Genomic DNA, 287,725 nt, shown 5'->3' on the forward strand with positions numbered 1-287,725 from the left:
CGGCGAGAAATCGTTGTTTTGCATCGAAATATGCGGTTTTCTGTACGAATTTTGATGATTTCGTGCAGAATTCTGCTGTTTTCTTGCAATTCAGCCGTTGAATCTTGGTAAAAAGTCATGATTTTGTAGATTTCGTGCTCATCTTTGCGAATTCAAGCCAGAAAACAACGAAAATCGGCGAGAAATCGTCGTTTTGCATCGAAAAATGCGGTTTTATCTAAGAATTTTGATGATTTCGTGCAGATTTCTGCTGTTTTCTTGCAATTCAGCCGTTGAATCTTGGTAAAAAGTCATGATTTTGTAGATTTCGTGCTCTTCTTTGCGAATTCAAGCCAGAAAACAACCAGAATCGGCGAGAAATCGTCGTTTTGCATCAAAATATGCGGTTTTCTGTAAGAATTTTGATGATTTCGTGCAGAATTCTGCTGTTTTCTTGCAATTCAGCCGTTGAATCTTGGTAAAAAGTCATGATTTTGTAGATTTCGTGCTTTTCTTTGCGAATTCAAGCCAGAAAACAACGAAAATCGGCGAGAAATAATCGTTTTGCATCGAAATATGCGGTTTTCTGTAAGAATTTTGATGATTTCGTGCAGAATTCTGCTGTTTTCTTGCAATTCAGCCGTTGAATCTTGGTAAAAAGTGATGATTTTGTAGATTTCGTGCTCTTTTTTGCGAATTCAAGCCAGAAAACAACGAAAATCGGCGAGAAATCGTCGTTTTGCATCGAAATATGCGGTTTTCTGTAAGAATTTTGATGATTTCGTGCAGAATTCTGCTGTTTTCTTGCAATTCAGCTGTAGAATCTTGGTAAAAAGTGATGATTTTGAAGATTTCGTGCTCTTCTTTGCGAACTCAAGCCAGAAAACAACGAAAATCGGCGAGAAATCGTTGTTTTGCATCGAAATATGCGGTTTTCTGTAAGAATTTTGATGATTTCGTGCAAAATTCTGCTGTTTTCTTGCAATTCAGCCGTTGAATCTTGGTAAAAAGTCATGATTTTGTAGATTTCGTGCTCTTCTTTGCGAATTCAAGATAGAAAACAACGAAAACCAGCGAGAAATCGTCGTTTTGCATCGAAATATGCGGTTTTCTGTAAGAATTTTTTATGATTTCGTGCAGAATTCTGCTGTTTTCTTGCAATTCAGCCGTAGAATCTTGGTAAAAAGTGATGATTTTGTAGATTTCGTGCTCTTCTTTGCGAACTCAAGCCAGAAAACAACGAAAATCGGCGAGAAATCGTTGTTTTGCATCGAAATATGCGGTTTTCTGTAAGAATTTTGATGATTTCGTGCAGAATTCTGCTGTTTTCTTGCAATGCAGCCGTTGAATCTTGGTAAAAAGTGATGATTTTGTAGATTTCGTGCTCTTCTTTGCGAACTCAAGCCAGAAAACAACGAAAATCGGCGAGAAATCGTTGTTTTGCATCGAAATATGCGGTTTTCTGTAAGAATTTTGATGATTTCGTGCAGAATTCTGCTGTTTTCTTGCAATTCAGCCGTTGGATCTTGGTAAAAAGTCATGATTTTGTAGATTTCGTGCTCTTCTTTGCGAATTCAAGCCAGAAAACAACGAAAATCGGCGAGAAATCGTCGTTTTGCATCGAAATATGCGGTTTTCTGTAAGAATTTTGATGATTTCGTGCAGAATTCTGCTGTTTTCTTGCAATTCAGCCGTTGAATCTTGGTAAAAAGTCATGATTTTGTAGATTTCGTGCTCTTCTTTGCGAATTCAAGCCAGAAAACAACGAAAATCGGCGAGAAATCGTCGTTTTGCATCGAAATATGCGGTTTTCTCTAAGAATTTTGATGAGTTCGTGCAGAATTCTGCTGTTTTCTTGCAATTCAGCCGTTGGATCTTGGTAAAAAGTAATGATTTTGTAGATTTCGTGCTCTTCTTTGCGAATTCAAGCCAGAAAACAACGAAAATCGGCGAGTAATCGTCGTTTTGCATCGAAATATGCGGTTTTCTCTAAGAATTTTGATGATTTCGTGCAGAATTCTGCTGTTTTCTTGCAATTCAGCCGTTGAATTTTGGTAAAAAGTCATGATTTTGTAGATTTCGTGCTCTTCTTTGCGAATTCAAGCCAGAAAACAACGAAAATCGGCGAGAAATCGTCGTTTTGCATCGAAATATGCGGTTTTCTGTAAGAATTTTGATGATTTCGTGCAGAATTCTGCTGTATTCTTGCAATTCAGCCGTTGAATCTTGGTAAAAAGTCATGATTTTGTAGATTCCGTGCTCTTCTTTGCAAATTCAAGATAGAAAACAACGAAAATCAGCGAGAAATCGGCGTTTTGCATCGAAATATGCGGTTTTCTCTAAGAATTTTGATGATTTCGTGCAGAATTCTGCTATTTTCTTGCAATTCAGCCGTTGTATCTTGGTAAAAAGTCATGATTTTGTAGATTTCGTGCTCTTCTTTGCAAATTTATGCCAGAAAACAACGAAAATCGGCGAGAAATCGTCGTTTTGCATCGAAATATGCGGTTTTCTGTAAGAATTTTGATAATTTCGTGCAGAATTCTGCTGTTTTCTTGCAATTCAGCCGTTGAATCTTGGTAAAAAGTCATGATTTTGTAGATTTCGTGCTCTTCTTTGCGAATTCAAGCCAGAAAACAACGAAAATCGGCGAGAAATCGTCGTTTTGCATCGAAAAATGCGGTTTTCTGTAAGAATTTTGATGATTTCGTGCAGAATTCTGCTGTTTTCTTGCAATTCAGCCGTTGAATCTTGGTAAAAAGTCATGATTTTGTAGATTTCGTGCTCTTCTTTGCGAATTTAAGCCAGAAAACAACGAAAATCGGCGAGAAATCGTCGTTTTGCATCGAAATATGCGGTTTTCTGTAAGAATTTTGATGATTTCGTGCAGAATTCTGCTGTTTTCTTGCAATTCAGCCGTTGAATCTTGGTAAAAAGTCATGATTTTGTAGATTTCGTGCTCTTCATTGCAAATTCATGCCAGAAAACAACGAAAATCGGCGAGAAATCGTCGTTTTGCATCGAAATATGCGGTTTTCTGTAAGAATTCTGATGATTTCGTGCAGAATTCTGCTGTTTTCTTGCAATTCAGCCGTTGAATCTTGGTAAAAAGACATGATTTTGTAGATTTCGTGCTCTTCTTTGCGAATTCAAGCCAGAAAACAACGAAAATCGGCGGGAAATCGTCGTTTTGCATCGAAATATGCGGTTTTCTGTAAGAATTTTGATGATTTCGTGCAGAATTCTGCTGTTTTCTTGCAATTCAGCCGTTGAATCTAGGTAAAAAGTCATGATTTTGTAGATTTCGTGCTCTTCTTGGCGAATTCAAGATAGAAAACAACGAAAATCAGCGAGAAATCGTTGTTTTGCATCGAAATATGCAGTTTTCTCTAAGAATTTTGATGATTTTGTGGAGAATTCTGCTGTTTTCTTGCAATTCAGCCGTTGAGTCTTGGTAAAAAGTCATGATTTTGTAGATTTCGTGCTCTTCTTTGCGAATTCAAGCCAGAAAACAAAGAAAATCGGCGAGAAATCGTCGTTTTGCATCGAAATATGCGGTTTTCTGTAAGAATTTTGATGATTTCGTGCAGAATTCTGCTGTTTTCTTGCAATTCAGCCGTAGAATCTTGGTAAAAAGTGATGATTTTGTAGATTTCGTGCTCTTCTTTGCGAATTCAAGCCAGAAAACAACGAAAATCGGCGAGAAATCGTTGTTTTGCATCGAAATATGCGGTTTTCTGTAAGAATTTTGATGATTTCGTGCAGAATTCTGCTGTTTTCTTGCAATCCAGCCGTTGAATCTTGGTAAAAAGTCATGATTTTGTAGATTTTGTGCTGTTCTTTGCGAATTCAAACCAGAAAACAACGAAAATCCGCGAGAAATCGTCGTTTTGCATCGAAATATGCGGTTTTCTCTAAGAATTTTGATGATTTCGTGCAGAATTCTGCTGTTTTCTTGCAATTCAGCCGTTGAATCTTGGTAAAAAGTCATGATTTTGTAGATTTCGTGCTCTTCTTTGCGAATTCATGCCAGAAAACAACGAAAATCGGCGAGAAATCGTCGTTTTGCATCGAAATATGCGGTTTTCTGTAAGAATTTTGATGATTTCGTGCAAAATTCTGCTGTTTTCTTGCAATTCAGCCGCTGAATCTTGGCAAAAAGTCATGATTTTGTAGATTTTGTGCTCTTCTTTGCGAATTCAAGCCAGAAAACAACGAAAATCGGCGAGAAATCGTCGTTTTGCATCGAAATATGCGGTTTTCTGTAAGAATTTTGATGATTTCGTGCAGAATTCTGCTGTTTTCTTGCAATTCAGCCGTTGAATCTAGGTAAAAAGTCATGATTTTGTAGATTTCGTGCTCTTCTTGGCGAATTCAAGATAGAAAACAACGAAAATCGGCGAGAAATCGTTGTTTTGCATCGAAATATGCAGTTTTCTCTAAGAATTTTGATGATTTCGTGCAGAATTCTGCGGTTTTCTTGCAATTCAGCCGTTGAATCTTGGTAAAAAGTCATGATTTTGTAGATTTCGTGCTCTTCTTTGCGAATTCAAGCCAGAAAACAACGAAAATCTTCGAGAAATCGTCGTTTTGCATCGAAATATGCGGTTTTCTCTAAGAATTTTGATGATTTCGTGCAGAATTCTGCTGTTTTCTTGCAATTCAGCCGTTGAATCTTGGTAAAAAGTCATGATTTTGTAGATTTCGTGCTCTTCTTTGCGAATTCAAGCCAGAAAACAACGAAAATCGGCGAGAAATCGTCGTTTTGCATCGAAATATGCGGTTTTCTGTAAGAATTTTGATGATTTCGTGCAGAATTCTGCTGTTTTCTTGCAATTCAGCCGTTGAATCTTGGTAAAAAGTCATGATTTTGTAGATTTCGTGCTCTTCTTTGCGAATTCAAGCCAGAAAACAACGAAAATCGGCGAGAAATAATCGTTTTGCATCGAAATATGCGGTTTTCTGTAAGAATTTTGATGATTTCGCGTAGAATTCTGCTGTTTTCTTGCAATTCAGCCGTTGAATCTTGGTAAAAAGTTATGATTTTGTAGATTTCGTGCTCTTCTTTGCAAATTCAAGCCAGAAAACAACGAAAATCGGCGAGAAATCGTCGTTTTGCATCGAAATATGCGGTTTTCTCTAAGAATTTTGACGATTTTGTGCAGAATTCTGCTGTTTTCTTGCAATTCAGCCGTTGAATCTTGGTAAAAAGTCATGATTTTGTAGATTTCGTGCTCTTCTTTGCAAATTCAAGATAGAAAACAACGAAAATCGGCGAGAAATCGTCGTTATGCATCGAAATATGCGGTTTTCTGTAAAAATTTTGATGATTTCGTGCAAAATTCTGCTGTTTTCTTGCAATTCAGCCGTTGAATCTTGGTAAAAAGTCATGATTTTGTGGATTTCGTGCTCTTTTTTGCGAATTCAAGATAGAAAACAACGAAAATCAGCGAGAAATCGTCGTTTTGCATCGAAATATGCGGTTTTCTCTAAGAATTTTGATGATTTCGTGCAGAATTCTGCTGTTTTCTTGCAATTCAGCTGTTGAATCTTAGTAAAAAGTCATGATTTTGTAGATTTCGTGCTCTTCTTTGCGAATTCATGCCAGAAAACAACGAAAATCGGCGAGAAATCGTCATTTTCCATCGAAATATGCGGTTTTCTGTAAGAATTTTGATGATTTCGTGCAGAATTCTGCTGTTTTCTTGCAATTCAGCCGTTGAATCTTGGTAAAAAGTCATGATTTTGTAGATTTCGTGCTCTTCTTTGCGAATTCAAGCCAGAAAACAACGAAAATCGGCGAGAAATCGTCGTTTTGCATCGAAATATGCGGTTTTCTCTAAGAATTTTGATGAGTTCGTGCAGAATTCTGCTGTTTTCTTGCAATTCAGCCGTTGGATCTTGGTAAAAAGTAATGATTTTGTAGATTTCGTGCTCTTCTTTGCGAATTCAAGCCAGAAAACAACGAAAATCGGCGAGTAATCGTCGTTTTGCATCGAAATATGCGGTTTTCTCTAAGAATTTTGATGATTTCGTGCAGAATTCTGCTGTTTTCTTGCAATTCAGCCGTTGAATCTTGGTAAAAAGTCATGATTTTGTAGATTTCGTGCTCTTCTTTGCGAATTCAAGCCAGAAAACAACGAAAATCGGCGAGAAATCGTCGTTTTGCATCAAAATATGCGGTTTTCTGTAAGAATTTTGATGATTTCGTGCAGAATTCTGCTGTATTCTTGCAATTCAGCCGTTGAATCTTGGTAAAAAGTCATGATTTTGTAGATTCCGTGCTCTTCTTTGCAAATTCAAGATAGAAAACAACGAAAATCAGCGAGAAATCTGCGTTTTGCATCGAAATATGCGGTTTTCTCTAAGAATTTTGATGATTTCGTGCAGAATTCTGCTATTTTCTTGCAATTCAGCCGTTGAATCTTGGTAAAAAGTCATGATTTTGTAGATTTCGTGCTCTTCTTTGCAAATTCATGCCAGAAAACAACGAAAATCGGCGAGAAATCGTCGTTTTGCATCGAAATATGCGGTTTTCTGTAAGAATTTTGATAATTTCGTGCAGAATTCTGCTGTTTTCTTGCAATTCAGCCGTTGAATCTTGGTAAAAAGTCATGATTTTGTAGATTTCGTGCTCTTCTTTGCGAATTCAAGCCAGAAAACAACGAAAATCGGCGAGAAATCGTCGTTTTGCATCGAAAAATGCGGTTTTCTGTAAGAATTTTGATGATTTCGTGCAGAATTCTGCTGTTTTCTTGCAATTCAGCCGTTGAATCTTGGTAAAAAGTCATGATTTTGTAGATTTCGTGCTCTTCTTTGCGAATTTAAGCCAGAAAACAACGAAAATCGGCGAGAAATCGTCGTTTTGCATCGAAATATGCGGTTTTCTGTAAGAATTTTGATGATTTCGTGCAGAATTCTGCTGTTTTCTTGCAATTCAGCCGTTGAATCTTGGTAAAAAGTCATGATTTTGTAGATTTCGTGCTCTTCTTTGCGAATTCAAGTCAGAAAACAACGAAAATCGGCGAGAAATCGTCGTTTTGCATCGAAATATGCGGTTTTCTCTAAGAATTTTGATGATTTCGTGCAGAATTCTGCTGTTTTCTTGCAATTCAGCCGTTGAATCTTGGTAAAAAGTCATGATTTTGTAGATTTCGTGCTCTTCATTGCAAATTCATGCCAGAAAACAACGAAAATCGGCGAGAAATCGTCGTTTTGCATCGAAATATGCGGTTTTCTGTAAGAATTTTGATGATTTCGTGCAGAATTCTGCTGTTTTCTTGCAATTCAGCCGTTGAATCTTGGTAAAAAGACATGGTTTTGTAGATTTCGTGCTCTTCTTTGCGAATTCAAGCCAGAAAACAACGAAAATCGGCGGAAAATCGTCGTTTTGCATCGAAATATGCGGTTTTCTGTAAGAATTTTGATGATTTCGTGCAGAATTCTGCTGTTTTCTTGCAATTCAGCCGTTGAATCTAGGTAAAAAGTCATGATTTTGTAGATTTCGTGCTCTTCTTGGCGAATTCAAGATAGAAAACAACGAAAATCAGCGAGAAATCGTTGTTTTGCATCGAAATATGCAGTTTTCTCTAAGAATTTTGATGATTTTGTGGAGAATTCTGCTGTTTTCTTGCAATTCAGCCGTTGAGTCTTGGTAAAAAGTCATGATTTTGTAGATTTCGTGCTCTTCTTTGCGAATTCAAGCCAGAAAACAAAGAAAATCGGCGAGAAATCGTCGTTTTGCATCGAAATATGCGGTTTTCTGTAAGAATTTTGATGATTTCGTGCAGAATTCTGCTGTTTTCTTGCAATTCAGCCGTAGAATCTTGGTAAAAAGTGATGATTTTGTAGATTTCGTGCTCTTCTTTGCGAATTCAAGCCAGAAAACAACGAAAATCGGCGAGAAATCGTTGTTTTGCATCGAAATATGCGGTTTTCTGTAAGAATTTTGATGATTTCGTGCAGAATTCTGCTGTTTTCTTGCAATTCAGCCGTTGAATCTTGGTAAAAAGTCATGATTTTGTAGATTTTGTGCTGTTCTTTGCGAATTCAAACCAGAAAACAACGAAAATCCGCGAGAAATCGTCGTTTTGCATCGAAATATGCGGTTTTCTCTAAGAATTTTGATGATTTCGTGCAGAATTCTGCTGTTTTCTTGCAATTCAGCCGTTGAATCTTGGTAAAAAGTCATGATTTTGTAGATTTCGTGCTCTTCTTTGCGAATTCATGCCAGAAAACAACGAAAATCGGCGAGAAATCGTCGTTTTGCATCGAAATATGCGGTTTTCTGTAAGAATTTTGATGATTTCGTGCAAAATTCTGCTGTTTTCTTGCAATTCAGCCGTTGAATCTTGGCAAAAAGTCATGATTTTGTAGATTTTGTGCTCTTCTTTGCGAATTCAAGCCAGAAAACAACGAAAATCGGCGAGAAATCGTCGTTTTGCATCGAAATATGCGGTTTTCTGTATGAATTTTGATGATTTCGTGCAGAATTCTGCTGTTTTCTTGCAATTCAGCCGTTGAATCTAGGTAAAAAGTCATGATTTTGTAGATTTCGTGCTCTTCTTGGCGAATTCAAGATAGAAAACAACGAAAATCGGCGAGAAATCGTTGTTTTGCATCGAAATATGCAGTTTTCTCTAAGAATTTTGATGATTTCGTGCAGAATTCTGCGGTTTTCTTGCAATTCAGCCGTTGAATCTTGGTAAAAAGTCATGATTTTGTAGATTTCGTGCTCTTCTTTGCGAATTCAAGCCAGAAAACAACGAAAATCGGCGAGAAATCGTCGTTTTGCATCGAAATATGCGGTTTTCTCTAAGAATTTTGATGATTTCGTGCAGAATTCTGCTGTTTTCTTGCAATTCAGCCGTTGAATCTTGGTAAAAAGTCATGATTTTGTAGATTTCGTGCTCTTCTTTGCGAATTCAAGCCAGAAAACAACGAAAATCGGCGAGAAATCGTCGTTTTGCATCGAAATATGCGGTTTTCTGTAAGAATTTTGATGATTTCGTGCAGAATTCTGCTGTTTTCTTGCAATTCAGCCGTTGAATCTAGGTAAAAAGTCATGACTTTGTAGATTTCGTGCTCTTCTTGGCGAATTCAAGATAGAAAACAACGAAAATCGGCGAGAAATCGTTGTTTTGCATCGAAATATGCAGTTTTCTCTAAGAATTTTGATGATTTCGTGCAGAATTCTGCGGTTTTCTTGCAATTCAGCCGTTGAATTTTGGTAAAAAGTCATGATTTTGTAGATTTCGTGTTCTTCTTTGCGAATTCAAGCCAGAAAACAACGAAAATCGGCGAGAAATCGTCGTTTTGCATCGAAATATGCGGTTCTCTGTAAGAATATTGATGATTTCGTGCAGAATTCTGCTGTTTTCTTGCAATTCAGCCGTTGAATCTAGGTAAAAAGTCATGATTTTGTAGATTTCGTGCTCTTCTTGGCGAATTCAAGATAGAAAACAACGAAAATCGGCGAGAAATCGTTGTTTTGCATCGAAATATGCAGTTTTCTCTAAGAATTTTGATGATTTTGTGCAGAATTCTGCTGTTTTCTTGCAATTCAGCCGTTGAATCTTGGTAAAAAGTCATGATTTTGTAGATTTCGTGCTCTTCTTTGCGAATTCAAGCCAGAAAACAACGAAAATCGGCGAGAAATCGTCGTTTTGCATCGAAATATGCGGTTTTCTGTAAGAATTTTGATGATTTCGTGCAAAATTCTGCTGTTTTCTTGCAATTCAGCCGTAGAATCTTGGTAAAAAGTGATGATTTTGTAGATTTCGTGCTCTTCTTTGCGAATTCAAGCCAGAAAACAACGAAAATCGGCGAAAAATCGTTGTTTTGCATCGAAATATGCGGTTTTCTGTAAGAATTTTGATGATTTCGTGCAGAATTCTGCTGTTTTCTTGCAATTCAGCCGTTGAATCTTGGTAAAAAGTCATGATTTTGTAGATTTCGTGCTCTTCTTTGCGAATTCAAGCCAGAAAACAACGAAAATCGGCGAGAAATCGTCGTTTTGCATCGAAAAATGCGGTTTTCTGTACGAATTTTCATGATTTCGTGCAGAATTCTGCTGTTTTCTCGCAATTCAGCCGTTGAATCTTGGTAAAAAGTCATGATTTTGTAGATTTCGTGCTCTTCTTTGCGAATTCAAGCCAGAAAACCACGAAAATCGGCGAGAAATCGTCGTTTTGCATCGAAATATGCGGTTTTCTCTAAGAATTTTGTGGATTTCGTGCAGAATTCTGCTGTTTTCTTGCAATTCAGATGTTGAATCTTGGTAAAAAGTCATGATTTTGTAGATTTCGTGCTCTTCTTTGCGAATTCAAGCCAGAAAACAACGAAAATCGGCGAGAAATCGTCGTTTTGCATCGAAAAATGCGGTTTTCTGTACGAATTTTCATGATTTTGTGCAGAATTCTGCTGTTTTCTTGCAATTCAGCCGTTGAATCTTGGTAAAAAGTTATGATTTTGTAGATTTCGTGCTCTTCTTTGCGATTTCAAGCCAGAAAACAACGAAAATCGGCGAGAAATCGTCGTTTTGCATCGCAATATGCGGTTTTCTGTAAGAATTTTGATGATTTCGTGCAGAATTCTGCTGTTTTCTTGCAATTCAGCCGTTGAATCTATGTAAAAAGTCATGATTTTGTAGATTTCGTGCTCTTCTTTGCAAATTCAAGCCAGAAAACAACGAAAATCGGCGAGAAATCGTCGTTTTGCATCGAAATATGCGGTTTTCTGTAAGAATTTTGATGATTTCGTGCAGAATTCTGCTGTTTTCTTGCAATTCAGCCTTTGAATCTTGGTAAAAAGACATGATTTTGTAGATTTCGTGCTCTTCTTTGCGAATTCAAGCCAGAAAACAACGAAAATCGGCGAGAAATCGTCGTTTTGCATCGAAATATGCGGTTTTCTCTAGGAATTTTGACGATTTCGTGCAGAATTCTGCTGTTTACTTGCAATTCAGCCGTTGAATCTTAGTAAAAAGTCATGATTTTGTAGATTTCGTGCCCTTCTTTGCGAATTCAAGACAGAAAACAACGAAAATCAGCGAGAAATCGTCGTTTTGCATCGAAATATGCGGTTTTCTCTAAGAATTTTGATGATTTCGTGCAGAATTCTGCTGTTTTCTTGCAATTCAGCCGTTGAATCTTGGTAAAAAGTCATGATTTTGTAGATTTCGTGCTCTTCTTTGCGAATTCAAGACAGAAAACAACGAAAATCAGCGAGAAATCGTCGTTTTGCATCGAAATATGCGGTTTTCTCTAAGAATTTTGATGATTTCGTGCAGAATTCTGCTGTTTTCTTGCAATTCAGCAGTTGAATCTTGGTAAAAAGTCATGCTTTTGTAGATTTCGTGCTCTTCTTTGCAAATTCATGCCAAAAAACAACGAAAATCGCCGAGAAATCGTCGTTTTGCATCGAAATATGCGGTTTTCTGTAAGCATTTTGATGATTTCGTGCAGAATTCTGCTGTTTTCTTGCAATTCAGCCGTTGAATCTTGGTAAAAAGTCATGATTTTGTAGATTTCGTGCTCTTCTTTGCGAATTCAAGCCAGAAAACAACGAAAATCGGCGAGAAATCGTCGTTTTGCATCGAAATATGCGGTTTTCTGTAAGAATTTTGATGATTTCGTGCAGAATTCTGCTCTTTTCTTGCAATTCAGCTGTTGAATCTAGGTAAAAAGTCATGATTTTATAGATTTCGTGCTCTTCTTGGCGAATTCAAGATAGAAAACAACGAAAATCGGCGAGAAATCGTTGTTTTGCATCGAAATATGCGGTTTTCTGTAAGAATTTTGATGATTTCGTGCAGAATTCTACTGTTTTCTTGCAATTCAGCCGTTGAATCTAGGTAAAAAGTTATGATTTTGTAGATTTCGTGCTCTTCTTGGCGAATTCAAGACAGAAAACAACGAAAATCGGCGAGAAATCGTTGTTTTGCATCGAAATATGCAGTTTTCTCTAAAAATTTTGATGATTTCGTGCAGAATTCTGCTGTTTTCTTGCAATTCAGCCGTTGAATCTTGGTAAAAAGTCATGATTTTGTAGATTTCGTGCTCTTCTTTGCGAATTCAAGCCAGAAAACAACGAAAATCGGCGAGAAATAATCGTTTTGCATCGAAATATGCGGTTTTCTGTAAGAATTTTGATGATTTCGTGCAGAATTCTGCTGTTTTCTTGCAATTCAGCCGTTGAATCTTGGTAAAAAGTGATGATTTTGTAGATTTCGTGCTCTTCTTTGCGAATTCAAGCCAGAAAACCACGAAAATCGGCGAGAAATCGTCGTTTTGCATCGAAATATGCGGTTTTCTCTAAGAATTTTGACGATTTCGTTCAGAATTCTGCTGTTTTCTTGCAATTCAGCCGTTGAATCTTGGTAAAAAGTCATGATTTTGTAGATTTCGTGCTCTTCTTGGCGAATTCAAGATAGAAAACAACGAAAATCGGCGAGAAATCGTTGTTTTGCATCGAAATATGCAGTTTTCTCTAAGAATTTATATGATTTCGTGCAGAATTCTGCTGTTTTCTTGCAATTCAGCCGTTGAATCTTGGTAAAAAGTCATGATTTTGTAGATTTCGTGCTCTTCTTTGCAAATTCAAGCCAGAAAACAACGAAAATCGGCGAGAAATCGTCGTTTTGCATCGAAATATGCGGTTTTCTGTAAGAATTTTGAAGATTTCGTGCAGAATTCTGCTGTTTTCTTGCAATTCAGCCGTAGAATCTTGGTAAAAAGTGATGATTTTGTAGATTTCGTGCTCTTCTTTGCGAATTCAAGCCAGAAAACAACGAAAATCGGCGGGAAATCGTTGTTTTGCATCGAAATATGCGGTTTTCTGTAAGAATTTTGATGATTTCGTGCAGAATTCTGCTGTTTTCTTGCAATTCAGCCGTTGAATCTTGGTAAAAAGTTATGTTTTTGTAGATTTCGTGCTCTTCTTTGCGAATTCAAGCCAGAAAACAACGAAAATCGGCGAGAAATCGTCGTTTTGCATCGAGATATGCGGTTTTCTGTAAGAATTTTGATGATTTCGTGCAGAATTCTGCTGTTTTCTTGCAATTCAGCCGTTGAATCTTGGTAAAAAGTCATGATTTTGTAGATTCCGTGCTCTTCTTTGCGAATTCAAGATAGAAAACAACGAAAATCAGCGAGAAATCGTCGTTTTGCATCGAAATATGCGGTTTTCTCTAAGAATTTTGATGATTTCGTGCAGAATTCTGCTGTTTTCTTGCAATTCAGCCGTTGAATCTTGGTAAAAAGTGATGATTTTGTAGATTTCGTGCTCTTCTTTGCGAATTCAAGCCAGAAAACAACGAAAATCGGCGAGAAATCGTCGTTTTGCATCGAAATATGCGGTTTTCTCTAAGAATTTTGATGATTTCGTGCAGAATTCTGCTGTTTTCTTGCAATTCAGCCGTTGAATCTTGGTAAAAAGTGATGATTTTGTAGATTTCGTGCTCTTCTTTGCGAATTCAAGCCAGAAAACAACGAAAATCGGCGAGAAATCGTCGTTTTGCATCGAAATATGCGGTTTTCTCTAAGAATTTTGACGATTTCGTGCAGAATTCTGCTGTTTACTTGCAATTCAGCCGTTGAATCTTGGTAAAAAGTCATGATTTTGTAGATTTCGTGCTCTTCTTTGCGAATTCAAGATAGAAAACAACGAAAATCAGCGAGAAATCGTCGTTTTGCATCGAAATATGCGGTTTTCTCTAAGAATTTTGATGATTTCGTGCAGAATTCTGCTGTTTTCTTGCAATTCAGCCGTTGAATCTTGGTAAAAAGTCATGATTTTGTAGATTTCGTGCTCTTCTTTGCAAATTCATGCCAGAAAACAACGAAAATCGGCGAGAAATCGTCGTTTTGCATCGAAATATGCGGTTTTCTGTAAGAATTTTGATGATTTCGTGCAGAATTCTGCTGTTTTCTTGCAATTCAGCCGTTGAATCTTGGTAAAAAGTCATGATTTTGTAGATTTCGTGTTCTTCTTTGCGAATTCAAGCCAGAAAACAACGAAAATCGGCGAGAAATCGTCGTTTTGCATCGAAATATGCGGTTTTCTGTAAGAATTTTGATGATTTCGTGCAGAATTCTGCTGTTTTCTTGCAATTCAGCCGTAGAATCTTGGTAAAAAGTGATGATTTTGTAGATTTTGTGCTCTTCTTTGCGAATTCAAGCCAGAAAACAACGAAAATCGGCGAGAAATCGTCGATTTGCATCGAAAAATGCGGTTTTCTGTAAGAATTTTGATGATTTCGTGCAGAATTCTGCGGTTTTCTTGCAATTCAGCCGTTGAATTTTAATAAAAAGTCATAATTTTGTAGATTTCGTGCTCTTCTTTGCGAATTCAAGCCAGAAAACAACGAAAATCGGCGAGAAATCGTCGTTTTGCATCGAAATATGCGGTTTTCTCTAAGAATTTTGACGATTTCGTGCAGAATTCTGCTGTTTACTTGCAATTCAGCCGTTGAATCTTGGTAAAAAGTCATGATTTTGTAGATTTCGTGCTCTTCTTTGCGAATTCAAGATAGAAAACAACGAAAATCAGCGAGAAATCGTCGTTTTGCATCGAAATATGCGGTTTTCTCTAAGAATTTTGATGATTTCGTGCAGAATTCTGCTGTTTTCTTGCAATTCAGCCGTTGAATCTTGGTAAAAAGTCATGATTTTGTAGATTTCGTGCTCTTCTTTGCAAATTCATGCCAGAAAACAACGAAAATCGGCGAAAAATCGTCGTTTTGCATCGAAATATGCGGTTTTCTGTAAGAATTTTGATGATTTCGTGCAGAATTCTGCTGTTTTCTTGCAATTCAGCTGTTGAATCTTGGTAAAAAGTTATGATTTTGTAGATTTCGTGCTCTTCTTTGCGAATTCAAGCGAGAAAACAACGAAAATCGGCGAGAAATCGTCGTTTTGCATCGAAATATGCGGTTTTCTGTAAGAATTTTGATGATTTCGTGCAGAATTCTGCTGTTTTCTTGCAATTCAGCCGTTGAATCTAGGTAAAAAGTCATGATTTTGTAGATTTCGTGCTCTTCTTGGCGAATTCAAGATAGAAAACAACGAAAATCGGCGAGAAATCGTTGTTTTGCATCGAAATATGCAGTTTTTTCTAAGAATTTTGATGATTTCGTGCAGAATTCTGCTGTTTTCTTGCAATTCAGCCGTTGAGTCTTGGTAAAAAGTCATGATTTTGTAGATTTCGTGCTCTTCTTTGCGAATTCAAGCCAGAAAACAACGAAAATCGGCGAGAAATAGTCGTTTTGCATCGAAATATGCGGTTTTCTGTAAGAATTTTGATGATTTCGTGCAGAATTCTGCTGTTTTCTTGCAATTCAGCCGTAGAATCTTGGTAAAAAGTGATGATTTTGTAGATTTCGTGCTCTTCTTTGCGAATTCAAGCCAGAAAACAACGAAAATCGGCGAGAAATAATCGTTTTGCATCGAAATATGCGGTTTTCTCTAAGAATTTTGATGATTTCGTGCAGAATTCTGCTGTTTTCTTGCAATTCAGCCGTTGAATCTTGGTAAAAAGTCATGATTTTGTAGATTTCGTGCTCTTCTTTGCAAATTCATGCCAGAAAACAACGAAAATCGGCGAGAAATCGTCGTTTTGCATCGAAATATGCGGTTTTCTGTAAGAATTTTGACGATTTCGTGCAGAATTCTGCTGTTTTCTTGCAATTCAGCCGTTGAATCTTGGTTAAAAGTCATGATTTTGTAGATTTCGTGCTCTTCTTTGCGAATTCAAGCCAGAAAACAACGAAAATCGGCGAGAAATAATCGTTTTGCATCGAAATATGCGGTTTTCTGTAAGAATTTTGACGATTTCGTGCAGAATTCTGCTGTTTTCTTGCAATTCAGCCGTTGAATCTTGGTAAAAAGTCATGATTTTGTAGATTTCGTGCTCTTCTTTGCGAATTCAAGCCAGAAAACAACGAAAATCGGCGAGAAATCGTCGTTTTGCATCGAAATATGCGGTTTTCTCTAAGAATTTTGACGATTTCGTGCAGAATTCTGCTGTTTACTTGCAATTCAGCTGTTGAATCTTGGTAAAAAGTCATGATTTTGTAGATTTTGTGCTCTTCTTTGCGAATTCAAGATAGAAAACAACGAAAATCGGCGAGAAATCGTCGATTTGCATCGAAAAATGCGGCTTTCTGTAAGAATTTTGATGATTTCGTGCAGAATTCTGCGGTTTTCTTGCAATTCAGCCGATGAATCTTAGTAAAAAGTCATGATTTTGTAGATTTCGTGCTCTTCTTTGCGAATTCAAGCCAGAAAACAACGAAAATCAGCGAGAAATCGTCGTTTTGCATCGAAATATGCGGTTTTCTGTAAGAATTTTGATGATTTCGTGCAGAATTCTGCTGTTTTCTTGCAATTCAGCCGTTGAATCTTGGTAAAAAGTCATGATTTTTTAGATTTCGTGCTCTTCTTTGCGAATTCAAGCCAGAAAACAACGAAAATCGGCGAGAAATAATCGTTTTGCATCGAAATATGCGGTTTTCTGTAAGAATTTTGATGATTTTGTGCAGAATTCTGCTGTTTTCTTGCAATTCAGCCGTTGAATCTTGGTAAAGAGTCATGATTTTGTAGATTTCGTGCTCTTCATTGCGAATTCAAGCCAGAAAACCACGAAAATCGGCGAGAACTCGTCGTTTTGCATCGAAATATGCGGTTTTCTCTAAGAATTTTGATGATTTCGTGCAGAATTCTGCTGTTTTCTTGCAATTCAGCCGTTGAATCTTGGTAAAAAGTGATGATTTTGTAGATTTCGTGCTCTTCTTTGCGAATTCAAGCCAGAAAACAACGAAAATCGGCGAGAAATCGTCGGTTTGCATCAAAATATGCGGTTTTCTGTAAGAATTTTGATGATTTCGTGCAGAATTCTGCGGTTTTCTTGCAATTCAGCCGTTGAATCTTAGTAAAAAGTCATGATTTTGTAGATTTCGTGCTCTTCTTTGCGAATTCAAGCCAGAAAACAACGAAAATCGGCGAGAAATCGTCGTTTTGCATCGAAATATGCGGTTTTCTGTGAGAATTTTGATGATTTCGTGCAGAATTCTGCTGTTTTCTTGCAATTCAGCCGTTGAATCTTGGCAAAAAGTGATGATTTTGTAGATTTCGTGCTCTTCTTTGCAAATTCAAGCCAGAAAACAACGCAAATCGGCGAGAAATCGTCGTTTTGCATCGAAATATGCGGTTTTCTCTAAGAATTTTGACGATTTCGTGCAGAATTCTGCTGTTTTCTTGCAATTCAGCCGTTGAATCTTGGTAAAAAGTCATGATTTTGTAGATTTCGTGCTCTTCTTTGCGAATTCAAGCCAGAAAACAACGAAAATCGGCGAGAAATCGTCGTTTTGCATCGAAATATGCGGTTTTCTCTAAGAATTTTGACGATTTCGTGCAGAATTCTGCTGTTTACTTGCAATTCAGCCGTTGAGTCTTGGTAAAAAATCATGATTTTGTAGATTTCGTGCTCTTCTTTGCCAATTCAAAATAGAAAACAACGAAAATCAGCGAGAAATCGTCGTTTTGCATCGAAATATGCGGTTTTCTCTAAGAATTTTGATGATTTCGTGCAGAATTCTGCTGTTTTCTTGCAATTCAGCCGTTGAATCTTGGTAAAAATTCATGATTTTGTAGATCTCGTGCTCTTCTTTGCGAATTCAAGCGAGAAAACAACGAAAATCGGCGAGAAATAGTCGTTTTGCATCGAAATATGCGGTTTTCTGTAAGAAGTTTGATGATTTCGTGCAGAACTCTGCTGTTTTCTTGCAATTCAGCCGTTGAATCTAGGTAAAAAGTCATGATTTTATAGATTTCGTGCTTTTCTTGGCGAATTCAAGATAGAAAACAACGAAAATCGGCGAGAAATCGTTGTTTTGCATGGAAATATGCGGTTTTCTGTAAGAATTTTGATGATTTCGTGCAGAATTCTGCTGTTTTCTTGCAATTCAGCCGTTGAATCTAGGTAAAAAGTCATGATTTTGTAGATTTCGTGCTCTTCTTGGCGAATTCAAGATAGAAAACAACGAAAATCGGCGAGAAATCGTTGTTTTGCATCGAAATATGCAGTTTTCTCTAAGAATTTTGATGATTTCGTGCAGAATTCTGCTGTTTTCTTGCAATTCAGCCGTTGAATCTCGGTAAAAAGTCATGATTTTGTAGATTTCGTGCTCTTCTTTGCGAATTCAAGCCAGAAAACAACGAAAATCGGCGAGAAATCGTCGTTTTGCATCGAAATATGCGGTTTTCTTTAAGAATTTTGATGATTTCGTGCAGAATTCTGCTGTTTTCTTGCAATTCAGCCGTAGAATCTTGGTAAAAAGTCATGATTTTGTAGATTTCGTGCTCTTCTTTGCGAATTCAAGCCAGAAAACCACGAAAATCGGCGAGAAATCGTCGTTTTGCATCGAAATATGCGGTTTTCTCTAAGAATTTTGACGATTTCGTGCAGAATTCTGCTGTTTTCTTGCAATTCAGCCGTTGAATCTTGGTAAAAAGTCATGATTTTGTAGATTTCGTGCTCTTCTTTGCAAATTCAAGCCAAAAAACAACGAAAATCGGCGAGAAATAATCGTTTTGCATCGAAATATGCGGTTTTCTGTAAGAATTTAGATGATTTCGTGCAGAATTCTGCTGTTTTCTTGCATGCAGCCGTTGAATCTTGGTAAAAAGTCATGATTTTGTAGATTTCGTGCTCTTCTTTGCAAATTCAAGCCAGAAAACAACGAAAATCGGCGAGAAATCGTCGTTTTGCATCGAAATATGCGGTTTTCTCTAAGAATTTTGACGATTTCGTGCAGAATTCTGCTGTTTTCTTGCAATTCAGCCGTTGAATCTTGGTAAAAAGTCATGATTTTGTAGATTTCGTGCTCTTCTTTGCGAATTCAAGCCAGAAAACAACGAAAATCGGCGAGAAATCGTCGTTTTGCATTGAAATATGCGATTTTCTCTAAGAATTTTGACGATTTCGTGCAGAATTCTGCTGTTTACTTGCAATTCAGCCGTTGAGTCTTGGTAAAAAGTCATGATTTTGTAGATTTCGTGCTCTTCTTTGCGAATTCAAGATAGAAAACAACGAAAATCAGCGAGAAATCGTCGTTTTGCATCGAAATATGCGGTTTTCTCTAAGAATTTTGATGATTTCGTCCAGAATTCTGCTGTTTTCTTGCAATTCAGCTGTTGAATCTTGGTAAAAAGTCATGATTTTGTAGATTTCGTGCTCTTCTTTGCAAATTTATGCCAGAAAACAACGAAAATCGGCGAGAAATCGTCGTTTTGCATCGAAATATGCGGTTTTCTGTAAGAATTTTGATGATTTCGTGCAGAATTTTGCTGTTTTCTTGCAATTCAGCCGTTGAATCTTGGTAAAAAGTCATGATTTTGTAGATCTCGTGCTCTTCTTTGCGAATTCAAGCGAGAAAACAACGAAAATCGGCGAGAAATCGTCGTTTTGCATCGAAATATGCGGTTTTCTGTAAGAATTTTGATGATTTCGTGCAGAATTCTGCTGTTTTCTTGCAATTCAGCCGTTGAATCCAGGTAAAAAGTCATAATTTTATAGATTTCGTGCTCTTCTTGGCGAATTCAAAATAGAAGACAACGAAAATCGGCGAGAAATCGTTGTTTTGCATCGAAATATGCGGTTTTTTGTAAGAATTTTGATGATTTCGTGCAGAATTCTGCTGTTTTCTTGCAATTCAGCCGTTGAATCTAGGCAAAAAGTCATGATTTTGTAGATTTCGTGCTCTTCTTGGCGAATTCAAGATAAAAAACATCGAAAATCGGCGAGAAATCGTTGTTTTGCATCGAAATATGCAGTTTTCTCTAAGAATTTTGATGATTTCGTGCAGAATTCTGCTGTTTTCTTGCAATTCAGCCGTTGAATCTTGGTAAAAAGTCATGATTTTGTAGATTTCGTGCTCTTCTTTGCGAATTCAAGCCAGAAAACAACGAAAATCGGCGAGAAATCGTCGTTTTGCATCGAAATATGCGGTTTTCTGTAAGAATTTTGATGATTTCGTGCAGAATTCTGCTGTTTTCTTGCAATTCAGCCGTAGAATCTTGGTAAAAAGTGATGATTTTGTAGATTTCGTGCTCTTCTTTGCGAATTCAAGCCAGAAAACAACGAAAATCGGCGAGAAATCGTTGTTTTGCATCGAAATATGCGGTTTTCTGTAAGAATTTTGATGATTTCGTGCAGAATTCTGCTGTTTTCTTGCAATTCAGCCGTTGAATCTTGGTAAAAAGTCATGATTTTGTAGATTTCGTGCTCTTCTTTGCAAATTCAAGCCAGAAAACCACGAAAATCGGCGAGAAATCGTCGTTTTGCATCGAAATATGCGGTTTTCTCTAAGAATTTTGATGATTTCGTGCAGAACTCTGCTGTTTTCTTGCAATTCAGCCGTTGAATCTTGGTAAAAAGTGATGATTTTGTAGATTTCGTGCTCTTCTTTGCAAATTTATGCCAGAAAACAACGAAAATCGGCGAGAAATCGTCGTTTTGCATCGAAATATGCGGTTTTCTGTAAGAATTTTGATGATTTCGTGCAGAATTTTGCTGTTTTCTTGCAATTCAGCCGTTGAATCTTGGTAAAAAGTCATGATTTTGTAGATCTCGTGCTCTTCTTTGCGAATTCAAGCGAGAAAACAACGAAAATCGGCGAGAAATCGTCGTTTTGCATCGAAATATGCGGTTTTCTGTAAGAATTTTGATGATTTCGTGCAGAATTCTGCTGTTTTCTTGCAATTCAGCCGTTGAATCCAGGTAAAAAGTCATAATTTTATAGATTTCGTGCTCTTCTTGGCGAATTCAAAATAGAAGACAACGAAAATCGGCGAGAAATCGTTGTTTTGCATCGAAATATGCGGTTTTTTGTAAGAATTTTGATGATTTCGTGCAGAATTCTGCTGTTTTCTTGCAATTCAGCCGTTGAATCTAGGCAAAAAGTCATGATTTTGTAGATTTCGTGCTCTTCTTGGCGAATTCAAGATAAAAAACATCGAAAATCGGCGAGAAATCGTTGTTTTGCATCGAAATATGCAGTTTTCTCTAAGAATTTTGATGATTTCGTGCAGAATTCTGCTGTTTTCTTGCAATTCAGCCGTTGAATCTTGGTAAAAAGTCATGATTTTGTAGATTTCGTGCTCTTCTTTGCGAATTCAAGCCAGAAAACAACGAAAATCGGCGAGAAATCGTCGTTTTGCATCGAAATATGCGGTTTTCTGTAAGAATTTTGATGATTTCGTGCAGAATTCTGCTGTTTTCTTGCAATTCAGCCGTAGAATCTTGGTAAAAAGTGATGATTTTGTAGATTTCGTGCTCTTCTTTGCGAATTCAAGCCAGAAAACAACGAAAATCGGCGAGAAATCGTTGTTTTGCATCGAAATATGCGGTTTTCTGTAAGAATTTTGATGATTTCGTGCAGAATTCTGCTGTTTTCTTGCAATTCAGCCGTTGAATCTTGGTAAAAAGTCATGATTTTGTAGATTTCGTGCTCTTCTTTGCAAATTCAAGCCAGAAAACCACGAAAATCGGCGAGAAATCGTCGTTTTGCATCGAAATATGCGGTTTTCTCTAAGAATTTTGATGATTTCGTGCAGAATTCTGCTGTTTTCTTGCAATTCAGCCGTTGAATCTTGGTAAAAAGTGATGATTTTGTAGATTTCGTGCTCTTCTTTGCGAATTCAAGCCAGAAAACAACGAAAATCGGCGAGAAATAATCGTTTTGCATCGAAATATGCGGTTTTCTGTAAGAATTTTGACGATTTCGTGCAGAATTCTGCTGTTTTCTTGCAATTCAGCCGTTGAATCTTGGTAAAAAGTCATGATTTTGTAGATTTCGTGCTCTTCTTTGCGAATTCAAGCCAGAAAACAACGAAAATCGGCGAGAAATCGTCGTTTTGCATCGAAATATGCGGTTTTCTTCAAGAATTTTGACGATTTCGTGCAGAATTCTGCTGTTTACTTGCAATTCAGCCGTTGAATCTTGGTAAAAAGTCATGATTTTGTAGATTTCGTGCTCTTCTTTGCGAATTCAAGATAGAAAACAACGAAAATCAGCGAGAAATCGTCGTTTTGCATCGAAATATGCGGTTTTCTCTAAGAATTTTGATGATTTCGTGCAGAATTCTGCTGTTTTCTTGCAATTCAGCCGTTGAATCTTGGTAAAAAGTCATGATTTTGTAGATTTCGTGCTCTTCTTTGCAAATTCAAGCCAGAAAACAACGAAAATCGGCGAGAAATCGTTGTTTTGCATCGAAATATGCGGTTTTCTGTAAAAATTTTGATGATTTCGTGCAGAATTCTGCTGTTTTCTTGCAATTCAGCCGTTGAATCTTGGTAAAAAGTCATGATTTTGTAGATTTCGTGCTCTTCTTTGCGAATTCAAGCCAGAAAACCACGAAAATCGGCGAGAAATCGTCGTTTTGCATCGAAATATGCGGTTTTCTCTAAGAATTTTGATGATTTCGTGCAGAATTCTGCTGTTTTCTTGCAATTCAGCCGTTGAATCTTGGTAAAAAGTCATGATTTTGTAGATTTCGTGCTCTTCTTGGCGAATTCAAGCCAGAAAACAACGAAAATCGGCGAGAAATCGTCGTTTTGCATCAAAATATGCGGTTTTCTGTAAGAATTTTGATGATTTCGTGCAGAATTCTGCTGTTTTCTTGCAATTCAGCCGTTGAATCTTGGCAAAAAGTGATGATTTTGTAGATTTCGTGCTTTTCTTTGCGAATTCAAGCCAGAAAACAACGAAAATCGGCGAGAAATCGTCGTTTTGCATCGAAATATGCGGATTTCTCTAAGAATTTTGATGATTTCGTGCAGAATTCTGCTGTTTTCTTGCAATTCAGCCGTTGAATCTTGGTAAAAAGTCATGATTTTGTAGATTCCGTGCTTTTCTTTGCGAATTCAAGCCAGAAAATAACGAAAATCGGCGAGAAATAATCGTTTTGCATCGAAATATGCGGTTTTCTGTAAGAATTTTGATGATTTCGTGCAGAATTCTGCTGTTTTCTTGCAATTTAGCCGTTGAATCTAGGTAAAAAGTCATGATTTTATAGATTTCGTGCTCTTCTTGGCGAATTCAAGATAGAAAACAACGAAAATCGGCGAGAAATCGTTGTTTTGCATCGAAATATGCGGTTTTCTGTAAGAATTTTGATGATTTCGTGCAGAATTCTGCTGTTTTCTTGCAATTCAGCCGTTGAATCTAGGTAAAAAGTCATGATTTTGTAGATTTCGTGCTCTTCTTGGCGAATTCAAGATAGAAAACAACGAAAATCGGCGAGAAATCGTTGTTTTGCATCGAAATATGCAGTTTTCTCTAAGAATTTTGATGATTTCGTGCAGAATTCTGCTGTTTTCTTGCAATTCAGCCGTTGAATCTTGGTAAAATTCATGATTTTGTAGATTTCGTGCTCTTCTTTGCGAATTCAAGCCAGAAAACAACGAAAATCGGCGAGAAATCGTCGTTTTGCATCGAAATATGCGGTTTTCTGTAAGAATTTTGATGATTTCGTGCAAAATTCTGCTGTTTTCTTGCAATTCAGCCGTTGAATCTTGGCAAAAAGTGATGATTTTGTAGATTTCGTGCTCTTCTTTGCGAATTCAAGCCAGAAAACAACGAAAATCGGCGAGAAATCGTCGTTTTGCATCGAAATATGCGGTTTTCTCTAAGAATTTTGACGATTTCGTGCAGAATTTTGCTGTTTTCTTGCAATTCAGCCGTTGAATCTTGGCAAAAAGTGATGATTTTGTAGATTTCGTGCTCTTCTTTGCGAATTCAAGCCAGAAAACAACGAAAATCGGCGAGAAATCGTCGTTTTGCATCGAAATATGCGGTTTTCTCTAAGAATTTTGACGATTTCGTGCAGAATTCTGCTGTTTTCTTGCAATTCAGCCGTTGAATCTTGGTAAAAAGTCATGATTTTGTAGATTTCGTGCTCTTCTTTGCAAATTCAAGCCAGAAAACAACGAAAATCGGCGAGAAATCGTCGTTTTGCATCGAAATATGCGGTTTTCTCTAAGAATTTTGACGATTTCGTGCAGAATTCTGCTGTTTACTTGCAATTCAGCCGTTGAATCTTGGTAAAAATTCATGATTTTGTAGATCTCGTGCTCTTCTTTGCGAATTCAAGATAGAAAACAACGAAAATCAGCGAGAAATCGTCGTTTTGCATCGAAATATGCGGTTTTCTCTTAGAATTTTGATGATTTCGTGCAGAATTCTGCTGTTTTCTTGCAATTCAGCTGTTGAATCTTGGTAAAAAGTCATGATTTTGTAGATTTCGTGCTCTTCTTTGCAAATTCATGCCAGAAAACAACGAAAATCGGCGAGAAATCGTCGTTTTGCATCGAAATATGCGGTTTTCTGTAAGAATTTTGATGATTTCGTGCAGAATTCTGCTGTTTTCTTGCAATTCAGCCGTTGAATCTTGGTAAAAATTCATGATTTTGTAGATCTCGTGCTCTTCTTTGCGAATTCAAGCGAGAAAACAACGAAAATCGGAGAGAAATCGTTGTTTTGCATCGAAATATGCGGTTTTCTGTAAGAATTTTGATGATTTCGTGCAGAATTCTGCTGTTTTCTTGCAGTTCAGCCGTTGAATCTAGGTAAAAAGTCATGATTTTATAGATTTCGTGCTCTTCTTGGCGAATTCAAGATAGAAAACAACGAAAATCGGCGAGAAATCGTCGATTTGCATCGAAAAATGCGGTTTTCTGTAAGAATTTTGATGATTTCGTGCAGAATTCTGCGGTTTTCTTGCAATTCAGCCGTTGAATCTTAGTAAAAAGTCATGATTTTGTAGATTTCGTGCTCTTCTTTGCGAATTCAAGCCAGAAAACAACGAAAATCGGCGAGAAATCGTCGTTTTGCATCGAAATATGCGGTTTTCTGTAAGAATTTTGATGATTTCGTGCAGAAGTCTGCTGTTTTCTTGCAATTCAGCCGTAGAATCTTGGTAAAAAGTGATGATTTTGTAGATTTCGTGCTCTTCTTTGCGAATTCAAGCCAGAAAACAACGAAAATCGGCGAGAAATAATCGTTTTGCATCGAAATATGCGGTTTTCTGTAAGAATTTTGACGATTTCGTGCAGAATTCTGCTGTTTTCTTGCAATTCAGCCGTTGAATCTTGGTAAAAAGTCATGATTTTGTAGATTTCGTGCTCTTCTTTGCAAATTCATGCCAGAAAACAACGAAAATCGGCGAGAAATCGTTGTTTTGCATCGAAATATGCGGTTTTCTGTAAAAATTTTGATGATTTCGTGCAGAATTCTGCTGTTTTCTTGCAATTCAGCCGTTGAATCTTGGTAAAAATTCATGATTTTGTAGATCTCGTGCTCTTCTTTGCGAATTCAAGCGAGAAAACAACGAAAATCGGCGAGAAATCGTCGTTTTGCATCGAAATATGCGGTTTTCTGTAAAAATTTTGATGATTTCGTGCAGAATTCTGCTGTTTTCTTGCAATTCAGCCGTTGAATCTAGGTAAAAAGTCATGATTTTATAGATTTCGTGCTCTTCTTGGCGAATTCAAGATAGAAAACAACGAAAATCGGCGAGAAATCGTTGTTTTGCATCGAAATATGCGGTTTTCTGTAAGAATTTTGATGATTTCGTGCAGAATTCTGCCGTTTTCTTGCAATTCAGCCGTTGAAGCTTGGTAAAAGTCATGATTTTGTAGATTTCGTGCTCTTCTTTGCGAATTCAAGCCAGAAAACAACGAAAATCGGCGAGAAATCGTTGTTTTGCATCGAAATATGCGGTTTTCTGTAAGAATTTTGATGATTTCGTGCAGAATTCTGCTGTTTTCTTGCAATTCAGCCGTTGAATCTTGGTAAAAAGTCATGATTTTGTAGATTTCGTGCTCTTCTTTGCGAATTCAAGCCAGAAAACAACGAAAATCGGCGAGAAATCGTCGATTTGCATCGAAAAATGCGGTTTTCTGTAAGAATTTTGATGATTTCGTGCAGAATTCTGCGGTTTTCTTGCAATTCAGCCGTTGAATCTTAGTAAAAAGTCATGATTTTGTAGATTTCGTGCTCTTCTTTGCGAATTCAAGCCAGAAAACAACGAAAATAGGCGAGAAATCGTCGTTTTGCATCGAAATATGCGGTTTTCTGTAAGAATTTTGATGATTTCGTGCAGAATTCTGCTGTTTTCTTGCAATTCAGCCGTTGAATCTTGGTAAAAAGTCATGATTTTGTAGATTTCGTGCTCTTCTTTGCGAATTCAAGCCAGAAAACCACGAAAATCGGCGAGAAATCGTCGTTTTGCATCGAAATATGCGGTTTTCTCTAAGAATTTTGATGATTTCGTGCAGAATTCTGCTGTTTTCTTGCAATTCAGCCGTTGAATCTTGGTAAAAAGTGATGATTTTGTAGATTTCGTGCTCTTCTTTGCAAATTCAAGCCAGAAAACAACGAAAATCGGCGAGAAATCGTCGTTTTGCATCCAAATATGCGGTTTTCTCTAAGAATTTTGACGATTTCGTGCAGAATTCTGCTGTTTTCTTGCAATTCAGCCGTTGAATCTAGGTAAAAAGTCATGATTTTATAGATTTCGTGCTCTTCTTGGCGAATTCAAGATAGAAAACAACGAAAATCGGCGAGAAATCGTTGTTTTGCATCGAAATATGCGGTTTTCTGTAAGAATTTTGATGATTTCGTGCAGAATTCTGCTGTTTTCTTGCAATTCAGCCGTTGAATCTAGGTAAAAAGTCATGATTTTGTAGATTTCGTGCTCTTCTTGGCGAATTCAAGATAGAAAACATCGAAAATCGGCGAGAAATCGTTGTTTTGCATCGAAATATGCAGTTTTCTCTAAGAATTTTGATGATTTCGTGCAGAATTCTGCTGTTTTCTTGCAATTCAGCCGTTGAATCTTGGTAAAATTCATGATTTTGTAGATTTCGTGCTCTTCTTTGCGAATTCAAGCCAGAAAACAACGAAAATCGGCGAGAAATCGTCGTTTTGCATCGAAATATGCGGTTTTCTGTAAGAATTTTGATGATTTCGTGCAAAATTCTGCTGTTTTCTTGCAATTCAGCCGTTGAATCTTGGCAAAAAGTGATGATTTTGTAGATTTCGTGCTCTTCTTTGCGAATTCAAGCCAGAAAACAACGAAAATCGGCGAGAAATCGTCGTTTTGCATCGAAATATGCGGTTTTCTCTAAGAATTTTGACGATTTCGTGCAGAATTTTGCTGTTTTCTTGCAATTCAGCCGTTGAATCTTGGCAAAAAGTGATGATTTTGTAGATTTCGTGCTCTTCTTTGCGAACTCAAGCCAGAAAACAACGAAAATCGGCGAGAAATCGTCGTTTTGCATCGAAATATGCGGTTTTCTCTAAGAATTTTGACGATTTCGTGCAGAATTCTGCTGTTTTCTTGCAATTCAGCCGTTGAATCTTGGTAAAAAGTCATGATTTTGTAGATTTCGTGCTCTTCTTTGCAAATTCAAGCCAGAAAACAACGAAAATCGGCGAGAAATCGTCGTTTTGCATCGAAATATGCGGTTTTCTCTAAGAATTTTGACGATTTCGTGCAGAATTCTGCTGTTTACTTGCAATTCAGCCGTTGAGTCTTGGTAAAAAGTCATGATTTTGTAGATTTCGTGCTTTTCTTTGCGAATTCAAGATAGAAAACAACGAAAATCAGCGAGAAATCGTCGTTTTGCATCGAAATATGCGGTTTTCTCTTAGAATTTTGATGATTTCGTGCAGAATTCTGCTGTTTTCTTGCAATTCAGCTGTTGAATCTTGGTAAAAAGTCATGATTTTGTAGATTTCGTGCTCTTCTTTGCAAATTCATGCCAGAAAACAACGAAAATCGGCGAGAAATCGTCGTTTTGCATCGAAATATGCGGTTTTCTGTAAGAATTTTGATGATTTCGTGCAGAATTCTGCTGTTTTCTTGCAATTCAGCCGTTGAATCTTGGTAAAAATTCATGATTTTGTAGATCTCGTGCTCTTCTTTGCGAATTCAAGCGAGAAAACAACGAAAATCGGCGAGAAATCGTTGTTTTGCATCGAAATATGCGGTTTTCTGTAAGAATTTTGATGATTTCGTGCAGAATTCTGCTGTTTTCTTGCAATTCAGCCGTTGAATCTAGGTAAAAAGTCATGATTTTATAGATTTCGTGCTCTTCTTGGCGAATTCAAGATAGAAAACAACGAAAATCGGCGAGAAATCGTCGATTTGCATCGAAAAATGCGGTTTTCTGTAAGAATTTTGATGATTTCGTGCAGAATTCTGCGGTTTTCTTGCAATTCAGCCGTTGAATCTTAGTAAAAAGTCATGATTTTGTAGATTTCGTGCTCTTCTTTGCGAATTCAAGCCAGAAAACAACGAAAATCGGCGAGAAATCGTCGTTTTGCATCGAAATATGCAGTTTTCTGTAAGAATTTTGATGATTTCGTGCAGAAGTCTGCTGTTTTCTTGCAATTCAGCCGTAGAATCTTGGTAAAAAGTGATGATTTTGTAGATTTCGTGCTCTTCTTTGCGAATTCAAGCCAGAAAACAACGAAAATCGGCGAGAAATAATCGTTTTGCATCGAAATATGCGGTTTTCTGTAAGAATTTTGACGATTTCGTGCAGAATTCTGCTGTTTTCTTGCAATTCAGCTGTTGAATCTTGGTAAAAAGTCATGATTTTGTAGATTTCGTGCTCTTCTTTGCAAATTCATGCCAGAAAACAACGAAAATCGGCGAGAAATCGTCGTTTTGCATCGAAATATGCGGTTTTCTGTAAGAATTTTGATGATTTCGTGCAGAATTCTGCTGTTTTCTTGCAATTCAGCCGTTGAATCTTGGTAAAAATTCATGATTTTGTAGATCTCGTGCTCTTCTTTGCGAATTCAAGCGAGAAAACAACGAAAATCGGCGAGAAATCGTTGTTTTGCATCGAAATATGCGGTTTTCTGTAAGAATTTTGATGATTTCGTGCAGAATTCTGCTGTTTTCTTGCAATTCAGCCGTTGAATCTAGGTAAAAAGTCATGATTTTATAGATTTCGTGCTCTTCTTGGCGAATTCAAGATAGAAAACAACGAAAATCGGCGAGAAATCGTCGATTTGCATCGAAAAATGCGGTTTTCTGTAAGAATTTTGATGATTTCGTGCAGAATTCTGCGGTTTTCTTGCAATTCAGCCGTTGAATCTTAGTAAAAAGTCATGATTTTGTAGATTTCGTGCTCTTCTTTGCGAATTCAAGCCAGAAAACAACGAAAATCGGCGAGAAATCGTCGTTTTGCATCGAAATATGCAGTTTTCTGTAAGAATTTTGATGATTTCGTGCAGAAGTCTGCTGTTTTCTTGCAATTCAGCCGTAGAATCTTGGTAAAAAGTGATGATTTTGTAGATTTCGTGCTCTTCTTTGCGAATTCAAGCCAGAAAACAACGAAAATCGGCGAGAAATAATCGTTTTGCATCGAAATATGCGGTTTTCTGTAAGAATTTTGACGATTTCGTGCAGAATTCTGCTGTTTTCTTGCAATTCAGCCGTTGAATCTTGGTAAAAAGTCATGATTTTGTAGATTTCGTGCTCTTCTTTGCAAATTCATGCCAGAAAACAACGAAAATCGGCGAGAAATCGTTGTTTTGCATCGAAATATGCGGTTTTCTGTAAAAATTTTGATGATTTCGTGCAGAATTCTGCTGTTTTCTTGCAATTCAGCCGTTGAATCTTGGTAAAAATTCATGATTTTGTAGATCTCGTGCTCTTCTTTGCGAATTCAAGCGAGAAAACAACGAAAATCGGCGAGAAATCGTCGTTTTGCATCGAAATATGCGGTTTTCTGTAAGAATTTTGATGATTTCGTGCAGAATTCTGCTGTTTTCTTGCAATTCAGCCGTTGAATCTAGGTAAAAAGTCATGATTTTATAGATTTCGTGCTCTTCTTGGCGAATTCAAGATAGAAAACAACGAAAATCGGCGAGAAATCGTTGTTTTGCATCGAAATATGCGGTTTTCTGTAAGAATTTTGATGATTTCGTGCAGAATTCTGCCGTTTTCTTGCAATTCAGCCGTTGAAGCTTGGTAAAAAGTCATGATTTTGTAGATTTCGTGCTCTTCTTTGCGAATTCAAGCCAGAAAACAACGAAAATCGGCGAGAAATCGTTGTTTTGCATCGAAATATGCGGTTTTCTGTAAGAATTTTGATGATTTCGTGCAGAATTCTGCTGTTTTCTTGCAATTCAGCCGTTGAATCTTGGTAAAAAGTCATGATTTTGTAGATTTCGTGCTCTTCTTTGCGAATTCAAGCCAGAAAACAACGAAAATCGGCGAGAAATCGTCGATTTGCATCGAAAAATGCGGTTTTCTGTAAGAATTTTGATGATTTCGTGCAGAATTCTGCGGTTTTCTTGCAATTCAGCCGTTGAATCTTAGTAAAAAGTCATGATTTTGTAGATTTCGTGCTCTTCTTTGCGAATTCAAGCCAGAAAACAACGAAAATAGGCGAGAAATCGTCGTTTTGCATCGAAATATGCGGTTTTCTGTGAGAATTTTGATGATTTCGTGCAGAATTCTGCTGTTTTCTTGCAATTCAGCCGTTGAATCTTGGTAAAAAGTCATGATTTTGTAGATTTCGTGCTCTTCTTTGCGAATTCAAGCCAGAAAACCACGAAAATCGGCGAGAAATCGTCGTTTTGCATCGAAATATGCGGTTTTCTCTAAGAATTTTGATGATTTCGTGCAGAAGTCTGCTGTTTTCTTGCAATTCAGCCGTAGAATCTTGGTAAAAAGTGATGATTTTGTAGATTTCGTGCTCTTCTTTGCGAATTCAAGCCAGAAAACAACGAAAATCGGCGAGAAATAATCGTTTTGCATCGAAATATGCGGTTTTCTGTAAGAATTTTGACGATTTCGTGCAGAATTCTGCTGTTTTCTTGCAATTCAGCCGTTGAATCTTGGTAAAAAGTCATGATTTTGTAGATTTCGTGCTCTTCTTTGCGAATTCAAGATAGAAAACAACGAAAATCAGCGAGAAATCGTCGTTTTGCATCGAAATATGCGGTTTTCTCTAAGAATTTTGATGATTTCGTGCAGAAGTCTGCTGTTTTCTTGCAATTCAGCCGTAGAATCTTGGTAAAAAGTGATGATTTTGTAGATTTCGTGCTCTTCTTTGCGAATTCAAGCCAGAAAACAACGAAAATCGGCGAGAAATAATCGTTTTGCATCGAAATATGCGGTTTTCTCTAAGAATTTTGACGATTTCGTGCTGAATTCTGCTGTTTACTTGCAATTCAGCCGTTAAGTCCTGGTAAAAAGTCATGATTTTGTAGATTTCGTGCTCTTCTTTGCGAATTCAAGATAGAAAACAACGAAAATCAGCGAGAAATCGTCGTTTTGCATCGAAATATGCGGTTTTCTCTAAGAATTTTGATGATTTCGTGCAGAATTCTGCTGTTTTCTTGCAATTCAGCCGTTGAATCTTGGTAAAAAGTCATGATTTTGTAGATTTCGTGCTCTTCTTTGCAAATTCATGCCAGAAAACAACGAAAATCGGCGAGAAATCGTTGTTTTGCATCGAAATATGCGGTTTTCTGTAAAAATTTTGATGATTTCGTGCAGAATTCTGCTGTTTTTTTGCAATTCAGCCGTTGAATCTTGGTAAAAATTCATGATTTTGTAGATCTCGTGCTCTTCTTTGCGAATTCAAGCGAGAAAACAACGAAAATCGGCGAGAAATCGTCGTTTTGCATCGAAATATGCGGTTTTCTGTAAGAATTTTGATGATTTCGTGCAGAATTCTGCTGTTTTCTTGCAATTCAGCCGTTGAATCTAGGTAAAAAGTCATGATTTTATAGATTTCGTGCTCTTCTTGGCGAATTCAAGATAGAAAACAACGAAAATCGGCGAGAAATCGTTGTTTTGCATCGAAATATGCGGTTTTCTGTAAGAATTTTGATGATTTCGTGCAGAATTCTGCTGTTTTCTTGCAATTCAGCCGTTGAAGCTTGGTAAAAAGTCATGATTTTGTAGATTTCGTGCTCTTCTTTGCGAATTCAAGCCAGAAAACAACGAAAATCGGCGAGAAATCGTTGTTTTGCATCGAAATATGCGGTTTTCTGTAAGAATTTTGATGATTTCGTGCAGAATTCTGCTGTTTTCTTGCAATTCAACTGTTGAATCTTGGTAAAAAGTCATGATTTTGTAGATTTCGTGCTCTTCTTTGCGAATTCAAGCCAGAAAACAACGAAAATCGGCGAGAAATCGTCGATTTGCATCGAAAAATGCGGTTTTCTGTAAGAATTTTGATGATTTCGTGCAGAATTCTGCGGTTTTCTTGCAATTCAGCCGTTGAATCTTAGTAAAAAGTCATGATTTTGTAGATTTCGTGCTCTTCTTTGCGAATTCAAGCCAGAAAACAACGAAAATAGGCGAGAAATCGTCGTTTTGCATCGAAATATGCGGTTTTCTGTAAGAATTTTGATGATTTCGTGCAGAATTCTGCTGTTTTCTTGCAATTCAGCCGTTGAATCTTGGTAAAAAGTCATGATTTTGTAGATTTCGTGCTCTTCTTTGCGAATTCAAGCCAGAAAACCACGAAAATCGGCGAGAAATCGTCGTTTTGCATCGAAATATGCGGTTTTCTCTAAGAATTTTGATGATTTCGTGCAGAATTCTGCTGTTTTCTTGCAATTCAGCCGTTGAATCTTGGTAAAAAGTGATGATTTTGTAGATTTCGTGCTCTTCTTTGCGAATTCAAGCCAGAAAACAACGAAAATCGGCGAGAAATCGTCGGTTTGCATCGAAATATGCGGTTTTCTCTAAGAATTTTGACGATTTCGTGCAGAATTCTGCTGTTTTCTTGCAATTCAGCCGTTGAATCTTGGTGAAAAGTCATGATTTTGTAGATTTCGTGCTCTTCTTTGCAAATTCAAGCCAGAAAACAACGAAAATCGGTGAGAAATCGTTGTTTTGCATCGAAATATGCGGTTTTCTATAAGAATTTTGATGATTTCGTGCAGATTTTTGCTGATTTCTTGCAATTCAGCCGTTGAATCTAGGTAAAAAGTCATGATTTTGTAGATTTCGTGCTCTTCTTGGCGAATTCAAGATAGAAAACAACGAAGATCGGCGAGAAATCGTTGTTTTGCATCGAAATATGCAGTTTTCTCTAAGAATTTTGATGATTTTGTGCAGAATTCTGCTGTTTTCTTGCAATTCAGCCTTTGAATCTTGGTAAAAAGTCATTATTTTGTAGATTTCGTGCTCTTCTTTGCGAATTCAAGATAGAAAACAACGAAAATCAGCGAGAAAACGTCGTTTTGCATCGAAATATGCGGTTTTCTCTAAGAATTTTGATGATTTCGTGCAGAATTCTGCTGTTTTCTTGCAATTCAGCCGTTGAATCTTGGTAAATAGTCATGATTTTGTAGATTTCGTGCTCTTCTTTGCAAATTCATGCCAGAAAACAACGAAAATCGGCGAGAAATCGTCGCTTTGCATCGAAATATGCGGTTTTCTGTAAGAATTTTGAGGATTTCGTGCAGAATTCTGCTGTTTTCTTGCAATTCAGCCGTTGAATCTAGGTAAAAAGTCATGATTTTGTAGATTTCGTGCTCTACTTGGCGAATTCAAGATAGAAAACAACGAAAATCGGCGAGAAATCGTTGTTTTGCATCGAAATATGCAGTTTTCTCTAAGAATTTTGATAATTTCGTGCAGAATTCTGCTGTTTTCTTGCAATTCAGCCGTAGAATCTTGGTAAAAAGTGATGATTTTGTAGATTTCGTGCTCTTCTTTGCGAATTCAAGCCAGAAAACAACGAAAATCGGCGAGAAATCGTTGTTTTGCATCGAAATATGCGGTTTTCTGTAAGAATTTTGATGATTTCGTGCAGAATTCTGCTGTTTTCTTGCAATTCAGCCGTTGAATCTTGGTAAAAAGTCATGATTTTGTAGATTTCGTGCTCTTCTTTGCGAATTCAAGCCAGAAAACAACGAAAATCGGCGAGAAATCGTTGTTTTGCATCGAAATATGCGGTTTTCTGTAAGAATTTTGATGATTTCGTGCTGAATTCTGCTGTTTTCTTGCAATTCAGCCGTTGAATCTTGGTAAAAAGTGATGATTTTGTAGATTTCGTGCTCTTCTTTGCAAATTAAAGCCAGAAAACAACGAAAATCGGCGAGAAATCGTCGTTTTGCATCGAAATATGCGGTTTTCTCTAAGAATTTTGACGATTTCGTGCAGAATTCTGCTGTTTACTTGCAATTCAGCCGTTGAATCTTGGTAAAAAGTCATGATTTTGTAGATTTCGTGCTCTTCTTTGCGAATTCAAGCCAGAAAACAACGAAAATCGGCGAGAAATCGTCGTTTTGCATCAAAATATGCGGTTTTCTGTAAGAATTTTGATGATTTCGTGCAGAATTCTGCTGTTTTCTTGCAATTTAGCCGTTGAATCTTGGTAAAAAGTCATGATTTTGTAGATTTCGTGCTCTTCTTTGCGAATTCAAGCCAGAAAACAACGAAAATCGGCGAGAAATCGTCGTTTTGCATCAAAATATGCGGTTTTCTGTAAGAATTTTGATGATTTCGTGCAGAATTCTGCTGTTTTCTTGCAATTTAGCCGTTGAATCTTGGTAAAAAGTCATGATTTTGTAGATTTCGTGCTCTTCTTTGCAAATTCAAGCCAGAAAACAACGAAAATCGGCGAGAAATCGTCGTTTTGCATCGAAATATGCGGTTTTCTGTAAGAATTTTGATGATTTCGTGCAGAATTCTGCTGTTTTCTTGCAATTCAGCCGTTGAATCTAGGTAAAAAGTCATGATTTTGTAGATTTCGTGCTTTTCTTGGCGAATTCAAGATAGAAAACAACGAAAATCGGCGAGAAATCGTTGTTTTGCATCGAAATATGCAGTTTTCTCTAAGAATTTTGATGATTTCGTGCAGAATTCTGCTGTTTTCTTGCAATTCAGCCGTTGAATCTTGGTAAAAAGTCATGATTTTGTAGATTTCGTGCTCTTCTTTGCGAGAATTCAAGCCAGAAAACAACGAAAATCGGCGAGAAATCGTCGTTTTGCATCGAAATATGCGGTTTTCTGTAAGAATTTTGATGATTTCGTGCAGAATTCTGCTGTTTTCTTGCAATTCAGCCGTAGAATCTTGGTAAAAAGTGATGATTTTGTAGATTTCGTGCTCTTCTTTGCGAATTCAAGCCAGAAAACAACGAAAATCGGCGAGAAATCGTTGTTTTGCATCGAAATATGCGGTTTTCTGTAAGAATTTTGATGATTTCGTGCAGAATTCTGCTGTTTTCTTGCAATTCAGCTGTTGAATCTTGGTAAAAAGTCATGATTTTGTAGATATCGTGCTATTCTTTGCGAATTCAAGCCAGAAAACAACGAAAATCGGCGAGAAATCGTCGTTTTGCATCGAAAAATGCGGTTTTCTGTAAGAATTTTGATGATTTCGTGCAGAATTCTGCTGTTTTCTTGCAATTCAGCCGTTGAATCTTGGTAAAAAGTCATGATTTTGTAGATTTCGTGCTCTTCTTTGCGAATTCAAGCCAGAAAACAACGAAAATCGGCGAGAAATCGTCGTTTTGAATCAAAATATGCGGTTTTCTGTAAGAATTTTGATGATTTCGTGCAGAATTCTGCTGTTTTCTTGCAATTCAGCCGTTGAATCTTGGTAAAAAGTCATGATTTTTTAGATTCCGTGCTCTTCTTTGCGAATTCAAGATAGAAAACAACGAAAATCAGCGAGAAATCGTCGTTTTGCATCGAAATATGCGGTTTTCTCTAAGAATTTTGATGATTTTGTGCAGAATTCTGCTGTTTTCTTGCAATTCAGCTGTTGAATCTTGGTAAAAAGTCATGATTTTGTAGATTTTGTGCTCTTCTTTGCAAATTCAAGCCAGAAAACAACGAAAATCAGCGAGAAATCGTCGTTTTGCATCGAAATATGCGGTTTTCTCTAAGAATTTTGATGATTTTGTGCAGAATTCTGCTGTTTTCTTGCAATTCAGCTGTTGAATCTTGGTAAAAAGTCATGATTTTGTAGATTTTGTGCTCTTCTTTGCAAATTCAAGCCAGAAAACAACGAAAATCGGCGAGAAATCGTCGTTTTGCATCGAAATATGCGGTTTTCTGTAAGAATTTTGATGATTTCGTGCAGAATTCTGCTGTTTTCTTGCAATTCAGCCGTTGAATCTTGGTAAAAAGTGATGATTTTGTAGATTTCGTGCTCTTCTTTGCGAATTCAAGCCAGAAAACAACGAAAATCGGCGAGAAATCTTCGTTTTGCATCGAAATATGCGGTTTTCTGTAAGAATTTTGATGATTTCGTGCAGAGTTCTGCTGTTTTCTTGCAATTCAGCCGTTGAATCTTGGTAAAAAGTCATGATTTTGTAGATTTTGTGCTCTTCTTTGCAAATTCAAGCCAGAAAACAACGAAAATCGGCGAGAAATCGTCGTTTTGCATCGAAATATGCGGTTTTCTGTAAGAATTTTGATGATTTCGTGCAGAATTCTGCTGTTTTCTTGCAATTCAGCCGTTGAATCTAAGTAAAAAGTCATGATTCTGTAGATTTCGTGCTCTTCTTGGCGAATTCAAGATAGAAAACAACGAAAATCGGCGAGAAATCGTTGTTTTGCATCAAAATATGCAGTTTTCTCTTAGAATTTTGATGATTTCGTGCAGAATTCTGCTGTTTTCTTGCAATTCAGCCGTTGAATCTTGGTAAAAAGTCATGATTTTGTAGATTTCGTGCTCTTCTTTGCGAATTCAAGCCAGAAAACAACGAAAATCGGCGAGAAATCGTCGTTTTGCATCGAAATATGCGGTTTTCTGTAAGAATTTTGATGATTTCGTGCAGAATTCTGCTGTTTTCTTGCAATTCAGCCGTAGAATCTTGGTAAAAAGTGATGATTTTGTAGATTTCGTGCTCTTCTTTGCGAATTCAAGCCAGAAAACAACGAAAATCGGCGAGAAATCGTTGTTTTGCATCGAAATATGCGGTTTTCTGTAAGAATTTTGATGATTTCGTGCAGAATTCTGCTGTTTTCTTGCAATTCAGCTGTTGAATCTTGGTAAAAAGTCATGATTTTGTAGATTTCGTGCTCTTCTTTGCGAATTCAAGCCAGAAAACAACGAAAATCGGCGAGAAATCGTCGTTTTGCATCGAAAAATGCGGTTTTCTGTAAGAATTTTGATGATTTCGTGCAGAATTCTGCTGTTTTCTTGCAATTCAGCCGTTGAATCTTGGTAAAAAGTCATGATTTTGTAGATTCCGTGCTCTTCTTTGCGAATTCAAGATAGAAAACAACGAAAATCAGCGAGAAATCGTCGTTTTGCATCGAAATATGCGGTTTTCTCTAAGAATTTTGATGATTTCGTGCAGAATTCTGCTGTTTTCTTGCAATTCAGCCGTTGAATCTTGGTAAAAAGTCATGATTTTGTAGATTTCGTGCTCTTCTTTGCAAATTCAAGCCAGAAAACAACGAAAATCGGCGAGAAATCGTCGTTTTGCATCGAAATATGCGGTTTTCTGTAAGAATTTTGATGATTTCGTGCAGAATTCTGCTGTTTTCTTGCAATTCAGCCGTTGAATCTTGGTAAAAAGTCATGATTTTGTAGATTTCGTGCTCTTCTTTGCGAATTCAAGCCAGAAAACAACGAAAATCGGCAAGAAATCGTCGTTTTGCATCGAAATATGCGGTTTTCTGTAAGAATTTTGATGATTTCGTGCAGAATTCTGCGGTTTTCTTGCAATTCAGCTGTTGAATCTTGGTAAAAAGTCATGATTTTGTAGATTTCGTGCTCTTCTTTGCGAATTCAAACCAGAAAACAACGAAAATCGGCGAGAAATCGTCGTTTTGCATCGAAATATGCGGTTTTCTGTAAGAATTTTGATGATTTCGTGCAGAATTCTGCTGTTTTCTTGCAATTCAGCCGTTGAATCTTGGTAAAAAGTCATGATTTTGTAGATTTCGTGCTCTTCTTTGCAAATTCATGCCAGAAAACAACGAAAATCGGCGAGAAATCGTCGTTTTGCATCGAAATATGCGGTTTTCTGTAAGAATTTTGATGATTTCGTGCAGAATTCTGCTGTTTTCTTGCAATTCAGCCGTTGAATCTTGGTAAAAAGTCATGATTTTGTAGATTTCGTGCTCTTATTTGCGAATTCAAGCCAGAAAACAACGAAAATCGGCGAGAAATCGTCGTTTTGCATCGAAATATGCGGTTTTCTGTAAGAATTTTGATGATTTCGTGCAGAATTCTGCGGTTTTCTTGCAATTCAGCCGTTGAATCTTGGTAAAAAGTGATGATTTTGTAGATTTCGTGCTCTTCTTTGCGAACTCAAGCCAGAAAACCACGAAAATCGGCGAGAAATCGTCGTTTTGCATCGAAATATGCGGTTTTCTCTAAGAATTTTGATGATTTCGTGCAGAATTCTGCTCTTTTCTTGCAATTCAGCCGTTGAATCTTGGTAAAAAGTGATGATTTTGTTGATTTCGTGCTCTTCTTTGCGAATTCAAGCCAGAAAACAACGAAAATCGGCGAGAAATCGTCGTTTTGCATCGAAATATGCGGTTTTCTCTAAGAATTTTGACGATTTCGTGCAGAATTCTGCTGTTTTCTTGCAACTCAGCCGTTGAATCTTGGTAAAAATTCATGATTTTGTAAATTTCGTGCTCTTCTTTGCGAATTCAAGCCAGAAAACAACGAAAATCGGCGAGAAATCGTCGTTTTGCATCGAAATATGCGGTTTTCTGTAAGAATTTTGATGATTTCGTGCAGAATTCTGCGGTTTTCTTGCAATTCAGCCGTTGAATCTTGGTAAAAAGTCACGATTTTGTAGATTTCGTGCTCTTCTTGGCGAATTCAAGATAGAAAACAACGAAAATCGGCGAGAAATCGTTGTTTTGCATCGAAATATGCAGTTTTCTCTAAGAATTTTGATGATTTCGTGCAGAATTCTGCTGTATTCTTGCAATTCAGCCGTTGAATCTTGGTAAAAAGTTATGATTTTGTAGATTTCGTGCTCTTCTTTGCGAATTCAAGCCAGAAAACAACGAAAATCGGCGAGAAATCGTCGTTTTGCATCGAAATATGCGGTTTTCTGTAAGAATTTTGATGATTTCGTGCAGAATTCTGCTGTTTTCTTGCAATTCAGCCGTTGAATCTTGGTAAAAAGTCATGATTTTTTAGATTTCGTGCTCTTCTTTTCGAATTCAAGCCAGAAAACAACGAAAATCGGCGAGAAATCGACGTTTTGCATCGAAAAATGCGGTTTTCTGTAAGAATTTTGATGATTTCGTGCAGAATTCTGCTGTTTTCTTGCAATTCAGCTGTTGAATCTTGGTAAAAAGTCATGATTTTGTAGATTTCGTGCTCTTCTGTGCGAATTCAAGCCAGAAAACAACGAAAATCGGCGAGAAATCGTCGTTTTGCATCGAAATATGCGGTTTTCTGTAAGAATTTTGATGATTTCGTGCAGAATTCTGCTGTTTTCTTGCAATTCAGCCGTTGAATCTTGGTAAAAAGTCATGATTTTGTAGATTTCGTGCTCTTCTTTGCGAATTCAAGCCAGAAAACAATGAAAATCGGCGAGACATCGTCGTTTTGCATCGAAATATGCGGTTTTCTCTAAGAATTTTAACGATTTCGTGCAGAATTCTGCTGTTTTCTTGCAATTCAACGGTTGAATCTTGGTAAAAAGTCATGATTTTGTAGATTTCGTGCTCTTCTTTGCAAATTCATGCCAGAAAACAACGAAAATCGGCGAGAAATCGTGGTTTTGCATCGAAATATGCGGTTTTTTGTAAGAATTTTGATGATTTCGTGCAGAATTCTGCTGTTTTCTTGCAACTCAGCCGTTGAATCTTGGTAAAAATTCATGATTTTGTAAATTTCGTGCTCTTCTTTGCAAATTCAAGCCAGAAAACAACGAAAATCGGCGAGAAATCGTCGTTTTGCATCGAAATATGCGGTTTTCTGTAAGAATTTTGATGATTTCGTGCAGAATTCTGCGGTTTTCTTGCAATTCAGCCGTTGAATCTTGGTAAAAAGTCATGATTTTGTAGATTTCGTGCTCTTCTTTGCAAATTCAAACCAGAAAACAACGAAAATCGGCGAGAAATCGTCGTTATGCATCGAAATATGCGGTTTTCTGTAAGAATTTTGATGATTTCGTGCAGAATTCTGCTGTTTTCTTGCAATTCAGCCGTTGAATCTTGGTAAAAAGTGATGATTTTGTAGATTTTGTGCTCTTCTTTGCGAATTCAAGCCAGAAAACAACGAAAATCGGCGAGAAATCGTCGTTTTGCATCGGAATATGCGGTTTTTTCTAAGAATTTTGATGATTTCGTGCAAAATTCTGCTGTTTTCTTGCAATTCAGCCGTTGAATCTTGGTAAAAAGTCATGATTTTGTAGATTTCGTGCTCTTCTTTGCGAATTCGAGCCAGAAAACAACGAAAATCGGCAAGAAACCGTCGTTTTGCATCGAAATATGCGGTTTTCTCTAAGAATTTTGACGATTTCGTGCAGAATTCTGCTGTTTTCTTGCAATTCTGCCGTTGAATCTTGGTAAAAAGTCATGATTTTGTAGATTTCGTGCTCTTCTTTGCGAATTCAAGCCAGAAAACAACGAAAATCAGCAAGAAATCGTCGTTTTGCATCGAAATATGCGGTTTTCTCTAAGAATTTTGACGATTTCGTGCAGAATTCTGCTGTTTTCTTGCAATTCAGCCGTTGAATCTTGGTAAAAAGTCATGATTTTGTAGATTTCGTGCTCTTCTTTGCGAATTCAAGATAGAAAACAACGAAAATCAGCGAAAAATCGTCGATTTGCATCGAAATATGCGGTTTTCTCTAAGAATTTTGATGATTTCGTGCAGAATTCTGCTGTTTTCTTGCAATTCAGCCGTTGAATCTTGGTAAAAAGTGATGATTTTGTAGATTTCGTGCTCTTCTTTGCAAATTAAAGCCAGAAAACAACGAAAATCGGCGAGAAATCGTCGTTTTGCATCGAAATATGCGGTTTTCTCTAAGAATTTTGACGATTTCGTGCAGAATTCTGCTGTTTACTTGCAATTCAGCCGTTGAATCTTGGTAAAAAGTCATGATTTTGTAGATTTCGTGCTCTTCTTTGCGAATTCAAGCCAGAAAACAACGAAAATCGGCGAGAAATCGTCGTTTTGCATCAAAATATGCGGTTTTCTGTAAGAATTTTGATGATTTCGTGCAGAATTCTGCTGTTTTCTTGCAATTCAGCCGTTGAATCTTGGTAAAAAGTCATGATTTTGTAGATTTCGTGCTCTTCTTTGCAAATTCAAGCCAGAAAACAACGAAAATCGGCGAGAAATCGTCGTTTTGCATCGAAATATGCGGTTTTCTGTAAGAATTTTGATGATTTCGTGCAGAATTCTGCTGTTTTCTTGCAATTCAGCCGTTGAATCTTGGTAAAAAGTCATGATTTTGTAGATTTCGTGCTCTTCTTTGCAAATTCATGCCAGAAAACAACGAAAATCGGCGAGAAATCGTCGTTTTGCATCGAAATATGCGGTTTTCTGTAAGAATTTTGATGATTTCGTGCAGAGTTCTGCTGTTTTCTTGCAATTCAGCCGTTGAATCTTGGTAAAAAGTCATGATTTTGTAGATTTCGTGCTCTTCTTTGCAAATTCATGCCAGAAAACAACGAAAATCGGCGAGAAATCGTCGTTTTGCATCGAAATATGCGGTTTTCTGTAAGAATTTTGATGATTTCGTGCAGAGTTCTGCTGTTTTCTTGCAATTCAGCCGTTGAATCTTGGTAAAAAGTCATGATTTTGTAGATTTTGTGCTCTTCTTTGCAAATTCAAGCCAGAAAACAACGAAAATCGGCGAGAAATCGTCGTTTTGCATCGAAATATGCGGTTTTCTGTAAGAATTTTGATGATTTCGTGCAGAATTCTGCTGTTTTCTTGCAATTCAGCCGTTGAATCTAGGTAAAAAGTCATGATTTTGTAGATTTCGTGCTCTTCTTGGCGAATTCAAGATAGAAAACAACGAAAATCGGCGAGAAATCGTTGTTTTGCATCAAAATATGCAGTTTTCTCTTAGAATTTTGATGATTTCGTGCAGAATTCTGCTGTTTTCTTGCAATTCAGCCGTTGAATCTTGGTAAAAAGTCATGATTTTGTAGATTTCGTGCTCTTCTTTGCGAATTCAAGCCAGAAAACAACGAAAATTGGCGAGAAATCGTCGTTTTGCATCGAAATATGCGGTTTTCTGTAAGAATTTTGATGATTTCGTGCAGAATTCTGCTGTTTTCTTGCAATTCAGCCGTAGAATCTTGGTAAAAAGTGATGATTTTGTAGATTTCGTGCTCTTCTTTGCGAATTCAAGCCAGAAAACAACGAAAATCGGCGAGAAATCGTTGTTTTGCATCGAAATATGCGGTTTTCTGTAAGAATTTTGATGATTTCGTGCAGAATTCTGCTGTTTTCTTGCAATTCAGCCGTTGAATCTTGGTAAAAAGTCATGATTTTGTAGATTTCGTGCTCTTCTTTGCGAATTCAAGCCAGAAAACAACGAGAATCGGCGAGAAATCGTCGTTTTGCATCGAAAAATGCGGTTTTCTGTAAGAATTTTGATGATTTCGTGCAGAATTCTGCTGTTTTCTTGCAATTCAGCCGTTGAATCTTGGTAAAAAGTCATGATTTTGTAGATTCCGTGCTCTTCTTTGCGAACTCAAGATAGAAAACAACGAAAATCAGCGAGAAATCGTCGTTTTGCATCGAAATATGCGGTTTTCTCTAAGAATTTTGATGATTTCGTGCAGAATTCTGCTGTTTTCTTGCAATTCAGAAGTTGAATCTTGGTAAAAAGTCATGATTTTTTAGATTTCGTGCTCTTCTTTGCAAATTCATGCCAGAAAACAACGAAAATCGGCGAGAAATCGTCGTTTTGCATCGAAATATGCGGTTTTCTGTAAGAATTTTGATGATTTCGTGCAGAATTCTGCTGTTTTCTTGCAATTCAGCCGTTGAATCTTGGTAAAAAGTCATGATTTTGTAGATTTCGTGCTCTTCTTTGCGAATTCAAGCCAGAAAACAACGAAAATCGGCAAGAAATCGTCGTTTTGCATCGAAATATGCGGTTTTCTGTAAGAATTTTGATGATTTCGTGCAGAATTCTGCGGTTTTCTTGCAATTCAGCTGTTGAATCTTGGTAAAAAGTCATGATTTTGTAGATTTCGTGCTCTTCTTTGCGAATTCAAACCAGAAAACAACGAAAATCGGCGAGAAATCGTCGTTTTGCATCGAAATATGCGGTTTTCTCTAAGAATTTTGATGATTTCGTGCAGAATTCTGCTGTTTTCTTGCAATTCAGCCGTTGAATCTTGGTAAAAAGTGATGATTTTGTTGATTTCGTGCTCTTCTTTGCGAATTCAAGCCAGAAAACAACGAAAATCGGCGAGAAATCGTCGTTTTGCATCGAAATATGCGGTTTTCTCTAAGAATTTTGACGATTTCGTGCAGAATTCTGCTGTTTTCTTGCAACTCAGCCGTTGAATCTTGGTAAAAATTCATGATTTTGTAAATTTCGTGCTCTTCTTTGCGAATTCAAGCCAGAAAACAACGAAAATCGGCGAGAAATCGTCGTTTTGCATCGAAATATGCGGTTTTCTGTAAGAATTTTGATGATTTCGTGCAGAATTCTGCGGTTTTCTTGCAATTCAGCCGTTGAATCTTGGTAAAAAGTCACGATTTTGTAGATTTCGTGCTCTTCTTGGCGAATTCAAGATAGAAAACAACGAAAATCGGCGAGAAATCGTTGTTTTGCATCGAAATATGCAGTTTTCTCTAAGAATTTTGATGATTTCGTGCAGAATTCTGCTGTATTCTTGCAATTCAGCCGTTGAATCTTGGTAAAAAGTGATGATTTTGTAGATTTCGTGCTCTTCTTTGCGAATTCAAGCCAGAAAACAACGAAAATCGGCGAGAAATCGTTGTTTTGCATCGAAATATGCGGTTTTCTGTAAGAATTTTGATGATTTCGTGCAGAATTCTGCTGTTTTCTTGCAATTCAGCCGTTGAATCTTGGTAAAAAGTCATGATTTTGTAGATTTCGTGCTCTTCTTTGCGAATTCAAGCCAGAAAACAACGAAAATCGGCGAGAAATCGTCGTTTTGCATCGAAATATGCGGTTTTCTGTAAGAATTTTGATGATTTCGTGCAGAATTCTGCAGTTTTCTTGCAATTAAGCCGTAGAATCTTGGTAAAAAGTGATGATTTTGTAGATTTCGTGCTCTTCTTTGCGAATTCAAGCCAGAAAACAACAAAAATCGGCGAGAAATCGTTGTTTTGCATCGAAATATGCGGTTTTCTGTAAGAATTTTGATGATTTCGTGCAGAATTCTGCTGTTTTCTTGCAATTCAGCCGTTGAATCTTGGTAAAAAGTCATGATTTTTTAGATTTCGTGCTCTTCTTTTCGAATTCAAGCCAGAAAACAACGAAAATCGGCGAGAAATCGACGTTTTGCATCGAAAAATGCGGTTTTCTGTAAGAATTTTGATGATTTCGTGCAGAATTCTGCTGTTTTCTTGCAATTCAGCCGTTGAATCTTGGTAAAAAGTCATGATTTTGTAGATTTCGTGCTCTTCTGTGCGAATTCAAGCCAGAAAACAACGAAAATCGGCGAGAAATCGTCGTTTTGCATCGAAATATGCGGTTTTCTGTAAGAATTTTGATGATTTCGTGCAGAATTCTGCTGTTTTCTTGCAATTCAGCCGTTGAATCTTGGTAAAAAGTCATGATTTTGTAGATTTCGTGCTCTTCTTTGCGAATTCAAGCCAGAAAACAATGAAAATCGGCGAGAAATCGTGGTTTTGCATCGAAATATGCGGTTTTTTGTAAGAATTTTGATGATTTCGTGCAGAATTCTGCTGTTTTCTTGCAACTCAGCCGTTGAATCTTGGTAAAAATTCATGATTTTGTAAATTTCGTGCTCTTCTTTGCGAATTCAAGCCAGAAAACAACGAAAATCGGCGAGAAATCGTCGTTTTGCATCGAAATATGCGGTTTTCTGTAAGAATTTTGATGATTTCGTGCAGAATTCTGCGGTTTTCTTGCAATTCAGCCGTTGAATCTTGGTAAAAAGTCATGATTTTGTAGATTTCGTGCTCTTCTGTGCGAATTCAAGCCAGAAAACAACGAAAATCGGCGAGAAATCGTCGTTTTGCATCGAAATATGCGGTTTTCTCTAAGAATTTTAACGATTTCGTGCAGAATTCTGCTGTTTTCTTGCAATTCAACGGTTGAATCTTGGTAAAAAGTCATGATTTTGTAGATTTCGTGCTCTTCTTTGCAAATTCATGCCAGAAAACAACGAAAATCGGCGAGAAATCGTGGTTTTGCATCGAAATATGCGGTTTTTTGTAAGAATTTTGATGATTTCGTGCAGAATTCTGCGATTTTCTTGCAACTCAGCCGTTGAATCTTGGTAAAAATTCATGATTTTGTAAATTTCGTGCTCTTCTTTGCGAATTCAAGCCAGAAAACAACGAAAATCGGCGAGAAATCGTCGTTTTGCATCGAAATATGCGGTTTTCTGTAAGAATTTTGATGATTTCGTGCAGAATTCTGCGGTTTTCTTGCAATTCAGCCGTTGAATCTTGGTAAAAAGTCATGATTTTGTAGATTTCGTGCTCTTCTTTGCAAATTCAAACCAGAAAACAACGAAAATCGGCGAGAAATCGTCGTTTTGCATCGAAATATGCGGTTTTCTGTAAGAATTTTGATGATTTCGTGCAGAATTCTGCTGTTTTCTTGCAATTCAGCCGTTGAATCTTGGTAAAAAGTGATGATTTTGTAGATTTCGTGCTCTTCTTTGCGAATTCAAGCCAGAAAACAACGAAAATCGGCGAGAAATCGTCGTTTTGCATCGGAATATGCGGTTTTTTCTAAGAATTTTGATGATTTCGTGCAAAATTCTGCTGTTTTCTTGCAATTCAGCCGTTGAATCTTGGTAAAAAGTCATGATTTTGTAGATTTCGTGCTCTTCTTTGCGAATTCGAGCCAGAAAACAACGAAAATCGGCAAGAAACCGTCGTTTTGCATCGAAATATGCGGTTTTCTCTAAGAATTTTGACGATTTCGTGCAGAATTCTGCTGTTTTCTTGCAATTCAGCCGTTGAATCTTGGTAAAAAGTCATGATTTTGTAGATTTCGTGCTCTTCTTTGCGAATTCAAGCCAGAAAACAACGAAAATCAGCAAGAAATCGTCGTTTTGCATCGAAATATGCGGTTTTCTCTAAGAATTTTGACGATTTCGTGCAGAATTCTGCTGTTTTCTTGCAATTCAGCCGTTGAATCTTGGTAAAAAGTCATGATTTTGTAGATTTCGTGCTCTTCTTTGCGAATTCAAGATAGAAAACAACGAAAATCAGCGAAAAATCGTCGATTTGCATCGAAATATGCGGTTTTCTCTAAGAATTTTGATGATTTCGTGCAGAATTCTGCTGTTTTCTTGCAATTCAGCCGTTGAATCTTGGTAAAAAGTGATGATTTTGTAGATTTCGTGCTCTTCTTTGCAAAATCATGCCAGAAAACAACGAAAATCGGCGAGAAATCGTCGTTTTGCATCGAAATATGCGGTTTTCTGTAAGAATTTTGATGATTTCGTGCAGAATTCTGCTGTTTTCTTGCAATTCAGCCGTTGAATCTTGGTAAAAAGTCATGATTTTGTAGATTTCGTGCTCTTCTTTGCGAATTCAAGCCAGAAAACAACGAAAATCGGCGAGAAATCGTCGTTTTGCATCGAAATATGCGGTTTTCGGTAACAATTTTGATGATTTCGTGCAGAATTCTGCTGTTTTCTTGCAATTCAGCCGTAGAATCTTGGTAAAAAGTGATGATTTTGTAGATTTCGTGCTCTTCTTTGCGAATTCAAGCCAGAAAACAACGAAAATCGGCGAGAAATCGTTGTTTTGCATCGAAATATGCGGTTTTCTGTAAGAATTTTGATGATTTCGTGCAGAATTCTGCTGTTTTCTTGCAATTCAGCCGTTGAATCTTGGTAAAAAGTCATGATTTTGTAGATTTCGTGCTCTTCTTTGCGAATTCAAGCCAGAAAACAACGAAAATCGGCGAGAAATCGTTGTTTTGCTTCGAAATATGCGGTTTTCTGTAAGAATTTTGATGATTTCGTGCAGAATTCTGCTGTTTTCTTGCAATTCAGCCGTTGAATCTTGGTAAAAAGTCATGATTTTGTAGATTTCGTGCTCTTCTTTGCGAATTCAAGCCAGAAAACAACGAAAATCGGCGAGAAATCGTCGTTTTGCATCGAAATATGCGGTTTTCTCTAAGAATTTTGACGATTTCGTGCAGAATTCTGCTGTTTTCTTGCAATTCAGCCGTTGAATCTTGGTAAAAAGTCATGATTTTGTAGATTTCGTGCTCTTCTTGGCAAATTCAAGATAGAAAACAACGAAAATCGGCGAGAAATCGTTGTTTTGCATCGAAATATGCAGTTTTCTCTAAGAATTTTGATGATTTCGTGCAGAATTCTGCTGTTTTCTTGCAATTCAGCCGTTGAATCTTGGTAAAAAGTCATGATTTTGTAGATTTCGTGCTCTTCTTTGCGAATTCAAGCCAGAAAACAACGAAAATCGGCGAGAAATCGTCGTTTTGCATCGAAATATGCGGTTTTCGGTAAGAATTTTGATGATTTCGTGCAGAATTCTGCTGTTTTCTTGCAATTCAGCCGTAGAATCTTGGTAAAAAGTGATGATTTTGTAGATTTCGTGCTCTTCTTTGCGAATTCAAGCCAGAAAACAACGAAAATCGGCGAGAAATCGTTGTTTTGCATCGAAATATGCGGTTTTCTGTAAGAATTTTGATGATTTCGTGCAGAATTCTGCTGTTTTCTTGCAATTCAGCCGTTGAATCTTGGTAAAAAGTCATGATTTTGTAGATTTCGTGCTCTTCTTTGCGAATTCAAGCCAGAAAACAACGAAAATCGGCGAGAAATCGTCGTTTTGCATCGAAATATGCGGTTTTCTGTAAGAATTTTGATGATTTCGTGCAGAATTCTGCTGTTTTCTTGCAATTCAGCCGTAGAATCTTGGTAAAAAGTGATGATTTTGTAGATTTCGTGCTCTTCTTTGCGAATTCAAGCCAGAAAACAACGAAAATCGGCGAGAAATCGTTGTTTTGCTTCGAAATATGCGGTTTTCTGTAAGAATTTTGATAATTTCGTGCAGAATTCTGCTGTTTTCTTGCAATTCAGCCGTTGAATCTTGGTAAAAAGCCATGATTTTGTAGATTTCGTGCTCTTCTTTGCGAATTCAAGCCAGAAAACAACGAAAATCGGCGAGAAATCGACGTTTTGCATCGAAAAATACGGTTTTCTGTAAGAATTCTGATGATTTCGTGCAGAATTCTGCTGTTTTCTTGCGATTCAGCCGTTGAATCTTGGTAAAAAGTCATGATTTTGTAGATTTCGTGCTCTTCTTTGCGAATTCAAGCCAGAAAACAACGAAAATCGGCGAGAAATCGTCGTTTTGCATCGAAATATGCGGTTTTCTGTAAGAATTTTGATGATTTCGTGCAGAATTCTGCTGTTTTCTTGCAATTCAGCCGTTGAATCTTGGTAAAAAGTCATGATTTTGTAGATTTTGTGCTCTTCTCTGCGAATTCAAGCCAGAAAACAACGAAAATCGGCGAGAAATCGTCGTTTTGCATCGAAATATGCGGTTTTCTCTAAGAATTTTGACGATTTCGTGCAGAATTCTGCTGTTTTCTTGCAATTCAGCTGTTGAATCTTGGTAAAAAGTCATGATTTTGTAGATTTCGTGCTCTTCTTTGCGAATTCATGCCAGAAAACAACGAAAATCGGCGAGAAATCGGTTTTGCATCGAAAAATGCGGTTTTCTGTAAGAATTTTGATGATTTCGTGCAGAATTCTGCTGTTTTCTTGCAATTCAGCCGTTGAATCTTGGTAAAAAGTCATGATTTTGTAGATTTCGTGCTCTTCTTGGCGAATTCAAGATAGAAAACAACAAAAATCGGCGAGAAATCGTTGTTTTGCATCGAATTATGCAGTTTTATCTAAGAATTTTGATGATTTCGTGCAGAATTCTGCTGTTTTTTTGCAATTCAGCCGTTGAATCTTGGTAAAAAGTCATGATTTTGTAGATTTCGTGCTCTTCTTTGCGAATTCAAGCCAGAAAACAACGAAAATCGGCGAGAAATCGTCGTTTTGCATCGAAATATGCGGTTTTCTGTAAGAATTTTGATGATTTCGTGCAGAATTCTGCTGTTTTCTTGCAATTCAGCCGTTGAATCTGGGTAAAAAGTCATGATTTTGTAGATTTCGTGCTCTTCTTTGCGAATTCAAGCCAGAAAACAACGAAAATCGGCGAGAAATCGTCGTTTTGCATCGAAATATGCGGTTTTCTCTAAGATTTTTGACGATTTCGTGCAGAATTTTGCTGTTTTCTTGCAATTCAGCCGTTGAATCTTGGTAAAAAGTCATGATTTTGTAGATTTCGTGCTCTTCTTTGCGAATTCATGCCAGAAAACAACGAAAATCGGCGAGAAATCGTCGTTTTGCATCGAAAAATGCGGTTTTCTGTAAGAATTTTGATAATTTCGTGCAGAATTCTGCTGTTTTCTTGCAATTCAGCCGTTGAATCTTGGTAAAAAGTCATGATTTTGTAGATTTCGTGCTCTTCTTTGCAAATTCAAGCCAGAAAACAACGAAAATTGGCGAGAAATCGTCGTTTTGCATCGAAATATGCGGTTTTCTGTAAGAATTTTGATGATTTCGTGCAGAATTCTGCTGTTTTCTTGCAATTCAGCCGTTGAATCTTGGTAAAAAGTCATGATTTTGTAGATTCCGTGCTCCTCTTTGCGAATTCAAGATAGAAAACAACGAAAATCAGCGAGAAATCGTCGTTTTCCATCGAAATATGCGGTTTTCTCTAAAAATTTTGATGATTTCGTGCAGAATTCTGCTGTTTTCTTGCAATTCAGCCGTTGAATCTTGGTAAAAAGTGATGATTTTGTAGATTTCGTGCTCTTCTTTGCGAATTCAAGCCAGAAAACAACGAAAATCGGCGAGAAATCGTCGTTTTGCATCGAAATATGCGGTTTTCTCTAAGAATTTTGATGATTTCGTGCAGAATTCTGCTGTTTTCTAACAATTCAGCCGTTGAATCTTGGTAAAAAGTGATGATCTTGTAGATTTCGTGCTCTTTTTTGCGAATTCAAGCCAGAAAACAACGAAAATCGGCGAGAAATCGTCGTTTTGCATCGAAATATGCGGTTTTCTGTAAGAATTTTGATGATTTCGTGCAGAATTCTGCTGTTTTCTTGCAATTCAGCCGTTGAATCTTGGTAAAAAGTCATGATTTTGTAGATTTCGTGTTCTTCTTTGCGAATTCAAGCCAGAAAACAACGAAAATCGGCGAGAAATCGTCGTTTTGCATCGAAATATGCGGTTTTCTGTAAGAATTTTAATGATTTCGTGCGGAATTCTGCTGTTTTCTTGCAATTCAGCCGTTGAATCTTGGTAAAAAGTCATGATTTTGTAGATTTCGTGCTCTTCTTTGCGAATTCAAGCCAGAAAATAACGAAAATCGGCGAAAAAAACGTCGTTTTGCATCGAAATATGCGGTTTTCTGTAAGAATTTTGATAATTTCGTGCAGAATTCTGCTGTTTTCTTGCAATTCAGCCGTTGAATCTTGGTAAAAAGTCATGATTTTGTAGATTTCGTGCTCTTCTTTGCGAATTCAAGCCAGAAAACAACGAAAATCGGCGAGAAATAATCATTTTGCATCGAAAAATGCGGTTTTCTCTAAGAATTTTGATGATTTCGTGCAGAATTCTTCTGTTTTCTTGCAATTCAGCTGTTGAATCTTGGTAAAAAGTGATGATTTTGTAGATTCTTTCTCTTCTTTGCGAATTCAAGCCAGAAAACAACGAAAATCGGCGAGAAATCGTCGTTTTGCATCGAAATATGCGGTTTTCTCTAAGAATTTTGACGATTTCGTGCAGAATTCTGCTGTTTTCTTGCAATTCAGCCGTTGAATCTTGGTAAAAAGTCATGATTTTGTAGATTTCGTGCTCTTCTTTGCAAATTCAAGATAGAAAACAACGAAAATCAGCGAGAAATCGTCGTTTTGCATCGAAATATGCGGTTTTCTCTAAGAATTTTGATGATTTCGTGCAGAATTCTGCTGTTTTCTTGCAATTCAGCCGTTGAATCTTGGTAAAAAGTGATGATTTTGTAGATTCTTTCTCTTCTTTGCGAATTCAAGCCAGAAAACAACGAAAATCGGCGAGAAATCGTCGTTTTGCATCGAAATATGCGGTTTTCTGTAAGAATTTTGATGATTTCGTTCAGAATTCTGCTGTTTTCTTGCAATTCAGCCGTTGAATCTTGGTAAAAAGTCATGATTTTGTAGATTTCGTGCTCTTCTTTGCGAATTCAAGATAGAAAACAACGAAAATCAGCGAGAAATCGTCGTTTTGCATCGAAATATGCGGTTTTCTCTAAGAATTTTGATGATTTCGTGCAGAATTCTGCTGTTTTCTTGCAATTCAACCGTTGAATCTTGGTAAAAAGTCATGATTTTGTAGATTCCTTCTCTTCTTTGCGAATTCAAGCCAGAAAACAACGAAAATCGGCGAGAAATCATCGTTTTGCATCGAAATATGCGGTTTTCTGTAAGAATTTTGATGATTTCGTGCAGAATTCTGCTGTTTTCTTGCAATTCAGCTGTTGAATCTTGGTAAAAAGTCATGATTTTGTAGATTTCGTGCTCTTCTTTGCGAATTCAAGCCAGAAAACAACGAAAATCGGCGAGAAATCGTCGTTTTGCATCGAAATATGCGGTTTTCTGTAAGAATTTTGATGATTTCGTGAAGAATTTTGCTGTTTTCTTGCAATTCAGCCGTTGAATCTAGGTAAAAAGTCATGATTTTGTAGATTTCGTGCTCTTCTTGGCGAATTCAAGATAGAAAACAACGAAAATCGGCGAGAAATCGTTGTTTTGCATCGAAATATTCAGTTTTCTCTAAGAATTTTGATGATTTCGTGCAGAATTCTGCTGTTTTCTTGCAATTCAGCCGTTGAATCTTGGTAAAAAGTCATGATTTTGTAGATTTCGTGCTCTTCTTTGAAAATTCAAGCCAGAAAACAACGAAAATCGGCGAGAAATCGTCGTTTTGCATCGATATATGCGGTTTTCTCTAAAAATTTTGACGATTTCGTGCAGAATTCTGCTGTTTTCTTGCAATTCAGCCGTTGAATCTTGGTAAAAAGTCATGATTTTGTAGGTTTCGTGCTCTTCTTTGCGAATTCAAGATAGAAAACAACGAAAATCAGCGAGAAATCGTCGTTTTGCATCGAAATATGCGGTTTTCTCTAAGAATTTTGATGATTTCGTGCAGAATTCTGCTGTTTTCTTGCAATTCAGCCGTAGAATCTTGGTAAAAAGTGATGATTTTGTAGATTTCGTGCTCTTCTTTGCGAATTCAAGCCAGAAAACAACGAAAATCGGCGAGAAATCGTTGTTTTGCATCGAAATATGCGGTTTTCTGTAAGAATTTTGATGATTTCGTGCAGAATTCTGCTGTTTTCTTGCAATTCAGCCGTTGAATCTTGGTAAAAAGTCATGATTTTGTAAATTTCGTGCTCTTCTTTGCGAATTCAAGCCAGAAAACAACGAAAATCGGCGAGAAATCGTCGTTTTGCATCGAAATATGCGGTTTTCTCTAAGAATTTTGATGATTTCGTGCAGAATTCTGCTGTTTTCTTGCAATTCAGCCGTTGAATCTAGGTAAAAAGTCATGATTTTGTAGATTTCGTGCTCTTCTTGGCGAATTCAAGATAGAAAACAACGAAAATCGGCGAGAAATCGTTGTTTTGCATCGAAATATGCAGTTTTCTCTAAGAATTTTGATGATTTCGTGCAGAATTCTGCTGTTTTCTTGCAATTCAGCCGTTGAATCTTGGTAAAAAGTCATGATTTTGTAGATTTCGTGCTCTTCTTTGCGAATTCAAGCCAGAAAACAACGAAAATCGGCGAGAAATAATCGTTTTGCATCGAAATATGCGGTTTTCTCTAAGAATTTTGATGATTTCGTGCAGAATTCTGCTGTTTTCTTGCAATTCAGCCGTTGAATCTTGGTAAAAAGTGATGATTTTGTAGATTTCGTGCTCTTCTTTGCGAATTCAAGCCAGAAAACAACGAAAATCGGCGAGAAATCGTCGTTTTGCATCGAAATATGCGGTTTTCTCTAAGAATTTTGATGATTTCGTGCAGAATTCTGCTGTTTTCTTGCAATTCAGCCGTTGAATCTTGGTAAAAAGTGATAATTTTGTAGATTTCGTGCTCTTCTTTGCGAATTCAAGCCAGAAAACAACGAAAATCGGCGAGAAATAATCGTTTTGCATCGAAATATGCGGTTTTCTCTAAGAATTTTGATGATTTCGTGCAGAATTCTGCTGTTTTCTTGCAATTCAGCCGTTGAATCTTGGTAAAAAGTCATGATTTTGTAGATTTCGTGCTCTTCTTTGCGAATTCAAGCCAGAAAACAACGAAAATCGGCGAGAAATCGTCGTTTTGCATCGAAATATGCGGTTTTCTCTAAGAATTTTGATGATTTCGTGCAGAATTCTGCTGTTTTCTTGCAATTCAGCCGTTGAATCTTGGTAAAAAGTCATGATTTTGTAGATTTCGTGCTCTTCTTTGCGAATTCAAGCCAGAAAACAACGAAAATCGGCGAGAAATCGTCGTTTTGCATCGAAATATGCGGTTTTCTCTAAGAATTTTGACGATTTCGTGCAGAATTCTGCTGTTTTCTTGCAATTCAGCCGTTGAATCTTGGTAAAAAGTCATGATTTTGTAGATTTCGTGCTCTTTTTTGCGAATTCAAGATAGAAAACAACGAAAATCAGCGAGAAATCGTCGTTTTGCATCGAAATATGCGGTTTTCTCTAAGAATTTTGACGATTTCGTGCAGAATTCTGCTGTTTTCTTGCAATTCAGCCGTTGAATCTTGGCAAAAAGTCATGATTTTGTAGATTTCGTGCTCTTCTTTGCGAATTCAAGATAGAAAACAACGAAAATCAGCGAGAAATCGTCGTTTTGCATCGAAATATGCGGTTTTCTCTAAGAATATTGATGATTTCGTGCAGAATTCTGCTGTTTTCTTGCAATTCAACCGTTGAATCTTGGTAAAAAGTCATGATTTTGTAGATTCCTTTCTTCTTTGCGAATTCAAGCCAGAAAACAACGAAAATCGAAGAGAAATCATCGTTTTGCATCGAAATATGCGGTTTTCTGTAAGAATTTTGATGATTTCGTGCAGAATTCTGCTGTTTTCTTGCAATTCAGCCGTTGAATCTTGCTAAAAAGTTATGATTTTGTAGATTTCGTGCTCTTCTTTGCGAATTCAAGCCAGAAAACAACGAAAATCGGCGAGAAATCGTCGTTTTGCATCGAAATATGCGGTTTTCTGTAAGAATTTTGATGATTTCGTGCAGAATTTTGCTGTTTTCTTGCAATTCAGCCGTTGAATCTAGGTAAAAAGTCATGATTTTGTAGATTTCGTGCTCTTCTTGGCGAATTCAAGATAGAAAACAACGAAAATCGGCGAGAAATCGTTGTTTTGCATCGAAATATGCAGTTTTCTCTAAGAATTTTGATGATTTCGTGCAGAATTCTGCTGTTTTCTTGCAATTCAGCCGTTGAATCTTGGTAAAAAGTCATGATTTTGTAGATTTCGTGCTCTTCTTTGCAAATTCAAGCCAGAAAACAACGAAAATCGGCGAGAAATCGTCGTTTTGCATCGAAATATGCGGTTATCTCTAAAAATTTTGACGATTTCGTGCAGAATTCTGCTGTTTTCTTGCAATTCAGCCGTTGAATCTTGGTAAAAAGTCATGATTTTGTAGATTTCGTGCTCTTCTTTGCGAATTCAAGATAGAAAACAACGAAAATCAGCGAGAAATCGTCGTTTTGCATCGAAATATGCGGTTTTCTGTAAGAATTTTGATGATTTCGTGCAGAATTTTGCTGTTTTCTTGCAATTCAGCCGTTGAATCTAGGTAAAAAGTCATGATTTTGTAGATTTCGTGCTCTTCTTGGCGAATTCAAGATAGAAAACAACGAAAATCGGCGAGAAATCGTTGTTTTGCATCGAAATATGCAGTTTTCTCTAAGAATTTTGATGATTTCGTGCAGAATTCTGCTGTTTTCTTGCAATTCAGCCGTTGAATCTTGGTAAAAAGTGATAATTTTGTAGATTTCGTGCTCTTCTTTGCGAATTCAAGCCAGAAAACAACGAAAATCGGCGAGAAATAATCGTTTTGCATCGAAATATGCGGTTTTCTCTAAGAATTTTGATGATTTCGTGCAGAATTCTGCTGTTTTCTTGCAATTCAGCCGTTGAATCTTGGTAAAAAGTCATGATTTTGTAGATTTCGTGCTCTTCTTTGCGAATTCAAGCCAGAAAACAACGAAAATCGGCGAGAAATCGTCGTTTTGCATCGAAATATGCGGTTTTCTCTAAGAATTTTGATGATTTCGTGCAGAATTCTGCTGTTTTCTTGCAATTCAGCCGTTGAATCTTGGTAAAAAGTCATGATTTTGTAGATTTCGTGCTCTTCTTTGCGAATTCAAGCCAGAAAACAACGAAAATCGGCGAGAAATCGTCGTTTTGCATCGAAATATGCGGTTTTCTCTAAGAATTTTGACGATTTCGTGCAGAATTCTGCTGTTTTCTTGCAATTCAGCCGTTGAATCTTGGTAAAAAGTCATGATTTTGTAGATTTCGTGCTCTTCTTTGCGAATTCAAGATAGAAAACAACGAAAATCAGCGAGAAATCGTCGTTTTGCATCGAAATATGCGGTTTTCTCTAAGAATTTTGACGATTTCGTGCAGAATTCTGCTGTTTTCTTGCAATTCAGCCGTTGAATCTTGGTAAAAAGTCATGATTTTGTAGATTTCGTGCTCTTCTTTGCGAATTCAAGATAGAAAACAACGAAAATCAGCGAGAAATCGTCGTTTTGCATCAAAATATGCGGTTTTCTCTAAGAATATTGATGATTTCGTGCAGAATTCTGCTGTTTTCTTGCAATTCAACCGTTGAATCTTGGTAAAAAGTCATGATTTTGTAGATTCCTTTCTTCTTTGCGAATTCAAGCCAGAAAACAACGAAAATCGAAGAGAAATCATCGTTTTGCATCGAAATATGCGGTTTTCTGTAAGAATTTTGATGATTTCGTGCAGAATTCTGCTGTTTTCTTGCAATTCAGCCGTTGAATCTTGCTAAAAAGTTATGATTTTGTAGATTTCGTGCTCTTCTTTGCGAATTCAAGCCAGAAAACAACGAAAATCGGCGAGAAATCGTCGTTTTGCATCGAAATATGCGGTTTTCTGTAAGAATTTTGATGATTTCGTGCAGAATTTTGCTGTTTTCTTGCAATTCAGCCGTTGAATCTAGGTAAAAAGTCATGATTTTGTAGATTTCGTGCTCTTCTTGGCGAATTCAAGATAGAAAACAACGAAAATCGGCGAGAAATCGTTGTTTTGCATCGAAATATGCAGTTTTCTCTAAGAATTTTGATGATTTCGTGCAGAATTCTGCTGTTTTCTTGCAATTCAGCCGTTGAATCTTGGTAAAAAGTCATGATTTTGTAGATTTCGTGCTCTTCTTTGCAAATTCAAGCCAGAAAACAACGAAAATCGGCGAGAAATCGTCGTTTTGCATCGAAATATGCTGTTATCTCTAAAAATTTTGACGATTTCGTGCAGAATTCTGCTGTTTTCTTGCAATTCAGCCGTTGAATCTTGGTAAAAAGTCATGATTTTGTAGATTTCGTGCTCTTCTTTGCGAATTCAAGATAGAAAACAACGAAAATCAGCGAGAAATCGTCGTTTTGCATCGAAATATGCGGTTTTCTCTAAGAATTTTGATGATTTCGTGCAGAATTCTGCTGTTTTCTTGCAATTCAGCCGTTGAATCTTGGAAAAAAGTCATGATTTTGTAGATCTCGTGCTCTTCTTTGCGAATTCAAGCCAGAAAACAACGAAAATCGGCGAGAAATCGTCGTTTTGCATCGAAATATGCGGTTTTCTCTAAGAATTTTGATGATTTCGTGCAGAATTCTGCTGTTTTCTTGCAATTCAGCCGTTGAATCTTGGTAAAAAGTGATAATTTTGTAGATTTCGTGCTCTTCTTTGCGAATTCAAGCCAGAAAACAACGAAAATCGGCGAGAAATAATCGTTTTGCATCGAAATATGCGGTTTTCTCTAAGAATTTTGATGATTTCGTGCAGAATTCTGCTGTTTTCTTGCAATTCAGCCGTTGAATCTTGGTAAAAAGTCATGATTTTGTAGATTTCGTGCTCTTCTTTGCGAATTCAAGCCAGAAAACAACGAAAATCGGCGAGAAATCGTCGTTTTGCATCGAAATATGCGGTTTTCTCTAAGAATTTTGATGATTTCGTGCAGAATTCTGCTGTTTTCTTGCAATTCAGCCGTTGAATCTTGGTAAAAAGTCATGATTTTGTAGATTTCGTGCTCTTCTTTGCGAATTCAAGATAGAAAACAACGAAAATCAGCGAGAAATCGTCGTTTTGCATCGAAATATGCGGTTTTCTCTAAGAATATTGATGATTTCGTGCAGAATTCTGCTGTTTTCTTGCAATTCAACCGTTGAATCTTGGTAAAAAGTCATGATTTTGTAGATTCCTTTCTTCTTTGCGAATTCAAGCCAGAAAACAACGAAAATCGAAGAGAAATCATCGTTTTGCATCGAAATATGCGGTTTTCTGTAAGAATTTTGATGATTTCGTGCAGAATTCTGCTGTTTTCTTGCAATTCAGCCGTTGAATCTTGGTAAAAAGTCATGATTTTGTAGATTTCGTGCTCTTCTTTGCGAATTCAAGCCAGAAAACAACGAAAATCGGCGAGAAATCGTCGTTTTGCATCGAAATATGCGGTTTTCTCTAAGAATTTTGACGATTTCGTGCAGAATTCTGCTGTTTTCTTGCAATTCAGCCGTTGAATCTTGGTAAAAAGTCATGATTTTGTAGATTTCGTGCTCTTCTTTGCGAATTCAAGATAGAAAACAACGAAAATCAGCGAGAAATCGTCGTTTTGCATCGAAATATGCGGTTTTCTCTAAGAATTTTGACGATTTCGTGCAGAATTCTGCTGTTTTCTTGCAATTCAGCCGTTGAATCTTGGTAAAAAGTCATGATTTTGTAGATTTCGTGCTCTTCTTTGCGAATTCAAGATAGAAAACAACGAAAATCAGCGAGAAATCGTCGTTTTGCATCGAAATATGCGGTTTTCTCTAAGAATATTGATGATTTCGTGCAGAATTCTGCTGTTTTCTTGCAATTCAACCGTTGAATCTTGGTAAAAAGTCATGATTTTGTAGATTCCTTTCTTCTTTGCGAATTCAAGCCAGAAAACAACGAAAATCGAAGAGAAATCATCGTTTTGCATCGAAATATGCGGTTTTCTGTAAGAATTTTGATGATTTCGTGCAGAATTCTGCTGTTTTCTTGCAATTCAGCCGTTGAATCTTGCTAAAAAGTTATGATTTTGTAGATTTCGTGCTCTTCTTTGCGAATTCAAGCCAGAAAACAACGAAAATCGGCGAGAAATCGTCGTTTTGCATCGAAATATGCGGTTTTCTGTAAGAATTTTGATGATTTCGTGCAGAATTTTGCTGTTTTCTTGCAATTCAGCCGTTGAATCTAGGTAAAAAGTCATGATTTTGTAGATTTCGTGCTCTTCTTGGCGAATTCAAGATAGAAAACAACGAAAATCGGCGAGAAATCGTTGTTTTGCATCGAAATATGCAGTTTTCTCTAAGAATTTTGATGATTTCGTGCAGAATTCTGCTGTTTTCTTGCAATTCAGCCGTTGAATCTTGGTAAAAAGTCATGATTTTGTAGATTTCGTGCTCTTCTTTGCAAATTCAAGCCAGAAAACAACGAAAATCGGCGAGAAATCGTCGTTTTGCATCGAAATATGCGGTTATCTCTAAAAATTTTGACGATTTCGTGCAGAATTCTGCTGTTTTCTTGCAATTCAGCCGTTGAATCTTGGTAAAAAGTCATGATTTTGTAGATTTCGTGCTCTTCTTTGCGAATTCAAGATAGAAAACAACGAAAATCAGCGAGAAATCGTCGTTTTGCATCGAAATATGCGGTTTTCTCTAAGAATTTTGATGATTTCGTGCAGAATTCTGCTGTTTTCTTGCAATTCAGCCGTTGAATCTTGGAAAAAAGTCATGATTTTGTAGATCTCGTGCTCTTCTTTGCGAATTCAAGCCAGAAAACAACGAAAATCGGCGAGAAATCGTCGTTTTGCATCGAAATATGCGGTTTTCTCTAAGAATTTTGATGATTTCGTGCAGAATTCTGCTGTTTTCTTGCAATTCAGCCGTTGAATCTTGGTAAAAAGTGATAATTTTGTAGATTTCGTGCTCTTCTTTGCGAATTCAAGCCAGAAAACAACGAAAATCGGCGAGAAATAATCGTTTTGCATCGAAATATGCGGTTTTCTCTAAGAATTTTGATGATTTCGTGCAGAATTCTGCTGTTTTCTTGCAATTCAGCCGTTGAATCTTGGTAAAAAGTCATGATTTTGTAGATTTCGTGCTCTTCTTTGCGAATTCAAGCCAGAAAACAACGAAAATCGGCGAGAAATCGTCGTTTTGCATCGAAATATGCGGTTTTCTCTAAGAATTTTGATGATTTCGTGCAGAATTCTGCTGTTTTCTTGCAATTCAGCCGTTGAATCTTGGTAAAAAGTCATGATTTTGTAGATTTCGTGCTCTTCTTTGCGAATTCAAGCCAGAAAACAACGAAAATCGGCGAGAAATCGTCGTTTTGCATCGAAATATGCGGTTTTCTCTAAGAATTTTGACGATTTCGTGCAGAATTCTGCTGTTTTCTTGCAATTCAGCCGTTGAATCTTGGTAAAAAGTCATGATTTTGTAGATTTCGTGCTCTTCTTTGCGAATTCAAGATAGAAAACAACGAAAATCAGCGAGAAATCGTCGTTTTGCATCGAAATATGCGGTTTTCTCTAAGAATTTTGACGATTTCGTGCAGAATTCTGCTGTTTTCTTGCAATTCAGCCGTTGAATCTTGGTAAAAAGTCATGATTTTGTAGATTTCGTGCTCTTCTTTGCGAATTCAAGATAGAAAACAACGAAAATCAGCGAGAAATCGTCGTTTTGCATCGAAATATGCGGTTTTCTCTAAGAATATTGATGATTTCGTGCAGAATTCTGCTGTTTTCTTGCAATTCAACCGTTGAATCTTGGTAAAAAGTCATGATTTTGTAGATTCCTTTCTTCTTTGCGAATTCAAGCCAGAAAACAACGAAAATCGAAGAGAAATCATCGTTTTGCATCGAAATATGCGGTTTTCTGTAAGAATTTTGATGATTTCGTGCAGAATTCTGCTGTTTTCTTGCAATTCAGCCGTTGAATCTTGCTAAAAAGTTATGATTTTGTAGATTTCGTGCTCTTCTTTGCGAATTCAAGCCAGAAAACAACGAAAATCGGCGAGAAATCGTCGTTTTGCATCGAAATATGCGGTTTTCTGTAAGAATTTTGATGATTTCGTGCAGAATTTTGCTGTTTTCTTGCAATTCAGCCGTTGAATCTAGGTAAAAAGTCATGATTTTGTAGATTTCGTGCTCTTCTTGGCGAATTCAAGATAGAAAACAACGAAAATCGGCGAGAAATCGTTGTTTTGCATCGAAATATGCAGTTTTCTCTAAGAATTTTGATGATTTCGTGCAGAATTCTGCTGTTTTCTTGCAATTCAGCCGTTGAATCTTGGTAAAAAGTCATGATTTTGTAGATTTCGTGCTCTTCTTTGCAAATTCAAGCCAGAAAACAACGAAAATCGGCGAGAAATCGTCGTTTTGCATCGAAATATGCGGTTATCTCTAAAAATTTTGACGATTTCGTGCAGAATTCTGCTGTTTTCTTGCAATTCAGCCGTTGAATCTTGGTAAAAAGTCATGATTTTGTAGATTTCGTGCTCTTCTTTGCGAATTCAAGATAGAAAACAACGAAAATCAGCGAGAAATCGTCGTTTTGCATCGAAATATGCGGTTTTCTCTAAGAATTTTGATGATTTCGTGCAGAATTCTGCTGTTTTCTTGCAATTCAGCCGTTGAATCTTGGAAAAAAGTCATGATTTTGTAGATCTCGTGCTCTTCTTTGCGAATTCATGCCAGAAAACAACGAAAATCGGCGAGAAATCATCGTTTTGCATCGAAATATGCGATTTTCTGTAAGAATTTTGATGATTTCGTGCAGAATTCTGCTGTTTTCTTGCAATTCAGCCGTTGAATCTTGGTAAAAAGTCATGATTTTGTAAATTTCGTGCTCTTCTTTGCGAATTCAAGCCAGAAAACAACGAAAATCGGCGAGAAATCGTCGTTTTGCATCGAAATATGCGGTTTTCTCTAAGAATTTTGATGATTTCGTGCAGAATTCTGCTGTTTTCTTGCAATTCAGCCGTTGAATCTAGGTAAAAAGTCATGATTTTGTAGATTTCGTGCTCTTCTTGGCGAATTCAAGATAGAAAACAACGAAAATCGGCGAGAAATCGTTGTTTTGCATCGAAATATGCAGTTTTCTCTAAGAATTTTGATGATTTCGTGCAGAATTCTGCTGTTTTCTTGCAATTCAGCCGTTGAATCTTGGTAAAAAGTCATGATTTTGTAGATTTCGTGCTCTTCTTTGAAAATTCAAGCCAGAAAACAACGAAAATCGGCGAGAAATCGTCGTTTTGCATCGATATATGCGGTTTTCTCTAAAAATTTTGACGATTTCGTGCAGAATTCTGCTGTTTTCTTGCAATTCAGCCGTTGAATCTTGGTAAAAAGTCATGATTTTGTAGATTTCGTGCTCTTCTTTGCAAATTCATGCCAGAAAACAACGAAAATCGGCGAGAAATCGTCGTTTTGCATCGAAATATGCGGTTTTCTGTATGAATTTTGATGATTTCGTGCAGAATTCTGCTGTTTTCTTGCAGTTCAGCCGTTAAATCTTGGCAAAAAGTCATGATTTTGTAGATTTCGTGCTCTTCTTTGCGAATTCAAGCCAGAAAACAACGAAAATCGGCGAGAAATAATCGTTTTGCATCGAAATATGCGGTTTTCTCTTAGAATTTTGATGATTTCGTGCAGAATTCTGCTGTTTTCTTGCAATTCAGCCGTTGAATCTTAGTAAAAAGTCATGATTTTGTAGATTTCGTGCTCTTCTTTGCGAATTCAAGCCAGAAAACAACGAAAATCGGCGAGAAATCGTCGTTTTGCATCGAAATATGCGGTTTTCTGTAAGAATTTTGATGATTTCGTGCAGAATTCTGCTGTTTTCTTGCAATTCAGCCGTTGAATCTTGGTAAAAAGTCATGATTTTGTAAATTCCGTGCTCTTCTTTGCGAATTCAAGATAGAAAACAACGAAAATCAGCGAGAAATCGTCGTTTTGCATCGAAATATGCGGTTTTCTCTAAGAATTTTGATGATTTCGTGCAGAATTCTGCTGTTTTCTTGCAATTCAGCTGTTGAATCTTGGTAAAAAGTGATGATTTTGTAGATTTCGTGCTCTTCTTTGCGAATTCAAGCCAGAAAACAACGCAAATCGGCGAGAAATCGTCGTTTTGCATCGAAATATGCGGTTTTCTCTAAGAATTTTGATGATTTCGTGCAGAATTCTGCTGTTTTCTTGCAAATCAGCCGTTGAATCTTGGTAAAAAGTCATGATTTTGTAGATTTCGTGCTCTTCTTTGCGAATTCAAGCCAGAAAACCACGAAAATCGGCGAGAAATCGTCGTTTTGCATCGAAATATGCGGTTTTCTCTAAGAATTTTGATGATTTCGTGCAGAATTCTGCTGTTTTCTTGCAATTCAGCCGTTGAATCTTGGTAAAAAGTGATAATTTTGTAGATTTCGTGCTCTTCTTTGCGAATTCAAGCCAGAAAACAACGAAAATCGGCGAGAAATCGTCGTTTTGCATCGAAATATGCGGTTTTCTCTAAGAATTTTGACGATTTCGTGCAGAATTCTGCTGTTTTCTTGCAATTCAGCCGTTGAATCTTGGTAAAAAGTCATGATTTTGTAGATTTCGTGCTCTTCTTTGCGAATTCAAGATAGAAAACAACGAAAATCAGCGAGAAATCGTCGTTTTGCATCGAAATATGCGGTTTTCTCTAAGAATTTTGACGATTTCGTGCAGAATTCTGCTGTTTTCTTGCAATTCAGCCGTTGAATCTTGGTAAAAAGTCATGATTTTGTAGATTTCGTGCTCTTCTTTGCGAATTCAAGATAGAAAACAACGAAAATCAGCGAGAAATCGTCGTTTTGCATCGAAATATGCGGTTTTCTCTAAGAATTTTGATGATTTCGTGCAGAATTCTGCTGTTTTCTTGCAATTCAACCGTTGAATCTTGGTAAAAAGTCATGATTTTGTAGATTCCTTTCTTCTTTGCGAATTCAAGCCAGAAAACAACGAAAATCGGCGAGAAATCATCGTTTTGCATCGAAATATGCGGTTTTCTGTAAGAATTTTGATGATTTCGTGCAGAATTCTGCTGTTTTCTTGCAATTCAGCCGTTGAATCTTGCTAAAAAGTCATGATTTTGTAGATTTCGTGCTCTTCTTTGCGAATTCAAGCCAGAAAACAACGAAAATCGGCGAGAAATCGTCGTTTTGCATCGAAATATGCGGTTTTCTGTAAGAATTTTGATGATCTCGTGCAGAATTCTGCTGTTTTCTTGCAATTCAGCCGTTGAATCTAGGTAAAAAGTCATGATTTTGTAGATTTCGTGCTCTTCTTGGCGAATTCAAGATAGAAAACAACGAAAATCGGCGAGAAATCGTTGTTTTGCATCGAAATATGCAGTTTTCTCTAAGAATTTTGATGATTTCGTGCAGAATTCTGCTGTTTTCTTGCAATTCAGCCGTTGAATCTTGGTAAAAAGTCATGATTTTGTAGATTTCGTGCTCTTCTTTGCAAATTCAAGCCAGAAAACAACGAAAATCGGCGAGAAATCGTCGTTTTGCATCGAAATATGCGGTTATCTCTAAAAATTTTGACGATTTCGTGCAGAATTCTGCTGTTTTCTTGCAATTCAGCCGTTGAATCTTGGTAAAAAGTCATGATTTTGTAGATTTCGTGCTCTTCTTTGCGAATTCAAGATAGAAAACAACGAAAATCAGCGAGAAATCGTCGTTTTGCATCGAAATATGCGGTTTTCTCTAAGAATTTTGATGATTTCGTGCAGAATTCTGCTGTTTTCTTGCAATTCAGCCGTTGAATCTTGGAAAAAAGTCATGATTTTGTAGATTTCGTGCTCTTCTTTGCGAATTCATGCCAGAAAACAACGAAAATCGGCGAGAAATCATCGTTTTGCATCGAAATATGCGATTTTCTGTAAGAATTTTGATGATTTCGTGCAGAATTCTGCTGTTTTCTTGCAATTCAGCCGTTGAATCTAGGTAAAAAGTCATGATTTTGTAGATTTCGTGCTCTTCTTGGCGAATTCAAGCCAGAAAACAACGAAAGTCGGCGAGAAATCGTCGTTTTGCATCGAAATATGCGGTTTTCTGTAAGAATTTTGATGATTTCGTGCAGAATTCTGCTGTTTTCTTGCAATTCAGCCGTAGAATCTTGGTAAAAAGTGATGATTTTGTAGATTTCGTGCTCTTCTTTGCGAATTCAAGCCAGAAAACAACGAAAATCGGCGAGAAATCGTCGTTTTGCATCGAAATATGCGGTTTTCTGTAAGAATTTTGATGATTTCGTGCAGAATTCTGGTGTTTTCTTGCAATTCAGCCGTAGAATCTAGGTAAAAAGTGATGATTTTGTAGATTTCGTGCTCTTCTTTGCGAATTCGAGCCAGAAAACAACGAAAATCGGCGAGAAATCATCGTTTTGCATCGAAATATGCGGTTTTCTGTAAGAATTTTGATGATTTCCTGCAGAATTCTGCTGTTTTCTTGCAATTCAGCCGTTGAATCTTGGTAAAAAGTCATGATTTTGTAGATTTCGTGCTCTTCTTTGCGAATTCAAGCCAGAACACAACGAAAATCGGCGAGAAATCGTCGTTTTGCATCGAAAAATGCAGTTTTCTGTAAGAATTTTGATGATTTCGTGCAGAATTCTGCTGTTTTCTTGCATTCAGCCGTTGAATCTTGGGAAAAAGTCATGATTTTGTAGATTTCGTGCTCTTCTTTGCGAATTCAAGCCAGAAAACAACGAAAATCGGCGAGAAATCGTCGTTTTGCATCGAAATATGCGGTTTTCTGTAAGAATTTTGATAATTTCGTGCAGAATTCTGCTGTTTTCTTGCAATTCAGCCGTTGAATCTTGGTAAAAAGTCATGATTTTGTAGATTTCGTGCTCTTTTTTGCGAATTCAAGCCAGAAAACAACGAAAATCGGCGAGAAATCGTCGTTTTGCATCGAAATATGCGGTTTTCTGTAAGAATTTTGATGATTTCGTGCAGAATTCTGCTGTTTTCTTGCAATTCAGCCGTTGAATCTTGGTAAAAAGTCATGATTTTGTAGATTTCGTGCTCTTCTTTGCAAATTCAAGCCAGAAAACAACGAAAATCGGCGAGAAATAATCGTTTTGCATCGAAATATGCGGTTTTCTGTAAGAATTTTGATGATTTCGTTTAGAATTCTGCTGTTTTCTTGCAATTCAGCTGTTGAATCTTGGTAAAAAGTCATGATTTGGTAGATTTCGTGCTCCTCTTTGCGAATTCAAGCCAGAAAACCACGAAAATCGGCGAGAAATCGTCGTTTTGCATCGAAATATGCGGTTTTCTCTAAGAATTTTGATGATTTCGTGCAGAATTCTGCTGTTTTCTTGCAATTCAGCCGTTGAATCTTGGTAAAAAGTGATAATTTTGTAGATTTCGTGCTCTTCTTTGCGAATTCAAGCCAGAAAACAACGAAAATCGGCGAGAAATCGTCGTTTTGCATCGAAATATGCGGTTTTCGCTAAGAATTTTGACGATTTCGTGCAGAATTCTGCTGTTTTCTTGCAATTCAGCTGTTGAATCTAGGTAAAAAGTCATGATTTTGTAGATTTCGTGCTCTTCTTGGCGAATTCAAGATAGAAAACAACGAAAATCGGCGAGAAATCGTTGTTTTGCATCGAAATATGCAGTTTTCTCTAAGAATTTTTATGATTTCGTGCAGAGTTCTGCTGTTTTCTTGCAATTCAGCCGTTGAATCTTGGTAAAAAGTCATGATTTTGTAGATTTCGTGCTCTTCTTTGAAAATTCAAGCCAGAAAACAACGAAAATCGGCGAGAAATCGTCGTTTTGCATCGATATATGCGGTTTTCTCTAAAAATTTTGACGATTTCGTGCAGAATTCTGCTGTTTTCTTGCAATTCAGCCGTTGAATCTTGGTAAAAAGTTATGATTTTGTAGATTTCGTGCTCTTCTTTGCGAATTCAAGATAGAAAACAACGAAAATCAGCGAGAAATCGTCGTTTTGCATCGAAATATGCGGTTTTCTCTAAGAATTTTGATGATTTCGTGCAGAATTCTGCTGTTTTCTTGCAATTCAGCCGTAGAATCTTGGTAAAAAGTGATGATTTTGTAGATTTCGTGCTCTTCTTTGCGAATTCAAGCCAGAAAACAACGAAAATCGGCGAGAAATCGTTGTTTTGCATCGAAATATGCGGTTTTCTGTAAGAATTTTGATGATTTCGTGCAGAATTCTGCTGTTTTCTTGCAATTCAGCCGTTGAATCTTGGTAAAAAGTCATGATTTTGTAAATTTCGTGCTCTTCTTTGCGAATTCAAGCCAGAAAACAACGAAAATCGGCGAGAAATCGTCGTTTTGCATCGAAATATGCGGTTTTCTCTAAGAATTTTGATGATTTCGTGCAGAATTCTGCTGTTTTCTTGCAATTCAGCCGTTGAATCTTGGTAAAAAGTGATAATTTTGTAGATTTCGTGCTCTTCTTTGCGAATTCAAGCCAAAAAACAACGAAAATCGGCGAGAAATCGTCGTTTTGCATCGAAATATGCGGTTTTCTCTAAGAATTTTGACGATTTCGTGCAGAATTCTGCTGTTTTCTTGCAATTCAGCCGTTGAATCTTGGTAAAAAGTCATGATTTTGTAGATTTCGTGCTCTTCTTTGCGAATTCAAGATAGAAAACAACGAAAATCGGCGAGAAATCGTCGTTTTGCATCGAAATATGCGGTTTTCTCTAAGAATTTTGACGATTTCGTGCAGAATTCTGCTGTTTTCTTGCAATTCAGCCGTTGAATCTTGGTAAAAAGTCATGATTTTGTAGATTTCGTGCTCTTCTTTGCGAATTCAAGATAGAAAACAACGAAAATCAGCGAGAAATCGTCGTTTTGCATCGAAATATGCGGTTTTCTCTAAGAATTTTGACGATTTCGTGCAGAATTCTGCTGTTTTCTTGCAATTCAGCCGTTGAATCTTGGTAAAAAGTCATGATTTTGTAGATTTCGTGCTCTTCTTTGCGAATTCAAGATAAAAAACAACGAAAATCAGCGAGAAATCGTCGTTTTGCATCGAAATATGCGGTTTTCTCTAAGAATTTTGATGATTTCGTGCAGAATTCTGCTGTTTTCTTGCAATTCAACCGTTGAATCTTGGTAAAAAGTCATGATTTTGTAGATTCCTTTCTTCTTTGCGAATTCAAGCCAGAAAACAACGAAAATCGGCGAGAAATCATCGTTTTGCATCGAAATATGCGGTTTTCTGTAAGAATTTTGATGATTTCGTGCAGAATTCTGCTGTTTTCTTGCAATTCAGCCGTTGAATCTTGCTAAAAAGTCATGATTTTGTAGATTTCGTGCTCTTCTTTGCGAATTCAAGCCAGAAAACAACGAAAATCGGCGAGAAATCGTCGTTTTGCATCGAAATATGCGGTTTTCTGTAAGAATTTTGATGATTTCGTGCAGAAATCTGCTGTTTTCTTGCAATTCAGCCGTTGAATCTAGGTAAAAAGTCATGATTTTGTAGATTTCGTGCTCTTCTTGGCAAATTCAAGATAGAAAACAACGAAAATCGGCGAGAAATCGTTGTTTTGCATCGAAATATGCAGTTTTCTCTAAGAATTTTGATGATTTCGTGCAGAATTCTGCTGTTTTCTTGCAATTCAGCCGTTGAATCTTGGTAAAAAGTCATGATTTTGTAGATTTCGTGCTCTTCTTTGCAAATTCAAGCCAGAAAACAACGAAAATCGGCGAGAAATCGTCGTTTTGCATCGAAATATGCGGTTATCTCTAAAAATTTTGACGATTTCGTGCAGAATTCTGCTGTTTTCTTGCAATTCAGCCGTTGAATCTTGGTAAAAAGTCATGATTTTGTAGATTTCGTGCTCTTCTTTGCGAATTCAAGATAGAAAACAACGAAAATCAGCGAGAAATCGTCGTTTTGCATCGAAATATGCGGTTTTCTCTAAGAATTTTGATGATTTCGTGCAGAATTCTGCTGTTTTCTTGCAATTCAACCGTTGAATCTTGGTAAAAAGTCATGATTTTGTAGATTCCTTTCTTCTTTGCGAATTCAAGCCAGAAAACAACGAAAATCGGCGAAAAATCGTCGTTTTGCATCGAAATATGCGGTTTTCTGTAAGAATTTTGATGATTTCGTGCAGAATTCTGCTGTTTTCTTGCAATTCAGCCGTAGAATCTTGGTAAAAAGTGATGATTTTGTAGATTTTGTGCTCTTCTTTGCGAATTCAAGCCAGAAAACAACGAAAATCGGCGAGAAATCGTCGTTTTGCATCGAAATATGCGGTTTTCTGTAAGAATTTTGATGATTTCGTGCAGAATTCTGGTGTTTTCTTGCAATTCAGCCGTAGAATCTTGGTAAAAAGTGATGATTTTGTAGATTTCGTGCTCTTCTTTGCGAATTCAAGCCAGAAAACAACGAAAATCGGCGAGAAATCATCGTTTTGCATCGAAATATGCGGTTTTCTGAAAGAATTTTGATGATTTCCTGCAGAATTCTGCTGTTTTCTTGCAATTCAGCCGTTGAATCTTGGTAAAAAGTCATGATTTTGTAGATTTCGTGCTCTTCTTTGCGAATTCAAGCCAGAACACAACGAAAATCGGCGAGAAATCGTCGTTTTGCATCGAAAAATGCAGTTTTCTGTAAGAATTTTGATGATTTCGTGCAGAATTCTGCTGTTTTCTTGCATTCAGCCGTTGAATCTTGGGAAAAAGTCATGATTTTGTAGATTTCGTGCTCTTCTTTGCGAATTCAAGCCAGAAAACAACGAAAATCGGCGAGAAATCGTCGTTTTGCATCGAAATATGCGGTTTTCTGTAAGAATTTTGATGATTTCGTGCAGAATTCTGCTGTTTTCTTGCAATTCAGCCGTTGAATCTTGGTAAAAAGTCATGATTTTGTAGATTTCGTGCTCTTTTTTGCGTATTCAAGCCAGAAAACAACGAAAATCGGCGAGAAATCGTCGTTTTGCATCGAAATATGCGGTTTTCTGTAAGAATTTTGATGATTTCGTGCAGAATTCTGCTGTTTTCTTGCAATTCAGCCGTTGAATCTTGGTAAAAAGTCATGATTTTGTAGATTTCGTGCTCTTCTTTGCAAATTCAAGCCAGAAAACAACGAAAATCGGCGAGAAATAATCGTTTTGCATCGAAATATGCGGTTTTCTGTAAGAATTTTGATGATTTCGTGTAGAATTCTGCTGTTTTCTTGCAATTCAGCCGTTGAATCTTGGTAAAAAGTCATGATTTGGTGGATTTCGTGCTCCTCTTTGCGAATTCAAGCCAGAAAACCACGAAAATCGGCGAGAAATCGTCGTTTTGCATCGAAATATGCGGTTTTCTCTAAGAATTTTGATGATTTCGTGCAGAATTCTGCTGTTTTCTTGCAATTCAGCCGTTGAATCTTGGTAAATAGTGATAATTTTGTAGATTTCGTGCTCTTCTTTGCGAATTCAAGCCAGAAAAGAACGAAAATCGGCGAGAAATCGTCGTTTTGCATCGAAATTTTGATGATTTCGTGCAGAATTCTGCTGTTTTCTTGCAATTCAGCCGTTGAATCTAGGTAAAAAGTCATGATTTTGTAGATTTCGTGCTCTTCTTGGCAAATTCAAGATAGAAAACAACGAAAATCGGCGAGAAATCGTTGTTTTGCATCGAAAAATGCGGTTTTCTGTAAGAATTTTGATGATTTCGTGCAGAATTCTGCTGTTTTCTTGCAATTCAGCCGTTGAATCTAGGTAAAAAGTCATGATTTTGTAGATTTCGTGCTCTTCTTGGCGAATTCAAGATAGAAAACAACGAAAATCGGCGAGAAATCGTTGTTTTGCATCGAAATATGCAGTTTTCTCTAAGAATTTTGATGATTTCGTGCAAAATTCTGCTGTTTTCTTGCAATTCAGCCGTTGAATCTTGGTAAATGGTCATGATTTTGTAGATTTCGTGCTCTTCTTTGCAAATTCAAGCCAGAAAACAACGAAAATCGGCGAGAAATCGTCGTTTTGCATCGAAATATGCGGTTTTCTGTAAGAATTTTGATGATTTCCTGCAGAATTCTGCTGTTTTCTTGCAATTCAGCCGTTGAATCTTGGTAAAAAGTCATGATTTTGTAGATTTCGTGCTCTTCTTTGCGAATTCAAGCCAGAAAACAACGAAAATCGGCGAGAAATCGTCGTTTTGCATCGAAAAATGCAGTTTTCTGTAAACATTTTGATGATTTCGTGCAGAATTCTGCTGTTTTCTTGCAATTCAGCCGTTGAATCTTGGTAAAAAGTCATGATTTTGTAGATTTCGTGCAGTTCTTTGCGAATTCAAGCCAGAAAACAACGAAAATCGGCGAGAAATCGTCGTTTTGCATCGAAATATGCGGTTTTCTCTAAGAATTTTGATGATTTCGTGCAGAATTCTGCTGTTTTCTTGCAATTCAGCCGTTGAATCTAGGTAAAAAGTCATGATTTTGTAGATTTCGTGCTCTTCTTGGCGAATTCAAGATAGAAAACAACGAAAATCGGCGAGAAATCGTTGTTTTGCATCGAAATATGCAGTTTTCTCTAAGAATTTTGATGATTTCGTGCAGAATTCGGCTGTTTTCTTGCAATTCAGCCGCTGAATCTTGGTAAATAGTCATGATTTTGTAGATTTCGTGCTCTTCTTTGCGAATTCAAGCCAGAAAACAACGAAAATCGGCGAGAAATCGTCGTTTTGCATCGAAATATGCGGTTTTCTGTAAGAATTTTGATGATTTCCTGCAGAATTCTGCTGTTTTCTTGCAATTCAGCTGTTGAATCTTGGTAAAAAGTCATGATTTTGTAGATTTCGTGCTCTTCTTTGCGAATTCAAGATAGAAAACAACGAAAATCAGCGAGAAATCGTCGTTTTGCATCGAAATATGCGGTTTTCTCTAAGAATTTTGATGATTTCGTGCAGAATTCTGCTGTTTTCTTGCAATTCAACCGTTGAATCTTGGTAAAAAGTCATGATTTTGTAGATTCCTTTCTTCTTTGCAAATTCAAGCCAGAAAACAACGAAAATCGGCGAGAAATCATCGTTTTGCATCGAAATATGCGGTTTTCTGTAAGAATTTTGATGATTTCGTGCAGAATTCTGCTGTTTTCTTGCAATTCAGCCGTTGAATCTTGCTAAAAAGTCATGATTTTGTAGATTTCGTGCTCTTCTTTGCGAATTCAAGCCAGAAAACAACGAAAATCGGCGAGAAATCGTCGTTTTGCATCGAAATATGCGGTTATCTCTAAAAATTTTGACGATTTCGTGCAGAATTCTGCTGTTTTCTTGCAATTCAGCCGTTGAATCTTGGTAAAAAGTCATGATTTTGTAGATTTCGTGCTCTTCTTTGCGAATTCAAGATAGAAAACAACGAAAATCAGCGAGAAATCGTCGTTTTGCATCGAAATATGCGGTTTTCTCTAAGAATTTTGATGATTTCGTGTAGAATTCTGCTGTTTTCTTGCAATTCAGCCGTTGAATCTTGGTAAAAAGTCATGATTTGGTGGATTTCGTGCTCCTCTTTGCGAATTCAAGCCAGAAAACCACGAAAATCGGCGAGAAATCGTCGTTTTGCATCGAAATATGCGGTTTTCTCTAAGAATTTTGATGATTTCGTGCAGAATTCTGCTGTTTTCTTGCAATTCAGCCGTTGAATCTTGGTAAAAAGTCATGATTTTGTAGATTTCGTGCTCTTTTTTGCGAATTCAAGCCAGAAAACAACGAAAATCGGCGAGAAATCGTCGTTTTGCATCGAAATATGCGGTTTTCTGTAAGAATTTTGATGATTTCGTGCAGAATTCTGCTGTTTTCTTGCAATTCAGCCGTTGAATCTTGGTAAAAAGTCATGATTTTGTAGATTTCGTGCTCTTCTTTGCAAATTCAAGCCAGAAAACAACGAAAATCGGCGAGAAATAATCGTTTTGCATCGAAATATGCGGTTTTCTGTAGGAATTTTGATGATTTCGTGTAGAATTCTGCTGTTTTCTTGCAATTCAGCCGTTGAATCTTGGTAAAAAGTCATGATTTGGTGGATTTCGTGCTCCTCTTTGCGAATTCAAGCCAGAAAACCACGAAAATCGGCGAGAAATCGTCGTTTTGCATCGAAATATGCGGTTTTCTCTAAGAATTTTGATGATTTCGTGCAGAATTCTGCTGTTTTCTTGCAATTCAGCCGTTGAATCTTGGTAAATAGTGATAATTTTGTAGATTTCGTGCTCTTCTTTGCGAATTCAAGCCAGAAAACAACGAAAATCGGCGAGAAATCGTCGTTTTGCATCGAAATTTTGATGATTTCGTGCAGAATTCTGCTGTTTTCTTGCAATTCAGCCGTTGAATCTAGGTAAAAAGTCATGATTTTGTAGATTTCGTGCTCTTCTTGGCAAATTCAAAATAGAAAACAACGAAAATCGGCGAGAAATCGTTGTTTTGCATCGAAAAATGCGGTTTTCTGTAAGAATTTTGATGATTTCGTGCAGAATTCTGCTGTTTTCTTGCAATTCAGCCGTTGAATCTAGGTAAAAAGTCATGATTTTGTAGATTTCGTGCTCTTCTTGGCGAATTCAAGATAGAAAACAACGAAAATCGGCGAGAAATCGTTGTTTTGCATCGAAATATGCAGTTTTCTCTAAGAATTTTGATGATTTCGTGCAGAATTCTGCTGTTTTCTTGCAATTCAGCCGTTGAATCTTGGTAAATGGTCATGATTTTGTAGATTTCGTGCTCTTCTTTGCGAATTCAAGCCAGAAAACAACGAAAATCGGCGAGAAATCGTCGTTTTGCATCGAAATATGCGGTTTTCTGTAAGAATTTTGATGATTTCCTGCAGAATTCTGCTGTTTTCTTGCAATTCAGCCGTTGAATCTTGGTAAAAAGTCATGATTTTGTAGATTTCGTGCTCTTCTTTGCGAATTCAAGCCAGAAAACAACGAAAATCGGCGAGAAATCGTCGTTTTGCATCGAAAAATGCAGTTTTCTGTAAACATTTTGATGATTTCGTGCAGAATTCTGCTGTTTTCTTGCAATTCAGCCGTTGAATCTTGGTAAAAAGTCATGATTTTGTAGATTTCGTGCAGTTCTTTGCGAATTCAAGCCAGAAAACAACGAAAATCGGCGAGAAATCGTCGTTTTGCATCGAAATATGCGGTTTTCTGTAAGAATTTTAATGATTTCGTGCAGAATTCTGCTGTTTTCTTGCAATTCAGCCGTTGAATCTTGGTAAAAAGTCATGATTTTGTAGATTTCGTGCTCTTCTTTGCGAATTCAAGCCAGAAAACAACGAAAATCGGCGAGAAATCGTCGTTTTGCATCGAAATATGCGGTTTTCTGTAAGAATTTTGATGATTTCGTGCAGAATTCTGCTGTTTTCTTGCAATTCAGCCGTTGAATCTTGGTCAAAAGTCATGATTTTGTAGATTTCGTTCTCTTCTTTGCGAATTCAAGCCAGAAAACAACGAAAATCGGCGAGAAATCGTCGTTTTGCATCGAAATATGCGGTTTTCTGTAAGAATTTTGATGATTTCGTGCAGAATTCTGCTGTTTTCTTGCAATTCAGCCGTTGAATCTTGGTAAAAAGTCATGATTTTGTAGATTCCGTGCTCTTCTTTGCGAATTCAAGTTAGAAAACAACGAAAATCAGCGAGAAATCGTCGTTTTGCATCGAAATATGCGGTTTTCTCTAAGAATTTTGATGATTTCGTGCAGAATTCTGCTGTTTTCTTGCAATTCAGCCGTTGAATCTAGGTAAAAAGTCATGATTTTGTAGATTTCGTGCTCTTCTTGGCGAATTCAAGATAGAAAACAACGAAAATCGGCGAGAAATCGTTGTTTTGCATCGAAATATGCAGTTTTCTCTAAGAATTTTGATGATTTCGTGCAGAATTCGGCTGTTTTCTTGCAATTCAGCCGTTGAATCTTGGTAAATAGTCATGATTTTGTAGATTTCGTGCTCTTCTTTGCGAATTCAAGCCAGAAAACAACGAAAATCGGCGAGAAATCGTCGTTTTGCATCGAAATATGCGGTTTTCTGTAAGAATTTTGATGATTTCCTGCAGAATTCTGCTGTTTTCTTGCAATTCAGCTGTTGAATCTTGGTAAAAAGTCATGATTTTGTAGATTTCGTGCTCTTCTTTGCAAATTCAAGATAGAAAACAACGAAAATCAGCGAGAAATCGTCGTTTTGCATCGAAATATGCGGTTTTCTCTAAGAATTTTGATGATTTCGTGCAGAATTCTGCTGTTTTCTTGCAATTCAACCGTTGAATCTTGGTAAAAAGTCATGATTTTGTAGATTCCTTTCTTCTTTGCAAATTCAAGCCAGAAAACAACGAAAATCGGCGAGAAATCATCGTTTTGCATCGAAATATGCGGTTTTCTGTAAGAATTTTGATGATTTCGTGCAGAATTCTGCTGTTTTCTTGCAATTCAGCCGTTGAATCTTGCTAAAAAGTCATGATTTTGTAGATTTCGTGCTCTTCTTTGCGAATTCAAGCCAGAAAACAACGAAAATCGGCGAGAAATCGTCGTTTTGCATCGAAATATGCGGTTATCTCTAAAAATTTTGACGATTTCGTGCAGAATTCTGCTGTTTTCTTGCAATTCAGCCGTTGAATCTTGGTAAAAAGTCATGATTTTGTAGATTTCGTGCTCTTCTTTGCGAATTCAAAATAGAAAACAACGAAAATCAGCGAGAAATCGTCGTTTTGCATCGAAATATGCGGTTTTCTTTAAGAATTTTGATGATTTCGTGCAGAATTCTGCTGTTTTCTTGCAATTCAGCCGTTGAATCTAGGTAAAAAGTCATGATTTTGTAGATTTCGTGCTCTTCTTGGCGAATTCAAGATAGAAAACAACGAAAATCGGCGAGAAATCGTTGTTTTGCATCGAAATATGCAGTTTTCTCTAAGAATTTTGATGATTTCGTGCAGAATTCTGCTGTTTTCTTGCAATTCAGCCGTTGAATCTTGGTAAAAAGTCATGATTTTGTAGATTTCGTGCTCTTCTTGGCAAATTCAAGCCAGAAAACAACGAAAATCGGCGAGAAATCGTCGTTTTGCATCGAAATATGCGGTTATCTCTAAAAATTTTGACGATTTCGTGCAGAATTCTGCTGTTTTCTTGCAATTCAGCCTTTGAATCTTGGTAAAAAGTCATGATTTTGTAGATTTCGTGCTCTTCTTTGCGAATTCAAGATAGAAAACAACGAAAATCAGCGAGAAATCGTCGTTTTGGATCGAAATATGCGATTTTCTCTAAGAATTTTGATGATTTCGTGCAGAATTCTGCTGTTTTCTTGCAATTCAGCCGTTGAATCTTGGAAAAAAGTCATGATTTTGTAGATTTCGTGCTCTTCTTTGCGAATTCATGCCAGAAAACAACGAAAATCGGCGAGAAATCATCGTTTTGCATCGAAATATGCGATTTTCTGTAAGAATTTTGATGATTTCGTGCAGAATTCTGCTGTTTTCTTGCAATTCAGCCGTTGAATCTAGGTAAAAAGTCATGATTTTGTAGATTTCGTGCTCTTCTTGGCGAATTCAAGCCAGAAAACAACGAAAATCGGCGAGAAATCGTCGTTTTGCATCGAAATATGCGGTTTTCTGTAAGAATTTTGATGATTTCGTGCAGAATTCTGCTGTTTTCTTGCAATTCAGCCGTAGAATCTTGGTAAAAAGTGATGATTTTGTAGATTTCGTGCTCTTCTTTGCGAATTCAAGCCAGAAAACAACGAAAATCGGCGAGAAATCGTCGTTTTGCATCGAAATATGCGGTTTTCTGTAAGAATTTTGATGATTTCGTGTAGAATTCTGGTGTTTTCTTGCAATTCAGCCGTAGAATCTTGGTAAAAAGTGATGATTTTGTAGATTTCGTGCTCTTCTTTGCGAATTCAAGCCAGAAAACAACGAAAATCGGCGAGAAATAATCGTTTTGCATCGAAATATGCGGTTTTCTGTAAGAATTTTGATGATTTCGGGCAGAATTCTGCTGTTTTCTTGCAATTCAGCCGTTAAATCTAGGTAAAAAGTCATGATTTTGTAGATTTCGTGCTCTTCTTGGCGAATTCAAGATAGAAAACAACGAAAATCGGCGAGAAATCGTTGTTTTGCATCGAAATATGCAGTTTTCTCTAAGAATTTTGATGATTTCGTGCAGAATTCGGCTGTTTTCTTGCAATTCAGCCGTTGAATCTTGGTAAATAGTCATGATTTTGTAGATTTCGTGCTCTTCTTTGCGAATTCAAGCCAGAAAACAACGAAAATCGGCGAGAAATCGTCGTTTTGCATCGAAATATGCGGTTTTCTGTAAGAATTTTGATGATTTCCTGCAGAATTCTGCTGTTTTCTTGCAATTCAGCCGTTGAATCTTGGTAAAAAGTCATGATTTTGTAGATTTCGTGCTCTTCTTTGCGAATTCAAGCCAGAAAACAACGAAAATCGGCGAGAAATCGTCGTTTTGCATCGAAAAATGCAGTTTTCTGTAAACATTTTGATGATTTCGTGCAGAATTCTGCTGTTTTCTTGCAATTCAGCCGTTGAATCTTGGTAAAAAGTCATGATTTTGTAGATTTCGTGCTCTTCTTGGCGAATTCAAGCCAGAAAACAACGAAAATCGGCGAGAAATCGTCGTTTTGCATCGAAATATGCGGTTTTCTGTAAGAATTTTGATGATTTCGTGCAGAATTCTGCTGTTTTCTTGCAATTCAGCCGTAGAATCTTGGTAAAAAGTGATGATTTTGTAGATTTCGTGCTCTTCTTTGCGAATTCAAGCCAGAAAACAACGAAAATCGGCGAGAAATCGTCGTTTTGCATCGAAATATGCGGTTTTCTGTAAGAATTTTGATGATTTCGTGTAGAATTCTGCTGTTTTCTTGCAATTCAGCCGTTGAATCTTGGAAAAAAGTCATGATTTTGTAGATTTCGTGCTCTTCTTTGCGAATTCATGCCAGAAAACAACGAAAATCGGCGAGAAATCATCGTTTTGCATCGAAATATGCGATTTTCTGTAAGAATTTTGATGATTTCGTGCAGAATTCTGCTGTTTTCTTGCAATTCAGCCGTTGAATCTAGGTAAAAAGTCATGATTTTGTAGATTTCGTGCTCTTCTTGGCGAATTCAAGCCAGAAAACAACGAAAATCGGCGAGAAATCGTCGTTTTGCATCGAAATATGCGGTTTTCTGTAAGAATTGTGATGATTTCGTGCAGAATTCTGCTGTTTTCTTGCAATTCAGCCGTAGAATCTTGGTAAAAATTGATGATTTTGTAGATTTCGTGCTCTTCTTTGCGAATTCAAGCCAGAAAACAACGAAAATCGGCGAGAAATCGTCGTTTTGCATCGAAATATGCGGTTTTCTGTAAGAATTTTGATGATTTCGTGTAGAATTCTGGTGTTTTCTTGCAATTCAGCCGTAGAATCTTGGTAAAAAGTGATGATTTTGTAGATTTCGTGCTCTTCTTTGCGAATTCAAGCCAGAAAACAACGAAAATCGGCGAGAAATAATCGTTTTGCATCGAAATATGCGGTTTTCTGTAAGAATTTTGATGATTTCGGGCAGAATTCTGCTGTTTTCTTGCAATTCAGCCGTTAAATCTAGGTAAAAAGTCATGATTTTGTAGATTTCGTGCTCTTCTTGGCGAATTCAAGATAGAAAACAACGAAAATCGGCGAGAAATCGTTGTTTTGCATCGAAATATGCAGTTTTCTCTAAGAATTTTGATGATTTCGTGCAGAATTCGGCTGTTTTCTTGCAATTCAGCCGTTGAATCTTGGTAAATAGTCATGATTTTGTAGATTTCGTGCTCTTCTTTGCGAATTCAAGCCAGAAAACAACGAAAATCGGCGAGAAATCGTCGTTTTGCATCGAAATATGCGGTTTTCTGTAAGAATTTTGATGATTTCCTGCAGAATTCTGCTGTTTTCTTGCAATTCAGCCGTTGAATCTTGGTAAAAAGTCATGATTTTGTAGATTTCGTGCTCTTCTTTGCGAATTCAAGCCAGAAAACAACGAAAATCGGCGAGAAATCGTCGTTTTGCATCGAAAAATGCAGTTTTCTGTAAACATTTTGATGATTTCGTGCAGAATTCTGCTGTTTTCTTGCAATTCAGCCGTTGAATCTTGGTAAAAAGTCATGATTTTGTAGATTTCGTGCAGTTCTTTGCGAATTCAAGCCAGAAAACAACGAAAATCGGCGAGAAATCGTCGTTTTGCATCGAAATATGCGGTTTTCTGTAAGAATTTTGATGATTTCGTGCAGAATTCTGCTGTTTTCTTGCAATTCAGCCGTTGAATCTTGGTCAAAAGTCATGATTTTGTAGATTTCGTGCTCTTCTTTGCGAATTCAAGCCAGAAAACAACGAAAATCGGCGAGAAATCGTCGTTTTGCATCGAAATATGCGGTTTTCTGTAAGAATTTTGATGATTTCGTGCAGAATTCTGCTGTTTTCTTGCAATTCAGCCGTTGAATCTTGGTAAAAAGTCATGATTTTGTAGATTCCGTGCTCTTCTTTGCGAATTCAAGATAGAAAACAACGAAAATCAGCGAGAAATCGTCGTTTTGCATCGAAATATGCGGTTTTCTCTAAGAATTTTGATGATTTCGTGCAGAATTCTGCTGTTTTCTTGCAATTCAGCCGTTGAATCTAGGTAAAAAGTCATGATTTTGTAGATTTCGTGCTCTTCTTGGCGAATTCAAGATAGAAAACAACGAAAATCGGCGAGAAATCGTTGTTTTGCATCGAAATATGCAGTTTTCTCTAAGAATTTTGATGATTTCGTGCAGAATTCGGCTGTTTTCTTGCAATTCAGCCGTTGAATCTTGGTAAATAGTCATGATTTTGTAGATTTCGTGCTCTTCTTTGCGAATTCAAGCCAGAAAACAACGAAAATCGGCGAGAAATCGTCGTTTTGCATCGAAATATGCGGTTTTCTGTAAGAATTTTGATGATTTCCTGCAGAATTCTGCTGTTTTCTTGCAATTCAGCCGTTGAATCTTGGTAAAAAGTCATGATTTTGTAGATTTCGTACTCTTCTTTGCGAATTCAAGCCAGAAAACAAAGAAAATCGGCGAGAAATCGTCGTTTTGCATCGAAAAATGCAGTTTTCTGTAAACATTTTGATGATTTCGTGCAGAATTCTGCTGTTTTCTTGCAATTCAGCCGTTGAATCTTGGTAAAAAGTCATGATTTTGTAGATTTCGTGCAGTTCTTTGCGAATTCAAGCCAGAAAACAACGAAAATCGGCGAGAAATCGTCGTTTTGCATCGAAATATGCGGTTTTCTGTAAGAATTTTAATGATTTCGTGCAGAATTCTGCTGTTTTCTTGCAATTCAGCCGCTGAATCTTGGTAAAAAGTCATGATTTTGTAGATTTCGTGCTCTTCTTTGCGAATTCAAGCCAGAAAACGACGAAAATCGGCGAGAAATCGTCGTTTTGCATCGAAATATGCGGTTTTCTGTAAGAATTTTGATGATTTCGTGCAGAATTCTGCTGTTTTCTTGCAATTCAGCCGTTGAATCTTGGTCAAAAGTCATGATTTTGTAGATTTCGTGCTCTTCTTTGCGAATTCAAGCCAGAAAACAACGAAAATCGGCGAGAAATCGTCGTTTTGCTTCGAAATATGCGGTTTTCTGTAAGAATTTTGATGATTTCGTGCAGAATTCTGCTGTTTTCTTGCAATTCAGCCGTTGAATCTTGGTAAAAAGTCATGATTTTGTAGATTCCGTGCTCTTCTTTGCGAATTCAAGATAGAAAACAACGAAAATCAGCGAGAAATCGTCGTTTTACATCGAAATATGCGGTTTTCTCTAAGAATTTTGATGATTTCGTGCAGAATTCTGCTGTTTTCTTGCAATTCAGCCGTTGAATCTTGGTAAAAAGTCATGATTTTGTAGATTTCGTGCTCTTCTTTGCGAACTCAAGCCAGAAAACAACGAAAATCGGCGAGAAATCGTCGTTTTGCGTCGAAATATGCGGTTTTCTGTAAGAATTTTGATGATTTCGTGCAGAATTCTGCTGTTTTCTTGCAATTCAGCCGTTGAATCGTGGTAAAAAGTCATGATTTTGTAGATTTCGTGCTCTTCTTTGCGAATTCATGCCAGAAAACAACGAAAATCGGCGGGAAATAATCGTTTTGCATCGAAATATGCGGTTTTCTGTAAGAATTTTGATGATTTCGTGCAGAATTCAGCTGTTTTCTTGCAATTCAGGCGTTGAATCTTGGTAAAAAGTCATGATTTTGTAGATTTCGTGCTCTTCTTTGCAAATTCAAGCCAGAAAACCACGAAAATCGGCGAGAAATCGTCGTTTTGCATCGAAATATGCGGTTTTCTGTAAGAATTTTGATGATTTCGTGCAGAATTCTGCTGTTTTCTTGCAATTCAGCTGTTGAATCTTAGTAAAAAGTCATGATTTTGTAGATTTCGTGCTCTTCTTTGCAAATTCAAGCCAGAAAACAACGAAAATCGGCGAGAAATCTTCGTTTTGCATCGAAATATGCGGTTTTCTATAAGAATTTTGATGATTTCTTGCAATTCAGCCGTTGAATCTTGGTAAAAAGTCATGATTTTGTAGATTCCGTGCTCTTCTTTGCGAATTCAAGATAGAAAACATCGAAAATCAGCGAGAAATCGTCGTTTTGCATCGAAATATGCGGTTTTCTCTAAGAATTTTGATGATTTCGTGCAGAATTCTGCTGTTTTCTTGCAATTCAGCCGTTGAATCTAGGTAAAAAGTCATGATTTTGTAGAGATTTCGTGCTCTTCTTGGCGAATTCAAGATAGAAAACAACGAAAATCAGCGAGAAATCGTTGTTTTGCATCGAAATATGCAGTTTTCTCTAAGAATTTTGATGATTTCGTGCAGAATTCTGCTGTTTTCTTGCAATTCAGCCGTTGAATCTTGGTAAAAAGTCATGATTTTGTAGATTTCGTGCTCTTCTTTGCGAACTCAAGCCAGAAAACAACGAAAATCGGCGAGAAATCGTCGTTTTGCATCGAAAAATGCGGTTTTCTGTAAGAATTTTGATGATTTTGTGCAGAATTCTGCTGTTTTCTTGCAATTCAGCCGTTGAATCTTGGTAAAAAGTCATGATTTTGTAGATTTCGTGCTCTTCTTTGCGAATTCAAGCCAAAAAACAACGAAAATCGGCGAGAAATCGTCGTTTTGCGTCGAAATATGCGGTTTTCTGTAAGAATTTTGATGATTTCGTGCAGAATTCTGCTGTTTTCTTGCAATTCAGCCGTTGAATCGTGGTAAAAAGTCATGATTTTGTAGATTTCGTGCTCTTCTTTGCGAATTCATGCCAGAAAACAACGAAAATCGGCGAGAAATAATAGTTTTGCATCGAAATATGCGGTTTTCTGTAAGAATTTTGATGATTTCGTGCAGAATTCAGCTGTTTTCTTGCAATTCAGCCGTTGAATCTTGGTAAAAAGTCATGATTATGTAGATTTCGTGCTCTTCTTTGCAAATTCAAGCCAGAAAACCACGAAAATCGGCGAGAAATCGTCGTTTTGCATCGAAATATGCGGTTTTCTGTAAGAATTTTGATGATTTCGTGCAGAATTCTGCTGTTTTCTTGCAATTCAGCCGTTGAATCTTGGTAAAAAGTCATGATTTTGTAGATTTCGTGCTCTTCTTTGCAAATTCAAGCCAGAAAACAACAAAAATCGGCGAGAAATCTTCGTTTTGCATCGAAATATGCGGTTTTCTATAAGAATTTTGATGATTTCTTGCAATTCAGCCGTTGAATCTTGGTAAAAAGTCATGATTTTGTAGATTCCGTGCTCTTCTTTGCGAATTCAAGATAGAAAACATCGAAAATCAGCGAGAAATCGTCGTTTTGCATCGAAATATGCGGTTTTCTCTAAGAATTTTGATGATTTCGTGCAGAAGTCTGCTGTTTTCTTGCAATTCAGCCGTTGAATCTAGGTAAAAAGTCATGATTTTGTAGAGATTTCGTGCTCTTCTTGGCGAATTCAAGATAGAAAACAACGAAAATCAGCGAAAAATCGTTGTTTTGAATCGAAATATGCAGTTTTCTCTAAGTATTTTGATGATTTCGTGCAGAATTCTGCTGTTTTCTTGCAATTCAGCCGTTGAATCTTGGTAAAAAGTCATGATTTTGTAGATTTCGTGCTCTTCTTTGCGAACTCAAGCCAGAAAACAACGAAAATCGGCGAGAAATCGTCGTTTTGCATCGAAAAATGCGGTTTTCTGTAAGATTTTTGATGATTTTGTGCAGAATTCCGCTGTTTTCTTGCAATTCAGCCGTTGAATCTTGGTAAAAAGTCATGATTTTGTAGATTTCGTGCTCTTCTTTGCGAATTCAAGCCAGAAAACAACGAAAATCGGCGAGAAATCGTCGTTTTGCATCGAAATATGCGGTTTTCTGTAAGAATTTTGATGATTTCGTGCAGAATTCTGCTGTTTTCTTGCAATTCAGCTGTTGAATCTTAGTAAAAAGTCATGATTTTGTAGATTTCGTGCTCTTCTTTGCAAATTCAAGCCAGAAAACAACGAAAATCGGCGAGAAATCTTCGTTTTGCATCGAAATATGCGGTTTTCTATAAGAATTTTGATGATTTCTTGCAATTCAGCCGTTGAATCTTGGTAAAAAGTCATGATTTTGTAGATTCCGTGCTCTTCTTTGCGAATTCAAGATAGAAAACATCGAAAATCAGCGAGAAATCGTCGTTTTGCATCGAAATATGCGGTTTTCTCTAAGAATTTTGATGATTTCGTGCAGAATTCTGCTGTTTTCTTGCAATTCAGCCGTTGAATCTAGGTAAAAAGTCATGATTTTGTAGAGATTTCGTGCTCTTCTTGGCGAATTCAAGACAGAAAACAACGAAAATCAGCGAGAAATCGTTGTTTTGCATCGAAATATGCAGTTTTCTCTAAGAATTTTGATGATTTCGTGCAGAATTCTGCTGTTTTCTTGCAATTCAGCCGTTGAATCTTGGTAAAAAGTCATGATTTTGTAGATTTCGTGCTCTTCTTTGCGAACTCAAGCCAGAAAACAACGAAAATCGGCGAGAAATAATCGTTTTGCATCGAAATATGCGGTTTTCTGTAAGAATTTTGATGATTTCGTGCAGAATTCAGCTGTTTTCTTGCAATTCAGCCGTTGAATCTTGGTAAAAAGTCATGATTTTGTAGATTTCGTGCTCTTCTTTGCAAATTCAAGCCAGAAAACCACGAAAATCGGCGAGAAATCGTCGTTTTGCATCGAAATATGCGGTTTTCTGTAAGAATTTTGATGATTTCGTGCAGAATTCTGCTGTTTTCTTGCAATTCAGCCGTTGAATCTAGGTAAAAAGTCATGATTTTGTAGAGATTTCGTGCTCTTCTTGGCGAATTCAAGATAGAAAACAACGAAAATCAGCGAGAAATCGTTGTTTTGCATCGAAATATGCAGTTTTCTCTAAGAATTTTGATGATTTCGTGCAGAATTCTGCTGTTTTCTTGCAATTCAGCCGTTGAATCTTGGTAAAAAGTCATGATTTTGTAGATTTCGTGCTCTTCTTTGCGAACTCAAGCCAGAAAACAACGAAAATCGGCGAGAAATCGTCGTTTTGCATCGAAAAATGCGGTTTTCTGTAAGAATTTTGATGATTTTGTGCAGAATTCTGCTGTTTTCTTGCAATTCAGCCGTTGAATCTTGGTAAAAAGTCATGATTTTGTAGATTTCGTGCTCTTCTTTGCGAATTCAAGCCAAAAAACAACGAAAATCGGCGAGAAATCGTCGTTTTGCGTCGAAATATGCGGTTTTCTGTAAGAATTTTGATGATTTCGTGCAGAATTCTGCTGTTTTCTTGCAATTCAGCCGTTGAATCGTGGTAAAAAGTCATGATTTTGTAGATTTCGTGCTCTTCTTTGCGAATTCATGCCAGAAAACAACGAAAATCGGCGAGAAATAATAGTTTTGCATCGAAATATGCGGTTTTCTGTAAGAATTTTGATGATTTCGTGCAGAATTCAGCTGTTTTCTTGCAATTCAGCCGTTGAATCTTGGTAAAAAGTCATGATTATGTAGATTTCGTGCTCTTCTTTGCAAATTCAAGCCAGAAAACCACGAAAATCGGCGAGAAATCGTCGTTTTGCATCGAAATATGCGGTTTTCTGTAAGAATTTTGATGATTTCGTGCAGAATTCTGCTGTTTTCTTGCAATTCAGCCGTTGAATCTTGGTAAAAAGTCATGATTTTGTAGATTTCGTGCTCTTCTTTGCAAATTCAAGCCAGAAAACAACAAAAATCGGCGAGAAATCTTCGTTTTGCATCGAAATATGCGGTTTTCTATAAGAATTTTGATGATTTCTTGCAATTCAGCCGTTGAATCTTGGTAAAAAGTCATGATTTTGTAGATTCCGTGCTCTTCTTTGCGAATTCAAGATAGAAAACATCGAAAATCAGCGAGAAATCGTCGTTTTGCATCGAAATATGCGGTTTTCTCTAAGAATTTTGATGATTTCGTGCAGAAGTCTGCTGTTTTCTTGCAATTCAGCCGTTGAATCTAGGTAAAAAGTCATGATTTTGTAGAGATTTCGTGCTCTTCTTGGCGAATTCAAGATAGAAAACAACGAAAATCAGCGAAAAATCGTTGTTTTGAATCGAAATATGCAGTTTTCTCTAAGTATTTTGATGATTTCGTGCAGAATTCTGCTGTTTTCTTGCAATTCAGCCGTTGAATCTTGGTAAAAAGTCATGATTTTGTAGATTTCGTGCTCTTCTTTGCGAACTCAAGCCAGAAAACAACGAAAATCGGCGAGAAATCGTCGTTTTGCATCGAAAAATGCGGTTTTCTGTAAGATTTTTGATGATTTTGTGCAGAATTCCGCTGTTTTCTTGCAATTCAGCCGTTGAATCTTGGTAAAAAGTCATGATTTTGTAGATTTCGTGCTCTTCTTTGCGAATTCAAGCCAGAAAACAACGAAAATCGGCGAGAAATCGTCGTTTTGCATCGAAATATGCGGTTTTCTGTAAGAATTTTGATGATTTCGTGCAGAATTCTGCTGTTTTCTTGCAATTCAGCTGTTGAATCTTAGTAAAAAGTCATGATTTTGTAGATTTCGTGCTCTTCTTTGCAAATTCAAGCCAGAAAACAACGAAAATCGGCGAGAAATCTTCGTTTTGCATCGAAATATGCGGTTTTCTATAAGAATTTTGATGATTTCTTGCAATTCAGCCGTTGAATCTTGGTAAAAAGTCATGATTTTGTAGATTCCGTGCTCTTCTTTGCGAATTCAAGATAGAAAACATCGAAAATCAGCGAGAAATCGTCGTTTTGCATCGAAATATGCGGTTTTCTCTAAGAATTTTGATGATTTCGTGCAGAATTCTGCTGTTTTCTTGCAATTCAGCCGTTGAATCTAGGTAAAAAGTCATGATTTTGTAGAGATTTCGTGCTCTTCTTGGCGAATTCAAGACAGAAAACAACGAAAATCAGCGAGAAATCGTTGTTTTGCATCGAAATATGCAGTTTTCTCTAAGAATTTTGATGATTTCGTGCAGAATTCTGCTGTTTTCTTGCAATTCAGCCGTTGAATCTTGGTAAAAAGTCATGATTTTGTAGATTTCGTGCTCTTCTTTGCGAACTCAAGCCAGAAAACAACGAAAATCGGCGAGAAATAATCGTTTTGCATCGAAATATGCGGTTTTCTGTAAGAATTTTGATGATTTCGTGCAGAATTCAGCTGTTTTCTTGCAATTCAGCCGTTGAATCTTGGTAAAAAGTCATGATTTTGTAGATTTCGTGCTCTTCTTTGCAAATTCAAGCCAGAAAACCACGAAAATCGGCGAGAAATCGTCGTTTTGCATCGAAATATGCGGTTTTCTGTAAGAATTTTGATGATTTCGTGCAGAATTCTGCTGTTTTCTTGCAATTCAGCCGTTGAATCTTGGTAAAAAGTCATGATTTTGTAGATTTCGTGCTCTTCTTTGCAAATTCAAGCCAGAAAACAACGAAAATCGGCGAGAAATCTTTGTTTTGCATCGAAATATGCGGTTTTCTATAAGAATTTTGATGATTTCGTGCAGAACTCTGCTGTTTTCTTGCAATTCAGCCGTTGAATCTTGGTAAAAAGTCATGATTTTGTAGATTCCGTGCTCTTCTTTGCGAATTCAAGATAGAAAACATCGAAAATCAGCGAGAAATCGTCGTTTTGCATCGAAATATGCGGTTTTCTCTAAAAATTTTGATGATTTCGTGCAGAATTCTGCTGTTTTCTGGCAATTCAGCCGTTGAATCTTGGTAAAAAGTGATGATTTTGTAGATTTCGTGCTCTTCTTTGCGAATTCAAGCCAGAAAACAACGAAAATCGGCGAGAAATCGTCGTTTTGCATCGAAATATGCGGTTTTCTCTAAGAATTTTGATGATTTCGTGCAGAAATCTGCTGTTTTCTTGCAATTCAGCCATTGAATCTTGGTAAAAAGTCATGATTTTGTAGATTTCGTGCTCTTCTTTGCGAATTCAAGATAGAAAACAACGAAAATCAGCGAGAAATCGTCGTTTTGCATCGAAATATGCAGTTTTCTCTAAGAATTTTGATGATTTCGTGCAGAATTCTGCTGTTTTCTTGCAATTCAGCCGTTGAATCTTGGTAAAAAGTCATGATTTTGTAGATTTCGTGCTTTCTTTGCAAATTCATGCCAGAAAACAACGAAAATCGGCGAGAAATCGTCGTTTTGCATCGAAATATGCTGTTTTCTGTAAGAATTTTGATGATTTCGTGCAGAATTCTGCTGTTTTCTTGTAATTCAGCCGTTGAATCTTGGTAAAAAGTCATGATTTTGTAGATTTCGTGCCCTTCTTTGCGAATTCAAGCCAGAAAACAACGAAAATCGGCGAGAAATCGTCGTTTTGCATCGAAATATGCGGTTTTCTGTAAGAATTTTGATGATTTCGTGCAGAATTCTGCTGTTTTCTTCCAATTCAGCCGTTGAATCTAGGTAAAAAGTCATGATTTTGTAAATTTCGTGCTCTTCTTGGCGAATTCAAGATAGAAAACAACGAAAATCGGCGAGAAATCGTTGTTTTGCATCGAAATATGCGGTTTTCTGTAAGAATTTTGATGATTTCGTGCAGAATTCTGCTGTTTTCTTGCAATTCAGCCGTTGAATCTTGGTAAATAGTCATGATTTTGTAGATTTCGTGCTCTTCTTTGCGAATTCAAGCCAGAAAACAACGAAAATCGGCGAGAAATCGTCGTTTTGCATCGAAAAATGCGGTTTTCTGTAAGAATTTTGATGATTTTGTGCAGAATTCTGCTGTTTTCTTGCAATTCAGCCGTTGAATCTTGGTAAAAAGTCATGATTTTGTAGATTTCGTGCTCTTCTTTGCGAATTCAAGCCAGAAAACAACGAAAATCGGCGAGAAATCGTCGTTTTGCGTCGAAATATGCGGTTTTCTGTAAGAATTTTGATGATTTCGTGCAGAATTCTGCTGTTTTCTTGCAATTCAGCCGTTGAATCTTGGTAAAAAGTCATGATTTTGTAGATTTCGTGCTCTTCTTTGCAAATTCATGCCAGAAAACAACGAAAATCGGCGAGAAATCGTCGTTTTGCATCGAAATATGCGGTTTTCTGTAAGAATTTTGATGATTTCGTGCAGAATTCTGGTGTTTTCTTGTAATTCAGCCGTTGAATCTTGGTAAAAAGTCATGATTCTGTAGATTTCGTGCCCTTCTTTGCGAATTCAAGCCAGAAAACAACGAAAATCGTCGAGAAATCGTCGTTTTGCATCGAAATATGCGGTTTTGTGTAAGAATTTTGATGATTTCGTGCAGAATTCTGCTGTTTTCTTGCAATTCAGCCGTTGAATCTAGGTAAAAAGTCATGATTTTGTAGATTTCGTGCTCTTCTTGGCGAATTCAAGATAGAAAACAACGAAAATCGGCGAGAAATCGTTGTTTTCCATCGAAATATGCGGTTTTCTGTAAGAATTTTGATGACTTCGTGCAGAATTCTGCTGTTTTCTTGCAATTCAGCCGTTGAATCTAGGTAAAAAGTCATGATTTTGTAGAGATTTCGTGCTCTTCTTGGCGAATTCAAGATAGAAAACAACGAAAATCAGCGAGAAATCGTTGTTTTGCATCGAAATATGCAGTTTTCTCTAAGAATTTTGATGATTTCGTGCAGAATTCTGCTGTTTTCTTGCAATTCAGCCGTTGAATCTAGGTAAAAAGTCATGATTTTGTAGATTTCGTGCTCTTCTTGGCGAATTCAAGATAGAAAACAACGAAAATCGGCGAGAAATCGTTGTTTTGCATCGAAATATGCAGTTTTCTCTAAGAATTTTGATGATTTCGTGCAGAATTCTGCTGTTTTCTTGCAATTCAGCCGTTGAATCTTGGTAAATAGTCATGATTTTGTAGATTTCGTGCTCTTCTTTGCGAATTCAAGCCAGAAAACAACGAAAATCGGCGAGAAATCGTCGTTTTGCATCGAAAAATGCGGTTTTCTGTAAGAATTTTGATGATTTTGTGCAGAATTCTGCTGTTTTCTTGCAATTCAGCCGTTGAATCTTGGTAAAAAGTCATGATTTTGTAGATTTTGTGCTCTTCTTTGCGAATTCAAGATAGAAAACAACGAAAATCAGCGAGAAATCGTCGTTTTGCATCGAAATATGCGGTTTTCTCTAAGAATTTTGATGATTTCGTGCATAAATCTGCTGTTTTCTTGCAATTCAGCCATTGAATCTTGGTAAAAAGTCATGATTTTGTAGATTTCGTGCTCTTCTTTGCGAATTCAAGATAGAAAACAACGAAAATCAGCGAGAAATCGTCGTTTTGCATCGAAATATGCAGTTTTCTCTAAGAATTTTGATGATTTCGTGCAGAATTCTGCTGTTTTCTTGCAATTCAGCCGTTGAATCTTGGTAAAAAGTCATGATTTTGTAGATTTCGTGCTTTCTTTGCAAATTCATGCCAGAAAACAACGAAAATCGGCGAGAAATCGTCGTTTTGCATCAAAATATGTGTTTTCTGTAAGAATTTTGATGATTTCGTGCAGAATTCTGCTGTTTTCTTGTAATTCAGCCGTTGAATCTTGGTAAAAAGTCATGATTTTGTAGATTTCGTGCCCTTCTTGGCGAATTCAAGATAGAAAACAACGAAAATCGGCGAGAAATCGTTGTTTTCCATCGAAATATGCGGTTTTCTGTAAGAATTTTGATGACTTCGTGCAGAATTCTGCTGTTTTCTTGCAATTCAGCCGTTGAATCTAGGTAAAAAGTCATGATTTTGTAGAGATTTCGTGCTCTTCTTGGCGAATTCAAGATAGAAAACAACGAAAATCAGCGAGAAATCGTTGTTTTGCATCGAAATATGCAGTTTTCTCTAAGAATTTTGATGATTTCGTGCAGAATTCTGCTGTTTTCTTGCAATTCAGCCGTTGAATCTAGGTAAAAAGTCATGATTTTGTAGATTTCGTGCTCTTCTTGGCGAATTCAAGATAGAAAACAACGAAAATCGGCGAGAAATCGTTGTTTTGCATCGAAATATGCAGTTTTCTCTAAGAATTTTGATGATTTCGTGCAGAATTCTGCTGTTTTCTTGCAATTCAGCCGTTGAATCTTGGTAAATAGTCATGATTTTGTAGATTTCGTGCTCTTCTTTGCGAATTCAAGCCAGAAAACAACGAAAATCGGCGAGAAATCGTCGTTTTGCATCGAAAAATGCGGTTTTCTGTAAGAATTTTGATGATTTTGTGCAGAATTCTGCTGTTTTCTTGCAATTCAGCCGTTGAATCTTGGTAAAAAGTCATGATTTTGTAGATTTTGTGCTCTTCTTTGCGAATTCAAGATAGAAAACAACGAAAATCAGCGAGAAATCGTCGTTTTGCATCGAAATATGCGGTTTTCTCTAAGAATTTTGATGATTTCGTGCATAAATCTGCTGTTTTCTTGCAATTCAGCCATTGAATCTTGGTAAAAAGTCATGATTTTGTAGATTTCGTGCTCTTCTTTGCGAATTCAAGATAGAAAACAACGAAAATCAGCGAGAAATCGTCGTTTTGCATCGAAATATGCAGTTTTCTCTAAGAATTTTGATGATTTCGTGCAGAATTCTGCTGTTTTCTTGCAATTCAGCCGTTGAATCTTGGTAAAAAGTCATGATTTTGTAGATTTCGTGCTTTCTTTGCAAATTCATGCCAGAAAACAACGAAAATCGGCGAGAAATCGTCGTTTTGCATCAAAATATGTGTTTTCTGTAAGAATTTTGATGATTTCGTGCAGAATTCTGCTGTTTTCTTGTAATTCAGCCGTTGAATCTTGGTAAAAAGTCATGATTTTGTAGATTTCGTGCCCTTCTTTGCGAATTCAAGCCAGAAAACAACGAAAATCGGCGAGAAATCGTCGTTTTGCATCGAAATATGCGGTTTTCTGTAAGAATTTTGATGATTTCGTGCAGAATTCGGCTGTTTTCTTCCAATTCAGCCGTTGAATCTGGGTAAAAATTCATGATTTTGTAGATTTCGTGCTCTTCTTGGCGAATTCAAGATAGAAAACAACGAAAATCGGCGAGAAATCGTTGTTTTGCATCGAAATATGCGGTTTTCTGTAAGAATTTTGATGATTTCGTGCAGAATTCTGCTGTTTTCTTGCAATTCAGCAGTTGAATCTAGGTAAAAAGTCATGATTTTGTAGATTTCGTGCTCTTCTTGGCAAATTCAAAATAGAAAACAACAAAAATCGGCGAGAAATCGTTGTTTTGCATCGAAATATGCAGTTTTCTCTAAGAATTTTGATGATTTCGTGCAGAATTCTGCTGTTTTCTTGCAATTCAGCCGTTGAATCTTGGTAAATAGTCATGATTTTGTAGATTTCGTGCTCTTCTTTGCGAATTCAAGCCAGAAAACAACGAAAATCGGCGAGAAATCGTCGTTTTGCATCGAAAAATGCGGTTTTCTGTAAGAATTTTGATGATTTTGTGCAGAATTCTGCTGTTTTCTTGCAATTCAGCCGTTGAATCTTGGTAAAAAGTCATGATTTTGTAGATTTCGTGCTCTTCTTTGCGAATTCAAGCCAGAAAACAACGAAAATCGGCGAGAAATCGTCGTTTTGCGTCGAAATATGCGGTTTTCTGTAAGAATTTTGATGATTTCGTGCAGAATTTTGCTGTTTTCTTGCAATTCAGCCGTTGAATCTTGGTAAAAAGTCATGATTTTGTAGATTTCGTGCTCTTCTTTGCAAATTCATGCCAGAAAACAACGAAAATCGGCGAGAAATCGTCGTTTTGCATCGAAATATGCGGTTTTCTGTAAGAATTTTGATGATTTCGTGCAGAATTCTGCTGTTTTCTTGTAATTCAGCCGTTGAATCTTGGTAAAAAGTCATGATTTTGTAGATTTTGTGCCCTTCTTTGCGAATTCAAGCCAGAAAACAACGAAAATCGTCGAGAAATCGTCGTTTTGCATCGAAATATGCGGTTTTCTGTAAGAATTTTGATGATTTCGTGCAGAATTCTGCTGTTTTCTTGCAATTCAGCCGTTAAATCTAGGTAAAAAGTCATGATTTTGTAGATTTCGTGCTCTTCTTGGCGAATTCAAGATAGAAAACAACGAAAATCGGCGAGAAATCGTTGTTTTGCATCGAAATATGCGGTTTTCTGTAAGAATTTTGATGACTTCGTGCAGAATTCTGCTGTTTTCTTGCAATTCAGCCGTTGAATCTAGGTAAAAAGTCATGATTTTGTAGAGATTTCGTGCTCTTCTTGGCGAATTCAAGATAGAAAATAACGAAAATCAGCGAGAAATCGTTGTTTTGCATCGAAATATGCAGTTTTCTCTAAGAATTTTGATGATTTCGTGCTGAATTCTGCTGTTTTCTTGCAATTCAGCCGTTGAATCTTGGTAAAAAGTCATGATTTTGTAGATTTCGTGCTCTTCTTTGCGAATTCAAGCCAGAAAACAACGAAAATCGGCGAGAAATCGTCATTTTGCATCGAAAAATGCGGTTTTCTGGAAGAATTTTGATGATTTTGTGCAGAATTCTGCTGTTTTCTTGCAATTCAGCCGTTGAATCTTGGTAAAAAGTGATGATTTTGTAGATTTCGTGCTCTTCTTTGCGAATTCAAGCCAGAAAACAACAAAAATCGGCGAGAAATCGTCGTTTTGCATCGAAATATGCGGTTTTCTCTAAGAATTTTGATGATTTCGTGCAGAAATCTGCTGTTTTCTTGCAATTCAGCCGTTGAATCTTGGTAAAAAGTCATGATTTTGTAGATTTCGTGCTCTTCTTTGCGAATTCAAGATAGAAAACAACGAAAATCAGCGAGAAATCGTCGTTTTGCATCGAAATATGCGGTTTTCTCTAAGAATTTTGATGATTTCGTGCAGAATTCTGCTGTTTTCTTGCAATTCAGCCGTTGAATCTTGGTAAAAAGTCATGATTTTGTAGATTTCGTGCTTTTCTTTGCAAATTCATGCCAGAAAACAACGAAAATCGGCGAGAAATCGTCGTTTTGCATCAAAATATGCTGTTTTCTGTAAGAATTTTGATGATTTCGTGCAGAATTCTGCTGTTTTCTTGTAATTCAGCCGTTGAATCTTGGTAAAAAGTCATGATTTTGTAGATTTCGTGCCCTTCTTTGCGAATTCAAGCCAGAAAACAACGAAAATCGGCGAGAAATCGTCGTTTTGCATCGAAATATGCGGTTTTCTGTAAGAATTTTGATGATTTCGTGCAGAATTCTGCTGTTTTCTTGCAATTCAGCCGTTGAATCTAGGTAAAAAGTCATGATTTTGTAGATTTCGTGCTCTTCTTGGCGAATTCAAGATAGAAAACAACGAAAATCGGCGAGAAATCGTTGTTTTGCATCGAAATATGCGGTTTTCTGTAAGAATTTTGATGATTTCGTGCAGAATTCTGCTGTTTTCTTGCAATTCAGCCGTTGAATCTAGGTAAAAAGTCATGATTTTGTAGATTTCGTGCTCTTCTTGGCGAATTCAAGATAGAAAACAACGAAAATCGGCGAGAAATCGTTGTTTTGCATCGAAATATGCAGTTTTCTCTAAGAATTTTGATGATTTCGTGCAGAATTCTGCTGTTTTCTTGCAATTCAGCCGTTGAATCTTGGTAAATAGTCATGATTTTGTAGATTTCGTGCTCTTCTTTGCGAATTCAAGCCAGAAAACAACGAAAATCGGCGAGAAATCGTCGTTTTGCATCGAAAAATGCGGTTTTCTGTAAGAATTTTGATGATTTTGTGCAGAATTCTGCTGTTTTCTTGCAATTCAGCCGTTGAATCTTGGTAAAAAGTCATGATTTTGTAGATTTCGTGCTCTTCTTTGCGAATTCAAGCCAGAAAACAACGAAAATCGGCGAGAAATCGTCGTTTTGCGTCGAAATATGCGGTTTTCTGTACGAATTTTGAAGATTTCGTGCAGAATTCTGCTGTTTTCTTGCAATTCAGCCGTTGAATCGTGGTAAAAAGTCATGATTTTGTAGATTTCGTGCTCTTCTTTGCGAATTCATGCCAGAAAACAACGAAAATCGGCGAGAAATAATCGTTTTGCATCGAAATATGCGGTTTTCTGTAAGAATTTTGATGATTTCGTGCAGAATTCTGCTGTTTTCTTGCAATTCAGCCGTTGAATCTTGGTAAAAAGTCATGATTTTGTAGATTTCGTGCTCTTCTTTGCAAATTCAAGCCAGAAAACCACGAAAATCGGCGAGAAATTGTCGTTTTGCATCGAAATATGCAGTTTTCTCTAAGAATTTTGATGATTTCGTGCAGAATTCTGCTGTTTTCTTGCAATTCAGCCGTTGAATCTAGGTAAAAAGTCATGATTTTGTAGATTTCGTGCTCTTCTTGGCGAATTCAAGATAGAAAACAACGAAAATCGGCGAGAAATCGTTGTTTTGCATCGAAATATGCAGTTTTCTCTAAAAATTTTGATGATTTCGTGCAGAATTCTGCTGTTTTCTTGCAATTCAGCCGTTGAATCTTGGTAAAAAGTCATGATTTTGTAGATTTCGTGCTCTTCTTTGCGAATTCAAGCCAGAAAACAACGAAAATCGGCGAGAAATCGTTGTTTTGCATCGAAATATGCAGTTTTCTCTAAGAATTTTGATGATTTCGTGCAGAATTCTGCTGTTTTCTTGCAATTCAGCCGTTGAATCTTGGTAAATAGTCATGATTTTGTAGATTTCGTGCTCTTCTTTGCGAATTCAAGCCAGAAAACAACGAAAATCGGCGAGAAATCGTCGTTTTGCATCGAAAAATGCGGTTTTCTGTAAGAATTTTGATGATTTTGTGCAGAATTCTGCTGTTTTCTTGCAATTCAGCCGTTGAATCTTGGTAAAAAGTCATGATTTTGTAGATTTCGTGCTCTTCTTTGCGAATTCAAGCCAGAAAACAACGAAAATCGGCGAGAAATCGTCGTTTTGCGTCGAAATATGCGGTTTTCTGTACGAATTTTGAAGATTTCGTGCAGAATTCTGCTGTTTTCTTGCAATTCAGCCGTTGAATCGTGGTAAAAAGTCATGATTTTGTAGATTTCGTGCTCTTCTTTGCGAATTCATGCCAGAAAACAACGAAAATCGGCGAGAAATAATCGTTTTGCATCGAAATATGCGGTTTTCTGTAAGAATTTTGATGATTTCGTGCAGAATTCTGCTGTTTTCTTGCAATTCAGCCGTTGAATCTAGGTAAAAAGTCATGATTTTGTAGATTTCGTGCTCTTCTTGGCGAATTCAAGATAGAAAACAACGAAAATCGGCGAGAAATCGTTGTTTTGCATCGAAATATGCGGTTTTCTGTAAGAATTTTGATGATTTCGTGCAGAATTCTGCTGTTTTCTTGCAATTCAGCCGTTGAATCTAGGTAAAAAGTCATGATTTTGTAGATTTCGTGCTCTTCTTGGCGAATTCAAGATAGAAAACAACGAAAATCGGCGAGAAATCGTTGTTTTGCATCGAAATATGCAGTTTTCTCTAAGAATTTTGATGATTTCGTGCAGAATTCTGCTGTTTTCTTGCAATTCAGCCGTTGAATCTTGGTAAATAGTCATGATTTTGTAGATTTCGTGCTCTTCTTTGCGAATTCAAGCCAGAAAACAACGAAAATCGGCGAGAAATCGTCGTTTTGCATCGAAAAATGCGGTTTTCTGTAAGAATTTTGATGATTTTGTGCAGAATTCTGCTGTTTTCTTGCAATTCAGCCGTTGAATCTTGGTAAAAAGTCATGATTTTGTAGATTTCGTGCTCTTCTTTGCGAATTCAAACCAGAAAACAACGAAAATCGGCGAGAAATCGTCGTTTTATGTCGAAATATGCGGTTTTCTGTAAGAATTTTGAAGATTTCGTGCAGAATTCTGCTGTTTTCTTGCAATTCAGCCGTTGAATCGTGGTAAAAAGTCATGATTTTGTAGATTTCGTGCTCTTCTTTGCGAATTCATGCCAGAAAACAACGAAAATCGGCGAGAAATAATCGTTTTGCATCGAAATATGCGGTTTTCTGTAAGAATTTTGATGATTTCGTGCAGAATTCTGCTGTTTTCTTGCAATTCAGCCGTTGAATCTTGGTAAAAAGTCATGATTTTGTAGATTTCGTGCTCTTCTTGGCGAATTCAAGATAGAAAACAACGAAAATCGGCGAGAAATCGTTGTTTTGCATCGAAATATACAGTTTTCTCTAAGAATTTTGATGATTTCGTGCAGAATTCTGCTGTTTTCTTGCAATTCAGCCGTTGAATCTTGGTAAAAAGTCATGATTTTGTAGATTTCGTGCTCTTCTTGGCGAATTCAAGATAGAAAACAACGAAAATCGGCGAGAAATCGTTGTTTTGCATCGAAATATACAGTTTTCTCTAAGAATTTTGATGATTTCGTGCAGAATTCTGCTGTTTTCTTGCAATTCAGCCGTTGAATCTTGGTAAAAAGTCATGATTTTGTAGATTTCGTGCTCTTCTTTGCGAATTCAAGCCAGAAAACAACGAAAATCGGCGAGAAATCGTCGTTTTGCATCAAAATATGCGGTTTTCTGTAAGAATTTTGATGATTTCGTGCAGAATTCTGCTGTTTTCTTGCAATTCAGCCGAAGAATCTTGGTAAAAAGTGATGATTTTGTAGATTTCGTGCTCTTCTTTGCGAATTCAAGCCAGAAAACAACGAAAATCGGCGAGAAATCGTCGTTTTGCATCGAAAAATGCGGTTTTCTGTAAGAATTTTGTTGATTTCGTGCAGAATTCTGCTGTTTTCTTGCAATTCAGCCGTTGAATCTTGGTAAAAAGTCATGATTTTGTAGATTTCGTGCTCTTCTTTGCGAATTCAAGCCAGAAAACAACGAAAATCGGCGAGAAATAATCGTTTTGCATCGAAATATGCGGTTTTCTGTAAGAATTTTGATGATTTCGTGCAGAATTCTGCTGTTTTCTTGCAATTCAGCCGAAGAATTTTGGTAAAAAGTGATGATTTTGTAGATTTCGTGCTCTTCTTTGCGAATTCAAGCCAGAGAACAACGAAAATCGGCGAGAAATCGTCGTTTTGCATCGAAAAATGCGGTTTTCTGTAAGAATTTTGATGATTTCGTGCAGAATTCTGTTGTTTTCTTGCAATTCAGCCGTTGAATCTTGGTAAAAAGTCATGATTATGTAGATTTCGTGCTCTTCTTTGCGAATTCAAGCCAGAAAACAACGAAAATCGGCGAGAAATCGTCGTTTTGCATCGAAATATGCGGTTTTCTGTAAGAATTTTGATGATTTCGTGCAGAATTCTGCTGTTTTCTTGCAATTCAGCCGTTGAATCTTGGTAAAAAGTCATGATTTTGTAGATTCCGTGCTTTTCTTTGCGAATTCAAGATAGAAAACAACGAAAATCGGCGAGAAATCGTTGTTTTGCATCGAAATATGCGGTTTTCTGTAAGAATTTTGATGATTTCGTGCAGAATTCTACTGTTTTCTTGCAATTCAGCCGTTGAATCTTGGTAAAAAGTCATGATTTTGTAGATTTCGTGCTCTTCTTTGCGAATTCAAGCCAGAAAACAACGAAAATCGGCGAGAAATCGTCGTTTTGCATCGAAAAATGCGGTTTTCTGTAAGAATTTTGATGATTTCGTGCAGAATTCTGCTGTTTTCTTGCAATTCAGCCGTTGAATCTTGGTAAAAAGTCATGATTTTGTAGATTTCGTGCTCTTCTTTGCGAATTCAAGCCAGAAAACAACGAAAATCGGCGAGAAATCGTCGTTTTGCATCGAAATATGCGGTTTTCTGTAAGAATTTTAATGATTTCGTGCAGAATTCTGCTGTTTTCTTGCAATTCAGCCGTTGAATCTTGGTAAAAAGTCATGATTTTGTAGATTCCGTGCTTTTTTTTGCGAATTCAAGATAGAAAACAACGAAAATTAGCGAGAAATCGTCGTTTTGCATCGAAATATGCGGTTTTCTCTAAGAATTTTGATGATTTCGTGCAGAATTCTGCTGTTTTCTTGCAATTCAGCCGTTGAATCTTGGTAAAAAGTGATGATTTTGTAGATTTCGTGCTCTTCTTCGCGAATTCAAGCCAGAAAACAACGAAAATCGGCGAGAAATCGTCGTTTTGCATCGAAAAATGCGGTTTTCTGTAAGAATTTTGATGATTTCGTGCAGAATTCTGCTGTTTTCTTGCAATTCAGCCGTTGAATCTTGGTAAAAAGTCATGATTTTGTAGATTTCGTGCTCTTCTTTGCGAATTCAAGCCAGAAAACAACGAAAATCGGCGAGAAATCGTCGTTTTGCATCGAAATATGCGGTTTTCTGTAAGAATTTTGATAATTTCGTGCAGAATTCTGCTGTTTTCTTGCAACTCAGCCGTTGAATCTTGGTAAAAAGTCATGATTTTGTAGATTTCGTGCTCTTCTTTGCGAATTCAAGCCAGAATACAACGAAAATCGGCGAGAAATCGTCGTTTTGCATCGAAATATGCGGTTTTCTCTAAGAATTTTGACGATTTCGTGCAGAATTCTGTTGTTTTCTTGCAATTCAGCCGTTGAATCTTGGTAAAAAGTCATGATTTTGTAGATTTCGTGCTCTTCTTGGCGAATTCAAGATAGAAAACAACGTAAATCGGCGAGAAATCGTTGTTTTGCATCGAAATATGCAGTTTTCTCTAAGAATTTTGATGATTTCGTGCAGAATTCTGCTGTTTTCTTGCAATTCAGCCGTTGAATCTTGGTAAAAAGTCATGATTTTGTAGATTTCGTGCTCTTCTTTGCGAATTCAAGCCAGAAAACAACGAAAATCGGCGAGAAATCGTCGTTTTGCATCGAAAAATGCGGTTTTCTGTAAGAATTCTGATGATTTTGTGCAGAATTCTGCTGTTTTCTTGCAATTCAGCCGTTGAATCTTGGTAATAAGTCATGATTTTGTAGATTTCGTGCTCTTCTTTGCGAATTCAAGCCAGAAAACAACGAAAATCGGCGAGAAATCGTCGTTTTGCATCAAAATATGCGGTTTTCTGTAAGAATTTTGATGATTTCGTGCAGAATTCTGCTGTTTTCTTGCAATTCAGCCGAAGAATCTTGGTAAAAATTGATGATTTTGTAGATTTCGTGCTCTTCTTTGCGAATTCAAGCCAGAAAACAACGAAAATCGGCGAGAAATCGTTGTTTTGCATCGAAATATGCGGTTTTCTGTAAGAATTTTGATGATTTCGTGCAGAATTCTACTGTTTTCTTGCAATTCAGCCGTTGAATCTTGGTAAAAAGTCATGATTTTGTAGATTTCGTGCTTTTCTTTGCGAATTCAAGCCAGAAAACAACGAAAATCGGCGAGAAATCGTCGTTTTGCATCGAAATATGCGGTTTTCAGTAAGAATTTTGATAATTTTGTGCAGAATTCTGCTGTTTTCTTGCAATTCAGCCGTTGAATCTTGGTAAAAAGTCATGATTTTGTAGATTCCGTGCTCTTCTTTGCGAATTCAAGCCAGAAAACAACGAAAATCGGCGAGAAATCGTCGTTTTGCATCGAAAAATGCGGTTTTCTGTAAGAATTTTGATGATTTCGTGCAGAATTCTGCTGTTTTCTTGCAATTCAGCCGTTGAATCTTGGTAAAAAGTCATGATTTTGTAGATTTCGTGCTCTTCTTTGCGAATTCAAGCCAGAAAACAACGAAAATCGGCGAGAAATCGTCGTTTTGCATCGAAAAATGCGGTTTTCTGTAAGAATTTTGATGATTTCGTGCAGAATTCTGCTGTTTTCTTGCAATTCAGCCGTTGAATCTTGGTAAAAAGTCATGATTTTGTAGATTTCGTGCTCTTCTTTGCGAATTCAAGCCAGAAAACAACGAAAATCGGCGAGAAATCGTCGTTTTGCATCGAAATATGCGGTTTTCTGTAAGAATTTTAATGATTTCGTGCAGAATTCTGCTGTTTTCTTGCAATTCAGCCGTTGAATCTTGGTAAAAAGTCATGATTTTGTAGATTCCGTGCTTTTTTTTGCGAATTCAAGATAGAAAACAACGAAAATTAGCGAGAAATCGTCGTTTTGCATCGAAATATGCGGTTTTCTCTAAGAATTTTGATGATTTCGTGCAGAATTCTGCTGTTTTCTTGCAATTCAGCCGTTGAATCTTGGTAAAAAGTGATGATTTTGTAGATTTCGTGCTCTTCTTCGCGAATTCAAGCCAGAAAACAACGAAAATCGGCGAGAAATCGTCGTTTTGCATCGAAAAATGCGGTTTTCTGTAAGAATTTTGATGATTTCGTGCAGAATTCTGCTGTTTTCTTGCAATTCAGCCGTTGAATCTTGGTAAAAAGTCATGATTTTGTAGATTTCGTGCTCTTCTTTGCGAATTCAAGCCAGAAAACAACGAAAATCGGCGAGAAATCGTCGTTTTGCATCGAAATATGCGGTTTTCTGTAAGAATTTTGATAATTTCGTGCAGAATTCTGCTGTTTTCTTGCAACTCAGCCGTTGAATCTTGGTAAAAAGTCATGATTTTGTAGATTTCGTGCTCTTCTTGGCGAATTCAAGATAGAAAACAACGTAAATCGGCGAGAAATCGTTGTTTTGCATCGAAATATGCAGTTTTCTCTAAGAATTTTGATGATTTCGTGCAGAATTCTGCTGTTTTCTTGCAATTCAGCCGTTGAATCTTGGTAAAAAGTCATGATTTTGTAGATTTCGTGCTCTTCTTTGCGAATTCAAGCCAGAAAACAACGAAAATCGGCGAGAAATCGTCGTTTTGCATCGAAAAATGCGGTTTTCTGTAAGAATTCTGATGATTTTGTGCAGAATTCTGCTGTTTTCTTGCAATTCAGCCGTTGAATCTTGGTAATAAGTCATGATTTTGTAGATTTCGTGCTCTTCTTTGCGAATTCAAGCCAGAAAACAACGAAAATCGGCGAGAAATCGTCGTTTTGCATCAAAATATGCGGTTTTCTGTAAGAATTTTGATGATTTCGTGCAGAATTCTGCTGTTTTCTTGCAATTCAGCCGAAGAATCTTGGTAAAAAGTGATGATTTTGTAGATTTCGTGCTCTTCTTTGCGAATTCAAGCCAGAAAACAACGAAAATCGGCGAGAAATCGTTGTTTTGCATCGAAATATGCGGTTTTCTGTAAGAATTTTGATGATTTCGTGCAGAATTCTACTGTTTTCTTGCAATTCAGCCGTTGAATCTTGGTAAAAAGTCATGATTTTGTAGATTTCGTGCTTTTCTTTGCGAATTCAAGCCAGAAAACAACGAAAATCGGCGAGAAATCGTCGTTTTGCATCGAAATATGCGGTTTTCTGTAAGAATTTTGATAATTTTGTGCAGAATTCTGCTGTTTTCTTGCAATTCAGCCGTTGAATCTTGGTAAAAAGTCATGATTTTGTAGATTCCGTGCTTTTCTTTGCGAATTCAAGATAGAAAACAACGAAAATTAGCGAGAAATCGTCGTTTTGCATCGAAATATGCGGTTTTCTCTAAGAATTGTGATGAATTCGTGCAGAATTCTGCTGTTTTCTTGCAACTCAGCGGTTGAATCTTGGTAAAAAGTGATGATTTTGTAGATTTCGTGCTCTTCTTTGCGAATTCAAGCCAGAAAACAACGAAAATCGGCGAGAAATCGTCGTTTTGCATCGAAATATGCGGTTTTCTCTAAGAATTTTGACGATTTCGTGCAGAATTCTGCTGTTTTCTTGCAATTCAGCCGTTGAATCTTGGTAAAAAGTCATGATTTTGTAGATTTCGTGCTCTTCTTTGCGAACTCAAGCCAGAAAACAACGAAAATCGGCGAGAAATCGTAGTTTTGTATCGAAATATGCGGTTTTCTGTAAGAATTTTGATGATTTCGTGCAGAATTCTGCTGTTTTCTTGCAATTCAGCCGTTGAATCTTGGTAAAAAGTCATGATTTTGTAGATTTCGTGCTGTTCTTTGCGAATTCAAGCCAGAAAACAACGAAAATCGGCGAGAAATCGTCGTTTTGCATCGAAAAATGCGGTTTTCTGTTAGAATTTTGATGATTTCGTGCAGAATTCTGCTGTTTTCTTGCAATTCAGCCGTTGAATCTTGGTAAAAAGTCATGATTTTGTAGATTTCGTGCTCTTCTTTGCGAATTCAAGCCAGAAAACAACGAAAATCGGCGAGAAATCGTCGTTTTGCATCGAAATATGCGATTTTCTGTAAGAATTTTGATGATTTCGTGCAGAATTCTGCTGTTTTCTTGCAATTCAGCCGTTGAATCTTGGTAAAAAGTTATGACTTTGTAGATTTCGTGCTCTTCTTTGCGAATTCAAGCCAAAAAACAACGAAAATCGGCGAGAAATAATCGTTTTGCATTGAAATATGCGGTTTTCTGTAAGAATTTTGATGATTTCGCGCAGAATTCTGCTGTTTTCTTGCAATTCAGCCGTTGAATCTTGGTAAAAAGTCATGATTTTGTCGATTTCGTGCTCTTCTTTGCGAATTCAAGCCAGAAAACAACGAAAATCGGCGAGAAATCGTTGTTTCGCATCGTAATATGCGGTTTTCTCTAAGAATTTTGATGATTTCGTGCAAAATTCTGCTGTTTTTTTGCAATTCAGCCGTTGAATCTTGGTAAAAAGTCATGACTTTGTAGATTTCGTGCTCTTCTGTGCGAATTCAAGCCAGAAAACAACGAAAATCGGCGAGAAATCGTCGTCTTGCATCGAAATATGCGGTTTTCTGTAAGAATTTTGATGATTTCGTGCAGAATTCTGCTGTTTTCTTGCAATTCAGCCGTTGAATCTTGGTAAAAAGTCATGATTTTGTAGATTTCGTGCTCTTCTTTGCGAATTCAAGCCAGAAAACATCGAAAATCGGCGAGAAATCGTCGTTTTGCATCGAAATATGCGGTTTTCTGTAAGAATTTTGATGATTTTGTGCAGAATTCTGCTGTTTTCTTGCAATTCAGCTGTTGAATCTAGGTAAAAAGTCATGATTTTGTAGATTTCGTGCTCTTCTTTGCGAATTCAAGATAGAAAACAACGAAAATCAGCGAGAAATCGTCGTTTTGCATCGAAATATGCGGTTTTCTGTAAGAATTTTGATGATTTCGTGCAAAATTCTGCTGTTTTCTTGCAATTCAGCCGTTGAATCTTGGTAAAAAGTCATGATTTTGTAGATTTTGTGCTCTTCTTTGCGAATTCAAGCCAGAAAACAACGAAAATCGGCGAGAAATCGTTGTTTTGCATCGTAATATGCGGTTTTCTCTAAGAATTTTGATGATTTCGTGCAGAATTCTGCTGTTTTCTTGCAATTCAGCCGTTGAATCTTGGTAAAAAGTCATGACTTTGTAGATTTCGTGCTCTTCTGTGCGAATTCAAGCCAGAAAACAACGAAAATCGGCGAGAAATCGTCGTCTTGCATCGAAATATGCGGTTTTCTGTAAGAATTTTGATGATTTCGTGCAGAATTCTGCTGTTTTCTTGCAATTCAGCCGTTGAATCTTGGTAAAAAGTCATGATTTTGTAGATTTCGTGCTCTTCTTTGCGAATTCAAGCCAGAAAACATCGAAAATCGGCGAGAAATCGTCGTTTTGCATCGAAATATGCGGTTTTCTGTAAGAATTTTGATGATTTCGTGCAGAATTCTGCTGTTTTCTTGCAATTCAGCCGTTGAATCTAGGTAAAAAGTCATGATTTTGTAGATTTCGTGCTCTTCTTGGCGAATTCATAATAGAAAACAACGACAATCGTCGAGAAATCGTTGTTTGGCATCGAAATATGCGGTTTTCTGTAAGAATTTTGATGATTTCGTGCAGAATTCTGCTGTTTTCTTGCAATTCAGCCGTTGAATCTAGGTAAAAAGTCATGATTTTGTAGATTTCGTGCTCTTCTTTGCGAATTCAAGCCAGAAAACAACGAAAATCGGCGAGAAAACGTCGTTTTGCATCGAAAAATGCGGTTTTCTGTAAGAATTTTGATGATTTCGTGCAGAATTCTGCTGTTTTCTTGCAATTCAGCTGTTGAATCTTGGTAAAAAGTCATGATTTTGTAGATTTCGTGCTCTTCTTTGCGAATTCAAGCCAGAAAACAACGAAAATCGGCGAGAAATTCTCGTTTTGCATCGAAATATGCGGTTTTCTGTAAGAATTTTGATGATTTCGTGCAGAATTCTGCTGTTTTCTTGCAATTCAGCCGTTGAATCTTGGTAAAAAGTCATGATTTTGTAAATTTCGTGCTCGTCTTTGCGAATTCAAGATAGAAAACAACGAAAATCGGCGAGAAATCGTAGTTTTGTATCGAAATATGCGGTTTTCTGTAAAAATTTTGATGATTTCGTGCAGAATTCTGCTGTTTTCTTGCAATTCAGCCGTTGAATCTTGGTAAAAAGTCATGATTTTGTAGATTTCGTGCTCTTCTTTGCGAATTCAAGCCAGAAAACAACGAAAATCGGCGAGAAATTCTCGTTTTGCATCGAAATATGCGGTTTTCTGTAAGAATTTTGATGATTTCGTGCAGAATTCTGCTGTTTTCTTGCAATTCAGCCGTTGAATCTAGGTAAAAAGTCATGATTTTGTAGATTTCGTGCTCTTCTTGGCGAATTCATAATAGAAAACAACGACAATCGTCGAGAAATCGTTGTTTGGCATCGAAATATGCGGTTTTCTGTAAGAATTTTGATGATTTCGTGCAGAATTCTGCTGTTTTCTTGCAATTCAGCCGTTGAATCTAGGTAAAAAGTCATGATTTTGTAGATTTCGTGCTCTTCTTTGCGAATTCAAGCCAGAAAACAACGAAAATCGGCGAGAAAACGTCGTTTTGCATCGAAAAATGCGGTTTTCTGTAAGAATTTTGATGATTTCGTGCAGAATTCTGCTGTTTTCTTGCAATTCAGCTGTTGAATCTTGGTAAAAAGTCATGATTTTGTAGATTTCGTGCTCTTCTTTGCGAATTCAAGCCAGAAAACAACGAAAATCGGCGAGAAATTCTCGTTTTGCATCGAAATATGCGGTTTTCTGTAAGAATTTTGATGATTTCGTGCAGAATTCTGCTGTTTTCTTGCAATTCAGCCGTTGAATCTTGGTAAAAAGTCATGATTTTGTAGATTTCGTGCTCGTCTTTGCGAATTCAAGATAGAAAACAACGAAAATCGGCGAGAAATCGTAGTTTTGTATCGAAATATGCGGTTTTCTGTAAAAATTTTGATGATTTCGTGCAGAATTCTGCTGTTTTCTTGCAATTCAGCCGTTGAATCTTGGTAAAAAGTCATGATTTTGTAGATTTCGTGCTCTTCTTTGCGAATTCAAGCCAGAAAACAACGAAAATCGGCGAGAAATTCTCGTTTTGCATCGAAATATGCGGTTTTCTGTAAGAATTTTGATGATTTCGTGCAGAATTCTGCTGTTTTCTTGCAATTCAGCCGTTGAATCTTGGTAAAAAGTCATGATTTTGTAGATTTCGTGCTCTTCTTTGCGAATGCAAGCCAGAAAACAACGAAAATCGGCGAGAAATCGTCGTTTTGCATCGAAATATGCGGTTTTCTGTAAAAATTTTGATGATTTCGTGCAGAATTCTGCTGTTTTCTTGCAATTCAGCCGTTGAATCTTGGTAAAAAGTCATGATTTTGTAGATTTCGTGCTCTTTTTTGCGAATTCAAGCCAAAAAACAACGAAAATCGGCGAGAAATAATCGTTTTGCATTGAAATATGCGGTTTTCTGTAAGAATTTTGATGATTTCGCGCAGAATTCTGCTGTTTTCTTGCAATTCAGCCGTTGAATCTTGGTAAAAAGTCATGATTTTGTAGATTTCGTGCTCTTCTTTGCGAATTCAAGCCAGAAAACAACGAAAATCGGCGAGAAATCCTCGTTTTGCATCGAAATATGCGGTTTTCTGTAAGAATTTTGATGATTTCGTGCAGAATTCTGCTGTTTTCTTGCAATTCAGCCGTTGAATCTTGGTAAAAAGTCATGATTTTGTAGATTTCGTGCTCTTCTTTGCGAATTCAAGATAGAAAACAACGAAAATCGGCGAGAAATCGTAGTTTTGTATCGAAATATGCGGTTTTCTGTAAGAATTTTGATGATTTCATGCAGAATTCTGCTGTTTTCTTGCAATTCAGCCGTTGAATCTTGGTAAAAAGTCATGATTTTGTAGATTTCGTGCTGTTCTTTGCGAATTCAAGCCAGAAAACAACGAAAATCGGCGAGAAATCGTCGTTTTGCATCGAAAAATGCGGTTTTCTGTAAGAATTTTGATGATTTCGTGCAGAATTCTGCTGTTTTCTTGCAATGCAGCCGTTGAATCTTGGTAAAAAGTCATGATTTTGTAGATTTCGTGCTCTTCTTTGCGAATGCAAGCCAGAAAACAACGAAAATCGGCGAGAAATCGTCGTTTTGCATCGAAATATGCGGTTTTCTGTAAGAATTTTGATGATTTCGTGCAGAATTCTGCTGTTTTCTTGCAATTCAGCCGTTGAATCTTGGTAAAAAGTAATGATTTTGTAGATTTCGTGCTCTTCTTTGTGAATTCAAGCCAAAAAACAACGAAAATCGGCGAGAAATAATCGTTTTGCATTGAAATATGCGGTTTTCTGTAAGAATTTTGATGATTTCGCGCACAATTCTGCTGTTTTCTTGCAATTCAGCCGTTGAATCTTGGTAAAAAGTCATGATTTTGTAGATTTCGTGCTCTTTTTTGCGAATTCAAGCTAGAAAATCACGAAAATCGGCGAGAAATCGTCGTTTTGCATCGAAAAATGCGGTTTTCTCTAAGAATTTTGATGATTTCGTGCAGAATTCTGCTGTTTTCTTGCAATTCAGCCGTTGAATCTTGGTAAAAAGTGATGATTTTGTAGATTTCGTGCTCTTCTTTGCGAATTCAAGATAGAAAACAACGAAAATCAGCGAGAAATCGTCGTTTTGCATCGAAATATGCGGTTTTCTCTAAGAATTTTGATGATTTCGTGCAGAATTCTGCTGTTTTCTTGCAATTCAGCCGTTGAATCTTGGTAAAAAGTCATGATTTTGTAGATTTCGTGCTGTTCTTTGCGAATTCAAGCCAGAAAACAACGAAAATCGGCGAGAAATCGTCGTTTTGCATCGAAAAATGCGGTTTTCTGTAAGAATTTTGATGATTTCGTGCAGAATTCTGCTGTTTTCTTGCAATTCAGCCCTTGAATCTTGGTAAAAAGTCATGATTTTGTAGATTTCGTGCTCTTCTTTGCAAATGCAAGCCAGAAAACAACGAAAATCGGCGAGAAATCGTCGTTTTGCATCGAAATATGCGGTTTTCTGTAAGAATTTTGATGATTTCGTGCAGAATTCTGCTGTTTTCTTGCAATTCAGCCGTTGAATCTTGGTAAAAAGTCATGATTTTGTAGATTTCGTGCTCTTCTTTGCGAATTCAAGCCAAAAAACAACGAAAATCGGCGAGATATAATCGTTTTGCATTGAAATATGCGGTTTTCTGTAAGAATTTTGATGATTTCGCGCAGAATTCTGCTGTTTTCTTGCAATTCAGCTGTTGAATCTTGGTAAAAAGTCATGATTTTGTAGATTTCGTGCTCTTCTTTGCGAATTCAAGCCAGAAAATCACGAAAATCGGCGAGAAATCGTCGTTTTGCATCGAAATATGCGGTTTTCTCTAAGAATTTTGATGATTTCGTGCAGAATTCTGCTGTTTTCTTGCAATTCAGCCGTTGAATCTTGGTAAAAAGTGATGATTTTGTAGATTTCGTGCTCTTTTTTGCGAATTCAAGACAGAAAACAACGAAAATCGGCGAGAAATCGTCGTTTTGCATCGAAATATGCGGTTATCTCTAAGAATTTTGACGATTTCGTGCAGAATTCTGCTGTTTTCTTGCAATTCAGCTGTTGAATCTTGGTAAAAAGTGATTATTTAGTAAATTTCGTGCTCTTCTTTGCGAATTCAAGCCAGAAAACAACGAAAATCGGCGAGAAATCGTCGTCTTGCATCGAAATATGCGGTTTTCTGTAAGAATTTTGATGATTTCGTGCAGAATTCTGCTGTTTTCTTGCAATTCTGCCGTTGAATCTTGGTAAAAAGTCATGATTTTGTAGATTTCGTGCTCTTCTTTGCAAATTCATGCCAGAAAACAACGAAAATCGGCGAGAAATCGTCGTCTTGCATCGAAATATGCGGTTTTCTGTAAGAATTTTGATGATTTCGTGCAGAATTCTGCTGTTTTCTTGCAATTCAGCCGTTGAATCTTGGTAAAAAGTCATGATTTTGTAGATTTCGTGCTCTTCTTTGCAAATTCATGCCAGAAAACAACGAAAATCGGCGAGAAATCGTCGTTTTGCATCGAAATATGAGGTTTTCTGTAAGAATTTTGATGATTTCGTGCAGAATTCTGCTGTTTTCTTGCAATTCAGCCGTTGAATCTTGGTAAAAAGTCATGATTTTGTAGATTTCGTGCTCTTCTTTGCGAATTCAAGCCAGAAAACATCGAAAATCGGCGAGAAATCGTCGTTTTGCATCGAAATATGCGGTTTTCTGTAAGAATTTTGATGATTTCGTGCAGAATTCTGCTGTTTTCTTGCAATTCAGCCGTTGAATCTAGGTAAAAAGTCATGATTTTGTAGATTTCGTGTTCTTCTTGACGAATTCATAATAGAAAACAACGAAAATCGGCGAGAAATCGTTGTTTGGCATCGAAATATGCGGTTTTCTGTAAGAATTTTGATGATTTCGTGCAGAATTCTGCTGTTTTCTTGCAATTCAGCCGTTGAATCTAGGTAAAAAGTCATGATTTTGTAGATTTCGTGCTCTTCTTGGCGAATTCAAAATAGAAAACAACGAAAATCGGCGAGAAATCGTTGTTTTGCATCGAAATATGCAATTTTCTCTAAGAATTTTGATGATTTCGTGCAGAATTCTGCTGTTTTCTTGCAATTCAGCCGTTAAATCTTGGTAAAACGTCATGATTTTGTAGATTTCGTGCTCTTCTATGCGAATTCAAGCCAGAAAACAACGAAAATCGGCGAGAAATCGTCGTTTTGCATCGAAATATGCGGTTTTCTGTAAGAATTTTGATGATTTTGTGCAGAATTCTGCTGTTTTCTTGCAATTCAGCCGTTGAATCTTGGTAAAAAGTCATGATTTTGTAGATTTCGTGCTCTTCTTTGCGAATTCAAGCCAGAAAACAACGAAAATCGGCGAGAAATCGTCGTTTTGCATCGAAATATGCTGTTTTCTGTATGAATTTTGATGATTTTGTGCAGAATTCTGCTGTTTTCTTGCAATTCAGCCGTAGAATCTTGGTAAAAAGTGATGATTTTGTAGATTTCGTGCTCTTTTTTGCGAATTCAAGCCAGAAAACAACGAAAATCGGCGAGAAATCGTTGTTTTGCATCGAAATATGCGGTTTTCTGTATGAATTTTGATGATTTTGTGCAGAATTCTGCTGTTTTCTTGCAATTCAGCCGTAGAATCTTGGTAAAAAGTGATGATTTTGTAGATTTCGTGCTCTTTTTTGCGAATTCAAGCCAGAAAACAACGAAAATCGGCGAGAAATCGTTGTTTTGCATCGAAATATGCGGTTTTCTATAAGAATTTTGATGATTTCGTGCAGAATTCTGCTGTTTTCTTGCAATTCAGCCTTTGAATCTTGGTAAAAAGTCATGATTTTGTAGATTTCGTGCTCTTTTTTGCGAATTCAAGCCAGAAAACAACGAAAATCGGCGAGAAATCGTCGTCTTGCATCGAAATATGCGGTTTTCTGTAAGAATTTTGATGATTTCGTGCAGAATTCTGCTGTTTTCTTGCAATTCTGCCGTTGAATCTTGGTAAAAAGTCATGATTTTGTAGATTTCGTGCTCTTCTTTGCAAATTCATGCCAGAAAACAACGAAAATCGGCGAGAAATCGTCGTTTTGCATCGAAATATGAGGTTTTCTGTAAGAATTTTGATGATTTCGTGCAGAATTCTGCTGTTTTCTTGCAATTCAGCCGTTGAATCTTGGTAAAAAGTCATGATTTTGTAGATTTCGTGCTCTTCTTTGCGAATTCAAGCCAGAAAACATCGAAAATCGGCGAGAAATCGTCGTTTTGCATCGAAATATGCGGTTTTCTGTAAGAATTTTGATGATTTCGTGCAGAATTCTGCTGTTTTCTTGCAATTCAGCCGTTGAATCTAGGTAAAAAGTCATGATTTTGTAGATTTCGTGCTCTTCTTGGCGAATTCAAAATAGAAAACAACGAAAATCGGCGAGAAATCGTTGTTTTGCATCGAAATATGCAGTTTTCTCTAAGAATTTTGATGATTTCGTGCAGAATTCTGCTGTTTTCTTGCAATTCAGCCGTTGAATCTTGGTAAAACGTCATGATTTTGTAGATTTCGTGCTCTTCTTTGCGAATTCAAGCCAGAAAACAACGAAAATCGGCGAGAAATCGTCGTTTTGCATCGAAATATGCGGTTTTCTGTAAGAATTTTGATGATTTTGTGCAGAATTCTGCTGTTTTCTTGCAATGCAGCTGTAGAATCTTGGTAAAAAGTGATGATTTTGTAGATTTCGTGCTCTTTTTTGCGAATTCAAGCCAGAAAACAACGAAAATCGGCGAGAAATCGTCGTTTTGCATCGAAATATGCGGTTTTCTGTAAGAATTTTGATGATTTTGTTCAGAATTCTGCTGTTTTCTTGCAATTCAGCCGTGGAATCTTGGTAAAAAGTGATGATTTTGTAGATTTCGTGCTCTTTTTTGCGAATTCAAGCCAGAAAACAACGAAAATCGGCGAGAAATCGTCGTCTTGCATCGAAATATGCGGTTTTCTGTAAGAATTTTGATGATTTCGTGCAGAATTCTGCTGTTTTCTTCCAATTCAGCCGTTGAATCTTGGTAAAAAGTCATGATTTTGTAGATTTCGTGCTCTTCTTTGCAAATTCATGCCAGAAAACAACGAAAATCGGCGAGAAATCGTCGTTTTGCATCGAAATATGAGGTTTTATGTAAGAATTTTGATGATTTCGTGCAGAATTCTGCTGTTTTCTTGCAATTCAGCCGTTGAATCTTGGTAAAAAGTCATGATTTTGTAGATTTCGTGCTCTTCTTTGCGAATTCAAGCCAGAAAACATCGAAAATCGGCGAGAAATCGTCGTTTTGCATCGAAATATGCGGTTTTCTGTAAGAATTTTGATGATTTCGTGCAGAATTCTGCTGTTTTCTTGCAATTCAGCCGTTGAATCTAGGTAAAAAGTCATGATTTTGTAGATTTCGTGCTCTTCTTGGCGAATTCATAATAGAAAACAACGAAAATCGGCGAGAAATCGTTGTTTGGCATCGAAATATGCGGTTTTCTGTAAGAATTTTGATGATTTCGTGCAGAATTCTGCTGTTTTCTTGCAATTCAGCCGTTGAATCTAGGTAAAAAGTCATGATTTTGTAGATTTTGTGCTCTTCTTTGCGAATTCAAGCCAGAAAACAACGAAAATCGGCGAGAAATCGTCGTTTTGCATCGAAATATGCGGTTTTCTGTAAGAATTTTGATGATTTTGTGCAGAATTCTGCTGTTTTCTTGCAATTCAGCCGTAGAATCTTGGTAAAAAGTGATGATTTTGTAGATTTCGTGCTCTTTTTTGCGAATTCAAGCCAGAAAACAACGAAAATCGGCGAGAAATCGTCGTTTTGCATCGAAATATGCGGTTTTCTGTAAGAATTTTGATGATTTTGTGCAGAATTCTGCTGTTTTCTTGCAATTCAGCTGTAGAATCTTGGTAAAAAGTGATGATTTTGTAGATTTCGTGCTCTTTTTTGCGAATTCAAGCCAGAAAACAACGAAAATCGGCGAGAAATCGTCGTTTTGCATCGAAATATGCGGTTTTCTGTAAGAATTTTGATGATTTCGTGCAGAATTCTGCTGTTTTCTTGCAATTCAGCTATTGAATCTAGGTAAAAAGTCATGATTTTGTAGATTTCGTGCTTTTCTTGGCGAATTCAAAATAGAAAACAACGAAAATCGGCGAGAAATCGATGTTTTGCATCGAAATATGCAGTTTTCTCTAAGAATTTTGATGATTTCGTGCAGAATTCTGCTGTTTTCTTGCAATTCAGCTGTTGAATCTTGGTAAAAAGTCATGATTTTGTAGATTTCGTGCTCTTCTTTGCGAATTCAAGCCAGAAAACAACGAAAATCGGCGAGAAATCGTCGTTTTGCATCGAAATATGCGGTTTTCTGTAAGAATTTTGATGATTTCGTGCAGAATTCTGCTGTTTTCTTGCAATTCAGCCGTTGAATCTAGGTAAAAAGTCATGATTTTGTAGATTTTGTGTTCTTCTTGGCGAATTCATAATAGAAAACAACGAAAATCGGCGAGAAATCGTTGTTTGGCATCGAAATATGCGGTTTTCTGTAAGAATTTTGATGATTTCGTGCAGAATTCTGCTGTTTTCTTGCAATTCAGCCGTTGAATCTAGGTAAAAAGTCATGATTTTGTAGATTTCGTGCTCTTCTTTGCGAATTCAAGCCAGAAAACAACGAAAATCGGCGAGAAATCGTCGTTTTGCATCGAAATATGCGATTTTCTGTAAGAATTTTGATGATTTCGTGCAGAATTCTGCTGTTTTCTTGCAATTCAGCCGTTGAATCTTGGTAGAAAGTCATGATTTTGTAGATTTCGTGCTCTTCTTTGCGAATTCAAGCCAGAAAACAACGAAAATCGGCGAGAAATCGTCGTTTTGCATCGAAATATGAGGTTTTCTGTAAGAATTTTGATGATTTCGTGCAGAATTCTGCTGTTTCTTGCAAATCAGCCGTTCAATCTTGGTAAAAAGTCATAATTTTGTAGATTTCGTGCTCTTCTTTGCAAATTCAAGCCAAAAAACAACGAAAATCGGCGAGAAATCGTCGTTTTGCATCGAAATATGCGGTTTTCTGTAAGAATTTTGATGATTTCGTGCAGAATTCTGCTGTTTTCTTGCAATTCAGCCGTTGAATCTAGGTAAAAAGTCATGATTTTGTAGATTTCGTGTTCTTCTTGGCGAATTCATAATAGAAAACAACGAAAATCGGCGAGAAATCGTTGTTTGGCATCGAAATATGCGGTTTTCTGTAAGAATTTTGATGATTTCGTGCAGAATTCTGCTGTTTTCTTGCAATTCAGCCGTTGAATCTAGGTAAAAAGTCATGATTTTGTAGATTTCGTGCTCTTCTTGGCGAATTCAAAATAGAAAACAACGAAAATCGGCGAGAAATCGTTGTTTTGCATCGAAATATGCAGTTTTCTCTAAGAATTTTGATGATTTCGTGCAGAATTCTGCTGTTTTCTTGCAATTCAGCTGTTGAATCTTGGTAAAAAGTGATGATTTTGTAGATTTCGTGCTCTTCTTTGCGAACTCAAGCCAGAAAACAACGAAAATCGGCGAGAAATCGTCGTTTTGCATCGAAATATGCGGTTTTCTGTAAGAATTTTGATGATTTTGTGCAGAATTCTGCTGTTTTCTTGCAATTCAGCCGTAAAATCTTGGTAAAAAGTGATGATTTTGTAGATTTCGTGCTCTTTTTTGCGAATTCAAGCCAGAAAACAACGAAAATCGGCGAGAAATCGTTGTTTTGCATCGAAATATGCGGTTTTCTGTAAGAATTTTGATGATTTCGTGCAGAATTCTGCTGTTTTCTTGCAATTCAGCCGTTGAATCTTGGTAAAAATTTATGATTTTGTAGATTTCGTGCTCTTCTTTGCAAATTCAAGCCAGAAAACAACGAAAATCGGCGAGAAATCGTCGTTTTGCATCGAAATATGCGATTTTCTGTAAGAATTTTGATGATTTCGTGCAGAATTCTGCTGTTTTCTTGCAATTCAGCCGTTGAATCTTGGTAAAAAATCATGATTTTGTAGATTTCGTGCTCTTTGCGAATTCAAGCCAGAAAACAACGAAAATCGGCGAGAAATCGTCGTTTTGCATCGAAATATGAGGTTTTCTGTAAGAATTTTGATGATTTCGTGCAGAATTCTGCTGTTTTCTTGCAATTCAGCCGTTGAATCTAGGTAAAAAGTCATGATTTTGTAGATTTCGTGCTCTTCTTTGCGAATTCAAGCCAGAAAACAACGAAAATCGGCGAGAAATCGTCGTTTTGCATCGAAATATGCGATTTTCTGTAAGAATTTTGATGATTTCGTGCAGAATTCTGCTGTTTTCTTGCAATTCAGCCGTTGAATCTTGGTAAAAAGTCATGATTTTTTAGATTTCGTGCTCTTCTTTGCGAATTGAAGCCAGAAAACAACGAAAATCGGCGAGAAATCGTCGTTTTGCATCGAAATATGAGGTTTTCTGTAAGAATTTTGATGATTTCGTGCAGAATTCTGCTGTTTCTTGCAATTCAGCCGTTCAATCTTGGTAAAAAGTCATAATTTTGTAGATTTCGTGCTCTTCTTTGCAAATTCAAGCCAAAAAACAACGAAAATCGGCGAGAAATCGTCGTTTTGCATCGAAATATGCGGTTTTCTGTAAGAATTTTGATGATTTCGTGCAGAATTCTGCTGTTTTCTTGCAATTCAGCCGTTGAATCTAGGTAAAAAGTCATGATTTTGTAGATTTCGTGTTCTTCTTGGCGAATTCATAATAGAAAACAACGAAAATCGGCGAGAAATCGTTGTTTGGCATCGAAATATGCGGTTTTCTGTAAGAATTTTGATGATTTCGTGCAGAATTCTGCTGTTTTCTTGCAATTCAGCCGTTGAATCTAGGTAAAAAGTCATGATTTTGTAGATTTCGTGCTCTTCTTGGCGAATTCAAAATAGAAAACAACGAAAATCGGCGAGAAATCGTTGTTTTGCATCGAAATATGCAGTTTTCTCTAAGAATTTTGATGATTTCGTGCAGAATTCTGCTGTTTTCTTGCAATTCAGCTGTTGAATCTTGGTAAAAAGTGATGATTTTGTAGATTTCGTGCTCTTCTTTGCGAACTCAAGCCAGAAAACAACGAAAATCGGCGAGAAATCGTCGTTTTGCATCGAAATATGCGGTTTTCTGTAAGAATTTTGATGATTTTGTGCAGAATTCTGCTGTTTTCTTGCAATTCAGCCGTAGAATCTTGGTAAAAAGTGATGATTTTGTAGATTTCGTGCTCTTTTTTGCGAATTCAAGCCAGAAAACAACGAAAATCGGCGAGAAATCGTTGTTTTGCATCGAAATATGCGGTTTTCTGTAAGAATTTTGATGATTTCGTGCAGAATTCTGCTGTTTTCTTGCAATTCAGCCGTTGAATCTTGGTAAAAATTTATGATTTTGTAGATTTCGTGCTCTTCTTTGCAAATTCAAGCCAGAAAACAACGAAAATCGGCGAGAAATCGTCGTTTTGCATCGAAATATGCGGTTTTCTGTAAGAATTTTGATGATTTCGTGCAGAATTCTGCTGTTTTCTTGCAATTCAGCCGTTGAATCTAGGTAAAAAGTCATGATTTTGTAGATTTCGTGCTCTTCTTGGCGAATTCATAATAGAAAACAACGAAAATCGGCGAGAAATCGTTGTTTGGCATCGAAATATGCGGTTTTCTGTAAGAATTTTGATGATTTCGTGCAGAATTCTGCTGTTTTCTTGCAATTCAGACGTTGAATCTAGGTAAAAAGTCATGATTTTGTAGATTTCGTGCTCTTCTTGGCGAATTCAAAATAGAAAACAACGAAAATCGGCGAGAAATCGTTGTTTTGCATCGAAATATGCAGTTTTCTCTAAGAATTTTGATGATTTCGTGCAGAATTCTGCTGTTTTCTTGCAATTCAGCCGTTGAATCTAAGTAAAAAGTCATGATTTTGTAGATTTCGTGCTCTTCTTGGCGAATTCATAATAGAAAACAACGAAAATCGGCGAGAAATCGTTGTTTGGCATCGAAATATGCGGTTTTCTGTAAGAATTTTGATGATTTCGTGCAGAATTCTGCTGTTTTCTTGCAATTCAGCCGTTGAATCTAGGTAAAAAGTCATGATTTTGTAGATTTTGTGCTCTTCTTTGCGAATTCAAGCCAGAAAACAACGAAAATCGGCGAGAAATCGTCGTTTTGCATCGAAATATGCGGTTTTCTGTAAGAATTTTGATGATTTTGTGCAGAATTCTGCTGTTTTCTTGCAATTCAGCCGTAGAATCTTGGTAAAAAGTGATGATTTTGTAGATTTCGTGCTCTTTTTTGCGAATTCAAGCCAGAAAACAACGAAAATCGGCGAGAAATCGTCGTTTTGCATCGAAATATGCGGTTTTCTGTAAGAATTTTGATGATTTTGTGCAGAATTCTGCTGTTTTCTTGCAATTCAGCTGTAGAATCTTGGTAAAAAGTGATGATTTTGTAGATTTCGTGCTCTTTTTTGCGAATTCAAGCCAGAAAACAACGAAAATCGGCGAGAAATCGTCGTTTTGCATCGAAATATGCGGTTTTCTGTAAGAATTTTGATGATTTCGTGCAGAATTCTGCTGTTTTCTTGCAATTCAGCTATTGAATCTAGGTAAAAAGTCATGATTTTGTAGATTTCGTGCTTTTCTTGGCGAATTCAAAATAGAAAACAACGAAAATCGGCGAGAAATCGATGTTTTGCATCGAAATATGCAGTTTTCTCTAAGAATTTTGATGATTTCGTGCAGAATTCTGCTGTTTTCTTGCAATTCAGCTGTTGAATCTTGGTAAAAAGTCATGATTTTGTAGATTTCGTGCTCTTCTTTGCGAATTCAAGCCAGAAAACAACGAAAATCGGCGAGAAATCGTCGTTTTGCATCGAAATATGCGGTTTTCTGTAAGAATTTTGATGATTTCGTGCAGAATTCTGCTGTTTTCTTGCAATTCAGCCGTTGAATCTAGGTAAAAAGTCATGATTTTGTAGATTTCGTGTTCTTCTTGGCGAATTCATAATAGAAAACAACGAAAATCGGCGAGAAATCGTTGTTTGGCATCGAAATATGCGGTTTTCTGTAAGAATTTTGATGATTTCGTGCAGAATTCTGCTGTTTTCTTGCAATTCAGCCGTTGAATCTAGGTAAAAAGTCATGATTTTGTAGATTTCGTGCTCTTCTTTGCGAATTCAAGCCAGAAAACAACGAAAATCGGCGAGAAATCGTCGTTTTGCATCGAAATATGCGATTTTCTGTAAGAATTTTGATGATTTCGTGCAGAATTCTGCTGTTTTCTTGCAATTCAGCCGTTGAATCTTGGTAGAAAGTCATGATTTTGTAGATTTCGTGCTCTTCTTTGCGAATTCAAGCCAGAAAACAACGAAAATCGGCGAGAAATCGTCGTTTTGCATCGAAATATGAGGTTTTCTGTAAGAATTTTGATGATTTCGTGCAGAATTCTGCTGTTTCTTGCAAATCAGCCGTTCAATCTTGGTAAAAAGTCATAATTTTGTAGATTTCGTGCTCTTCTTTGCAAATTCAAGCCAAAAAACAACGAAAATCGGCGAGAAATCGTCGTTTTGCATCGAAATATGCGGTTTTCTGTAAGAATTTTGATGATTTCGTGCAGAATTCTGCTGTTTTCTTGCAATTCAGCCGTTGAATCTAGGTAAAAAGTCATGATTTTGTAGATTTCGTGTTCTTCTTGGCGAATTCATAATAGAAAACAACGAAAATCGGCGAGAAATCGTTGTTTGGCATCGAAATATGCGGTTTTCTGTAAGAATTTTGATGATTTCGTGCAGAATTCTGCTGTTTTCTTGCAATTCAGCCGTTGAATCTAGGTAAAAAGTCATGATTTTGTAGATTTCGTGCTCTTCTTGGCGAATTCAAAATAGAAAACAACGAAAATCGGCGAGAAATCGTTGTTTTGCATCGAAATATGCAGTTTTCTCTAAGAATTTTGATGATTTCGTGCAGAATTCTGCTGTTTTCTTGCAATTCAGCTGTTGAATCTTGGTAAAAAGTGATGATTTTGTAGATTTCGTGCTCTTCTTTGCGAACTCAAGCCAGAAAACAACGAAAATCGGCGAGAAATCGTCGTTTTGCATCGAAATATGCGGTTTTCTGTAAGAATTTTGATGATTTTGTGCAGAATTCTGCTGTTTTCTTGCAATTCAGCCGTAAAATCTTGGTAAAAAGTGATGATTTTGTAGATTTCGTGCTCTTTTTTGCGAATTCAAGCCAGAAAACAACGAAAATCGGCGAGAAATCGTTGTTTTGCATCGAAATATGCGGTTTTCTGTAAGAATTTTGATGATTTCGTGCAGAATTCTGCTGTTTTCTTGCAATTCAGCCGTTGAATCTTGGTAAAAATTTATGATTTTGTAGATTTCGTGCTCTTCTTTGCAAATTCAAGCCAGAAAACAACGAAAATCGGCGAGAAATCGTCGTTTTGCATCGAAATATGCGATTTTCTGTAAGAATTTTGATGATTTCGTGCAGAATTCTGCTGTTTTCTTGCAATTCAGCCGTTGAATCTTGGTAAAAAATCATGATTTTGTAGATTTCGTGCTCTTTGCGAATTCAAGCCAGAAAACAACGAAAATCGGCGAGAAATCGTCGTTTTGCATCGAAATATGAGGTTTTCTGTAAGAATTTTGATGATTTCGTGCAGAATTCTGCTGTTTTCTTGCAATTCAGCCGTTGAATCTAGGTAAAAAGTCATGATTTTGTAGATTTCGTGCTCTTCTTTGCGAATTCAAGCCAGAAAACAACGAAAATCGGCGAGAAATCGTCGTTTTGCATCGAAATATGCGATTTTCTGTAAGAATTTTGATGATTTCGTGCAGAATTCTGCTGTTTTCTTGCAATTCAGCCGTTGAATCTTGGTAAAAAGTCATGATTTTTTAGATTTCGTGCTCTTCTTTGCGAATTGAAGCCAGAAAACAACGAAAATCGGCGAGAAATCGTCGTTTTGCATCGAAATATGAGGTTTTCTGTAAGAATTTTGATGATTTCGTGCAGAATTCTGCTGTTTCTTGCAATTCAGCCGTTCAATCTTGGTAAAAAGTCATAATTTTGTAGATTTCGTGCTCTTCTTTGCAAATTCAAGCCAAAAAACAACGAAAATCGGCGAGAAATCGTCGTTTTGCATCGAAATATGCGGTTTTCTGTAAGAATTTTGATGATTTCGTGCAGAATTCTGCTGTTTTCTTGCAATTCAGCCGTTGAATCTAGGTAAAAAGTCATGATTTTGTAGATTTCGTGTTCTTCTTGGCGAATTCATAATAGAAAACAACGAAAATCGGCGAGAAATCGTTGTTTGGCATCGAAATATGCGGTTTTCTGTAAGAATTTTGATGATTTCGTGCAGAATTCTGCTGTTTTCTTGCAATTCAGCCGTTGAATCTAGGTAAAAAGTCATGATTTTGTAGATTTCGTGCTCTTCTTGGCGAATTCAAAATAGAAAACAACGAAAATCGGCGAGAAATCGTTGTTTTGCATCGAAATATGCAGTTTTCTCTAAGAATTTTGATGATTTCGTGCAGAATTCTGCTGTTTTCTTGCAATTCAGCTGTTGAATCTTGGTAAAAAGTGATGATTTTGTAGATTTCGTGCTCTTCTTTGCGAACTCAAGCCAGAAAACAACGAAAATCGGCGAGAAATCGTCGTTTTGCATCGAAATATGCGGTTTTCTGTAAGAATTTTGATGATTTTGTGCAGAATTCTGCTGTTTTCTTGCAATTCAGCCGTAGAATCTTGGTAAAAAGTGATGATTTTGTAGATTTCGTGCTCTTTTTTGCGAATTCAAGCCAGAAAACAACGAAAATCGGCGAGAAATCGTTGTTTTGCATCGAAATATGCGGTTTTCTGTAAGAATTTTGATGATTTCGTGCAGAATTCTGCTGTTTTCTTGCAATTCAGCCGTTGAATCTTGGTAAAAATTTATGATTTTGTAGATTTCGTGCTCTTCTTTGCAAATTCAAGCCAGAAAACAACGAAAATCGGCGAGAAATCGTCGTTTTGCATCGAAATATGCGGTTTTCTGTAAGAATTTTGATGATTTCGTGCAGAATTCTGCTGTTTTCTTGCAATTCAGCCGTTGAATCTAGGTAAAAAGTCATGATTTTGTAGATTTCGTGCTCTTCTTGGCGAATTCATAATAGAAAACAACGAAAATCGGCGAGAAATCGTTGTTTGGCATCGAAATATGCGGTTTTCTGTAAGAATTTTGATGATTTCGTGCAGAATTCTGCTGTTTTCTTGCAATTCAGACGTTGAATCTAGGTAAAAAGTCATGATTTTGTAGATTTCGTGCTCTTCTTGGCGAATTCAAAATAGAAAACAACGAAAATCGGCGAGAAATCGTTGTTTTGCATCGAAATATGCAGTTTTCTCTAAGAATTTTGATGATTTCGTGCAGAATTCTGCTGTTTTCTTGCAATTCAGCCGTTGAATCTAAGTAAAAAGTCATGATTTTGTAGATTTCGTGCTCTTCTTGGCGAATTCATAATAGAAAACAACGAAAATCGGCGAGGAAAACGTTGTTTGGCATCGAAATATGCGGTTTTCTGTAAGAATTTTGATGATTTCGTGCAGAATTCTGCTGTTTTCTTGCAATTCAGCCGTTGAATCTAGGTAAAAAGTCATGATTTTGTAGATTTCGTGCTCTTCTTGGCGAATTCAAAATAGAAAACAACGAAAATCGGCGAAAAATCGTCGTTTTGCATCGAAATATGCGGTTTTCTGTAAGAATTTTGATGATATCGTGCAGAATTCTGCTGTTTTCTTGCAATTCAGCCGTTGAATCTAGGTAAAAAGTCATGATTTTGTAGATTTCGTGCTCTTCTTGGCGAATTCATAATAGAAAACAACGAAAATCGGCGAGAAATCGTTGTTTGGCATCGAAATATGCGGTTTTCTGTAAGAATTTTGATGATTTCGTGCAGAATTCTGCTGTTTTCTTGCAATTCAGCCGTTGAATCTTGGTAAAAAGTCATGATTTTGTAGATTTCGTGCTCTTCTTTGCGAATTCAAGCCAGAAAACAACGAAAATCGGCGAGAAATCGTCGTTTTGCATCGAAATATGCGATTTTCTGTAAGAATTTTGATGATTTCGTGCAGAATTCTGCTGTTTTCTTGCAATTCAGCTGTTGAATCTTGGTAAAAAGTCATGATTTTGTAGATTTCGTGCTCTTCTTTGCGAATTCAAGCCAGAAAACAACGAAAATCGGCGAGAAATAATCGTTTTGCATCGAAATATGCGGTTTTCTGTAAGAATTTTGATGATTTCGTGCAGAATTCTGCTGTTTTCTTGCAATTCAGCCGTTGAATCTTGGTAAAAAGTCATGATTTTGTAGATTTCGTGCTCTTCTTTGCGAATTTAAGCCAGAAAACCACGAAAATCGGCGAGAAATCGTCGTTTTGCATCGAAATATGCGGTTTTCTATAAGAATTTTGATGATTTCGTGCAGAATTCTGCTGTTTTCTTGCAATTCAGCCGTTGAATCTTGGTAAAAAGTCATGATTTTGTAGATTTCGTGCTCTTCTTTGCGAATTCAAGATAGAAAACAACGAAAATCAGCGAGAAATCGTCGTTTTGCATCGAAATATGCGGTTTTCTCTAAGAATTTTGATGATTTCGTGCAGAATTCTGCTGTTTTCTTGCAATTCAGCTGTTGAATCTTGGTAAAAAGTCATGATTTTGTAGATTTCGTGCTCTTCTTTGCAAATTCATGCCAGAAAACAACGAAAATCGGCGAGAAATTGTCGTTTTGCATCGAAATATGAGGTTTTCTGTAAGAATTTTGATGATTTCGTGCAGAATTCTGCTGTTTTCTTGCAATTCAGCCGTTGAATCTAGGTAAAAAGTCATGATTTTGTAGATTTCGTGCTCTCCTTGGCGAATTCAAAATAGAAAACAACGAAAATCGGCGAGAAATCGTTGTTTTGCATCGAAATATGCAGTTTTCTCTAAGAATTTTGATGATTTCGTGCAGAATTCTGCTGTTTTCTTGCAATTCAGCCGTTGAATCTTGGTAAAAAATCAAGATTTTGTAGATTTCGTGCTCTTCTTTGCGAATTCAAGCCAGAAAACAACGAAAATCGGCGAGAAATCGTCGTTTTGCATCGAAATATGCGATTTTCTGTATGAATTTTGATGATTTCGTGCAGAATTCTGCTGTTTTCTTGCAATTCAGCCGTTGAATCTTGGTAAAAAGTCATGATTTTGTAGATTTCGTGCTCTTCTTTGCGAATTCAAGCCAGAAAACAACGAAAATCGGCGAGAAATAATCGTTTTGCATCGAAATATGCGGTTTTCTGTAAGAATTTTAATGATTTCGTGCAGAATTCTGCTGTTTTCTTGCAATTCAGCCGTTGAATCTTGGTAAAAAGTCATGATTTTGTAGATTTCGTGCTCTTCTCTGCGAATTCAAGCCAGAAAACAACGAAAATCGGCGAGAAATCGTCGTTTTGCATCGAAATATGCGGTTTTCTCTAAGAATTTTGATGATTTCGTGCAGAATTCTGCTGTTTTCTTGCAATTCAGCCGTTGAATCTTGGTAAAAAGTCATGATTTTGTAGATTTCGTGCTCTTCTTTGCGAATTCATGCCAGAAAACAACGAAAATCGGCGGGAAATCGTCGTTTTGCATCGAAATATGCGGTTTTCTGTAAGAATGTTGATGATTTTGTGCAGAATTCTGCTGTTTTCTTGCAATTCAGCCGTTGAATCTAGGTAAAAAGTCATGATTTTGTAGATTTTGTGCTCTTCTTGGCGAATTCAAGATAGAAAACAACGAAAATCGGCGAGAAATCGTTGTTTTGCATCGAAATATGCAGTTTTCTCTAAGAATTTTGATGATTTCGTGCAGAATTCTGCTGTTTTCTTGCAATTCAGCCGTTGAATCTTGGTAAAAAGTGATGATTTTGTAGATTTCGTGCTCTTCTTTGCGAATTCAAGCAAGAAAACAACGAAAATCGGCGAGAAATCGTCGTTTTGCATCGAAATATGCGGTTTTCTCTAAGAATTTTGACGATTTCGTGCAGAATTCTGCTGTTTTCTTGCAATTCAGCCGTTGAATCTTGGTAAAAAGTCATGATTTTGTAGATTTCGTGCTCTTCTTTGCGAATTCAAGCCAGAAAACAACGAAAATCGGCGAGAAATCGTCGTTTTGCATCGAAAAATGCGGTTTTCTGTAAGAATTTTGATGATTTCGTGCAGAATTCTGCTGTTTTCTTGCAATTCAGCCGTTGAATCTTGGTAAAAAGTCATGATTTTGTAGATTTCGTGCTCTTCTTTGCGAATTCAAGCCAGAAAACAACGAAAATCGGCGAAAAATCGTCGTTTTGCATCGAAATATGCGATTTTCTGTAAGAATTTTGATGATTTCGTGCAGAATTCTGCTGTTTTCTTGCAATTCAGCCGTTGAATCTAGGTAAAAAGTCATGATTTTGTAGATTTCGTGCTCTTCTTTGCGAATTCAAGCCAGAAAACAACGAAAATCGGCGAGAAATCGTCGTTTTGCATCGAAATATGCGATTTTCTGTAAGAATTTTGATGATTTCGTGCAGAATTCTGCTGTTTTCTTGCAATTCAGCCGTTGAATCTTGGTAAAAAGTCATGATTTTGTAGATTTCGTGCTCTTCTTTGCGAATTCAAGCCAGAAAACAACGAAAATCGGCGAGAAATCGTCGTTTTGCATCGAAATATGCGATTTTCTGTAAGAATTTTGATGATTTCGTGCAGAATTCTGCTGTTTTCTTGCAATTCAGCCGTTGAATCTTGGTAAAAAGTCATGATTTTGTAGATTTCGTGCTCTTCTTTGCGAATTCAAGCCAGAAAACAACGAAAATCGGCGAGAAATAATCGTTTTGCATCGAAATATGCGGTTTTCTGTAAGAATTTTAATGATTTCGTGCAGAATTCTGCTGTTTTCTTGCAATTCAGCCGTTGAATCTTGGTAAAAAGTCATGATTTTGTAGATTTCGTGCTCTTCTCTGCGAATTCAAGCCAGAAAACAACGAAAATCGGCGAGAAATCGTCGTTTTGCATCGAAATATGCGGTTTTCTCTAAGAATTTTGACGATTTCGTGCAGAATTCTGCTGTTTTCTTGCAATTCAGCCGTTGAATCTTGGTAAAAAGTCATGATTTTGTAGATTTCGTGCTCTTCTTTGCGAATTCAAGCCAGAAAACAACGAAAATCGGCGAGAAATCGTCGTTTTGCATCGAAAAATGCGGTTTTCTGTAAGAATTTTGATGATTTCGTGCAGAATTCTGCTGTTTTCTTGCAATTCAGCCGTTGAATCTTGGTAAAAAGTCATGATTTTGTAGATTTCGTGCTCTTCTTTGCGAATTTAAGCCAGAAAACAACGAAAATCGGCTAGAAATCGTCGTTTTGCATCGAAAAATGCGGTTTTCTGTAAGAATTTTGATGATTTCGTGTAGAATTCTGCTGTTTTCTTGCAATTCAGCCGTTGAATCTTGGTAAAAAGTCATGATTTTGTAGATTTCGTGCTCTTCTTTGCGAATTTAAGCCAGAAAACCACGAAAATCGGCGAGAAATCGTGGTTTTGCATCGAAATATGCGGTTTTCTCTAAGAATTTTGATGATTTCGTGCAGAATTCCGCTGTTTTCTTGCAATTCAGCCGTTGAATCTAGGTAAAAAGTCATGATTTTGTAGATTTCGTGCTCTTCTTGGCGAATTCATAATAGAAAACAACGAAAATCGGCGAGAAATCGTTGTTTGGCATCGAAATATGCGGTTTTCTGTAAGAATTTTGATGATTTCGTGCAGAATTCTGCTGTTTTCTTGCAATTCAGCCGTTGAATCTAGGTAAAAAGTCATGATTTTGTAGATTTCGTGCTCTTCTTGGCGAATTCAAAATAGAAAACAACGAAAATCGGCGAGAAATCGTTGTTTTGCATCGAAATATGCAGTTTTCTCTAAGAATTTTGATGATTTTGTGCAGAATTCTGCTGTTTTCTTGCAATTCAGCCGTTGAATCTTGGTAAAAAGTCATGATTTTATAGATTTCGTGCTCTTCTTTGCAAATTCAAGCCAGAAAACAACGAAAATCGGCGAGAAATCGTCGTTTTGCATCGAAATATGAGGTTTTCTGTAAGAATTTTGATGATTTCGTGCAGAATTCTGCTGTTTTCTTGCAATTCAGCCGTGGAATCTAGGTAAAAAGTCATGATTTTGTAGATTTCGTGCTCTTCTTGGCGAATTCATAATAAAAAACAACGAAAATCGGCGAGAAATCGTTGTTTGGCATCGAAATATGCGGTTTTCTGTAAGAATTTTGATGATTTCGTGCAGAATTCTGCTGTTTTCTTGCAATTCAGCCGTTGAATCTAGGTAAAAAGTCATGATTTTGTAGATTTCGTGCTTTTCTTGGCGAATTCAAAATAGAAAACAACGAAAATCGGCGAGAAATCGTTGTTTTGCATCGAAATATGCAGTTTTCTCTAAGAATTTTGATGATTTCGTGCAGAATTCTGCTGTTTTCTTGCAATTCAGATGTTGAATCTTGGTAAAAAGTCATGATTTTGTAGATTTCGTGCTCTTCTTTGCGAATTCAAGCCAGAAAACAACGAAAATCAGCGAGAAATCGTCGTTTTGCATCGAAATATGCGGTTTTCTGTAAGAATTTTGATGATTTTGTGCAGAATTCTGCTGTTTTCTTGCAATTCAGCCGTTGAATCTTGGTAAAAAGTCATGATTTTGTAGATTTCGTGCTCTTCTTTGCGAATTCAAGCCAGAAAACAACGAAAATCGGCGAGAAATCGTCGTTTTGCATCGAAATATGCGGTTTTCTGTAAGAATTTTGATGATTTCGTGCAGAATTCTGCTGTTTTCTTGCAATTCAGCCGTAGAATCTTGGTAAAAAGAGATGATTTTGTAGATTTCGTGCTCTTCTTTGCGAATTCAAGCCAGAAAACAACAAAAATCGGCGAGAAATCGTTGTTTTGCATCGAAATATGCGAAGTCATGATTTTGTAGATTTCGTGCTCTTCTTTGCGAATTCAAGCCAGAAAACAACGAAAATCGGCGAGAAATCGTCGTTTTGCATCGAAATATGCGATTTTCTGTAAGAATTTTGATGATTTCGTGCAGAATTCTGCTGTTTTCTTCCAATTCAGCCGTTGAATCTTGGTAATAAGTCATGATTTTGTAGATTTCGTGCTCTTCTTTGCGAATTCAAGCCAGAAAACAACGAAAATCGGCGAGAAATAATCGTTTTGCATCGAAATATGCGGTTTTCTGTAAGAATTTTGATGATTTCGTGCAGAATTCTGCTGTTTTCTTGCAATTCAGCCGTTGAATCTTGGTAAAAAGTCATGATTTTGTAGATTTCGTGCTCTTCTTTGCGAATTTAAGCCAGAAAACCACGAAAATCGGCGAGAAATCGTCGTTTTGCATCGAAATATGCGGTTTTCTCTAAGAATTCTGATGATTTCGTGCAGAGTTCTGCTGTTTTCTTGCAATTCAGCCGTTGAATCTTGGTAAAAAGTGATGATTTTATAGATTTCGTGCTCTTCTTTGCGAATTCAAGCCAGAAAACAACGAAAATCGGCGAGAAATCGTCGTTTTGCATCGAAATATGTGGTTTTCTCTAAGAATTTTGACGATTTCGTGCAGAATTCTGCTGTTTTCTTGCAATTCAGCCGTTGAATCTTGGTAAAAAGTCATGATTTTGTAGATTTCGTGCTCTTCTTTGCGAATTCAAGCCAGAAAACAACGAAAATCGGCGAGAAATCGTCGTTTTGCATCGAAAAATGCGGTTTTCTGTAAGAATTTTGATGATTTCGTGCAGAATTCTGCTGTTTTCTTGCAATTCAGCTGTTGAATCTTGGTAAAAAGTCATGATTTTGTAGATTTTGTGCTCTTCTTTGCGAATTCAAGCCAGAAAACAACGAAAATCGGCGAGAAATCGTCGTTTTGCATCGAAAAATGCGGTTTTCTGTAAGAATTTTGATGATTTCGTGCAGAATTCTGCTGTTTTCTTGCAATTCAGCCGTTGAATCTTGGTAAAAAGGCATGATTTTGTAGATTTCGTGCTCTTCTTTGCGAATTTAAGCCAGAAAACCACGAAAATCGGCGAGAAATCGTCATTTTGCATCAAAATATGCGGTTTTCTCTATGAATTTTGATGATTTCGTGCAGAATTCTGCTGTTTTCTTGCAATTCAGCCGTTGAATCTTTGTAAAAAGTGATGATTTTGTAGATTTCGTGCTCTTCTTTGCGAATTCAAGACAGAAAACAACTAAAATCGGCGAGAAATCGTCGTTTTGCATCGAAATATGCGGTTTTCTCTAAGAATTTTGACGATTTCGTGCAGAAGTCGGCTGTTTTCTTGCAATTCAGCCGTTGAATCTTGGTAAAATGTCATGATTTTGTAGATTTCGTGCTCTTCTTTGCGAATTCAAGATAGAAAACAACGAAAATCAGCGAGAAATCGTCGTTTTGCATCGAAATATGCGGTTTTCTCTAAGAATTTTGAAGATTTCGTGCAGAATTCTGCTCTTTTCTTGCAATTCAGCCGTTGAATCTTGGTAAGAAGTCATGATTTTGTAGATTTTGTGCTCTTCTTTGCAAATTCATGCCAGAAAACAACGAAAATCGGCGAGAAATCGTCGTTTTGCATCGAAATATGCGGTTTTCTGTAAGAATTTTGATGATTTCGTGCAGAATTCTGCTGTTTTCTTGCAATTCAGCCGTTGAATCTAGGTAAAAAGTCATGATTTTGTAGATTTCGTGCTCTTCTTGGCGAATTCAAGATAGAAAACAACGAAAATCGGCGAGAAATCGTTGTTTTGCATCGAAAAATGCGGTTTTCTGTAAGAATTTTGATGATTTCGTGCAGAATTCTGCTGTTTTCTTGCAATTCAGCCGTTGAATCTTGGTAAAAAGTCATGATTTTGTAGATTCCGTGCTCTTCTTTGCGAATTCAAGATAGAAAACAACGAAAATCAGCGAGAAATCGTCGTTTTGCATCGAAATATGCGGTTTTCTCTAAGAATTTTGATAATTTCGTGCAGAATTCTGCTGTTTTCTTGCAATTCAGCCGTTGAATCTTGGTAAAAAGTGATGATTTTGTAGATTTCGTGCTCTTCTTTGCGAATTCAAGCCAGAAAACAACGAAAATCGGCGAGAAATAGTCGTTTTGCATCAAAATATGCGGTTTTCTCTATGAATTTTGATGACTTCGTGCAGAATTCTGCTGTTTTCTTGCAATTCAGCCGTTGAATCTTTGTAAAAAGTGATGATTTTGTAGATTTCGTGCTCTTCTTTGCGAATTCAAGACAGAAAACAACGAAAATCGGCGAGAAATCGTCGTTTTGCATAGAAATATGCGGTTTTCTCTAAGAATTTTGACGATTTCGTGCAGAATTCGGCTGTTTTCTTGCAATTCAGCCGTTGAATCTTGGTAAAATGTCATGATTTTGTAGATTTCGTGCTCTTCTTTGCGAATTCAAGATAGAAAACAACGAAAATCAGCGAGAAATCGTCGTTTTGCATCGAAATATGCGGTTTTCTCTAAGAATTTTGAAGATTTCGTGCAGAATTCTGCTCTTTTCTTGCAATTCAGCTGTTGAATCTTGGTAAGAAGTCATGATTTTGTAGATTTTGTGCTCTTCTTTGCGAATTCATGCCAGAAAACAACGAAAATCGGCGAGAAATCGTCGTTTTGCATCGAAATATGCGGTTTTCTGTAAGAATTTTGATGATTTCGTGCAGAATTCTGCTGTTTTCTTGCAATTCAGCCGTTGAATCTTGGTAAAAAGTGATGATTTTGTAGATTTCGTGCTCTTCTTTGCGAATTCAAGCCAGAAAACAACGGAAATCGGCGAGAAATCGTCGTTTTGCATCGAAATATGCGGTTTTCTCTAAGAATTTTGACGATCTCGTGCAGAATTCTGCTGTTTTCTTGCAATTCAGCCGTTGAATCGTGGTAAAAAGTCATGATTTAGTAGATTTCGGGCTCTTCTTTGCGAATTCAAGCCAGAAAACAACGAAAATCGGCGAGAAATCGTCGTTTTGCATCGAAAAATGCGGTTTTCTGTAAGAATTTTGATGATTTCGTGCGGAATTCTGCTGTTTTCTTGCAATTCAGCCGTTGAATCTTGGTAAAAAGTCATGATTTTGTAGATTACGTGCTCTTCTTGGCGAATTCAAGATAGAAAACAACGAAAATCAGCGAAAAATCGTCGTTTTGCATCGAAATATGCGGTTTTCTCTAAGAATTTTGAAGATTTCGTGCAGAATTCTGCTCTTTTCTTGCAATTCAGCCGTTGAATCTTGGTAAGAAGTCATGATTTTGTAGATTTTGTGCTCTTCTTTGCGAATTCATGCCAGAAAATAACGAAAATCGGCGAGAAATCGTCGTTTTGCATCGAAATATGCGGTTTTCTGTAAGAATTTTGATGATTTCGTGCAGAATTCTGCTGTTTTCTTGCAATTCAGCCGTTGAATCTAGGTAAAAAGTCATGATTTTGTAGATTTCGTGCTCTTCTTGGCGAATTCAAGATAGAAAACAACGAAAATCGGCGAGAAATCGTTGTTTTGCATCGAAAAATGCGGTTTTCTGTTAGAATTTTGATGATTTCGTGCAGAATTCTGCTGTTTTCTTGCAATTCAGCCGTTGAATCTTGGTAAAAAGTCATGATTTTGTAGATTCCGTGCTCTTCTTTGCGAATTCAAGATAGAAAACAACGAAAATCAGCGAGAAATCGTCGTTTTGCATCGAAATATGCGGTTTTCTCTAAGAATTTTGATAATTTCGTGCAGATTTCTGCTGTTTTCTTGCAATTCAGCCGTTGAATCTTGGTAAAAAGTGATGATTTTGTAGATTTCGTGCTCTTCTTTGCGAATTCAAGCCAGAAAACAACGAAAATCGGCGAGAAATAGTCGTTTTGCATCAAAATATGCGGTTTTCTCTATGAATTTTGATGATTTCGTGCAGAATTCTGCTGTTTTCTTGCAATTCAGCCGTTGAATCTTTGTAAAAAGTGATGATTTTGTAGATTTCGTGCTCTTCTTTGCGAATTCAAGACAGAAAACAACGAAAATCGGCGAGAAATCGTCGTTTTGCATAGAAATATGCGGTTTTCTCTAAGAATTTTGACGATTTCGTGCAGAATTCGGCTGTTTTCTTGCAATTCAGCTGTTGAATCTTGGTAAGAAGTCATGATTTTGTAGATTTTGTGCTCTTCTTTGCGAATTCATGCCAGAAAACAACGAAAATCGGCGAGAAATCGTCGTTTTGCATCGAAATATGCGGTTTTCTGTAAGAATTTTGATGATTTCGTGCAGAATTCTGCTGTTTTCTTGCAATTCAGCCGTTGAATCTTGGTAAAAAGTGATGATTTAGTAGATTTCGGGCTCTTCTTTGCGAATTCAAGCCAGAAAACAACGAAAATCGGCGAGAAATCGTCGTTTTGCATCGAAATATGCGGTTTTCTCTAAGAATTTTGAAGATTTCGTGCAGAATTCTGCTCTTTTCTTGCAATTCAGCTGTTGAATCTTGGTAAGAAGTCATGATTTTGTAGATTTTGTGCTCTTCTTTGCGAATTCATGCCAGAAAACAACGAAAATCGGCGAGAAATCGTCGTTTTGCATCGAAATATGCGGTTTTCTGTAAGAATTTTGATGATTTCGTGCAGAATTCTGCTGTTTTCTTGCAATTCAGCCGTTGAATCTTGGTAAAAAGTGATGATTTTGTAGATTTCGTGCTCTTCTTTGCGAATTCAAGCCAGAAAACAACGGAAATCGGCGAGAAATCGTCGTTTTGCATCGAAATATGCGGTTTTCTCTAAGAATTTTGACGATCTCGTGCAGAATTCTGCTGTTTTCTTGCAATTCAGCCGTTGAATCGTGGTAAAAAGTCATGATTTAGTAGATTTCGGGCTCTTCTTTGCGAATTCAAGCCAGAAAACAACGAAAATCGGCGAGAAATCGTCGTTTTGCATCGAAAAATGCGGTTTTCTGTAAGAATTTTGATGATTTCGTGCGGAATTCTGCTGTTTTCTTGCAATTCAGCCGTTGAATCTTGGTAAAAAGTCATGATTTTGTAGATTACGTGCTCTTCTTGGCGAATTCAAAATAGAAAACAACGAAAATCGGCGAGAAATCGTTGTTTTGCATCGAAATATGCAGTTTTCTCTAAGAATTTTGATGATTTCGTGCAGAATTCTGCTGTTTTCTTGCAATTCAGATGTTGAATCTTGGTAAAAAGTGATGATTTTGTAGATTTCGTGCTCTTCTTTGCAAATTCAAGCCAAAAAACAACGAAAATCGGCGAGAAATCGTCGTTTTGCCTCGAAATATGCGGTTTTCTCTAAGAATTTTGACGATTTCGTGCAGAATTCTGCTGTTTTCTTGCAATTCAGCCGTTGAATCTTGGTAAAATGTCATGATTTTGTAGATTTCGTGCTCTTCTTTGCGAATTCAAGATAGAAAACAACGAAAATCAGCGAGAAATCGTCGTTTTGCATCGAAATATGCGGTTTTCTCTAAGAATTTTGATGATTTCGTGCAGAATTCTGCTGTTTTCTTGCAATTCAGCCGTTGAATCTTGGTAAAAAGTCATGATTTTGTAGATTTCGTGCTCTTCTTTGCGAATTCATGCCAGAAAACAACGAAAATCGGCGAGAAATCGTCGTTTTGCATCGAAATATGCGGTTTTCTGTAAGAATTTTGATGATTTCGTGCAGAATTCTGCTGTTTTCTTGCAATTCAGCCGTTGAATCTTGATAAAAAGTCATGATTTTGTAGATTTCGTGCTCTTCTTTGCGAATTCAAGCCAGAAAACAACGAAAATCGGCGAGAAATCGTCGTTTTGCATCGAAATATGCGGTTTTCTGTAAGAATTTTGATGATTTCGTGCAGAATTCTGCTGTTTTCTTGCAATTCAGCCGTAGAATCTTGGTAAAAAGAGATGATTTTGTAGATTTCGTGCTCTTCTTTGCGAATTCAAGCCAGAAAACAACAAAAATCGGCGAGAAATCGTTGTTTTGCATCGAAATATGCGAAGTCATGATTTTGTAGATTTCGTGCTCTTCTTTGCGAATTCAAGCCAGAAAACAACGAAAATCGGCGAGAAATTGTCGTTTTGCATCGAAATATGCGATTTTCTGTAAGAATTTTGATGATTTCGTGCAGAATTCTGCTGTTTTCTTGCAATTCAGCCGTTGAATCTTGGTAATAAGTCATGATTTTGTAGATTTCGTGCTCTTCTTTGCGAATTCAAGCCAGAAAACAACGAAAATCGGCGAGAAATAATCGTTTTGCATCGAAATATGCGATTTTCTGTAAGAATTTTGATGATTTCGTGCAGAATTCTGCTGTTTTCTTGCAATTCAGCCGTTGAATCTTGGTAAAAAGTCATGATTTTGTAGATTTCGTGCTCTTCTTTGCGAATTTAAGCCAGAAAACCACGAAAATCGGCGAGAAATCGTCGTTTTGCATCGAAATATGCGGTTTTCTCTAAGAATTTTGATGATTTCGTGCAGAATTCTGCTGTTTTCTTGCAATTCAGCCGTTGAATCTTGGTAAAAAGTGATGATTTTGTAGATTTCGTGCTCTTCTTTGCGAATTCCAGCCAGAAAACAACGAAAATCGGCGAGAAATCGTCGTTTTGCATCGAAATATGTGGTTTTCTCTAAGAATTTTGACGATTTCGTGCAGAATTCTGCTGTTTTCTTGCAATTCAGCCGTTGAATCTTGGTAAAAAGTCATGATTTTGTAGATTTTGTGCTCTTCTTTGCGAATTCAAGCCAAAAAACAACGAAAATCGGCGAGAAATCGTCGTTTTGCATCGAAAAATGCGGTTTTCTGTAATAATTTTGATGATTTCGTGCAGAATTCTGCTGTTTTCTTGCAATTCAGCCGTTGAATCTTGGTAAAAAGTCATGATTTTGTAGATTTCGTGCTCTTCTTTGCGAATTTAAGCCAGAAAACCACGAAAATCGGCGAGAAATCGTCGTTTTGCATCAAAATATGCGGTTTTCTCTATGAATTTTGATGATTTCGTGCAGAATTCTGCTGTTTTCTTGCAATTCAGCCGTTGAATCTATGTAAAAAGTGATGATTTTGTAGATTTCGTGCTCTTCTTTGCGAATTCAAGACAGAAAACAACGAAAATCGGCGAGAAATCGTCGTTTTGCATCGAAATATGCGGTTTTCTCTAAGAATTTTGACGATTTCGTGCAGAATTCGGCTGTTTTCTTGCAATTCAGCCGTTGAATCTTGGTAAAATGTCATGATTTTGTAGATTTCGTGCCCTTCTTTGCGAATTCAAGATAGAAAACAACGAAAATCAGCGAGAAATCGTCGTTTTGCATCGAAATATGCGGTTTTCTCTAAGAATTTTGAAGATTTCGTGCAGAATTCTGCTCTTTTCTTGCAATTCAGCCGTTGAATCTTGATAAAAAGTCATGATTTTGTAGATTTCGTGCTCTTCTTTGCGAATTCAAGCCAGAAAACAACGAAAATCGGCGAGAAATCGTCGTTTTGCATCGAAATATGCGGTTTTCTGTAAGAATTTTGATGATTTCGTGCAGAATTCTGCTGTTTTCTTGTAATTCAGCCGTAGAATCTTGGTAAAAAGAGATGATTTTGTAGATTTCGTGCTCTTCTTTGCGAATTCAAGCCAGAAAACAACAAAAATCGGCGAGAAATCGTTGTTTTGCATCGAAATATGCGAAGTCATGATTTTGTAGATTTCGTGCTCTTCTTTGCGAATTCAAGCCAGAAAACAACGAAAATCGGCGAGAAATCGTCGTTTTGCATCGAAATATGCGATTTTCTGTAAGAATTTTGATGATTTCGTGCAGAATTCTGCTGTTTTCTTGCAATTCAGCCGTTGAATCTTGGTAATAAGTCATGATTTTGTAGATTTCGTGCTCTTCTTTGCGAATTCAAGCCAGAAAACAACGAAAATCGGCGAGAAATAATCGTTTTGCATCGAAATATGCGGTTTTCTGTAAGAATTTTGATGATTTCGTGCAGAATTCTGCTGTTTTCTTGCAATTCAGCCGTTGAATCTTGGTAAAAAGTCATGATTTTGTAGATTTCGTGCTCTTCTTTGCAAATTTAAGCCAGAAAACCACGAAAATCGGCGAGAAATCGTCGTTTTGCATCGAAATATGCGGTTTTCTCTAAGAATTTTGATGATTTCGTGCAGAATTCTGCTGTTTTCTTGCAATTCAGCCGTTGAATCTTGGTAAAAAGTAATGATTTTGTAGATTTCGTGCTCTTCTTTGCGAATTCAAGCCAGAAAACAACGAAAATCGGCGAGAAATCGTCGTTTTGCATCGAAATATGTGGTTTTCTCTAAGAATTTTGACGATTTCGTGCAGAATTCTGCTGTTTTCTTGCAATTCAGCCGTTGAATCTTGGTAAAAAGTCATGATTTTGTAGATTTCGTGCTCTTCTTTGCGAATTCAAGCCAGAAAACAACGAAAATCGGCGAGAAATCGTCGTTTTGCATCGAAAAATGCGGTTTTCTGTAAGAATTTTGATGATTTCGTGCAGAATTCTGCTGTTTTCTTGCAATTCAGCCGTTGAATCTTGGTAAAAAGTCATGATTTTGTAGATTTTGTGCTCTTCTTTGCGAATTCAAGCCAGAAAACAACGAAAATCGGCGAGAAATCGTCGTTTTGCATCGAAAAATGCGGTTTTCTGTAAGAATTTTGATGATTTCGTGCAGAATTCTGCTGTTTTCTTGCAATTCAGCCGTTGAATCTTGGTAAAAAGTCATGATTTTGTAGATTTCGTGCTCTTCTTTGCGAATTTAAGCCAGAAAACCACGAAAATCGGCGAGAAATCGTCGTTTTGCATCAAAATATGCGGTTTTCTCTATGAATTTTGATGATTTCGTGCAGAATTCTGCTTTTTCTTGCAATTCAGCCGTTGAATCTTTGTAAAAAGTGATGATTTTGTAGATTTCGTGCTCTTCTTTGCGAATTCAAGACAGAAAACAACGAAAATCGGCGAGAAATCGTCGTTTTGCATCGAAATATGCGGTTTTCTCTAAGAATTTTGACGATTTCGTGCAGAATTCGGCTGTTTTCTTGCAATTCAGCCGTTGAATCTAGGTAAAAAGTCATGATTTTGTAGATTTCGTGCTCTTCTTTTCGAATTCAAGATAGAAAACAACGAAAATCAGCGAGAAATCGTCGTTTTGCATCGAAATATGCGGTTTTCTCTAAGAATTTTGATAATTTCGTGCAGAATTCTGCTGTTTTCTTGCAATTCAGCCGTTGAATCTTGGTAAAAAGTGATGATTTTGTAGATTTCGTGCTCTTCTTTGCGAATTCAAGCCAGAAAACAACGGAAATCGGCGAGAAATCGTCGTTTTGCATCGAAATATGCGGTTTTCTCTAAGAATTTTGACGATCTCGTGCAGAATTCTGCTGTTTTCTTGCAATTCAGCCGTTGAATCGTGGTAAAAAGTCATGATTTAGTAGATTTCGGGCTCTTCTTTGCGAATTCAAGCCAGAAAACAACGAAAATCGGCGAGAAATCGTCGTTTTGCATCGAAAAATGCGGTTTTCTGTGAGAATTTTGATGATTTCGTGCGGAATTCTGCTGTTTTCTTGCAATTCAGCCGTTGAATCTTGGTAAAAAGTCATGATTTTGTAGATTTCGTGCTCTTCTTTGCGAATTCAAGCCAGAAAACAACGAAAATCGGCAAGAAATCGTCGTTTTGCATCGAAATATGCGGTTTTCTGTAAGAATTTTGATGATTTCGTGCAGAATTCTGCTGTTTTCTTGCAATTCAGCCGTTGAATCTTGGTAAAAAGTCATGATTTTGTAGATTCGGTGCTATTCTTTGCGAATTCAAGATTGAAAACAACGAAAATCAGCGAGAAATCGTCGTTTTGCATCGAAATATGCGATTTTCTCTAAGAATTTTGATGATTTCGTGCAGAATTCTGCTGTTTTCTTGCAATTCAGCCGTTGAATCTTGGTAAAAAGTGATGATTTTGTAGATTTCGTGCTCTTCTTTGCGAATTCAAGCCAGAAAACAACGGAAATCGGCGAGAAATCGTCGTTTTGCGTCGAAATATGCGGTTTTCTCTAAGAATTTTGACGATCTCGTGCAGAATTCTGCTGTTTTCTTGCAATTCAGCCGTTGAATCTTGGTAAAAAGTCATGATTTTGTAGATTTCGTGCTCTTCTTTGCGAATTCAAGATAGAAAACAACGAAAATCAGCGAGAAATCGTCGTTTTGCATCGAAATATGCGGTTTTCTCTAAGAATTTTGATGATTTCGTGCAGAATTCTGCTGTTTTCTTGCAATTCAACCGTTGAATCTTGGTAAAAATCATGATTTTGTAGATTTCGTGCTCTTCTTTGCAAATTCATGCCTGAAAACAACGAAAATCGGCGAGAAATCGTCGTTTTGCATCGAAATATGCGGTTTTCTGTAAAAATTTTGATGATTTCGTGCAGAATTCTGCTGTTTTCTTGCAATTCAGCCGTTGAATTTTGGTAAAAAGTCATGATTTTGTAGATTTCGTGCTCTTCTTTGCGAATTCAAGCCAGAAAACAACGAAAATCGGCGAGAAATCGTCGTTTTGCATCGAAATATGCGGTTTTCTGTAAGAATTTTGATGATTTCGTGCAGAATTCTGCTGTTTTCTTGCAATTCAGCCGTTGAAACTAGGTAAAAAGTCATGATTTTGTAGATTTCGTGCTCTTCTTGGCAAATTCAAGATAGAAAACAACGAAAATCGGCGAGAAATCGTTGTTTTGCATCGAAATATGCGGTTTTCTGTAACAATTTTGATGATTTCGTGCAGAATTCTGCTGTTTTCTTGCAATTCAGCCGTTGAATCTAGATAAAAAGTCATGATTTTGTAGATTTCGTGCTCTTCTTGGTAAATTCAAGATAGAAAACAACGAAAATCGGCGAGAAATCGTTGTTTTGCATCGAAATATGCAGTTTTCTCTAAAAATTTTGATGATTTCGTGCAGAATTCTGCTGTTTTCTTGCAATTCAGCCGTTGAATCTTGGTAAAAAGTCATGATTTTGTAGATTTCGTGCTCTTCTTTGCGAATTCAAGCCAGAAAACAACGAAAATCGGCGAGAAATCGTTGTTTTGCATCGAAATATGCAGTTTTCTCTAAAAATTTTGATGATTTCGTGCAGAATTCTGCTGTTTTCTTGCAATTCAGCCGTTGAATCTTGGTAAAAAGTCATGATTTTGTAGATTTCGTGCTCTTCTTTGCGAATTCAAGCCAGAAAACAACGAAAATCGGCAAGAAATCGTCGTTTTGCATCGAAATATGCGGTTTTCTGTAAGAATTTTGATGATTTCGTGCAGAATTCTGCTGTTTTCTTGCAATTCAGCCGTTGAATCTTGGTAAAAAGTCATGATTTTGTAGATTCCGTGCTATTCTTTGCAAATTCAAGATTGAAAACAACGAAAATCAGCGAGAAATCGTCGTTTTGCATCGAAATATGCGGTTTTCTCTAAGAATTTTGATGATTTCGTGCAGAATTCTGCTGTTTTCTTGCAATTCAGCCGTTGAATCTTGGTAAAAAGTGATGATTTTGTAGATTTCGTGCTCTTCTTTGCGAATTCAAGCCAGAAAACAACGGAAATCGGCGAGAAATCGTCGTTTTGCATCGAAATATGCGGTTTTCTCTAAGAATTTTGACGATCTCGTGCAGAATTCTGCTGTTTTCTTGCAATTCAGCCGTTGAATCTTGGTTAAAAGTCATGATTTTGTAGATTTCGTGCTCTTCTTTGCGAATTCAAGATAGAAAACAACGAAAATCAGCGAGAAATCGTCGTTTTGCATCGAAATATGCGGTTTTCTCTAAGAATTTTGATGATTTTGTGCAGAATTCTGCTGTTTTCTTGCAATTCAGCCGTTGAATCTTGGTAAAAAGTCATGATTATGTAGATTTCGTGCTCTTCTTTGCAAATTCATGCCTGAAAACAACGAAAATCGGCGAGAAATCGTCGTTTTGCATCGAAATATGCGGTTTTCTGTAAGAATTTTGATGATTTCGTGCAGAATTCTGATGATTTCGTGCAGAATTCTGCTGTTTTCTTGCAATTCAGCCGTTGAATCTTGGTAAAAAGTCATGATTTTGTAGATTTCGTGCTCTTCTTTGCGAATTCAAGCCAGAAAACAACGAAAATCGGCGAGAAATCGTCGTTTTGCATCGAAATATGCGGTTTTCTGTAAGAATTTTGATGATTTCGTGCAGAATTCTGCTGTTTTCTTGCAATTCAGCCGTAGAATCTTGGTAAAAAGTGATGATTTTGTAGATTTCGTGCTCTTCTTTGCGAATTCAAGCCAGAAATCAACGAAAATCGGCGAGAAATCGTTGTTTTGCATCGAAATATGCGGTTTTCTGTAAGAATTTTGATGATTTCGTGCAGAATTCTGCTGTTTTCTTGCAATTCAGCCGTTGAATCTTAGTAAAAAGTCATGATTTTGTAGATTTCGTGCTCTTCTTTGCGAATTCAAGCCAGAAAACAACGAAAATCGGCGAGAAATCGTCGTTTTGCATCGAAATATGCGGTTTTCTGTAAGAATTTTGATGATTTCGTGCAGAATTCTGCTGTTTTCTTGCAATTCAGCCGTAGAATCTTGGTAAAAAGTGATGATTTTGTAGATTTCGGGCTCTTCTTTGCGAATTCAAGCCAGAAAACAACGAAAATCGGCGAGAAATCGTCGTTTTGCATCGAAATATGCGGTTTTCTCTAAGAATTTTGACGATTTCGTGCAGAATTCTGCTGTTTTCTTGCAATTCAGCCGTTGAATCTTGGTAAAAAGTCATGATTTTGTAGATTTCGTGCTCTTTGCGAATTCAAGATAGAAAACAACGAAAATCAGCGAGAAATCGTCGTTTTGCATGGAAATATGCGGTTTTCTCTAAGAATTTTGATGATTTCGTGCAGAATTCTGCTGTTTTCTTGCAATTCAGCCGTTGAATCTTGGTAAAAAGTCATGATTTTGTAGATTTCGTGCTCTTCTTTGCAAATTCATGCCAGAAAACAACGAAGATCGGCGAGAAATCGTCGTTGTGCATCGAAATATGCGGTTTTCTGTAAGAATTTTGATGATTTCGTGCAGAATTCTGCTGTTTTCTTGCAATTCAGCCGTAGAATCTTGGTAAAAAGTGATGATTTTGTAGATTTCGTGCTCTTCTTTGCGAATTCAAGCCAGAAAACAACGAAAATCGGCGAGAAATCGTTGTTTTGCATCGAAATATGCGGTTTTCTGTAAGAATTTTGAAGATTTCGTGCAGAATTCTGCTGTTTTCTTGCAATTTAGCCGTTGAATCTTGGTAAAAAGTCATGATTTTGTAGATTTCGTGCTCTTCTTTGCGAATTCAAGCCAGAAAACAACGAAAATCGGCGAGAAATCGTCGTTTTGCATCGAAAAATGCGGCTTTCTGTAAGAATTTTGATGATTTCGTGCAGAATTCTGCTGTTTTCTTGCAATTCAGCCGTAGAATCTTGGTAAAAAGTGATGATTTTGTAGATTTCGTGCTCTACTTTGCAAATTCAAGCCAGAAAACAACGAAAATCGGCGAGAAATCGTCGTTTTGCATCGAAATATGCGGTTTTCTGTAAGAATTTTGATGATTTTGTGCAGAATTCTGCTGTTTTCTTGCAATTCAGCCGTTGAATCTTGGTAAAAAGTCATGATTTTGTAGATTTCGTTCTCTTCTTTGCGAATTCAAGCCAGAAAACAACGAAAATCGGCGAGAAATCGTCGTTTTGCATCGAAATATGCGGTTTTCTGTAAGAATTTTGATGATTTCGTGCAGAATTCTGCTGTTTTCTTGCAATTCAGCCGTTGAATCTAGGTAAAAAGTCATGATTTTGTAGATTTCGTGCTCTTCTTGGCGAATTCAAGATAGAAAACAACGAAAATCGGCGAGAAATCGTTGTTTTGCATCGAAATATGCGGTTTACTGTAAGAATTTTGATGATTTCGTGCAGAATTCTGCTGTTTTCTTGCAATTCAGCCGTTGTAATTATGTAAAAAGTCATGATTTTGTAGATTTCGTGCTCTTCTTGGCGAATTCAAGATAGAAAACAACGAAAATCGGCGAGAAATCGTTGTTTTGCATCGAAATATGCAGTTTTCTCTAAGAATTTTGATGATTTCGTGCAGAATTCTGCTGTTTTCTTGCAATTCAGCCGTTGAATCGTGGTAAAAAGTCATGATTTTGTAGATTTCGTGCTCTTCTTTGCGAATTCAAGCCAGCAAACAACGAAAATCGGCGAGAAATCGTCGTTTTGCATCGAAATATGCGGTTTTCTGTAAGAATTTTGATGATTTCGTGCAGAATTCTGCTGTTTTCTTGCAATTCAGCCGTAGAATCTTGGTAAAAAGTGATGATTTTGTAGATTTCGTGCTCTTCTTTGCGAATTCAAGCCAGAAAACAACGAAAATCGGCGAGAAATTGTTGTTTTGCATCGAAATATGCGGTTTTCTGTAAGAATTTTGATGATTTCGTGCAGAATTCTGCTGTTTTCTTGCAATTCAGCCGTTGAATCTTGGTAAAAAGTCATGATTTTGTAGATTTTGTGCTCTTCTTTGCGAATTCAAGCCAGAAAACAACGAAAATCGGCGAGAAATCGTCGTTTTGCATCGAAAAATGCGGTTTTCTGTAAGAATTTTGATGATTTCGTGCAGAATTCTGCTGTTTTCGTGCAATTCTGCCGTTGAATCTTGGTAAAAAGACATGATTTTGTAGATTTCGTGCTCTTCTTTGCGAATTCAAGCCAGAAAACAACGAAAATCGGCGAGAAATCGTCGTTTTGCATCGAAATATGCGGTTTTCTGTAAGAATTTTGATGATTTCGTGCAGAATTCTGCTGTTTTCTTGCAATTCAGCCGTTGAATCTAAGTAAAAAGTCATGATTTTGTAGATTTCGTGTTCTTCTTGGCAAATTCAAGATAGAAAACAACAAAAATCGGCGAGAAATCGTTGTTTTGCATCGAAATATGCGGTTTTCTGTAAGAATTTTGATGATTTCGTGCAGAATTCTGCTGTTTTCTTGCAATTCAGCCGTCGAATCTAGGTAAAAAGTCATGATTTTGTAGATTTCGTGCTCTTCTTGGCGAATTCAAGATAGAAAACAACGAAAATCGGCGAGAAATCGTTGTTTTGCATCGAAAAATGCAGTTTTCTCTAAGAATTTTGATTATTTCGTGCAGAATTCTGCTGTTTTCTTGCAATTCAGCCGTTGAATCTAGGTAAAAAGTCATGATTATGTAGATTTCGTGCTCTTCTTGGCGAATTCAAGCCAGAAAACAACGAAAATCGGCGAGAAATCGTCGTTTTGCATCGAAATATGCGGTTTTCTCTAAGAATTTTGACGATTTCGTGCAGAATTCTGCTGTTTTCTTGCAATTCAGCCGTTGAATTTTGGTAAAAAGTCATGATTTTGTAGATTTCGTGCTCTTCTTGGCGAATTCAAGATAGAAAACAACAAAAATCGGCGAGAAATCGTTGTTTTGCATTGAAATATGCGGTTTTCTGTAAGAATTTTGATGATTTCGTGCAGAATTCTGCTGTTTTCTTGCAATTCAGCCGTTGAATCTAGGTAAAAAGTCATGATTTTGTAGATTTCGTGCTCTTCTTGGCGAATTCAAGATAGAAAACAACGAAAATCGGCGAGAAATCGTTGTTTTGCATCGAAAAATGCAGTTTTCTCTAAGAATTTTGATTATTTCGTGCAGAATTCTGCTGTTTTCATGCAATTCAGCCGTTGAATCTGGGTAAAAAGTGATGATTTTGTAGATTTCGTGCTCTTCTTTGCGAATTCAAGCCAGAAAACAACGAAAATCTTCGAGAAATCGTCGTTTTGCATCGAAATATGCGGTTTTCTCTAAGAATTTTGATGATTTCGTGCAGAATTCTGCTGTTTTCTTGCAATTCAGCCGTTGAATCTTGGTAAAAAGTGATGATTTTGTAGATTTCGTGCTCTTCTTTGCGAATTCAAGCCAGAAAACAACGAAAATCGGCGAGAAATCGTCGTTTTGCATCGAAATATGCGGTTTTCTCTAAGAATTTTGACGATTTCGTGCAGAATTCTGCTGTTTTCTTGCAATTCAGCCGTTGAATCTTGGTAAAAAGTCATGATTTTGTAGATTTCGTGCTCTTCTTTGCGAATTCAAGATAGAAAACAACGAAAATCAGCGAGAAATCGTCGTTTTGCATCGAAATATGCGGTTTTCTCTAAGAAATTTGATGATTTCGTGCAGAATTCTGCTGTTTTCTTGCAATTCAGCCGTTGAATCTTGGTAAAAAGTCATGATTTTGTAGATTTCGTGCTCTTCTTTGCGAATTCAAGCCAGATAACAACGAAAATCGGCGAGAAATCGTCGTTTTGCATCGAAATATGCGGTTTTCTGTAAGAATTTTGATGATTTCGTGCAGAATTCTGCTGTTTTCTTGCAATTCAGCTGTTGAATCTATGTAAAAAGTCATGATTTTGTAGATTTCGTGCTCTTCTTGGCGAATTCAAGATAGAAAACAACGAAAATCGGCGAGAAATCGTCGTTTTGCATCGAAATATGCGGTTTTCTGTAAGAATTTTGATGATTTCGTGCAGAATTCTGCTGTTTTCTTGCAATTCAGCCGTTGAATCTAGGTAAAAAGTCATGATTTTGTAGATTTCGTGCTCTTCTTTGCGAATTCAAGATAGAAAACAACGAAAATCGGCGAGAAATCGTCGTTTTGCATCGAAATATGCGGTTTTCTGTAAGAATTTTGATGATTTCGTGCAGAATTCTGCTGTTTTCTTGCAATTCAGCCGTTGAATCTTGGTAAAAAGTCATGATTTTGTAGATTTCGTGCTCTTCTTTGCGAATTCATGAAAGAAAACAACGAAAATCGGCGAGAAATCGTCGTTTTGCATCGAAATATGCGGTTTTCTGTAAGAATTTTGATGATTTCGTGCAGAATTCTGCTGTTTTCTTGCAATTCAGCCGTTGAATCTTGGTAAAAAGACATGATTTTGTAGATTTCGTGCTCTTCTTTGCGAATTCAAGCCAGAAAACAACGAAAATCGGCGAGAAATCGTCGTTTTGCATCGAAATATGCGGTTTTCTGTAAGAATTTTGATGATTTCGTGCAGAATTCTGCTGTTTTCTTGCAATTCAGCCGTTGAATCTTGGTAAAAAGTGATGATTTTGTAGATTTCGTGCTCTTCTTTGCGAATTCAAGCCAGAAAACAACGAAAATCGGCGAGAAATCGTCGTTTTGCATCGAAATATGCGGTTTTCTGTAAGAATTTTTTTGATTTCGTGCAGAATTCTGCTGTTTTCTTGCAATTCAGCCGTTGAATCTAGGTAAAAAGTCATGATTTTGTAGATTTCGTGCTCTTCTTTGCCAATTCAAGCCAGAAAACAACGAAAATCGGCGAGAAATAATCGTTTTGCATCGAAATATGCGGTTTTCTGTAAGAATTTTGATGATTTTGTGCAGAATTCTGCTGTTTTCTTGCAATTCAGCCGTTGAATCTTGGTAAAAAGTCATGATTTTGTAGATTTCGTGCTCTTCTTTGCGAATTCAAGCCAGAAAACCACGAAAATCGGCGAGAAATCGTTGTTTTGCATCGAAATATGCGGTTTTCTGTAAGAATTTTGATGATTTCGTGCAGAATTCTGCTGTTTTCTTGCAATTCAGCCGTTGAATCTAGGTAAAAAGTCATGATTTTGTAGATTTCGTGCTCTTCTTTGCGAATTTAAGATAGAAAACAACGAAAATCGGCGAAAAATCGTCGTTTTGCATCGAAATATGCGGTTTTCTGTAAGAATTTTGATGATTTCGTGCAGAATTCTGCTGTTTTCTTGCAATTCAGCCGTTGAATCTAGGTAAAAAGTCATGATTTTGTAGATTTCGTGCTCTTCTTGGCGAATTCAAGATAGAAAACAACGAAAATCGACGAGAAATCGTTGTTTTGCATCGAAATATGCGGTTTTCTGTAAGAATTTTGATGATTTCGTGCAGAATTCTGCTGTTTTCTTGCAATTCAGCCGTTGAATCTATGTAAAAAGTCATGATTTTGTAGATTTCGTGCTCTTCTTGGCGAATTCAAGATAGAAAACAACGAAAATCGGCGAGAAATCGTCGTTTTGCATCGAAATATGCGGTTTTCTGTAAGAATTTTGATGATTTCGTGCAGAATTCTGCTGTTTTCTTGCAATTCAGCCGTTGAATCTTGGTAAAAAGTCATGATTTTGTAGATTTCGTGCTCTTCTTTGCGAATTCAAGCCAGATAACAACGAAAATCGGCGAGAAATCGTCGTTTTGCATCGAAATATGCGGTTTTCTGTAAGAATTTTGATGATTTCGTGCAGAATTCTGCTGTTTTCTTGCAATTCAGCCGTTGAATCTTGGTAAAAAGTCATGATTTTGTAGATTTCGTGCTCTTCTTTGCGAATTCAAGCCAGATAACAACGAAAATCGGCGAGAAATCGTCGTTTTGCATCGAAATATGCGGTTTTCTCTAAGAATTTTGACGATTTCGTGCAGAATTCTGCTGTTTTCTTGCAATTCAGCCGTTGAATCTTGGTAAAAAGTCATGATTTTGTAGATTTCGTGCTCTTCTTGGCGAATTCAAGATAGAAAACAACAAAAATCGGCGAGAAATCGTTGTTTTGCATTGAAATATGCGGTTTTCTGTAAGAATTTTGATGATTTCGTGCAGAATTCTGCTGTTTTCTTGCAATTCAGCCGTTAAATCTAGGTAAAAAGTCATGATTTTGTAGATTTCGTGCTCTTCTTGGCGAATTCAAGATAGAAAACAACGAAAATCGGCGAGAAATCGTTGTTTTGCATCGAAAAATGCAGTTTTCTCTAAGAATTTTGATTATTTCGTGCAGAATTCTGCTGTTTTCATGCAATTCAGCCGTTGAATCTGGGTAAAAAGTGATGATTTTGTAGATTTCGTGCTCTTCTTTGCGAATTCAAGCCAGAAAACAACGAAAATCGGCGAGAAATCGTCGTTTTGCATCGAAATATGCGGTTTTCTCTAAGAATTTTGATGATTTCGTGCAGAATTCTGCTGTTTTCTTGCAATTCAGCCGTTGAATCTTGGTAAAAAGTGATGATTTTGTAGATTTCGTGCTCTTCTTTGCGAATTCAAGCCAGAAAACAACGAAAATCGGCGAGAAATCGTCGTTTTGCATCGAAATATGCGGTTTTCTCTAAGAATTTTGACGATTTCGTGCGGAATTCTGCTGTTTTCTTGCAATTCAGCCGTTGAATCTTGGTAAAAAGTCATGATTTTGTAGATCTCGTGCTCTTCTTTGCGAATTCAAGATAGAAAACAACGAAAATCAGCGAGAAATCGTCGTTTTGCATCGAAATATGCGGTTTTCTCTAAGAAATTTGATGATTTCGTGCAGAATTCTGCTGTTTTCTTGCAATTCAGCCGTTGAATCTTGGTAAAAAGTCATGATTTTGTAGATTTCGTGCTCTTCTTTGCAAATTCATGCCAGAAAACAGCGAAAATCGGCGAGAAATCGTCGTTTTGCATCGTAATATGCGGTTTTCTGTAAGAATTTTGATGATTTCGTGCAGAATTCTGCTGTTTTCTTGCAATTCAGCCGTTGAATCTTGGTAAAAAGTCATGATTTTGTAGATTTCGTGCTCTTCTTTGCGAATTCAAGCCAGAAAACAACGAAAATCGGCGAGAAATCGTCGTTTTGCATCGAAATATGCGGTTTTCTGTAAGAATTTTGATGATTTCGTGCAGAATTCTGCTGTTTTCTTGCAATTCAGCCGTTGAATCTTGGTAAAAAGTGATGATTTTGTAGATTTCGTGCTCTTCTTTGCAAATTCAAGCCAGAAAACAACGAAAATCGGCGAGAAATCGTCGTTTTGCATCGAAATATGCGGTTTTCTGTAAGAATTTTGATGATTTCGTGCAGAATTCTGCTGTTTTCTTGCAATTCAGCCGTTGAATCTAGGTAAAAAGTCATGATTTTGTAAATTTCGTGCTCTTCTTTGCGAATTCAAGATAGAAAACAACGAAAATCGGCGAGAAATCGTCGTTTTGCATCGAAATATGCGGTTTTCTGTAAGAATTTTGATGATTTCGTGCAGAATTCTGCTGTTTTCTTGCAATTCAGCCGTTGAATCTTGGTAAAAAGTCATGATTTTGTAGATTTCGTGCTCTTCTTTGCGAATTCAAGCCAGAAAACAACGAAAATCGGCGAGAAATCGTTGTTTTGCATCGAAATATGCGGTTTTCTGTAAGAATTTTGATGATTTCGTGCAGAATTCTGCTGTTTTCTTGCAATTCAGCCGTTGAATCTATGTAAAAAGTCATGATTTTGTAGATTTCGTGCTCTTCTTGGCAAATTCAAGATAGAAAACAACGAAAATCGGCGAGAAATCGTCGTTTTGCATCGAAATATGCGGTTTTCTGTAAGAATTTTGATGATTTCGTGCAGAATTCTGCTGTTTTCTTGCAATTCAGCCGTTGAATCTAGGTAAAAAGTCATGATTTTGTAGATTTCGTGCTCTTCTTTGCGAATTCAAGATAGAAAACAACGAAAATCGGCGAAAAATCGTCGTTTTGCATCGAAATATGCGGTTTTCTGTAAGAATTTTGATGATTTCGTGCAGAATTCTGCTGTTTTCTAGCAATTCAGCCGTTGAATCTAGGTAAAAAGTCATGATTTTGTAGATTTCGTGCTCTTCTTGGCGAATTCAAGATAGAAAACAACGAAAATCGACGAGAAATCGTTGTTTTGCATCGAAATATGCGGTTTTCTGTAAGAATTTTGATGATTTCGTGCAGAATTCTGCTGTTTTCTTGCAATTCAGCCGTTGAATCTATGTAAAAAGTCATGATTTTGTAGATTTCGTGCTCTTCTTGGCGAATTCAAGATAGAAAACAACGAAAATCGGCGAGAAATCGTCGTTTTGCATCGAAATATGCGGTTTTCTGTAAGAATTTTGATGATTTCGTGCAGAATTCTGCTGTTTTCTTGCGATTCAGCCGTTGAATCTAGGTAAAAAGTCATGATTTTGTAGATTTCGTGCTCTTCTTTGCGAATTCAAGATAGAAAACAACGAAAATCGGCGAGAAATCGTCGTTTTGCATCGAAATATGCGGTTTTCTGTAAGAATTTTGATGATTTCGTGCAGAATTCTGCTGTTTTCTTGCAATTCAGCCGTTGAATCTTGGTAAAAAGTCATGATTTTGTAGACTTCGTGCTCTTCTTTGCGAATTCAAGCCAGAAAACAACGAAAATCGGCGAGAAATCGTTGTTTTGCATCGAAATATGCGGTTTTCTGTAAGAATTTTGATGATTTCGTGCAGAATTCTGCTGTTTTCTTGCAATTCAGCCGTTGAATCTATGTAAAAAGTCATGATTTTGTAGATTTCGTGCTCTTCTTGGCAAATTCAAGATAGAAAACAACGAAAATCGGCGAGAAGTCGTCGTTTTGCATCGTAATATGCGGTTTTCTGTAAGAATTTTGATGATTTCGTGCAGAATTCTGCTGTTTTCTTGCAATTCAGCCGTTGAATCTTGGTAAAAAGTCATGATTTTGTAGATTTCGTGCTCTTCTTTGCGAATTCAAGCCAGATAACAACGAAAATCGGCGAGAAATCGTCGTTTTGCATCGAAATATGCGGTTTTCTGTAAGAATTTTGATGATTTCGTGCAGAATTCTGCTGTTTTCTTGCAATTCAGCTGTTGAATCTATGTAAAAAGTCATGATTTTGTAGATTTCGTGCTCTTCTTGGCGAATTCAAGATAGAAAACAACAAAAATCGGCGAGAAATCGTCGTTTTGCATCGAAATATGCGGTTTTCTGTAAGAATTTTGATGATTTCGTGCAGAATTCTGCTGTTTTCTTGCAATTCAGCCGTTGAATCTAGGTAAAAAGTTATGATTTTGTAGATTTCGTGCTCTTCTTTGCGAATTCAAGATAGAAAACAACGAAAATCGGCGAGAAATCGTCGTTTTGCATAGAAATATGCGGTTTTCTGTAAGAATTTTGATAATTTCGTGCAGAATTCTGCTGTTTTCTTGCAATTCAGCCGTTGAATCTTGGTAAAAAGTCATGATTTTGTAGATTTCGTGCTCTTCTTTGCGAATTCATGAAAGAAAACAACGAAAATCGGCGAGAAATCGTCGTTTTGCATCGAAATATGCGGTTTTCTGTAAGAATTTTGATGATTTCGTGCAGAATTCTGCTGTTTTCTTGCAATTCAGCCGTTGAATCTTGGTAAAAAGACATGATTTTGTAGATTTCGTGCTCTTCTTTGCGAATTCAAGCCAGATAACAACGAAAATCGGCGAGAAATCGTCGTTTTGCATCGAAATATGCGGTTTTCTGTAAGAATTTTGATGATTTCGTGCAGAATTCTGCTGTTTTCTTGCAATTCAGCCGTTGAATCTATGTAAAAAGTCATGATTTTGTAGATTTCGTGCTCTTCTTGGCGAATTCAAGATAGAAAACAACGAAAATCGGCGAGAAATCGTCGTTTTGCATCGAAATATGCGGTTTTCTGTAAGAATTTTGATGATTTCGTGCAGAATTCTGCTGTTTTCTTGCAATTCAGCCGTTGAATCTAGGTAAAAAGTCATGATTTTGTAGATTTCGTGCTCTTCTTTGCGAATTCAAGATAGAAAACAACGAAAATCGGCGAGAAATCGTCGTTTTGCATCGAAATATGCGGTTTTCTGTAAGAATTTTGATAATTTCGTGCAGAATTCTGCTGTTTTCTTGCAATTCAGCCGTTGAATCTTGGTAAAAAGTCATGATTTTGTAGATTTCGTGCTCTTCTTTGCGAATTCATGAAAGAAAACAACGAAAATCGGCGAGAAATCGTCGTTTTGCATCGAAATATGCGGTTTTCTGTAAGAATTTTGATGATTTCGTGCAGAATTCTGCTGTTTTCTTGCAATTCAGCCGTTAAATCTTGGTAAAAAGACATGATTTTGTAGATTTCGTGCTCTTCTTTGCGAATTCAAGCCAGAAAACAACGAAAATCGGCGAGAAATCGTCGTTTTGCATCGAAATATGCGGTTTTCTGTAAGAATTTTGATGATTTCGTGCAGAATTGTGCTGTTTTCTTGCAATTCAGCCGTTGAATCTTGGTAAAAAGTGATGATGTTGTAGATTTCGTGCTCTTCTTTGCAAATTCAAGCCAGAAAACAACGAAAATCGGCGAGAAATCGTCGTTTTGCATCGAAATATGCGGTTTTCTGTAAGAATTTTGATGATTTCGTGCAGAATTCTGCTGTTTTCTTGCAATTCAGCCGTTGAATCTAGGTAAAAAGTCATGATTTTGTAAATTTCGTGCTCTTCTTTGCGAATTCAAGATAGAAAACAACGAAAATCGGCGAGAAATCGTCGTTTTGCATCGAAATATGCGGTTTTCTGTAAGAATTTTGATGATTTCGTGCAGAATTCTGCTGTTTTCTTGCAATTCAGCCGTTGAATCTTGGTAAAAAGTCATGATTTTGTAGATTTCGTGCTCTTCTTTGCGAATTCAAGCCAGAAAACAACGAAAATCGGCGAGAAATCGTTGTTTTGCATCGAAATATGCGGTTTTCTGTAAGAATTTTGATGATTTCGTGCAGAATTCTGCTGCTTTCTTGCAATTCAGCCGTTGAATCTATGTAAAAAGTCATGATTTTGTAGATTTCGTGCTCTTCTTGGCGAATTCAAGATAGAAAACAACGAAAATCGGCGAGAAATCGTTGTTTTGCATCAAAATATGCGGTTTTCTGTAAGAATTTTGATGATTTCGTGCAGAATTCTGCTGTTTTCTTGCAATTCAGCCGTTGAATCTAGGTAAAAAGTCATGATTTTGTAGATTTCGTGCTCTTCTTTGCGAATTCAAGATAGAAAACAACGAAAATCGGCGAGAAATCGTCGTTTTGCATCGAAATATGCGGTTTTCTGTAAGAATTTTGATGATTTCGTGCAGAATTCTGCTGTTTTCTTGCAATTCAGCCGTTGAATCTTGGTAAAAAGTCATGATTTTGTAGATTTCGTGCTCTTCTTTGCGAATTCAAGCCAGAAAACAACGAAAATCGGCGAGAAATCGTTGTTTTGCATCGAAATATGCGGTTTTCTGTAAGAATTTTGATGATTTCGTGCAGAATTCTGCTGTTTTCTTGCAATTCAGCCGTTGAATCTATGTAAAAAGTCATGATTTTGTAGATTTCGTGCTCTTCTTGGCGAATTCAAGATAGAAAACAACGAAAATCGGCGAGAAATCGTTGTTTTGCATCGAAATATGCGGTTTTCTGTAAGAATTTTGATGATTTCGTGCAGAATTCTGCTGTTTTCTTGCAATTCAGCCGTTGAATCTATGTAAAAAGTCATGATTTTGTAGATTTCGTGCTCTTCTTGGCGAATTCAAGATAAAAAACAACGAAAATCGGCGAAAAATCGTCGTTTTGCATCGAAATATGCGGTTTTCTGTAAGAATTTTGATGATTTCGTGCAGAATTCTGCTGTTTTCTTGCGATTCAGCCGTTGAATCTAGGTAAAAAGTCATGATTTTGTAGATTTCGTGCTCTTCTTTGCGAATTCAAGATAGAAAACAACGAAAATCGGCGAGAAATCGTCGTTTTGCATCGAAATATGCGGTTTTCTGTAAGAATTTTGATGATTTCGTGCAGAATTCTGCTGTTTTCTTGCAATTCAGCCGTTGAATCTTGGTAAAAAGTCATGATTTTGTAGACTTCGTGCTCTTCTTTGCGAATTCAAGCCAGAAAACAACGAAAATTGGCGAGAAATCGTTGTTTTGCATCGAAATATGCGGTTTTCTGTAAGAATTTTGATGATTTCGTGCAGAATTCTGCTGTTTTCTTGCAATTCAGCCGTTGAATCTATGTAAAAAGTCATGATTTTGTAGATTTCGTGCTCTTCTTGGCAAATTCAAGATAGAAAACAACGAAAATCGGCGAGAAATCGTCGTTTTGCATCGAAATATGCGGTTTTCTGTAAGAATTTTGATGATTTCGTGCAGAATTCTGCTGTTTTCTTGCAATTCAGCCGTTGAATCTTGGTAAAAAGTCATGATTTTGTAGATTTCGTTCTCTTCTTTGCGAATTCCAGCCAGAAAACAACGAAAATCGGCGAGAAATCGTCGTTTTGCATCGAAATATGCGGTTTTCTGTAAGAATTTTGATGATTTCGTGCAGAATTCTGCTGTTTTCTTGCAATTCAGCCGTTGAATCTATGTAAAAAGTCATGATTTTGTAGATTTCGTGCTCTTCTTGGCGAATTCAAGATAGAAAACAACGAAAATCGGCGAGAAATCGTTGTTTTGCATCGAAATATGCAGTTTTCTCTAAGAATTTTGATGATTTCGTGCAGAATTCTGCTGTTTTCTTGCAATTCAGCCGTTGAATCTATGTAAAAAGTCATGATTTTGTAGATTTCGTGCTCTTCTTTGCGAATTCAAGCCAGAAAACAACGAAAATCGGCGAAAAATCGTCGTTTTGCATCGAAATATGCGGTTTTCTGTAAGAATTGTGATGATTTCGTGCAGAATTCTGCTGTTTTCTTGCAATTCAGCCGTTGAATCTTGGTAAAAAGTCATGATTTTGTAGATTTCGTGCTCTTCTTTGCGAATTCAAGCCAGAAAACAACGAAAATCGGCGAGAAATCGTCGTTTTGCATCGAAATATGCGGTTTTCTGTAAGAATTTTGATGATTTCGTGCAGAATTCTGCTGTTTTCTTGCAATTCAGCCGTTGAATCTAGGTAAAAAGTCATGATTTTGTAGATTTCGTGCTCTTCTTTGCGAATTCAAGCCAGAAAACAACGAAAATCGGCGAGAAATCGTCGTTTTGCATCGAAATATGCGGTTTTCTCTAAGAATTTTGACGATTTCATGCAGAATTCTGCTGTTTTCTTGCAATTCAGCCGTTGAATCTTGGTAAAAAGTCATGATTTTGTAGATTTCGTGCTCTTCTTTGCAAATTCAAGATAGAAAACAACGAAAATCAGCGAGAAATCGTCGTTTTGCATCGAAATATGCGGTTTTCTCTAAGAATTTTGATAATTTCGTGCAGAATTCTGCTGTTTTCTTGCATTCAGCCGTTGAATCTTGGTAAAGAGTCATGATTTTGTAGATTTCGTGCTCTTCTTTGCGAATTCAAGCCAGAAAACAACGAAAATCGGCGAGAAATCGTTGTTTTGCATCGAAATATGCGGTTTTCTGTAAGAATTTTGATGATTTCGTGCAGAATTCTGCTGTTTTCTTGCAATTCAGCCGTTGAATCTATGTAAAAAGTCATGATTTTGTAGATTTCGTGCTCTTCTTGGCGAATTCAAGATAGAAAACAACGAAAATCGGCGAGAAATCGTTGTTTTGCATCGAAATATGCGGTTTTCTGTAAGAATTTTGATGATTTCGTGCAGAATTCTGCTGTTTTCTTGCAATTCAGCCGTTGAATCTATGTAAAAAGTCATGATTTTGTAGATTTCGTGCTCTTCTTGGCGAATTCAAGATAAAAAACAACGAAAATCGGCGAAAAATCGTCGTTTTGCATCGAAATATGCGGTTTTCTGTAAGAATTTTGATGATTTCGTGCAGAATTCTGCTGTTTTCTTGCGATTCAGCCGTTGAATCTAGGTAAAAAGTCATGATTTTGTAGATTTCGTGCTCTTCTTTGCGAATTCAAGATAGAAAACAACGAAAATCGGCGAGAAATCGTCGTTTTGCATCGAAATATGCGGTTTTCTGTAAGAATTTTGATGATTTCGTGCAGAATTCTGCTGTTTTCTTGCAATTCAGCCGTTGAATCTTGGTAAAAAGTCATGATTTTGTAGACTTCGTGCTCTTCTTTGCGAATTCAAGCCAGAAAACAACGAAAATTGGCGAGAAATCGTTGTTTTGCATCGAAATATGCGGTTTTCTGTAAGAATTTTGATGATTTCGTGCAGAATTCTGCTGTTTTCTTGCAATTCAGCCGTTGAATCTATGTAAAAAGTCATGATTTTGTAGATTTCGTGCTCTTCTTGGCAAATTCAAGATAGAAAACAACGAAAATCGGCGAGAAATCGTCGTTTTGCATCGAAATATGCGGTTTTCTGTAAGAATTTTGATGATTTCGTGCAGAATTCTGCTGTTTTCTTGCAATTCAGCCGTTGAATCTTGGTAAAAAGTCATGATTTTGTAGATTTCGTTCTCTTCTTTGCGAATTCCAGCCAGAAAACAACGAAAATCGGCGAGAAATCGTCGTTTTGCATCGAAATATGCGGTTTTCTGTAAGAATTTTGATGATTTCGTGCAGAATTCTGCTGTTTTCTTGCAATTCAGCCGTTGAATCTATGTAAAAAGTCATGATTTTGTAGATTTCGTGCTCTTCTTGGCGAATTCAAGATAGAAAACAACGAAAATCGGCGAGAAATCGTTGTTTTGCATCGAAATATGCAGTTTTCTCTAAGAATTTTGATGATTTCGTGCAGAATTCTGCTGTTTTCTTGCAATTCAGCCGTTGAATCTATGTAAAAAGTCATGATTTTGTAGATTTCGTGCTCTTCTTTGCGAATTCAAGCCAGAAAACAACGAAAATCGGCGAAAAATCGTCGTTTTGCATCGAAATATGCGGTTTTCTGTAAGAATTGTGATGATTTCGTGCAGAATTCTGCTGTTTTCTTGCAATTCAGCCGTTGAATCTTGGTAAAAAGTCATGATTTTGTAGATTTCGTGCTCTTCTTTGCGAATTCAAGCCAGAAAACAACGAAAATCGGCGAGAAATCGTCGTTTTGCATCGAAATATGCGGTTTTCTGTAAGAATTTTGATGATTTCGTGCAGAATTCTGCTGTTTTCTTGCAATTCAGCCGTTGAATCTAGGTAAAAAGTCATGATTTTGTAGATTTCGTGCTCTTCTTTGCGAATTCAAGCCAGAAAACAACGAAAATCGGCGAGAAATCGTCGTTTTGCATCGAAATATGCGGTTTTCTCTAAGAATTTTGACGATTTCATGCAGAATTCTGCTGTTTTCTTGCAATTCAGCCGTTGAATCTTGGTAAAAAGTCATGATTTTGTAGATTTCGTGCTCTTCTTTGCAAATTCAAGATAGAAAACAACGAAAATCAGCGAGAAATCGTCGTTTTGCATCGAAATATGCGGTTTTCTCTAAGAATTTTGATAATTTCGTGCAGAATTCTGCTGTTTTCTTGCATTCAGCCGTTGAATCTTGGTAAAGAGTCATGATTTTGTAGATTTCGTGCTCTTCTTTGCAAATTCATGCTAGAAAACAACGAAAATCGGCGAGAAATCGTCGTTTTGCATCAAAATATGCGGTTTTCTGAAAGAATTTTGATGATTTCGTGCAGAATTCTGCTGTTTTTTTGCAATTCAGCCGTTGAATCTTGGTAAAAAGTCATGATTTTGTAGATTTCGTGCTCTTCTTTGCGAATTCAAGCCAGAAAACAACGAAAATCGGCGAGAAATCGTCGTTTTGTATCGAAATATGCGGTTTTCTGTAAGAATTTTGATAATTTCGTGAAGAATTCTGCTGTTTTCTTGCAATTCAGCTGTTAAATCTAGGTAAAAAGTCATGATTTTGTAGATTTCGTGCTCTTCTAGGCGAATTCAAGATAGAAAACAACGAAAATCGGCGAGAAATCGTTGTTTTGCATCGAAATATGCGGTTTTCTGTAAGAATTTTGATGATTTCGTGCAGAATTCTGCTGTTATCTTGCAATTCAGCCGTTGAATCTTGGTAAAAAGTAATGATTTTGTAGATTTCGTGCTCTTCTTTGCGAATTCAAGCCAGAAAACAACGAAAATCGGCGAGAAATCGTCGTTTTGCATCGAAATATGCGGTTTTCTGTAAGAATTTTGATGATTTCGTGCAGAATTCTGCTGTTTTCTTGCAATTCAGCCGTTGAATCTTGGTAAAAAGTCATGATTTTGTAGATTTCGTTCTCTTCTTTGCGAATTCCAGCCAGAAAACAACGAAAATCGGCGAGAAATCGTCGTTTTGCATCGAAATATGCGGTTTTCTGTAAGAATTTTGATGATTTCGTGCAGAATTCTGCTGTTTTCTTGCAATTCAGCCGTTGAATCTATGTAAAAAGTCATGATTTTGTAGATTTCGTGCTCTTCTTTGCGAATTCAAGCCAGAAAACAACGAAAATCGGCGAGAAATCGTCGTTTTGCATCGAAATATGCGGTTTTCTCTAAGAATTTTGACGATTTCATGCAGAATTCTGCTGTTTTCTTGCAATTCAGCCGTTGAATCTTGGTAAAAAGTCATGATTTTGTAGATTTCGTGCTCTTCTTTGCAAATTCAAGATAGAAAACAACGAAAATCAGCGAGAAATCATCGTTTTGCATCGAAATATGCGGTTTTCTCTAAGAATTTTGATAATTTCGTGCAGAATTCTGCTGTTTTCTTGCATTCAGCCGTTGAATCTTGGTAAAGAGTCATGATTTTGTAGATTTCGTGCTCTTCTTTGCAAATTCATGCTAGAAAACAACGAAAATCGGCGAGAAATCGTCGTTTTGCATCAAAATATGCGGTTTTCTGAAAGAATTTTGATGATCTCGTGCAGAATTCTGCTGTTTTTTTGCAATTCAGCCGTTGAATCTTGGTAAAAAGTCATGATTTTGTAGATTTCGTGCTCTTCTTTGCGAATTCAAGCCAGAAAACAACGAAAATCGGCGAGAAATCGTCGTTTTGTATCGAAATATGCGGTTTTCTGTAAGAATTTTGATAATTTCGTGAAGAATTCTGCTGTTTTCTTGCAATTCAGCTGTTGAATCTAGGTAAAAAGTCATGATTTTGTAGATTTCGTGCTCTTCTAGGCGAATTCAAGATAGAAAACAACGAAAATCGGCGAGAAATCGTTGTTTTGCATCGAAATATGCGGTTTTCTGTAAGAATTTTGATGATTTCGTGCAGAATTCTGCTGTTATCTTGCAATTCAGCCGTTGAATCTTGGTAAAAAGTAATGATTTTGTAGATTTCGTGCTCTTCTTTGCAAATTCAAGCCAGAAAACAACGAAAATCGGCGAGAAATCGTCGTTTTGCATCGAAATATGCGGTTTTCTCTAAGAATTTTGACGATTTCGTGCAGAATTCTGCTGTTTTCTTGCAATTCAGCCGTTGAATCTTGGTAAAAAGTCATGATTTTGTAGATTTTGTGCTCTTCTTTGCGAATTCAAGATAGAAAACAACGAAAATCAGCGAGAAATCGTCGTTTTGCATCGAAATATGCGGTTTTCTCTAAGAATTTTGATGATTTCGTGCAGAATTCTGCTGTTTTCTTGCATTCAGCCGTTGAATCTTAGTAAAAAGTCATGATTTTGTAGATTTCGTGCTCTTCTTTGCGAATTCAAGATAGAAAACAACGAAAATCGGCGAGAAATCGTTATTTTGCATCAAAATATGCAGTTTTCTCTAAGAATTTTGATGATTTCGTGCAGAATTCTGCTGTTTTCTTGCAATTCAGCCGTTGAATCTTGGTAAAAAGGGATGATTTTGTAGATTCCGTGCTCTTCTTTGCGAATTCAAGATAGAAAACAACAAAAATCAGCGAGAAATCGTCGTTTTGCATCGAAATATGCGGTTTTCCATAAGAATTTTGATGATTTCGTGCAGAATTCTGCTGTTTTCTTGCAATTCAGCCGTTGAATCTTGGTAAAAAGTCATGATTTTGTAGATTTTGTGCTCTTCTTTGCGAATTCAAGATAGAAAACAACGAAAATCAGCGAGAAATCGTCGTTTTGCATCGAAATATGCGGTTTTCTCTAAGAATTTTGATGATTTCGTGCAGAATTCTGCTGTTTTCTTGCATTCAGCCGTTGAATCTTAGTAAAAAGTCATGATTTTGTAGATTTCGTGCTCTTCTTTGCGAATTCAAGATAGAAAACAACGAAAATCGGCGAGAAATCGTTATTTTGCATCAAAATATGCAGTTTTCTCTAAGAATTTTGATGATTTCGTGCAGAATTCTGCTGTTTTCTTGCAATTCAGCCGTTGAATCTTGGTAAAAAGGGATGATTTTGTAGATTCCGTGCTCTTCTTTGCGAATTCAAGATAGAAAACAACAAAAATCAGCGAGAAATCGTCGTTTTGCATCGAAATATGCGGTTTTCCATAAGAATTTTGATGATTTCGTGCAGAATTCTGCTGTTTTCTTGCAATTCAGCCGTTGAATCTTGGTAAAAAGTAATGATTTTGTAGATTTCGTGCTCTTCTTTGCGAATTCAAGCCAGAAAACAACGAAAATCGGCGAGAAATCGTCGTTTTGCATCGAAATATGCGGTTTTCTCTAAGAATTTTGACGATTTCGTGCAGAATTCTGCTGTTTTCTTGCAATTCAGCCGTTGAATCTTGGTAAAAAGTCATGATTTTGTAGATTTTGTGCTCCTCTTTGCGAATTCAAGATAGAAAACAACGAAAATCAGCGAGAAATCGTCGTTTTGCATCGAAATATGCGGTTTTCTCTAAGAATTTTGATGATTTCGTGCAGAATTCTGCTGTTTTCTTGCATTCAGCCGTTGAATCTTGGTAAAAAGTCATGATTTTGTAGATTTCGTGCTCTTCTTTGCAAATTCATGCTAGAAAACAACGAAAATCGGCGAGAAATCGTCGTTTTGCATCGAAATATGCGGTTTTCTGTAAGAATTTTGATGATTTCGTGCAGAATTCTGCTGTTTTCTTGCAATTCAGCCGTTGAATCTTGGTAAAAAGTCATGATTTTCTAGATTTCGTGCTCTTCTTTGCGAATTCAAGCCAGAGAACAACGAAAATCGGCGAGAAATCGTCGTTTTGCATCGAAATATGCGGTTTTCTCTAAGAATTTTGATGATTTCGTGCAGAATTCTGCTGTTTTCTTGCAATTCAGCCGTTGAATCTTGGTAAAAAGTGATGATTTTGTAGATTTCGTGCTCTTCTTTGCAAATTCAAGCCAGAAAACGAAAATCGACCAGAAATCGTCGTTTTGCATCGAAATATGCGGTTTTCTGTAAGAATTTTGATGATTTCGTGCAGAATTCTGCTGTTTTCTTGCAATTCAGCCGTTGAATCTTGGTAAAAAGTCATGATTTTGTAGATTTCGTGCTCTTCTTTGCGAACTCAAGCCAGAAAACAACGAAAATCGGCGAGAAATCGTCGTTTTGCATCGAAATATGCGGTTTTCTGTAAGAATTTTGATGATTTCGTGCAGAATTCTGCTGTTTTCTTGCAATTCAGCCGTTGAATCTAGGTAAAAAGTCATGATTTTGTAGATTTCGTGCTCTTCTTGGCGAATTCAAGATAGAAAACAACGAAAATCGGCGAGAAATCGTCGTTTTGCATCGAAATATGCGGTTTTCTCTAAGAATTTTGATGATTTCGTGCAGAATTCTGCTGTTTTCTTGCAATTCAGCCGTTGAATCTTGGTAAAAAGTGATGATTTTGTAGATTTCGTGCTCTTCTTTGCAAATTCAAGCCAGAAAACAACGAAAATCGGCGAGAAATCGTCGTTTTGCATCGAAATATGCGGTTTTCTGTAAGAATTTTGATGATTTCGTGCAGAATTCTGCTGTTTTCTTGCAATTCAGCCGTTGAATCTTGGTAAAAAGTCATGATTTTGTAGATTTCGTGCTCTTCTTTGCGAATTCAAGCCAGAAAACAACGAAAATCGCCGAGAAATCTTCGTTTAGCATCGAAATATGCGGTTTTCTGTAAGAATTTTGATGATTTCGTGCAGAATTCTGCTGTTTTCTTGCAATTCAGCCGTTAAATCTTGGTAAAAAGTCATGATTTTGTAGATTTCGTGCTCTTCATTGCGAATTCAAGATAGAAAACAACGAAAATCAGCGAGAAAACGTCGTTTTGCATCGAAATATGCGGTTTTCTCTAAGAAATTTGATGATTTCGTATTTCGTGCAGAATTCTGCTGTTTTCTTGCAATTCAGCCGTTGAATCTTGGTAAAAAGTCATGATTTTGTAGATTTCGTGCTCTTCTTTGCAAATTCATGCCAGAAAACAACGAAACTCGGCGAGAAATCGTCGTTTTGCATCGAAATATGCGGTTTTCTGTAAGAATTTTGATGATTTCGTGCAGAATTCTGCTGTTTTCTTGCAATTCAGCCGTTGAATCTTGGTAAAAAGTCATGATTTTGTAGATTTCGTGCTCTTCTTTGCGAATTCAAGATAGAAAACAACGAAAATCAGCGAGAAAACGTCGTTTTGCATCGAAATATGCGGTTTTCTGTAAGAATTTTGATGATTTCGTGCAGAATTCTGCTGTTTTCTTGCAATTCAGCCGTTGAATCTTGGTAAAAAGTCATGATTTTGTAGATTTCGTGCTCTTCTTTGCAAATTCAAGACAGAAAACAACGAAAATCAGCGAGAAAACGTCGTTTTGCATCGAAATATGCGGTTTTCTCTAAGAATTTTGATGATTTCGTGCAGAATTCTGCTGTTTTCTTGCAATTCAGCCGTTGAATCTTGGTAAAAAGTCATGATTTTGTAGATTTCGTGCTCTTCTTTGCAAATTCATGCCAGAAAACAACGAAAATCGGCGAGAAATCGTCGTTTTGCATCGAAATATGCGGTTTTCTGTAAGAATTTTGATGATTTCGTGCAGAATTCTGCTGTTTTCTTGCAATTCAGCCGTTGAATCTTGGTAAAAAGTCATGATTTTGTAGATTTCGTGCTCTTCTTTGCGAATTCAAGCCAGAAAACAACGAAAATCGGCGAGAAATCGTCGTTTTGCATCGAAATATGCGGTTTTCTGTACGAATTTTGATGATTTCGTGCAGAATTCTGCTGTTTTCTTGCAATTCAGCCGTTGAATCTTGGTAAAAAGTGATGATTTTGTAGATTTCGTGCTCTTCTTTGCGAATTCAAGCCAGAAAACAACGAAAATCGGCGAGAAATCGTTGTTTTGCATCGAAATATGCGGTTTTCTGTAAAAATTTTGATGATTTCGTGCAGAATTCTGCTGTTTTCTTGCAATTCAGCCGTTGAATCTTGGTAAAAAGTCATGATTTTGTAGATTTCGTGGTCTTCTTTGCGAATTCAAGCCAGAAAACAACGAAAATCGGCGAAAAATCGTCGTTTTGCATCGAAAAATGCGGTTTTCTGTAAGAATTTTGATGATTTCGTGCAGAATTCTGCTGTTTTCTTGCAATTCAGCCGTTGAATCTTGGTAAAAAGTCATGATTTTGTAGATTTCGTGCTCTTCTTTGCGAATTCAAGCCAGAAAACAACGAAAATCGGCGAGAAATCGTCGTTTTGCATCGAAATATGCGGTTTTCTGTAAGAATTTTGATGATTTCGTGCAGAATTCTGCTGTTTTCTTGCAATTCAGCCGTTGAATCTTGGTAAAAAGTCATGATTTTGTAGATTCCGTGCTCTTCTTTGCGAATTCAAGATAGAAAACAACGAAAATCAGCGAGAAATCGTCGTTTTGCATCGAAATATGCGGTTTTCTCTAAAAATTTTGATGATTTTGTGCAGAATTCTGCTGTTTTCTTGCAATTCAGCCGTTGAATCTTGGTAAAAAGTGATGATTTTGTAGATTTCGTGCTCTTCTTTGCGAATTCAAGCCAGAAAACAACGAAAATCGGCGAGAAATCGTCGTTTTGCATCGAAATATGCGGTTTTCTCTAAGAATTTTGACGATTTCGTGCAGAATTCTGCTGTTTACTTGCAATTCAGCCGTTGAATCTTGGTAAAAAGTTATGATTTTGTAGATTTCGTGCTCTTCTTTGCGAATTCAAGATAGAAAACAACGAAAATCAGCGAGAAATCGTCGTTTTGCATCGAAATATGCGGTTTTCTCTAAGAATTTTGATGATTTCGTGCAGAATTCTGCTGTTTTCTTGCAATTCTGCCGTTGAATCTTGGTAAAAAGTCATGATTTTGTAGATTTCGTGCTCTTTTTTGCAAATTCAAGCCAGAAAACCACGAAAATCGGCGAGAAATCGTCGTTTTGCATCGAAATATGCGGTTTTCTCTAAGAATTTTGACGATTTCGTGCAGAATTCTGCTGTTTTCTTGCAATTCAGCCGTTGAATCTTGGTAAAAAGTGATGATTTTGTAGATTTCGTGCTCTTCTTTGCGAATTCAAGCCAGAAAACAACGAAAATCGGCGAGAAATCGTCGTTTTGCATCGAAATATGCGGTTTTCTGTACGAATTTTGATGATTTCGTGCAGAATTCTGCTGTTTTCTTGCAATTCAGCCGTTGAATCTTGGTAAAAAGTGATGATTTTGTAGATTTCGTGCTCTTCTTTGCAAATTCAAGCCAGAAAACGAAAATCGACCAGAAATCGTCGTTTTGCATCGAAATATGCGGTTTTCTGTAAGAATTTTGATGATTTCGTGCAGAATTCTGCTGTTTTCTTGCAATTCAGCCGTTGAATCTTGGTAAAAAGTCATGATTTTGTAGATTTCGTGCTCTTCTTTGCGAATTCAAGCCAGAAAACAACGAAAATCGGCGAGAAATCGTCGTTTTGCATCGAAATATGCGGTTTTCTGTAAGAATTTTGATGATTTCGTGCAGAATTCTGCTGTTTTCTTGCAATTCAGCCGTTGAATCTAGGTAAAAAGTCATGATTTTGTAGATTTCGTGCTCTTCTTGGCGAATTCAAGATAGAAAACAACGAAAATCGGCGAGAAATCGTCGTTTTGCATCGAAATATGCGGTTTTCTCTAAGAATTTTGATGATTTCGTGCAGAATTCTGCTGTTTTCTTGCAATTCAGCCGTTGAATCTTGGTAAAAAGTGATGATTTTGTAGATTTCGTGCTCTTCTTTGCAAATTCAAGCCAGAAAACAACGAAAATCGGCGAGAAATCGTCGTTTTGCATCGAAATATGCGGTTTTCTGTAAGAATTTTGATGATTTCGTGCAGAATTCTGCTGTTTTCTTGCAATTCAGCCGTTGAATCTTGGTAAAAAGTCATGATTTTGTAGATTTCGTGCTCTTCTTTGCGAATTCAAGCCAGAAAACAACGAAAATCGCCGAGAAATCGTCGTTTAGCATCGAAATATGCGGTTTTCTGTAAGAATTTTGATGATTTCGTGCAGAATTCTGCTGTTTTCTTGCAATTCAGCCGTTAAATCTTGGTAAAAAGTCATGATTTTGTAGATTTCGTGCTCTTCATTGCGAATTCAAGATAGAAAACAACGAAAATCAGCGAGAAAACGTCGTTTTGCATCGAAATATGCGGTTTTCTCTAAGAAATTTGATGATTTCGTATTTCGTGCAGAATTCTGCTGTTTTCTTGCAATTCAGCCGTTGAATCTTGGTAAAAAGTCATGATTTTGTAGATTTCGTGCTCTTCTTTGCAAATTCATGCCAGAAAACAACGAAACTCGGCGAGAAATCGTCGTTTTGCATCGAAATATGCGGTTTTCTGTAAGAATTTTGATGATTTCGTGCAGAATTCTGCTGTTTTCTTGCAATTCAGCCGTTGAATCTTGGTAAAAAGTCATGATTTTGTAGATTTCGTGCTCTTCTTTGCGAATTCAAGATAGAAAACAACGAAAATCAGCGAGAAAACGTCGTTTTGCATCGAAATATGCGGTTTTCTGTAAGAATTTTGATGATTTCGTGCAGAATTCTGCTGTTTTCTTGCAATTCAGCCGTTGAATCTTGGTAAAAAGTCATGATTTTGTAGATTTCGTGCTCTTCTTTGCAAATTCAAGACAGAAAACAACGAAAATCAGCGAGAAAACGTCGTTTTGCATCGAAATATGCGGTTTTCTCTAAGAATTTTGATGATTTCGTGCAGAATTCTGCTGTTTTCTTGCAATTCAGCCGTTGAATCTTGGTAAAAAGTCATGATTTTGTAGATTTCGTGCTCTTCTTTGCGAATTCAAGATAGAAAACAACGAAAATCAGCGAGAAAACGTCGTTTTGCATCGAAATATGCGGTTTTCTCTAAGAATTTTGATGATTTCGTGCAGAATTCTGCTGTTTTCTTGCAATTCAGCCGTTGAATCTTGGTAAAAAGTCATGATTTTGTAGATTTCGTGCTCTTCTTTGCAAATTCATGCCAGAAAACAACGAAAATCGGCGAGAAATCGTCGTTTTGCATCGAAATATGCGGTTTTCTGTAAGAATTTTGATGATTTCGTGCAGAATTCTGCTGTTTTCTTGCAATTCAGCCGTTGAATCTTGGTAAAAAGTCGTGATTTTGTAGATTTCGTGCTCTTCTTTGCGAATTCAAGCCAGAAAACAACGAAAATCGGCGAGAAATCGTCGTTTTGCATCGAAATATGCGGTTTTCTGTACGAATTTTGATGATTTCGTGCAAAATTCTGCTGTTTTCTTGCAATTCAGCCGTTGAATTTAGGTAAAAAGTCATGATTTTGTAGATTCCGTGCTCTTCTTGGCGAATTCAAGATAGAAAATAACGAAAATCGGCAAGAAATCGTTGTTTTGCATCGAAATATGCAGTTTTCTCTAAGAATTTTGATGATTTCGTGCAGAATTCTGCTGTTTTCTTGCAATTCAGCCGTTGAATCTTGGTAAAAAGTGATGATTTTGTAGATTTCGTGCTCTTCTTTGCGAATTCAAGCCAGAAAACAACGAAAATCGGCGAGAAATCGTTGTTTTGCATCGAAATATGCGGTTTTCTGTAAGAATTTTGATGATTTCGTGCAGAATTCTGCTGTTTTCTTGCAATTCAGCCGTTGAATCTTGGTAAAAAGTCATGATTTTGTAGATTTCGTGGTCTTCTTTGCGAATTCAAGCCAGAAAACAACGAAAATCGGCGAAAAATCGTCGTTTTGCATCGAAAAATGCGGTTTTCTGTAAGAATTTTGATGATTTCGTGCAGAATTCTGCTGTTTTCTTGCAATTCAGCCGTTGAATCTTGGTAAAAAGTCATGATTTTGTAGATTTCGTGCTCTTCTTTGCGAATTCAAGCCAGAAAACAACGAAAATCGGCGAGAAATCGTCGTTTTGCATCGAAATATGCGGTTTTCTGTAAGAATTTTGATGATTTCGTGCAGAATTCTGCTGTTTTCTTGCAATTCAGCCGTTGAATCTTGGTAAAAAGTCATGATTTTGTAGATTCCGTGCTCTTCTTTGCGAATTCAAGATAGAAAACAACGAAAATCAGCGAGAAATCGTCGTTTTGCATCGAAATATGCGGTTTTCTCTAAAAATTTTGATGATTTTGTGCAGAATTCTGCTGTTTTCTTGCAATTCAGCCGTTGAATCTTGGTAAAAAGTGATGATTTTGTAGATTTCGTGCTCTTCTTTGCGAATTCAAGCCAGAAAACAACGAAAATCGGCGAGAAATCGTCGTTTTGCATCGAAATATGCGGTTTTCTCTAAGAATTTTGACGATTTCGTGCAGAATTCTGCTGTTTACTTGCAATTCAGCCGTTGAATCTTTGTAAATAGTTATGATTTTGTAGATTTCGTGCTCTTCTTTGCGAATTCAAGATAGAAAACAACGAAAATCAGCGAGAAATCGTCGTTTTGCATCGAAATATGCGGTTTTCTCTAAGAATTTTGATGATTTCGTGCAGAATTCTGCTGTTTTCTTGCAATTCTGCCGTTGAATCTTGGTAAAAAGTCATGATTTTGTAGATTTCGTGCTCTTTTTTGCAAATTCAAGCCAGAAAACCACGAAAATCGGCGAGAAATCGTCGTTTTGCATCGAAATATGCGGTTTTCTCTAAGAATTTTGACGATTTCGTGCAGAATTCTGCTGTTTTCTTGCAATTCAGCCGTTGAATCTTGGTAAAAAGTGATGATTTTGTAGATTTCGTGCTCTTCTTTGCGAATTCAAGCCAGAAAACAACGAAAATCGGCGAGAAATCGTCGTTTTGCATCGAAATATGCGGTTTTCTGTAAGAATTTTGATGATTTCGTGCAAAATGCTGCTGTTTTCTTGCAATTCAGCCGTAGAATCTTGGTAAAAAGTGATGATTTTGTAGATTTCGTGCTCTTCTTTGCGAATTCAAGCCAGAAAACAACGAAAATCGGCGAGAAATCGTTGTTTTGCATCGAAATATGCGGTTTTCTGTAAGAATTTTGATGATTTCGTGCAGAATTTTGCTGTTTTCTTGCAATTCAGCCGTTGAATCTTGGTAAAAAGTTATGATTTTGTAGATTTCGTGCTCTTCTTTGCGAATTCAAGATAGAAAACAACGAAAATCAGCGAGAAATCGTCGTTTTGCATCGAAATATGCGGTTTTCTCTAAGAATTTTGATGATTTCGTGCAGAATTCTGCTGTTTTCTTGCAATTCTGCCGTTGAATCTTGGTAAAAAGTCATGATTTTGTAGATTTCGTGCTCTTTTTTGCAAATTCAAGCCAGAAAACCACGAAAATCGGCGAGAAATCGTCGTTTTGCATCGAAATATGCGGTTTTCTCTAAGAATTTTGACGATTTCGTGCAGAATTCTGCTGTTTTCTTGCAATTCAGCCGTTGAATCTTGGTAAAAAGTGATGATTTTGTAGATTTCGTGCTCTTCTTTGCGAATTCAAGCCAGAAAACAACGAAAATCGGCGAGAAATCGTCGTTTTGCATCGAAATATGCGGTTTTCTTTAAGAATTTTGATGATTTTGTGCAGAATTCTGCTGTTTTCTTGCAATTCAGCCGTTGAATCTTGGTAAAATGTGATGATTTTGTAGATTTCTTGCTCTTCTTTGCGAATTCAAGCCAGAAAACAACGAAAATCGGCGAGAAATCGTCGTTTTGCATCGAAAAATGCGGTTTTCTGTAAGAATTTTCATGATTTCGTGCAGAATTTTGCTGTTTTCTTGCAATTCAGCCGTTGAATCTTGGTAAAAAGTCATGATTTTGTAGATTTCGTGCTCTTCTTTGCGAATTCAAGCCAGAAAACAACGAAAATCGGCGAGAAATCGTCGTTTTGCATCGAAATATGCGGTTTTCTTTAAGAATTTTGATGATTTTGTGCAGAATTCTGCTGTTTTCTTGCAATTCAGCCGTAGAATCTTGGTAAAAAGTGATGATTTTGTAGATTTCGTGCTCTTCTTTGCGAATTCAAGCCAGAAAACAACGAAAATCGGCGAGAAATCGTTGTTTTGCATCGAAATATGCGGTTTTCTGTAAGAATTTTGATGATTTCGTGCAGAATTTTGCTGTTTTCTTGCAATTCAGCCGTTGAATCTTGGTAAAAAGTTATGATTTTGTAGATTTCGTGCTCTTCTTTGCGAATTCAAGATAGAAAACAACGAAAATCAGCGAGAAATCGTCGTTTTGCATCGAAATATGCGGTTTTCTCTAAGAATTTTGATGATTTCGTGCAGAATTCTGCTGTTTTCTTGCAATTCTGCCGTTGAATCTTGGTAAAAAGTCATGATTTTGTAGATTTCGTGCTCTTTTTTGCAAATTCAAGCCAGAAAACCACGAAAATCGGCGAGAAATCGTCGTTTTGCATCGAAATATGCGGTTTTCTCTAAGAATTTTGACGATTTCGTGCAGAATTCTGCTGTTTTCTTGCAATTCAGCCGTTGAATCTTGGTAAAAAGTGATGATTTTGTAGATTTCGTGCTCTTCTTTGCGAATTCAAGCCAGAAAACAACGAAAATCGGCGAGAAATCGTCGTTTTGCATCGAAATATGCGGTTTTCTTTAAGAATTTTGATGATTTTGTGCAGAATTCTGCTGTTTTCTTGCAATTCAGCCGTTGAATCTTGGTAAAATGTGATGATTTTGTAGATTTCTTGCTCTTCTTTGCGAATTCAAGCCAGAAAACAACGAAAATCGGCGAGAAATCGTCGTTTTGCATCGAAAAATGCGGTTTTCTGTAAGAATTTTCATGATTTCGTGCAGAATTTTGCTGTTTTCTTGCAATTCAGCCGTTGAATCTTGGTAAAAAGTCATGATTTTGTAGATTTCGTGCTCTTCTTTGCGAATTCAAGCCAGAAAACAACGAAAATCGGCGAGAAATCGTCGTTTTGCATCGAAAAATGCGGTTTTCTGTAAGAATTTTGATGATTTCGTGCAGAATTCTGCTGTTTTCTTGCAATTCAGCCGTTGAATCTTGGTAAAAAGTCATGATTTTGTAGATTTCGTGCTCTTCTTTGCGAATTCAAGCCAGAAAACAACGAAAATCGGCGAGAAATCGTCGTTTTGCATCGAAACATGCGGTTTTCTCTAAGAATTTTGACGATTTCGTGCAGAATTCTGCTGTTTACTTGCAATTCAGCCGTTGAATCTTGGTAAAAAGTTATGATTTTGTAGATTTCGTGCTCTTCTTTGCGAATTCAAGATAGAAAACAACGAAAATCAGCGAGAAATCGTCGTTTTGCATCGAAATATGCGGTTTTCTCTAAGAATTTTGATAATTTCGTGCAGAATTCTGCTGTTTTCTTGCAATTCTGCCGTTGAATCTTGGTAAAAAGTCATGATTTTGTAGATTTCGTGCTCTTTTTTGCAAATTCAAGCCAGAAAACCACGAAAATCGGCGAGAAATCGTCGTTTTGCATCGAAATATGCGGTTTTCTCTAAGAATTTTGACGATTTCGTGCAGAATTCTGCTGTTTTCTTGCAATTCAGCCGTTGAATCTTGGTAAAAAGTGATGATTTTGTAGATTTCGTGCTCTTCTTTGCGAATTCAAGCCAGAAAACAACGAAAATCGGCGAGAAATCGTCGTTTTGCATCGAAATATGCGGTTTTCTGTAAGAATTTTGATGATTTCGTGCAGAATTCTGCTGTTTTCTTGAAATTCAGCCGTTGAATCTTGGTAAAAAGTCATGATTTTGTAGATTTCGTGCTCTTCTTTGCGAATTCAAGCCAGAAAACAACGAAAATCGGCGAGAAATCGTCGTTTTGCATCGAAATATGCGGTTTTCTGTAGGAATTTTGATGATTTCGTGCAGAATTCTGCTGTTTTCTTGCAATTCAGCCGTTGAATCTTGGTAAAAATCATGATTTTGTAGATTCCGTGCTCTTCTTTGCGAATTCAAGATAGAAAACAACGAAAATCAGCGAGAAATCGTCATTTTGCATCGAAATATGCGGTTTTCTCTAAGAATATTGATGATTTCGTGCAGAATTCTGCTGTTTTCTTGCAATTCAGCCGTTGAATCTTGGTAAAAAGTGATGATTTTGTAGATTTCGTGTTCTTCTTTGCGAATTCAAGCCAGAAAACAACGAAAATCGGCGAGAAATCGTCGTTTAGCATCGAAAAATGCGGTTTTCTGTAAGAATTTTGATGATTTCGTGCAGAATTCTGCTGTTTTCTTGCAATTCAGCCGTTGAATCTTGGTAAAAAGTGATGATTTTGTAGATTTATTGCTCTTCTTTGCGAATTCAAGCCAGAAAACAACGAAAATCGGCGAGAAATCGTCGATTTGCATCGAAAAATGCGGTTTTCTGTAAGAATTTTGATGATTTCGTGCAGAATTTTGCTGTTTTCTTGCAATTCAGCCGTTGAATCTTGGTAAAAAGTCATGATTTTGTAGATTTCGTGCTCTTCTTTGCGAATTCAAGCCAGAAAACAACGAAAATCGGCGAGAAATCGTCGTTTTGCATCGAAAAATGCGGTTTTCTGTAAGAATTTTGATGATTTCGTGCAGAATTCTGCTGTTTTCTTGCAATTCAGCCGTTAAATCTTGGTAAAAAGTCATGATTTTGTAGATTTTGTGCTCTTCTTTGCGAATTCAAGCCAGAAAACAACGAAAATCGGCGAGAAATCGTCGTTTTGCATCGAAATATGCGGTTTTCTGTAGGAATTTTGATGATTTCGTGCAGAATTCTGCTGTTTTCTTGCAATTCAGCCGTTGAATCTTGGTAAAAATCATGATTTTGTAGATTCCGTGCTCTTCTTTGCGAATTCAAGATAGAAAACAACGAAAATCAGCGAGAAATCGTCATTTTGCATCGAAATATGCGGTTTTCTCTAAGAATTTTGATGATTTCGTGCAGAATTCTGCTGTTTTCTTGCAATTCAGCCGTTGAATCTTGGTAAAAAGTGATGATTTTGTAGATTTCGTGCTCTTCTTTGCGAATTCAAGCCAGAAAACAACGAAAATCGGCGAGAAATCGTCGTTTTGCATCGAAATATGCGGTTTTCTTTAAGAATTTTGATGATTTCGTGCAGAATTCTGCTGTTTTCTTAAAATTCAGCCGTTGAATCTTGGTAAAAAGTGATGATTTTGTAGATTTATTGCTCTTCTTTGCGAATTCAAGCCAGAAAACAACGAAAATCGGCGAGAAATCGTCGTTTTGCATCGAAAAATGCGGTTTTCTGTAAGAATTTTGATGATTTCGTGCAGAATTCTGCTGTTTTCTTGCAATTCAGCCGTTGAATCTTGGTAAAAAGTCATGATTTTGTAGATTTCGTGCTCTTCTTTGCGAATTCAAGCCAGAAAACAACGAAAATCGGCGAGAAATCGTCGTTTTGCATCGAAATATGCGGTTTTCTGTAGGAATTTTGATGATTTCGTGCAGAATTCTGCTGTTTTCTTGCAATTCAGCCGTTGAATCTTGGTAAAAATCATGATTTTGTAGATTCCGTGCTCTTCTTTGCGAATTCAAGATAGAAAACAACGAAAATCAGCGAGAAATCGTCATTTTGCATCGAAATATGCGGTTTTCTCTAAGAATTTTGATGATTTCGTGCAGAATTCTGCTGTTTTCTTGCAATTCTGCCGTTGAATCTTGGTAAAAAGTCATGATTTTGTAGATTTCGTGCTCTTTTTTGCAAATTCAAGCCAGAAAACCACGAAAATCGGCGAGAAATCGTCGTTTTGCATCGAAATATGCGGTTTTCTCTAAGAATTTTGACGATTTCGTGCAGAATTCTGCTGCTTTCTTGCAATTCAGCCGTTGAATCTTGGTAAAAAGTGATGATTTTGTAGATTTCGTGCTCTTCTTTGCGAATTCAAGCCAGAAAACAACGAAAATCGGCGAGAAATCGTCGTTTTGCATCGAAATATGCGGTTTTCTGTAAGAATTTTGATGATTTCGTGCAAAATGCTGCTGTTTTCTTGCAATTCAGCCGTAGAATCTTGGTAAAAAGTGATGATTTTGTAGATTTCGTGCTCTTCTTTGCAAATTCAAGCCAGAAAACAACGAAAATCGGCGAGAAATCGTTGTTTTGCATCGAAATATGCGGTTTTCTGTAAGAATTTTGATGATTTCGTGCAGAATTTTGCTGTTTTCTTGCAATTCAGCCGTTGAATCTTGGTAAAAAGTCATGATTTTGTAGATTTCGTGCTCTTCTTTGCGAATTCAAGCCAGAAAACAACGAAAATCGGCGAGAAATCGTCGTTTTGCATGGAAAAATGCGGTTTTCTGTACGAATTTTGATGATTTCGTGCAGAATTCTGCTGTTTTCTTGCAATTCAGCCGTTGAATCTTGGTAAAAAGTCATGATTTTGTAGATTTCGTGCTCTTCTTTGCGAATTCAAGCCAGAAAACAACGAAAATCGGCGAGAAATCGTCGTTTTGCATCGAAATATGCGGTTTTCTGTAGGAATTTTGATGATTTCGTGCAGAATTCTGCTGTTTTCTTGCAATTCAGCCGTTGAATCTTGGTAAAAATCATGATTTTGTAGATTCCGTGCTCTTCTTTGCAAATTCAAGATAGAAAACAACGAAAATCAGCGAGAAATCGTCGTTTTGCATCGAAAAATGCGGTTTTCTGTAAGAATTTTGATGATTTCGTGCAGAATTTTGCTGTTTTCTTGCAATTCAGCCGTTGAATCTTGGTAAAAAGTCATGATTTTGTAGATTTCGTGCTCTTCTTTGCGAATTCAAGCCAGAAAACAACGAAAATCGGCGAGAAATCGTCATTTTGCATCGAAATATGCGGTTTTCTCTAAGAATTTTGATGATTTCGTGCAGAATTCTGCTGTTTTCTTGCAATTCAGCCGTTGAATCTTGGTAAAAAGTGATGATTTTGTAGATTTCGTGCTCTTCTTTGCGAATTCAAGCCAGAAAACAACGAAAATCGGCGAGAAATCGTCGTTTTGCATCGAAATATGCGGTTTTCTTTAAGAATTTTGATGATTTCGTGCAGAATTCTGCTGTTTTCTTGCAATTCAGCCGTTGAATCTTGGTAAAAAGTGATGATTTTGTAGATTTATTGCTCTTCTTTGCGAATTCAAGCCAGAAAACAACGAAAATCGGCGAGAAATCGTCGTTTTGCATCGAAAAATGCGGTTTTCTGTAAGAATTTTGATGATTTCGTGCAGAATTTTGCTGTTTTCTTGCAATTCAGCCGTTGAATCTTGGTAAAAAGTCATGATTTTGTAGATTTCGTGCTCTTCTTTGCGAATTCAAGCCAGAAAACAACGAAAATCGGCGAGAAATTGTCGTTTTGCATCGAAAAATGCGGTTTTCTGTAAGAATGTTGATGATTTCGTGCAGAATTCTGCTGTTTTCTTGCAATTCAGCCGTTGAATCTTGGTAAAAAGTCATGATTTTGTAGATTTCGTGCTCTTCTTTGCGAATTCAAGCCAGAAAACAACGAAAATCGGCGAGAAATCGTCGTTTTGCATCGAAATATGCGGTTTTCTGTAGGAATTTTGATGATTTCGTGCAGAATTCTGCTGTTTTCTTGCAATTCAGCCGTTGAATCTTGGTAAAAATCATGATTTTGTAGATTCCGTGCTCTTCTTTGCGAATTCAAGATAGAAAACAACGAAAATCAGCGAGAAATCGTCATTTTGCATCGAAATATGCGGTTTTCTCTAAGAATTTTGATGATTTCGTGCAGAATTCTGCTGTTTTCTTGCAATTCAGCCGTTGAATCTTGGTAAAAAGTGATGATTTTGTAGATTTCGTGCTCTTCTTTGCGAATTCAAGCCAGAAAACAACGAAAATCGGCGAGAAATCGTCGTTTTGCATCGAAATATGCGGTTTTCTTTAAGAATTTTGATGATTTCGTGCAGAATTCTGCTGTTTTCTTGCAATTCAGCCGTTGAATCTTGGTAAAAAGTGATGATTTTGTAGATTTATTGCTCTTCTTTGCGAATTCAAGCCAGAAAACAACGAAAATCGGCGAGAAATCGTCGTTTTGCATCGAAAAATGCGGTTTTCTGTAAGAATTTTGATGATTTCGTGCAGAATTTTGCTGTTTTCTTGCAATTCAGCCGTTGAATCTTGGTAAAAAGTCATGATTTTGTAGATTTCGTGCTCTTCTTTGCGAATTCAAGCCAGAAAACAACGAAAATCGGCGAGAAATCGTCATTTTGCATCGAAATATGCGGTTTTCTCTAAGAATTTTGATAATTTCGTGCAGAATTCTGCTGTTTTCTTGCAATTCAGCCGTTGAATCTTGGTAAAAAGTGATGATTTTGTAGATTTCGTGCTCTTCTTTGCGAATTCAAGCCAGAAAACAACGAAAATCGGCGAGAAATCGTCGTTTTGCATCGAAATATGCGGTTTTCTGTAAGAATTTTGATGATTTCGTGCAGAATTCTGCTGTTTTCTTGCAATTCAGCCGTTGAATCTTGGTAAAAAGTCATGATTTTGTAGATTTCGTGCTCTTCTTTGCGAATTCAAGCCAGAAAACAACGAAAATCGGCGAGAAATCGTCGTTTTGCATCGAAATATGCGGTTTTCTGTAGGAATTTTGATGATTTCGTGCAGAATTCTGCTGTTTTCTTGCAATTCAGCCGTTGAATCTTGGTAAAAATCATGATTTTGTAGATTTCGTGCTCTTCTTTGCGAATTCAAGCCAGAAAACAACGAAAATCGGCGAGAAATCGTCGTTTTGCATCGAAATATGCGGTTTTCTTTAAGAATTTTGATGATTTCGTGCAGAATTCTGCTGTTTTCTTGCAATTCAACCGTTGAATCTTGGTAAAAAGTGATGATTTTGTAGATTTATTGCTCTTCTTTGCGAATTCAAGCCAGAAAACAACGAAAATCGGCGAGAAATCGTCGTTTTGCATCGAAAAATGCGGTTTTCTGTAAGAATTTTGATAATTTCGTGCAGAATTCTGCTGTTTTCTTGCAATTCAGCCGTTGAATCTTGGTAAAAAGTCATGATTTTGTAGATTTCGTGCTCTTCTTTGCGAATTCAAGCCAGAAAACAACGAAAATCGGCGAGAAATCGTCGTTTTGCATCGAAATATGCGGTTTTCTCTAAGAATTTTGACGATTTCGTGCAGAATTCTGCTGTTTACTTGCAATTCAGCCGTTGAATCTTGGTAAAAAGTTATGATTTTGTAGATTTCGTGCTCTTCTTTGCGAATTCAAGATAGAAAACAACGAAAATCAGCGACAAATCGTCGTTTTGCATCGAAATATGCGGTTTTCTGTAAGAATTTTGATGATTTCGTGCAAAATGCTGCTGTTTTCTTGCAATTCAGCCGTAGAATCTTGGTAAAAAGTGATGATTTTGTAGATTTCGTGCTCTTCTTTGCGAATTCAAGCCAGAAAACAACGAAAATCGGCGAGAAATCGTTGTTTTGCATCGAAATATGCGGTTTTTTGTAAGAATTTTGATGATTTCGTGCAGAATTTTGCTGTTTTCTTGCAATTCAGCCGTTGAATCTTGGTAAAAAGTCCTGATTTTGTAGATTTCGTGCTCTTCTTTGCGAATTCAAGCCAGAAAACAACGAAAATCGGCGAGAAATCGTCGTTTTGCATCGAAAAATGCGGTTTTCTGTAAGAATTTTGATGATTTCGTGCAGAATTCTGCTGTTTTCTTGCAATTCAGCCGTTGAATCTTGGTAAAAAGTCATGATTTTGTAGATTTCGTGCTCTTCTTTGCGAATTCAAGCCAGAAAACAACGAAAATCGGCGAGAAATCGTCGTTTTGCATCGAAATATGCGGTTTTCTCTAAGAATTTTGACGATTTCGTGCAGAATTCTGCTGTTTACTTGCAATTCAGCCGTTGAATCTTGGTAAAAAGTTATGATTTTGTAGATTTCGTGCTCTTCTTTGCGAATTCAAGCCAGAAAACAACGAAAATCGGCGAGAAATCGTCGTTTTGCATCGAAATATGCGGTTTTCTGTAAGAATTTTGATGATTTCGTGCAAAATGCTGCTGTTTTCTTGCAATTCAGCCGTAGAATCTTGGTAAAAAGTGATGATTTTGTAGATTTCGTGCTCCTCTTTGCGAATTCAAGCCAGAAAACAACGAAAATCGGCGAGAAATCGTTGTTTTGCATCGAAATATGCGGTTTTCTGTAAGAATTTTGATGATTTCGTGCAGAATTTTGCTGTTTTCTTGCAATTCAGCCGTTGAATCTTGGTAAAAAGTCATGATTTTGTAGATTTCGTGCTCTTCTTTGCGAATTCAAGCCAGAAAACAACGAAAATCGGCGAAAAATCGTCGTTTTGCATCGAAAAATGCGGTTTTCTGTAAGAATTTTGATGATTTCGTGCAGAATTCTGCTGTTTTCTTGCAATTCAGCCGTTGAATCTTGGTAAAAAGTCATGATTTTGTAGATTTTGTGCTCTTCTTTGCGAATTCAAGCCAGAAAACAACGAAAATCGGCGAGAAATCGTCGTTTTGCATCGAAATATGCGGTTTTCTGTAGGAATTTTGATGATTTCGTGCAGAATTCTGCTGTTTTCTTGCAATTCTGCTGTTGAATCTTGGTAAAAAGTCATGATTTTGTAGATTTCGTGCTTTTTTTTGCAAATTCAAGCCAGAAAACCACGAAAATCGGCGAGAAATCGTCGTTTTGCATCGAAATATGCGGTTTTCTCTAAGAATTTTGACGATTTCGTGCAGAATTCTGCTGTTTTCTTGCAATTCAGCCGTTGAATCTTGGTAAAAAGTGATGATTTTGTAGATTTCGTGCTCTTCCTTGCGAATTCAAGATAGAAAACAACGAAAATCAGCGAGAAATCGTCGTTTTGCATCGAAATATGCGGTTTTCTCTAAGAATTTTGATGATTTCGTGCAGAATTCTGCTGTTTTCTTGCAATTCAGCCGTTGAATCTTGGTAAAAAGTGATGATTTTGTAGATTTCGTGCTCTTCTTTGCGAATTCAAGCCAGAAAACAACGAAAATCGGCGAGAAATCGTCGTTTTGCATCGAAATATGCGGTTTTCTCTAAGAATTTTGACGATTTCGTGCAAAATTCTGCTGTTTACTTGCAATTCAGCCGTTGAATCTTGGTAAAAAGTTATGATTTTGTAGATTTCGTGCTCTTCTTTGCGAATTCAAGATAGAAAACAACGAAAATCAGCGAGAAATCGTCGTTTTGCATCGAAATATGCGGTTTTCTCTAAGAATTTTGATGATTTCGTGCAGAATTCTGCTGTTTTCTTGCAATTCTGCTGTTGAATCTTGGTAAAAAGTCATGATTTTGTAGATTTCGTGCTTTTTTTTGCAAATTCAAGCCAGAAAACCACGAAAATCGGCGAGAAATCGTCGTTTTGCATCGAAATATGCGGTTTTCTGTAAGAATTTTGATGATTTCGTGCAAAATGCTGCTGTTTTCTTGCAATTCAGCCGTAGAATCTTGGTAAAAAGTGATGATTTTGTAGATTTCGTGCTCCTCTTTGCGAATTCAAGCCAGAAAACAACGAAAATCGGCGAGAAATCGTTGTTTTGCATCGAAATATGCGGTTTTCTGTAAGAATTTTGATGATTTCGTGCAGAATTTTGCTGTTTTCTTGCAATTCAGCCGTTGAATCTTGGTAAAAAGTCATGATTTTGTAGATTTCGTGCTCTTCTTTGCGAATTCAAGCCAGAAAACAACGAAAATCGGCGAAAAATCGTCGTTTTGCATCGAAAAATGCGGTTTTCTGTAAGAATTTTGATGATTTCGTGCAGAATTCTGCTGTTTTCTTGCAATTCAGCCGTTGAATCTTGGTAAAAAGTCATGATTTTGTAGATTTTGTGCTCTTCTTTGCGAATTCAAGCCAGAAAACAACGAAAATCGGCGAGAAATCGTCGTTTTGCATCGAAATATGCGGTTTTCTGTAGGAATTTTGATGATTTCGTGCAGAATTCTGCTGTTTTCTTGCAATTCTGCTGTTGAATCTTGGTAAAAAGTCATGATTTTGTAGATTTCGTGCTTTTTTTTGCAAATTCAAGCCAGAAAACCACGAAAATCGGCGAGAAATCGTCGTTTTGCATCGAAATATGCGGTTTTCTCTAAGAATTTTGACGATTTCGTGCAGAATTCTGCTGTTTTCTTGCAATTCAGCCGTTGAATCTTGGTAAAAAGTGATGATTTTGTAGATTTCGTGCTCTTCCTTGCGAATTCAAGATAGAAAACAACGAAAATCAGCGAGAAATCGTCGTTTTGCATCGAAATATGCGGTTTTCTCTAAGAATTTTGATGATTTCGTGCAGAATTCTGCTGTTTTCTTGCAATTCAGCCGTTGAATCTTGGTAAAAAGTGATGATTTTGTAGATTTCGTGCTCTTCTTTGCGAATTCAAGCCAGAAAACAACGAAAATCGGCGAGAAATCGTCGTTTTGCATCGAAATATGCGGTTTTCTCTAAGAATTTTGACGATTTCGTGCAAAATTCTGCTGTTTACTTGCAATTCAGCCGTTGAATCTTGGTAAAAAGTTATGATTTTGTAGATTTCGTGCTCTTCTTTGCGAATTCAAGATAGAAAACAACGAAAATCAGCGAGAAATCGTCGTTTTGCATCGAAATATGCGGTTTTCTCTAAGAATTTTGATGATTTCGTGCAGAATTCTGCTGTTTTCTTGCAATTCTGCTGTTGAATCTTGGTAAAAAGTCATGATTTTGTAGATTTCGTGCTTTTTTTTGCAAATTCAAGCCAGAAAACCACGAAAATCGGCGAGAAATCGTCGTTTTGCATCGAAATATGCGGTTTTCTCTAAGAATTTTGACGATTTCGTGCAGAATTCTGCTGTTTTCTTGCAATTCAGCCGTTGAATCTTGGTAAAAAGTGATGATTTTGTAGATTTCGTGCTCTTCTTTGCGAATTCAAGCCAGAAAACAACGAAAATCGGCGAGAAATCGTCGTTTTAGCATCGAAATATGCGGTTTTCTGTAAGAATTTTGATGATTTCGTGCAAAATGCTGCTGTTTTCTTGCAATTCAGCCGTAGAATCTTGGTAAAAAGTGATGATTTTGTAGATTTCGTGCTCTTCTTTGCGAATTCAAGCCAGAAAACAACGAAAATCGGCGAGAAATCGTTGTTTTGCATCGAAATATGCGGTTTTCTCTAAGAATTTTGACGATTTCGTGCAGAATTCTGCTGTTTTCTTGCAATTCAGCCGTTGAATCTTGGTAAAAAGTGATGATTTTGTAGATTTCGTGCTCTTCTTTGCGAATTCAAGCCAGAAAACAACGAAAATCGGCGAGAAATCGTCGTTTTGCATCGAAATATGCGGTTTTCTGTAAGAATTTTGATGATTTCGTGCAAAATGCTGCTGTTTTCTTGCAATTCAGCCGTAGAATCTTGGTAAAAAGTGATGATTTTGTAGATTTCGTGCTCCTCTTTGCGAATTCAAGCCAGAAAACAACGAAAATCGGCGAGAAATCGTTGTTTTGCATCGAAATATGCGGTTTTCTGTAAGAATTTTGATGATTTCGTGCAGAATTTTGCTGTTTTCTTGCAATTCAGCCGTTGAATCTTGGTAAAAAGTCATGATTTTGTAGATTTTGTGCTCTTCTTTGCGAATTCAAGCCAGAAAACAACGAAAATCGGCGAAAAATCGTCGTTTTGCATCGAAAAATGCGGTTTTCTGTAAGAATTTTAATGATTTCGTGCAGAATTCTGCTGTTTTCTTGCAATTCAGCCGTTGAATCTTGGTAAAAAGTCATGATTTTGTAGATTTTGTGCTCTTCTTTGCGAATTCAAGCCAGAAAACAACGAAAATCGGCGAGAAATCGTCGTTTTGCATCGAAATATGCGGTTTTCTGTAGGAATTTTGATGATTTCGTGCAGAATTCTGCTGTTTTCTTGCAATTCAGCCGTTGAATCTTGGTAAAAATCATGATTTTGTAGATTCCGTGCTCTTCTTTGCAAATTCAAGATAGAAAACAACGAAAATCAGCGAGAAATCGTCGTTTTGCATCGAAATATGCGGTTTTCTCTAAGAATTTTGATGATTTCGTGCAGAATTCTGCTGTTTTCTTGCAATTCAGCCGTTGAATCTTGTAAAAAGTGATGATTTTGTAGATTTCGTGCTCTTCTTTGCGAATTCAAGCCAGAAAACAACGAAAATCGGCGAGAAATCGTCGTTTTGCATCGAAATATGCGGTTTTCTCTAAGAATTTTGACGATTTCGTGCAAAATTCTGCTGTTTACTTGCAATTCAGCCGTTGAATCTTGGTAAAAAGTTATGATTTTGTAGATTTCGTGCTCTTCTTTGCGAATTCAAGATAGAAAACAACGAAAATCAGCGAGAAATCGTCGTTTTGCATCGAAATATGCGGTTTTCTCTAAGAATTTTGATGATTTCGTGCAGAATTCTGCTGTTTTCTTGCAATTCTGCCGTTGAATCTTGGTAAAAAGTCATGATTTTGTAGATTTCGTGCTCTTTTTTGCAAATTCAAGCCAGAAAACCACGAAAATCGGCGAGAAATCGTCGTTTTGCATCGAAATATGCGGTTTTCTCTAAGAATTTTGACGATTTCGTGCAGAATTCTGCTGTTTTCTTGCAATTCAGCCGTTGAATCTTGGTAAAAAGTGATGATTTTGTAGATTTCGTGCTCTTCTTTGCGAATTCAAGCCAGAAAACAACGAAAATCGGCGAGAAATCGTCGTTTTGCATCGAAATATGCGGTTTTCTGTAAGAATTTTGATGATTTCGTGCAAAATGCTGCTGTTTTCTTGCAATTCAGCCGTAGAATCTTGGTAAAAACTGATGATTTTGTAGATTTCGTGCTCTTCTTTGCGAATTCAAGCCAGAAAACAACGAAAATCGGCGAGCAATCGTTGTTTTGCATCGAAATATGCGGTTTTCTGTAAGAATTTTGATGATTTCGTGCAGAATTTTGCTGTTTTCTTGCAATTCAGCCGTTGAATCTTGGTAAAAAGTCATGATTTTGTAGATTTCGTGCTCTTCTTTGCGAATTCAAGCCAGAAAACAACGAAAATCGGCGAAAAATCGTCGTTTTGCATCGAAAAATGCGGTTTTCTGTAAGAATTTTGATGATTTCGTGCAGAATTCTGCTGTTTTCTTGCAATTCAGCCGTTGAATCTTGGTAAAAAGTCATGATTTTGTAGATTTTGTGCTCTTCTTTGCGAATTCAAGCCAGAAAACAACGAAAATCGGCGAGAAATCGTCGTTTTGCATCGAAATATGCGGTTTTCTGTAGGAATTTTGATGATTTCGTGCAGAATTCTGCTGTTTTCTTGCAATTCAGCCGTTGAATCTTGGTAAAAATTATGATTTTGTAGATTCCGTGCTCTTCTTTGCGAATTCAAGATAGAAAACAACGAAAATCAGCGAGAAATCGTCGATTTGCATCGAAATATGCGGTTTTCTCTAAGAATTTTGATGATTTCGTGCAGAATTCTGCTGTTTTCTTGCAATTCAGCCGTTGAATCTTGGTAAAAAGTGATGATTTTGTAGATTTCGTGCTCTTCTTTGCGAATTCAAGCCAGAAAACAACGAAAATCGGCGAGAAATCGTCGTTTTGCATCGAAATATGCGGTTTTCTCTAAGAATTTTGACGATTTCGTGCAAAATTCTGCTGTTTACTTGCAATTCAGCCGTTGAATCTTGGTAAAAAGTTATGATTTTGTAGATTTCGTGCTCTTCTTTGCGAATTCAAGATAGAAAACAACGAAAATCAGCGAGAAATCGTCGTTTTGCATCGAAATATGCGGTTTTCTCTAAGAATTTTGATGATTTCGTGCAGAATTCTGCTGTTTTCTTGCAATTCTGCCGTTGAATCTTGGTAAAAAGTCATGATTTTGTAGCTTTCGTGCTCTTTTTTGCAAATTCAAGCCAGAAAACCACGAAAATCGGCGAGAAATCGTCGTTTTGCATCGAAATTTGCGGTTTTCTCTAAGAATTTTGACGATTTCGTGCAGAATTCTGCTGTTTTCTTGCAATTCAGCCGTTGAATCTTGGTAAAAAGTGATGATTTTGTAGATTTCGTGCTCTTCTTTGCGAATTCAAGCCAGAAAACAACGAAAATCGGCGAGAAATCGTCGTTTTGCATCGAAATATGCGGTTTTCTGTAAGAATTTTGATGATTTCGTGCAAAATGCTGCTGTTTTCTTGCAATTCAGCCGTAGAATCTTGGTAAAAAGTGATGATTTTGTAGATTTCGTGCTCTTCTTTGCGAATTCAAGCCAGAAAACAACGAAAATCGGCGAGAAATCGTTGTTTTGCATCGAAATATGCGGTTTTCTGTAAGAATTTTGATGATTTCGTGCAGAATTCTGCTGTTTTCTTGCAATTCAGCTGTTGAATCTTGGTAAAAAGTTATGATTTTGTAGATTTCGTGCTCTTCTTTGCGAATTCAAGATAGAAAACAACGAAAATCAGCGAGAAATCGTCGTTTTGCATCGAAATATGCGGTTTTCTGTAAGAATTTTGATGATTTCGTGCAGAATTTTGCTGTTTTCTTGCAATTCAGCCGTTGAATCTTGGTAAAAAGTCATGATTTTGTAGATTTTGTGCTCTTCTTTGCGAATTCAAGCCAGAAAACAACGAAAATCGGCGAAAAATCGTCGTTTTGCATCGAAAAATGCGGTTTTCTGTAAGAATTTTAATGATTTCGTGCAGAATTCTGCTGTTTTCTTGCAATTCAGCCGTTGAATCTTGGTAAAAAGTCATGATTTTGTAGATTTTGTGCTCTTCTTTGCGAATTCAAGCCAGAAAACAACGAAAATCGGCGAGAAATCGTCGTTTTGCATCGAAATATGCGGTTTTCTGTAGGAATTTTGATGATTTCGTGCAGAATTCTGCTGTTTTCTTGCAATTCAGCCGTTGAATCTTGGTAAAAATCATGATTTTGTAGATTCCGTGCTCTTCTTTGCAAATTCAAGATAGAAAACAACGAAAATCAGCGAGAAATCGTCGTTTTGCATCGAAATATGCGGTTTTCTCTAAGAATTTTGATGATTTCGTGCAGAATTCTGCTGTTTTCTTGCAATTCAGCCGTTGAATCTTGTAAAAAGTGATGATTTTGTAGATTTCGTGCTCTTCTTTGCGAATTCAAGCCAGAAAACAACGAAAATCGGCGAGAAATCGTCGTTTTGCATCGAAATATGCGGTTTTCTCTAAGAATTTTGACGATTTCGTGCAAAATTCTGCTGTTTACTTGCAATTCAGCCGTTGAATCTTGGTAAAAAGTTATGATTTTGTAGATTTCGTGCTCTTCTTTGCGAATTCAAGATAGAAAACAACGAAAATCAGCGAGAAATCGTCGTTTTGCATCGAAATATGCGGTTTTCTCTAAGAATTTTGATGATTTCGTGCAGAATTCTGCTGTTTTCTTGCAATTCTGCCGTTGAATCTTGGTAAAAAGTCATGATTTTGTAGATTTCGTGCTCTTTTTTGCAAATTCAAGCCAGAAAACCACGAAAATCGGCGAGAAATCGTCGTTTTGCATCGAAATATGCGGTTTTCTCTAAGAATTTTGACGATTTCGTGCAGAATTCTGCTGTTTTCTTGCAATTCAGCCGTTGAATCTTGGTAAAAAGTGATGATTTTGTAGATTTCGTGCTCTTCTTTGCGAATTCAAGCCAGAAAACAACGAAAATCGGCGAGAAATCGTCGTTTTGCATCGAAATATGCGGTTTTCTGTAAGAATTTTGATGATTTCGTGCAAAATGCTGCTGTTTTCTTGCAATTCAGCCGTAGAATCTTGGTAAAAACTGATGATTTTGTAGATTTCGTGCTCTTCTTTGCGAATTCAAGCCAGAAAACAACGAAAATCGGCGAGCAATCGTTGTTTTGCATCGAAATATGCGGTTTTCTGTAAGAATTTTGATGATTTCGTGCAGAATTTTGCTGTTTTCTTGCAATTCAGCCGTTGAATCTTGGTAAAAAGTCATGATTTTGTAGATTTCGTGCTCTTCTTTGCGAATTCAAGCCAGAAAACAACGAAAATCGGCGAAAAATCGTCGTTTTGCATCGAAAAATGCGGTTTTCTGTAAGAATTTTGATGATTTCGTGCAGAATTCTGCTGTTTTCTTGCAATTCAGCCGTTGAATCTTGGTAAAAAGTCATGATTTTGTAGATTTTGTGCTCTTCTTTGCGAATTCAAGCCAGAAAACAACGAAAATCGGCGAGAAATCGTCGTTTTGCATCGAAATATGCGGTTTTCTGTAGGAATTTTGATGATTTCGTGCAGAATTCTGCTGTTTTCTTGCAATTCAGCCGTTGAATCTTGGTAAAAATTATGATTTTGTAGATTCCGTGCTCTTCTTTGCGAATTCAAGATAGAAAACAACGAAAATCAGCGAGAAATCGTCGATTTGCATCGAAATATGCGGTTTTCTCTAAGAATTTTGATGATTTCGTGCAGAATTCTGCTGTTTTCTTGCAATTCAGCCGTTGAATCTTGGTAAAAAGTGATGATTTTGTAGATTTCGTGCTCTTCTTTGCGAATTCAAGCCAGAAAACAACGAAAATCGGCGAGAAATCGTCGTTTTGCATCGAAATATGCGGTTTTCTCTAAGAATTTTGACGATTTCGTGCAAAATTCTGCTGTTTACTTGCAATTCAGCCGTTGAATCTTGGTAAAAAGTTATGATTTTGTAGATTTCGTGCTCTTCTTTGCGAATTCAAGATAGAAAACAACGAAAATCAGCGAGAAATCGTCGTTTTGCATCGAAATATGCGGTTTTCTCTAAGAATTTTGATGATTTCGTGCAGAATTCTGCTGTTTTCTTGCAATTCTGCCGTTGAATCTTGGTAAAAAGTCATGATTTTGTAGCTTTCGTGCTCTTTTTTGCAAATTCAAGCCAGAAAACCACGAAAATCGGCGAGAAATCGTCGTTTTGCATCGAAATTTGCGGTTTTCTCTAAGAATTTTGACGATTTCGTGCAGAATTCTGCTGTTTTCTTGCAATTCAGCCGTTGAATCTTGGTAAAAAGTGATGATTTTGTAGATTTCGTGCTCTTCTTTGCGAATTCAAGCCAGAAAACAACGAAAATCGGCGAGAAATCGTCGTTTTGCATCGAAATATGCGGTTTTCTGTAAGAATTTTGATGATTTCGTGCAAAATGCTGCTGTTTTCTTGCAATTCAGCCGTAGAATCTTGGTAAAAAGTGATGATTTTGTAGATTTCGTGCTCTTCTTTGCGAATTCAAGCCAGAAAACAACGAAAATCGGCGAGAAATCGTTGTTTTGCATCGAAATATGCGGTTTTCTGTAAGAATTTTGATGATTTCGTGCAGAATTCTGCTGTTTTCTTGCAATTCAGCTGTTGAATCTTGGTAAAAAGTTATGATTTTGTAGATTTCGTGCTCTTCTTTGCGAATTCAAGATAGAAAACAACGAAAATCAGCGAGAAATCGTCGTTTTGCATCGAAATATGCGGTTTTCTCTAAGAATTTTGATGATTTCGTGCAGAATTCTGCTGTTTTCTTGCAATTCTGCCGTTGAATCTTGGTAAAAAGTCATGATTTTGTAGATTTCGTGCTCTTTTTTGCAAATTCAAGCCAGAAAACCACGAAAATCGGCGAGAAATCGTCGTTTTGCATCGAAATATGCGGTTTTCTCTAAGAATTTTGACGATTTCGTGCAGAATTCTGCTGTTTTCTTGCAATTCAGCCGTTGAATCTTGGTAAAAAGTGATGATTTTGTAGATTTCGTGCTCTTCTTTGCGAATTCAAGCCAGAAAACAACGAAAATCGGCGAGAAATCGTCGTTTTGCATCGAAATATGCGGTTTTCTGTAAGAATTTTGATGATTTCGTGCAAAATGCTGCTGTTTTCTTGCAATTCAGCCGTAGAATCTTGGTAAAAAGTGATGATTTTGTAGATTTCGTGCTCTTCTTTGCGAATTCAAGCCAGAAAACAACGAAAATCGGCGAGAAATCGTTGTTTTGCATCGAAATATGCGGTTTTCTGTAAGAATTTTGATGATTTCGTGCAGAATTTTGCTGTTTTCTTGCAATTCAGCCGTTGAATCTTGGTAAAAAGTCATGATTTTGTAGATTTCGTGCTCTTCTTTGCGAATTCAAGCCAGAAAACAACGAAAATCGGCGAGAAATCGTCGTTTTGCATCGAAAAATGCGGTTTTCTGTAAGAATTTTGATGATTTCGTGCAGAATTCTGCTGTTTTCTTGCAATTCAGCTGTTGAATCTTGGTAAAAAGTCATGATTTTGTAGATTTCGTGCTCTTCTTTGCGAATTCAAGCCAGAAAACAACGAAAATCGGCGAGAAATCGTCGTTTTGCATCGAAATATGCGGTTTTCTGTAGGAATTTTGATGATTTCGTGCAGAATTCTGCTGTTTTCTTGCAATTCAGCCGTTGAATCTTGGTAAAAATCATGATTTTGTAGATTCCGTGCTCTTCTTTGCGAATTCAAGATAGAAAACAACGAAAATCAGCGAGAAATCGTCATTTTGCATCGAAATATGCGGTTTTCTCTAAGAATTTTGATGATTTCGTGCAGAATTCTGCTGTTTTCTTGCAATTCAGCCGTTGAATCTTGGTAAAAAGTGATGATTTTGTAGATTTCGTGCTCTTCTTTGCGAATTCAAGCCAGAAAACAACGAAAATCGGCGAGAAATCGTCGTTTTGCATCGAAATATGCGGTTTTCTTTAAGAATTTTGATGATTTCGTGCAGAATTCTGCTGTTTTCTTGCAATTCAGCCGTTGAATCTTTGTAAAAAGTGATGATTTTGTAGATTTATTGCTCTTCTTTGCGAATTCAAGCCAGAAAACAACGAAAATCGGCGAGAAATCGTCGTTTTGCATCGAAAAATGCGGTTTTCTGTAAGAATTTTGATGATTTCGTGCAGAATTCTGCTGTTTTCTTGCAATTCAGCCGTTGAATCTTGGTAAAAAGTCATGATTTTGTAGATTTCGTGCTCTTCTTTGCGAATTCAAGCCAGAAAACAACGAAAATCGGCGAGAAATCGTCGTTTTGCATCGAAATATGCGGTTTTCTGTAAGAATTTTGATGATTTCGTGCAGAATTCTGCTGTTTTCTTGCAATTCAGCCGTTGAATCTTGGTAAAAAGTCATGATTTTGTAGATTCCGTGCTCTTCTTTGCGAATTCAAGATAGAAAACAACGAAAATCAGCGAGAAATCGTCGTTTTGCATCGAAATATGCGGTTTTCTCTAAGAATTTTGATGATTTCGTGCAGAATTCTGCTGTTTTCTTGCAATTCAGCCGTTGAATCTTGGTAAAAAGTGATGATTTTGTAGATTTCGTGCTCTTTTTGCAAATTCAAGCCAGAAAACCACGAAAATCGGCGAAAAATCGTCGTTTTGCATCGAAATATGCGGTTTTCTCTAAGAATTTTGACGACTTCGTGCAGAATTCTGCTGTTTTCTTGCAATTCAGCCGTTGAATCTTGGTAAAAAGTGATGATTTTGTAGATTTCGTGCTCTTCTTTGCGAATTCAAGCCAGAAAACAACGAAAATCGGCGAGAAATCGTCGTTTTGCATCGAAATATGCGGTTTTCTGTAAGAATTTTGATGATTTCGTGCAAAATGCTGCTGTTTTCTTGCAATTCAGCCGTAGAATCTTGGTAAAAAGTGATGATTTTGTAGATTTCGTGCTCTTCTTTGCGAATTCAAGCCAGAAAACAACGAAAATCGGCGAGAAATCGTTGTTTTGCATCGAAATATGCGGTTTTCTGTAAGAATTTTGATGATTTCGTGCAGAATTTTGCTGTTTTCTTGCAATTCAGCCGTTGAATCTTGGTAAAAAGTCATGATTTTGTAGATTTCGTGCTCTTCTTTGCGAATTCAAGCCAGAAAACAACGAAAATCGGCGAGAAATCGTCGTTTTGCATCGAAATATGCGGTTTTCTGTAGGAATTTTGATGATTTCGTGCAGAATTCTGCTGTTTTCTTGCAATTCAGCCGTTGAATCTTGGTAAAAATCATGATTTTGTAGATTCCGTGCTCTTCTTTGCAAATTCAAGACAGAAAACAACGAAAATCAGCGAGAAATCGTCATTTTGCATCGAAATATGCGGTTTTCTCTAAGAATTTTGATGATTTCGTGCAGAATTCTGCTGTTTTCTTGCAATTCAGCCGTTGAATCTTGGTAAAAAGTCATGATTTTGTAGATTTCGTGCTCTTCTTTGCGAATTCAAGCCAGAAAACAACGAAAATCGGCGAGAAATCGTCGTTTTGCATCGAAATATGCGGTTTTCTGTAAGAATTTTGATGATTTCGTGCAGAATTCTGCTGTTTTCTTGCAATTCAGCCGTTGAATCTTGGTAAAAAGTCATGATTTTGTAGATTCCGTGCTCTTCTTTGCGAATTCAAGATAGAAAACAACGAAAATCAGCGAGAAATCGTCGTTTTGCATCGAAATATGCGGTTTTCTCTAAGAATTTTGATGATTTCGTGCAGAATTCTGCTGTTTTCTTGCAATTCAGCCGTTGAATCTTGGTAAAAAGTGATGATTTTGTAGATTTCGTGCTCTTCTTTGCGAATTCAAGCCAGAAAACAACGAAAATCGGCGAGAAATCGTCGTTTTGCATCGAAATATGCGGTTTTCTCTAAGAATTTGGACGATTTCGTGCAGAATTCTGCTCTTTACTTGCAATTCAGCCATTGAATCTTGGTAAAAAGTTATGATTTTGTAGATTTCGTGCTCTTCTTTGCGAATTCAAGATAGAAAACAACGAAAATCAGCGAGAAATCGTCGTTTTGCATCGAAATATGCGGTTTTCTCTAAGAATTTTGATGATTTCGTGCAGAATTCTGCTGTTTTCTTGCAATTCTGCCGTTGAATCTTGGTAAAAAGTCATGATTTTGTAGATTTCGTGCTCTTTTTTGCAAATTCAAGCCAGAAAACCACGAAAATCGGCGAAAAATCGTCGTTTTGCATCGAAATATGCGGTTTTCTCTAAGAATTTTGACGATTTCGTGCAGAATTCTGCTGTTTTCTTGCAATTCAGCCGTTGAATCTTGGTAAAAAGTGATGATTTTGTAGATTTCGTGCTCTTCTTTGCGAATTCAAGCCAGAAAACAACGAAAATCGGCGAGAAATCGTCGTTTTGCATCGAAATATGCGGTTTTCTGTAAGAATTTTGATGATTTCGTGCAAAATGCTGCTGTTTTCTTGCAATTCAGCCGTAGAATCTTGGTAAAAAGTGATGATTTTGTAGATTTCGTGCTCTTCTTTGCGAATTCAAGCCAGAAAACAACGAAAATCGGCGAGAAATCGTTGTTTTGCATCGAAATATGCGGTTTTCTGTAAGAATTTTGATGATTTCGTGCAGAATTTTGCTGTTTTCTTGCAATTCAGCCGTTGAATCTTGGTAAAAAGTCATGATTTTGTAGATTTCGTGCTCTTCTTTTCGAATTCAAGCCAGAAAACAACGAAAATCGGCGAGAAATCGTCGTTTTGCATCGAAATATGCGGTTTTCTGTAGGAATTTTGATGATTTCGTGCAGAATTCTGCTGTTTTCTTGCAATTCAGCCGTTGAATCTTGGTAAAAATCATGATTTTGTAGATTCCGTGCTCTTCTTTGCGAATTCAAGACAGAAAACAACGAAAATCAGCGAGAAATCGTCATTTTGCATCGAAATATGCGGTTTTCTCTAAGAATTTTGATGATTTCGTGCAGAATTCTGCTGTTTTCTTGCAATTCAGCCGTTGAATCTTGGTAAAAAGTGATGATTTTGTAGATTTCGTGCTCTTCTTTGCGAATTCAAGCCAGAAAACAACGAAAATCGGCGAGAAATCGTCGTTTTGCACGGTTTTCTTTAAGAATTTTGATGATTTCGTGCAGAATTCTGCTGTTTTCTTGCAATTCAGCGTTGAATCTTGGTAAAAAGTGATGATTTTGTAGATTTATTGCTCTTCTTTGCGAATTCAAGCCAGAAAACAACGAAATTCGGCGAGAAATCGTCGTTTTGCATCGAAATATGCGGTTTTCTCTAAGAATTTTGACGATTTCGTGCAGAATTCTGCTGTTTACTTGCAATTCAGCCGTTGAATCTTGGTAAAAAGTCATGATTTTGTAGATTTCGTGCTCTTCTTTGCGAATTCAAGATAGAAAACAACGAAAATCAGCGAGAAATCGTCGTTTTGCATCGAAATATGCGGTTTTCTCTGAGAATTTTGATGATTTCGTGCAGAATTCTGCTGTTTTCTTGCAATTCAGCCGTAGAATCTTGGTAAAAGTGATGATTTTGTAGATTTCGTGCTCTTCTTTGCGAATTCAAGCCAGAAAACAACGAAAATCAGCGAAAAATCGTCGTTTTGCATCGAAATATGCGGTTTTCTGTAAGAATTTTGATGATTTCGTGCAGAATTCTGCTGTTTTCTTGCAATTCAGCCGTTGAATCTGGTAAAAAGTCATGATTTTGTAGATTTCGTGCTCTTCTTTGCGAATTCAAGCCAGAAAACAACGAAAATCGGCGAGAAATCGTCGTTTTGCATCGAAATATGCGGTTTTCTCTAGGAATTTTGACGATTTCGTGCAGAATTCTGCTGTTTACTTGCAATTCAGCAGTTGAATCTTGGTAAAAAGTCATGATTTTGTAGATTTCGTGCTCTTCTTTGCGAATTCAAGCCAGAAAACAATGAAAATTGGCGACAAATCGTCGTTTTGCATCGAAATATGCGGTTTTCTGTAAGAATTTTGATGATTTCGTGCAGAATTCTGCTGTTTTCTTGCAATTCGGCCGTTGAATCTTGGTAAAAAGTCATGATTTTGTAGATTTCGTGCTCTTCTTTGCGAATTCAAGCCAGAAAACAACGAAAATCGGCGAGAAATCGTCGTTTTGCATCGAAATATGCGGTTTTCTGTAAGAATTTTGATGATTTCGTGCAGAATTCTGCTGTTTTCTTGCAATTCAGCCGTTGAATCTTGGTAAAAAGTCATGATTTTGTAGATTTCGTGCTCTTCTTTGCGAATTCAAGCCAGAAAACAACGAAAATCGGCGAGAAATCATTGTTTTGCATCGAAATATGCGGTTTTCTGTAAGAATTTTGATGATTTCGTGCAGAATTCTGCTGTTTTCTTGCAATTCAGCCGTTGAATCTTGGTAAAAAGTCATGATTTTGTAGATTTCGTGCTCTTCTTTGCGAATTCAAGCCAGAAAACAACGAAAATCGGCGAGAAATCATTGTTTTGCATCGAAATATGCGGTTTTCTGTAAGAATTTTGATGATTTCGTGCAGAATTCTGCTGTTTTCTTGCAATTCAGCCGTTGAATCTAGGTAAAAAGTCATGATTTTATAGATTTCGTGCTCTTCTTTGCAAATTCAAGCCAGAAAACAAGGAAAATCGGCGAGAAATCGTCGTTTTGCATCGAAAAATGCGGTTTTCTGTAAGAATTTTGATGATTTCGTGCAGAATTCTGCTGTTTTCTTGCAATTCAGCCGTTGAATCTTGGTAAAAATCATGATTTTGTAGATTCCGTGCTCTTCTTTGCGAATTCAAGATAGAAAACAACGAAAATCAACGAGAAATCGTCATTTTGCATCGAAATATGCGGTTTTCTCTAAGAATTTTGATGATTTCGTGCAGAATTCTGCTGTTTTCTTGCAATTCAGCCGTTGAATCTTGGTAAAAAGTGATGATTTTGTAGATTTCGTGCTCTTCTTTGCGAATTCAAGCCAGAAAACAACGAAAATCGGCGAGAAATCGTCGTTTTGCATCGAAAAATGCGGTTTTCTTTAAGAATTTTGATGATTTCGTGCAGAATTCTGCTGTTTTCTTGCAATTCAGCCGTTGAATCTAGGTAAAAAATGATGATTTTGTAGATTTATTGCTCTTCTTTGCGAATTCAAGCCAGAAAACAACGAAAATCGGCGAGAAATCGTTGTTTTGCATCGAAATATGCGGTTTTCTGTAAAAATTTTGATGATTTCGTGCAGAATTCTGCTGTTTTCTTGCAATTCAGCCGTTGAATCTTGGTTAAAAGTCATGATTTTGTAGATTTCGTGCTCTTCTTTGCGAATTCAAGCCAGAAAACAACGAAAATCGGCGAGAAATCGTCGATTTGCATCGAAAAATGCGGTTTTCTGTAAGAATTTTGATGATTTCGTGCAGAATTCTGCGGTTTTCTTGCAATTCAGCCGTTGAATCTTGGTAAAAAGTCATGATTTTGTAGATTTCGTGCTCTTCTTTGCGAATTCAAGCCAGAAAACAACGAAAATCAGCGAGAAATCGTCGTTTTGCATCGAAATATGCGGTTTTCTGTAAGAATTTTGATGATTTCGTGCAGAATTCTGCTGTTTTCTTGCAATTCAGCCGTTGAATCTTGGTAAAAAGTCATGATTTTGTAGATTTCGTGCTCTTCTTTGCGAATTCAAGCCAGAAAACAACGAAAATCGGCGAGAAATAATCGTTTTGCATCGAAATATGCGGTTTTCTGTAAGAATTTTGATGATTTCGTACAGAATTCTGCTGTTTTCTTGCAATTCAGCCGTTGAATCTTGGTAAAAAGTCATGATTTTGTAGATTTCGTGCTCTTCTTTGCGAATTCAAGCCAGAAAACAACGAAAATCGGCGAGAAATCATTGTTTTGCATCGAAATATGCGGTTTTCTGTAAGAATTTTGATGATTTCGTGCAGAATTCTGCTGTTTTCTTGCAATTCAGCCGTTGAATCTAGGTAAAAAGTCATGATTTTATAGATTTCGTGCTCTTCTTTGCAAATTCAAGCCAGAAAACAAGGAAAATCGGCGAGAAATCGTCGTTTTGCATCGAAAAATGCGGTTTTCTGTAAGAATTTTGATGATTTCGTGCAGAATTCTGCTGTTTTCTTGCAATTCAGCCGTTGAATCTTGGTAAAAATCATGATTTTGTAGATTCCGTGCTCTTCTTTGCGAATTCAAGATAGAAAACAACGAAAATCAACGAGAAATCGTCATTTTGCATCGAAATATGCGGTTTTCTCTAAGAATTTTGATGATTTCGTGCAGAATTCTGCTGTTTTCTTGCAATTCAGCCGTTGAATCTTGGTAAAAAGTGATGATTTTGTAGATTTCGTGCTCTTCTTTGCGAATTCAAGCCAGAAAACAACGAAAATCGGCGAGAAATCGTCGTTTTGCATCGAAAAATGCGGTTTTCTTTAAGAATTTTGATGATTTCGTGCAGAATTCTGCTGTTTTCTTGCAATTCAGCCGTTGAATCTAGGTAAAAAATGATGATTTTGTAGATTTATTGCTCTTCTTTGCGAATTCAAGCCAGAAAACAACGAAAATCGGCGAGAAATCGTTGTTTTGCATCGAAATATGCGGTTTTCTGTAAAAATTTTGATGATTTCGTGCAGAATTCTGCTGTTTTCTTGCAATTCAGCCGTTGAATCTTGGTTAAAAGTCATGATTTTGTAGATTTCGTGCTCTTCTTTGCGAATTCAAGCCAGAAAACAACGAAAATCGGCGAGAAATCGTCGATTTGCATCGAAAAATGCGGTTTTCTGTAAGAATTTTGATGATTTCGTGCAGAATTCTGCGGTTTTCTTGCAATTCAGCCGTTGAATCTTGGTAAAAAGTCATGATTTTGTAGATTTCGTGCTCTTCTTTGCGAATTCAAGCCAGAAAACAACGAAAATCAGCGAGAAATCGTCGTTTTGCATCGAAATATGCGGTTTTCTGTAAGAATTTTGATGATTTCGTGCAGAATTCTGCTGTTTTCTTGCAATTCAGCCGTTGAATCTTGGTAAAAAGTCATGATTTTGTAGATTTCGTGCTCTTCTTTGCGAATTCAAGCCAGAAAACAACGAAAATCGGCGAGAAATAATCGTTTTGCATCGAAATATGCGGTTTTCTGTAAGAATTTTGATGATTTCGTACAGAATTCTGCTGTTTTCTTGCAATTCAGCCGTTGAATCTTGGTAAAAAGTCATGATTTTGTAGATTTTGTGCTCTTCTTTGCAAATTCAAGCCAGAAAACAACGAAAATCGGCGAGAAATCGTCGTTTTGCATCGAAATATGCAATTTTCTGTAAGAATTTTGATGATTTCGTGCAGAATTCTGCTGTTTTCTTGCAATTCAGCCGTTGAATCTTGGTAAAAAGTCATGATTTTGTAGATTCCGTGCTCTTCTTTGCGAATTCAAGATAGAAAACAACGAAAATCAGCGAGAAATCGTCGTTTTGCATCGAAATATGCGGTTTTCTCTAAGAATTTTGATGATTTCGTGCAGAATTCTGCTGTTTTCTTGCAATTTAGTCGTTGAATCTTGGTAAAAAGTGATGATTTTGTAGATTTCGTGCTCTTCTTTTCGAATTCAAGCCAGAAAGCAACGAAAATCGGCGAGAAATTGTCGTTTTGCATCGAAATATGCGGTTTTCTCTAAGAATTTTGATGATTTCGTGCAGAATTCTGCTGTTTTCTTGCAATTCAGCCGTTGAATCTTGGTAAAAAGTGATGATTTTGTAGATTTCGTGCTCTTCTTTGCGAATTCAAGCCAGAAAACAACGAAAATCGGCGAGAAATCGTCGTTTTGCATCGAAATATGCGGTTTTCTCTAAGAATTTTGACGATTTTGTGCAGAATTCTGCTGTTTACTTGCAATTCAGCCGTTGAATCTTGGTAAAAAGTCATGATTTTGTAGATTTCGTGCTCTTCTTTGCGAATTCAAGATAGAAAACAACGAAAATCAGCGAGAGATCGTCGTTTTGCATCGAAATATGCGGTTTTCTCTAAGAATTTTGATGATTTCGTGCAGAATTCTGCTGTTTTCTTGCAATTCAGCCGTTGAATCTTGGTAAAAAGTGATGATTTTGTAGATTTCGTGCTCTTCTTTGCGAATTCAAGCCAGAAAACAACGAAAATCGGCGAGAAATCGTCGTTTTGCATCGAAAAATGCGGTTTTCTTTAAGAATTTTGATGATTTCGTGCAGAATTCTGCTGTTTTCTTGCAATTCAGCCGTTGAATCTAGGTAAAAAATGATGATTTTGTAGATTTATTGCTCTTCTTTGCGAATTCAAGCCAGAAAACAACGAAAATCGGCGAGAAATCGTTGTTTTGCATCGAAATATGCGGTTTTCTGTAAGAATTTTGATGATTTCGTGCAGAATTCTGCTGTTTTCTTGCAATTCAGCCGTTGAATCTTGGTTAAAAGTCATGATTTTGTAGATTTCGTGCTCTTCTTTGCGAATTCAAGCCAGAAAACAACGAAAATCGGCGAGAAATCGTCGTTTTGCATCGAAATATGCGGTTTTCTCTAAGAATTTTGACGATTTCGTGCAGAATTCTGCTGTTTACTTGCAATTCAGCCGTTGAATCTTGGTAAAAAGTGATGATTTTGTAGATTTCGTGCTCTTCTTTGCGAATTCAAGCCAGAAAACAACGAAAATCGGCGAGAAATCGTCGTTTTGCATCGAAATATGCGGTTTTCTCTAAGAATTTTGACGATTTCGTGCAGAATTCTGCTGTTTACTTGCAATTCAGCCGTTGAATCTTGGTAAAAAGTCATGATTTTGTAGATTTCGTGCTCTTCTTTGCGAATTCAAGATAGAAAACAACGAAAATCAGCGAGAGATCGTCGTTTTGCATCGAAATATGCGGTTTTCTCTAAGAATTTTGATGATTTCGTGCAGAATTCTGCTGTTTTCTTGCAATTCAGCCGTTGAATCTTGGTAAAAAGTGATGATTTTGTAGATTTCGTGCTCTTCTTTGCGAATTCAAGCCAGAAAACAACGAAAATCGGCGAGAAATCGTCGTTTTGCATCGAAAAATGCGGTTTTCTTTAAGAATTTTGATGATTTCGTGCAGAATTCTGCTGTTTTCTTGCAATTCAGCCGTTGAATCTAGGTAAAAAATGATGATTTTGTAGATTTATTGCTCTTCTTTGCGAATTCAAGCCAGAAAACAACGAAAATCGGCGAGAAATCGTCGTTTTGCATCGAAATATGCAATTTTCTGTAAGAATTTTGATGATTTCGTGCAGAATTCTGCTGTTTTCTTGCAATTCAGCCGTTGAATCTAGGTAAAAAGTCATGATTTTGTAGATTTCGTGCTCTTCTTGGCGAATTCAAGCCAGAAAACAACGAAAATCGGCGAGAAATCGTTGTTTTGCATCGAAATATGCGGTTTTCTGTAAGAATTTTGATGATTTCGTGCAGAATTCTGCTGTTTTCTTGCAATTCAGCCGTTGAATCTTGGTTAAAAGTCATGATTTTGTAGATTTCGTGCTCTTCTTTGCGAATTCAACCCAGAAAACAACGAAAATCGGCGAGAAATCGTCGATTTGCATCGAAAAATGCGGTTTTCTGTAAGAATTTTGATGATTTCGTGCAGAATTCTGCGGTTTTCTTGCAATTCAGCCGTTGAATCTTGGTAAAAAGTCATGATTTTGTAGATTTCATGCTCTTCTTTGCGAATTCAAGCCAGAAAACAACGAAAATCGGCGAGAAATAATCGTTTTGCATCGAAATATGCGGTTTTCTGTAAGAATTTTGATGATTTCGTACAGAATTCTGCTGTTTTCTTGCAATTCAGCCGTTGAATCTTGGTAAAAGTCATGATTTTGTAGATTTTGTGCTCTTCTTTGCGAATTCAAGCCAGAAAACAACGAAAATCGGCGAGAAATCGTCGTTTTGCATCGAAATATGCAATTTTCTGTAAGAATTTTGATGATTTCGTGCAGAATTCTGCTGTTTTCTTGCAATTCAGCCGTTGAATCTTGGTAAAAAGTCATGATTTTGTAGATTCCGTGCTCTTCTTTGCGAATTCAAGATAGAAAACAACGAAAATCAGCGAGAAATCGTCGTTTTGCATCGAAATATGCGGTTTTCTCTAAGAATTTTGATGATTTCGTGCAGAATTCTGCTGTTTTCTTGCAATTCAGCCGTTGAATCTTGGTAAAAAGTGATGATTTTGTAGATTTCGTGCTCTTCTTTGCGAATTCAAGCCAGAAAGCAACGAAAATCGGCGAGAAATCGTCGTTTTGCATCGAAATATGCGGTTTTCTCTAAGAATTTTGATGATTTCGTGCAGAATTCTGCTGTTTTCTTGCAATTCAGCCGTTGAATCTTGGTAAAAAGTGATGATTTTGTAGATTTCGTGCTCTTCTTTGCGAATTCAAGCCAGAAAACAACGAAAATCGGCGAGAAATCGTCGTTTTGCATCGAAATATGCGGTTTTCTCTAAGAATTTTGACGATTTCGTGCAGAATTCTGCTGTTTACTTGCAATTCAGCCGTTGAATCTGGGTAAAAAGTCATGATTTTGTAGATTTCGTGCTCTTCTTTGCGAATTCAAGACAGAAAACAACGAAAATAAGCGAGAAATCGTCGTTTTGCATCGAAATATGCGGTTTTCTCTAAGAATTTTGATGATTTCGTGCAAAATTCTGCTGTTTTCTTGCAATTCAGCCGTTGAATCTTGGTAAAAAGTCATGATTTTGTAGATTTCGTGCTCTTCTTTGCAAATTCATGCCAGAAAACAACGAAAATCGGCGAGAAATCGTCGTTTTGCATCGAAATATGCGGTTTTCTGTAAAAATTTTGATGATTTCGTGCAGAATTCGGCTGTTTTCTTGCAATTCAGCCGTTGAATCTTGGTAAAAAGTCATGATTTTGTAGATTTCGTGCTCTTCTTTGCGAATTCAAGCCAGAAAACAACGAAAATCGGCGAGAAATCGTCGTTTTGCATCGAAATATGCGGTTTTCTGTAGAAATTTTGATGATTTCGTGCAGAATTCTGCTGTTTTCTTGCAATTCAGCCGTTGAATCTTGGTAAAAATCATGATTTTGTAGATTCCGTGCTCTTCTTTGCAAATTCATGCCAGAAAACAACGAAAATCGGCGAGAAATCGTCGTTTTCATCGAAATATGCGGTTTTCTGTAAGAATTTTGATGATTTCGTGCAGAATTCTGCGGTTTTCTTGCAATTCAGCCGTTGAATCTTGGTAAAAAGTCATGATTTTGTAGATTTCGTGCTCTTCTTTGCGAATTCAAGCCAGAAAACAACGAAAATCGGCGAGAAATAATCGTTTTGCATCGAAATATGCGGTTTTCTGTAAGAATTTTGATGATTTCGTACAGAATTCTGCTGTTTTCTTGCAATTCAGCCGTTGAATCTTGGTAAAAAGTCATGATTTTGTAGATTTTGTGCTCTTCTTTGCGAATTCAAGCCAGAAAACAACGAAAATCGGCGAGAAATCGTCGTTTTGCATCGAAATATGCGGTTTTCTCTAAGAATTTTGATGATTTCGTGCAGAATTCTGCTGTTTTCTTGCAATTCAGCCGTTGAATCTTGGTAAAAAGTGATGATTTTGTAGATTTCGTGCTCTTCTTTGCGAATTCAAGCCAGAAAACAACGAAAATCGGCGAGAAATCGTCGTTTTGCACGGTTTTCTTTAAGAATTTTGATGATTTCGTGCAGAATTCTGCTGTTTTCTTGCAATTCAGCGTTGAATCTTGGTAAAAAGTGATGATTTTGTAGATTTATTGCTCTTCTTTGCGAATTCAAGCCAGAAAACAACGAAATTCGGCGAGAAATCGTCGTTTTGCATCGAAATATGCGGTTTTCTCTAAGAATTTTGACGATTTCGTGCAGAATTCTGCTGTTTACTTGCAATTCAGCCGTTGAATCTTGGTAAAAAGTCATGATTTTGTAGATTTCGTGCTCTTCTTTGCGAATTCAAGATAGAAAACAACGAAAATCAGCGAGAAATCGTCGTTTTGCATCGAAATATGCGGTTTTCTCTGAGAATTTTGATGATTTCGTGCAGAATTCTGCTGTTTTCTTGCAATTCAGCCGTAGAATCTTGGTAAAAGTGATGATTTTGTAGATTTCGTGCTCTTCTTTGCGAATTCAAGCCAGAAAACAACGAAAATCAGCGAAAAATCGTCGTTTTGCATCGAAATATGCGGTTTTCTGTAAGAATTTTGATGATTTCGTGCAGAATTCTGCTGTTTTCTTGCAATTCAGCCGTTGAATCTGGTAAAAAGTCATGATTTTGTAGATTTCGTGCTCTTCTTTGCGAATTCAAGCCAGAAAACAACGAAAATCGGCGAGAAATCGTCGTTTTGCATCGAAATATGCGGTTTTCTCTAGGAATTTTGACGATTTCGTGCAGAATTCTGCTGTTTACTTGCAATTCAGCAGTTGAATCTTGGTAAAAAGTCATGATTTTGTAGATTTCGTGCTCTTCTTTGCGAATTCAAGCCAGAAAACAATGAAAATTGGCGACAAATCGTCGTTTTGCATCGAAATATGCGGTTTTCTGTAAGAATTTTGATGATTTCGTGCAGAATTCTGCTGTTTTCTTGCAATTCGGCCGTTGAATCTTGGTAAAAAGTCATGATTTTGTAGATTTCGTGCTCTTCTTTGCGAATTCAAGCCAGAAAACAACGAAAATCGGCGAGAAATCGTCGTTTTGCATCGAAATATGCGGTTTTCTGTAAGAATTTTGATGATTTCGTGCAGAATTCTGCTGTTTTCTTGCAATTCAGCCGTTGAATCTTGGTAAAAAGTCATGATTTTGTAGATTTCGTGCTCTTCTTTGCGAATTCAAGCCAGAAAACAACGAAAATCGGCGAGAAATCATTGTTTTGCATCGAAATATGCGGTTTTCTGTAAGAATTTTGATGATTTCGTGCAGAATTCTGCTGTTTTCTTGCAATTCAGCCGTTGAATCTTGGTAAAAAGTCATGATTTTGTAGATTTCGTGCTCTTCTTTGCGAATTCAAGCCAGAAAACAACGAAAATCGGCGAGAAATCATTGTTTTGCATCGAAATATGCGGTTTTCTGTAAGAATTTTGATGATTTCGTGCAGAATTCTGCTGTTTTCTTGCAATTCAGCCGTTGAATCTAGGTAAAAAGTCATGATTTTATAGATTTCGTGCTCTTCTTTGCAAATTCAAGCCAGAAAACAAGGAAAATCGGCGAGAAATCGTCGTTTTGCATCGAAAAATGCGGTTTTCTGTAAGAATTTTGATGATTTCGTGCAGAATTCTGCTGTTTTCTTGCAATTCAGCCGTTGAATCTTGGTAAAAATCATGATTTTGTAGATTCCGTGCTCTTCTTTGCGAATTCAAGATAGAAAACAACGAAAATCAACGAGAAATCGTCATTTTGCATCGAAATATGCGGTTTTCTCTAAGAATTTTGATGATTTCGTGCAGAATTCTGCTGTTTTCTTGCAATTCAGCCGTTGAATCTTGGTAAAAAGTGATGATTTTGTAGATTTCGTGCTCTTCTTTGCGAATTCAAGCCAGAAAACAACGAAAATCGGCGAGAAATCGTCGTTTTGCATCGAAAAATGCGGTTTTCTTTAAGAATTTTGATGATTTCGTGCAGAATTCTGCTGTTTTCTTGCAATTCAGCCGTTGAATCTAGGTAAAAAATGATGATTTTGTAGATTTATTGCTCTTCTTTGCGAATTCAAGCCAGAAAACAACGAAAATCGGCGAGAAATCGTTGTTTTGCATCGAAATATGCGGTTTTCTGTAAAAATTTTGATGATTTCGTGCAGAATTCTGCTGTTTTCTTGCAATTCAGCCGTTGAATCTTGGTTAAAAGTCATGATTTTGTAGATTTCGTGCTCTTCTTTGCGAATTCAAGCCAGAAAACAACGAAAATCGGCGAGAAATCGTCGATTTGCATCGAAAAATGCGGTTTTCTGTAAGAATTTTGATGATTTCGTGCAGAATTCTGCGGTTTTCTTGCAATTCAGCCGTTGAATCTTGGTAAAAAGTCATGATTTTGTAGATTTCGTGCTCTTCTTTGCGAATTCAAGCCAGAAAACAACGAAAATCAGCGAGAAATCGTCGTTTTGCATCGAAATATGCGGTTTTCTGTAAGAATTTTGATGATTTCGTGCAGAATTCTGCTGTTTTCTTGCAATTCAGCCGTTGAATCTTGGTAAAAAGTCATGATTTTGTAGATTTCGTGCTCTTCTTTGCGAATTCAAGCCAGAAAACAACGAAAATCGGCGAGAAATAATCGTTTTGCATCGAAATATGCGGTTTTCTGTAAGAATTTTGATGATTTCGTACAGAATTCTGCTGTTTTCTTGCAATTCAGCCGTTGAATCTTGGTAAAAAGTCATGATTTTGTAGATTTTGTGCTCTTCTTTGCAAATTCAAGCCAGAAAACAACGAAAATCGGCGAGAAATCGTCGTTTTGCATCGAAATATGCAATTTTCTGTAAGAATTTTGATGATTTCGTGCAGAATTCTGCTGTTTTCTTGCAATTCAGCCGTTGAATCTTGGTAAAAAGTCATGATTTTGTAGATTCCGTGCTCTTCTTTGCGAATTCAAGATAGAAAACAACGAAAATCAGCGAGAAATCGTCGTTTTGCATCGAAATATGCGGTTTTCTCTAAGAATTTTGATGATTTCGTGCAGAATTCTGCTGTTTTCTTGCAATTTAGCCGTTGAATCTTGGTAAAAAGTGATGATTTTGTAGATTTCGTGCTCTTCTTTTCGAATTCAAGCCAGAAAGCAACGAAAATCGGCGAGAAATTGTCGTTTTGCATCGAAATATGCGGTTTTCTCTAAGAATTTTGATGATTTCGTGCAGAATTCTGCTGTTTTCTTGCAATTCAGCCGTTGAATCTTGGTAAAAAGTGATGATTTTGTAGATTTCGTGCTCTTCTTTGCGAATTCAAGCCAGAAAACAACGAAAATCGGCGAGAAATCGTCGTTTTGCATCGAAATATGCGGTTTTCTCTAAGAATTTTGACGATTTCGTGCAGAATTCTGCTGTTTACTTGCAATTCAGCCGTTGAATCTTGGTAAAAAGTCATGATTTTGTAGATTTCGTGCTCTTCTTTGCGAATTCAAGATAGAAAACAACGAAAATCAGCGAGAGATCGTCGTTTTGCATCGAAATATGCGGTTTTCTCTAAGAATTTTGATGATTTCGTGCAGAATTCTGCTGTTTTCTTGCAATTCAGCCGTTGAATCTTGGTAAAAAGTGATGATTTTGTAGATTTCGTGCTCTTCTTTGCGAATTCAAGCCAGAAAACAACGAAAATCGGCGAGAAATCGTCGTTTTGCATCGAAAAATGCGGTTTTCTTTAAGAATTTTGATGATTTCGTGCAGAATTCTGCTGTTTTCTTGCAATTCAGCCGTTGAATCTAGGTAAAAAATGATGATTTTGTAGATTTATTGCTCTTCTTTGCGAATTCAAGCCAGAAAACAACGAAAATCGGCGAGAAATCGTTGTTTTGCATCGAAATATGCGGTTTTCTGTAAGAATTTTGATGATTTCGTGCAGAATTCTGCTGTTTTCTTGCAATTCAGCCGTTGAATCTTGGTTAAAAGTCATGATTTTGTAGATTTCGTGCTCTTCTTTGCGAATTCAAGCCAGAAAACAACGAAAATCGGCGAGAAATCGTCGTTTTGCATCGAAATATGCGGTTTTCTCTAAGAATTTTGACGATTTCGTGCAGAATTCTGCTGTTTACTTGCAATTCAGCCGTTGAATCTTGGTAAAAAGTGATGATTTTGTAGATTTCGTGCTCTTCTTTGCGAATTCAAGCCAGAAAACAACGAAAATCGGCGAGAAATCGTCGTTTTGCATCGAAATATGCGGTTTTCTCTAAGAATTTTGACGATTTCGTGCAGAATTCTGCTGTTTACTTGCAATTCAGCCGTTGAATCTTGGTAAAAAGTCATGATTTTGTAGATTTCGTGCTCTTCTTTGCGAATTCAAGATAGAAAACAACGAAAATCAGCGAGAGATCGTCGTTTTGCATCGAAATATGCGGTTTTCTCTAAGAATTTTGATGATTTCGTGCAGAATTCTGCTGTTTTCTTGCAATTCAGCCGTTGAATCTTGGTAAAAAGTGATGATTTTGTAGATTTCGTGCTCTTCTTTGCGAATTCAAGCCAGAAAACAACGAAAATCGGCGAGAAATCGTCGTTTTGCATCGAAAAATGCGGTTTTCTTTAAGAATTTTGATGATTTCGTGCAGAATTCTGCTGTTTTCTTGCAATTCAGCCGTTGAATCTAGGTAAAAAATGATGATTTTGTAGATTTATTGCTCTTCTTTGCGAATTCAAGCCAGAAAACAACGAAAATCGGCGAGAAATCGTCGTTTTGCATCGAAATATGCAATTTTCTGTAAGAATTTTGATGATTTCGTGCAGAATTCTGCTGTTTTCTTGCAATTCAGCCGTTGAATCTAGGTAAAAAGTCATGATTTTGTAGATTTCGTGCTCTTCTTGGCGAATTCAAGCCAGAAAACAACGAAAATCGGCGAGAAATCGTTGTTTTGCATCGAAATATGCGGTTTTCTGTAAGAATTTTGATGATTTCGTGCAGAATTCTGCTGTTTTCTTGCAATTCAGCCGTTGAATCTTGGTTAAAAGTCATGATTTTGTAGATTTCGTGCTCTTCTTTGCGAATTCAACCCAGAAAACAACGAAAATCGGCGAGAAATCGTCGATTTGCATCGAAAAATGCGGTTTTCTGTAAGAATTTTGATGATTTCGTGCAGAATTCTGCGGTTTTCTTGCAATTCAGCCGTTGAATCTTGGTAAAAAGTCATGATTTTGTAGATTTCATGCTCTTCTTTGCGAATTCAAGCCAGAAAACAACGAAAATCGGCGAGAAATAATCGTTTTGCATCGAAATATGCGGTTTTCTGTAAGAATTTTGATGATTTCGTACAGAATTCTGCTGTTTTCTTGCAATTCAGCCGTTGAATCTTGGTAAAAGTCATGATTTTGTAGATTTTGTGCTCTTCTTTGCGAATTCAAGCCAGAAAACAACGAAAATCGGCGAGAAATCGTCGTTTTGCATCGAAATATGCAATTTTCTGTAAGAATTTTGATGATTTCGTGCAGAATTCTGCTGTTTTCTTGCAATTCAGCCGTTGAATCTTGGTAAAAAGTCATGATTTTGTAGATTCCGTGCTCTTCTTTGCGAATTCAAGATAGAAAACAACGAAAATCAGCGAGAAATCGTCGTTTTGCATCGAAATATGCGGTTTTCTCTAAGAATTTTGATGATTTCGTGCAGAATTCTGCTGTTTTCTTGCAATTCTGCCGTTGAATCTTGGTAAAAAGTGATGATTTTGTAGATTTCGTGCTCTTCTTTGCGAATTCAAGCCAGAAAGCAACGAAAATCGGCGAGAAATCGTCGTTTTGCATCGAAATATGCGGTTTTCTCTAAGAATTTTGATGATTTCGTGCAGAATTCTGCTGTTTTCTTGCAATTCAGCCGTTGAATCTTGGTAAAAAGTGATGATTTTGTAGATTTCGTGCTCTTCTTTGCGAATTCAAGCCAGAAAACAACGAAAATCGGCGAGAAATCGTCGTTTTGCATCGAAATATGCGGTTTTCTCTAAGAATTTTGACGATTTCGTGCAGAATTCTGCTGTTTACTTGCAATTCAGCCGTTGAATCTGGGTAAAAAGTCATGATTTTGTAGATTTCGTGCTCTTCTTTGCGAATTCAAGACAGAAAACAACGAAAATAAGCGAGAAATCGTCGTTTTGCATCGAAATATGCGGTTTTCTCTAAGAATTTTGATGATTTCGTGCAAAATTCTGCTGTTTTCTTGCAATTCAGCCGTTGAATCTTGGTAAAAAGTCATGATTTTGTAGATTTCGTGCTCTTCTTTGCAAATTCATGCCAGAAAACAACGAAAATCGGCGAGAAATCGTCGTTTTGCATCGAAATATGCGGTTTTCTGTAAAAATTTTGATGATTTCGTGCAGAATTCGGCTGTTTTCTTGCAATTCAGCCGTTGAATCTTGGTAAAAAGTCATGATTTTGTAGATTTCGTGCTCTTCTTTGCGAATTCAAGCCAGAAAACAACGAAAATCGGCGAGAAATCGTCGTTTTGCATCGAAATATGCGGTTTTCTGTAGAAATTTTGATGATTTCGTGCAGAATTCTGCTGTTTTCTTGCAATTCAGCCGTTGAATCTTGGTAAAAATCATGATTTTGTAGATTCCGTGCTCTTCTTTGCAAATTCATGCCAGAAAACAACGAAAATCGGCGAGAAATCGTCGTTTTCATCGAAATATGCGGTTTTCTGTAAGAATTTTGATGATTTCGTGCAGAATTCTGCGGTTTTCTTGCAATTCAGCCGTTGAATCTTGGTAAAAAGTCATGATTTTGTAGATTTCGTGCTCTTCTTTGCGAATTCAAGCCAGAAAACAACGAAAATCGGCGAGAAATAATCGTTTTGCATCGAAATATGCGGTTTTCTGTAAGAATTTTGATGATTTCGTACAGAATTCTGCTGTTTTCTTGCAATTCAGCCGTTGAATCTTGGTAAAAAGTCATGATTTTGTAGATTTTGTGCTCTTCTTTGCGAATTCAAGCCAGAAAACAACGAAAATCGGCGAGAAATCGTCGTTTTGCATCGAAATATGCGGTTTTCTGTAAGAATTTCGATGATTTCGTGCAGAATTCTGCTGTTTTCTTGCAATTCAGCCGTTGAATCTTGGTTAAAAGTCATGATTTTGTAGATTTCGTGCTCTTCTTTGCGAATTCAAGCCAGAAAACAACGAAAATCGGCGAGAAATCGTCGATTTGCATCGAAAAATGCGGTTTTCTGTAAGAATTTTGATGATTTCGTGCAGAATTCTGCGGTTTTCTTGCAATTCAGCCGTTGAATCTTGGTAAAAAGTCATGATTTTGTAGATTTCGTGCTCTTCTTTGCGAATTCAAGCCAGAAAACAACGAAAATCGGCGAGAAATAATCGTTTTGCATCGAAATATGCGGTTTTCTGTAAGAATTTTGATGATTTCGTACAGAATTCTGCTGTTTTCTTGCAATTCAGCCGTTGAATCTTGGTAAAAAGTCATGATTTTGTAGATTTTGTGCTCTTCTTTGCGAATTCAAGCCAGAAAACAACGAAAATCGGCGAGAAATCGTCGTTTTGCATCGAAATATGCAATTTTCTGTAAGAATTTTGATGATTTCGTGCAGAATTCTGCTGTTTTCTTGCAATTCAGCCGTTGAATCTTGGTAAAAAGTCATGATTTTGTAGATTCCGTGCTCTTCTTTGCGAATTCAAGATAGAAAACAACGAAAATCAGCGAGAAATCGTCGTTTTGCATCGAAATATGCGGTTTTCTCTAAGAATTTTGATGATTTCGTGCAGAATTCTGCTGTTTTCTTGCAATTCAGCCGTTGAATCTTGGTAAAAAGTCATGATTTTGTAGATTTCGTGCTCTTCTTTGCGAATTCAAGCCAGAAAGCAACGAAAATCGGCGAGAAATCGTCGTTTTGCATCGAAATATGCGGTTTTCTCTAAGAATTTTGATGATTTCGTGCAGAATTCTCCTGTTTTCTTGCAATTCAGCCGTTGAATCTTGGTAAAAAGTAATGATTTTGTAGATTTCGTGCTCTTCTTTGCGAATTCAAGCCAGAAAACAACGAAAATCGGCGAGAAATCGTCGTTTTGCATCGAAATATGCGGTTTTCTCTAAGATTTTTGACGATTTCGTGCAGAATTCTGCTGTTTACTTGCAATTCAGCCGTTGAATCTTGGTAAAAAGTCATGATTTTGTAGATTTCGTGCTCTTCTTTGCGAATTCAAGATAGAAAACAACGAAATTAAGCGAGAAATCGTCGTTTTGCATCGAAATATGCGGTTTTCTCTAAGAATTTTGATGATTTCGTGCAGAATTCTGCTGTTTTCTTGCAATTCAGCCGTTGAATCTTTGTAAAAAGTCATGATTTTGTAGATTTCGTGCTCTTCTTTGCAAATTCATGCCAGAAAACAACGAAAATCGGCGAGAAATCGTCGTTTTGCATCGAAATATGCGGTTTTCTGTAAGAATTTTGATGATTTCGTGCAGAATTCTGCTGTTTTCTTGCAATTCAGCCGTTGAATCTTGGTAAAAAGTCATGATTTTGTAGATTTCGTGCTCTTTTTTGCGAATTCAAGCGAGAAAACAACGAAAATCGGCGAGAAATCGTCGTTTTGCATCAAAATATGCGGTTTTCTCTAAGAATTTTGATGATTTCGTGTAGAATTCTGCTGTTTTCTTGCAATTCAGCCGTTGAATCTTGGTAAAAAGTGATGATTTTGTAGATTTCGTGCTCTTCTTTGCGAATTCAAGCCAGAAAACAACGAAAATCGGCGAGAAATAATCGTTTTGCATCGAAATATGCGGTTTTCTGTAAGAATTTTGATGATTTCGTACAGAATTCTGCTGTTTTCTTGCAATTCAGCCGTTGAATCTTGGTAAAAAGTCATGATTTTGTAGATTTTGTGCTCTTCTTTGCGAATTCAAGCCAGAAAACAACGAAAATCGGCGAGAAATCGTCGTTTTGCATCGAAATATGCAATTTTCTGTAAGAATTTTGATGATTTCGTGCAGAATTCTGCTGTTTTCTTGCAATTCAGCCGTTGAATCTTGGTAAAAAGTCATGATTTTGTAGATTTCCTGCTCTTTTTTGCGAATTCAAGCGAGAAAACAACGAAAATCGGCGAGAAATCGTCGTTTTGCATCGAAATATGCGGTTTTCTCTAAGAATTTTGATGATTTCGTGCAGATTTCTGCTGTTTTCTTGCAATTCAACCGTTGAATCTTGGTAAAAAGTCATGATTTTGTAGATTTCGTGCTCTTCTTTGCAAATTCATGCCAGAAAACAACGAAAATCGGCGAGAAATCGTCGTTTTGCATCGAAATATGCGGTTTTCTGTAAGAATTTTGATGATTTCGTGCAGAATTCTGCTGATTTCTTGCAATTCAGCCGTTGAATCTTGGTAAAAAGTCATGATTTTGTAGATTTCGTGCTCTTTTTTGCGAATTCAAGCGAGAAAACAACGAAAATCGGCGAGAAATCGTCGTTTTGCATCGAAATATGCGGTTTTCTGTAAGAATTTTGATGATTTCGTGCAGAATTCTGCTGTTTTCTTGCAATTCAGCCGTTGAATCTAGGTAAAATGTCATGATTTTATAGATTTCGTGCTCTTCTTGGCGAATTCAAGATAGAAAACAACGAAAATCGGCGAGAAATCGTTGTTTTGCATCGAAATATGCGGTTTTCTGTAAGAATTTTGATGATTTCGTACAGAATTCTGCTGTTTTCTTGCAATTCAGCTGTTGAATCTTGGTAAAAAGTCATGATTTTGTAGATTTTGTGCTCTTCTTTGCGAATTCAAGCTAGAAAACAACGAAAATCGGCGAGAAATCGTCGTTTTGCATCGAAATATGCAATTTTCTGTAAGAATTTTGATGATTTCGTGCAGAATTCTGCTGTTTTCTTGCAATTCAGCCGTTGAATCTTGGTAAAAAGTCATGATTTTGTAGATTCCGTGCTCTTCTTCGCGAATTCAAGATAGAAAACAACGAAAATCAGCGAGAAATCGTCGTTTTGCATCGAAATATGCGGTTTTCTCTAAGAATTTTGATGATTTCGTGCAAAATTCTGCTGTTTTCTTGCAATTCAGCCGTTGAATCTTGGTGAAAAGTGATGATTTTGTAGATTTCGTGCTCTTCTTTGCGAATTCAAGCCAGAAAGCAACGAAAATCGGCGAGAAATCGTCGTTTTGCATCGAAATATGCGGTTTTCTCTAAGAATTTTGATGATTTCGTGCAGAATTCTGCTGTTTTCTTGCAATTCAGCCGTTGAATCTTGGTAAAAAGTGATGATTTTGTAGATTTCGTGCTCTTCTTTGCGAATTCAAGCCAGAAAACAACGAAAATCGGCGAGAAATCGTCGTTTTGCATCGAAATATGCGGTTTTCTCTAAGAATTTTGACGATTTCGTGCAGAATTCTGCTGTTTACTTGCAATTCAGCCGTTGAATCTTGGTAAAAAGTCATGATTTTGTAGATTTCGTGCTCTTCTTTGCGAATTCAAGATAGAAAACAACGAAAATAAGCGAGAAATCGTCGTTTTGCATCGAAATATGCGGTTTTCTCTAAGAATTTTGATGATTTCGTGCAGAATTCTCCTGTTTTCTTGCAATTCAGCCGTTGAATCTTGGTAAAAAGTCATGATTTTGTAGATTTCGTGCTCTTCTTTGCAAATTCATGCCAGAAAACAACGAAAATCGGCGAGAAATCGTCGTTTTGCATCGAAATATGCGGTTTTCTGTAAGAATTTTGATGATTTCGTGCAGAATTCTGCTGTTTTCTTGCAATTCAGCCGTTGAATCTTGGTAAAAAGTCATGATTTTGTAGATTTCGTGCTCTATTTTGCGAATTCAAGCGAGAAAACAACGAAAATCGGCGAGAAATCGTCGTTTTGCATCGAAATATGGGATTTTCTCTAAGAATTTTGATGATTTCGTGCAGAATTCTGCTGTTTTCTTGCAATTCAGCCGTTGAATCTTGGTAAAAAGTGATGATTTTGTAGATTTCGTGCTCTTCTTTGCGAATTCAAGCCAGAAAGCAACGAAAATCGGCGAGAAATCGTCGTTTTGCATCGAAATATGCGGTTTTCTCTAAGAATTTTGATGATTTCGTGCAGAATTCTGCTGTTTTCTTGCAATTCAGCCGTTGAATCTTGGTAAAAAGTGATGATTTTGTAGATTTCGTGCTCTTCTTTGCGAATTCAAGCCAGAAAACAACGAAAATCGGCGAGAAATCGTCGTTTTGCATCGAAATATGCGGTTTTCTCTAAGAATTTTGACGATTTCGTGCAGAATTCTGCTGTTTACTTGCAATTCAGCCGTTGAATCTTGGTAAAAAGTCATGATTTTGTAGATTTCGTGCTCTTCTTTGCGAATTCAAGATAGAAAACAACGAAAATCAGCGAGAAATCGTCGTTTTGCATCGAAATATGCGGTTTTCTCTAAGAATTTTGATGATTTCGTGCAGAATTCTGGTGTTTTCTTGCAATTCAGCCGTTGAATCTTGGTAAAAAGTCATGATTTTGTGGATTTCGTGCTCTTCTTTGCAAATTCATGCCAGAAAACAACGAAAATCGGCGAGAAATCGTCGTTTTGCATCGAAATATGCGGTTTTCTGTAAGAATTTTGATGAATTCGTGCAGAATTCTGCTGTTTTCTTGCAATTCAGCCGTTGAATCTTGGTAAAAAGTCATGATTTTGTAGACTTCGTGCTCTTTTTTGCGAATTCAAGCGAGAAAACAACGAAAATCGGCGAGAAATCGTCGTTTTGCATCGAAATATGCGGTTTTCTCTAAGAATTTTGATGATTTCGTGCAGAATTCTGCTGTTTTCTTGCAATTCAACCGTTGAATCTTGGTAAAAAGTCATGATTTTGTAGATTTCGTGCTCTTCTTTGCAAATTCATGCCAGAAAACAACGAAAATCGGCGAGAAATCGTCGTTTTGCATCGAAATATGCGGTTTTCTGTAAGAATTTTGATGATTTCGTGCAGAATACTGCTGATTTCTTGCAATTCAGCCGTTGAATCTTGGTAAAAAGTCATGATTTTGTAGATTTCGTGCTCTTTTTTGCGAATTCAAGCGAGAAAACAACGAAAATCGGCGAGAAATCGTCGTTTTGCATCGAAATATGCGGTTTTCTGTAAGAATTTTGATGATTTCGTGCAGAATTCTGCTGTTTTCTTGCAATTCAGCCGTTGAATCTAGGTAAAAAGTCATGATTTTATAGATTTCGTGCTCTTCTTGGCGAATTCAAGATAGAAAACAACGAAAATCGGCGAGAAATCGTTGTTTTGCATCGAAATATGCGGTTTTCTGTAAGAATTTTGATGATTTCGTGCAGAATTCTGCTGTTTTCTTGCAATTCAGCCGTTGAATCTTGGTAAAAAGTCATGATTTTGTAGATTTCGTGCTCTTCTTTGCAAATTCATGCCAGAAAACAACGAAAATCGGCGAGAAATCGTCGTTTTGCATCGAAATATGCGGTTTTCTGTAAGAATTTTGATGATTTCGTGCAGAATTCTGCTGTTTTCTTGCAATTCAGCCGTTGAATCTTGGTAAAAAGTCATGATTTTGTAGATTTCGTGCTCTTTTTTGCGAATTCAAGCTAGAAAACAACGAAAATCGGCGAGAAATCGTCGTTTTGCATCGAAATATGCGGTTTTCTGTAAGAATTTTGATGATTTCGTGCAGAATTCTGCTGTTTTCTTGCAATTCAGCCGTTGAATCTAGGTAAAAAGTCATGATTTTATAGATTTCGTGCTCTTCTTGGCAAATTCAAGATAGAAAACAACGAAAATCGGCGAGAAATCGTTGTTTTGCATCGAAATATGCAGTTTTCTCTAAGAATTTTGATGATTTCGTGCAGAATTCTGCTGTTTTCTTGCAATTCAGCCGTTGAATCTTGGTAAAAAGTGATGATTTTGTAGATTTCGTGCTCTTCTTTGCGAATTCAAGCCAGAAAGCAACAAAAATCGGCGAGAAATCGTCGTTTTGCATCGAAATATGCGGTTTTCTCTAAGAATTTTGATGATTTCGTGCAGAATTCTGCTGTTTTCTTGCAATTCAGCCGTTGAATCTTGGTAAAAAGTGATGATTTTGTAGATTTCGTGCTCTTCTTTGCGAATTCAAGCCAGAAAACAACGAAAATCGGCGAGAAATCGTCGTTTTGCATCGAAATATGCGGTTTTCTCTAAGAATTTTGACGATTTCGTGCAGAATTCTGCTGTTTACTTGCAATTCAGCCGTTGAATCTTGGTAAAAAGTCATGATTTTGTAGATTTCGTGCTCTTCTTTGCGAATTCAAGATAGAAAACAACGAAAATAAGCGAGAAATCGTCGTTTTGCATCGAAATATGCGGTTTTCTCTAAGAATTTTGATGATTTCGTGCAGAATTCTGCTGTTTTCTTGCAATTCAGCCGTTGAATCTTGGTAAAAAGTCATGATTTTGTAGATTTCGTGCTCTTTTTTGCGAATTCAAGCGAGAAAACAACGAAAATCGGCGAGAAATCGTCGTTTTGCATCGAAATATGCGGTTTTCTCTAAGAATTTTGATGATTTCGTGCAGAATTCTGCTGTTTTCTTGCAATTCAGCCGTTGAATCTTGGTAAAAAGTGATGATTTTGTAGATTTCGTGCTCTTCTTTGCGAATTTAAGCCAGAAAACAACGAAAATCGGCGAGAAATAATCGTTTTGCATCGAAATATGCGGTTTTCTGTAAGAATTTTGATGATTTCGTACAGAATTCTGCTGTTTTCTTGCAATTCAGCCGTTGAATCTTGGTAAAAAGTCATGATTTTGTAGATTTTGTGCTCTTCTTTGCGAATTCAAGCCAGAAAACAACGAAAATCGGCGAGAAATCGTCGTTTTGCATCGAAATATGCAATTTTCTGTAAGAATTTTGATGATTTCGTGCAGAATTCTGCTGTTTTCTTGCAATTCAGTCGTTGAATCTTGGTAAAAAGTCATGATTTTGTAGATTCCGTGCTCTTCTTTGCGAATTCAAGATAGAAAACAACGAAAATCAGCGAGAAATCGTCGTTTTGCATCGAAATATGCGGTTTTCTCTAAGAATTTTGATGATTTCGTGCAGAATTCTGCTGTTTTCTTGCAATTCAGCCGTTGAATCTTGGTAAAAAGTCATGATTTTGTAGATTTCGTGCTCTTTTTTGCGAATTCAAACGAGAAAACAACGAAAATCGGCGAGAAATCGTCGTTTTGCATCGAAATATGCGGTTTTCTCTAGGAATTTTGATGATTTCGTGCAGAAGTCTGCTGTTTTCTTGCAATTCAACCGTTGAATCTTGGTAAAAAGTCATGATTTTGTAGATTTCGTGCTCTTCTTTGCAAATTCATGCCAGAAAACAACGAAAATCGGCGAGAAATCGTCGTTTTGCATCGAAATATGCGGTTTTCTGTAAGAATTTTGATGATTTCGTGCAGAATTCTGCTGATTTCTTGCAATTCAGCCGTTGAATCTTGGTAAAAAGTCATGATTCTGTAGATTTCGTGCTCTTTTTTGCGAATTCAAGCGAGAAAACAACGAAAATCGGCGAGAAATCGTCGTTTTGCATCGAAATATGCGGTTTTCTGTAAGAATTTTGATGATTTCGGGCAGAATTCTGCTGTTTTCTTGCAATTCAACCGTTGAATCTAGGTAAAAAGTCATGATTTTATAGATTTCGTGCTCTTCTTGGCGAATTCAAGATAGAAAACAACGAAAATCGGCGAGAAATAGTTGTTTTGCATCGAAATATGCGGTTTTCTGTAAGAATTTTGATGATTTCGTGCAGAATTCTGCTGTTTTCTTGCAATTCAGCCGTTGAATCTTGGTAAAAAGTCATGATTTTGTAGATTTCGTGCTCTTCTTTGCAAATTCATGCCAGAAAACAACGAAAATCGGCGAGAAATCGTCGTTTTGCATCGAAATATGCGGTTTTCTGTAAGAATTTTGATGATTTCGTGCAGAATTCTGCTGTTTTCTTGCAATTCAGCCGTTGAATCTTGGTAAAAAGTCATGATTTTGTAGATTTCGTGCTCTTTTTTGCGAATTCAAGCGAGAAAACAACGAAAATCGGCGAGAAATCGTCGTTTTGCATCGAAATATGCGGTTTTCTGTAAGAATTTTGATGATTTCGTGCAGAATTCTGCTGTTTTCTTGCAATTCAGCCGTTGAATCTAGGTAAAAAGTCATGATTTTATAGATTTCGTGCTCTTCTTGGCGAATTCAAGATAGAAAACAACGAAAATCGGCGAGAAATCGTTGTTTTGCATCGAAATATGCAGTTTTCTCTAAGAATTTTGATGATTTCGTGCAGAATTCTGCTGTTTTCTTGCAATTCAGCCGTTGAATCTTGGTAAAAAGTCATGATTTTGTAGATTTTGTGCTCTTCTTTGCGAATTCAAGCCAGAAAACAACGAAAATCGGCGAGAAATCGTCGTTTTGCATCGAAATATGCGGTTTTCTCTAAGAATTTTGATGATTTCGTGCAGAATTCTGCTGTTTTCTTGCAATTCAGCCGTAGAATCTTGGTAAAAAGTGATGATTTTGTAGATTTTGTGCTCTTCTTTGCGAATTCAAGCCAGAAAACAACGAAAATCGTTGTTTTGCATCGAAATATGCGGTTTTCTGTAAGAATTTTGATGATTTCGTGCAGAATTCTGCTGTTTTCTTGCAATTCAGCCGTTGAATCTTGGTAAAAAGTCATGATTTTGTAGATTTCGTGCTCTTCTTTGCGAATTCAAGCCAGAAAACAACGAAAATCGGCGAGAAATCGTCGATTTGCATCGAAAAATGCGGTTTTCTGTAAGAATTTTGATGATTTCGTGCAGAATTCTGCTGTTTTCTTGCAATTCAGCCGTTGAATCTAGGTAAAAAGTCATGATTTTGTAGATTTCGTGCTCTTCTTTGCGAATTCAAGCCAGAAAACAACGAAAATCGGCGAGAAATAATCGTTTTGCATCGAAATATGCGGTTTTCTGTAAGAATTTTGATGATTTTGTGCAGAATTCTGCTGTTTTCTTGCAATTCAGCCGTTGAATCTTGGTAAAAAGTCATGATTTTGTAGATTTCGTGCTCTTCTTTGCGAATTCAAGCCAGAAAACCACGAAAATCGGCGAGAAATCGTCGTTTTGCATCGAAATATGCGGTTTTCTGTAAGAATTTTGATGATTTCGTGCAGAATTCTGCTGTTTTCTTGCAATTCAGATGTTGAATCTAGGTAAAAAGTCATGATTTTATAGATTTCGTGCTCTTCTTGGCGAATTCAAGATAGAAATCAACGAAAATCGGCGAGAAATCGTTGTTTTGCATCGAAATATGCGGTTTTCTGTAAGAATTTTGATGATTTCGTGCAGAATTCTGCTGTTTTCTTGCAATTCAGCCGTTGAATCTTGGTAAAAAGTCATGATTTTGTAGATTTCGTGCTCTTCTTTGCGAATTCAAGCCAGAAAACAACGAAAATCGGCGAGAAATCGTCGTTTTGCATCGAAATATGCGGTTTTCTCTAAGAATTTTGATGATTTTGTGCAGAATTCTGCTGTTTTCTTGCAATTCAGCCGTAGAATCTTGGTAAAAAGTGATGATTTTGTAGATTTTGTGCTCTTCTTTGCGAATTCAAGCCAGAAAACAACGAAAATCGGCGAGAAATCGTTGTTTTGCATCGAAATATGCGGTTTTCTGTAAGAATTTTGATGATTTCGTGCAGAATTCTGCTGTTTTCTTGCAATTCAGCTGTTGAATCTTGGTAAAAAGTCATGATTTTGTAGATTTCGTGCTCTTCTTTGCAAATTCATGCCAGAAAACAACGAAAATCGGCGAGAAATCGTCGTTTTGCATCGAAATATGCGGTTTTCTGTAAGAATTTTGATGATTTCGTGCAGAATTCTGCTGTTTTCTTGCAATTCAGCCGTTGAATCTTGGTAAAAAGTCATGATTTTGTAGATTTCGTGCTCTTTTTTGCGAATTCAAGCGAGAAAACAACGAAAATCGGCGAGAAATCGTCGTTTTGCATCGAAATATGCGGTTTTCTGTAAGAATTTTGATGATTTCGTGCAGAATTCTGCTGTTTTCTTGCAATTCAGCCGTTGAATCTAGGTAAAAAGTCATGATTTTATAGATTTCGTGCTCTTCTTGGCGAATTCAAGATAGAAAACAACGAAAATCGGCGAGAAATCGTTGTTTTGCATCGAAATATGCAGTTTTCTCTAAGTATTTTGATGATTTCGTGCAGAATTCTGCTGTTTTCTTGCAATTCAGCCGTTGAATCTTGGCAAAAAGTCATGATTTTGTAGATTTCGTGCTCTTCTTTGCGAATTCAAGCCAGAAAACAACGAAAATCGGCGAGAAATCGTCGTTTTGCATCGAAATATGCGGTTTTCTCTAAGAATTTTGATGATTTTGTGCAGAATTCTGCTGTTTTCTTGCAATTCAGCCGTAGAATCTTGGTAAAAAGTGATGATTTTGTAGATTTTGTGCTCTTCTTTGCGAATTCAAGCCAGAAAACAACGAAAATCGGCGAGAAATCGTTGTTTTGCATCGAAATATGCGGTTTTCTGTAAGAATTTTGATGATTTCGTGCAGAATTCTGCTGTTTTCTTGCAATTCAGCCGTTGAATCTTGGTAAAAAGTCATGATTTTGTAGATTTCGTGCTCTTCTTTGCGAATTCAAGCCAGAAAACAACGAAAATCGGCGAGAAATCGTCGATTTGCATCGAAATATGCGGTTTTCTGTAAGAATTTTGATGATTTCGTGCAGAATTCTGCGGTTTTCTTGCAATTCAGCCGTTGAATCTTAGTAAAAAGTCATGATTTTGTAGATTTCGTGCTCTTCTTTGCGAATTCAAGCTAGAAAACAACGAAAATCGGCGAGAAATCGTCGTTTTGCATCGAAATATGCGGTTTTCTGTAAGAATTTTTTTGATTTCGTGCAGAATTCTGCTGTTTTCTTGCAATTCAGCCGATGAATCTAGGTAAAAAGTCATGATTTTGTAGATTTCGTGCTCTTCTTTGCCAATTCAAGCCAGAAAACAACGAAAATCGGCGAGAAATAATCGTTTTGCATCGAAATATGCGGTTTTCTGTAAGAATTTTGATGATTTTGTGCAGAATTCTGCTGTTTTCTTGCAATTCAGCCGTTGAATCTTGGTAAAAAGTCATGATTTTGTAGATTTCGTGCTCTTCTTTGCGAATTCAAGCCAGAAAACCACGAAAATCGGCGAGAAATCGTCGTTTTGCATCGAAATATGCGGTTTTCTCTAAGAATTTTGATGATTTCGTGCAGAATTTTGCTGTTTTCTTGCAATTCAGCCGTTGAATCTTGGTAAAAAGTGATGATTTTGTAGATTTCGTGCTCTTCTTTGCGAATTCAAGCCAGAAAACAACGAAAATCGGCGAGAAATCGTCGTTTTGCATCGAAATATGCGGTTTTCTGTAAGAATTTTGATGATTTCGTGCAGAATTCTGCTGTTTTCTTGCAATTCAGCCGTTGAATCTTGGTAAAAAGTCATGATTTTGTAGATTTCGTGCTCTTCTTTGCGAATTCAAGCCAGAAAACAACGAAAATCGGCGAGAAATAATCGTTTTGCATCGAAATATGCGGTTTTCTGTAAGAATTTTGACGATTTCGTGCTGAATTCTGCTGTTTTCTTGCAATTCAGCCGTTGAATCTTGGTAAAAAGTCATGATTTTGTAGATTTCGTGCTCTTCTTTGCGAATTCAAGCCAGAAAACAACGAAAATCGGCGAGAAATAATCGTTTTGCATCGAAATATGCGGTTTTCTGTAAGAATTTTGACGATTTCGTGCAGAATTCTGCTGTTTTCTTGCAATTCAGCCGTTGAATCTTGGTAAAAAGTAATGATTTTGTAGATTTCGTGCTCTTCTTTGCGAATTCAAGCCAGAAAACAACGAAAATCGGCGAGAAATCGTCGTTTTGCATCGAAATATGCGGTTTTCTCTAAGAATTTTGACGATTTCGTGCAGAATTCTGCTGTTTACTTGCAATTCAGCCGTTGAATCTTGGTAAAAAGTTATGATTTTGTAGATTTCGTGCTCTTCTTTGCGAATTCAAGATAGAAAACAACGAAAATCAGCGAGAAATCGTCGTTTTGCATCGAAATATGCGGTTTTCTCTAAGAATTTTGATGATTTCGTGCAGAATTCTGCTGTTTTCTTGCAATTCAGCCGTTGAATCTTGGTAAAAAGTCATGATTTTGTAGATTTCGTGCTCTTCTTTGCAAATTCAAGCCAGAAAACAACGAAAATCGGCGAGAAATCGTTGTTTTGCATCGAAATATGCGGTTTTCTGTAAGAATTTTGATGATTTCGTGCAGAATTCTGCTGTTTTCTTGCAATTCAGCCGTTGAATCTTGGTAAAAAGTCATGATTTTGTAGATTTCGTGCTCTTCTTTGCAATATCATGCCAGAAAACAACGAAAATCGGCGAGAAATCGTCGTTTTGCATCGAAATATGCGGTTTTCTGTAAGAATTTTGATGATTTCGTGCAGAATTCTGCTGTTTTCTTGCAATTCAGCCGTTGAATCTTGGTAAAAAGTCATGATTTTGTAGATTTCGTGCTCTTTTTTGCGAATTCAAGCGAGAAAACAACGAAAATCGGCGAGAAATCGTCGTTTTGCATCGAAATATGCGGTTTTCTGTAAGAATTTTGATGATTTCGTGCAGAATTCTGCTGTTTTCTTGCAATTCAGCCGTTGAATCTAGGTAAAAAGTCATGATTTTATAGATTTCGTGCTCTTCTTGGCGAATTCAAGATAGAAAACAACGAAAATCGGCGAGAAATCGTTGTTTTGCATCGAAATATGCAGTTTTCTCTAAGAATTTTGATGATTTCGTGCAGAATTCTGCTGTTTTCTTGCAATTCAGCCGTTGAATCTTGGTAAAAAGTCATGATTTTGTAGATTTTGTGCTCTTCTTTGCGAATTCAAGCCAGAAAACAACGAAAATCGGCGAAAAATCGTCGTTTTGCATCGAAATATGCGGTTTTCTCTAAGAATTTTGATGATTTCGTGCAGAATTCTGCGGTTTTCTTGCAATTCAGCTGTTGAATCTTAGTAAAAAGTCATGATTTTGTAGATTTCGTGCTCTTTTTTGCGAATTCAAGCCAGAAAACAACGAAAATCGGCGAGAAATCGTCGTTTTGCATCGAAATATGCGGTTTTCTGTAAGAATTTTGATGATTTCGTGCAGAATTCTGCTGTTTTCTTGCAATTCAGCCGTTGAATCTAGGTAAAAAGTCATGATTTTGTAAATTTCGTGCTCTTCTTTGCGAATTCAAGCCAGAAAACAACGAAAATCGGCGAGAAATAATCGTTTTGCATCGAAATATGCGGTTTTCTGTAAGAATTTTGATGATTTTGTGCAGAATTCTGCTGTTTTCTTGCAATTCAGCCGTTGAATCTTGGTAAAAAGTCATGATTTTGTAGATTTCGTGCTCTTCTTTGCGAATTCAAGCCAGAAAACCACGAAAATCGGCGAGAAATCGTCGTTTTGCATCGAAATATGCGGTTTTCTCTAAGAATTTTGATGATTTCGTGCAGAATTCTGCTGTTTTCTTGCAATTCAGCCGTTGAATCTTGGTAAAAAGTCATGATTTTGTAGATTTCGTGCTATTCTTTGCAAATTCATGCCAGAAAACAACGAAAATCGGCGAGAAATCGTCGTTTTGCATCGAAATATGCGGTTTTCTGTAAGAATTTTGATGATTTCGTGCAGAATTCTGCTGATTTCTTGCAATTCAGCCGTTGAATCTTGGTAAAAAGTCATGATTTTGTAGATTTCGTGCTATTCTTTGCAAATTCATGCCAGAAAACAACGAAAATCGGCGAGAAATCGTCGTTTTGCATCGAAATATGCGGTTTTCTGTAAGAATTTTGATGATTTCGTGCAGAATTCTGCTGATTTCTTGCAATTCAGCCGTTGAATCTTGGTAAAAAGTCATGATTTTGTAGATTTTGTGCTCTTCTTTGCGAATTCAAGCCAGAAAACAACGAAAATCGGCGAAAAATCGTCGTTTTGCATCGAAATATGCGGTTTTCTCTAAGAATTTTGATGATTTCGTGCAGAATTCTGCGGTTTTCTTGCAATTCAGCTGTTGAATCTTAGTAAAAAGTCATGATTTTGTAGATTTCGTGCTCTTTTTTGCGAATTCAAGCCAGAAAACAACGAAAATCGGCGAGAAATCGTCGTTTTGCATCGAAATATGCGGTTTTCTGTAAGAATTTTGATGATTTCGTGCAGAATTCTGCTGTTTTCTTGCAATTCAGCCGTTGAATCTAGGTAAAAAGTCATGATTTTGTAGATTTCGTGCTCTTCTTTGCGAATTCAAGCCAGAAAACCACGAAAATCGGCGAGAAATCGTCGTTTTGCATCGAAATATGCGGTTTTCTCTAAGAATTTTGATGATTTCGTGCAGAATTCTGCTGTTTTCTTGCAATTCAGCTGTTGAATCTTGGTAAAAAGTCATGATTTTGTAGATTTCGTGCTCTTTTTTGCGAATTCAAGCGAGAAAACAACGAAAATCGGCGAGAAATCGTCGTTTTGCATCGAAATATGCGGTTTTCTGTAAGAATTTTGATGATTTCGTGCAGAATTCTGCTGTTTTCTTGCAATTCAGATGTTGAATCTAGGTAAAAAGTCATGATTTTATAGATTTCGTGCTCTTCTTGGCGAATTCAAGATAGAAAACAACGAAAATCGGCGAGAAATCGTTGTTTTGCATCGAAATATGCGGTTTTCTGTAAGAATTTTGATGATTTCGTGCAGAATTCTGCTGTTTTCTTGCAATTCAGCCGTTGAATCTTGGTAAAAAGTCATGATTTTGTAGATTTTGTGCTCTTCTTTGCGAATTCAAGCCAGAAAACAACGAAAATCGGCGAAAAATCGTCGTTTTGCATCGAAATATGCGGTTTTCTCTAAGAATTTTGATGATTTCGTGCAGAATTCTGCGGTTTTCTTGCAATTCAGCTGTTGAATCTTAGTAAAAAGTCATGATTTTGTAGATTTCGTGCTCTTTTTTGCGAATTCAAGCCAGAAAACAACGAAAATCGGCGAGAAATCGTCGTTTTGCATCGAAATATGCGGTTTTCTGTAAGAATTTTGATGATTTCGTGCAGAATTCTGCTGTTTTCTTGCAATTCAGCCGTTGAATCTAGGTAAAAAGTCATGATTTTGTAGATTTCGTGCTCTTCTTTGCGAATTCAAGCCAGAAAACAACGAAAATCGGCGAGAAATAATCGTTTTGCATCGAAATATGCGGTTTTCTGTAAGAATTTTGATGATTTTGTGCAGAATTCTGCTGTTTTCTTGCAATTCAGCTGTTGAATCTTGGTAAAAAGTCATGATTTTGTAGATTTCGTGCTCTTCTTTGCGAATTCAAGCCAGAAAACCACGAAAATCGGCGAGAAATCGTCGTTTTGCATCGAAATATGCGGTTTTCTCTAAGAATTTTGATGATTTCGTGCAGAATTCTGCTGTTTTCTTGCAATTCAGCTGTTGAATCTTGGTAAAAAGTCATGATTTTGTAGATTTCGTGCTCTTCTTTGCGAATTCAAGCCAGAAAACCACGAAAATCGGCGAGAAATCGTCGTTTTGCATCGAAATATGCGGTTTTCTCTAAGAATTTTGATGATTTCGTGCAGAATTCTGCTGTTTTCTTACAATTCAGCTGTTGAATCTTGGTAAAAAGTGATGATTTTGTAGATTTCGTGCTCTTCTTTGCGAATTCAAGCGAGAAAACAACGAAAATCGGCGAGAAATCGTCGTTTTGCATCGAAATATGCAGTTTTCTCTAAGAATTTTGATGATTTCGTGCAGAATTCTGCTGTTTTCTTGCAATTCAACCGTTGAATCTTGGTAAAAAGTCATGATTTTGTAGATTTCGTGCTATTCTTTGCAAATTCATGCCAGAAAACAACGAAAATCGGCGAGAAATCGTCGTTTTGCATCGAAATATGCGGTTTTCTGTAAGAATTTTGATGATTTCGTGCAGAATTCTGCTGATTTCTTGCAATTCAGCCGTTGAATCTTGGTAAAAAGTCATGATTTTGTAGATTTCGTGCTCTTTTTTGCGAATTCAAGCGAGAAAACAACGAAAATCGGCGAGAAATCGTCGTTTTGCATCGAAATATGCGGTTTTCTGTAAGAATTTTGATGATTTCGTGCAGAATTCTGCTGTTTTCTTGCAATTCAGATGTTGAATCTAGGTAAAAAGTCATGATTTTATAGATTTCGTGCTCTTCTTGGCGAATTCAAGATAGAAAACAACGAAAATCGGCGAGAAATCGTTGTTTTGCATCGAAATATGCGGTTTTCTGTAAGAATTTTGATGATTTCGTGCAGAATTTTGCTGTTTTCTTGCAATTCAGCCGTTGAATCTTGGTAAAAAGTCATGATTTTGTAGATTTCGTGCTCTTCTTTGCAAATTCATGCCAGAAAACAACGAAAATCGGCGAAAAATCGTCGTTTTGCATCGAAATATGCGGTTTTCTGTAAGAATTTTGATGATTTCGTGCAGAATTCTGCTGTTTTCTTGCAATTCAGCCGTTGAATCTTGGTAAAAAGTCATGATTTTGTAGATTTCGTGCTCTTTTTTGCGAATTCAAGCGAGAAAACAACGAAAATCGGCGAGAAATCGTCGTTTTGCATCGAAATATGCGGTTTTCTGTAAGAATTTTGATGATTTCGTGCAGAATTCTGCTGTTTTCTTGCAATTCAGCCGTTGAATCTAGGTAAAAAGTCATGATTTTATAGATTTCGTGCTCTTCTTGGCGAATTCAAGATAGAAAACAACGAAAATCGGCGAGAAATCGTTGTTTTGCATCGAAATATGCAGTTTTCTCTAAGAATTTTGATGATTTCGTGCAGAATTCTGCTGTTTTCTTGCAATTCAGCCGTTGAATCTTGGTAAAAAGTCATGATTTTGTAGATTTCGTGCTCTTCTTTGCGAATTCAAGCCAGAAAACAACGAAAATCGGCGAGAAATCGTCGTTTTGCATCGAAATATGCGGTTTTCTCTAAGAATTTTGACGATTTCGTGCTGAATTCTGCTGTTTTCTTGCAATTCAGCCGTTGAATCTTGGTAAAAAGTCATGATTTTGTAGATTTCGTGCTCTTCTTTGCGAATTCAAGCCAGAAAACAACGAAAATCGGCGAGAAATAATCGTTTTGCATCGAAATATGCGGTTTTCTGTAAGAATTTTGACGATTTCGTGCAGAATTCTGCTGTTTTCTTGCAATTCAGCCGTTGAATCTTGGTAAAAAGTAATGATTTTGTAGATTTCGTGCTCTTCTTTGCGAATTCAAGCCAGAAAACAACGAAAATCGGCGAGAAATCGTCGTTTTGCATCGAAATATGCGGTTTTCTCTAAGAATTTTGACGATTTCGTGCAGAATTCTGCTGTTTACTTGCAATTCAGCCGTTGAATCTTGGTAAAAAGTTATGATTTTGTAGATTTCGTGCTCTTCTTTGCGAATTCAAGATAGAAAACAACGAAAATCAGCGAGAAATCGTCGTTTTGCATCGAAATATGCGGTTTTCTCTAAGAATTTTGATGATTTCGTGCAGAATTCTGCTGTTTTCTTGCAATTCAGCCGTTGAATCTTGGTAAAAAGTCATGATTTTGTAGATTTCGTGCTCTTCTTTGCAAATTCAAGCCAGAAAACAACGAAAATCGGCGAAAAATCGTTGTTTTGCATCGAAATATGCGGTTTTCTGTAAGAATTTTCATGATTTCGTGCAGAATTCTGCTGTTTTCTTGCAATTCAGCCGTTGAATCTTGGTAAAAAGTGATGATTTTGTAGATTTCGTGCTCTTCTTTGCGAATTCAAGCCAGAAAACAACGAAAATCGGCGAGAAATCGTCGTTTTGCATCGAAATATGCGGTTTTCTCTAAGAATTTTGATGATTTTGGTCAGAATTCTGCTGTTTTCTTGCAATTCAGCCGTAGAATCTTGGTAAAAAGTGATGATTTCGTAGATTTTGTGCTCTTCTTTGCGAATTCAAGCCAGAAAACAACGAAAATCGGCGAGAAATCGTTGTTTTGCATCGAAATATGCGGTTTTCTGTGAGAATTTTGATGATTTCGTGCAGAATTCTGCTGTTTTCTTGCAATTCAGCCGTTGAATCTTGGTAAAAAGTCATGATTTTGTAAATTTCGTGCTCTTCTTTGCGAATTCAAGCCAGAAAACAACGAAAATCGGCGAGAAATCGTCGATTTGCATCGAAAAATGCGGTTTTCTGTAAGAATTTTGATGATTTCGTGCAGAATTCTGCGGTTTTCTTGCAATTCAGCCGTTGAATCTTAGTAAAAAGTCATGATTTTGTAGATTTCGTGCTCTTCTTTGCGAATTCAAGCCAGAAAACAACGAAAATCGGCGAGAAATCGTCGTTTTGCATCGAAATATGCGGTTTTCTGTAAGAATTTTTTTGATTTCGTGCAGAATTCTGCTGTTTTCTTGCAATTCAGCCGTTGAATCTAGGTAAAAAGTCATGATTTTGTAGATTTCGTGCTCTTCTTTGCCAATTCAAGCCAGAAAACAACGAAAATCGGCGAGAAATAATCGTTTTGCATCGAAATATGCGGTTTTCTGTAAGAATTTTGATGATTTTGTGCAGAATTCTGCTGTTTTCTTGCAATTCAGCCGTTGAATCTTGGTAAAAAGTCATGATTTTGTAGATTTCGTGCTCTTCTTTGCGAATTCAAGCCAGAAAACCACGAAAATCGGCGAGAAATCGTCGTTTTGCATCGAAATATGCGGTTTTCTCTAAGAATTTTGATGATTTCGTGCAGAATTCTGCTGTTTTCTTGCAATTCAGCCGTTGAATCTTGGTAAAAAGTCATGATTTTGTAGATTTCGTGCTCTTCTTTGCGAATTCAAGCCAGAAAACCACGAAAATCGGCGAGAAATCGTCGTTTTGCATCGAAATATGCGGTTTTCTCTAAGAATTTTGATGATTTCGTGCAGAATTCTGCTGTTTTCTTGCAATTCAGCCGTTGAATCTTGGTAAAAAGTGATGATTTTGTAGATTTCGTGCTCTTCTTTGCGAATTCAAGCCAGAAAACAACGAAAATCGGCGAGAAATCGTCGTTTTGCATCGAAATATGCGGTTTTCTGTAAGAATTTTGATGATTTCGTGCAGAATTCTGCTGTTTTCTTGCAATTCAGCCGTTGAATCTTGGTAAAAAGTCATGATTTTGTAGATTTCGTGCTCTTCTTTGCGAATTCAAGCCAGAAAACAACGAAAATCGGCGAGAAATAATCGTTTTGCATCGAAATATGCGGTTTTCTGTAAGAATTTTGACGATTTCGTGCTGAATTCTGCTGTTTTCTTGCAATTCAGCCGTTGAATCTTGGTAAAAAGTCATGATTTTGTAGATTTCGTGCTCTTCTTTGCGAATTCAAGCCAGAAAACAACGAAAATCGGCGAGAAATCGTCGTTTTGCATCGAAATATGCGGTTTTCTCTAAGAATTTTGATGATTTTGTGCAGAATTCTGCTGTTTTCTTGCAATTCAGCCGATGAATCTAGGTAAAAAGTCATGATTTTGTAGATTTCGTGCTCTTCTTTGCCAATTCAAGCCAGAAAACAACGAAAATCGGCGAGAAATAATCGTTTTGCATCGAAATATGCGGTTTTCTGTAAGAATTTTGACGATTTCGTGCTGAATTCTGCTGTTTTCTTGCAATTCAGCCGTTGAATCTTGGTAAAAAGTCATGATTTTGTAGATTTCGTGCTCTTCTTTGCGAATTCAAGCCAGAAAACAACGAAAATCGGCGAGAAATCGTTGTTTTGCATCGAAATATGCGGTTTTCTGTAAGAATTTTGATGATTTCGTGCAGAATTCTGCTGTTTTCTTGCAATTCAGCCGTTGAATCTTGGTAAAAAGTCATGATTTTGTAGATTTCGTGCTCTTCTTTGCGAATTCAAGCCAGAAAACAACGAAAATCGGCGAGAAATCGTCGATTTGCATCGAAAAATGCGGTTTTCTGTAAGAATTTTGATGATTTCGTGCAGAATTCTGCGGTTTTCTTGCAATTCAGCCGTTGAATCTTAGTAAAAAGTCATGATTTTGTAGATTTCGTGCTCTTCTTTGCGAATTCAAGCCAGAAAACAACGAAAATCGGCGAGAAATCGTCGTTTTGCATCGAAATATGCGGTTTTCTGTAAGAATTTTTTTGATTTCGTGCAGAATTCTGCTGTTTTCTTGCAATTCAGCCGATGAATCTAGGTAAAAAGTCATGATTTTGTAGATTTCGTGCTCTTCTTTGCCAATTCAAGCCAGAAAACAACGAAAATCGGCGAGAAATAATCGTTTTGCATCGAAATATGCGGTTTTCTGTAAGAATTTTGATGATATTGTGCAGAATTCTGCTGTTTTCTTGCAATTCAGCCGTTGAATCTTGGTAAAAAGTCATGATTTTGTAGATTTCGTGCTCTTCTTTGCGAATTCAAGCCAGAAAACCACGAAAATCGGCGAGAAATCGTCGTTTTGCATCGAAATATGCGGTTTTCTCTAAGAATTTTGATGATTTCGTGCAGAATTCTGCTGTTTTCTTGCAATTCAGCCGTTGAATCTTGGTAAAAAGTCATGATTTTGTAGATTTCGTGCTCTTCTTTGCGAATTCAAGCCAGAAAACCACGAAAATCGGCGAGAAATCGTCGTTTTGCATCGAAATATGCGGTTTTCTCTAAGAATTTTGATGATTTCGTGCAGAATTCTGCTGTTTTCTTGCAATTCAGCCGTTGAATCTTGGTAAAAAGTGATGATTTTGTAGATTTCGTGCTCTTCTTTGCGAATTCAAGCCAGAAAACAACGAAAATCGGCGAGAAATCGTCGTTTTGCATCGAAATATGCGGTTTTCTGTAAGAATTTTGATGATTTCGTGCAGAATTCTGCTGTTTTCTTGCAATTCAGCCGTTGAATCTCGGTAAAAAGTCATGATTTTGTAGATTTCGTGCTCTTCTTTGCGAATTCAAGCCAGAAAACAACGAAAATCGGCGAGAAATAATCGTTTTGCATCGAAATATGCGGTTTTCTGTAAGAATTTTGACGATTTCGTGCTGAATTCTGCTGTTTTCTTGCAATTCAGCCGATGAATCTTGGTAAAAAGTCATGATTTTGTAGATTTCGTGCTCTTCTTTGCGAATTCAAGCCAGAAAACAACGAAAATCGGCGAGAAATCGTTGTTTTGCATCGAAATATGCGGTTTTCTGTAAGAATTTTGATGATTTCGTGCAGAATTCTGCTGTTTTCTTGCAATTCAGCCGTTGAATCTTGGTAAAAAGTCATGATTTTGTAGATTTCGTGCTCTTCTTTGCGAATTCAAGCCAGAAAACAACGAAAATCGGCGAGAAATCGTCGATTTGCATCGAAAAATGCGGTTTTCTGTAAGAATTTTGATGATTTCGTGCAGAATTCTGCGGTTTTCTTGCAATTCAGCCGTTGAATCTTAGTAAAAAGTCATGATTTTGTAGATTTCGTGCTCTTCTTTGCGAATTCAAGCCAGAAAACAACGAAAATCGGCGAGAAATCGTCGTTTTGCATCGAAATATGCGGTTTTCTGTAAGAATTTTTTTGATTTCGTGCAGAATTCTGCTGTTTTCTTGCAATTCAGCCGATGAATCTAGGTAAAAAGTCATGATTTTGTAGATTTCGTGCTCTTCTTTGCCAATTCAAGCCAGAAAACAACGAAAATCGGCGAGAAATAATCGTTTTGCATCGAAATATGCGGTTTTCTGTAAGAATTTTGATGATTTTGTGCAGAATTCTGCTGTTTTCTTGCAATTCAGCCGTTGAATCTTGGTAAAAAGTCATGATTTTGTAGATTTCGTGCTCTTCTTTGCGAATTCAAGCCAGAAAACCACGAAAATCGGCGAGAAATCGTCGTTTTGCATCGAAATATGCGGTTTTCTGTAAGAATTTTTTTGATTTCGTGCAGAATTCTGCTGTTTTCTTGCAATTCAGCCGATGAATCTAGGTAAAAAGTCATGATTTTGTAGATTTCGTGCTCTTCTTTGCCAATTCAAGCCAGAAAACAACGAAAATCGGCGAGAAATAATCGTTTTGCATCGAAATATGCGGTTTTCTGTAAGAATTTTGATGATTTTGTGCAGAATTCTGCTGTTTTCTTGCAATTCAGCCGTTGAATCTTGGTAAAAAGTCATGATTTTGTAGATTTCGTGCTCTTCTTTGCGAATTCAAGCCAGAAAACCACGAAAATCGGCGAGAAATCGTCGTTTTGCATCGAAATATGCGGTTTTCTCTAAGAATTTTGATGATTTCGTGCAGAATTCTGCTGTTTTCTTGCAATTCAGCCGTTGAATCTTGGTAAAAAGTCATGATTTTGTAGATTTCGTGCTCTTCTTTGCGAATTCAAGCCAGAAAACCACGAAAATCGGCGAGAAATCGTCGTTTTGCATCGAAATATGCGGTTTTCTCTAAGAATTTTGATGATTTCGTGCAGAATTCTGCTGTTTTCTTGCAATTCAGCCGTTGAATCTTGGTAAAAAGTGATGATTTTGTAGATTTCGTGCTCTTCTTTGCGAATTCAAGCCAGAAAACAACGAAAATCGGCGAGAAATCGTCGTTTTGCATCGAAATATGCGGTTTTCTGTAAGAATTTTGATGATTTCGTGCAGAATTCTGCTGTTTTCTTGCAATTCAGCCGTTGAATCTTGGTAAAAAGTCATGATTTTGTAGATTTCGTGCTCTTCTTTGCGAATTCAAGCCAGAAAACAACGAAAATCGGCGAGAAATAATCGTTTTGCATCGAAATATGCGGTTTTCTGTAAGAATTTTGACGATTTCGTGCTGAATTCTGCTGTTTTCTTGCAATTCAGCCGATGAATCTTGGTAAAAAGTCATGATTTTGTAGATTTCGTGCTCTTCTTTGCGAATTCAAGCCAGAAAACAACGAAAATCGGCGAGAAATCGTTGTTTTGCATCGAAATATGCGGTTTTCTGTAAGAATTTTGATGATTTCGTGCAGAATTCTGCTGTTTTCTTGCAATTCAGCCGTTGAATCTTGGTAAAAAGTCATGATTTTGTAGATTTCGTGCTCTTCTTTGCGAATTCAAGCCAGAAAACAACGAAAATCGGCGAGAAATCGTCGATTTGCATCGAAAAATGCGGTTTTCTGTAAGAATTTTGATGATTTCGTGCAGAATTCTGCGGTTTTCTTGCAATTCAGCCGTTGAATCTTAGTAAAAAGTCATGATTTTGTAGATTTCGTGCTCTTCTTTGCGAATTCAAGCCAGAAAACAACGAAAATCGGCGAGAAATCGTCGTTTTGCATCGAAATATGCGGTTTTCTGTAAGAATTTTTTTGATTTCGTGCAGAATTCTGCTGTTTTCTTGCAATTCAGCCGATGAATCTAGGTAAAAAGTCATGATTTTGTAGATTTCGTGCTCTTCTTTGCCAATTCAAGCCAGAAAACAACGAAAATCGGCGAGAAATAATCGTTTTGCATCGAAATATGCGGTTTTCTGTAAGAATTTTGATGATTTTGTGCAGAATTCTGCTGTTTTCTTGCAATTCAGCCGTTGAATCTTGGTAAAAAGTCATGATTTTGTAGATTTCGTGCTCTTCTTTGCGAATTCAAGCCAGAAAACCACGAAAATCGGCGAGAAATCGTCGTTTTGCATCGAAATATGCGGTTTTCTCTAAGAATTTTGATGATTTCGTGCAGAATTTTGCTGTTTTCTTGCAATTCAGCCGTTGAATCTTGGTAAAAAGTGATGATTTTGTAGATTTCGTGCTCTTCTTTGCGAATTCAAGCCAGAAAACAACGAAAATCGGCGAGAAATCGTCGTTTTGCATCGAAATATGCGGTTTTCTGTAAGAATTTTGATGATTTCGTGCAGAATTCTGCTGTTTTCTTGCAATTCAGCCGTTGAATCTTGGTAAAAAGTCATGATTTTGTAGATTTCGTGCTCTTCTTTGCGAATTCAAGCCAGAAAACAACGAAAATCGGCGAGAAATAATCGTTTTGCATCGAAATATGCGGTTTTCTGTAAGAATTTTGACGATTTCGTGCTGAATTCTGCTGTTTTCTTGCAATTCAGCCGTTGAATCTTGGTAAAAAGTCATGATTTTGTAGATTTCGTGCTCTTCTTTGCGAATTCAAGCCAGAAAACAACGAAAATCGGCGAGAAATAATCGTTTTGCATCGAAATATGCGGTTTTCTGTAAGAATTTTGACGATTTCGTGCAGAATTCTGCTGTTTTCTTGCAATTCAGCCGTTGAATCTTGGTAAAAAGTAATGATTTTGTAGATTTCGTGCTCTTCTTTGCGAATTCAAGCCAGAAAACAACGAAAATCGGCGAGAAATCGTCGTTTTGCATCGAAATATGCGGTTTTCTCTAAGAATTTTGACGATTTCGTGCAGAATTCTGCTGTTTACTTGCAATTCAGCCGTTGAATCTTGGTAAAAAGTTATGATTTTGTAGATTTCGTGCTCTTCTTTGCGAATTCAAGATAGAAAACAACGAAAATCAGCGAGAAATCGTCGTTTTGCATCGAAATATGCGGTTTTCTCTAAGAATTTTGATGATTTCGTGCAGAATTCTGCTGTTTTCTTGCGATTCAGCCGTTGAATCTTGGTAAAAAGTCATGATTTTGTAGATTTCGTGCTCTTCTTTGCAAATTCAAGCCAGAAAACAACGAAAATCGGCGAGAAATCGTTGTTTTGCATCGAAATATGCGGTTTTCTGTAAGAATTTTCATGATTTCGTGCAGAATTCTGCTGTTTTCTTGCAATTCAGCCGTTAAATCTTGGTAAAAAGTGATGATTTTGTAGATTTCGTGCTCTTCTTTGCGAATTCAAGCCAGAAAACAACGAAAATCGGCGAGAAATCGTCGTTTTGCATCGAAATATGCGGTTTTCTCTAAGAATTTTGATGATTTTGGTCAAAATTCTGCTGTTCTCTTGCAATTCAGCCGTAGAATCTTGGTAAAAAGTGATGATTTTGTAGATTTTGTGCTCTTCTTTGCGAATTCAAGCCAGAAAACAACGAAAATCGGCGAGAAATCGTTGTTTTGCATCGAAATATGCGGTTTTCTGTAAGAATTTTGATGATTTCGTGCAGAATTCTGCTGTTTTCTTGCAATTCAGCCGTTGAATCTTGGTAAAAAGTCATGATTTTGTAAATTTCGTGTTCTTCTTTGCGAATTCAAGCCAGAAAACAACGAAAATCGGCGAGAAATCGTTGTTTTGCATCGAAATATGCGGTTTTCTGTAAGAATTTTGATGATTTCGTGCAGAATTCTGCTGTTTTCTTGCAATTCAGCCGTTGAATCTTGGTAAAAAGTCATGATTTTGTAAATTTCGTGCTCTTCTTTGCGAATTCAAGCCAGAAAACAACGAAAATCGGCGAGAAATCGTCGATTTGCATCGAAAAATGCGGTTTTCTGTAAGAATTTTGATGATTTCGTGCAGAATTCTGCGGTTTTCTTGCAATTCAGCTGTTGAATCTTAGTAAAAAGTCATGATTTTGTAGATTTCGTGCTCTTCTTTGCGAATTCAAGCCAGAAAACAACGAAAATCGGCGAGAAATCGTCGTTTTGCATCGAAATATGCGGTTTTCTGTAAGAATTTTTTTGATTTCGTGCAGAATTCTGCTGTTTTCTTGCAATTCAGCCGTTGAATCTAGGTAAAAAGTCATGATTTTGTAGATTTCGTGCTCTTCTTTGCCAATTCAAGCCAGAAAACAACGAAAATCGGCGAGAAATAATCGTTTTGCATCGAAATATGCGGTTTTCTGTAAGAATTTTGATGATTTTGTGCAGAATTCTGCTGTTTTCTTGCAATTCAGCCGTTGAATCTTGGTAAAAAGTCATGATTTTGTAGATTTCGTGCTCTTCTTTGCGAATTCAAGCCAGAAAACCACGAAAATCGGCGAGAAATCGTCGTTTTGCATCGAAATATGCGGTTTTCTCTAAGAATTTTGATGATTTCGTGCAGAATTCTGCTGTTTTCTTGCAATTCAGCCGTTGAATCTTGGTAAAAAGTCATGATTTTGTAGATTTCGTGCTCTTCTTTGCGAATTCAAGCCAGAAAACCACGAAAATCGGCGAGAAATCGTCGTTTTGCATCGAAATATGCGGTTTTCTCTAAGAATTTTGATGATTTCGTGCAGAATTCTGCTGTTTTCTTGCAATTCAGCCGTTGAATCTTGGTAAAAAGTCATGATTTTGTAGATTTCGTGCTCTTCTTTGCGAATTCAAGCCAGAAAACAACGAAAATCGGCGAGAAATCGTCGTTTTGCATCGAAATATGCGGTTTTCTCTAAGAATTTTGATGATTTTGTGCAGAATTCTGCTGTTTTCTTGCAATTCAGCCGATGAATCTAGGTAAAAAGTCATGATTTTGTAGATTTCGTGCTCTTCTTTGCCAATTCAAGCCAGAAAACAACGAAAATCGGCGAGAAATAATCGTTTTGCATCGAAATATGCGGTTTTCTGTAAGAATTTTGACGATTTCGTGCTGAATTCTGCTGTTTTCTTGCAATTCAGCCCTTGAATCTTGGTAAAAAGTCATGATTTTGTAGATTTCGTGCTCTTCTTTGCGAATTCAAGCCAGAAAACAACGAAAATCGGCGAGAAATCGTTGTTTTGCATCGAAATATGCGGTTTTCTGCAAGAATTTTGATGATTTCGTGCAGACTTCTGCTGTTTTCTTGCAATTCAGCCGTTGAATCTTGGTAAAAAGTCATGATTTTGTAGATTTCGTGCTCTTCTTTGCGAATTCAAGCCAGAAAACAACGAAAATCGGCGAGAAATCGTCGATTTGCATCGAAAAATGCGGTTTTCTGTAAGAATTTTGATGATTTCGTGCAGAATTCTGCGGTTTTCTTGCAATTCAGCCGTTGAATCTTAGTAAAAAGTCATGATTTTGTAGATTTCGTGCTCTTCTTTGCGAATTCAAGCCAGAAAACAACGAAAATCGGCGAGAAATCGTCGTTTTGCATCGAAATATGCGGTTTTCTGTAAGAATTTTTTTGATTTCGTGCAGAATTCTGCTGTTTTCTTGCAATTCAGCCGATGAATCTAGGTAAAAAGTCATGATTTTGTAGATTTCGTGCTCTTCTTTGCCAATTCAAGCCAGAAAACAACGAAAATCGGCGAGAAATAATCGTTTTGCATCGAAATATGCGGTTTTCTGTAAGAATTTTGATGATTTTGTGCAGAATTCTGCTGTTTTCTTGCAATTCAGCCGTTGAATCTTGGTAAAAAGTCATGATTTTGTAGATTTCGTGCTCTTCTTTGCGAATTCAAGCCAGAAAACCACGAAAATCGGCGAGAAATCGTCGTTTTGCATCGAAATATGCGGTTTTCTCTAAGAATTTTGATGATTTCGTGCAGAATTTTGCTGTTTTCTTGCAATTCAGCCGTTGAATCTTGGTAAAAAGTGATGATTTTGTAGATTTCGTGCTCTTCTTGGCGAATTCAAGCCAGAAAACAACGAAAATCGGCGAGAAATCGTCGTTTTGCATCGAAATATGCGGTTTTCTGTAAGAATTTTGATGATTTCGTGCAGAATTCTGCTGTTTTCTTGCAATTCAGCCGTTGAATCTTGGTAAAAAGTCATGATTTTGTAGATTTCGTGCTCTTCTTTGCGAATTCAAGCCAGAAAACAACGAAAATCGGCGAGAAATAATCGTTTTGCATCGAAATATGCGGTTTTCTGTAAGAATTTTGACGATTTCGTGCTGAATTCTGCTGTTTTCTTGCAATTCAGCCGTTGAATCTTGGTAAAAAGTCATGATTTTGTAGATTTCGTGCTCTTCTTTGCGAATTCAAGCCAGAAAACAACGAAAATCGGCGAGAAATAATCGTTTTGCATCGAAATATGCGGTTTTCTGTAAGAATTTTGACGATTTCGTGCAGAATTCTGCTGTTTTCTTGCAATTCAGCCGTTGAATCTTGGTAAAAAGTAATGATTTTGTAGATTTCGTGCTCTTCTTTGCGAATTCAAGCCAGAAAACAACGAAAATCGGCGAGAAATCGTCGTTTTGCATCGAAATATGCGGTTTTCTCTAAGAATTTTGACGATTTCGTGCAGAATTCTGCTGTTTACTTGCAATTCAGCCGTTGAATCTTGGTAAAAAGTTATGATTTTGTAGATTTCGTGCTCTTCTTTGCGAATTCAAGATAGAAAACAACGAAAATCAGCGAGAAATCGTCGTTTTGCATCGAAATATGCGGTTTTCTCTAAGAATTTTGATGATTTCGTGCAGAATTCTGCTGTTTTCTTGCGATTCAGCCGTTGAATCTTGGTAAAAAGTCATGATTTTGTAGATTTCGTGCTCTTCTTTGCAAATTCAAGCCAGAAAACAACGAAAATCGGCGAGAAATCGTTGTTTTGCATCGAAATATGCGGTTTTCTGTAAGAATTTTGATGATTTCGTGCAGAATTCTGCTGTTTTCTTGCAATTCAGCCGTTGAATCTTGGTAAAAAGTCATGATTTTGTAGATTTCGTGCTCTTCTTTGCAATATCATGCCAGAAAACAACGAAAATCGGCGAGAAATCGTCGTTTTGCATCGAAATATGCGGTTTTCTGTAAGAATTTTGATGATTTCGTGCAGAATTCTGCTGTTTTCTTGCAATTCAGCCGTTGAATCTTGGTAAAAAGTCATGATTTTGTAGATTTCGTGCTCTTTTTTGCGAATTCAAGCGAGAAAACAACGAAAATCGGCGAGAAATCGTCGTTTTGCATCGAAATATGCGGTTTTCTGTAAGAATTTTGATGATTTCGTGCAGAATTCTGCTGTTTTCTTGCAATTCAGCCGTTGAATCTAGGTAAAAAGTCATGATTTTATAGATTTCGTGCTCTTCTTGGCGAATTCAAGATAGAAAACAACGAAAATCGGCGAGAAATCGTTGTTTTGCATCGAAATATGCAGTTTTCTCTAAGAATTTTGATGATTTCGTGCAGAATTCTGCTGTTTTCTTGCAATTCAGCCGTTGAATCTTGGTAAAAAGTCATGATTTTGTAGATTTTGTGCTCTTCTTTGCGAATTCAAGCCAGAAAACAACGAAAATCGGCGAAAAATCGTCGTTTTGCATCGAAATATGCGGTTTTCTCTAAGAATTTTGATGATTTCGTGCAGAATTCTGCGGTTTTCTTGCAATTCAGCTGTTGAATCTTAGTAAAAAGTCATGATTTTGTAGATTTCGTGCTCTTTTTTGCGAATTCAAGCCAGAAAACAACGAAAATCGGCGAGAAATCGTCGTTTTGCATCGAAATATGCGGTTTTCTGTAAGAATTTTGATGATTTCGTGCAGAATTCTGCTGTTTTCTTGCAATTCAGCCGTTGAATCTAGGTAAAAAGTCATGATTTTGTAGATTTCGTGCTCTTCTTTGCGAATTCAAGCCAGAAAACAACGAAAATCGGCGAGAAATAATCGTTTTGCATCGAAATATGCGGTTTTCTGTAAGAATTTTGATGATTTTGTGCAGAATTCTGCTGTTTTCTTGCAATTCAGCCGTTGAATCTTGGTAAAAAGTCATGATTTTGTAGATTTCGTGCTCTTCTTTGCGAATTCAAGCCAGAAAACCACGAAAATCGGCGAGAAATCGTCGTTTTGCATCGAAATATGCGGTTTTCTCTAAGAATTTTGATGATTTCGTGCAGAATTCTGCTGTTTTCTTGCAATTCAGCTGTTGAATCTTGGTAAAAAGTCATGATTTTGTAGATTTCGTGCTCTTCTTTGCGAATTCAAGCCAGAAAACCACGAAAATCGGCGAGAAATCGTCGTTTTGCATCGAAATATGCGGTTTTCTCTAAGAATTTTGATGATTTCGTGCAGAATTCTGCTGTTTACTTGCAATTCAGCCGTTGAATCTTGGTAAAAAGTTATGATTTTGTAGATTTCGTGCTCTTCTTTGCGAATTCAAGATAGAAAACAACGAAAATCAGCGAGAAATCGTCGTTTTGCATCGAAATATGCGGTTTTCTCTAAGAATTTTGATGATTTCGTGCAGAATTCTGCTGTTTTCTTGCGATTCAGCCGTTGAATCTTGGTAAAAAGTCATGATTTTGTAGATTTCGTGCTCTTCTTTGCAAATTCAAGCCAGAAAACAACGAAAATCGGCGAGAAATCGTCGTTTTGCATCGAAATATGCGGTTTTCTCTAAGAATTTTGATGATTTTGTGCAGAATTCTGCTGTTTTCTTGCAATTCAGCCGATGAATCTAGGTAAAAAGTCATGATTTTATAGATTTCGTGCTCTTCTTGGCGAATTCAAGATAGAAAACAACGAAAATCGGCGAGAAATCGTTGTTTTGCATCGAAATATGCGGTTTTCTGTAAGAATTTTGATGATTTCGTGCAGAATTTTGCTGTTTTCTTGCAATTCAGCCGTTGAATCTTGGTAAAAAGTCATGATTTTGTAGATTTCGTGCTCTTTTTTGCGAATTCAAGCGAGAAAACAACGAAAATCGGCGAGAAATCGTCGTTTTGCATCGAAATATGCGGTTTTCTGTAAGAATTTTGATGATTTCGTGCAGAATTCTGCTGTTTTCTTGCAATTCAGCCGTTGAATCTAGGTAAAAAGTCATGATTTTATAGATTTCGTGCTCTTCTTGGCGAATTCAAGATAGAAAACAACGAAAATCGGCGAGAAATCGTTGTTTTGCATCGAAATATGCAGTTTTCTCTAAGTATTTTGATGATTTCGTGCAGAATTCTGCTGTTTTCTTGCAATTCAGCCGTTGAATCTTGGCAAAAAGTCATGATTTTGTAGATTTCGTGCTCTTCTTTGCGAATTCAAGCCAGAAAACAACGAAAATCGGCGAGAAATCGTCGTTTTGCATCGAAATATGCGGTTTTCTCTAAGAATTTTGATGATTTTGTGCAGAATTCTGCTGTTTTCTTGCAATTCAGCCGTAGAATCTTGGTAAAAAGTGATGATTTTGTAGATTTTGTGCTCTTCTTTGCGAATTCAAGCCAGAAAACAACGAAAATCGGCGAGAAATCGTTGTTTTGCATCGAAATATGCGGTTTTCTGTAAGAATTTTGATGATTTCGTGCAGAATTCTGCTGTTTTCTTGCAATTCAGCCGTTGAATCTTGGTAAAAAGTCATGATTTTGTAGATTTCGTGCTCTTCTTTGCGAATTCAAGCCAGAAAACAACGAAAATCGGCGAGAAATCGTCGATTTGCATCGAAATATGCGGTTTTCTGTAAGAATTTTGATGATTTCGTGCAGAATTCTGCGGTTTTCTTGCAATTCAGCCGTTGAATCTTAGTAAAAAGTCATGATTTTGTAGATTTCGTGCTCTTCTTTGCGAATTCAAGCTAGAAAACAACGAAAATCGGCGAGAAATCGTCGTTTTGCATCGAAATATGCGGTTTTCTGTAAGAATTTTTTTGATTTCGTGCAGAATTCTGCTGTTTTCTTGCAATTCAGCCGATGAATCTAGGTAAAAAGTCATGATTTTGTAGATTTCGTGCTCTTCTTTGCCAATTCAAGCCAGAAAACAACGAAAATCGGCGAGAAATAATCGTTTTGCATCGAAATATGCGGTTTTCTGTAAGAATTTTGATGATTTTGTGCAGAATTCTGCTGTTTTCTTGCAATTCAGCCGTTGAATCTTGGTAAAAAGTCATGATTTTGTAGATTTCGTGCTCTTCTTTGCGAATTCAAGCCAGAAAACCACGAAAATCGGCGAGAAATCGTCGTTTTGCATCGAAATATGCGGTTTTCTCTAAGAATTTTGATGATTTCGTGCAGAATTTTGCTGTTTTCTTGCAATTCAGCCGTTGAATCTTGGTAAAAAGTGATGATTTTGTAGATTTCGTGCTCTTCTTTGCGAATTCAAGCCAGAAAACAACGAAAATCGGCGAGAAATCGTCGTTTTGCATCGAAATATGCGGTTTTCTGTAAGAATTTTGATGATTTCGTGCAGAATTCTGCTGTTTTCTTGCAATTCAGCCGTTGAATCTTGGTAAAAAGTCATGATTTTGTAGATTTCGTGCTCTTCTTTGCGAATTCAAGCCAGAAAACAACGAAAATCGGCGAGAAATAATCGTTTTGCATCGAAATATGCGGTTTTCTGTAAGAATTTTGACGATTTCGTGCTGAATTCTGCTGTTTTCTTGCAATTCAGCCGTTGAATCTTGGTAAAAAGTCATGATTTTGTAGATTTCGTGCTCTTCTTTGCGAATTCAAGCCAGAAAACAACGAAAATCGGCGAGAAATAATCGTTTTGCATCGAAATATGCGGTTTTCTGTAAGAATTTTGACGATTTCGTGCAGAATTCTGCTGTTTTCTTGCAATTCAGCCGTTGAATCTTGGTAAAAAGTAATGATTTTGTAGATTTCGTGCTCTTCTTTGCGAATTCAAGCCAGAAAACAACGAAAATCGGCGAGAAATCGTCGTTTTGCATCGAAATATGCGGTTTTCTCTAAGAATTTTGACGATTTCGTGCAGAAATCTGCTGTTTACTTGCAATTCAGCCGTTGAATCTTGGTAAAAAGTTATGATTTTGTAGATTTCGTGCTCTTCTTTGCGAATTCAAGATAGAAAACAACGAAAATCAGCGAGAAATCGTCGTTTTGCATCGAAATATGCGGTTTTCTCTAAGAATTTTAATGATTTCGTGCAGAATTCTGCTGTTTTCTTGCAATTCAGCCGTTGAATCTTGGTAAAAAGTCATGATTTTGTAGATTTCGTGCTCTTCTTTGCAAATTCAAGCCAGAAAACAACGAAAATCGGCGAGAAATCGTTGTTTTGCATCGAAATATGCGGTTTTCTGTAAGAATTTTGATGATTTCGTGCAGAATTCTGCTGTTTTCTTGCAATTCAGCCGTTGAATCTTGGTAAAAAGTCATGATTTTGTAGATTTCGTGCTCTTCTTTGCAATATCATGCCAGAAAACAACGAAAATCGGCGAGAAATCGTCGTTTTGCATCGAAATATGCGGTTTTCTGTAAGAATTTTGATGATTTCGTGCAGAATTCTGCTGTTTTCTTGCAATTCAGCCGTTGAATCTTGGTAAAAAGTCATGATTTTGTAGATTTCGTGCTCTTTTTTGCGAATTCAAGCGAGAAAACAACGAAAATCGGCGAGAAATCGTCGTTTTGCATCGAAATATGCGGTTTTCTGTAAGAATTTTGATGATTTCGTGCAGAATTCTGCTGTTTTCTTGCAATTCAGCCGTTGAATCTAGGTAAAAAGTCATGATTTTATAGATTTCGTGCTCTTCTTGGCGAATTCAAGATAGAAAACAACGAAAATCGGCGAGAAATCGTTGTTTTGCATCGAAATATGCAGTTTTCTCTAAGAATTTTGATGATTTCGTGCAGAATTCTGCTGTTTTCTTGCAATTCAGCCGTTGAATCTTGGTAAAAAGTCATGATTTTGTAGATTTTGTGCTCTTCTTTGCGAATTCAAGCCAGAAAACAACGAAAATCGGCGAAAAATCGTCGTTTTGCATCGAAATATGCGGTTTTCTCTAAGAATTTTGATGATTTCGTGCAGAATTCTGCGGTTTTCTTGCAATTCAGCTGTTGAATCTTAGTAAAAAGTCATGATTTTGTAGATTTTGTGCTCTTTTTTGCGAATTCAAGCCAGAAAACAACGAAAATCGGCGAGAAATCGTCGTTTTGCATCGAAATATGCGGTTTTCTGTAAGAATTTTGATGATTTCGTGCAGAATTCTGCTGTTTTCTTGCAATTCAGCCGTTGAATCTAGGTAAAAAGTCATGATTTTGTAGATTTCGTGCTCTTCTTTGCGAATTCAAGCCAGAAAACAACGAAAATCGGCGAGAAATAATCGTTTTGCATCGAAATATGCGGTTTTCTGTAAGAATTTTGATGATTTTGTGCAGAATTCTGCTGTTTTCTTGCAATTCAGCCGTTGAATCTTGGTAAAAAGTCATGATTTTGTAGATTTCGTGCTCTTCTTTGCGAATTCAAGCCAGAAAACCACGAAAATCGGCGAGAAATCGTCGTTTTGCATCGAAATATGCGGTTTTCTCTAAGAATTTTGATGATTTCGTGCAGAATTCTGCTGTTTTCTTGCAATTCAGCTGTTGAATCTTGGTAAAAAGTCATGATTTTGTAGATTTCGTGCTCTTCTTTGCGAATTCAAGCCAGAAAACCACGAAAATCGGCGAGAAATCGTCGTTTTGCATCGAAATATGCGGTTTTCTCTAAGAATTTTGATGATTTCGTGCAGAATTCTGCTGTTTTCTTGCAATTCAGCTGTTGAATCTTGGTAAAAAGTGATGATTTTGTAGATTTCGTGCTCTTCTTTGCGAATTCAAGCGAGAAAACAACGAAAATCGGCGAGAAATCGTCGTTTTGCATCGAAATATGCAGTTTTCTCTAAGAATTTTGATGATTTCGTGCAGAATTCTGCTGTTTTCTTGCAATTCAACCGTTGAATCTTGGTAAAAAGTCATGATTTTGTAGATTTCGTGCTATTCTTTGCAAATTCATGCCAGAAAACAACGAAAATCGGCGAGAAATCGTCGTTTTGCATCGAAATATGCAGTTTTCTGTAAGAATTTTGATGATTTCGTGCAGAATTCTGCTGATTTCTTGCAATTCAGCCGTTGAATCTTGGTAAAAAGTCATGATTTTGTAGATTTCGTGCTCTTTTTTGCGAATTCAAGCGAGAAAACAACGAAAATCGGCGAGAAATCGTCGTTTTGCATCGAAATATGCGGTTTTCTGTAAGAATTTTGATGATTTCGTGCAGAATTCTGCTGTTTTCTTGCAATTCAGATGTTGAATCTAGGTAAAAAGTCATGATTTTATAGATTTCGTGCTCTTCTTGGCGAATTCAAGATAGAAAACAACGAAAATCCGCGAGAAATCGTTGTTTTGCATCGAAATATGCGGTTTTCTGTAAGAATTTTGATGATTTCGTGCAGAATTTTGCTGTTTTCTTGCAATTCAGCCGTTGAATCTTGGTAAAAAGTCATGATTTTGTAGATTTCGTGCTCTTCTTTGCAAATTCATGCCAGAAAACAACGAAAATCGGCGAAAAATCGTCGTTTTGCATCGAAATATGCGGTTTTCTGTAAGAATTTTGATGATTTCGTGCAGAATTCTGCTGTTTTCTTGCAATTCAGCCGTTGAATCTTGGTAAAAAGTCATGATTTTGTAGATTTCGTGCTCTTTTTTGCGAATTCAAGCGAGAAAACAACGAAAATCGGCGAGAAATCGTCGTTTTGCATCGAAATATGCGGTTTTCTGTAAGAATTTTGATGATTTCGTGCAGAATTCTGCTGTTTTCTTGCAATTCAGCCGTTGAATCTAGGTAAAAAGTCATGATTTTATAGATTTCGTGCTCTTCTTGGCGAATTCAAGATAGAAAACAACGAAAATCGGCGAGAAATCGTTGTTTTGCATCGAAATATGCAGTTTTCTCTAAGAATTTTGATGATTTCGTGCAGAATTCTGCTGTTTTCTTGCAATTCAGCCGTTGAATCTTGGTAAAAAGTCATGATTTTGTAGATTTCGTGCTCTTCTTTGCGAATTCAAGCCAGAAAACAACGAAAATCGGCGAGAAATCGTCGTTTTGCATCGAAATATGCGGTTTTCTCTAAGAATTTTGACGATTTCGTGCTGAATTCTGCTGTTTTCTTGCAATTCAGCCGTTGAATCTTGGTAAAAAGTCATGATTTTGTAGATTTCGTGCTCTTCTTTGCGAATTCAAGCCAGAAAACAACGAAAATCGGCGAGAAATAATCGTTTTGCATCGAAATATGCGGTTTTCTGTAAGAATTTTGACGATTTCGTGCAGAATTCTGCTGTTTTCTTGCAATTCAGCCGTTGAATCTTGGTAAAAAGTAATGATTTTGTAGATTTCGTGCTCTTCTTTGCGAATTCAAGCCAGAAAACAACGAAAATCGGCGAGAAATCGTCGTTTTGCATCGAAATATGCGGTTTTCTCTAAGAATTTTGACGATTTCGTGCAGAATTCTGCTGTTTACTTGCAATTCAGCCGTTGAATCTTGGTAAAAAGTTATGATTTTGTAGATTTCGTGCTCTTCTTTGCGAATTCAAGATAGAAAACAACGAAAATCAGCGAGAAATCGTCGTTTTGCATCGAAATATGCGGTTTTCTCTAAGAATTTTGATGATTTCGTGCAGAATTCTGCTGTTTTCTTGCAATTCAGCCGTTGAATCTTGGTAAAAAGTCATGATTTTGTAGATTTCGTGCTCTTCTTTGCAAATTCAAGCCAGAAAACAACGAAAATCGGCGAAAAATCGTTGTTTTGCATCGAAATATGCGGTTTTCTGTAAGAATTTTCATGATTTCGTGCAGAATTCTGCTGTTTTCTTGCAATTCAGCCGTTGAATCTTGGTAAAAAGTGATGATTTTGTAGATTTCGTGCTCTTCTTTGCGAATTCAAGCCAGAAAACAACGAAAATCGGCGAGAAATCGTCGTTTTGCATCGAAATATGCGGTTTTCTCTAAGAATTTTGATGATTTTGGTCAGAATTCTGCTGTTTTCTTGCAATTCAGCTGTAGAATCTTGGTAAAAAGTGATGATTTCGTAGATTTTGTGCTCTTCTTTGCGAATTCAAGCCAGAAAACAACGAAAATCGGCGAGAAATCGTTGTTTTGCATCGAAATATGCGGTTTTCTGTGAGAATTTTGATGATTTCGTGCAGAATTCTGCTGTTTTCTTGCAATTCAGCCGTTGAATCTTGGTAAAAAGTCATGATTTTGTAAATTTCGTGCTCTTCTTTGCGAATTCAAGCCAGAAAACAACGAAAATCGGCGAGAAATCGTCGATTTGCATCGAAAAATGCGGTTTTCTGTAAGAATTTTGATGATTTCGTGCAGAATTCTGCGGTTTTCTTGCATTCAGCCGTTGAATCTTAGTAAAAAGTCATGATTTTGTAGATTTCGTGCTCTTCTTTGCGAATTCAAGCCAGAAAACAACGAAAATCGGCGAGAAATCGTCGTTTTGCATCGAAATATGCGGTTTTCTGTAAGAATTTTTTTGATTTCGTGCAGAATTCTGCTGTTTTCTTGCAATTCAGCCGTTGAATCTAGGTAAAAAGTCATGATTTTGTAGATTTCGTGCTCTTCTTTGCCAATTCAAGCCAGAAAACAACGAAAATCGGCGAGAAATAATCGTTTTGCATCGAAATATGCGGTTTTCTGTAAGAATTTTGATGATTTTGTGCAGAATTCTGCTGTTTTCTTGCAATTCAGCCGTTGAATCTTGGTAAAAAGTCATGATTTTGTAGATTTCGTGCTCTTCTTTGCGAATTCAAGCCAGAAAACCACGAAAATCGGCGAGAAATCGTCGTTTTGCATCGAAATATGCGGTTTTCTCTAAGAATTTTGATGATTTCGTGCAGAATTCTGCTGTTTTCTTGCAATTCAGCCGTTGAATCTTGGTAAAAAGTCATGATTTTGTAGATTTCGTGCTCTTCTTTGCGAATTCAAGCCAGAAAACCACGAAAATCGGCGAGAAATCGTCGTTTTGCATCGAAATATGCGGTTTTCTCTAAGAATTTTGATGATTTCGTGCAGAATTCTGCTGTTTTCTTGCAATTCAGCCGTTGAATCTTGGTAAAAAGTGATGATTTTGTAGATTTCGTGCTCTTCTTTGCGAATTCAAGCCAGAAAACAACGATAATCGGCGAGAAATCGTCGTTTTGCATCGAAATATGCGGTTTTCTGTAAGAATTTTGATGATTTCGTGCAGAATTCTGCTGTTTTCTTGCAATTCAGCCGTTGAATCTTGGTAAAAAGTCATGATTTTGTAGATTTCGTGCTCTTCTTTGCGAATTCAAGCCAGAAAACAACGAAAATCGGCGAGAAATAATCGTTTTGCATCGAAATATGCGGTTTTCTGTAAGAATTTTGACGATTTCGTGCTGAATTCTGCTGTTTTCTTGCAATTCAGCCGTTGAATCTTGGTAAAAAGTCATGATTTTGTAGATTTCGTGCTCTTCTTTGCGAATTCAAGCCAGAAAACAACGAAAATCGGCGAGAAATCGTCGTTTTGCATCGAAATATGCGGTTTTCTCTAAGAATTTTGATGATTTTGTGCAGAATTCTGCTGTTTTCTTGCAATTCAGCCGATGAATCTAGGTAAAAAGTCATGATTTTGTAGATTTCGTGCTCTTCTTTGCCAATTCAAGCCAGAAAACAACGAAAATCGGCGAGAAATAATCGTTTTGCATCGAAATATGCGGTTTTCTGTAAGAATTTTGACGATTTCGTGCTGAATTCTGCTGTTTTCTTGCAATTCAGCCGTTGAATCTTGGTAAAAAGTCATGATTTTGTAGATTTCGTGCTCTTCTTTGCGAATTCAAGCCAGAAAACAACGAAAATCGGCGAGAAATCGTTGTTTTGCATCGAAATATGCGGTTTTCTGTAAGAATTTTGATGATTTCGTGCAGAATTCTGCTGTTTTCTTGCAATTCAGCCGTTGAATCTTGGTAAAAAGTCATGATTTTGTAGATTTCGTGCTCTTCTTTGCGAATTCAAGCCAGAAAACAACGAAAATCGGCGAGAAATCGTCGATTTGCATCGAAAAATGCGGTTTTCTGTAAGAATTTTGATGATTTCGTGCAGAATTCTGCGGTTTTCTTGCAATTCAGCCGTTGAATCTTAGTAAAAAGTCATGATTTTGTAGATTTCGTGCTCTTCTTTGCGAATTCAAGCCAGAAAACAACGAAAATCGGCGAGAAATCGTCGTTTTGCATCGAAATATGCGGTTTTCTGTAAGAATTTTTTTGATTTCGTGCAGAATTCTGCTGTTTTCTTGCAATTCAGCCGATGAATCTAGGTAAAAAGTCATGATTTTGTAGATTTCGTGCTCTTCTTTGCCAATTCAAGCCAGAAAACAACGAAAATCGGCGAGAAATAATCGTTTTGCATCGAAATATGCGGTTTTCTGTAAGAATTTTGATGATTTTGTGCAGAATTCTGCTGTTTTCTTGCAATTCAGCCGTTGAATCTTGGTAAAAAGTCATGATTTTGTAGATTTCGTGCTCTTCTTTGCGAATTCAAGCCAGAAAACCACGAAAATCGGCGAGAAATCGTCGTTTTGCATCGAAATATGCGGTTTTCTCTAAGAATTTTGATGATTTCGTGCAGAATTTTGCTGTTTTCTTGCAATTCAGCCGTTGAATCTTGGTAAAAAGTGATGATTTTGTAGATTTCGTGCTCTTCTTTGCGAATTCAAGCCAGAAAACAACGAAAATCGGCGAGAAATCGTCGTTTTGCATCGAAATATGCGGTTTTCTGTAAGAATTTTGATGATTTCGTGCAGAATTCTGCTGTTTTCTTGCAATTCAGCCGTTGAATCTTGGTAAAAAGTCATGATTTTGTAGATTTCGTGCTCTTCTTTGCGAATTCAAGCCAGAAAACAACGAAAATCGGCGAGAAATAATCGTTTTGCATCGAAATATGCGGTTTTCTGTAAGAATTTTGACGATTTCGTGCAGAATTCTGCTGTTTTCTTGCAATTCAGCCGTTGAATCTTGGTAAAAAGTAATGATTTTGTAGATTTCGTGCTCTTCTTTGCGAATTCAAGCCAGAAAACAACGAAAATCGGCGAGAAATCGTCGTTTTGCATCGAAATATGCGGTTTTCTCTAAGAATTTTGACGATTTCGTGCAGAATTCTGCTGTTTACTTGCAATTCAGCCGTTGAATCTTGGTAAAAAGTTATGATTTTGTAGATTTCGTGCTCTTCTTTGCGAATTCAAGATAGAAAACAACGAAAATCAGCGAGAAATCGTCGTTTTGCATCGAAATATGCGGTTTTCTCTAAGAATTTTGATGATTTCGTGCAGAATTCTGCTGTTTTCTTGCGATTCAGCCGTTGAATCTTGGTAAAAAGTCATGATTTTGTAGATTTCGTGCTCTTCTTTGCAAATTCAAGCCAGAAAACAACGAAAATCGGCGAGAAATCGTTGTTTTGCATCGAAATATGCGGTTTTCTGTAAGAATTTTCATGATTTCGTGCAGAATTCTGCTGTTTTCTTGCAATTCAGCCGTTAAATCTTGGTAAAAAGTGATGATTTTGTAGATTTCGTGCTCTTCTTTGCGAATTCAAGCCAGAAAACAACGAAAATCGGCGAGAAATCGTCGTTTTGCATCGAAATATGCGGTTTTCTCTAAGAATTTTGATGATTTTGGTCAAAATTCTGCTGTTCTCTTGCAATTCAGCCGTAGAATCTTGGTAAAAAGTGATGATTTTGTAGATTTTGTGCTCTTCTTTGCGAATTCAAGCCAGAAAACAACGAAAATCGGCGAGAAATCGTTGTTTTGCATCGAAATATGCGGTTTTCTGTAAGAATTTTGATGATTTCGTGCAGAATTCTGCTGTTTTCTTGCAATTCAGCCGTTGAATCTTGGTAAAAAGTCATGATTTTGTAAATTTCGTGTTCTTCTTTGCGAATTCAAGCCAGAAAACAACGAAAATCGGCGAGAAATCGTTGTTTTGCATCGAAATATGCGGTTTTCTGTAAGAATTTTGATGATTTCGTGCAGAATTCTGCTGTTTTCTTGCAATTCAGCCGTTGAATCTTGGTAAAAAGTCATGATTTTGTAAATTTCGTGCTCTTCTTTGCGAATTCAAGCCAGAAAACAACGAAAATCGGCGAGAAATCGTCGATTTGCATCGAAAAATGCGGTTTTCTGTAAGAATTTTGATGATTTCGTGCAGAATTCTGCGGTTTTCTTGCAATTCAGCTGTTGAATCTTAGTAAAAAGTCATGATTTTGTAGATTTCGTGCTCTTCTTTGCGAATTCAAGCCAGAAAACAACGAAAATCGGCGAGAAATCGTCGTTTTGCATCGAAATATGCGGTTTTCTGTAAGAATTTTTTTGATTTCGTGCAGAATTCTGCTGTTTTCTTGCAATTCAGCCGTTGAATCTAGGTAAAAAGTCATGATTTTGTAGATTTCGTGCTCTTCTTTGCCAATTCAAGCCAGAAAACAACGAAAATCGGCGAGAAATAATCGTTTTGCATCGAAATATGCGGTTTTCTGTAAGAATTTTGATGATTTTGTGCAGAATTCTGCTGTTTTCTTGCAATTCAGCCGTTGAATCTTGGTAAAAAGTCATGATTTTGTAGATTTCGTGCTCTTCTTTGCGAATTCAAGCCAGAAAACCACGAAAATCGGCGAGAAATCGTCGTTTTGCATCGAAATATGCGGTTTTCTCTAAGAATTTTGATGATTTCGTGCAGAATTCTGCTGTTTTCTTGCAATTCAGCCGTTGAATCTTGGTAAAAAGTCATGATTTTGTAGATTTCGTGCTCTTCTTTGCGAATTCAAGCCAGAAAACCACGAAAATCGGCGAGAAATCGTCGTTTTGCATCGAAATATGCGGTTTTCTCTAAGAATTTTGATGATTTTGTGCAGAATTCTGCTGTTTTCTTGCAATTCAGCCGTTGAATCTTGGTAAAAAGTCATGATTTTGTAGATTTCGTGCTCTTCTTTGCGAATTCAAGCCAGAAAACCACGAAAATCGGCGAGAAATCGTCGTTTTGCATCGAAATATGCGGTTTTCTCTAAGAATTTTGATGATTTCGTGCAGAATTCTGCTGTTTTCTTGCAATTCAGCCGTTGAATCTTGGTAAAAAGTCATGATTTTGTAGATTTCGTGCTCTTCTTTGCGAATTCAAGCCAGAAAACCACGAAAATCGGCGAGAAATCGTCGTTTTGCATCGAAATATGCGGTTTTCTCTAAGAATTTTGATGATTTCGTGCAGAATTCTGCTGTTTTCTTGCAATTCAGCCGTTGAATCTTGGTAAAAAGTGATGATTTTGTAGATTTCGTGCTCTTCTTTGCGAATTCAAGCCAGAAAACAACGAAAATCGGCGAGAAATCGTCGTTTTGCATCGAAATATGCGGTTTTCTGTAAGAATTTTGATGATTTCGTGCAGAATTCTGCTGTTTTCTTGCAATTCAGCCGTTGAATCTTGGTAAAAAGTCATGATTTTGTAGATTTCGTGCTCTTCTTTGCGAATTCAAGCCAGAAAACAACGAAAATCGGCGAGAAATAATCGTTTTGCATCGAAATATGCGGTTTTCTGTAAGAATTTTGACGATTTCGTGCTGAATTCTGCTGTTTTCTTGCAATTCAGCCGTTGAATCTTGGTAAAAAGTCATGATTTTGTAGATTTCGTGCTCTTCTTTGCGAATTCAAGCCAGAAAACAACGAAAATCGGCGAGAAATCGTCGTTTTGCATCGAAATATGCGGTTTTCTCTAAGAATTTTGATGATTTTGTGCAGAATTCTGCTGTTTTCTTGCAATTCAGCCGATGAATCTAGGTAAAAAGTCATGATTTTGTAGATTTCGTGCTCTTCTTTGCCAATTCAAGCCAGAAAACAACGAAAATCGGCGAGAAATAATCGTTTTGCATCGAAATATGCGGTTTTCTGTAAGAATTTTGACGATTTCGTGCTGAATTCTGCTGTTTTCTTGCAATTCAGCCGTTGAATCTTGGTAAAAAGTCATGATTTTGTAGATTTCGTGCTCTTCTTTGCGAATTCAAGCCAGAAAACAACGAAAATCGGCGAGAAATCGTTGTTTTGCATCGAAATATGCGGTTTTCTGCAAGAATTTTGATGATTTCGTGCAGACTTCTGCTGTTTTCTTGCAATTCAGCCGTTGAATCTTGGTAAAAAGTCATGATTTTGTAGATTTCGTGCTCTTCTTTGCGAATTCAAGCCAGAAAACAACGAAAATCGGCGAGAAATCGTCGATTTGCATCGAAAAATGCGGTTTTCTGTAAGAATTTTGATGATTTCGTGCAGAATTCTGCGGTTTTCTTGCAATTCAGCCGTTGAATCTTAGTAAAAAGTCATGATTTTGTAGATTTCGTGCTCTTCTTTGCGAATTCAAGCCAGAAAACAACGAAAATCGGCGAGAAATCGTCGTTTTGCATCGAAATATGCGGTTTTCTGTAAGAATTTTTTTGATTTCGTGCAGAATTCTGCTGTTTTCTTGCAATTCAGCCGATGAATCTAGGTAAAAAGTCATGATTTTGTAGATTTCGTGCTCTTCTTTGCCAATTCAAGCCAGAAAACAACGAAAATCGGCGAGAAATAATCGTTTTGCATCGAAATATGCGGTTTTCTGTAAGAATTTTGATGATTTTGTGCAGAATTCTGCTGTTTTCTTGCAATTCAGCCGTTGAATCTTGGTAAAAAGTCATGATTTTGTAGATTTCGTGCTCTTCTTTGCGAATTCAAGCCAGAAAACCACGAAAATCGGCGAGAAATCGTCGTTTTGCATCGAAATATGCGGTTTTCTCTAAGAATTTTGATGATTTCGTGCAGAATTTTGCTGTTTTCTTGCAATTCAGCCGTTGAATCTTGGTAAAAAGTGATGATTTTGTAGATTTCGTGCTCTTCTTTGCGAATTCAAGCCAGAAAACAACGAAAATCGGCGAGAAATAATCGTTTTGCATCGAAATATGCGGTTTTCTGTAAGAATTTTGATGATTTTGTGCAGAATTCTGCTGTTTTCTTGCAATTCAGCCGTTGAATCTTGGTAAAAAGTCATGATTTTGTAGATTTCGTGCTCTTCTTTGCGAATTCAAGCCAGAAAACCACGAAAATCGGCGAGAAATCGTCGTTTTGCATCGAAATATGCGGTTTTCTCTAAGAATTTTGATGATTTCGTGCAGAATTCTGCTGTTTTCTTGCAATTCAGCCGTTGAATCTTGGTAAAAAGTCATGATTTTGTAGATTTCGTGCTCTTCTTTGCGAATTCAAGCCAGAAAACCACGAAAATCGGCGAGAAATCGTCGTTTTGCATCGAAATATGCGGTTTTCTCTAAGAATTTTGATGATTTTGTGCAGAATTCTGCTGTTTTCTTGCAATTCAGCCGTTGAATCTTGGTAAAAAGTCATGATTTTGTAGATTTCGTGCTCTTCTTTGCGAATTCAAGCCAGAAAACCACGAAAATCGGCGAGAAATCGTCGTTTTGCATCGAAATATGCGGTTTTCTCTAAGAATTTTGATGATTTCGTGCAGAATTCTGCTGTTTTCTTGCAATTCAGCCGTTGAATCTTGGTAAAAAGTCATGATTTTGTAGATTTCGTGCTCTTCTTTGCGAATTCAAGCCAGAAAACCACGAAAATCGGCGAGAAATCGTCGTTTTGCATCGAAATATGCGGTTTTCTCTAAGAATTTTGATGATTTCGTGCAGAATTCTGCTGTTTTCTTGCAATTCAGCCGTTGAATCTTGGTAAAAAGTGATGATTTTGTAGATTTCGTGCTCTTCTTTGCGAATTCAAGCCAGAAAACAACGAAAATCGGCGAGAAATCGTCGTTTTGCATCGAAATATGCGGTTTTCTGTAAGAATTTTGATGATTTCGTGCAGAATTCTGCTGTTTTCTTGCAATTCAGCCGTTGAATCTTGGTAAAAAGTCATGATTTTGTAGATTTCGTGCTCTTCTTTGCGAATTCAAGCCAGAAAACAACGAAAATCGGCGAGAAATAATCGTTTTGCATCGAAATATGCGGTTTTCTGTAAGAATTTTGACGATTTCGTGCTGAATTCTGCTGTTTTCTTGCAATTCAGCCGTTGAATCTTGGTAAAAAGTCATGATTTTGTAGATTTCGTGCTCTTCTTTGCGAATTCAAGCCAGAAAACAACGAAAATCGGCGAGAAATCGTCGTTTTGCATCGAAATATGCGGTTTTCTCTAAGAATTTTGATGATTTTGTGCAGAATTCTGCTGTTTTCTTGCAATTCAGCCGATGAATCTAGGTAAAAAGTCATGATTTTGTAGATTTCGTGCTCTTCTTTGCCAATTCAAGCCAGAAAACAACGAAAATCGGCGAGAAATAATCGTTTTGCATCGAAATATGCGGTTTTCTGTAAGAATTTTGACGATTTCGTGCTGAATTCTGCTGTTTTCTTGCAATTCAGCCGTTGAATCTTGGTAAAAAGTCATGATTTTGTAGATTTCGTGCTCTTCTTTGCGAATTCAAGCCAGAAAACAACGAAAATCGGCGAGAAATCGTTGTTTTGCATCGAAATATGCGGTTTTCTGCAAGAATTTTGATGATTTCGTGCAGACTTCTGCTGTTTTCTTGCAATTCAGCCGTTGAATCTTGGTAAAAAGTCATGATTTTGTAGATTTCGTGCTCTTCTTTGCGAATTCAAGCCAGAAAACAACGAAAATCGGCGAGAAATCGTCGATTTGCATCGAAAAATGCGGTTTTCTGTAAGAATTTTGATGATTTCGTGCAGAATTCTGCGGTTTTCTTGCAATTCAGCCGTTGAATCTTAGTAAAAAGTCATGATTTTGTAGATTTCGTGCTCTTCTTTGCGAATTCAAGCCAGAAAACAACGAAAATCGGCGAGAAATCGTCGTTTTGCATCGAAATATGCGGTTTTCTGTAAGAATTTTTTTGATTTCGTGCAGAATTCTGCTGTTTTCTTGCAATTCAGCCGATGAATCTAGGTAAAAAGTCATGATTTTGTAGATTTCGTGCTCTTCTTTGCCAATTCAAGCCAGAAAACAACGAAAATCGGCGAGAAATAATCGTTTTGCATCGAAATATGCGGTTTTCTGTAAGAATTTTGATGATTTTGTGCAGAATTCTGCTGTTTTCTTGCAATTCAGCCGTTGAATCTTGGTAAAAAGTCATGATTTTGTAGATTTCGTGCTCTTCTTTGCGAATTCAAGCCAGAAAACCACGAAAATCGGCGAGAAATCGTCGTTTTGCATCGAAATATGCGGTTTTCTCTAAGAATTTTGATGATTTCGTGCAGAATTTTGCTGTTTTCTTGCAATTCAGCCGTTGAATCTTGGTAAAAAGTGATGATTTTGTAGATTTCGTGCTCTTCTTTGCGAATTCAAGCCAGAAAACAACGAAAATCGGCGAGAAATCGTCGTTTTGCATCGAAATATGCGGTTTTCTGTAAGAATTTTGATGATTTCGTGCAGAATTCTGCTGTTTTCTTGCAATTCAGCCGTTGAATCTTGGTAAAAAGTCATGATTTTGTAGATTTCGTGCTCTTCTTTGCGAATTCAAGCCAGAAAACAACGAAAATCGGCGAGAAATAATCGTTTTGCATCGAAATATGCGGTTTTCTGTAAGAATTTTGACGATTTCGTGCAGAATTCTGCTGTTTTCTTGCAATTCAGCCGTTGAATCTTGGTAAAAAGTAATGATTTTGTAGATTTCGTGCTCTTCTTTGCGAATTCAAGCCAGAAAACAACGAAAATCGGCGAGAAATCGTCGTTTTGCATCGAAATATGCGGTTTTCTCTAAGAATTTTGACGATTTCGTGCAGAATTCTGCTGTTTACTTGCAATTCAGCCGTTGAATCTTGGTAAAAAGTTATGATTTTGTAGATTTCGTGCTCTTCTTTGCGAATTCAAGATAGAAAACAACGAAAATCAGCGAGAAATCGTCGTTTTGCATCGAAATATGCGGTTTTCTCTAAGAATTTTGATGATTTCGTGCAGAATTCTGCTGTTTTCTTGCGATTCAGCCGTTGAATCTTGGTAAAAAGTCATGATTTTGTAGATTTCGTGCTCTTCTTTGCAAATTCAAGCCAGAAAACAACGAAAATCGGCGAGAAATCGTTGTTTTGCATCGAAATATGCGGTTTTCTGTAAGAATTTTCATGATTTCGTGCAGAATTCTGCTGTTTTCTTGCAATTCAGCCGTTAAATCTTGGTAAAAAGTGATGATTTTGTAGATTTCGTGCTCTTCTTTGCGAATTCAAGCCAGAAAACAACGAAAATCGGCGAGAAATCGTCGTTTTGCATCGAAATATGCGGTTTTCTCTAAGAATTTTGATGATTTTGGTCAAAATTCTGCTGTTCTCTTGCAATTCAGCCGTAGAATCTTGGTAAAAAGTGATGATTTTGTAGATTTTGTGCTCTTCTTTGCGAATTCAAGCCAGAAAACAACGAAAATCGGCGAGAAATCGTTGTTTTGCATCGAAATATGCGGTTTTCTGTAAGAATTTTGATGATTTCGTGCAGAATTCTGCTGTTTTCTTGCAATTCAGCCGTTGAATCTTGGTAAAAAGTCATGATTTTGTAAATTTCGTGTTCTTCTTTGCGAATTCAAGCCAGAAAACAACGAAAATCGGCGAGAAATCGTTGTTTTGCATCGAAATATGCGGTTTTCTGTAAGAATTTTGATGATTTCGTGCAGAATTCTGCTGTTTTCTTGCAATTCAGCCGTTGAATCTTGGTAAAAAGTCATGATTTTGTAAATTTCGTGCTCTTCTTTGCGAATTCAAGCCAGAAAACAACGAAAATCGGCGAGAAATCGTCGATTTGCATCGAAAAATGCGGTTTTCTGTAAGAATTTTGATGATTTCGTGCAGAATTCTGCGGTTTTCTTGCAATTCAGCTGTTGAATCTTAGTAAAAAGTCATGATTTTGTAGATTTCGTGCTCTTCTTTGCGAATTCAAGCCAGAAAACAACGAAAATCGGCGAGAAATCGTCGTTTTGCATCGAAATATGCGGTTTTCTGTAAGAATTTTTTTGATTTCGTGCAGAATTCTGCTGTTTTCTTGCAATTCAGCCGTTGAATCTAGGTAAAAAGTCATGATTTTGTAGATTTCGTGCTCTTCTTTGCCAATTCAAGCCAGAAAACAACGAAAATCGGCGAGAAATAATCGTTTTGCATCGAAATATGCGGTTTTCTGTAAGAATTTTGATGATTTTGTGCAGAATTCTGCTGTTTTCTTGCAATTCAGCCGTTGAATCTTGGTAAAAAGTCATGATTTTGTAGATTTCGTGCTCTTCTTTGCGAATTCAAGCCAGAAAACCACGAAAATCGGCGAGAAATCGTCGTTTTGCATCGAAATATGCGGTTTTCTCTAAGAATTTTGATGATTTCGTGCAGAATTCTGCTGTTTTCTTGCAATTCAGCCGTTGAATCTTGGTAAAAAGTCATGATTTTGTAGATTTCGTGCTCTTCTTTGCGAATTCAAGCCAGAAAACCACGAAAATCGGCGAGAAATCGTCGTTTTGCATCGAAATATGCGGTTTTCTCTAAGAATTTTGATGATTTTGTGCAGAATTCTGCTGTTTTCTTGCAATTCAGCCGTTGAATCTTGGTAAAAAGTCATGATTTTGTAGATTTCGTGCTCTTCTTTGCGAATTCAAGCCAGAAAACCACGAAAATCGGCGAGAAATCGTCGTTTTGCATCGAAATATGCGGTTTTCTCTAAGAATTTTGATGATTTCGTGCAGAATTCTGCTGTTTTCTTGCAATTCAGCCGTTGAATCTTGGTAAAAAGTCATGATTTTGTAGATTTCGTGCTCTTCTTTGCGAATTCAAGCCAGAAAACCACGAAAATCGGCGAGAAATCGTCGTTTTGCATCGAAATATGCGGTTTTCTCTAAGAATTTTGATGATTTCGTGCAGAATTCTGCTGTTTTCTTGCAATTCAGCCGTTGAATCTTGGTAAAAAGTGATGATTTTGTAGATTTCGTGCTCTTCTTTGCGAATTCAAGCCAGAAAACAACGAAAATCGGCGAGAAATCGTCGTTTTGCATCGAAATATGCGGTTTTCTGTAAGAATTTTGATGATTTCGTGCAGAATTCTGCTGTTTTCTTGCAATTCAGCCGTTGAATCTTGGTAAAAAGTCATGATTTTGTAGATTTCGTGCTCTTCTTTGCGAATTCAAGCCAGAAAACAACGAAAATCGGCGAGAAATAATCGTTTTGCATCGAAATATGCGGTTTTCTGTAAGAATTTTGACGATTTCGTGCTGAATTCTGCTGTTTTCTTGCAATTCAGCCGTTGAATCTTGGTAAAAAGTCATGATTTTGTAGATTTCGTGCTCTTCTTTGCGAATTCAAGCCAGAAAACAACGAAAATCGGCGAGAAATCGTCGTTTTGCATCGAAATATGCGGTTTTCTCTAAGAATTTTGATGATTTTGTGCAGAATTCTGCTGTTTTCTTGCAATTCAGCCGATGAATCTAGGTAAAAAGTCATGATTTTGTAGATTTCGTGCTCTTCTTTGCCAATTCAAGCCAGAAAACAACGAAAATCGGCGAGAAATAATCGTTTTGCATCGAAATATGCGGTTTTCTGTAAGAATTTTGACGATTTCGTGCTGAATTCTGCTGTTTTCTTGCAATTCAGCCGTTGAATCTTGGTAAAAAGTCATGATTTTGTAGATTTCGTGCTCTTCTTTGCGAATTCAAGCCAGAAAACAACGAAAATCGGCGAGAAATCGTTGTTTTGCATCGAAATATGCGGTTTTCTGCAAGAATTTTGATGATTTCGTGCAGACTTCTGCTGTTTTCTTGCAATTCAGCCGTTGAATCTTGGTAAAAAGTCATGATTTTGTAGATTTCGTGCTCTTCTTTGCGAATTCAAGCCAGAAAACAACGAAAATCGGCGAGAAATCGTCGATTTGCATCGAAAAATGCGGTTTTCTGTAAGAATTTTGATGATTTCGTGCAGAATTCTGCGGTTTTCTTGCAATTCAGCCGTTGAATCTTAGTAAAAAGTCATGATTTTGTAGATTTCGTGCTCTTCTTTGCGAATTCAAGCCAGAAAACAACGAAAATCGGCGAGAAATCGTCGTTTTGCATCGAAATATGCGGTTTTCTGTAAGAATTTTTTTGATTTCGTGCAGAATTCTGCTGTTTTCTTGCAATTCAGCCGATGAATCTAGGTAAAAAGTCATGATTTTGTAGATTTCGTGCTCTTCTTTGCCAATTCAAGCCAGAAAACAACGAAAATCGGCGAGAAATAATCGTTTTGCATCGAAATATGCGGTTTTCTGTAAGAATTTTGATGATTTTGTGCAGAATTCTGCTGTTTTCTTGCAATTCAGCCGTTGAATCTTGGTAAAAAGTCATGATTTTGTAGATTTCGTGCTCTTCTTTGCGAATTCAAGCCAGAAAACCACGAAAATCGGCGAGAAATCGTCGTTTTGCATCGAAATATGCGGTTTTCTCTAAGAATTTTGATGATTTCGTGCAGAATTTTGCTGTTTTCTTGCAATTCAGCCGTTGAATCTTGGTAAAAAGTGATGATTTTGTAGATTTCGTGCTCTTCTTGGCGAATTCAAGCCAGAAAACAACGAAAATCGGCGAGAAATCGTCGTTTTGCATCGAAATATGCGGTTTTCTGTAAGAATTTTGATGATTTCGTGCAGAATTCTGCTGTTTTCTTGCAATTCAGCCGTTGAATCTTGGTAAAAAGTCATGATTTTGTAGATTTCGTGCTCTTCTTTGCGAATTCAAGCCAGAAAACCACGAAAATCGGCGAGAAATCGTCGTTTTGCATCGAAATATGCGGTTTTCTCTAAGAATTTTGACGATTTCGTGCAGAATTCTGCTGTTTTCTTGCGATTCAGCCGTTGAATCTTGGTAAAAAGTCATGATTTTGTAGATTTCGTGCTCTTCTTTGCGAATTCAAGCCAGAAAACAACGAAAATCGGCGAGAAATCGTCGTTTTGCATCGAAATATGCGGTTTTCTCTAAGAATTTTGATGATTTTGGTCAAAATTCTGCTGTTTTCTTGCAATTCAGCCGTAGAATCTTGGTAAAAAGTGATGATTTTGTAGATTTTGTGCTCTTCTTTGCGAATTCAAGCCAGAAAACAACGAAAATCGGCGAGAAATCGTTGTTTTGCATCGAAATATGCGGTTTTCTGTAAGAATTTTGATGATTTCGTGCAGAATTCTGCTGTTTTCTTGCAATTCAGCCGTTGAATCTTGGTAAAAAGTCATGATTTTGTAAATTTCGTGCTCTTCTTTGCGAATTCAAGCCAGAAAACAACGAAAATCGGCGAGAAATCGTCGATTTGCATCGAAAAATGCGGTTTTCTGTAAGAATTTTGATGATTTCGTGCAGAATTCTGCGGTTTTCTTGCAATTCAGCCGTTGAATCTTAGTAAAAAGTCATGATTTTGTAGATTTCGTGCTCTTCTTTGCGAATTCAAGCCAGAAAACAACGAAAATCGGCGAGAAATCGTCGTTTTGCATCGAAATATGCGGTTTTCTGTAAGAATTTTTTTGATTTCGTGCAGAATTCTGCTGTTTTCTTGCAATTCAGCCGTTGAATCTAGGTAAAAAGTCATGATTTTGTAGATTTCGTGCTCTTCTTTGCCAATTCAAGCCAGAAAACAACGAAAATCGGCGAGAAATAATCGTTTTGCATCGAAATATGCGGTTTTCTGTAAGAATTTTGATGATTTTGTGCAGAATTCTGCTGTTTTCTTGCAATTCAGCCGTTGAATCTTGGTAAAAAGTCATGATTTTGTAGATTTCGTGCTCTTCTTTGCGAATTCAAGCCAGAAAACCACGAAAATCGGCGAGAAATCGTCGTTTTGCATCGAAATATGCGGTTTTCTCTAAGAATTTTGATAATTTCGTGCAGAATTCTGCTGTTTTCTTGCAATTCAGCCGTTGAATCTTGGTAAAAAGTCATGATTTTGTAGATTTCGTGCTCTTCTTTGCGAATTCAAGCCAGAAAACCACGAAAATCGGCGAGAAATCGTCGTTTTGCATCGAAATATGCGGTTTTCTCTAAGAATTTTGATGATTTCGTGCAGAATTCTGCTGTTTTCTTGCAATTCAGCTGTTGAATCTTGGTAAAAAGTGATGATTTTGTAGATTTCGTGCTCTTCTTTGCGAATTCAAGCCAGAAAACAACGAAAATCGGCGAGAAATCGTCGTTTTGCATCGAAATATGCGGTTTTCTGTAAGAATTTTGATGATTTCGTGCAGAATTCTGCTGTTTTCTTGCAATTCAGCCGTTGAATCTTGGTAAAAAGTCATGATTTTGTAGATTTCGTGCTCTTCTTTGCGAATTCAAGCCAGAAAACAACGAAAATCGGCGAGAAATAATCGTTTTGCATCGAAATATGCGGTTTTCTGTAAGAATTTTGACGATTTCGTGCTGAATTCTGCTGTTTTCTTGCAATTCAGCCGTTGAATCTTGGTAAAAAGTCATGATTTTGTAGATTTCGTGCTCTTCTTTGCGAATTCAAGCCAGAAAACAACGAAAATCGGCGAGAAATAATCGTTTTGCATCGAAATATGCGGTTTTCTGTAAGAATTTTGACGATTTCGTGCAGAATTCTGCTGTTTTCTTGCAATTCAGCCGTTGAATCTTGGTAAAAAGTAATGATTTTGTAGATTTCGTGCTCTTCTTTGCGAATTCAAGCCAGAAAACAACGAAAATCGGCGAGAAATCGTCGTTTTGCATCGAAATATGCGGTTTTCTCTAAGAATTTTGACGATTTTGTGCAGAATTCTGCTGTTTACTTGCAATTCAGCCGTTGAATCTTGGTAAAAAGTTATGATTTTGTAGATTTCGTGCTCTTCTTTGCGAATTCAAGATAGAAAACAACGAAAATCAGCGAGAAATCGTCGTTTTGCATCGAAATATGCGGTTTTCTCTAAGAATTTTGATGATTTCGTGCAGAATTCTGCTGTTTTCTTGCAATTCAGCCGTTGAATCTTGGTAAAAAGTCATGATTTTGTAGATTTCGTGCTCTTCTTTGCAAATTCAAGCCAGAAAACAACGAAAATCGGCGAGAAATCGTTGTTTTGCATCGAAATATGCGGTTTTCTGTAAGAATTTTCATGATTTCGTGCAGAATTCTGCTGTTTTCTTGCAATTCAGCCGTTGAATCTTGGTAAAAAGTGATGATTTTGTAGATTTCGTGCTCTTCTTTGCGAATTCAAGCCAGAAAACAACGAAAATCGGCGAGAAATCGTCGTTTTGCATCGAAATATGCGGTTTTCTCTAGGAATTTTGACGATTTCGTGCAGAATTCTGCTGTTTTCTTGCAATTCAGCCGTTGAATCTTGGTAAAAAGTCATGATTTTGTAGATTTCGTGCTCTTCTTTGCAAATTCAAGCCAGAAAACAACGAAAATCGGCGAGAAATCGTTGTTTTGCATCGAAATATACGGTTTTCTGTAAGAATTTTGATGATTTCGTGCAGAATTCTGCTGTTTTCTTGCAATTCAGCCGTTGAATCTTGGTAAAAAGTCATGATTTTGTAGATTTCGTGCTCTTCTTTGCGAATTCAAGCCAGAAAACACCGAAAATCGGCGAGAAATCGTCGTTTTGCATCGAAATATGCGGTTTTCTGTAAGAATTTTGATGATTTCGTGCAGAATTCTGCTGTTTTCTTGCAATTCAGCCGTTGAATTTTGGTAAAAAGTCATGATTTTGTAGATTTCGTGCTCTTCTTTGCGAATTCAAGCCAGAAAACCACGAAAATCGGCGAGAAATCGTTGTTTTGCATCGAAATATGCGGTTTTCTCTAAGAATTTTGATGATTTCGTGCAGAATTCTGCTGTTTTCTTGCAATTCAGCCGTTGAATTTAGGTAAAAAGTGATGAATTTGTAGATTTCGTGCTCTTCTTTGCGAATTCAAGCCAGAAAACAACGAAAATCGGCGAGAAATCGTCGTTTTGCATCGAAATATGCGGTTTTCTGTAAGAATTTTGATGATTTCGTGCAGAATTCTGCTGTTTTCTTGCAATTCAGCCGTTGAATCTTAGTAAAAAGTCATGATTTTGTAGATTTCGTGCTCTTCTTTGCGAATTCAAGCCAGAAAACAACGAAAATCGGCGAGAAATAATCGTTTTGCATCGAAATATGCGGTTTTCTGTAAGAATTTTGACGATTTCGTGCTGAATTCTGCTGTTTTCTTGCAATTCAGCCGTTGAATCTTGGTAAAAAGTCATGATTTTGTAGATTTCGTGCTCTTCTTTGCAAATTCAAGCCAGAAAACAACGAAAATCGGCGAGAAATCGTTGTTTTGCATCGAAATATGCGGTTTTCTGTAAGAATTTTGATGATTTCGTGCAGAATTCTGCGGTTTTCTTGCAATTCAGCCGTTGAATCTTAGTAAAAAGTCATGATTTTGTAGATTTCGTGCTCTTCTTTGCGAATTCAAGCCAGAAAACAACGAAAATCGGCGAGAAATCGTCGTTTTGCATCGAAATATGCGGTTTTCTGTAAGAATTTTGATGATTTTGTGCAAAATTCTGCTGTTTTCTTGCAATTCAGCCGTTGAATCTTGGTAAAAAGTCATGATTTTGTAGATTTCGTGCTCTTCTTTGCAAATTCAAGCCAGAAAACCACGAAAATCGGCGAGAAATCGTCGTTTTGCATCGAAATATGCGGTTTTCTCTAAGAATTTTGATGATTTCGTGCAGAATTCTGCTGTTTTCTTGCAATTCAGCCGTTGAATCTTGGTAAAAAGTCATGATTTTGTAGATTTCGTGCTCTTCTTTGCGAATTCAAGCCAGAAAACCACGAAAATCGGCGAGAAATCGTCGTTTTGCATCGAAATATGCGGTTTTCTCTAAGAATTTTGATGATTTCGTGCAGAATTCTGCTGTTTTCTTGCAATTCAGCCGTTGAATCTTGGTAAAAAGTGATGATTTTGTAGATTTCGTGCTCTTCTTTGCGAATTCAAGCCAGAAAACAACGAAAATCGGCGAGAAAACGTCGTTTTGCATCGAAATATGCGGTTTTCTGTAAGAATTTTGATGATTTCGTGCAGAATTCTGCTGTTTTCTTGCAATTCAGCCGTTGAATCTTGGTAAAAAGTCATGATTTTGTAGATTTCGTGCTCTTCTTTGCGAATTCAAGCCAGAAAACAACGAAAATCGGCGAGAAATAATCGTTTTGCATTGAAATATGCGGTTTTCTGTAAGAATTTTGACGATTTCGTGCTGAATTCTGCTGTTTTCTTGCAATTCAGCCGTTGAATCTTGGTAAAAAGTCATGATTTTGTAGATTTCGTGCTCTTCTTTGCGAATTCAAGCCAGAAAACAACGAAAATCGGCGAGAAATAATCGTTTTGCATCGAAATATGCGGTTTTCTGTAAGAATTTTGACGATTTCGTGCAGAATTCTGCTGTTTTCTTGCAATTCAGCCGTTGAATCTTGGTAAAAAGTAATGATTTTGTAGATTTCGTGCTCTTCTTTGCGAATTCAAGCCAGAAAACAACGAAAATCGGCGAGAAATCGTCGTTTTGCTTCGAAATATGCGGTTTTCTCTAAGAATTTTGACGATTTCGTGCAGAATTCTGCTGTTTACTTGCAATTCAGCCGTTGAATCTTGGTAAAAAGTTATGATTTTGTAGATTTCGTGCTCTTCTTTGCGAATTCAAGATAGAAAACAACGAAAATCAGCGAGAAATCGTCGTTTTGCATCGAAATATGCGGTTTTCTCTAAGAATTTTGATGATTTCGTGCAGAATTCTGCTGTTTTCTTGCAATTCAGCCGTTGAATCTTGGTAAAAAGTCATGATTTTGTAGATTTCGTGCTCTTCTTTGCAAATTCAAGCCAGAAAACAACGAAAATCGGCGAGAAATCGTTGTTTTGCATCGAAATATGCGGTTTTCTGTAAGAATTTTCATGATTTCGTGCAGAATTCTGCTGTTTTCTTGCAATTCAGCCGTTGAATCTTGGTAAAAAGTGATGATTTTGTAGATTTCGTGCTCTTCTTTGCGAATTCAAGCCAGAAAACAACGAAAATCGGCGAGAAATCGCCGTTTTGCATCGAAATATGCGGTTTTCTGTAAGAATTTTGATGATTTCGTGCAGAATTCTGCTGTTTTCTTGCAATTCACCCGTTGAATCTTGGTAAAAAGTCATGATTTTGTAGATTTCGTGCTCTTCTTTGCGAATTCAAGCCAGAAAACAACGAAAATCGGCGAGAAATAATCGTTTTGCATCGAAATATGCGGTTTTCTGTAAGAATTTTGACGATTTCGTGCTGAATTCTGCTGTTTTCTTGCAATTCAGCCGTTGAATCTTGGTAAAAAGTCATGATTTTGTAGATTTCGTGCTCTTCTTTGCGAATTCAAGCCAGAAAACAACGAAAATCGGCGAGAAATAATCGTTTTGCATCGAAATATGCGGTTTTCTGTAAGAATTTTGACGATTTCGTGCAGAATTCTGCTGTTTTCTTGCAATTCAGCCGTTGAATCTTGGTAAAAAGTAATGATTTTGTAGATTTCGTGCTCTTCTTTGCGAATTCAAGCCAGAAAACAACGAAAATCGGCGAGAAATCGTCGTTTTGCATCGAAATATGCGGTTTTCTCTAAGAATTTTGACGATTTCGTGCAGAATTCTGCTGTTTACTTGCAATTCAGCCGTTGAATCTTGGTAAAAAGTTATGATTTTGTAGATTTCGTGCTCTTCTTTGCGAATTCAAGATAGAAAACAACGAAAATCAGCGAGAAATCGTCCTTTTGCATCGAAATATGCGGTTTTCTCTAAGAATTTTGATGATTTCGTGCAGAATTCTGCTGTTTTCTTGCAATTCAGCCGTTGAATCTTGGTAAAAAGTCATGATTTTGTAGATTTCGTGCTCTTCTTTGCAAATTCAAGCCAGAAAACAACGAAAATCGGCGAGAAATCGTTGTTTTGCATCGAAATATGCGGTTTTCTGTGAGAATTTTCATGATTTCGTGCAGAATTCTGCTGTTTTCTTGCAATTCAGCCGTTGAATCTTGGTAAAAAGTCATGATTTTGTAGATTTCGTGCTCTTCTTTGCGAATTCAAGCCAGAAAACAACGAAAATCGGCGAGAAATCGTCGATTTGCATCGAAAAATGCGGTTTTCTGTAAGAATTTTGATGATTTCGTGCAGAATTCTGCGGTTTTCTTGCAATTCAGCCGTTGAATCTTAGTAAAAAGTCATGATTTTGTAGATTTCGTGCTCTTCTTTGCGAATTCAAGCCAGAAAACAACGAAAATCGGCGAGAAATCGTCGTTTTGCATCGAAATATGCGGTTTTCTGTAAGAATTTTGATGATTTCGTGCAGAATTCTGCTGTTTTCTTGCAATTCACCCGTTGAATCTTGGTAAAAAGTCATGATTTTGTAGATTTCGTGCTCTTCTTTGCGAATTCAAGCCAGAAAACAACGAAAATCGGCGAGAAATAATCGTTTTGCTTCGAAATATGCGGTTTTCTGTAAGAATTTTGACGATTTCGTGCTGAATTCTGCTGTTTTCTTGCAATTCAGCCGTTGAATCATGGTAAAAAGTCATGATTTTGTAGATTTCGTGCTCTTCTTTGCGAATTCAAGCCAGAAAACAACGAAAATCGGCGAGAAATAATCGTTTTGCATCGAAATATGCGGTTTTCTGTTAGAATTTTGATGATTTCGTGCAGAATTCTGCTGTTTTCTTGCAATTCAGCCGTTGAATCTTGGTAAAAAGTCATGATTTTTTAGATTTCGTGCTCTTCTTTGCGAATTCAAGCCAGAAAACAACGAAAATCGGCGAGAAATAATCATTTTGCATCGAAATATGCGGTTTTCTGTAAGAATTTTGATGATTTTGTGCAGAATTCTGCTGTTTTCTTGCAATTCAGCCGTTGAATCTTGGTAAAAAGTCATGATTTTGTAGATTTCGTGCTCTTTTTTGCGAATTCAAGCCAGAAAACCACGAAAATCGGCGAGAAATCGTTGTTTTGCATCGAAATATGCGGTTTTCTCTAAGAATTTTGATGATTTCGTGCAGAATTCTGCTGTTTTCTTGCAATTCAGCCGTTGAATTTAGGTAAAAAGTGATGATTTTGTAGATTTCGTGCTCTTCTTTGCGAATTCAAGCCAGAAAACAACGAAAATCGGCGAGAAATCGTCGTTTTGCATCGAAATATGCGGTTTTCTGTAAGAATTTTGATGATTTCGTGCAGAATTCTGCTGTTTTCTTGCAATTCAGCCGTTGAATCTTGGTAAAAAGTCATGATTTTGTAGATTTCGTGCTCTTCTTTGCGAATTCAAGCCAGAAAACAACGAAAATCGGCGAGAAATAATCGTTTTGCATCGAAATATGCGGTTTTCTGTAAGAATTTTGACGATTTCGTGCTGAATTCTGCTGTTTTCTTGCAATTCAGCCGTTGAATCTTGGTAAAAAGTCATGATTTTGTAGATTTCGTGCTCTTCTTTGCGAATTCAAGCCAGAAAACAACGAAAATCGGCGAGAAATAATCGTTTTGCATCGAAATATGCGGTTTTCTGTAAGAATTTTGACGATTTCGTGCAGAATTCTGCTGTTTTCTTGCAATTCAGCCGTTGAATCTTGGTAAAAAGTAATGATTTTGTAGATTTCGTGCTCTTCTTTGCGAATTCAAGCCAGAAAACAACGAAAATCGGCGAGAAATCGTCGTTTTGCATCGAAATATGCGGTTTTCTCTAAGAATTTTGACGATTTCGTGCAGAATTCTGCTGTTTACTTGCAATTCAGCCGTTGAATCTTGGTAAAAAGTTATGATTTTGTAGATTTCGTGCTCTTCTTTGCGAATTCAAGATAGAAAACAACGAAAATCAGCGAGAAATCGTCCTTTTGCATCGAAATATGCGGTTTTCTCTAAGAATTTTGATGATTTCGTGCAGAATTCTGCTGTTTTCTTGCAATTCAGCCGTTGAATCTTGGTAAGAAGTCATGATTTTGTAGATTTTGTGCTCTTCTTTGCAAATTCAAGCCAGAAAACAACGAAAATCGGCAAGAAATCGTTGTTTTGCATCGAAATATGCGGTTTTCTGTAAGAATTTTCATGATTTCGTGCAGAATTCTGCTGTTTTCTTGCAATTCAGCCGTTGAATCTTGGTAAAAAGTCATGATTTTGTAGATTTCGCGCTCTTCTTTGCGAATTCAAGCCAGAAAACAACGAAAATCGGCGAGAAATCGTCGATTTGCATCGAAAAATGCGGTTTTCTGTAAGAATTTTGATGATTTCGTGCAGAATTCTGCGGTTTTCTTGCAATTCAGCCGTTGAATCTTAGTAAAAAGTGCTGATTTTGTAGATTTCGTGCTCTTCTTTGCGAATTCAAGCCAGAAGACAACGAAAATCGGCGAGAAATCGTCGTTTTGCATCGAAATATGCGGTTTTCTGTAAGAATTTTGATGATTTCGTGCAGAATTCTGCGGTTTTCTTGCAATTCAGCCGTTGAATCTTAGTAAAAAGTCATGATTTTGTAGATTTCGTGCTCTTCTTTGCGAATTCAAGCCAGAAAACAACGAAAATCGGCGAGAAATCGTCGTTTTGCATCGAAATATGCGGTTTTCTGTAAGAATTTTGATGATTTCGTGCAGAATTCTGCTGTTTTCTTGCAATTCAGCCGTTGAATCTTGGCAAAAAGTGATGATTTTGTAGATTTTGTGCTCTTCTTTGCGAATTCAAGAGAGAAAACAACGAAAATCGGCGAGAAATCGTCGTTTTGCATCGAAATATGCGGTTTTCTGTAAGAATTTTGACGATTTCGTGCTGAATTCTGCTGTTTTCTTGCAATTCAGCCGTTGAATCTTGGTAAAAAGTCATGATTTTGTAGATCTCGTGCTCTTCTTTGCGAATTCAAACGAGAAAACAACGAAAATCGGCGAGAAATCGTCGTTTTGCATCGAAATATGCGGTTTTCTGTAAGAATTTTGCTGATTTCGTGCAGAATTCTGCTGTTTTCTTGCAATTCAGCCGTTGAATCTAGGTAAAAAGTCATGATTTTATAGATTTCGTGCTCTTCTTGGCGAATTCAAGATAGAAAACAACGAAAATCGGCGAGAAATCGTTGTTTTGCATCGAAATATGCGATTTTCTGTAAGAATTCTGATGATTTCGTGCAGAATTCTGCTGTTTTCTTGCAATTCAGCCGTTGAATCTATGTAAAAAGTCATGATTTTGTAGATTTCGTGCTCTTCTTGGCGAATTCAAGATAGAAAACAACGAAAATCGGCGAGAAATCGTCGTTTTGCATCGAAATATGCGGTTTTCTGTAAGAATTTTGAAGATTTCGTGCAGAATTCTGCTGTTTTCTTGCAATTCAGCCGTAGAATCTTGGTAAAAAGTGATGATTTTGTAGATTTCGTGCTCTTCTTTGCGAATTCAAGCCAGAAAACAACGAAAATAGGCGAGAAATAGTCGTTTTGCATCGAAATATGCGATTTTCTGTAAGAATTTTGATGATTTCGTGAAGAATTCTGCTGTTTTCTTGCAATTCAGCCGTTGAATCTTGGTAAAAAGTCATGATTTTGTAGATTTCGTGCTCTTCTTTGCGAATTCAAGCCAGAAAACAACGAAAATCGGCGAGAAATAATCGTTTTGCATCGAAATATGCGGTTTTCTGTAAGAATTTTGATGATTTTGTGCAGAATTCTGCTGTTTTCTTGCAATTCAGCCGTTGAATCTTGGTAAAAAGTCATGATTTTGTAGATTTCGTGCTCTTCTTTGCGAATTCAAGCCAGAAAACCACGAAAATCGGCGAGAAATCGTCGTTTTGCATCGAAATATGCGGTTTTCTCTAAGAATTTTGATGATTTCGTGCAGAATTCTGCTGTTTTCTTGCAATTCAGCCGTTGAATCTTGGTAAAAAGTGATGATTTTGTAGATTTCGTGCTCTTCTTTGCGAATTCAAGCCAGAAAACAACGAAAATCGGCGAGAAATCGTCGTTTTGCATCGAAATATGCGGTTTTCTGTAAGAATTTTGATGATTTCGTGCAGAATTCTGCTGTTTTCTTGCAATTCAGCCGTTGAATCTTGGCAAAAAGTGATGATTTTGTAGATTTTGTGCTCTTCTTTGCGAATTCAAGAGAGAAAACAACGAAAATCGGCGAGAAATCGTCGTTTTGCATCGAAATATGCGGTTTTCTCTAAGAATTTTGACGATTTCGTGCAGAATTCTGCTGTTTACTTGCAATTCAGCCGTTGAATCTTGGTAAAAAGTTATGATTTTGTAGATTTCGTGCTCTTCTTTGCGAATTCAAGCCAGAAAACAACGAAAATCGGCGAGAAATCGTCGTTTTGCATCGAAATATGCGGTTTTCTCTAAGAATTTTGATGATTTCGTGCAGAATTCTGCTGTTTTCTTGCAATTCAGCCGTTGAATCTTGGTAAAAAGTCATGATTTTGTAGATTTCGTGCTCTTCTTTGCAAATCCAAGCCAGAAAACAACGAAAATCGGCGAGAAATCGTTGTTTTGCATCGAAATATGCGGTTTTCTGTAAGAATTTTCATGATTTCGTGCAGAATTCTGCTGTTTTCTTGCAACTCAGCCGTTGAATCTTGGCAAAAAGTGATGATTTTGTAGATTTCGTGCTCTTCTTGGCGAGTTCAAGATAGAAAACAACGAAAATCGGCGAGAAATCGTTGTTTTGCATCGAAATATGCAGTTTTCTCTAAGAATTTTGATGATTTCGTGCAGAATTCTGCTGTTTTCTTGCAATTCAGCTGTTGAATCTTGGTAAAAAGTCATGATTTTGTAGATTTCGTGCTCTTCTTTGCGAATTCAAGCCAGAAAACAACGAAAATCGGCGAGAAATCGTCGTTTTGCATCGAAATATGCGGTTTTCTGTAAGAATTTTGATGATTTCGTGCAGAATTCTGCTGTTTTCTTGCAATTCAGCCGTAGAATCTTGGTAAAAAGTGATGATTTTGTAGATTTCGTGCTCTTCTTTGCGAATTCAAGCCAGAAAACAACGAAAATCGGCGAGAAATCGTTGTTTTGCATCGAAATATGCTGTTTTCTGTAAGAATTTTGATGATTTCGTGCAGAATTCTGCGGTTTTCTTGCAATTCAGCCGTTGAATCTTAGCAAAAAGTCATGATTTTGTAGATTTCGTGCTCTCCTTTGCGAATTCAAGCCAGAAAACAACGAAAATAGGCGAGAAATAGTCGTTTTGCATCAAAATATGCGGTTTTCTGTAAGAATTTTGATGATTTCGTGCAGAATTCTGCTGTTTTCTTGCAATTCAGCCGTTGAATCTTGGTAAAAAGTCATGATTTTGTAGATTTCGTGCTCTTCTTTGCGAATTCAAGCCAGAAAACAACGAAAATCGGCGAGAAATAATCGTTTTGCATCGAAATATGCGGTTTTCTGTAAGAATTTTGATGATTTTGTGCAGAATTCTGCTGTTTTCTTGCAATTCAGCCGTTGAATCTTGGTAAAAAGTCATGATTTTGTAGATTTCGTGCTCTTCTTTGCGAATTCAAGCCAGAAAACCACGAAAATCGGCGAGAAATCGTCGTTTTGCATCGAAATATGCGGTTTTCTGTAAGAATTTTGATGATTTCGTGCAGAATTCTGCGGTTTTCTTGCAATTCAGCCGTTGAATCTTAGTAAAAAGTCATGATTTTGTAGATTTCGTGCTCTTCTTTGCGAATTCAAGCCAGAAAACAACGAAAATCGGCGAGAAATCGTCGTTTTGCATCGAAATATGCGGTTTTCTGTTAGAATTTTGATGATTTCGTGCAGAATTCTGCTGTTTTCTTGCAATTCAGCCGTTGAATCTTGGTAAAAAGTCATGATTTTTTAGATTTCGTGCTCTTCTCTGCGAATTCAAGCCAGAAAACAACGAAAATCGGCGAGAAATAATCATTTTGCATCGAAATATGCGGTTTTCTGTAAGAATTTTGATGATTTTGTGCAGAATTCTGCTGTTTTCTTGCAATTCAGCCGTTGAATCTTGGTAAAAAGTCATGATTTTGTAGATTTCGTGCTCTTCTTTGCGAATTCAAGCCAGAAAACAACGAAAATCGGCGAGAAATCGTCGATTTGCATCGAAAAATGCGGTTTTCTGTAAGAATTTTGATGATTTCGTGCAGAATTCTGCTGTTTTCTTGCAATTCAGCCGTTGAATCTTGGTAAAAAGTCATGATTTTGTAGATTTCGTGCTCTTCTTTGCGAATTCAAGCCAGAAAACCACGAAAATCGGCGAGAAATCGTTGTTTTGCATCGAAATATGCGGTTTTCTCTAAGAATTTTGATGATTTCGTGCAGAATTCTGCTGTTTTCTTGCAATTCAGCCGTTGAATTTAGGTAAAAAGTGATGATTTTGTAGATTTCGTGCTCTTCATTGCGAATTCAAGCCAGAAAACAACGAAAATCGGCGAGAAATCGTCGTTTTGCATCGAAATATGCGGTTTTCTGTAAGAATTTTGATGATTTCGTGCAGAATTCTGCTGTTTTCTTGCAATTCAGCCGTTGAATCTTGGTAAAAAGTCATGATTTTGTAGATTTCGTGCTCTTCTTTGCGAATTCAAGCCAGAAAACAACGAAAATCGGCGAGAAATAATCGTTTTGCATCGAAATATGCGGTTTTCTGTAAGAATTTTGACGATTTCGTGCTGAATTCTGCTGTTTTCTTGCAATTCAGCCGTTGAATCTTGGTAAAAAGTCATGATTTTGTAGATTTCGTGCTCTTCTTTGCGAATTCAAGCCAGAAAACAACGAAAATCGGCGAGAAATAATCGTTTTGCATCGAAATATGCGGTTTTCTGTAAGAATTTTGACGATTTCGTGCAGAATTCTGCTGTTTTCTTGCAATTCAGCCGTTGAATCTTGGTAAAAAGTAATGATTTTGTAGATTTCGTGCTCTTCTTTGCGAATTCAAGCCAGAAAACAACGAAAATCGGCGAGAAATCGTCGTTTTGCATCGAAATATGCGGTTTTCTCTAAGAATTTTGACGATTTCGTGCAGAATTCTGCTGTTTACTTGCAATTCAGCCGTTGAATCTTGGTAAAAAGTTATGATTTTGTAGATTTCGTGCTCTTCGTTGCGAATTCAAGATAGAAAACAACGAAAATCAGCGAGAAATCGTCCTTTTGCATCGAAATATGCGGTTTTCTCTAAGAATTTTGATGATTTCGTGCAGAATTCTGCTGTTTTCTTGCAATTCAGCCGTTGAATCTTGGTAAAAAGTCATGATTTTGTAGATTTCGTGCTCTTCTTTGCAAATTCAAGCCAGAAAACAACGAAAATCGGCGAGAAATCGTTGTTTTGCATCGAAATATGCGGTTTTCTGTAAGAATTTTCATGATTTCGTGCAGAATTCTGCTGTTTTCTTGCAATTCAGCCGTTGAATCTTGGTAAAAAGTCATGATTTTGTAGATTTCGTGCTCTTCTTTGCGAATTCAAGCCAGAAAACAACGAAAATCGGCGAGAAATCGTCGATTTGCATCGAAAAATGCGGTTTTCTGTAAGAATTTTGATGATTTCGTGCAGAATTCTGCGGTTTTCTTGCAATTCAGCCGTTGAATCTTAGTAGAAAGTCATGATTTTGTAGATTTCGTGCTCTTCTTTGCGAATTCAAGCCAGAAAACAACGAAAATCGGCGAGAAATCGTCGTTTTGCATCGAAATATGCGGTTTTCTGTAAGAATTTTGATGATTTCGTGCAGAATTCTGCTGTTTTCTTGCAATTCAGCCGTTGAATCTTGGTAAAAAGTCATGATTTTGTAGATTTCGTGCTCTTCTTTGCGAATTCGAGCCAGAAAACAACGAAAATCGGCGAGAAATAATCGTTTTGCATCGAAATATGCGGTTTTCTGTAAGAATTTTGACGATTTCGTGCTGAATTCTGCTGTTTTCTTGCAATTCAGCCGTTGAATCTTGGTAAAAAGTCATGATTTTGTAGATTTCGTGCTCTTCTTTGCGAATTCAAGCCAGAAAACAACGAAAATCGGCGAGAAATAATCGTTTTGCATCGAAATATGCGGTTTTCTGTAAGAATTTTGACGATTTCGTGCAGAATTCTGCTGTTTTCTTGCAATTCAGCCGTTGAATCTTGGTAAAAAGTAATGATTTTGTAGATTTCGTGCTCTTCTATGCGAATTCAAGCCAGAAAACAACGAAAATCGGCGAGAAATCGTCGTTTTGCATCGAAATATGCGGTTTTCTCTAAGAATTTTGACGATTTCGTGCAGAATTCTGCTGTTTACTTGCAATTCAGCCGTTGAATCTTGGTAAAAAGTTATGATTTTGTAGATTTCGTGCTCTTCTTTGCGAATTCAAGATAGAAAACAACGAAAATCAGCGAGAAATCGTCCTTTTGCATCGAAATATGCGGTTTTCTCTAAGAATTTTGATGATTTCGTGCAGAATTCTGCTGTTTTCTTGCAATTCAGCTGTTGAATCTTGGTAAAAAGTCATGATTTTGTAGATTTCGTGCTCTTCTTTGCAAATTCAAGCCAGAAAACAACGAAAATCGGCGAGAAATCGTTGTTTTGCATCGAAATATGCGGTTTTCTGTAAGAATTTTCATGATTTCGTGCAGAATTCTGCTGTTTTCTTGCAATTCAGCCGTTGAATCTTGGTAAAAAGTCATGATTTTGTAGATTTCGTGCTCTTCTTTGCGAATTCAAGCCAGAAAACAACGAAAATCGGCGAGAAATCGTCGATTTGCATCGAAAAATGCGGTTTTCTGTAAGAATTTTGATGATTTCGTGCAGAATTCTGCGGTTTTCTTGCAATTCAGCCGTTGAATCTTAGTAAAAAGTCATGATTTTGTAGATTTCGTGCTCTTCTTTGCGAATTCAAGCCAGAAAACAACGAAAATCGGCGAGAAATCGTCGTTTTGCATCGAAATATGCGGTTTTCTGTTAGAATTTTGATGATTTCGTGCAGAATTCTGCTGTTTTCTTGCAATTCAGCCGTTGAATCTTGGTAAAAAGTCATGATTTTTTAGATTTCGTGCTCTTCTTTGCGAATTCAAGCCAGAAAACAACGAAAATCGGCGAGAAATAATCATTTTGCATCGAAATATGCGGTTTTCTGTAAGAATTTTGATGATTTTGTGCAGAATTCTGCTGTTTTCTTGCAATTCAGCCGTTGAATTTTGGTAAAAAGTCATGATTTTGTAGATTTCGTGCTCTTCTTTGCGAATTCAAGCCAGAAAACCACGAAAATCGGCGAGAAATCGTTGTTTTGCATCGAAATATGCGGTTTTCTCTAAGAATTTTGATGATTTCGTGCAGAATTCTGCTGTTTTCTTGCAATTCAGCCGTTGAATCTTGGTAAAAAGTGCTGATTTTGTAGATTTCGTGCTCTTCTTTGCGAATTCAAGCCAGAAGACAACGAAAATCGGCGAGAAATCGTCGTTTTGCATCGAAATATGCGGTTTTCTGTAAGAATTTTGATGATTTCGTGCAGAATTCTGCGGTTTTCTTGCAATTCAGCCGTTGAATCTTAGTAAAAAGTCATGATTTTGTAGATTTCGTGCTCTTCTTTGCGAATTCAAGCCAGAAAACAACGAAAATCGGCGAGAAATCGTCGTTTTGCATCGAAATATGCGGTTTTCTGTAAGAATTTTGATGATTTCGTGCAGAATTCTGCTGTTTTCTTGCAATTCAGCCGTTGAATCTTGGCAAAAAGTGATGATTTTGTAGATTTTGTGCTCTTCTTTGCGAATTCAAGAAAGAAAACAACGAAAATCGGCGAGAAATCGTCGTTTTGCATCGAAATATGCGGTTTTCTGTAAGAATTTTGATGATTTCGTGCAGAATTCTGCTGTTTTCTTGCAATTCAGCCGTTGAATCTTGGTAAAAAGTCATGATTTTGTAGATCTCGTGCTCTTCTTTGCGAATTCAAGCGAGAAAACAACGAAAATCGGCGAGAAATCGTCGTTTTGCATCGAAATATGCGGTTTTCTGTAAGAATTTTGCTGATTTCGTGCAGAATTCTGCTGTTTTCTTGCAATTCAGCCGTTGAATCTAGGTAAAAAGTCATGATTTTGTAGATTTCGTGCTCTTCTTGGCGAATTCAAGATAGAAAACAACGAAAATCGGCGAGAAATCGTTGTTTTGCATCGAAATATGCAGTTTTCTCTAAGAATTTTGATGATTTCGTGCAGAATTCTGCTGTTTTCTTGCAATTCAGCCGTTGAATCTATGTAAAAAGTCATGATTTTGTAGATTTCGTGCTCTTCTTGGCGAATTCAAGATAGAAAACAACGAAAATCGGCGAGAAATCGTTGTTTTGCATCGAAATATGCAGTTTTCTCTAAGAATTTTGATGATTTCGTGCAGAATTCTGCTGTTTTCTTGCAATTCAGCCGTAGAATCTTGGTAAAAAGTGATGATTTTGTAGATTTCGTGCTCTTCTTTGCGAATTCAAGCCAGAAAACAACGAAAATCGGCGAGAAATCGTTGTTTTGCATCGAAATATGCGGTTTTCTATAAGAATTTTGATGATTTCGTGCAGAATTCTGCGGTTTTCTTGCAATTCAGCCGTTGAATCTTAGCAAAAAGTCATGATTTTGTAGATTTCGTGCTCTTCTTTGCGAATTCAAGCCAGAAAACAACGAAAATAGGCGAGAAATAGTCGTTTTGCATCGAAATATGCGGTTTTCTGTAAGAATTTTGATGATTTCGTGCAGAATTCTGCTGTTTTCTTGCAATTCAGCCGTTGAATCTTGGTAAAAAGTCATGATTTTGTAGATTTCGTGCTCTTCTTTGCGAATTCAAGCCAGAAAACAACGAAAATCGGCGAGAAATAATCGTTTTGCATCGAAATATGCGGTTTTCTGTAAGAATTTTGATGATTTTGTGCAGAATTCTGCTGTTTTCTTGCAATTCAGCCGTTGAATCTTGGTAAAAAGTCATGATTTTGTAGATTTCGTGCTCTTCTTTGCGAATTCAAGCCAGAAAACCACGAAAATCGGCGAGAAATCGTCGTTTTGCATCGAAATATGCGGTTTTCTCTAAGAATTTTGATGATTTCGTGCAGAATTCTGCTGTTTTCTTGCAATTCAGCCGTTGAATCTTGGTAAAAAGTGATGATTTTGTAGATTTCGTGCTCTTCTTTGCGAATTCAAGCCAGAAAACAACGAAAATCGGCGAGAAATCGTCGTTTTGCATCGAAATATGCGGTTTTCTGTAAGAATTTTGATGATTTCGTGCAGAATTCTGCTGTTTTCTTGCAATTCAGCCGTTGAATCTTGGCAAAAAGTGATGATTTTGTAGATTTTGTGCTCTTCTTTGCGAATTCAAGAGAGAAAACAACGAAAATCGGCGAGAAATCGTCGTTTTGCATCGAAATATGCGGTTTTCTCTAAGAATTTGGACGATTTCGTGCAGAATTCTGCTGTTTACTTGCAATTCAGCCGTTGAATCTTGGTAAAAAGTTATGATTTTGTAGATTTCGTGCTCTTCTTTGCGAATTCAAGCCAGAAAACAACGAAAATCGGCGAGAAATCGTCGTTTTGCATCGAAATATGCGGTTTTCTCTAAGAATTTTGATGATTTCGTGCAGAATTCTGCTGTTTTCTTGCAATTCAGCCGTTGAATCTTGGTAAAAAGTCATGATTTTGTAGATTTCGTGCTCTTCTTTGCAAATCCAAGCCAGAAAACAACGAAAATCGGCGAGAAATCGTTGTTTTGCATCGAAATATGCGGTTTTCTGTAAGAATTTTCATGATTTCGTGCAGAATTCTGCTGTTTTCTTGCAATTCAGCCGTTGAATCTTGGCAAAAAGTGATGATTTTGTAGATTTCGTGCTCTTCTTGGCGAGTTCAAGATAGAAAACAACGAAAATCGGCGAGAAATGGTTGTTTTGCATCGAAATATGCAGTTTTCTCTAAGAATTTTGATGATTTCGTGCAGAATTCTGCTGTTTTCTTGCAATTCAGCTGTTGAATCTTGGTAAAAAGTCATGATTTTGTAGATTTCGTGCTCTTCTTTGCGAATTCAAGCCAGAAAACAACGAAAATCGGCGAGAAATCGTTGTTTTGCATCGAAATATGCGGTTTTCTGTAAGAATTTTGATGATTTCGTGCAGAATTCTGCGGTTTTCTTGCAATTCAGCCGTTGAATCTTAGCAAAAAGTCATGATTTTGTAGATTTCGTGCTCTCCTTTGCGAATTCAAGCCAGAAAACAACGAAAATAGGCGAGAAATAGTCGTTTTGCATCGAAATATGCGGTTTTCTGTAAGAATTTTGATGATTTCGTGCAGAATTCTGCTGTTTTCTTGCAATTCAGCCGTTGAATCTTGGTAAAAAGTCATGATTTTGTAGATTTCGTGCTCTTCTTTGCGAATTCAAGCCAGAAAACAACGAAAATCGGCGAGAAATAATCGTTTTGCATCGAAATATGCGGTTTTCTGTAAGAATTTTGATGATTTTGTGCAGAATTCTGCTGTTTTCTTGCAATTCAGCCGTTGAATCTTGGTAAAAAGTCATGATTTTGTAGATTTCGTGCTCTTCTTTGCGAATTCAAGCCAGAAAACCACGAAAATCGGCGAGAAATCGTCGTTTTGCATCGAAATATGCGGTTTTCTCTAAGAATTTTGATGATTTCGTGCAGAATTCTGCTGTTTTCTTGCAATTCAGCCGTTGAATCTTGGTAAAAAGTGATGATTTTGTCGATTTCGTGCTCTTCTTTGCGAATTCAAGCCAGAAAACAACGAAAATCGGCGAGAAATCGTCGTTTTGCATCGAAATATGCGGTTTTCTCTAAGAATTTTGATGATTTCGTGCAGAATTCTGCTGTTTTCTTGCAATTCAGCCGTTGAATCTTGGCAAAAAGTGATGATTTTGTAGATTTTGTGCTCTTCTTTGCGAATTCAAGCCAGAAAACCACGAAAATCGGCGAGAAATCGTCGTTTTGCATCGAAATATGCGGTTTTCTCTAAGAATTTTGATGATTTCGTGCAGAATTCTGCTGTTTTCTTGCAATTCAGCCGTTGAATCTTGGTAAAAAGTGATGATTTTGTCGATTTCGTGCTCTTCTTTGCGAATTCAAGCCAGAAAACCACGAAAATCGGCGAGAAATCGTCGTTTTGCATCGAAATATGCGGTTTTCTCTAAGAATTTTGATGATTTCGTGCAGAATTCTGCTGTTTTCTTGCAATTCAGCCGTTGAATCTTGGCAAAAAGTGATGATTTTGTAGATTTTGTGCTCTTCTTTGCGAATTCAAGAGAGAAAACAACGAAAATCGGCGAGAAATCGTCGTTTTGCATCGAAATATGCGGTTTTCTCTAAGAATTTTGACGATTTCGTGCAGAATTCTGCAGAATTTTGACGATTTCGTGCAGAATTCTGCTGTTTACTTGCAATTCAGCCGTTGAATCTTGGTAAAAAGTTATGATTTTGTAGATTTCGTGCTCTTCTTTGCGAATTCAAGATAGAAAACAACGAAAATCAGCGAGAAATCGTCGTTTTGCATCGAAATATGCGGTTTTCTCTAAGAATTTTGATGATTTCGTGCAGAATTCTGCTGTTTTCTTGCAATTCAGCCGTTGAATCTTGGTAAAAAGTCATGATTTTGTAGATTTCGTGCTCTTCTTTGCAAATCCAAGCCAGAAAACAACGAAAATCGGCGAGAAATCGTTGTTTTGCATCGAAATATGCGGTTTTCTGTAAGAATTTTCATGATTTCGTGCAGAATTCTGCTGTTTTCTTGCAATTCAGCCGTTGAATCTTGGTAAAAAGTCATGATTTTGTAGATTTCGTGCTCTTCTTTGCGAATTCAAGCCAGAAAACAACGAAAATCGGCGAGAAATCGTCGATTTGCATCTAAAAATGCGGTTTTCTGTAAGAATTTTGATGATTTCGTGCAGAATTCTGGGGTTTTCTTGCAATTCAGCCGTTGAATCTTAGTAAAAAGTCATGATTTTGTAGATTTCGTGCTCTTCTTTGCGAATTCAAGCCAGAAAACAACGAAAATCGGCGAGAAATCGTCGTTTTGCATCGAAATATGCGGTTTTCTGTAAGAATTTTGATGATTTCGTGCAGAATTCTGCTGTTTTCTTGCAATTCAGCCGTTGAATCTTGGTAAAAAGTCATGATTTTTTAGATTTCGTGCTCTTCTTTGCGAATTCAAGCCAGAAAACAACGAAAATCGGCGAGAAATAATCGTTTTGCATCGAAATATGCGGTTTTCTGTAAGAATTTTGATGATTTTGTGCAGAATTCTGCTGTTTTCTTGCAATTCAGCCGTTGAATCTTGGTAAAAAGTCATGATTTTGTAGATTTCGTGCTCCTCTTTGCGAATTCAAGCCAGAAAACAACGAAAATCGGCGAGAAATCGTCGATTTGCATCGAAAAATGCGGTTTTCTGTAAGAATTTTGATGATTTCGTGCAGAATTCTGCGGTTTTCTTGCAATTCAGCCGTTGAATCTTAGTAAAAAGTCATGATTTTGTAGAGTTCGTGCTCTTCTTTGCGAATTCAAGCCAGAAAACAACGAAAATCGGCGAGAAATCGTCGTTTTGCATCGAAATATGCGGTTTTTTGTAAGAATTTTGATGATTTCGTGCAGAATTCTGCTGTTTTCTTGCAATTCAGCCGTTGAATCTTGGTAAAAAGTCATGATTTTTTAGATTTCGTGCTCTTCTTTGCGAATTCAAGCCAGAAAACAACGAAAATCGGCGAGAAATAATCGTTTTGCATCGAAATATGCGGTTTTCTGTAAGAATTTTGATGATTTTGTGCAGAATTCTGCTGTTTTCTTGCAATTCAGCCGTTGAATCTTGGTAAAAAGTCATGATTTTGTAGATTTCGTGCTCTTCTTGGCGAATTCAAGATAGAAAACAACGAAAATCGGCGAGAAATCGTTGTTTTGCATCGAACTATGCGGTTTTCTGTAAGAATTTTGATGGTTTCGTGCAGAATTCTGCTGTTTTCTTGCAATTCAGCCGTTGAATCTTGGTAAAAAGTCATGATTTTGTAGATCTCGTGCTCTTCTTTGCGAATTCAAGCGAGAAAACAACGAAAATCGGCGAGAAATCGTCGTTTTGCATCGAAAAATGCGGTTTTCTGTAAGAATTTTGATGATTTCGTGCAGAATTCTGCTGTTTTCTTGCAATTCAGCCGTAGAATCTTGGTAAAAAGTGATGATTTTGTAGATTTCGTGCTCTTCTTTGCGAATTCAAGCCAGAAAACAACGAAAATCGGCGAGAAATCGTTGTTTTGCATCGAAATATGCGGTTTTCTGTAAGAATTTTGATGATTTTGTGCAGAATTCTGCTGTTTTCTTGCAATTCAGCCGTTGAATCTTGGTAAAAAGTCATGATTTTGTAGATTTCGTGCTCTTCTTTGCGAATTCAAGCCAGAAAACCACGAAAATCGGCGAGAAATCGTCGTTTTGCATCGAAATATGCGGTTTTCTCTAAGAATTTTGATGATTTCGTGCAGAATTCTGCTGTTTTCTTGCAATTCAGCCGTTGAATCTTGGTAAAAAGTGATGATTTTGTAGATTTCGTGCCCTTCTTTGCGAATTCAAGCCAGAAAACAACGAAAATCGGCGAGAAATCGTCGTTTTGCATCGAAATATGCGGTTTTCTCTAAGAATTTTGACGATTTCGTGCAGAATTCTGTTGTTTTCTTGCAATTCAGCCGTTGAATCTTGGTAAAAAGTCATGATTTTGTAGATTTCGTGCTCTTCTTGGCGAATTCAAGATAGAAAACAACGAAAATCGGCGAGAAATCGATGTTTTGCATCGAAATATGCAGTTTTCTCTAAGAATTTTGATGATTTCGTGCAGAATTCTGCTGTTTTCTTGCAATTCAGCCGTTGAATCTTGGTAAAAAGTCATGATTTTGTAGATTTCGTGCTCTTCTTTGCGAATTCAAGCCAGAAAACAACGAAAATCGGCAAGAAATCGTCGTTTTGCATCGAAATATGCGGTTTTCTGTAAGAATTTTGATGATTTCGTGCAGAATTCTGCTGTTTTCTTGCAATTCAGCCGTTGAATCTTGGTAAAAAGTCATGATTTTGTAGATTTCGTGCTCTTCTTTGCGAATTCAAGCCAGAAAACCACGAAAATCGGCGAGAAATCGTCGTTTTGCATCGAAATATGCGGTTTTCTCTAAGAATTTTGATGATTTCGTGCAGAATTCTGCTGTTTTCTTGCAATTCAGCCGTTGAATCTTGGTAAAAAGTGATGATTTTGTAGATTTCGTGCCCTTCTTTGCGAATTCAAGCCAGAAAACAACGAAAATCGGCGAAAAATCGTCGTTTTGCATCGAAATATGCGGTTTTCTCTAAGAATTTTGACGATTTCGTGCAGAATTCTGCTGTTTTCTTGCAATTCAGCCGTTGAATCTTGGTAAAAAGTCATGATTTTGTAGATTTCGTGCTCTTCTTGGCGAATTCAAGATAGAAAACAACGAAAATCGGCGAGAAATCGTTGTTTTGCATCGAAATATGCGGTTTTCTGTAAAAATTTTGATGATTTCGTGCAGAATTCTGCTGTTTTCTTGCAATTCACCCGTAGAATCTTGGTAAAAAGTGATGATTTTGTAGATTTCGTGCTCTTCTTTGCAAATTCAAGCCAGAAAACAACGAAAATCGGCGAGAAATTGTCGTTTTGCATCGAAATATGCGGTTTTCTGTAAGAATTTTGATGATTTCGTGCAGAATTCTGCTGTTTTCTTGCAATTCAGCCGTAGAATCTTAGTAAAAAGTGATGATTTTGTAGATTTCGTGCTCTTCTTTGCGAATTCAAGCCAGAAAACAACGAAAATCGGCGAAAAATCGTTGTTTTGCATCGAAATATGCGGTTTTCTGTAAGAATTTTGATGATTTCGTGCAGAATTCTGCTGTTTTCTTGCAATTCAGCCGTTGAATCTTGGTAAAAAGTTATGATTTTGTAGATTTCGTGCTCTTCTTTGCGAATTCAAGCCAGAAAACAACGAAAATCGGCGAGAAATCGTCGTTTTGCATCGAAAAATGCGGTTTTCAGTAAGAATTTTGATGATTTCGTGCAAAATTCTGCTGTTTTCTTGCAATTCAGCCGTTGAATCTTGGTAAAAAGTCATGATTTTGTAGATTTCGTGCTCTTCTTTGCGAATTCAAGCCAGAAAACAACGAAAATCGGCGAGAAATCGTCGTTTTGCATCGAAATATGCGGTTTTCTGTAAGAATTTTGATGATTTCGTGCAGAATTCTGCTGTTTTCTTGCAATTCAGCCGTTGAATCTTGGTAAAAAGTCATGATTTTGTAGATTCCGTGCTCTTCTTTGCGAATTCAAGATAGAAAACAACGAAGATCAGCGAGAAATCGTCGTTTTGCATCGAAATATGCGGTTTTCTCTAAGAATTTTGATGATTTCGTGCAGAATTCTGCTGTTTTCTTGCAATTCAGCCGTTGAATCTTGGTAAAAAGTCATGATTTTGTAGATTTCGTGCTCTTCTTTGCAAATTCATGCCAGAAAACAACGAAAATCGGCGAGAAATCGTCGTTTTGCATCGAAATATGCGGTTTTCTGTAAGAATTTTGATGATTTCGTGCCGAATTCTGCTGTTTTCTTGCAATTCAGCCGTTGAATCTAGGTAAAAAGTCATGATTTTGTAGATTTCGTGCTCTTCTTTGCGAATTCAAGCGAGAAAACAACGAAAATCGGCGAGAAATAGTCGTTTTGCATCGAAATATGCGGTTTTCTGTAAGAATTTTGATGATTTCGTGCAGAATTCTGCTGTTTTCTTGCAATTCAGCCGTTGAATCTAAGTAAAAAGTCATGATTTTATAGATTTCGTGCTCTTCTTGGCGAATTCAAGATAGAAAACAACGAAAATCGGCGAGAAATCGTTGTTTTGCATCGAAATATGCGGTTTTCTGTAAGAATTTTGATGGTTTCGTGCAGAATTCTGCTGTTTTCTTGCAATTCAGCCGTTGAATCTAGGTAAAAAGTCATGATTTTGTAGATTTCGTGCTCTTCTTGGCGAATTCAAGATAGAAAACAACGAAAATCGGCGAGAAATTGTTGTTTTGCATCGAAATATGCAGTTTTCTCTAAGAATTTTGATGATTTCGTGCAGAATTCTGTTGTTTTCTTGCAATTCAGCCGTTGAATCTTGGTAAAAAGTCATGATTTTGTAGATTTCGTGCTCTTCTTTGCGAATTCAAGCCAGAAAACAACGAAAATCGGCGAGAAATCGTCGTTTTGCATCGAAATATGCGGTTTTCTGTAAGAATTTTGATGATTTCGTGCAGAATTCTGCTGTTTTCTTGCAATTCAGCTGTTGAATCTTGGTAAAAAGTCATGATTTTGTAGATTCCGTGCTCTTCTTTGCGAATTCAAGATAGAAAACAACGAAAATCAGCGAGAAATCGTCGTTTTGCATCGAAATATGCGGTTTTCTCTAAGAATTTTGACGATTTCGTGCAGAATTCTGCTGTTTTCTTGCAATTCAGCCGTTGAATCTTGGTAAAAAGTCATGATTTTGTAGATTTCGTGCTCTTCTTTGCAAATTCATGCCAGAAAACAACGAAAATCGGCGAGAAATCGTCGTTTTGCATCGAAATATGCGGTTTTCTGTAAGAATTTTGATGATTTCGTGCCGAATTCTGCTGTTTTCTTGCAATTCAGCCGTTGAATCTTGGTAAAAAGTCATGATTTTGTAGATTTCGTGCTCTTCTTTGCGAATTCAAGCGAGAAAACAACGAAAATCGGCGAGAAATAGTCGTTTTGCATCGAAATATGCGGTTTTCTGTAAGAATTTTGATGATTTCGTGCAGAATTCTGCTGTTTTCTTGCAATTCAGCCGTTGAATCTAAGTAAAAAGTCATGATTTTATAGATTTCGTGCTCTTCTTGGCGAATTCAAGATAGAAAACAACGAAAATCGGCGAGAAATCGTTGTTTTGCATCGAAATATGCGGTTTTCTGTAAGAATTTTGATGGTTTCGTGCAGAATTCTGCTGTTTTCTTGCAATTCAGCCGTTGAATCTAGGTAAAAAGTCATGATTTTGTAGATTTCGTGCTCTTCTTGGCGAATTCAAGATAGAAAACAACGAAAATCGGCGAGAAATTGTTGTTTTGCATCGAAATATGCAGTTTTCTCTAAGAATTTTGATGATTTCGTGCAGAATTCTGCTGTTTTCTTGCAATTCAGCCGTTGAATCTTGGTAAAAAGTCATGATTTTGTAGATTTCGTGCTCTTCTTTGCAAATTCAAGACAGAAAACAACGAAAATCGGCGAGAAATCGTCGTTTTGCATCGAAATATGCGGTTTTCTGTAAGAATTTTGATGATTTCGTGCAGAATTCTGCTGTTTTCTTGCAATTCAGCCGTAGAATCTTGGTAAAAAGTGATGATTTTGTAGATTTCGTGCTCTTCTTTGCGAATTCAAGCCAGAAAACAACGAAAATCGGCGAGAAATCGTTGTTTTGCATCGAAATTTGCGGTTTTCTGTAAGAATTTTGATGATTTCGTGCAGAATTCTGCTGTTTTCTTGCAATTCAGCCGTTGAATCTTAGTAAAAGGTCATGATTTTGTAGATTTCGTGCTCTTCTTTGCGAATTCAAGCCAGAAAACAACGAAAATCGGCGAGAAATCGTCGTTTTGCATCGAAATATGCGGTTTTCTGTAAGAATTTGATGATTTCGTGCAGAATTCTGCTGTTTTCTTGCAATTCAGCGGTTGAATCTTGGTAAAAATCATGATTTTGTAGATTTCGTGCTCTTCTTTGCGAATTCAAGCCAGAAAACAACGAAAATCGGCGAGAAATAATCGTTTTGCATCGAAATATGCGGTTTTCTGTAAGAATTTTGATGATTTTGTGCAGAATTCTGCTGTTTTCTTGCAATTCAGCCGTTGAATCTTGGTAAAAAGTCATGATTTTGTAGATTTCGTGCTCTTCTTTGCGAATTCAAGCCAGAAAACCACGAAAATCGGCGAGAAATCGTCGTTTTGCATCGAAATATGCGGTTTTCTCTAAGAATTTTGACGATTTCGTGCAGAATTCTGCTGTTTTCTTGCAATTCAGCCGTTGAATCTTGGTAAAAAGTCATGATTTTGTAGATTTCGTGCTCTTCTTAGCGAATTCAAGATAGAAAACAACGAAAATCGGCGAGAAATCGTTGTTTTGCATCGAAATATGCAGTTTTCTCTAAGAATTTTGATAATTTCGTGCAGAATTCTGCTGTTTTCTTGCAATTCAGCCGTTGAATTTTGGTAAAAAGTCATGATTTTGTAGATTTCGTGCTCTTCCTTGCGAATTCAACCCAGAAAACAACGAAAATCGGCGAGAAATCGTCGTTTTGCATCGAAATATGCGGTTTTCTGTAAGAATTTTGATGATTTCGTGCAGAATTTTGCTGTTTTCTTGCAATTCACCGGTAGAATCTTGGTAAAAAGTGATGATTTTGTAGATTTCGTGCTCTTCTTTGCAAATTCAAGCCAGAAAACAACGAAAATCGGCGAGAAATCGTCGTTTTGCATCGAAATATGCGGTTTTCTGTAAGAATTTTGATGATTTCGTGCAGAATTCTGCTGTTTTCTTGCAATTCAGCCGTAGAATCTTGGTAAAAAGTGATGATTTTGTAGATTTCGTGCTCTTCTTTGCGAATTCAAGCCAGAAAACAACGAAAATCGGCGAGAAATCGTTGTTTTGCATCGAAATATGCGGTTTTCTGTAAGAATTTTGATGATTTCGTGCAGAATTCTGCTGTTTTCTTGCAATTCAGCCGTTGAATCTTGGTAAAAAGTTATGATTTTGTAGATTTCGTGCTCTTCTTTGCGAATTCAAGCCAGAAAACAACGAAAATCGGCGAGAAATCGTCGTTTTGCATCGAAATATGCGGTTTTCTCTAAGAATTTTGACGATTTCGTGCAGAATTCTGCTGTTTTCTTGCAATTCAGCCGTTGAATCTTGGTAAAAAGTCATGATTTTGTAGATTTCGTGCTCTTCTTTGCGAATTCAAGCCAGAAAACAACGAAAATCGGCGAGAAATCGTCGTTTTGCATCGAAATATGCGGTTTTCTCTAAGAATTTTGACGATTTCGTGCAGAATTCTGCTGTTTTCTTGCAATTCAGCTGTTGAATCTTGGTAAAAAGTCATGATTTTGTAGATTCCGTGCTCTTCTTTGCGAATTCAAGATAGAAAACAACGAAAATCAGCGAGAAATCGTCGTTTTGCATCGAAATATGCGGTTTTCTCTAAGAATTTTGATGATTTCGTGCAGAATTCTGCTGTTTTCTTGCAATTCAGCCGTTGAATCTTGGTAAAAAGTGACGATTTTGTAGATTTCGTGCTCTTCTTTGCGAATTCAAGCCAGAAAACAACGAAAATCGGCGAGAAATCGTCGTTTTGCATCGAAATATGCGGTTTTCTCTAAGAATTTTGATGATTTCGTGCAGAATTCTGCGGTTTTCTTGCAATTCAGCCGTTGAATCTTAGTAAAAAGTCATGATTTTGTAGATTTCGTGCTCTTCTTTGCGAATTCAAGCCAGAAAACAACGAAAATCGGCGAGAAATCGTCGTTTTGCATCGAAATATGCGGTTTTCTGTAAGAATTTGATGATTTCGTGCAGAATTCTGCTGTTTTCTTGCAATTCAGCGGTTGAATCTTGGTAAAAAGTCATGATTTTGTAGATTTCGTGCTCTTCTTTGCGAATTCAAGCCAGAAAACAACGAAAATCGGCGAGAAATAATCGTTTTGCATCGAAATATGTGGTTTTCTGTAAGAATTTTGATGATTTTGTGCAGAATTCTGCTGTTTTCTTGCAATTCAGCCGTTGAATCTTGGTAAAAAGTCATGATTTTGTAGATTTCGTGCTCTTGTTTGCGAATTCAAGCCAGAAAACCACGAAAATCGGCGAGAAATCGTCGTTTTGCATCGAAATATGCGGTTTTCTCTAAGAATTTTGATGATTTCGTGCAGAATTCTGCTGTTTTCTTGCAATTCAGCCGTTGAATCTTGGTAAAAAGTGATGATTTTGTAGATTTCGTGCTCTTCTTTGCGAATTCAAGCCAGAAAACAACGAAAATCGGCGAGAAATCGTCGTTTTGCATCGAAATATGCGGTTTTCTCTAAGAATTTTGACGATTTCGTGCAGAATTCTGCTGTTTTCTTGCAATTCAGCTGTTGAATCTTGGTAAAAAGTCATGATTTTGTAGATTCCGGGCTCTTATTTGCGAATTCAAGATAGAAAACAACGAAAATCAGCGAGAAATCGTCGTTTTGCATCGAAATATGCGGTTTTCTCTAAGAATTTTGATGATTTCGTGCAGAATTCTGCTGTTTTCTTGCAATTCAGCCGTTGAATCTTGGTAAAAAGTGATGATTTTGTAGATTTCGTGCTCTTCTTTGCGAATTCAAGATAGAAAACAACGAAAATCAGCGAGAAATCGTCGTTTTGCATCGAAATATGCGGTTTTCTCTAAGAATTTTGATGATTTCGTGCAGAATTCTGCTGTTTTCTTGCAATTCAGCCGTTGAATCTTGGTAAAAAGTCATGATTTTGTAGATTTCGTGCTCTTCTTGGCGAATTCAAGATAGAAAACAACGAAAATCGGCGAGAAATCGTTGTTTTGCATCGAAACATGCAGTTTTCTGTAAGAATTTTGATGATTTCGTGCAGAATTCTGCTGTTTTCTTGCAATTCAGCCGTTGAATCTAGGTAAAAAGTCATGATTTTGTAGATTTCGTGCTCTTCTTGGCAAATTCAAGATAGAAAACAACGAAAATCGGCGAGAAATCGTTGTTTTGCATCGAAATATGCAGTTTTTTCTAAGAATTTTGATGATTTCGTGCAGAATTCTGCTGTTTTCTTGCAATTCAGCCGTTGAATCTTGGTAAAAAGTCATGATTTTGTAGATTTCGTGCTCTTCTTTGCGAATTCAAGCCAGAAAACAACGAAAATCGGCGAGAAATCGTTGTTTTGCATCGAAATATGCAGTTTTCTCTAAGAATTTTGATGATTTCGTGCAGAATTCTGCGGTTTTCTTGCAATTCAGCCGTTGAATCTTGGTAAAAAGTCATGATTTTGTAGATTTCGTGCTCTTCTTTGCGAATTCAAGCCAGAAAACAACGAAAATCGGCGAGAAATCGTCGTTTTGCATCGAAATATGCGGTTTTCTCTAAGAATTTTGACGATTTCGTGCAGAATTCTGCTGTTTTCTTGCAATTCAGCTGTTGAATCTTGGTAAAAAGTCATGATTTTGTAGATTCCGTGCTCTTCTTTGCGAATTCAAGATAGAAAACAACGAAAATCAGCGAGAAATCGTCGTTTTGCATCGAAATATGCGGTTTTCTCTAAGAATTTTGATGATTTCGTGCAGAATTCTGCTGTTTTCTTGCAATTCAGCCGTTGAATCTTGGTAAAAAGTGACGATTTTGTAGATTTCGTGCTCTTCTTTGCGAATTCAAGCCAGAAAACAACGAAAATCGGCGAGAAATCGTCGTTTTGCATCGAAATATGCGGTTTTCTCTAAGAATTTTGATGATTTCGTGCAGAATTCTGCGGTTTTCTTGCAATTCAGCTGTTGAATCTTAGTAAAAAGTCATGATTTTGTAGATTTCGTGCTCTTCTTTGCGAATTCAAGCCAGAAAACAACGAAAATCGGCGAGAAATCGTCGTTTTGCATCGAAATATGCGGTTTTTTGTAAGAATTTGATGATTTCGTGCAGAATTCTGCTGTTTTCTTGCAATTCAGCCGTTGAATCTTGGTAAAAAGTCATGATTTTGTAGATTTCGTGCTCTTCTTTGCGAATTCAAGCCAGAAAACCACGAAAATCGGCGAGAAATCGTCGTTTTGCATCGAAATATGCGGTTTTCTCTAAGAATTTTGATGATTTCGTGCAGAATTCTGCTGTTTTCTTGCAATTCAGCCGTTGAATCTTGGTAAAAAGTGATGATTTTGTAGATTTCGTGCTCTTCTTTGCGAATTCAAGCCATAAAACAACGAAAATCGGCGAGAAATCGTCGTTTTGCATCGAAATATGCGGTTTTCTCTAAGAATTATGACGATTTCGTGCAGAATTCTGCTGTTTTCTTGCAATTCAGCCGTTGAATCTTGGTAAAAAGTCATGATTTTGTAGATTTCGTGCTCTTCTTGGCGAATTCAAGATAGAAAACAACGAAAATCGGCGAGAAATCGTCGTTTTGCATCGAAATATGCGGTTTTCTGTAAGAATTTTGATGATTTCGTGCAGAATTCAGCTGTTTTCTTGCAATTCACCGGTAGAATCTTGGTAAAAAGTGATGATTTTGTAGATTTCGTGCTCTTCTTTGCAAATTCAAGCCAGAAAACAAGGAAAATCGGCGAGAAATCGTCGTTTTGCATCGAAAAATGCGGTTTTCTGTAAGAATTTTGATGATTTCGTGCAGAATTCTGCTGTTTTCTTGCAATTCAGCCGTTGAATCTTGGTAAAAAGTCATGATTTTGTAGATTTCGTGCTCTTCTTTGCGAATTCAAGCCAGAAAACAACGAAAATCGGCGAGAAATCGTCGTTTTGCATCGAAATATGCGGTTTTCTGTAAGAATTTTGATGATTTCGTGCAGAATCCTGCTGTTTTCTTGCAATTCAGCCGTTGAATCTTGGTAAAAAGTCACGATTTTGTAGATTCCGTGCTCTTCTTTGCGAATTCAAGATAGAAAACAACGAAAATCAGCGAGAAATCGTCGTTTTGCATCGAAATATGCGGTTTTCTCTAAGAATTTTGATGATTTCGTGCAGAATTCTGCTGTTTTCTTGCAATTCAGCCGTTGAATCTTGGTAAAAAGTCATGATTTTGTAGATTTCGTGCTCTTCTTTGCGAATTCAAGCCAGAAAACCACGAAAATCGGCGAGAAATCGTCGTTTTGCATCGAAATATGCGGTTTTCTCTAAGAATTTTGATGATTTCGTGCAGAATTCTGCTGTTTTCTTGCAATTCAGCCGTTGAATCTTGGTAAAAAGTGATGATTTTGTAGATTTCGTGCTCTTCTTTGCGAATTCAAGCCAGAAAACAACGAAAATCGGCGAGAAATCGTCGTTTTGCATCGAAATATGCGGTTTTCTCTAAGAATTTTGACGATTTCGTGCAGAATTCTGCTGTTTTCTTGCAATTCAGCTGTTGAATCTTGGTAAAAAGTCATGATTTTGTAGATTCCGGGCTCTTCTTTGCGAATTCAAGATAGAAAACAACGAAAATCAGCGAGAAATCGTCGTTTTGCATCGAAATATGCGGTTTTCTCTAAGAATTTTGATGATTTCGTGCAGAATTCTGCTGTTTTCTTGCAATTCAGCCGTTGAATCTTGGTAAAAAGTGATGATTTTGTAGATTTCGTGCTCTTCTTTGCGAATTCAAGCCAGAAAACAACGAAAATCGGCGAGAAATCGTCGTTTTGCATCAAAATATGCGGTTTTCTGTAAGATTTTTGATGATTTCGTGCAGAATTCTGCTGTTTTCTTGCAATTCACCGGTAGAATCTTGGAAAAAAGTGATGATTTTGTAAATTTCGTGCTCTTCTTTGCAAATTCAAGCCAGAAAACAAGGAAAATCGGCGAGAAATCGTCGTTTTGCATCGAAAAATGCGGTTTTCTGTAAGAATTTTGATGATTTCGTGCAGAATTCTGCTGTTTTCTTGCAATTCAGCCGTTGAATCTTGGTAAAAAGTCATGATTTTGTAGATTTCGTGCTCTTCTTTGCGAATTCAAGCCAGAAAACAACGAAAATCGGCGAGAAATCGTCGTTTTGCATCGAAATATGCGGTTTTCTGTAAGAATTTTGATGATTTCGTGCAGAATCCTGCTGTTTTCTTGCAATTCAGCCGTTGAATCTTGGTAAAAAGTCACGATTTTGTAGATTCCGTGCTCTTCTTTGCGAATTCAAGATAGAAAACAACGAAAATCAGCGAGAAATCGTCGTTTTGCATCGAAATATGCGGTTTTCTCTAAGAATTTTGATGATTTCGTGCAGAATTCTGCTGTTTTCTTGCAATTCAGCCGTTGAATCTTGGTAAAAAGTCATGATTTTGTAGATTTCGTGCTCTTCTTGGCGAATTCAAGATAGAAAACAACGAAAATCGGCGAGAAATCGTTGTTTTGCATCGAAATATGCAGTTTTCTGTAAGAATTTTGATGATTTCGTGCAGAATTCTGCTGTTTTCTTGCAATTCAGCCGTTGAGTCTAGGTAAAAATTCATGATTTTGTAGATTTCGTGCTCTTCTTGGCAAATTCAAGATAGAAAACAACGAAAATCGGCGAGAAATCGTTGTTTTGCATCGAAATATGCAGTTTTTTCTAAGAATTTTGATGATTTCGTGCAGAATTCTGCTGTTTTCTTGCAATTCAGCCGTTGAATCTTGGTAAAAAGTCATGATTTTGTAGATTTCGTGCTCTTCTTTGCGAATTCAAGCCAGAAAACCACGAAAATCGGCGAGAAATCGTCGTTTTGCATCGAAATATGCGGTTTTCTCTAAGAATTTTGATGATTTCGTGCAGAATTCTGCTGTTTTCTTGCAATTCAGCCGTTGAATCTTGGTAAAAAGTGATGATTTTGTAGATTTCGTGCTCTTCTTTGCGAATTCAAGCCAGAAAACAACGAAAATCGGCGAGAAATCGTCGTTTTGCATCGAAATATGCGGTTTTCTCTAAGAATTTTGACGATTTCGTGCAGAATTCTGCTGTTTTCTTGCAATTCAGCTGTTGAATCTTGGTAAAAAGTCATGATTTTGTAGATTCCGGGCTCTTCTTTGCGAATTCAAGATAGAAAACAACGAAAATCAGCGAGAAATCGTCGTTTTGCATCGAAATATGCGGTTTTCTCTTAGAATTTTGATGATTTCGTGCAGAATTCTGCTGTTTTCTTGCAATTCAGCCGTTGAATCTTGGTAAAAAGTGATGATTTTGTAGATTTCGTGCTCTTCTTTGCGAATTCAAGCCAGAAAACAACGAAAATCGGCGAGAAATCGTCGTTTTGCATCAAAATATGCGGTTTTCTGTAAGATTTTTGATGATTTCGTGCAGAATTCTGCTGTTTTCTTGCAATTCACCGGTAGAATCTTGGAAAAAAGTGATGATTTTGTAGATTTCGTGCTCTTCTTTGCAAATTCAAGCCAGAAAACAACGAAAATCGGCGAGAAATCGTCGTTTTGCATCGAAAAATGCGGTTTTCTGTAAGAATTTTGATGATTTCGTGCAGAATTCTGCTGTTTTCTTGCAATTCAGCCGTTGAATCTTGGTAAAAAGTCATGATTTTGTAGATTTCGTGCTCTTCTTTGCGAATTCAAGCCAGAAAACAACGAAAATCGGCGAGAAATCGTCGTTTTGCATCGAAATATGCGGTTTTCTGTAAGAATTTTGATGATTTCGTGCAGAATCCTGCTGTTTTCTTGCAATTCAGCCGTTGAATCTTGGTAAAAAGTCATGATTTTGTAGATTCCGTGCTCTTCTTTGCGAATTCAAGATAGAAAACAACGAAAATCAGCGAGAAATCGTCGTTTTGCATCGAAATATGCGGTTTTCTCTAAGAATTTTGATGATTTCGTGCAGAATTCTGCTGTTTTCTTGCAATTCAGCCGTTGAATCTTGGTAAAAAGTCATGATTTTGTAGATTTCGTGCTCTTCTTGGCGAATTCAAGATAGAAAACAACGAAAATCGGCGAGAAATCGTTGTTTTGCATCGAAATATGCAGTTTTCTGTAAGAATTTTGATGATTTCGTGCAGAATTCTGCTGTTTTCTTGCAATTCAGCCGTTGAATCTAGGTAAAAAGTCATGATTTTGTAGATTTCGTGCTCTTCTTGGCAAATTCAAGATAGAAAACAACGAAAATCGGCGAGAAATCGTTGTTTTGCATCGAAATATGCAGTTTTTTCTAAGAATTTTGATGATTTCGTGCAGAATTCTGCTGTTTTCTTGCAATTCAGCCGTTGAATCTTGGTAAAAAGTCATGATTTTGTAGATTTCGTGCTCTTCTTTGCGAATTCAAGCCAGAAAACAACGAAAATCGGCGAGAAATCGTTGTTTTGCATCGAAATATGCAGTTTTCTCTAAGAATTTTGATGATTTCGTGCAGAATTCTGCGGTTTTCTTGCAATTCAGCCGTTGAATCTTGGTAAAAAGTCATGATTTTGTAGATTTCGTGCTCTTCTTTGCGAATTCAAGCCAGAAAACAACGAAAATCGGCGAGAAATCGTCGTTTTGCATCGAAATATGCGGTTTTCTCTAAGAATTTTGACGATTTCGTGCAGAATTCTGCTGTTTTCTTGCAATTCAGCTGTTGAATCTTGGTAAAAAGTCATGATTTTGTAGATTCCGTGCTCTTCTTTGCGAATTCAAGATAGAAAACAACGAAAATCAGCGAGAAATCGTCGTTTTGCATCGAAATATGCGGTTTTCTCTAAGAATTTTGATGATTTCGTGCAGAATTCTGCTGTTTTCTTGCAATT

Source organism: Gnatocerus cornutus, unplaced genomic scaffold (genome assembly GCF_029298725.1).
Source record: "Gnatocerus cornutus isolate USDA-ARS CGAHR unplaced genomic scaffold, icGnaCorn1.1 ctg00000022.1, whole genome shotgun sequence".
Taxonomy (NCBI): domain Eukaryota; kingdom Metazoa; phylum Arthropoda; class Insecta; order Coleoptera; family Tenebrionidae; genus Gnatocerus; species Gnatocerus cornutus.